Here is a 288358-nt window from a genome sequence, read left to right as displayed (position 1 = left end):
TCCTTCTTTAGAGGAGGACCTTGGGGATCTCCTCAGGAGGCTTATTCTTTGGGAATTTGTTTTCACTCAGTTTGGGTACCACTTACTTTCTTGCTCTCCCTCTTGACCTTTGAACAATGGCATCTTTTCTTCAGGAGATTGCAATCTGTGCAGTCACAAGGGCCTGTGCTCAGAGGGCCCCATGCTTGGTTTAATACTCTGCCATGCCCCATCTTGAAATTCTTAATGATATTGTCTTTGAACTTGTGTTTTGTAGGTAAAGTCTGATGGAAGAGTGGAGCATGGGCATGAGCAGAGGAGCCACCTGCAATATGCTTGCAATATGCAATATGCATGTTTTAGTGTGTCTAAATATTTTCTGTTGGGAAGTGGATGTGGCTCAAATGAAAGAGTGTCTGTCTACCATATGGAGGGTTCAGGGTTCAATCCCCAGGGCCTCCTGACCTGTGTGGTAAGCTGGCCCACATGCAGGGCTGCCATGTGCAAGGAGTGCTGTGCCATGCAGGGGCGTCCCCCAGTAGGGGTGCCCCATGTGCAAGGAAAGCAGTCCCGTGTGAAAAAAAATGCAGCATGGCCAGGAGTGACACCGCACACATGGAGAGCTGAGGCAGCAAGGTGACGTAACAAAGAAGAGATGCAGTTTCCCAGTGCTGTCAGATAATGCAAGCGGACACAAGAACACACAGTGAATGGTCACAGAGAGCAGACAATGGGGGATGGGGAGAGAAATAAATAAAATAATCTTAAAAAAATAAATAAAATCTTTATTCTTTAACACGTGGGCCCGTGATGCAGGGAGTTTAGCAAGACTCAAAAGGATTACAAGGTAAGCATTTTATAGCTACCACTGAGTATGGCACTGACTGCCCCAAGGGACCATGCTTCCTATTTAATCCAGAGCTTGATTTGAGCACAGAAAAGGCACTGACATTCTAATGACTATGGAACATGATAGCCTTTCTTACTAGCGTAACTTCCTTGTATTAGCCAACCACTTATGCTGAAAATTATGACTTAGAAGGTAAGATAAGATGGGGCAACCATAGTCCCTTTTCTTTTCAGCCTTTCCTTACTTATCAGGAAGTTGAAGGTAGAGAGTTTTGGTAGAATGTGTGCAAATCAAGAAGTAAAATAAAAACAGTTAAATGACTTTTGTGCAGTGATTCCACTCTTTGGGTAGGAACCAACTACATATGCATGCATAAGCAACAAAATACAATTGTATAACCTTAGTTATATGTTCTTATATTTGCATTAAAAACTAACATTGTACAATACAAAGGTTCATGCTGAAAATTTTAAATTTGGGTTTTTCTTAGGTTGACATTAAATAGCAAATAAAAAATACCATGGCAAGTTGAGAGACCACAAAAAAATTAAAAGCTTTACATTTTAATAACTTCAATGACACTCTTTCCCTTGCTTTTTGAATCAGGAATTCCATATTTTCATTTGGCACTAGGCCCTGAAAATCATGTAGCTGGCCCTGCCTTTCATCAGGATTTAGCTTTTCAAATGCCGTTGCTTCCTCTGAATAGCTTGAACACATTTGCAGCTTTGATCCGCCATTCGTGCCTAACCAATGGTGCTCACCCCAATTTTCTTTCAAATATTGTTGCCACTTCCATTGAATAAAGTCTAATTAATAAAGGGCGTCCACACCTTTTCGTTTTTTAATAACCTTGAAGGAATGGCCAGCATTCACATTTTGCAAATCCATTCATTCATTTACTTAACAACTATCTACTGGGTGCTTTCTCAGTGCCAAGCACTGAACTAGATGTTGGAGATGGAATGATGAAGAAGACAGGCAGGCCCCTGATCTTGTGGAAATTAGGTTCTAGTGGGAGGAACAGATAAGAAACACAATTAAGCAAATAAAACAATGGTAGATTGGATGCAGGTGTAGCTCAGTGGTTGAACACCAGCTTCCCAGGTATGAGGTCCCAGAAATCTCCTAATAAATAAATAAATAAATAAATAAATAAATAAATAAATAAACAGTGGCAGATTGTGATAAGTATGAGTAAGGTAATAAACCCAGTGCTGTTCTAGAAAAAATAAAATGTGAGATTCTTGACAGGAGATGGTCAGGGAGAGTCTCTCTGAGGAGGTGACAGTTTCACTGGTTTAAAGAATGAAAAGGATTCATTAATGAAAAGAACTTGGGAGAGGTGTTCTCAGCAGAGGAAACAGCAAGTGCAAAGGTCCAGAGGAGAGAAAGCTTCAGAGGTTCCAGAGGTTGGCAAGAGGCCAGAGTGGCTGGAGCATAGGGCACGATGCTGTATGTGGAGTGGGATGGATGGTGGGGAACGGTGCCCTGTCTTGTCAACCTTAGCTAAGGAGTTTAGAATTTATTCTGAGAGCAACGGGAAGTCACAGAAGTGGCTGGCCAGAGGGCGGTATGGTCTGCTCAGCATTGTGGAGCATGGATTGGAAGGGGGCAGCTGTGGGAGGCACTGAGGCTGAGAGGTGTGTCAGTGACTGGCTGCCATTCACAAAAACACCGAGTAGCAGGACTGGGCGGGTTTGAGTCTTTGCACCTCTTTCCCTCTAACTTGGAGGAGGATACCCTCTGCTGTTTTGAATCTACCTTCACTTGATGGCAGCTCTTCTAGGAAGTGCAGGGAGGAGCCTCCCCAGCTCTTGTGTACGGAATGCACAGAAAATCTTCAGTCCCTTTTCTAAAACGGCATCCCAGCACTGTGAGGTGAAGAGAAGTGGGAATAAGGAAACTACTGACAGATAAATTCAGTCTTCTTAGCAAAGCTGGGTTGGAGATGAAATGGCTTGGCTCTTTTTAGAGTTATCAATCACTTTCTTTTTTCCACAAAAATTATATATACTCATTACAAAATATCCAGGCAATACAGAAACAATGAAAAGCAACAATTTACTCCAGAGCTCACCACTGGAAGTAATAGGCATTAACTTTCAATGAACATTACTTTAGACAGCTCTCTGTGCATGTGCATGCCTATATAGGTTGGCTAAAATTTTCCTCAACAAAGATTCCTTTACAATTAAGAAAAATAATTACTAAAGCAATTTAAAAGGCAGAGTCATTATTTTTTTCAGCCACATTTTTCTAGATATTATGGATTGGTTCAGGGGTCGGCACACTCTTTTGTAAAGGGCTACATAGCAAGTATTTTAGGCTTTGTGTGCCAAAAGGTTTGGGCCCAACTATTCAGCTCTGTTGTTGTAGCATGAAACCAGTCAGATATAATATGTAAGTGAATGAGTGCAACTGTGTTCCAATAAAACTTTATTTGCAAAAACAGACAATGGGCCAGATTTGGCCCACTGGCCATCATTTGCAGATCTCTGCTACAAAAGTAAAAAAGATGGGCATGCTTGTTTTCCTTGTACCTTACTCTTCTCCAGATTTTGCTTTTATTATTTCATTTTGTTAAGGCTTATGCTATGTATATTCTTTTATGCTCTCTTCATACTCACATGTGACTAGACTTAGCCGTGAAATTAAATAAATCGGGTGTTTCATACCAGTTTTTTTTTTTTTACCATGGCTTCTTCATTTATAAGTTCTTTATTGTTATTCACCTCTTGTTCAACTGGGATTATTTGCAAATAGCTTAGTTTAGTTTTGTTGTGTGTTAAGAAGGATTCATGAGTATTGTATTTCCCAAGTTCTTTCCTGTCTGAAAATGTCTGCATTTTATCTCCGTACTTGATGACACCCTGACTTGGTATACTGTTCTTGGACACGCTGTTTCTGTTAGAAGTTTGTGGCTAATGCTCCATTGTCTTTGGGCATTGAATTTGCTGTGGAGAAATCCTAAAACCAATCTGACTTTTTCCTGTCTTGTGGTTGACTTGTCTTTTTCTACCTCAATGTCTAAGGAATTTTTTCTTTATCTTTAGCATTTAATATTTTAACCAGAAAATATTTCAAATTTGGTCATTCTATAACAATTTTTTTTCTTGACAAATGGTGTGTCCTTTTTATTCAGGAATACAAATTCTTTCTTTGTTCCAGGAAATATTTTCCAGGTAATATCTAAAGTCTTTTTGTTTTTCCTTATACTCAACCTTTAGGATGCCAATCATCCTCATGTTCGATGATTTTTTGTCTCTCTGTATCTTTCATCTTTGCCCAAATCACTTTGTAGTTTCATTCTGTGTTTTCCGATTATCTCTAGCTATTTCTCCATGCCATTAACTGAATTTTCAACTCCATTTTTCTCTCTTCTTTGCCATTTATAATTTATTTATTAATATTATATCTGTAACAATGTTGTTTTGCTTCTCAATTTGTTTTCTTAGCTCTACAATCTCTTCTTTCATCTTGGTTGATAGTTTTATAATTTCTCCTTGAAATCTTCTTTTATTGAACTCATATTCTTAGTGAATTTTTCTCTATAATGACACATTCAAAAGGAACCTGCATTTCTTGCTTGGGTGTTATTTTATTCCTGAAGATGTTAGGGGTCTCTCTCATGTTTGATATATTAGTTTTTGAAGTGGTATATTTGCATAATTTCTGTGCTATTTCTTTTCATTTTGCTTGTGGGCAGCTTTGTTTATTGATTCCGTGAAATCAGTAAGAATTGATTCTCCTCAACACCCTAACCACTTTATCTGGAATCATTTTGTCATCGCTCCTTTGAGGTATGGTGCGACAGCTGGATGTAGCTTTCTACTCATTTTTTTCAATTAGAGAATATAATTTTGACTTCTTAGTATTTTATTATATATTACTAATTCTGATTTTAGAAATTGGGGTGGTTACCTTAGGAGTTGTACCCAGTCATATCAGAATGTCCTTCTTTTCATGAATGATAAATTTTAAGATTTATGGTTCAACTTGTACCCATTTCCTCTATGGTTGCCATTGATGAATTATTTGCCTTAAGAAAATAACCATTTCACCAGTTGTGGGAAGATATTTCTGTGAACTTGTTTTACTAGTTGTTTTTACATGGAAGTTGAGTGTTGAAGCAAGACTCAGGAACATTTTGGAAAGAATGAGGTATGAAAAGAGGCAGATGATGATTTTTAAAGTTCCTTTCAGTTTGACATTTTTAGAAATGATTTATATGACAGCAGGAGTCCCCAGTCAGTCAGTTCAGGAAACAATTTACTGGAAAGAGGTATTGCCATATTCAGACCACTAGAGGGCGGGCCTTACTCACACTTTGAAGTGGTCCCAGACTACAGTAATATAATTACTATTGTCAACTGAATTATTCTGGAGTTCAATTAAACTGCAGTGAGGGGAAAGGAACTATGATTATCTGGTAGGCAGATGCTACTCATTTGTAAGAGGGGTCCCACATTTCTTTCTCTTGCCATATGTATCTATCCCTGTTGCCCGCCACTTCTGTTAACCCCCTCCCAATTAGTCATGCCTGCAAACTATTAAACCATACCCCAACCCTCAGTCCACTGTGCTGTTTTCCAGCTGGTGTGCAGAGTTCCAAATACCCAGTTTGTAAATGGTGAGGACCTGAGATGGCAACCACCGACTTCAGAGCTCCTGGTCTTTTGCTGACCTCTCCAGCAGGTTGAGCTCTTTGTTTTTAAGGACTGAAGCCACAAGCGAACCAGTGCCCCCAAGAAATAAATCAAAATCCTCCCTTCAGCCCTAGCTGTTGGCAGTTCCCTGTGGCATTCTGAATTGTTATTATGGACAGAGTCTTTTGTTGTCCACGGGTACAAAGATGACAGGGTACAAAGATGAGTGTTTCTCGCGCCAGGTCTTGTAATTTAATATGCAATTTACGAACATAAATTCTCAGCCTGTTGCTCCTCAAATTCTTGCTACCTAACTCCCAATGCTTCACCAGGAAATTCAGGGGATGGGTTTTCTCCCGGACTTATTTCTTAGTCTCAACTCTTTGGTGAGACATTTAGTCATATGCATGTAAGACAAATGCCCTCTCATCATTGTACTTGAGGAAGTTCTGAACTTTCAAACTCAGTCAAACCCTGCCAAAGATTTCAGCTTGGGATTTAAAGTACTCCGTCAATACTAAATTAGAGTATCTTTGATGAGACTGTGCTTGTCGAGAAAAGACTTTTTTTCATGTAGTTTTAGTGCGGACAATCCAGAAAATTGCATGAGACAACAGGCAGCAGGCAAGTATGATTTCTTCTTTAGACTCTGCCATGGTTCACTTCATTATGGATTAATGTGTTCAGTCCTCCCACACATGTCTTTTAAAGCTAGAAAAATACATGCTGAAAATTAGACTTTCTACCACTATAGTTGCCTTGTTTGGATCTCAGCATGATGGGAGGGGTATATTTTTATTGTGATTCATACTGTTGATAAAATGAATTGGGCCTTGGATTAGGGGAGGGGATGGCTTCCTCTTTTCTCTGAGTCTAAAGAGAACCAGAGCTTGGCTCAATGAGCAAATGTCAACAGAACTTTTATGGAGTTGGTGAGCCAGCCTTGAACTTTGGTGCTGTGGGGGGTGGAGGGGAAAACATTGCAGACCAATTGGTCCTAGGAGGCGTACTACCTATCAATCAGTTAAAAATGTCCTTTTCCTTGCAATATCAAGATTTCCATGGAGCTTTATCATACATCACAGCCTGGCATGCTTTGTACTATGGCGAATCAGGACAGAGCTGTGTGCCTGGTGTGCTGTATGATAAGAAAGGGGCTAAGTCCTTGGGCCTGTGACCTTGAAGAAAATCTAGCAGACAGAGCCTGTGAAACAGCTGTGAGAGGGTGAGAGGTGACCATGAGAGGGTGAGAGGTGACCACCCAGAGTGAGAGATGGTAAAGGATAAGATGGATTTGTTAAAACATAAAAATGCCCCCTGAGGATTCTCAGAAATAAAGAATAAGATGAGTTCCCTGATAAAATATGTACATTACAGCTAGTCTTACAGGATGGAGGCTCAGACTAAAGTAGATGGATGTGAAACAGAAGGGGCTGCTTTGAGTGCTAAAGAAATCAGCTTGAGAAATCAGGGGTACATGTTGCTAAGGACTTTCTGTTTGGTCTGGAGCTAAAGGGAAGAGGGCTTCTGCCCAGAACTTTACATCTCCTAAAATAAACCCAAATGAACAAGGTTAAGATCACCCTTATTAAGGATCGCGAGGAAGAAGAGATGTTTTATCTTATAAATAATTTCTGGCTGGGGCATATAGTGAGGAAAAACAGTAGGGTCCATTGCTAAGCAAACATTCATTTTAGTCCTAAACGGGGAATCAAGATGTTTATACCTCAAAGAACAATATCATTAAAGCTAGAAGCATATTTGCAGAGTATGGAACCAAGTAGATAGCACGAGAAGCAGCCTGTGATCTCCCTGGGGTTTCCAAAAGGTGGTGGGTAACCTCTGCTCTTAAATAGGAGTTCATTCAGTATTAAAAACATAGTTAACAGATCCCCGGAATAAAGTAGAAATCCTAATATGGATGTAGCTGAATGTAGCAACGTAATCTTTGTTTAACTAGACTACTCAATATAAGGAAGATAGGAAAGGTGGGTGAACAAATAAATGATATTGGGGATAATTGGAGAACCATGTGAGGAAAAAACCCCACAATCTATATTATGATATAATGGACTTTTTTTTTTAACCCACACAGAATCTATTCCTCCTTTTATGATACCAGCATTTTCATTTTCTTTTGGAAAATAACTTCCCTTCCAGTGTGTACAGTATAGATAAGCCTGTAAATCAATGTTCTCTGCCCCTTTCTGGTCAAAGGGTGTCTGTCACCAAAGTCAGGTGAATTGGAGTCCATCTCAAGTGACTCCCCATTGTGAATGGAGCAGGACAAAGAGGGAAATTTCACTGAGCATCTACTAAGTATCAGGCAGTGATCCCTGCTTCCATGGAGCTTACGTTCTGGATACAGGGGGTAGAAGGTAGTTAGAGTTTTTAATGATTAATTTCATGCATCAACTTGGCTAGGTTATGGTGTCTTGTTGTTTGGTCAAGCCTGCTTGTGAAGGTATCTTGTGGATTTAAGTCATTAGTTAGTTGAATTTGTGGCTGATTATGTCTGCAATCAGCAAAGGAGATTGTCTTCAGCACAAGAGAAGTCTCATCCAAACAGTTGAAGGCCTAGGAGGGAGCACTGATGATTTCAGCAGTCAGAAGGAAGACTTTCTATCTCTACTTCAGCCAGCTTCCCCTGAGGAATGCATCAAAACCTTCATCCAAGTTCCCAATTTGTGGCTACCCTATGGAATTCACACTTGCCAATCCCTGTGGTCATATGAGCCAATTCCTATAAAACTCACAGTATTTATATTTATATGTGATGTAAACCCCACTTCCATTCTGTATTTCTCTAATACAGGACTTCTTCATTTTGCTAGTCTTCCTTTTAATCTGCTAAGCATTTTCTCCCACCAGTATTCCCAGAGTTGCTCAGGCTTTCCTTTACCAAGTCAATCTCATCAGGTTTCACTTCAATTCTGTAAATTCTTCCTTGAGCTTTCCAACAAATGCCCTTTCTTGCTTAACTTATCCTAAGTCAGTCTTTAATCGGCAAATAGAAATGTGCAATAAATTTTGAATGCTTTTCAAAATGATTTTCAGACTTCAGGTGTAGCAGAATCATGTATGGGATAGTTAAAATGAGTATTTTCACTGTCCTGTTAGAGCACTTTTGACTAATTAGGTCTGTTATGGATATTGGGGATGGGCATTGAAACAAAGCAGATAATCTGGTGCAGGCAATTCTTATACTACTCTTTGAGAACCATTCGATTTTAGAGTTAACTAGGAAAATGAAACAGTAGTGATAGGTTTAAAAATTAGAAATAGAATACATACTAGTTTAGAAAAACTAAAATAAAATAAAAATAAATTAGGATATTGAAAATGAAAAATATTATAAAACTTTGTTTTTGTTGTTTTGCCTTTCATCACTGTAATAGGTGTTACCCTGTCTGTACAGTGGCAAGGCAATTTCTTTCATTTCTTCCTCAGCATCTACATCCTTTTTTTTTTCCTTCTAATTTTTAATTTTGTCTTCAACAAAGTTTTAGATCACAGTAATTCACATATATAATATAGGGGACTCCCATATATCCAACATCATACCCTTTTCCCCTTTCCCTAGCAATGATCTTTTTTTATTTTATTTTTATTTATTTATTTATTCCCCCTCCTTGAAGTTTGTTTGTTTGTTTGTTTGTTTTGCTTCTGTTCTCTGTGTCCATTTATGGCGCTTTTTTTTTTCTGTGTCTGCTTGTCTCCCTTTGTTGCGTCATCTTGCTGCATCAGCTCTCTGCAGCACACGAGCTAGCCTGCCTTCACAAGGAGGCCCTGGGACACGAACCCAGGGCCTCCCATATGGTAGACGGGAGCCCAACTGATTGAGCCACAGCCACTTCCCAGCAATGATCTTTTTACATTTTTACGTTTTACGTTTTATTTGATATTGAAATATAGCTATTGAACATGGTTCCATTTGGTTTACCTTATGGTTTATATTTTAGACTGTACAATTTTTGATAATTTTAGTTACCTTATGTTTTAAGGTTTACACTTTAGGCTATAGACTTTTATACATTTTTGATGTAATTATATGGGAACCTCTTATATTTTTTAATGTAACATTTTTTTGTGATCTATGTCTCTTCGAAAAAATATGATAAAAAAGATGGGGTGGGGTTGGGGAGTGGTATATATGGGAACCTCTTATGTTTTTTAATGTAATGTTTGTGTGATCTATTAACTTTAAAAAAAGATAATTAAAAAATAAAATTAAAAAAAGAGTTAACTAATATTTTTAAATGCAGAAAAACAAGCAGAAAATTAAACATTTATGAGATCCATAGAGATATGGTAACTTTCTTTCTATTGCTTTGACTTAATAGAAGCTACAAAGGAAAAACATTGATAGATTCATATGAATAAAATAAATATGTAGGCAACTACAATTAAAGAAAAATAAGCACGGCAGAAAATATTTTCTCAAATATTATGAACAACAGTATAACATGTATAATAATTTATGATGAGCTCATTCAAAATTTTAACATAAATGGGTAAAGGATTTTTTACATGAAGGAAAATACAAATGGTGAAGAAACACTTAAGAGAATTTTAGCTTCTCAAATAAAAAAGAAAATGAAAACTGAAGCAACATCAAGGTATCATTTTACCCCTGTTAACACAAACAGGAACAGTAACATTATAATGATTAGCTAATGCTGCGACTTCCATATTCATCTCCTGCTGGGGACAGTTCAATTGGGATTTTAGAAACTCATGACAACCATTTTGCCAGAATGACCAAAGTAATCTTTTCCATTCCTGAGAACCCAGGAATCTAGAACTCTGGATATCTACTTTTAGGACTTATTAATATAAAGGGATAGGTTCTAGCTAATTCCAAACTTCTAGATCCTCAGATCTAAGGCCAGTTGTTATTTATAGACCTAAGGACCCAAGTCCCCAAATACAACAACTGCCTATGCTAGGGCTGCCAGACTTAGCAAAACAAACAAACAACAACAAACAACAACAACAACACAACAACTAGTTAAACATTGAATAGGATGTACATATACTAAAAAATTATTTGTTTATGAAATTCATATTTAATTTAGCCTCCTGTATTTTATCTGACAGCAATACCCTAAAATCACATATTCCAATCTTTCTCTCCCAGGTAGCTTGCAAAAAGATGCCTTTTTAATGGTCCATAAAAACTTCAACCTTCAGGCATTAGTGGTATAAAGACTTCTAATTTAGATCTTCAAATCCTTAGGACCATAGAAAGGGCACAAGGATTTTCAAACCTTCAAATCTACAAACTCAGCCAGTATCCTTGAATTTAGAATTTATGGCAACCCTCATGTGGGTCCCTTAAGAAATATGGGTATGTGGATGTGGGTGGATGGGAGGAGCTGGATTCCTGGCCAACAATGAGCCTAGGAGGCAGTGGTCAACCACAGATTAGTCCAGAGGAAGAATAAGTCAATTTCTTTGAACCTCAGTTTCCTTGTATGAAGGATCATAGATAACACTACCTCCTTTAGATAGCAATAAAGTTGTATGTTTTCATTTGTTTGTGTCTGCATAAAGAAAAAACAGAAAACCTGTGGTTGGCACTAGGGTTGGTGTACTCAGGAGACTTGAATCTCTGGACTAGCCATGTGTCAGCTGGGCCCTGAGCCTCAGCAGAGTTGCAAATCCTACTCTCCTGTTAATTGTACTTACCCAGGTCAACTAACAGGGAGGTGAAGATTGTCAACCACCACACCAGGGAACCCAGGGTGCCTACAATTGCAAGCAGGAGAATCACATCCATCAACCATGTGGGAGCTAAGCCCCCTCTCGATTTAGAGGTGGAGTGGACCTCACCATCCCAGGGTCCACAGGATAGAGGAATAAAATATGGAGTACAGTGGACTTACTGGCATATGCTACAGAACTATTGTGACTCTAGCAATTGAAGAAATTGTATCATCGATGTGGAGACAGTGACCATGGTAGTTGCTGAGGGCAGGGAGAGGGAAGTAGAGATGTGATGTGGGGGCATTTTTGGGACATGGAGTTGTCCTAAATGATATTACAGGGACAGATGCTAGACATTATATATCCTGCCATAAGCCACTAGTTGTACTGGGGGAGAGTGTAAAATACAATGTAAACTATAATCCATGCAGTGAAGCAGTGCTCCAAAATGTATTCACCAAATGCAATAAATGTGCCACAATGATGAAGGAGGTTGTTGATGTGGAAGCAGTGAGGTGGGGTGGAGTGTGGGGTATATGGGACCTCTTGAATTTTTTAATGTAATATATTTTGTGATCAATGTATCTTTAAAAAAAAAGGAAGTAAAAAAAAATTTTAAAAAGAAAAAACAGAAAGATAAAAAAGGATCAAGTCAAAGTGGCTGCCGATGGGGTGAGTCTGGGATTCGGGTAGATATGGACAGAGATAGGTGTGTATTTCTCAGTATATCATTTTTGTACAATTTTTATTTTGGAATCATGTAAATGGATTTTGCACTTAAATAACTGCCCTCTCAGTGCTGTTGTGAGAATAAAATGAGGTTGAGAATTTATGCTCCCAGTGTTTGTCCGGCACTCAGGGGTATTGTAAAATGGTGTTAGTATTATTCTACTCAACACCTTCTCTTACCTGTATGAGGACCTGTCCTTTGTCATGCTCCTGATGGTCCATACACTAAGAAATCCACGAAAATCATCAACTGTGCCCTCTGTGGCTGGTCTAAAGCCTATGGTGACGCCAGTGTCTTCTGCTTTCTTTCCTTCCTGTGTTCCTCCATCTGTGTCAAGCCCACTTTGGTGATGGCATGACTTAGTGCCGGCACTACTGCCTGCCACTTTTTCCTTCCACTACATAAATGCTGCCTATTCTTGTACAGCAGACCAGGAACTTATTATGTCTTAGATCAAGCAACTCTAAGAATAGCAGATGTCAAGTTTTGTGCCAAGGAAAGGAGTTGGCTCTGAACGGATGTGGTCATGTAGAAAAGCAGTGATGTGAGGAGATTTTGGAGGCATTGGATTAATACCAGTAATTTAGAGATTTATTTGCCAATGCTGGCTTCCAGAAAACCTTTGGGCTGACTTCACTGACTTTCAGGGAGTATCTCTCTGAGTCAGGATCTATTTTTGATGAGATTCACTTTCCAGTAATGAAAAGAGAGAATAAAAGAGGAAGGATGGAAAACACTGTATTCCAGATTTTGTGAGAGTTGGTTGGGAGAGGAAAGGGATAAACAGAGAAAAGGACTGAGGAGCTTGGGGCAGTAGGTAAGGAAAGAACTTGGTGTAGTAACCCCTCCTCAGCATTCAAGGTGGGGATGCACATCCTACTTGCTTGATGGGTGACCTAAGACAAGGCCATTCTGGAAATGTAAAATGAGAACACAAGGAGGTACTGCATGTCCTTGCTAAATCACTGAGCTTCAATGAGTCTACTTCATTGAATATAAATTGGACCTAGCAAGAACTACGTTTAGGAGTTAAATGAGTTCCTGAGGCAATCAGTGGGGCCCTGGGCTCAGCATGCCTGTGTGGTAGACTGAATTATATATCCCAATTTAGATATTTTCTTGGTCTTGATCTGCATTCCTGTGGGTGGGGACCCATTGTAAAGAGCTTCTCTTGAAGATGTTATTTTAGTTAAGATGTGGCCCGACTGAATGAGGGTGGTCCTTAATCCATATTTCTGGTGTCTTTTATAGCAGAATGAAATTCAGACATAAAAAGGGAAAGCTATAGGGAGGAGCCAGAAGCCAGAAGTCAACAGGATCCAGAAAAAAAAAAAGGAGGGACATCACCATGTGACAGGAAAGCCAAGGAACCCGAGGATTGCCAACCATCCAGAATGCTACCAACGCTGAGAGAAAGCAAGCTGTTGGGGTTGAATCATGTCCCCCAGGAAAGGCACGTTTAGCTCCCACCTCTGGTTCTGTTGATGTGAATCCATTTGTAAATAGGACCTTTGAAGATGTTAAGATGTGCCTAAAGTGAATGAGGGTGAGCCTTAATTCAATGTGGTGTGGCTGAAGCCCTCATAAGCAAAGGAAATTGGAGATTGAAGGAGAAGCCATGGGAGTGGCCAGAAATTGGAAGTCAACAGAACCTGGAAGAAAAAGAAGAAAGTGCCATGCATATTGCCACGTGAGGGAGAAACCAAGGACCGAGGATTGCTGGCAGCCAACCCCAGAATGCCACGGTATTCAGGGAGAAAACACTACCTTACAGACACCTTGATTTCAGACTTCTCCTTTCCTCAAAACCATGAGACAATAAAATTCCCATGGTTTACATCAAACCATTGTAGGCTATTTGTTTTAGCATTTAAGAGCCTAAGATATAAGCCTTCTAGTCTCTGACACCATGAGCGAATAAATTCCTGTTGTTTAAGCCAAAACCAGTTTGTTGTGTTTGTCATAGCAGCCTAGAAAACTAAGGCAGCCTGGATTCAAATCACAGGTCTGCCACTTGCTATCTGTGTGACATGGGAATAAGTTATTGAATCAGGGGGCAAGCCATTTAATCAGTTATTTATCCCAATTTCTTATATAAGAAATGGGAATTAAAAGTATTTAGTACTTAAAGTTTTTATAAGAATTGAATGAGACAATCCATGTAAAATACATAGAACAATACTTGACATTTAATAAGTGCTCAGTAAATGTCTCATGGAGGAGTGGTGGTTATGTCAGTCATGAAAGGTAAAGCATTATGAAGATCCTGGTGCAGGTTCTGGCACATAGTAGGTCCTCAATCTATGATAGCTATTATTCTGTGATTTTCCTGTCTTCAGAACCTACTCACAGCTATCTTTCCCTCTCCTCTCCTAGATCTAGCCCGATACTATTGCAGGAGTTCTGTGCCTACTAGTGATGGGGTCTGAAAGTAGTTTTTCTGCAGTATGGGGAGGACAGTGATGTGGATGGGCATTCCTCATTCATCTTGGCCATGATTTTCAAATCCTCTGCCTTGGTTTTCTGGGCTATTTACTGTGTCCTTGCCGGATAAAGAGCCTTGCTCTTCATGACCCTGAATATGGAAGATATTTGGCTCATTTTATTTGACTAGAGTCCTGTTCAAACTTAATAGAACTACCTGGGAGTATGTTACTACCTTTCCCATGACATAGACTGGTTCCTGTCCATAGGAAACTCCTGTAGTGCCCTGCTTTCTGTATCAGCCACCTTGAATCTTGTATAGCCAAGCCTGTTGGTACTGAGTTGAGTTAGCTACATACCTGATGCCTGCCTCTTGGGGCACCAGCTCCTCACTAGGCCCAGGACACTTGTCTCCACTGATTGTTCTTCCCTTAGGTTTCCTGTCTTTCTGCTCCCAGTTCTAATTGTTTATATTTCAACTATGAGATTCAATTATCCCTTGTTAAACTTTATAAGTATACAATAATTTTGAAAATAAATCTCATTGTTCTAGAAAAGGAGCATATGTAAAAGATGTGCTGGGAGTGGTCCTGAGCCAGAAGTTCTTTTGCAGCTAAATGAGATAGCGGTCTCTGAAGACATAAGACTTACTTTATCATCCACTCCATTAAAAAAAATATATATATATTCTTGGTAAGTATGTCCTGGCTTGGCACAATCATGACGCTTCTCTGTCACATCCTTTACATTTTTTTTTTTTTTTTGAAAAAATGAAGCAAGCACGTGTCTTAGGAAATGGCCTTTCTGAAACAAATGTTGAAACCTAATAGGTTATAGTCCTGATACAGATGTATTATGCTTCAGCAAGAGGTGCTATTTACTAATTCTCCACATGACATGTTCAGAAGTTTCATTGACTTGATCTATCAAACTAGGACCTGGATTAAAACTATTGTAAGATTTGGCTTTTGAGTGAGGAATGAAACACTCAGCATAGAAATTTTATTTTTGTACCCTATTGCTCTATCCTTTGCTCATGTATAATTGCATTCTTGAATTGGTCAAGATTTTCACTGTTGGATGTGGAAATCCTAGTTAAAATGAAAACTGGATGATTTGGGCTGGAGCTATTATTTCTACTTAGGTGTATGTTTGAGAATTATTAGCACAAAAAATTAAACATGCATATTGTGAAATACCATGAGAGTCTGTTCTCAGTGACTGTTCAGTGTAGTAAGGAGAGAAGCTGGGAATAAGACAGCTGCACAAATTCATGCAATTTTCATTATCTATTAATGCAAGGCACTGTTCAGTAAGTACTGGAGTTACAGGAATGAACAAGATAAAGTGTCTGCCTTTATGGAACTTACATTTTTATTTACTGGGACTCAGAGATCTGCAAGGAATTTAGAAAGAAGAGAATTTTTTTCCAATCTGCTCATTAGTGGTTGAGAATAATTTTGGTATATGGTATGGGAAATGTTTAAAACCTTGAAGAGTCTGAACAAAGGCAGAATGATGTAGATGTCCAAGATGTGCCCAGTAAGTATGGCTATAGTAAAGGAGATTTATCACTGAAATAGTAGATACAAATATAGTTAGGGGAAGTGGACGTGGCTCAACTGATAGAGCATCTATCTACCATATGGAGGGTCGAGGGTTCAATCCCCAGGGCCTCCTGACCTGTGTGGTATGCTGGCCCATGCGCAGTGTTGCCACACGCAAGGAGTGCCGTGCCGTGCCGTGCAGGGGCGCCCCCTCATAGGGGAGCCCCAAATGCAAGGTGTGCACCCCACAAGGAGAGCAGCCCCACATGAAAAAAGTGCAGTCTGCCCAGGAGTGGCGCCGCACACACAGAGAGCTGATGCAGCAAGATAATGCAACAAAGAAGAGAAGCAGATTCCCAGTGCCGCCTGGTAATGCAAGTGGATGCAGAAGAACACACAAGAAATGGACACAGAGAACAGACAACAGGGGGAAGGGGGGAGAAATAAAGAAAATAAATCTTAAAAAAATATATATATATATAGTTGGATTATAGAGTTGGGCACACTTCTCATTTTCCTTTCTATAAAGCTAAATAAAATATTTTAAATAAAATACTGGGCATAGGTGACACCTACGCATGAGTTTTAAGAAACCCAAGGATGGAATTTTGAATGCACTGGCCAACATATCTTGTTGCACTGGTAATTTCACAGGTAGAGAAGGATGTCAAAATGCTAATAAAGAGAGAAAAGCCAATTGACTGTCCTCCATCTAATGGGATTAATTTACCATGCACTGAAAATACATTGGCAAATAAAATGGCACTGACTAAATTCCCCCAAAAAACTGGCATTTAGGCCAGAATTATGATTTAGCCATGTTCAATGGAATTTTTATCAGTCAGGAAAAGTAAAATGTACCATTGACATAGGTGGGGCATTGCTTCTTGATGAAAGAGAAAATTCAGACAGAAGATGGCAGGGTCAGGGTAGGATTTAAATCAAAGGAAGCTGATAATTTTTAAGCACCAAGCTGGAATATTTGGAGAAATGCCATCTTCTGTCTGGGCAAAATTCTGCCTCACTCACTGGCAAGGGTAATTAAAATTGGAACATTCTTGATGGGTAATGCTAGAGTCACACTGATCATTCCTAATTGAAATATCTTATTTTGGTAGATCCGTTGTGCTTGTGCTATTGCAGCTTTACAGATCATAGTTTATATTGTCTGGATTTTACTTTATCTCCTCCATTATATATGAGAAACAACCTAGTTTAATCAGCAACACATATCTAGAGCTTATTACTTCTGCAGATGGTAATCTCATCTGCTTCACAAAGCTTCTCCTGGCTTTCCTTTTGGAGGTGACTCATTAAACAAGAAAATTTTATTATTTATTTTCTTAGTATAAAAGTAATACACATTTGATACTGAAAATCAGAATAGAAACATAAACAAAAGGAAAAAGTCAAACTCTTCTGTAATTCAAATATAAAAAAGAAACAAATTATGTAAACAATTTAATAATTTGCTATTGACACAACAATGTTTAAAAATCTATAATTAAATATACAGCCATAAAATTATTTTTTAATGGAGATATAGTATTTTGTTGATTGCATATTCCCTAGTTTACATAACAAATTCCATGTTGTTATTCATTTAGATTTTTTAAACTTTTGCTTCATCGAGCATCCTTGTAGTTTATTTTAATTTTTATTAATTTTTTCACTAAGTCATGGTTATTTTCATGAGATAACTTCCTAAATATGGAGTTGCTGGGTCAATCTATGTGCACATTTTTATTCTGCTAGATACTTTCAAACTGATCTCTAGAAAGGCTGTGCAATAATTATTTGGAACTGCACTGGTTGACCATACCTATTTTCCTAGATGAAATGTGCCCTTTTCTGACTTTACCTCCAAATTATGGGGTCTTTTTATTTTTCATTCCTGAGTCTCCAGCCACCAATCTCTGGTTAAATTTAGAGCCTATGAATTGCTTTATGGATGGTGTATTAGTCAGCCAAAGGGGTGCTGATGCGAAATACCAGAAACTGGTTGGTTTTTATAAAGGGTATTTATTTGGGGTAGGAGCTTACAGTTCCCAGGCCATAAAGCATAAGTTACTTCCCTCACCAAAGTCTATTTTCACATGTTGGAGCAAGATGGCTGCTGATGGCTGTGAGGGTTCGGGCTTCCTGGGTTCCTCTCTTCCAGGGTCTTGCTTCTCTCTGGGTTCAAGTTTCCTTTCTTCCCAGGGCTTGCTTCTTCCTGGGCTCAGGTTTCCTCTCTTCCTGGGGCTGACTTCTCTTTCCTCTGTGAGCTTACTTCCCTGGGCTCCAGTTTAAGGGTTCAGCATCAAACTCCAACATTAAAACTCGAATGTTAAAAACCCTCAATTCTGTCTATTGCCATGCCTTTTATCTGTGAGTTCCCACCCCAAACACCCTAATGATGTGGTCCAATCAAAGCCCTAATCATAACTTAATCATCCCCAGGCACTGACCAGATTACAAATATAATCCAATATCTATTTTTGGAATTCATAACTATATCAAACTGCTACAGATGGTGACTGCCCAGGAAGAACAGTGGATTTCCACTACGATTCCTATCAGTGCTAGGTAGCTAAGTTTGTTAGTCAAATGAATGAGTTAATAAAGAACTTGTGTTTAGATATAGTAGCACCAGATTCAAAGTCTTTAGTACAATGGAAAAGATTGGATGAATTCAGATGAGCTGGCTTTGAATTCTAGCTCTGTAAACTTGAAACAATACAATCATATTATGATTTTTTTCTTAACTGTTAAATAAAGTTCCTATCTGTTCTATCTTGTTGGATGAAGTAGATCATGTGGTTTAGGCATGATTGAGATCAGTCCCACTTTTAGGAATAGTACCTGGTTGTTATAAACCCCAGGGTATACTCCTACCTCCTTTACCTAGTAATTGGTTCAGGGATGAGAAACCTAGTTTAAGCCTACTAGCATATGACATTTGAAGAAGACTGTGCTATGTTTAAAATATTTCAAGCTCATCCCTTCCACTGAAGGCTTTTACTTCCCACCCTATCGACATCAGGCTTGCCATGACCAATAAATTACAAGTGGAAGTCACATAGTGCCACTTCCAAGTAGACGTTTTAAGAGCCAGCATGTGGTTCTGCCATCATTCTTTTTCCTCTGCCACAGGACTGACATGCCCTCAAAAGTGGTTGGTTCTTTAGCCTTAGTCCCAAAATGTAGAGAATATGGATTGAGTCTCAGCTGATCCACAACTGCACAAGTTGAATGAAAAATAGGCATTTGTTATTTTGCAATCCATTAAGATTCTGGGGCCATTTGTTATCTCCACATGGCAGAACCTAAGCTAGCTTGTTTACCACCCTCTTGAGGCAGAGTGAAAGTTTCAAGAGAGGGTGTTTTTCATTATTTTGTCTGTTGTAGGTGAAGCTCCAGGCCTTTGTTTGACATCTAGGAGAGAAGGCCCTCTCTTTCTTTGGCTGCTATGATATATAGCCATGTCACCAGGAACTGTTATAGCTTTTTGCTACTGTGATATAAGTTAGTTGGAGGAAAGAGCAAACAGATGAGAATAACACCAAGAGCTGCAGAGAAATAGAACCAGAGCCTTAATCTTAAACCAATGCCCCAAACTGACATACCTTTGAACTTTTCAGTTAAGTGAACCAGAAACAATAAATTCCTTTTGCATTTTAAGCCACTTTGAAATGAGTTTTCTTTTATTTGCAGCCCAAATGATTCAACAGAACACAATTTGAGAAGCAGGAAAACCAGACAGTACCATGAGATGATAATTTCTGGCACATGTACGTGCTAAAAGGTGGTTGAAAGAACAAAGAGGACAAATTCAGAAGAGTTCCAGAAGATAAGGAATTCTGAGATTAGGATGCAGTATGGGTCTGCGGGATGGAAGCTGAAAGTGGCTGGGGGATAAATTGAAGAAGAGATTATTGCCAGTACCACACATACTGATTTTTCAAAGTTCTAAACTCTGTACTTTCCTTGTTCTTATAGCCCTGGTTACTGCTTCTCACTGTTTCAGCTGACCTTATAGGACTTCAAATTCTGCCTGCTTAACTAGACATCCATTTCCAGCCCACCCTGTTCTGTCACAGTCCATACTTTTAGTAGAGAGGCTTCTTCCTGGATTCACCACTTGACTGGTGGGGGGCTTAATTAATTAGCATTTGTAAGATATTTCCAGCTCTTTAGCAGATTAGGGGTAATTAGGAGAGCAGAGTCAAGAGCTTCCTCTCTGCTGGTATCTTTTCCTGCTTCTGGAGAAACTGGCATTGATGTAGACTTGAATGAACTTGAATTTGCTATCCTGCCATCATTTTAGTTTTTATTAAACAGATTTAGAAGTCTCTCAGGTCCCACATGGGAGACACTTTCCAAGGATCAGACTAGGCAAATTCAATGTTGATAAATAATGCAGGTTTTTAATCACCACAAAGGGCAAAGCGTTTGAAAGCCACAGGTGAAATCTGCTGGAATCTTGTAGTTTCCTCTCAGAAGAAATCCCACTTTCCTAGCCAACTTGGATATCAGTTATTGCATGATTCACACCAAGTGGTGTCCTACTCACAGATAATGCACCTTGCCCTGACAATTTTAGAATTTAAATGTTATATTCTCTTTTCCACATCAGTTGAATACTTTTTTACTCTGGTTCTCTTATGGTAATACACACAGGATGAATTAATTAGGAACTGCATTGGGGTCTAATAATAGAAACCTGAAATAACATGTTTTAACTAGATGGAGATTTATTTTTCTCTCAAGTATAGGAAATTGGGAGATTGACTTCTATACTTCATTCTATTATTCCATCCAGGTCCCAGAGTTCTTCCATCTTTCCATTATATCATTTTTAGCAGGTGACTCTCATTTTCAAGATACAAGATGGTCAAAGGAGCTCCAGACATCAAGTCTACATTCTAGGCAGGAAGAAGGAGGAAAAAGAAAAAGGTCGAGAGCCTCCTAACTGAGTTAGCATCTGTCTTATAAAGCTTTCCTAAAAGTCTTGCCCAGAAGTGCCCTTCCTGGTCATTCCTATCTTAAGATGAGATTGGAAAATATAGTTTTGTATCAGGGCATATTGATGACCCCATAAAACCAGATTCTGTTATGAAGGAACAAGTGACAATGGTTAAGGAGTAGGCAGTTATCAGCCTCTGTCACACAGCATTCCTAACAATACGTCTTAAATAATAAGCCTTGATTCCATAATAATTACTAATATTTGTATAGTGTATTAGATTGTCAAAAACCCATCCCTCCATTGGTCATGGCCCAAGAGGATCCTGGGTGACTTAAGAGAACACAGAGATCATTTTATCTGGAAGAATATTAGGCAAATTTGTCACATGGCACCAAGCAATGATCCAGTCTAAAGCAGATGCAGAGAGAGGAGACTCCTAGAAGATATTAATAAGCTGAAATATTATACTACCACCCCAGATTCCTTCCAGTAGGTTCACTTGCAATTCGTCTGGAGTTAAAAAGACAGAATATGATGTTCTGGTGGCTCCTGTCCAGGGACCTTTTTCAATCTCTTGCTTTTCCAGTTGGGTTTATATCAACTTCTATATGTTTAGCAGTGTGGTGTTGTTAAGGACAAGTTGTTTCATGTGTTAGATACCAGTCCGGCTGCATCCCAGCAAGGGGCTGCAGAAGATCATAGTGGTTTTCTAAACATGGGGCAACAATAAGCACAACTACAACAAAACAAAGGAGAGTCATTGTGTAAATGTCTGACTATTGATTATTTTCAAAACCTTTCTGTCTTAGGGAGATTAGGATAGATGGGGTAGGGGTGGGAAGAGATGAAAAACTTCTGAATCTGATGTAAGGAACGCCCAGTGGAAAGCAGGTTAGCAGGTGTAAAAATCTATGCAAGCATTGCTACTGTGAACTGTAGTTTACACTCTGGTCTGCACAATTTTATAGGCTATGTGCCTTTCCTGATTCTGGGGCTAGGAGGTTTAGGAAACACCAGGGAGATAATTTCACAAAGGCATTTCATCTTAGCTCATTTTTGTTTCATCAACCAGAAATAATGAGAGAAGCAGAGGCAAAATTGCTGAAGTCCTTTTCATGCAAAGAATTAGAAAACATTTCCTCTGCTGTTTTTTTAGGACCCACCATTTAGTATTTGTGGGTTAGACCTTATCCAGAAGCTATTTCCATCAGCAAGATGCAGTTTCCTTTTCCCCTACCACCCACTGTTTGCCCTCTCTTGCCTCCATCAGCTGTTGTGTTTAGAGAGCTGGAAGCAGAACTAATGCATTCTTTGATTCATGTCTGGTGACTCCTTAAAACGCTGTGCTTCAAGTATATGGAGATGTCATTTTTCCAATGAGGTCTTTTTGTTCTTGACTTCTGCTGATGCTGTTTTAGAGTAGCCATCAGTTTATAAAGTTCAGAAGCAGTGTCAGTGTTTAGGAGAACATATGGAACCTAAATTTCATTTCTCCTCAGGGGCATATGTTGCTCATTAAAGGTAGATCCCAAAGATTGCACTTAACATATATATTGTCACTCTGCAGAGAACTGAATGGTCAACTAAATGTATTTCAGTTTCATGTCAATTATTCCATAGTTGAGTGTTAGTAGTAATCTATTTGTTACATACTATGTTTAATGTGGGTGATTAAGGCTCTGCTTAAAATCCTTCAGTGTATTCCCAACTCTTTGGAGAAATACTGAAATCCCTATCATGACTTTTATGACCTTTTGTGATTTGGTCTTTGACCTTCCATCTTTTTAGATTCATATTTTACCATCTTCCAACATGTACCTTATAGTCTAGCCATACAAGCAAATAATAATAAAAGCTCACATTTCTGAAACCACCTCTGTACTAAACACAATGCCCATAAACCCCCTTTAGCTCAGAGTAAGTGGAATGTGGGACTGCAAACTAAATTAAGTTCTATGAGGTACACTCCTTATAGATGTTGTGAACATTGTTTATTGGTGATTGCTGTTCCATTCTTTGCGAATTCTCTGAGACCATCATCTGCCTATAAGCGTAGTTTCTACCAATTTCCTTTAAATCAATTTCTGGGTATTGCAGAGATACTCTTGATACTGCCCCATCACGTCATCACCCCTCATTACCTGCTCATTTGTACCCTTGGAACCTCAGTCATTTTCTTTACGAGTCCTGGAACTGCTGTGAAACTTGAATTTCTGCATGCGGATAGATGTCTTTCCATAGTTACCTTTCGGCAGGTCTACCAGTTACCTGCAAAATCTCCATCAGCTGTTGTGGGGCAACACTGCTTGCCAGAATGTAAAATAAATGGCAGAAAGGAAGTCAACACCAGAATAAACAAGACCCCTAATGAATATCCTCCATTCAGTCTGTTTTCTAGCTCTCAGTGACTGAGTGCAAATATGTGCGTGTATATACTATACTGTAATAGGGGAACTATATGTAGTATACTCTAATTATATATATATATATATATACACTTGTATATCCAGTATATTTTAATTAAAATCTCAAAGGCAAATAGCTTTATAACAAATCAGCATCTTTAAATAGGGTCTAAGTGTGCATTAATTACCTTGTTCAGTCCTCACAAAAATCCTGTAATAAATACTGTTATTATTCCCATTTTACAAATGAGAAAAACTGAGGCTCAAGATAGTTTAAGAGATTTGTTTAAGAAAGTAAATGGCAGGAGAACTCTACAACTATATGAGAGATAGCAAACTAAACACTCTCAGTCTGAAACCTGCCATGGATTTTTTGGGTAGGGTGGGGCAGGACAGAGTAGCGGGGTGGAGATCAGGTTTGCACCTGTAAATTTTATTATTTTTAAGACATTTGAATCCACTGACGATTTCAAATGCAAAGACTCAAACATAAATCTAGATTTCTGTTGAAAAATCAGAAAATCTGAGAATACCAGGACCTGCCCAGCATCTCTTGCCTTTCCCGGAATCCAGCCCTCTCCACTCATTTGTGCTGCTTTCCTGGTTTCTGTGAGCATTGGACATTAGGGCCACTGAACAACATACCATTTCTCCTTCTCAGTTGCTCAAATGTCCTTTTTATCATTTGTACTCAAACAATACAGTCCAGCTCCTTTCCCGTGATTGCCCTCACTCCCTCTTCCCAACACCTTCTGTTCCTGCCAACACTGTGCCTACCAGCATCTTTGGAAAACCTCTCTTTCAGTACCGCAGTGTACTATAGCTGTCTTTTTAATTTGTTATTCACACAAGTTTATGATATAAAGAAGCAAGTTTTCTCCCAGAATCTTTGTAAGGTCATTAAGGATTTGGCTGCATGGGTGAATGGATGGGTGGATGGGTGAAAAATGATTTGTGGTTTGAACTAAGGTGGAAACCACTTTCTACTCCGTATTTCTAGGGTAAAGAGAAGTGAATGTTAAAAGCCCTCTGTAGTGACTCCTCATGACTTTTGACCGTGTTTGAACTACTTTTTGGTTTGCTCAACAAATACTTCTAAATAAAAAATATCCAGGAGGAAATGATACAGCATTTTTTTTTTCCTAAGGAACCTGTAGTAGTAAAATATGTTAAACACATATAAAACTAGATGCTCTTTTGTTTTTTAAGAATTAAAAAGAGCAAGTCCCTAGGATTAATTAATTACTAAACTACAGTTAGTAATTAATACTGAATTTAGTGTTGAACATATAGTAGTGAGGACAATTCTATTCCACTTAAAAGAATCAGTTATTGAACAAGGCATTATATTAGCCAATAAGTTAAAAATGCCTCTTTATCTGTTCACTTTAATGAAATATTGTAATTGACTCTGTTGCTTGAGCCAGGCATTCTGCCATCTGCAAATAATATTTTATATATACTTTTCCAACAGACTCCTTTTCTTCCTTCGCAACTTAGTGCAATCATATAATTCCCCAACCCAACATTAATTATGAAGTTAAATGCCACCCTTGTTCTTGCTCTTTCTAAAAAAATTATCAAATACATTCATGCAGTTAAAAGAGATGAAATGGAAGGCTCATAATAAGAAACAGTTGTCCCTAACCCTCTTCCCCAGTTTCTTTCTCTAGTGACAATTTCAAAACCTGTTTAACTATCTCTCATGCCAGTTAACATTTCTAAATGCTATTTTTTACTCCTTTTTCTTTGCTTATTAATTTTATATATTACCTACTTGGCTCCTCCATGGTCGTTTGACTCTCTTATACCATCCCTTCTTGCCCTGCTCTCCTTATCCCCGCAATTTATGCTGTATATACCATTATTTCTAAAAGATCTGTATCCAGCTACCACCACTTTTGCATGCAGTGGTCTCCAGAAATATTGTTGCTTCAACCCTCATTTCCCAATGTTTGAACCTTCCCTCCCAACATTCTAGTCTCAACACAGCAGCCACAGGGATCTTTCTAAAATCCAAGGAAAATCTTGACACTTCTCTCTGCTCAAAATCTTGCAGATTCCCTTCTCTTACTCAGGTAAAAGCTAAAGTCCTTATAAAGTCCATCAAGGCCCTGCCTGATCTTGTCTCTTCCTACTCTACCCTTTGCCCACACCTTTCCAGCCATGTTAGTCTTCTTGCCATTTGTCTGGCACCTCCGACATGTCCTTACCTTAAGGCCTCTATGGTGCTTTCAGCTCATTCTTCTCTAGATGTCCGTATGGCCAACACCCTTGCATTCCTTTCAGTTCATCACTACTGCCTCTCCTCAGCATTCTTATCTCCCTCATTCTATTATTCTTATTTTTTCAATAGCACTTATCTTCTAATACACTGAATTCATTTTTTTATTATGTTTTCATTTATTTTTCTCCTTCCTGCTGCCGCTAGTGTGTTTGCTCCATGAAGGCAGAGATCTTAGTTTTGTTTACTAATTATGCCATGCACCTAGACCAGTACCTAAAATATAGCAGCTGCTCAAAAAAAAATTGAATGAGTAATGAATCAATATGATAATTTAATATTATACACTGTAGGGCCAAGTACAGTATCACAGGGAATGCATCTCCTTTTTATATAACTTTTTTTTTTCTTCTGTGCATTTGTTACTATCTTTCTTTTCTTCTCTTGTCCTATCTGTTATCCACATATCCTTCTTGGCAAATGTTCTATAGTATCAGGTTTTTCTTTTTAAAGAGAATGATAGATACTTCTCTAATAGGTTTGATTTTGGCTTTTAGTAAGAGGAGTTTTTTTTTAATTATGTTAAGAGAACACCCCTGTACTATTTTTTTAAAAACATATTTATTGAGATAATTAACTTATACAATTCATCCATTTAAAATGTACAGTGAATGGTTTTTAGTTTATTCACAGATATACTCAATCATCATCATAGTCAACTTTTTAAGACTTTCATTACCTCAAAACAAAACAAAACAAAAAAGAACCCTGTACCATTTAACTCTCATCCCCTTATTCTCTCATCCCTCCTAGCCCTAGACAACCAATAATCTACTTCCCATCTCTATATTTGCCTTTACTGGACATTTAATATGAAATGAATAATAAAATATGTCATCTTTTGTAACTGACTTCTTTCACTTATATGTTTTCAAGGTTCATATATGTTGTAGTATATATCAGTAATGCATTCCTTTTAGTGGTCATATAATATTCCATATTGATAGATTAATACCAAATTTTGTTTATCTGTTCATCAGTTGATGGACAATTGGTTTGTTTCCACCTTCTGGCTAATATAAATAACGCTGCAAAAATATTTACATACAAGTTTTTGTGTGGACATATGCTTTTATTTCTCTTGGGTATATTATACATAGAAGTGGAATTTCTTGGTCTTATGATAGCTCCATAACTAATCTTTGAGGATCTGCCAGGTTGTTTTCCAAAGTGGCTGAAACATTCTACACCACCAGCAGTGTATGAGATTCCAATTTCTCCATGTTTTCACCAACACTTGTTATTAACTGAATTTTTTCAGGTCTTGGTACCCCTGTGGAAAGTGAGTTGGCCATAAACAAATGGGTTTATTTCTGGACTCTCAATTCTTTCTATTAACCTGTATGTCTAGCCGTATGCCAGTTTCACACTGTTCTGATGAATGTCACTTTGTACTAAGTTCTTTGAAATTGGGAAGCATGAGTCCTCAAACTTTCTTCTTCAAGATTGTTTTGGCTATTCTGGGCCCCAAGAAAAATGCCACATGAATTTTAGAATCAGCTTGTCAATTTCTACAGAGAAGTCAACTGGGATTATGACGAATCAATAGGTCTGTTTGGGGAGGATTGCCATTTAATGTTTTCACCTGTAGAGTGGTGATATCAATAATATCATCTCTGTGAGATTGTGCTGTGGAATTAAAATGAAAATATATAAAAAGAAAAATCTTTATAAACTGTAAAGTTCCATGGGGGAAAAAGAGTTATTATTGTTTTAAAAGTGATGTTTTGGTAGAGCCTGGATTGTAGCCAATAGCAGGCTGACTCAGAAGCAGGTTTGTAGGGGAGCTGGAAGCCTGCTGGGGCATTACTAAGGAAACCAGCAGAGAAGTATACGTCACTGAGCTCCATCCTTATCTGCCCACTGCAGAGTATCTACCAAGAGCACAAATATTGCAAGGGACCAGTCATGGATAATTTGGGAAAAAACACATCAGATTCCATTTATGGAGGGAGAGAGAAAGGGCGGAGGCTCCAAAGAAGGAAAATGTTTCTCTTGGCTGCAAGGAGGAAAGCACTTCCTGAACATTTCTGATCGACATGTGCAATGCCATCTGGAAGGCAGAGGGAGAAAGCTGGCTCGTAGGTTTCCTTTCAGAAGGGGAAGCCTTTGTCCCAGGCCTCATTTGGACACTTGTAAGGAGAGGAAGCATAAGCCCTGGGAGACACTCTGGGCTCAGCTGAGGGTTTCCATTGTCAGCTTCTTTGGTGAGTATAACAGGTTCAGGTAAAAATGAGGTTTGTGACCTTGGAAACTATAATTGTGGGAAGCCCACTATATATCCTTTCATATCTCTGCAGCCTTTCTCACATAATACCCCTCTTTGTCATGAATACTTCTACCAACCTAGTCTTGGTTCCCATGATGGATTATTTTTATTTCTTTCTTTATAAGTGAAATGGAGGATACACAGCAGGCATTCCAACCTCAGCTTTTTTAAATGGAACTTCTTATCGTCCCCATTTCACTCTTACCAGTGCTCTTGCCCCAGCATCAGAACTCTCTTCTAAGGCACCTCTTTCTATTTGGCCACTTAAGCAACAAACCTTAAGATTACTTTTCACCGTTTTCATTTTCTTATCTAGTATTTATGTCAAAAAATCCTACTGATTTAATCTTCCTGGATCTGCCTAGTCCACTTCATCCATTTGAGACTTTCCTGCTTTGAGACTTTATACTGACTTGCCTGGACAATGGCATTGGAAATTTTTAGCTTGTAGTTGCTTCATACCACTTCCTGAAGCTGCTAAAACCACCTTTCCAAAAGGCAGGCGAATGTGTGCCATTTTCTTGCTTGAAAGTTTTATCTGATTTCCTGTTAATATACAGCAGCATAAACTTCTGTATGACATTTGAGTAAGTTCCTTTTAGGGGCAATACTGAGAGCTGTATGATAAAGCAAATAATTTTAGTGTTAAGTGGGAATTCATGCAGTGTGGTCTTGAGCTAAGTGCTGGACATGATCAGGATTCTTCCCCAGATGAGAAATTCTAGAAGGGAATAGAGAAGATTGGATATGCAATCAAATCTGTTTTTAAAATAGTCTATTTTCTGAAAATTCCGTTGGTCATTAGCAGCTATTTAAGTTCCTGAATTACTTTTGGCTTGGATGACTGGGACTAGCAGAGATGCCACATGATAAATGAGGGATGTGTTAAATAAACAGGCTAGAGAGTCTGTTCCATTGTAGGTTTGTAAGCATGAAAAATTGGACTTAGGATCCTGATTACTGAGAATGAGTAGGTGGGGGTTTTTTGAAGAGCACTGTTTATGGCCTGTTTGTTAAAGTAGATAACAGAAAAAAAAATGTGTATGTTTGTTTAGAAGCCTGTATATTCTTTTTAACCACAGTCTGTCACTTACGGCTTCAGAAAAGATTTAGAGCACAAAAGGTCCTTTTGCAGGGGACCTAATTCTACCACTCATAGGCTCTGCTGGTTGAGAGATAAGTCTGATAGTCACATGGAGAAAGGACAGACAAGTCAGGCCTGGCTGATCTTAGTTAAGACTCATTAAAAGCCGATGTAAGGTATGCTTAAAATATTCAAATGGATACATATGAAGTGGTGAACAGTGATTACTTCTGGGGAGTCACTTTGTGATAGGGAGGGGCATTTTTACTTTTTATTTTATAACTCTCTGTATGTGGAATTGCGTGGAATTTGTGTAACCTATGAGATGTACTACTTCTAAAAAGACTATGTACTGTCATGAAAAAGTATGTAAAATATATTGTTAATTGAAAAAATCAAGTGGCAAATATATTTTTTGTTAATTTTTAAATAAAATTTTAAGCATAAATATTTTTATTATAAATTTGTAAATATATGAGTATATGTATAGAGTAGAAAATATGTTAGAGAGAAAGATGCTCTAACTTGTTAGAGATATTTGTCTTTACAGTATGAGAGATTTTAGAGATATTAAATTTCTTGGAAATGTAAGCATGTTTTAATTTTAAATAATGAACTAATATTGCTTCTATAATCAGAAAAACTAAAAAAGAATGCTTCTTTTCAGTTTCAAAAAATAGATTTTATATGATTTATCATTGAAAATCAGAAAGAAATTGTGTTAAAAGGAAATCAGATAAGTACCATGGAGGTGTTTAGTTCCATAAGATGACATTTAAAAAATGGGGTTTGGTAATAAACTTGGTAGCAGCCTGTGTTGACACTAAGGATTAGGCAATCACAGTTTAGTAGCACATGGGCAATAATCCTACCATTTACTCTAATGGCTTATAATTACATGTAAAATGGTGTGTCACATGTTTTTTTCTAAATTAAGCGTATTTTATGTAAAAAAAATATAATGGAATATATGATCTATTGCATTTGTGGAAGATGCTCTGGCACTTAACTTTGTAAATTCCTTATTCTCACTAAAGCTTGAGTTTCTCCTCTGTGCAGTGGGAATAATAAATGCAGTTTGTTCAGAAGGATTGTTGTGTATAGTAAATAAGAGGCGTGATGGATTGAATTGTGTCCCCCCAAATACATGTTCAAATCCTAACCCTGGTCCTGTGATGTGAATCTATTTGTAAACAGCATCTTTGAAGATGTTATTAGTTAACAGGAGGGCAGACAGAATTATGCTGGGCCTAACCCAATATGACTGGTGTCCTTCTAAGGAGAACTTTGAACACAGTAAGAGAGACAGAAACAGAGAGAAAGAGATGGCCATGTGACAAAGGCAGAGACTGCACTATGCCACAGTTCGCTGGTAAGGCACCATCAGAACCCTACAGACTTCAGAGGAAGCGTAGCGCTGTCGACACCTTAATTTCAGAACTGTAGCCTCCAGAGCCATGAGACAATCCATTTCTGTTGTTTAAATCAACTAGTTGTAGTACTTTGTTACAGCAGCCCTGGCAAACTCAGACAAGATGATACACTTAAGTGCACAGAAAAATGTCTGCAACAAAATAAGCACTCAAGAAATATTAATAGTAACTATTAATATGATGATGACAGCAATGATGAAGATGAAGATGACAACGATGACGGAGATGAGGATGATGATGACAATGATGCTGATGCTGATGATGACAGCACTGACCCCAAAGGACAGGGAATTCTCTAGAAGGCAGTATGGTAGGGGTGAGACTCCATTATGCAAAATGCATCCTCATGGCAAAGTCACTACCTTACTCAGATGTAGCGGTCAATTTCATGAGCCAGCTTGACTAGGTTATGGTGTCCAGTTGTTTGACCAAACAAGCACTGACTTGACTATCACTGGTGAGGTTAATTGTTAGATGGATTTGCGTCTATATTCAGTTGATTGTATCTAAGGCTGGTTGCATCTACAATCAGCAAATGAGGCTGCCCTCTGCAATGCAGGGACTCTGCTCGTCAATCATTTGGAGATCTTAAAAGCCAGAACTGAAAATTTCAGAAGTCAGGAAGAAGAATGTCTGCCTCTATTTTAGCCAGTCAGCTTCCTCTGGGGAATTCAATTTCACCTTCATCAGAGTTTCCAGACTGTGGCCTGCCCTACAGGACTCATACTTGCTAGCCCCCATGTATATGCATGTATATCCTGTTGTTTCTTTTCCTCTGGGGAACCCACACTAGTACTCTTGGTTCTTCTCTTCCCACCTTAACTCTACAAGCACAAAGGCCAAGGTCACACTTGGAGAGATACCAGAAGATATTATGACACCACCCTATGCTTTTCCAGGTTATTAACACTTTTTAGTTCCATGGAAAGTAATATGCCTTTGCCTCAAATCATCTCATTTTTACTTGCAAAAACAGTGAAGTATACATTGTCAGCCCCAAATAGCCAACTCCTATGAATCTCATTCCACATGCTTGAGGATGTAAGAAATGTCAAATGGATTTCTTTCAATCAAGTGACATCTGACTCCAAGTCCCTATCTTGACAGACAGGACGACAGGAAATAAAATCCCTCCCCCATCCCTAGAGGCACACATGAATCTTCTGGTCCACGTCTTCCATGGTGGCCACTGATAGTCATTTTGTCCATGCTTTCATAGTTCCCTGATCGGGCAACTAGGCACCTTACATTCTAAGCTTGGCAGGAGATTATTATCTTTCCATCCAAGGATTCCGCTAAGGTCCTGGCTGCTCTTTGGCATGCTCTGGAAATCAGGGCCCAGGTTTCTCCTACCTGTTGGAATCCACAAACCTTTGTCCTGCCTTGCGGGCTCTCCTTCTGGGATCCTTCCCTGATGCCATCCCGTCCCCCAACACAAGCCACTCTAGAAGCTCAGAGGGTGAGGAGGTTTTTGCTTGCGTACATCTCCTTTTGGCCCTAACTCACAGAGGCAGAAAGGGCCTGGCTATGACCTTGGAAGTTGTATGTGTGTGCATGCGTGCAGGTTTATGTTAATGTATGTGCATTTGCATATATGCATATGTTGGAACAATACTCAATGAAATGTTTAATACATCATTTGCCACACTCATTTTACAGATAAGGAAACTGAGGTTCAGAGAGATGAAGCAAACTGTCCAAGATTAAGCAGCTAACGAGTGTCTTTGTAAGGTTTGACTCCCGGTCTCTTGGGCACTTAAGCTCTTTCCAGTTGCCTCAGACTTAACCAGGAAACATAGAGACTGGAAATTTCAGTTAAATCTCTCCAGGTTTTCAACCCAGTTAGCTATTTGGAAACTTGTAGGAGGAATGCCAAATTGCCTGATTATTGTTATTATCATTTTTTCTCTCTTTTCAACCTGCAACTGAAGGTTTGCTGTGGTGGAGAAACAATGTTTAGGTCCTATGATGACTATAATATTTAAAACCCATGAAATGGTAGTTTGAAGGGTCTATATGGGCCTCCAAGGCTGTGGTTTTTATTAATTTATTTGTCTCCTAAGCAGCATTGTTTAAGGTTACTTAAGCAACACAAACCCATTCTGCCTGACAAACACTAATGTGGAATTTATTGGGTGGATCTGAGATAACTCACAGCTCTCAAAGAAAAATCAACATACTTACCAGGACTTCAAAAGGGCAGTGTGAGCACCTAGGGGGATCCAGGGAGCAAAGCTCTGAATTTGAGTCCCTTCAGGTATCTTCTCAGGGATGAATCTGCTGCAACCTTATTCTCTTCTTGGCTCCCATGCTTTAAACCCACGTGCCCGGAGAATCTGATTGCCCTGCCTTGGACAATGGGCCCACCTCTGGGCCCAGAGAGATGGGGACCCTTTAACTGACACCAAGACCAAAGTGTAGGGGTCGTTTTCTCAAGAAAAATGAAGGACCATTGTGGGAATAAAGAATTATGTAGACAGGGTATTGATGGAGGCTAGGTAAAAGCATCATTTGTCTATTCATAAAATGATGATGTTATTAGATTCCTGATATGCAACATAATAACAGTGCACATAATCTGTTTGCATTGGGATAGGAAGACCTGAGCCTGGCTGATGCCCCTTCTGTGCTCCCCCAGTCCAGATAGTCCCATGAGCATCTCTGAGGTATAAAGCTTAAAAACCATTGTCCTACTACCACCCTCTCATTTCACAAATGGAGAAAGTATGGTCCAGTGTGGAAAGGAGACTTTGTTCAAAAGGCCCAGTAAATCTGGACAAAGCAGGGATCACAATCTGGACCTTTCAAGTCCCATCCTGGGCAGCCACCTCCTTTTTTTTTTTCTTTTTGAGGATTTTACTTTAATTTTAATTGACATTTTGCTCAAAAGTACAATAGTGAACATTTCAGTGGCTCAATGTTAGAAGATTACAAATGAAATCTTTAATTCAAAGAGACGATCTCAACCAGTTATTTCACATTAAGAGCAGGTTATTAAAATACAACTCTGTGCTTGAATGCAACAGAAGACAAGCATTTCCATTTAGTAAGAAACAAAATTGAATATAGCACTGTTAAAATAAATACTGACAACTACTTTGTAAGAAGTACAAAAGTATCATTTCAGTTGTGGGGGAAATCCAGTTTGCCAACAGGGCAAAGTAATAGCTGCCTTTTCAAAGTTGAAATTAGATTTGTATAAACACACATACCCACTACTCTGCCATGTATGGAGAACATCTACTTCCCTTGGCTTCCCTTCCCTCCCCACCCAGGGTTAAAAGGAGCTCCTGCTCAGTCTCTTTAGATTCCAAGTCTGAAAAGCTACTACCATTTTTAGGCCATGCCCTGGGAAGATTTAAGTGCAGTCAAAGGGAGGTCAATGTGTTTGGGCAGAGGGAAGCTGACTTGGCCCAGTGGATAGGACATCAATCTACCACATGGAGAGTCTTCAGTTGAAACCCCGGGGCCTCCTTGACCCATGTGGAGCTGGCCCATGCGCAGTGCTGATGTGCACAAGGAGTGCCGTGCCCTGCAAGGGTGTCCCCCACGTAGGGGAGCCCCACACACAAGGAGTGTGCCCTGTAAGGAGAGCCGCCCAGCGCGAAAGAAAGTGCAGCCTGCCCAGGAATGGCGCCGCACACACGGAGAGCTGACACAAGATGATGCAACAAAAAGAAACACAGATTCCCGTGCTGCTGACAACAACAGAAGCGGACAAAGAGCACGCAGCAAATGGACACAGAGAGTAGACAACAGGGGGGTTGGGGGGGGAAGGGGAGAGAAACAAAAAAAAAATCTTAAAAAAAAGTGCAAAACAAAACAAAAAAAATGTGTTTGGGCAGGATGGGCTTCTTTTTCAGGTGGGCTAAGCAGTAGCATTTCTAGGACGACCCAGAGTTTTCCAGCCTAAGTAGGACCTCTCTACATGTAATATGTCCAAACATTAATTATGAATCCTTTCCAGTGTGGTTCTCACAGACACCCACAAGGAGTCCCCTGTTCCCATGTTTTCTTTCTCGTGAGCACTTCATCTTCATACTGTACCTTGCAGCTTCAGGTCTTAACTTTTAATAAGTACAGCCAGATATAAAAAGAAAGAAGAGAAGACTCTTGGATAAATTCTTTGCATTACAGTGTTAGGAAAAATAATTGCTGGTAGATATTTTTTCTAAATCATCAGTTTGCCAGCTGTCTAGACCAAAGGTCATGTTCAAGCAGGAAAGTTCTCATTCCAACCTCTCCACTGGCCAGTGTGCAACGCGACATCCTGCTCCCAAGTACTAAGAGCAAAACATGGTTGCTCGGCCTTCACTGATGCCAAATGGGCTTGTAGACACAAAATGCCGTAAGGATCACGGTCCCCAGGAGGATGCTGAATCCACGCGGACCAGGGTCTTCCCGTGCAACATGGCACACAGCCGGCTCTGCTCCAGTGCCTCCGCGGGCCCGGGGCCTTCTCTCGTCCCACCATGAGGCTGCTTACCCCAAAGCTTGGCCACTACCACACAGGAAGCAACATCTTCCCAGGCTCACAGAGGCAAAGAAGCCAGCCTCTTTTTGATTTTGTGATTCCTGTGCCTTCCATTCCAAGCAAGTTCAAATTAGGAACTACATTACATAGCTTTCCGGAGTATTTTTAGGTGCTAAGCACTTATAAAGGGTTTTTAAAAACAACAATATCCAGACAGTCAAGAAGAAAAATTGCAAACACTGTGGGCAGTGATTATCATTCATCATCCAAGATCAGACAAACTGCAAAACTGTGTTGTGTGGGGTTGATCTGCTGCCTGATTAGAACTGAATGAAACCTGGAAGCCCTTACCCATCAGCACTCAGGCTTGGCTCCATGTCAGAGTCAACTACGGATTCTGGTAAGTGCTAGCTCTGAAGTTGTCTGATGCAGGCTGGATTCCAGCTTGCCGCTGTTCAGTGGTGGGAGCGTGTGGAGGTAGTTTGTGCTCTCTAAGTCTTAGCTTCTGGAAAAAGGTGACAGATTTGCTGTCAATCTAATAGGGTTGTTGGAAGCTTTAAGCAAAATCATTTGTGGACAGTGATTAACACAGCAGCCTGCCACCTGATAAGAGTTCAAAAATGTTAGTGGAACAGATTCCATTAGATTCTTCTTCTTTAGTATGGTTTTTTAGTCATTCCAAGACTCTTCTTTTTTATTTTTAAAAGTAATTGCATTTATTATTTTTTCCATATTGGTAAGAAGCATATGTGACTGGAGCAATTGTTTCCAAATGTCCAGAGTCCCCATTAGCTACAACAGAGGGACAGAAGGAGGGCTTTCCTGAAGTTGTGGGACAGACGGGCATCCTTTCGAGCTGGGCTCTGCTCAGGACAGACCAGCTTAAAGCATGGGACTGTGAAAACCCAAGCAGGTATTGTCTGTATTCTGGTCATCTTTTTCTTTAGTCAAACGAGAAGGGCCATGAGTGTGCCTGTCAGTGCTCTCTCTCACAGGGCTTGCAGAGTGGGGGACACAGATTCATGGGTTGTCAGCTCAGGGCTTCACCACAGATTGAAGGACAGCCTTTCTCCAATGGCCTTACTGTCATCTTTTTGTAAGTATGACATCCTCCAGAGCTGTGGGACTCCCCTCAACTTCTTCTATACCTGTGTCTGCTTCACACAACTCCTTTTCATACTGGTCTCTCTGTGGGTCTCAGTTCCTGGCAAGACTTGAGCTTGGCAGTTGACACATAGAATTAGGTTTGTTTGTCCCACCTAAGTAGAGCCCACAGCTGATGTGCCTACCCCCAGCACAGGGATGCAAGTCTCATCCTTATGGAATGGTGCTATAGCATCTGCACAGCCCTCGTGCGCAACCTGGGCCCATTCTTGGACCTCTTTGCACCTCTTCTGTTTCCTGTACAAGCTAAAAGTCAGAAAGTCATGCTCAGCCCTCCAAGGATCCCTGCGCCATCCTTGGGGAAGGAACACAGAGTGCCACGGCTGCTCCTTGTGTGGCCAGCCTCATGATCTCTCCACGTTCTTAGGAGGGAGCAGGAGGAGGGACAAGTCATACTTCAGAGCTTCCATAGAAGGAAAGGACCCTCCAGCCCTACCTCAGTCTCCCTGAGATCCCCACTGACTTGAAATAATGGCTCAATGCTGAAAAGATCTAAAGTCCCAAATCCCCTCTGTGTGTTCCCACCTCCATACCATTATCCATGCTATCATTCCACCAGGGACATCCTTCCACCAACATTTGTGCAGCCCTGTCCCTTTCTCAGAAGACCGCTATATGTACTTTAGATCCTTATGGGTGGCAGTAGTTTCTATATCATCGTCTGTGATAAGCTGCTGTTTTTTTATTTACTATTGTTTTTAGAGGTGAAGGGAAGTTTCAAAATTTTAAAGGTTTCCATTTGGTCTTCTTCCAACAACTCTTAACCCACAGGGTTGAACCAATTACAAGTAGACCAATCCCAATTATACTTTTAGGGGTTAGGGCATGACCATGGGTGGGTTCACAGATTGGGGCTAGGACCCCACTTGTTGCCTGGTTTCCATATTCCCCCTCTAATTTGGGGGCCATGATGTGCCTTCATATCTCTGGTGTCAATGTCACCTCTGACCCAAATATCCTTGAAATGTTTGGATGTCTCTTTTTCTTGGTGTAAAAGTTGCCCGAGTAAATGGCTCCAGACCCCTTTGGAGAAAGATTAAGGGAGCCCTTACTGTGAATACCTGTAAGGTTCTTCCTCCTGGGCAGGGGGTTGTGACAGCTTATCAGGTCAGCAGTTCCCAGGCTCCTAGTCATTGCCTTGGATTCCTTCTGAGGGGACCTGATCCTGGTAGAGAGGCCAGTTTTTCTACCCCAGGGATACCAGGACCTTCTTTTTCTTTTAATGCTAATTTATTTTTTACATGTTAATTTATTTTTTACATGTTAATTTATTTTTTACAAAAAAAAAATACGTACACTCAAATCCTCCTCTATCCCCTTTCCCACAAAATCTTCTGTCTGCCTCCTATCTCTGTGAATTTGCCATGTGATCTTCTATTTTAAGTGATAGCATCCAATTTTTGTTCTTATGTGTCTTGCTTGACAAAACCCTTTCATATACACACCTCATCAATCTACCATAGCTCAATAAGATCTGCTATAAAAGTCAGAATCCCACAAGACCACAAAATAGGTTATTTCATAAAAGCAGAATTTCAGAAGTAAATTGGAATTGATCTCCTCATAGAAATGAAAAGTATTTAATCCAGAAGGTTCACTATTATTTTTAAACCAAACAGTGCATAAAAGAGCAGTGGATCTCTGGGGACTTCTGGGGAAGATCGTGGAGTAGTGAGCCCCAGGATTCAGTCCTTTCACTAAAACACTATTAAACAGTCAGAAACTGTCTGAAACAACTATTTCGAACTTTCAGAGGCCACAAGAACACTGGCATCCAGGGAAGAGTAGGAGGAAGAAGCTGATAAAGTATGGTAAATGTCAATTGTTCTCTTTGCATTGTGGCTACTGGCACCTATCTGCCACTTTCATGGTAGGTTTCTGTTAGGTCCAGTCACTGGACCTAGCAGCTGGTGACAGAAAAGGACATAAAAAATCTCTTCCCCAAGAACAGGGTGAGCTTGGCAGATCACTGATAATGGCTTTTAATTAGTGAATGCTGATCGCTCGATGCCAGCTCTGAGGGCAGCTAGTGTTTCAGACTTCTCTGGACTGGGGTGGAGGCCATGGAGATTTAAAGATGCAGGGCTTCCTTAGGGCTGCAGGGGAAAGTTAGCTGAAGGACTGCTTTTGCCAGGCATGCCAGGAAAGTTCTCCTTTGGAAAGATTCAGAGAAATTTTGGGCACCTTTCCTGACCCCCTCCACATGGCACTTTGGAGTCAGTCTAAACCCCCTTCATGGGTCCTGACCCTGTTTTGGCTTGGAAAAACCAAATTGGGGAAGTCCTCCCTGGGGTGACAATCCTCCCAGAATTTTCCCTCAAGGCAAAATCAGTGTGAGACAACAAAAGGAGTATAAAACATGAGGGAGGCAGACAATCTAGGACAAAGGTCTGCCAGCTTCAGATACAAGGAAGAGGGAGGTTTGTCCTCTGGGAATAGTGGATAACCAAACTCTTGTAAACAGGGGAACTCCAGAACAACTAACAGCAAAATCTCAGGACAAGACAGAAGGCCAGTAACACAGGGAAAACCCTGCACAGGGCATTTGCCTTGGGAAGACTTTCCTGATAGGAGGGCTGAAGCTCAAGAGAATCTCTGTCTTATCACGAACTGATTACAAAACCAGGAAACAGATATCCCAGGGAGTAAATCCCAGAGTACTCATTTTAAAATATTACAATGTACAGCGTGTGAAACAAAAGAGTACAAGACAAACAAAGAAACAGGAAATGATGGCACATCCAAAGGAAGAGGATAAAAATTGAGAAAACATCAATGAAGAAAAGGAGAATGTGGGCATACTAAACAAAAATGATCTTTAAAATCACAAGGATATGAAGGAAAGTACAGAGAAAGAACTATAGTATATCAGGAAAATAATGAATGAACAATATGAGAGTCTAAGTAATGAGTTAGAAATTTTAAAAAGGCACCAAAAAAATGACTGGAGTTGAAGACCACAATAATTGAAAAGACAAATGTCTGGGAGGGTTTACAGAGCTGAATGGAGCTGGCAGAAGAAAGACTCAGTGAACTTGAAGACAAAGCAGGAGGAAAAAGAAAGAAGAAATATTAAAAGCAGAAATAGCTGAAGACAGCTATGGGACACCATCAAGTGCACCAATATATGTATTATGCGTGTCCCGGAAGTAAAGGAAAAAGAAAGGGGTAGAAGGAAGAGTCCATGAAATGATGATGGAGAACTTCCCAAACTTAGCAAAAGACATGAATATACACATCCAAGAAGCCCAGAGAGCACCAAATATAATAAAATAAAGAAAAACACATCCCATTTTCTATTGATTACAATATCAAATGCAAAAGACAAAGAGAGAGCTATGAAAGCTGTAAGAGAAAAGCATCTGGTTACACACAAGGGAATCCCAATTAAGAATGAGTACTGATTTCTCATCAGAAGCCATGGAGGCAAGAAAGCAGTGTGTTGAAATATATAAAGTGCTGAAGAAAAATAACTCCCAGTCAAGAATTTTGTATCCACTGAGACTTCCTTTCAAAAATGAGAGGTAGAATAAGACATTCTCAGATAAACAAAAGCTTCCCTACATGCAATGTTAAAAGGAGTTCTTCACAATGAGACAAAAGAACACTAGATAGTCATTCAAAGTTGCATAAAGAAATAAAGACCAGTGGTAAAGGTAATCATTTGAATAATTATAAATGCCAGTGTTATTGTATTATGTTTTTTGGCTATGTAACTCCACTTCTTGCTTCCTACAGATGCTAAAAAGCAAATGCATAAAAAAAGAATTATAAATCTATGTTTTTGGACTTACAAGGTACAAAGCTATAAGTGGTGACAAATTTTAAAATGGTGAGGGGACAGAGGGTATAGGAAAAGTACTTGGCATACTATTGTAGGTAAGTTAGTTTAAACTAAATATAATTGTTATATACTTAGGAAGTTTTTTTTTTTTAAGATTTATTTATTTATTTATCTCCCCTTCCCCCCCCCCCAGTTGTCTGTTCTCTGTGTCTATTTGGGGCGTGTTCTTCTTTGTCTGCTTCTGTTGTTGTCAGCGGCACAGGAATCTGTGTTTCTTTTTGTTGCATCATCTTGTTGTGTCAGCTCTCCATGTGTGTGGCACCATTCCTGGTCAGGCTGCACTTTCTTTCGCACTGGGCAGCTCTCCTTACGGGGCGCACTCCTTGTGTGTGGGGCTCCCCTACACAGGGGACACCCCAGCGTGGCAGGGCACTCCTTGCGCGCATCAGCACTGCGCGTGGGCCAGCTGCACACGGGTCAAGGAGGCCCGGGATTTGAACCTTGGACCTCCCATGTGGTAGATGGATGCCCTATCCACTGAGCCAAGTCCGCTTCTCATATACTTAGGATGTTAAATTTTAACCTTATGGTAACCACAAGGTAAACAGATGAAAAATATATCCAGATAAAAATGAGAAGACACTCAATATGGTACAACACAAGAAAGTAAATAAATACAAAAGTAGATTTTAACAGAAGTGTGGAACAAAAAAAAGTATAATATTTACAAGTCTAAATAGAAAAATGGCAGAAAAAAACTCCTGTATTATCAGTAGTGACTTTAAATGTAAATGGATGAAACTCTCCAGTCAAAAGACAAAGACTGGCAGAATGGATAAAAAGGCATGATCCAACTATATGTTGCCTGCAAGAGACTCACTTTAAAGTCATAGATACAAGTAGGTTGAGGATGAAAGGATGGAAAAAAATATACCATGCAAGTGTTAACCCAAAAAGAGTTGGAGCAGCTATACTAATATTGGATAAAACAGATTTTAAGTCAAAAACAGTTACAAGGGACAAAGACGATCATTACATACTGATAAAGGTGACAATTCAACAGGAAGATGTGACAATTATAAACATATATGCTCCTAACAGCAGAGACCCAAGATAAAAAAGAAAAAGTGAATATTCACAGATTGTAAGGGAGGAATTGACCTTTCCACATTAATAGTAGGAGACTTTAAAACACCACTGTCAAAAAATCGAGAGTATCGAGTCAGAAGATCAGTAAGGACGTACAGGACTTAATGATAGACTAAACCAACTAGACTAAAAAACATTTATAGAACATTGCACCCAACAAAAGCAGAATACACATTCTTCTTGAAGGCACAGGGATCATTCTCCAGGATAGACCATATGTTGCGTCACTAAACAAGTCTCAATAAAGTAAAAAATATTGAAATCATATAATGTATATGATTCCTACCACAAAGGAATGAAGCTAGAAATCAATAAGAGAGGGAGAAAGGGAAAATTAAAAAATATGTGGAAATTAAACAACATACTCTTAAACAGGCAATGAGTTAAAGAGGAAAAGCAGAATCAAAATTAGGAAATATATTGAGCCAAATGAAAAATGAACATACAACATACCAAAACTTATGGGATGCAGCAAAGGCAGTGCTGAGAAAGAAATTTATATCTCTAAATGATTACAGTTAAAAAAAAAAAAGATGTCTAATCAGCAATCCAAGCTCAAAACTGGAATAACTAGAAAAAGTAGAGGAAACTAAACCAAAAGGAAGCAGAAGGAAGGAAATAACAAAGATTAGAGTGGAGATAAATGAAATAAAAAACAATAGAGGAAACTAACAAAACCAAAATTTGGTTCTTTGAAAAGATCAACAAAGTCAACAAACCTTTAGTGAGACTGATAAAGACAAAAGGAGAAGTTACAAATAATGAAAATCAGAAATGAGAAAGGGGACTTTACTAGCAACCTCGTTTAAATAAAAAGGATTATAACTGGATAGTGTAAATAACTGTATGCCAATAAATTAGATAACCTAGATGAAAACAAATTCTTAAAAACTTACAAGCTGCCTATATTGGCTCAAGAAAAAATAGAGATACCTCCACTTTTTCATAGATTTCACCAATCTAGGCATCAGCTCACAACCTTCCTTCCCCCCCGCCCAATTTCCTGTAAGCCTATCATCTAGTCTCTAGCTCTCTGAGACAGCTTGGTTTGCTTATTTCATATCAGAGAATTCATGTAGTATTTGTCCTTCAATGCCTGGCTTGCTTCACTCAACATAAGGTCCTCAAGATTCATCCATGTTTTCACATGTGCTTGTACTGTATTCCTTCTTATAGCTGAGTAGTATTCCATTGTTTGTATATACCACATTTTGTTTATCCATTCATCTGTTGATGGGCATTTGTGTAACATTTTTTATGATCTATATACCTTAAAAAAAAGACAATTTAATAAAAAATAAAAATAAAGAAGAAAAAATAAATAAACCTAAAAGATTCAGAGTGAAAAAAAGAAATAACTAAAGTTAATGTTTAGTGAAAAAAAAAAAAGAAATAGAAAATCTCAAAACAAACTGGTTACTAGTAAAGAGATTGAATCAGTGATCAAAACCTCCCAATAAAGAAAAGCCTAGGACCAGATGGTTTCACAGGAGGAATTCTACCAAATAGTCAACATTTAACTCTAGTTGTGCTTAAACTCTTCCAAAAAATTGAATAGGAGGGATCACTCCTTCATTCATTCTCTGAGACCAACATCACCCTAATACCAAAGACAGATAAAGATACCACAAGAAAACTAAAGACCAATATCTTTTATGAATATAAATGCAAAATCCTCAACAAATACTAGCAAATCAAATTGAACAGAATATTAAAAGAATTATGCACCATGGCCAAGTGGGATTCAACCAAGGTATGTAGGGTTGTTTCAACATAAGAAAATCAATTAATGTAATAAACTACATTTCAGAATGAAGGCAAAAACACTTGATCATCTCAACTGATACAAAAAAAAGGCATTTGACAAAATATAGCACCCTTTCTTGATAAAAATACTTACTACACTAGGAATAGAAGGAAACTTCCTCAACACGATAAAGGACACATAGGAAAATCCACAGCTAACATCCTACTTAATGGTGAAAGACCAAAAGCTTCCCTCTAAGTTCAGGAGCAAGACAAAAATGTTCACTGTCACTACTGTTATTCAACGTTACACTGAAAGTTCTTGCAGTAGGCAAGGAAAAGAAATAACAGGTGTCCAAATTGGAAAGGAAGAATTAAAACTTTCCCTATTTGCAGATGATATAATCGTATATACAGAATATCCTGAAAAATCCATGAGAAAACTTTCAGAGCTAATAAATGAATTTGGCAAAGAGGTGGGTAACAAGATAAACATTAAAAATCAGTAGTGTTTCTATATGTGAGCAATGAACAATTTGAAGAAGAAATCAAGAAAAATATTCCATTCATAATAGCAACTAACATAGTCAAATATCTAGGTATCAATCTAACCAAGAATGTGAAGGTCTTATACACAGAAAACTATAAAACATTGTTAAAAGAAATTGAAGAAGACCTAAATAAGTAGAAGGATATTATGTGGTCATGAATTAGAAGACTAAATATCATTAAGATGTTGATACTGCCCAAAGCAATTTATAGATTCAATGCAATACCAATAAAAATTCCAATAACCTTCTTTGCAAAAATTGAAAAGCCAATCATAAAATTTATGTGGAAGGATAAGGGTCCCTGAATAGTTAAAGCTATCTTGTAATCTTATTACAAAGCCACAGTAATCAAAACAGCATGGTCTTGGCACAAGGATGGACATATAGACCAATGGCATAGAATTGAGAGCTCAGAAAGCACTCCGTACATTTATGGCCAACTGATTTTTGACAAGGTGGCAAAGACTACCAATTGGGAAAGAATAGTCTTTTCAACAAATGATGCTGAGAAAACTGTATCTTCATTTGCAAAAAAAAATGGAGGACCTTCAGCTAACACCCTATACAAAAATTAACTCAAAATGGAGCAAAATCTGAAATATGAGAGCTAAAACTTCTAGAAGAAAATGTAAGAAACTATCTTCAGGATCTCGTGTAAAAGACTTTTGTTTCTCAAAGAACCTTATCATAAAAATCAAAAGACAACCTACACAGTGGGAAAAAAATTCGGAACACATATCTGATAAAGGATTATATCTAGTATATAAAAATAAATCCTTCAGCTTAACAACAAAAAGACAAACAACCCAATTAAAAAATGAGCAAAAGACTTGGACAGACATCTCTTCAAAGAAGATACACAAATGGCCAGAAAGCACATGAAAAGATGCTTAACATGATCAGCCATCAGGGAAATGCAAATCAACACCATAACGAGTTGCCATTTCACACCTATTAGAATGGCTGCTATTAAAAAGAAAAATAGAAAATAAAAAGTATTAGAGAGGATGTGTAAAAAAAGGAACATGAGTTCATTGCTGGTCTCAATGTAAAATGGTGCAGCCACTGTGGAAGACAGTTTGGTGGTTCCTCAACAAGTATAGAATTACCATATGACCAGGTCATATTCCTACTAGGTATATACCAAAAAGAATTGAAAGTAGATATTGAACAGATATTTGCATACAGAGAAGTTCATAGGGGCATTATTCACAATTGCCAAAAGATGGAAGCAACCCATGTGTCCATAAACCGATGGATGGATAAACAAACTGTGGTATAAGTGTACAATTGAATATTATTCAGCCATAAAAAGGAATCAAGTCCCCACACATGTGACAACATGGATGAATCTTGAAGACACTATTTTGAGTGAAATAAGCCAGCCATTAAAGGACAAATATTGTAGGATCTCACTGATCTGAAACAATTAGAATAAGCAAATTCATAGAGCCAGAATCTAGAATATAGTTTAAAAAGGGATGGGGTAGGGATAGGGAATGGAGAGTTAAAGCTTAAAATGTATCGAGTTCTTATTTGGAATGATGGAAATGTTTTGGTAATGGATGGTTGTTATGGTAGCACAACATTGTTTACATAATTAACAGCACAGAAATATACATCTGAGTATGATCAAAATGGGGAAATATTAGATTGTATGTATGGTAACAGAATAAAAATATTTATGGAGAAATACATTGAAGTGCACTACACAAACAATGAATCCTAAGTTAAACCATGAATAGTGCAATTATAAAAATATGCTATCATCAATTTTAGGAAATGTTCTACACTAATGCAAGTTGTTGGGTGGTAGGGTGGTATATGGGAATCCTGTGTTTTATGCATGATGTTCTATATACACACAACTTCTCTAATAAAGGGAAAAAAGAGCAGTGTAAGAGTTTGTCAAAGAAGAGCAAGTTGCTTTCCCCTTTAAGGGTGATTATTCCCTTCTGGATGGAAAAAGGTCATCACCAGGACTCACACTATCAACTTGTTCTGGGACTTAAGATGTTGCAAAGCTGATGATTAAGAACCAGAACAGAGAGACAGTTGCCTTCATCCTTTCTTTTAGCCTCCTCCTTGTGGTATAAGGTCAAGAATGATGGACAAGATTAAGTGGTGGGCAGGAGAGCCAGTGGCTGCCGAAGAGACCAACAGAGCCACTCTCAGCCGGCACCTGGGGAAACCTTAAAGTTGATCCCCACCTTCCTGCCGTCCCAGAAGGGATTTTTTTCCAAGAAAACAGGCTATGATGAGTAAGACACAGGGATTTGTGAGAAACACAACAATTTGTGAACAGGTGTTCATTTCTTCCAAGTTTTCCTGCAGCTAGTTAAAACTTGATTTGTATATATATTATTCATTTCTTTCCTCACAGTGATTTCAGCTTAAAAACTGCTGCAAAACATTACTAGGGTTTTTTCCTCACTTAAAGAACTTGTACCTTAGCAAAGAAGCAAGACCAAATGACAAATCCTATTAAAATGTCAGTTTTCAAGAGACCTCTTAAGTTATACTCTGGGTTTTAGGTTCCATAAAAGCTTTGAACTTCTAAACCGAGACTGTCGCAACAGTCTTGTTAGGGGGTAGCCTTATTTAAGGACCAGAAACTGACCTCTGAAGAGTTCAATTAAATACCAAAGAGGAAAGATTACCGGAGGTATTCTAAAAAATAAAAAAGGAAAGGAATTGACAAGAATTGGTTTTAGGAAACCTAGACTTCAGACTTTTTAGCCTCTTTTTCTGGTTATTTAGTGCTGTGTAATTCAATTTCCTGCCCCTTGTAAACTTAGTGGCAAAAAGCACCACCAACCATTTTACTCTGTGGGTCAGGAATTTAAGGGAAGCTTGCCTCTGCTTCACGAGGACTAGGGCTTCTGCCGAGAACACCAAAAGGCTTGAGGTGTCTTGGCAGCTGGGGGCTGGAATCATCTCCACATTTGCCTACTTACATGTCTGGAGGTTAAAGCTGTATGTCTGCTGGGACCTTGGCTGTAGCTGTTGGCAGGAACGTCTCATGTGCTCTATGTGATTTCTCTGCTTTCCACAGAATGATGACTGGTTCTAAGAGTAAGTATCCAAAGAGGACCAAACAGAAGCTTATGACTTTTATGTCTTATCCTAGACATAGGCTTTCATCATAGTGGGTCTCTAACTCCCAGATTCAAGGAAAGGAAACAAAGATTCCATTTGTCGATGAAAGGGTATGACTTTCATTTTGTAAGAAAAGCACGTACGATGGGATATTCGGTAAGGCTGTCTTTGGAAAATATAATGGGCCACACATCTCAATAGCATCAGTCAGTTACCAGAGCTTCTGTGATTTCTGATGACATGTATGGTAAAATTCAATATCCTAACATGGCCTGCGGTAATCCCACTCCAACCTCCCTCTGACCTCGTGTCCTCTCTCTCTCGTCTTTATTCACACCAGCCTCTTGTCAGTTCTTGTATAAGTTCAACTCTTTTTCACTTTGGAGTCTTCAAGCATGCCAACTCCCTTTGTCTGTAATAATCTTCCCTTTTTTACATTATTTCCTGTTTTAAACTTCTTAGTCCCATTTCTGCAAGCTTTTAGCTTCACATGGAGAAAATGGGCAATCAAGCCTGTATGCTTTTCATTGTTCACACCCTCCACGTCTGGAGCCACTGACCCTGACGAAGGGTGCAGAAAATTTCAGCATGCCAACTCATGCAACTTCCTTTGTGTCTTCTAATGTCTGTGCAGCAGAAGGAGAGAAAAGAGGATCTCAGGCTCTAGCCCTCATTTTAGTAGGGACTGTATTATCGGGAAGTGCAGGCTTTGACTGAAGCCTAGGTTATCTCTCAGGACACCTGGGACCAGCAGGCCAATAATTTTGACATAGGTGGAGGGCACTTTTCCTGGAACCAATACAATCCAACTACTTTAAACATTTAAATCCTTCCCCCAAGCAGCAACTTCAACACTGACAATTTTATCTTTCAAGAGAAGCACTTTCCTCTAATCCAGAGGTTGGCAAACCTTTTCTGTAAAGAGCCAGATAGCAAATATTTTAGGCTTTGCAGTTCATACGGCCTCTGTTCCCACTACTCAGTTCTGCTGCTGTAGCACAAAAGCAGCCATAGATCGTATATACACAAATGGGCGGAGCTGTGCACCAGTGAGACTTTATCGACATTAAAATTTGAATTGCATATAATTTTCACATTACGAAATATTATTCTTCTTTTGATTTTTGTCAACAATTTAGAAAGTAAAAACCAATCTTATCTCATAAGCTATACGAAAAACAAGCAGCAGGGTTGGATTCAGTGCGCTGGCCATAGCCATTTAAATCATCACTCTGGAATAGTCAATTCCCTCTAATTCACAATTTAAGTTGTCAGGTTAAATGATGTGCCAGGGGCAGGCTGTCCTGATGACAGTGTTTTTCCAGTATCTCTACTGGGGCATCACCCTTGTCTGTTTTGTTAACTATTAATATTATACATTCTTTAAGTCTTAATTTTTATGGTATTCCTTAAAAAAGCCTTTCAATAAACCTGCTTGAAATTAAATTACGTTCAGTATTGGTTTCTGTATTTCTTGGCACTTGTACCTTGTAATTATACTTTATTTGTGTGACCATGTGATTACTGTCCAACTCTCCCACAGGACTGTAAGGTCCAGGAGAACAGAAACCAGGTCCATTTGGCCATCCTCTGCATTCCCAGTTCATCAAAGTACCTGGCACATAAATACTTGGTGAATGAATGAAATCTAGTTTCTTTTTGTCTGATCCAGTCCTGCTCTGAAGATAGCTGAGTCCCTAAGAGAAGAGCATTTAAAAAGTCAGATGAACTGGGAGACAGTAGGAGACTTCTTCCTATGGTCTTGAAATAGGGGCAGTTAGAACTTAACCCAGAACTCAAATGTGGAGAGGAGTATGACTTGCAACATGTCATCACCTCCCATGTTCTGAAATCTAGACCTCTATTAATCAGGTTATGGGCCTTTAGTTCTCTCTAGTTCATACTAATAACCACAATTACAATTACACTTTATTTATATGATCATTTGAGTACAATTTGCCTCCCCTCCATGCTGCAGGGACTATGTACATTCTGTTCTAAAATTGTCAAAATAAGACTTTTAAGACTGTCCCAGAACTAGGAATTTGCAATAGATAAAATAAATGAGCTGTAAAATGAGTCCATTTGACACATTTAGTTGGAACACAATTTTTTGTCAAGTTTATTTTTTAACTCTTAGTTTTGTCAGTTCTTGCATTGTCAGATCAATGTGATTGTATCTGATGTTCTTACAGGAGTTTAAGATCTCTGTATGGGAAGTGGACTTGGCCCAGTGGTTAGGGCGTCCGTCTACCACATGGGAGGTCTGCGGTTCAAACCCCGGGCCTCCTTGACCCGTGTGGAGCTGGCCCATGCACAGTGCTGATGCACACAAGGAGTGCCCTGCCACGCAGGGGTGTCCCCCACGTAGGGGAGCCCCTTGTGCAAGGAGAGCTGCCCAGCACAAAAGAAAGTGCAGCCTGCCCAGGAATGGCACCGCACAGATGGAGAGCTGACACAACAAGATGATGCAACAAAAAGAAACACAGATTCCTGTGTCGCTGACAACAACAGAAGCGGACAAAGAAGACACAGTGACTAGACACAGAGAACAGACAACTGGGGGGGGGGGGGAAGCGGGGAGGGGAGAGAAATAAATAAATAAATCTTTAAAAAAAAGATCTCTGTTTATGTTTAAATATGGTATAGACTAATTATGTAAGGGTAATGCCAGAGATATGCTGAGAATTTATTCTTTCATGCAACAAATATTCATTGAGTGATGCAAGATTACAAAAATATAGTCTTTGCCTTAAAGAAGCACAATGTGGGGTGTGCTTACCATTCCCCCGTCCCACCCCTCCCCATTCCTGCTTGCTCTTTATCCTGTGACCTGGCATTTAGTTTAGGTCAAATCTGAACTAATCCAAGGATCCTGTGACCAGCAAGGAGCTTTGCCCTGGTTTCTGGCCCTCTCTGTGCCCTGAGAAGCATAAGTGAGGGTTCTTGTTCGTTCCTGAGATTTCCCACAGCCTGAGCATCCCCATTCTTGGTCCCTGCATGGAATGAGACTCCAACCCTAAGATTCGGCTCTCACTCAAGGAATTCCCTGTCAGTGAAGGGGTGAAGTCTGAAAGGCACTGGACTGGGAATTAGAAACCCAACACAAACTGCCTATGTAACCATAGGCAAATTACTTTTCTGTTTCTGGACCTTAAATTCCTATCAGAAAAAAAAAATGAAAAAATTTATAAATGGATCTCTAAGGTATTTTTCAGGGCCCACATCCTCACATTGTACTTATCAATGTACACTTGAAGTTGAGAAACCACAACAAACTTAAGATCTATACTTCCTGTTAAAACCATTCCATTCTGTTAAACTTAATTTTTCAGTGTTTTGAAAAAGTTGCTCCCTTTAAAGTGTCTTTGGTCGAAAACAGCTGAATATCAACAGACACCTAGGTGTGAAATGGCAATGAAACTCTTTCAGCAAAGGGAAACTTTCAGTCTGAGTTTGAGGATCCTTTGGGGGTACTTCTCTTTGCATGAGCCCCCAACAGATGAACAGGCAGGAGGAGAGGACTTTTATAGTTCAGGACAGTTAACATTCATTGAGCGTGTGGTAGTTGCCAGGCACTGTCCTAATTGCTTTGCCTGTATTACCCCATTTCATCCTCTCAAATCTATGTTGTTTAAACAGAAAATGGGAAGAGTTCTAACAGGCCAGCATGCACACGACGCCCAGCATTGGCTGAAAGTAAGGGAACAATTAAGACTGCATTTCTACTAGCTCATGCCTCTGTGATGAAATGCTGGTGTTTATTTTATCCACTAAAGACATTCTAGCACCCTTGTTAGTCCGAAGGAAATCTACTAGTTATCCCTTGTCACTGCCACTTAAATTCCATGTTTAATTACAAAAGAAAATGAAGAGGAGTGAGGTGTGTCTATGAAGGAGGAAAAGCCTGAGCACGTATGGAGAGGAGCAGGAGCTTGGCTTGGACTTGCTGACCAGTCACCCATAACCACGCGCGTGCCACGTCCAGCTCTCGGAGTTGCAACCCAAGTTGGCAAATTACAGAAGTAGAGGACCCCTAACTGCATCTGTGCCGGATCTGAGCCCTCTCTGCACATTTCTCATGGAATATGATTAATCAGCTTTTCAGGAACTGATGGTTTTTGTTTTTTGTTGTTGTTGGTTCTTTGTTTTTAAGAACTGGATGTGGAGGATCATGGCTGGGGCAGCAGGGGCAGCCTGGATAATTTTATCCCCTTGTGAAGGGCTGACTTTGAGAAGATGTTCCGCTGTGTGGCAAGGTTTTCTCCCTGCAACTTGGGGAAGGGAGAGCTGCCTTTAAGTTAGGCTATCCCCACGTTTTTGTGAAGGGAAGATAGGATGGGGGTTGCAAAGGAAGAAGGAGCCCAGATTTTTTTTCTATGCATAAGATACAGTGTGATTTTTATGTCAAGAGTGTAGACACAGGGAAACGGACTTTGGCCCAGTGGTTAGGGCGTCCGTCTACCATATGGGAGGTCCGCAGTTCAAACCCTGGGCCTTCTTGACCCGTGTGGAGCTGGCCATGCGCAGTGCTGATGCGCGCAAGGGGTGCCCTGCCACGCAGGGTGTCCCCCGCGAAGGGGAGCCCCACGCACAAGGAGTGCCGTGCCACGCAGGGGTGTCCCCCGCGAAGGGGAGCCCCACACGCAAGGAGTGCGCCCGTGAAGAAAGCCGCCCAGCGCAAAGGAGGGAGCAGCCTGCCCAGAAATGGCGCCGCCCACATTTCCCGTGCCGCTGACGACAACAGAAGCGGACAAAGAAACAAGACGCAGCAAATAGACACCAAGAACAGATAACCAGGGGAGGGGGGGAATTAAATAAATAAATAAAATCTTAAAAAAAGAAAAAAAAAAAGAGTGTAGACACAGATGCTGTTTTCAAACACCATCCAGGTAAAATGTGATTTCTCCTTTGTAAAAACAAATGAGTGGGTGAGAAGTATGGAAGGATAGGGTGAGGGAAAGTAATAGAAGGATTTTATTCTGTGTAAAGTCACTGTTTTTCTTTCTAGGGGACTCAGAAGATAGATTACAAGTGGTTGGAAGTGACTGAGCTATAAAGAAATGCAGGGAATGTTAGTGGAAAACTAGGGAAAGAGATAGGCTGTAGGGCTCACCAGGCAGCAGGGTGGAGGCTGTGTTACAATGACACAGGTCGACAAATGCGACCATCTCTTTAGCTGTTCTTCTTGGGACTTTCGTAGCTTCCTCAAAATCAGAACATCCAAAACAAAATTCTAGATTTCTAATCATCTCAAAATTATTTCTCTCCAAGTTTTTTCCCCCATCTTATTAAAAAGTATAACAATGGTTCGCACATGTAACCTGGACATCATGCTTGATTCCTTCCTTGACCCCGTACATTCATTCAACAAAATTGTTGAGCCTACCATGTATCAGGTTCTGTTCCACATTCTGGGGTTATCAGGGAGCTAACCCCTTTCTCTTGTAGGGAGCCAGACAATGACCAAAATAAAAATAATAAAAATAAAAAAAACTAAATGGCACAAGAGTTTAGATGGTGGTAAGTCCTAAGGAGAAAATAAAGCAGGAAGGGTTATAAGGGTTCCTGGGGTCGGGGCATGGAACTTTGAAGAACATAGTCATGGAGGACCTTGCTGAGATGCATTTGAGGAAAGATTTAAGAGTTAAGGGGGTGAACCCTGAGGATATCTCAACACCCTGGAGAAAAGCGGTCCAGGCAGAGGGAGCAGTAGAGCAAAGACTCTTAGCTGAAAGCATAGCTTGTATGCCCAAGGAGGAGCAAGGCTATCATTGTGGTTGAAAGAAAGGAAATGAATGAGAGTGCAGTAGAAGATGAGAACAAAGAGGTGAGGAAAAGGGGAGATTTTGCAGAACCTGTGACTTATACTGTGAGTGCTAGGAGAAGCTATGAGCAGGTTTTGAGCAGAGAAATGAGACAAGTCCTGGCATGAATGATAAAAATAAATACATTATAAATATCTATTTGTATTTTATATATATATTTATATATTATATAAATAAAAATATTTTTCAAGCACATCTACACTTCCCATCTCTACTCCCACCATCATTATCTAAGCCACCATCCACTTTTGCTTTAACTTCTTGAAAATCTCATACCTGGCATTCACATTTTTTAGAATTCACCCCCTCAAATCTGTTCTCCATGTAGCAACCACGGTGATCTTTGAGAATTTATATCAAAGAATATCACACCCTGCTTAAAAAGCTTCAGTGACTTCCCATTGCACTTTGAGCAAAATCCAAACACCTTCTGTACCATAATTAGTCAATCTCCCCTTGTTTAACACTGCTAAGATCACATGCACCTTCTCACCATTCTTCAAATACCCTCACTCTCCCTACTGTAGGCTCTTTGTACCTGCAATTCCTTCTTCCTGGAACCGTTCTCCCAACAGCTCTTCTCTTCCTTGAGGTCTCAGCTTAAATGTTTCTCTCCAAGACAGCATCATCCCAATTATCTCTCCCTGAGACCCCATAAAAGCTCCTTGTAGTTTTCCACATGTCACTTGCACAATTTGTAAGAATGTACTTGTTGGTTGCTTGCTCTTCAATTGTCTGCTTCTCCTGCATGACTATGAACACCACCAGTGCAGGGACTGCTATGGTTTCTTTACCATGCCATGCTTGTGTCTCCAGAACTTGCCATGAGGTCCATAGGGTCTGGCATACTGTTGTTTCCTTTTGTATGAATAAATGAAAGAAGAAAGGAGGTAATAGATGGATACGGACCCTGAATCATTGTATTATTAGGAAGTCTGCTTTGTAAATAAGAAGGAGCCATGGTTTTATAAGCTGTGTTAAATGTTCTCTAAAAGGAGAGAAAGGACAGCAGGTATAATGTGAGTGCTTGAAGTGGTGATATCATCTTACTTTGAAAAATTACATTTTTAGTGTATTCATTTCTCCCCTAATTGTTGCTGCATTTATTTCTGTTCCCATGGGAACCCAGAGAGGACTTTCCCTATTTTCCCCACCCCTTTGGGCTTCAGCTAAGGAAAATGCACCATCAGGGAGCCTGCAAGAACTACTTCAAAATTTGCTGTTCATCAGGTGGTTCATTATATCAAACGCTTGCTGGGAACCTGCTCTGTGTTAGATGCTGTTCCTGGTACTGAGGGAAAGGAAGCAAATGAGGTATAATGCTTACCTGGAGAAGAACTGGCCACATAAATGAATCATTTCAATACAAGGTGACAGGAGACACGATGCACTTTACTTAGGTATTAATGTGGACTGAGAGAGAGGTCAAGAAAGTTTCTGTAGAGATAACTGTGTTTGAAATTGCCTTGGAGTTAGCCAGACTAGAAAAGGAAAGGAAGAGTGGGAAGAAATCCCTGGTCTTTTATTTTCCTGTTTCAATTCAAAAACATGAGAAAGAATTGGAACACAAAGGAAAAGAATGGGAGAGGAATTAAGCCTTAGAAAAATGAAAAACAGTCTATCCATTGCTATGGGTAGATATGGATAGGTTAGATAAAGAAAGTTGTGAACTGTGTAAGAAAAGGAAGTTCTTAAAAGTTTGTCATCTTGGCTTTTCCCAGGTAAAAGGGGTCAAATAACCACCTTTCAACTTGCATTCATTAGTTTCATGTCAGCTATTACCTTAGGATGTATGTGTAGGGGGAGGGGAAAGAGGTGTTGCCATACATAATGGCTAATTTTGTATTTACCATTAATACAATGAGGCTTAACAGAATCTCTGTAAAATACAGTGCATCCATCAGGTTTTCACAGAAACAGAACTAGTAGGATATATTTATATCTATCTATCTATTATGTATATCTATATATCTATATCTATACCTATCTTGCTATATATCTATATCTTTCTATATATCTATATTTATCATCTATATCTATCTCTCTACACTGAGAAGTTTATTTTAAGAATTTGGCACACGTGGCTGTAGGGGCTGGCAAGTCCGAAATCTGTGGGGCAGGCAGACAGACTGAAAACTTGGCAGGAGTTGAGCTTGCAGTCTTGAGGCAGAATTTCTTCTCCAGGAAACCTCAGTTTTTGCTCCTAAGGCATTCAACTGACTGGATGAGACCCTCCCACTTTATCAAGTATAATCTCCTTTACTTAAAGTCAGCTGATTGGAGATATTGAACACATTTCCAAAATATCTTCACAGGAACATCTAGGCTACTGTTTGACCAAGCAACTGGGCACCATTGCCTAGCCAAGTTGACATACAAAATTAACCATTACATATGACAACACTGATAATGCCACAGCCCACCTGGTTGGTTCAGAAATAGTATTTCCATCAACAGAACACATTCCAGCTTTCTACAGTCATTTCAAAATAACCCATATCCTTTGTTTGTAATCTTAACAGCATGAAAGGGAAATACAATCCCCAGGAACATTTAAACACTCCAGTTTTTGTGTTTGTCCACCGATCTCTCAAATTGCTAGAGCTCCCTTCCAGTTTCTCTTCCTTGTAAATCTTTCCCCAAATCCTAGCCCCTTCTGTTACCCTCAACCACGTTATTTCTTCTTTTTTTTTTTTTAAAGATTTATTTATTTATTTAATTCCCACCCCCCGGTTGTCTCTTCTCTGTGTCTATTTGCTGCGTCTTGTTTCTTTTATCCGCTTCTGTTGTCGTCAGCGGCATGGGAAGTGTGGGCGGCGCCATTCCTGGGCAGGCTGCACTTTCTTTTGCGCTGGGTGGCTCTCCTTATGGGGCGAACTCCTTGCACATGGGGCGAACTCATTGCGCATGGGGCTCCCCTACGTGGGGACACCCCTGTGTGGCAGGGCACTCCTTGTGCACATCAGCACTGCGCATGGGCCAGCTCCACATGGGTCAAGGAGGCCAGGGGTTTGAACTGCGGACCTCCCATGTGGTAGACGGACGCCCTAACCACTGGGCCAAGTCCGTTTCCCACGTTATTTCTTCTTGATCCTGCATTTTATGATCCCCAGAATGTAGGGGAGCGCCTTCCTTCCAGGGTGGGAGAGAACCCTCAAAAGCTTTATTTTAGTTTTGTCACATATTCCTTAATAGAATCATTCAAACCCAAAACATAGAATCCTAAAATCTGAGAAGCAGAAGTAAATCAGGTATCTTAGTACAATCCTTTAATTTTACAGATTCTAAATATGAGCTCCAGAGAAAGGAGGCTGAGCAGAGTCTCAGGGACAGAAACTGAGAAGTAAGGCAGTATTTTCATATTTTAGTTGTTAAAAGCTCTTGAATAAGACCCAGAACTTAATTTCCTCCTATTGAATTCCCAATTCCAGATGATTCTATCATGTCACCGTGGAATCACAATATTACCTTAAAGACTTTCCTTAAGCACCAGAATACAGTTTTTCCCCTCCATATTTATGTTTGAAATACGGTTACAACTATTTTTAAAATTATCCTTCTTATTGGAATTTTTATTGATTTTTTTCCCCAGCTATCCCCAATAATTAAATACACAATATGGAGCAAAATGTGTGGAATCCTTTAAATGCTTAGTATTGGTTATGATCTGCTAAATTAAAAACTGTTGCCTTTTGCAAAGCTAAATATGTAGAGAGAGTTGCAAACAATTGATAATAATAAGGTGCCTGGCACTGAACCTAGCGGTTTGAATGTCTCAACTCACTTAGGCCTTATAACACTCCCAAGAATGAGGTACTGCTGATGTTTCCATTTCACAGGAAATTGGAAGTTTGGAGAGGGTAGGCTCCAGGTTGCATGGTAAATGGTAGAGCCAATATATCCAAGCCCAAGTATGATAGAATTAAAGTCTGAGCTCATTATACTTATCAGAAGGCAAAATAAAATGATTCAAAGATAGGAGTAAAATATTCCCCATTCCTTACTCCCACCCATCTCCTGATACACCCTATTCTAGTTTTGACACTGCTATTTTGCCTATTCTAATTGTTTCGTATCTGTGAGCTCATGTAATATTTGCCTATTTGTGTCTGGTTTATTTCACTCAACATTATTTCTTCAAGGTTCATTTATGCTGTTGCCTGAGTCAGAGTGTCTTTCCTTTTTATAGCTGATTAATATTCCATTGTATGCCTATATGGCACTTTATCCATTCTTTGGATGATGGACACGTGGGTTTCTTCCAACTTGAACATCTGGGTGCAAACATCAGTTCTAGTCCCTGCTTTCAATTCTTTTGAGTATATACTTAGTAATGGGATTGCTGGGTCATAAGGTAATTGTTAGCTTTCAGAGGAACTACCAAACTGTCTTCTACAGTGGCTGCATTTACATTTCCAAGAGCAATGAATATGAGTATTCCTATTTCTCCACATCCTCTCCTACACTTAACATTTGTTTTTTTAAAAAATACTTGCTATTATAGTGGGTGTGAAAGGGTATTTCATTGCAAGTTTGGCTTGATTTTCCCTAATAACTGGTTATGTTGAGCATCTTTTCATTTTCTTTTCAGTTTTTTGTTTATCCTCTTTGGAGAAATGTCTATTCACATCTTTTGCCCAATTTTTAAATGGGTTGTTCATCTTTTTATTTTTGTGTTGTAGGATTTCTTTTTATATTCTGGTTATTCAACTCTTATCAGACATGTGATTTCCAAATATTTTCTCCCATTTTGTAGGTTGCCTTTTTACTTTCATGATAAAGTCCTTTGATGCACAAACGTTTTTAATTTTGATGAAGTACCGTTTATCTTTTTTTTCCTTTTGTTGATTGTCCTTTGGGTACAAGTCATTGCCTAACACAAGATCTTGAAGTTGCTTCACTATGTTTTCTTCTAGGAGTTTTATTGTCCTGGTTCTTGTATTTAGATCTTTGGATGAATTTTGAGTAATTTTTTGGATATGGCATGAGATAGTGATCCTCTTTCATTCTTTTGTGTATGGATATCCAGTCTCTGATACTCTGTCCCATTTTTTTCATTCCTTCTCCTTCTGTTCTCCTGTCTTTTCCAGTTCAGATGTTCTGTTTTCAAAATCACTAATTCTGTCTTCAGGTATTTCAAATCTGCTCTTATGTGCTTCTAATATATTTTTAAGCTCATCCATCATGTCTTTCATTCCCATAGGTCTGTTACTTTTCTTTGCAGGCTTTCAAATTGTTCTTTATGCTCATCCAGTGTCTTCCTGTGATCCTTTATTTCTTTAGTCTTATTTTCTTTAAATTCTTTGAAGTGATAGGAGAGTTGTGTGATTATCACTGATTAACTGTCTTAAATCATTACCTTTTCAGGATATTTCATTAATTCTTTTACCTGGGCCATCTTTTCCTGTTTCCTAGTATGGCTTGAAATTTGTTGCTGATGCCTTAGGCATCTGGGTGTGTTGATGTATTTATTTTGATGGCTAATTTATCTTCTTGTCTATTTTTTTCCCATAGCTTTTCTTTGATATTTGGTTCAACTTATTCTAAGTCTTTAAAATTGCCCAACTTAAGTTATCAAAGTCAGGCCTGGGACTCACTAGTGGGGAAAAGGTTTTCTCTTATGGTTTAGGGTACCGACAGAAAGGGACCAGTTTGTCCATGCAATTTCCAAACTGGCCGACAGATGGTGCTCATCAGCACACTTTTTCACAGAGATGTTTCAGTCTGGGCTTTCCTCGTGTTCCTGGGTTGACTCTCCACAGTGGAGATTCAAAGCATGCTCTGCTGGCCAAATTCACTGGAGAAAAGCCCCCTGAATTCCCCTCTCTTCCCCTTGAAAGAGCTGACAGGGATGAAGGTGTCTGTTCCCCTCTCAGTTGACTGTATGAGCTAGGGGTTTTACCCCAGCTTAACATCTTGGGTTTGGGGGAGGGAAGCCTTTCCCCATTGCCACAGGTGCTTGGTAACTCATGTTTGTTGTTTTGGCTTCTTCATTTCTCTGTCCCTCACCCTCCTGAGAGTCGTGTAGCACTGTCCTGGACTGCAGACCCCCAAAGCAGGTCCCTTGGACACCTTTTGGCTCTTTCCCCATTATTTTTGTGAGAACACTGAACTCCACCTGTCAGTACAATACCATCTTCCCACAATTTCCACTACTGATTGAGTGTTGATCTTGTACCCACCACTTTGCTGAATTTGTTTATTAACTCTAGACAATTTGTTATAGATTTTGGGGGACTAACCATATGTAGGATCATGTCCTCTGTAAATAGAAAGTTTTAGTTCTTCCTTTTCAATTTGGCTGCCTTTTATATTTTATATTGAATCATTTTTGCACATCTTGGATAAGTCCCACTGGGTTATAATTACAATTCTTTTAATATACTGTTAGATTTGATTTGCTACCATTGTGTTGATATTTTTGTGTCTATATTCATAAGAGATATTGGTCTGAAATTTTCTTTTTTTGTAGTATCTTATTTGATTTTGGTGTTAAGGTGATGTTGGCCTCATAGAATGAGTTACGGAGTGTTCCCTCCTCTTCAATTTTCTTTTATTTTTATTTTTTGGAAAAATGAGCAGGACTGGTATTAATTTTTCTTAGAATGTTGGTAGAATTTACCTGTGAAGTCATCTGTTCCTGAACTTTTCTTCATTGGGAGGCTTTTGATGAATGATTTAATCTCTTTACTTTTTAATGGTGTGTTGAGATCTTCTGTTTCTTCTTTAGTTAGTGTACATATTTTGTGTGTTTCTAGGTATTTGTCCATTTCATCTATGTTGTCTCATTTTTTTGTCATACAGTGGTTCATTGCATCCTCTTATGATCTTTTTTGTCACTGTGGGTTCAGTAGTAATATCCCCCCCATTTCTGATTTATTTATTTGCACTCTTTCTCTTCTTTTCTTCTGTCAGTTTAGCTCAGTGTTTGCCAATTTTACTGATCTTTTCAAAGAAAGATTTTGGTTTTGTTAAATGCTCTATTTTTTATTCTCTATTTCATTTATTTCTGTTCTAATCTTTGTTATTTCTTTCTTTCTGCTTGCTTTGGGTTTAGTTTGCTGTTCTTTTTCTAGTTCCTCCAGGTGTGCAGTTAGGTCTTTGCTTTGAGCTCTTTCTTCTTTTTTATTGTAAGCGTTTAGCTGCCTTGGCTGTGCCCCATAAGTTTTGATATGTGTGTTCTCATGTTCATTCACCTCAATGTATTTACTTATTTCCCTTGTGATTTCTTATTTGACCCATTGATTGTTTAAGAGTGTGTTATTTGTGGATTTTCCAGTTCTAAACCTGTTCTTGATTTCCAGCTTCATTCCACATATTCAGGGAAGATGCTTTGTATAATTTCAATCTTTTAAAATGTATTGAGACTTGTTTTGTGACTCAACATGTGGTCTATCCTGGAGAGAGATCCATATGTACTTGAGAAGAATGTATGTCCTACTGTTTTAGGGTGCAATGTTCTGTAGGTCTTTTCAGTCTTGTTCATTTATTATATTATTCAAGTTTTCTATTTCCTTATTGATCTTCTGTCTGAATATACTATCTCTTGAGGAGAGTGGTGTATTGAAGTCTCCAACTATTATTATAGAGGTGTCGATTCCTGCCTTCAGTTTTGCCAGTGTATGCCCCATTTATTTTAGGACGTACGGGTTAGGTGCATAAATATTTATGATTGTTATTTCTTTTTAGTGGATTGCCCCTTTTATTAATATATAATGTCTTTTTTGTCTCTTATAACAGCTTTTGATTTAAAGTCTATTTTTTCCCATATTAGTATAGCTACCCCAGCTTGTTTCTTTTAGTACAATTTGCATGGATTTATCTTTTATTGTCCTTTCACTTTCAACCTATTTGTGTTCATAGTCCAAGGTAAGTCTTTTGTAAACAATGTAGAGATAGATCATGCTTTTTTATCCATTCTGCCAATCTGTGTCTTTTGATTGGGGAGGGGACCTGATCCATTAACATTCAGTGTTGTTACTATGAATACAGTACTTATTTCAGCCATTTTGTCATTTGGTTTTTATATGTCATACCTTTTTTGTCTCTCTTTTCCTTTTTTGCACACTTCTTTTTTGTATTGTCTTTCTTTTGTAATGTATCTTATTGCTCTTTTTCTCATTTCCATTTTCATGTATTTTAAAAAATACTTTCTTTGTGGTTACCCTAGGGTTGTATTACATGCTACGTTTATACCCTACTAATTTGAAAAGATACCAAGTAAGCTTCAGTAGCATACATGTTCTCTGCTCCCATATCTCTTTGCTTCTGCTCTTCATGTTGTTTTTGTCCCATATTACCTCTTCATATTTTGTGTGCCCCTTCTCAGGAAATATTACTTTTTCTTATACAATTGTATTCTGACTCTTACAGAAATTAGAGAGTAGAGTTATATATTGGGGATACAGTACTATTGGGTTTTGCATTTACCCTTTTGATTGCCTTACTGAGGTCTTCACTTCCTCACATGACTTCAAGCCTCTCGCCTGTCTTTTCCTTTCAACATGAAAAGCCCTGTTTAGCAATTTCTGAAGGGCAGGTGTTTTATTTATGAAACCTCTCAGTTCCTGTTATCCTTAATGAGATTCCACTGTATATGATGAATCGTTTTTCACTTGCTGCTTTCAGAATTCTCTCTTTATCAGTGGCATTTAACATTCTGATTAGTATGTGTCTTGTAGTAGGTCTTTCAGGGCTTATTCTGTTAGGAGTATGCATTGCTTTTTTGACTTGTATATATATGTTTTTCATAAGAGTTGGGAATTTTTAAGCCTCTATTTACTCAAATAATCATTTTGCTCCTTTTCCCTTCTCTTTTCCTTCTGGGACTCCCATGATATGTCTGTTTGTGTGCTTCATGCTGTTACTCAAGTCCTATAGACACTGCTCAATTTTTTTCTATTCTTTTCTCTATCTGTTCTTCTGTTTGTATATTTTCAATTGTCCTGTCTTCTTTTTTTTTTTTTTTGAGTTTTTTGTATATTCTTTTATTTACTCTTTTTATTTTTATTTTTTTATTTTTTATTTTTTTAAATATTTATTTATTATTATTATTTTTTAATTACATTAAAAAAATATATGAGGTCCCATTCAACCCCACCGCCCCCGCCCCCCACTCCCCCCACAGCAACACTCTCTCCCATCATCGTGATACATCCATTGCACCTGGTAAGTTCATCTCTGATGTCCTGTCTTCTATTGACTGACTTTTTCCTCTGCCTGTTCAAATGTGCTGCTATATGCTTTTAGTGCATTTTTTAATCTCCATTATTGTGACTTTCATCCATATAATTTCTGTTATGCTGCTTTTTAAACTTTAAAATTCATCTTTTTGCTCACACATTCTCTTTTTTTTTTAATTTAGAGAAGATGTGAGTTTACAAAACAATCATGCATAATGTACAGGATTCCCATACATCACCCCACCATTACCATCTTGCACTGTTGCGGAATATTTATTACAAATGAAATAACACCATCAAAATTTTGCTGCTAATAGTATTCTATAGCTTTTATCTAATGTATTTTCCCATGAGCCTCCCTATTATTAACACCATTTATTAGTATTTATATTTATAATAGCTCATGAGAGAATGTTCTTGTATTTGTACTGTTAACCACAGTCCATCATCCACCACAGGGCTCACTGTGTAATACTGTCCCATGCCTTGAATAATCCTGCAAAGTGTACACTCAGTGGCTCTCAGTTTTATCACAGAGTTATACTGTCATCACCTCAGTCAATTTTAGAATGTTTTCATTACTCCAAAAGTATAAATCCCATAACCCCTCATACTCCCTTCTATATCCATATTTACTTTATTTTTATCCATATTTCCATTCATCTTCTTGAATTGATTTAGGATATTTGTTTGAAATTTGATTAGTTGTTCCAAATTCTGTGTCTCCTCTGAAGTTTCGATTTGGTCCCTTGATTTAGCATACTGTCCTTGGTATGGCTTGTCGTTTTTTGCTGATGTCTGGGCACCTGATTATTTTGTTGTGCTAGCTCTGAAGGTCAGTTTCTCCCTCTTTCTAGGGTTTTATTGTAGATTGGCTATGTGTTAAGGTTCTGCTTGAATGCTAGGTAGTTTATACTGGGTAGCATGTTTTCCTGTTTTCTCTGGTCTTCTGTACCCCTTTCTTGACCTGGACACATGGTACAACTTTTAAGATTTCCCTTTTATTTGCATTTGTTTCACCTCCAGGAGAAAGCTTCTGTTCCTCTGTTCCTTCTCTAGGCATCCAGATCTGTTCTGTTTGTTTTTGTGCAGTTTTCTACCAAGCTCCCATGATTTATTTAGCTGCTCTCCCTCACTCAGTGCCTCCTTTTTATTACACTCTTCAGTCCTGAGACCCATCCCTTTTATTTCCAGGAGGTTTTTCTGTCACCAGGAACTTCCCCTTTGGTGTACCCTATCCCGGGGAGCCAGATGGGGTTACCCTCCAAAAGGTTTTGTGTACTCATTCTTTTAGGCCGCCCAGCAATCAGAGACCAGTTTGGCTGTGTGCACCCCTTGCTGACAGTTCTGTCATGGTCTCTTTTGCTTCCTGGGGGCTATTTGTGTGCATGTGTTTGCCAGCCACTTGCTTCTGCCCTGGGTCTCTGTGACTTGGGTTATATGTGCCTGGTTATGTGTGGGATTCTAGCTCACTGCTGTGAGTGACTCTATGGTCATCCACAGCAGGACATACTTGGGCTGCTATGTGACCCTCAAGCTGCCTGGGACCAAGTGAGGGAGAGGAGACCCAACTGGCAGGTCTCGGTTTTAGATCTACCATTTCCTTGGTGTTTTTATTTAAAAAAAATTTTTTTCAAGTCAGCATTTGTAGAGTCCTTCTCCAGTCTCCATTGTCCTTCAGAGTTCCAAGCAAGTAGCATCTCTCCTTTTATTAGTTGTTTCTGAGGGGAGACTTTTTCCAGAGGATGTCTTACATTAAAAATGTTAGTGATATCTCACTTTGTTTTTTAGAAGCTAATTAGTGATGTCCACTCTACCTCTATATTGAGAGGGGGCTTAGATACCACATGGTTGATGGATGTGATTCTATTAGAGTGGACTTACTGGTATTCTACTATAGAACTATTATGACTAGTAATGGAAGAAACTGTAGCATTGATCTAGAGAAAATGGCCAAGGTAGTTGCTGAGGGCAGGGAGAGGGAAGTAGAGATGAGATGTGGGGGCATTTTTGGGATTTGGAGTTGTTTTAAATGATACTGCAGGGACAGATGCTGGACATTATATATCCTGCCATATAACCTACTGAATGTACTGGGGGAGACTGTAAACTACAATGTAAACTATTATCCATGTGGTACAGCAGTGCTCCAAAATGTATTCACCAAATATAATGAATGTGCCACAATGATGAAAGAGGTTGTTCATGTGGGAGGAGAGGGGGTGGGTGGGGTGGGAAGTGGGATATGTGGGAACCTCTTATATTTTTTAATGTAACATTTTTTTTGTGATTTATGTATCTTTTTATAAAAAGACAATTTATTTTTTTAAAAAAGAAAAATAAATGTTAAAAAAAGAAGCTAATTAGCCAACTCATTTCAAAGGTGTTTCTTTGAATTTATATTCTTAATCCAGAATTTATTATATTTACTGATGCAGTCACGAGAGATTCTCTATCTACACTAACCTTGACCCTTCTTTCATTTTCCCTCATCAGAGTATTTTATGACCCAGACTGCTTCTTAGATCAGAAAGATACTGGAAGTTGTAAAGCTCACACAAAGCCAGGCTTTGTTATCACCTGCGTGTGTAGACAGCCACTAGCCCAGAGTGTGTGTCATCCTGTGCCCCTCTCACATGCTCCTCTGTTTTCTCTACTCCACTTTTCCAGACACATCTCTGGATAGAGAATGGAAGATAGAGCCAAACCAGACTGCCTGGGGTCTACCTGCCCACACAGGAAGGTGAGTTGCTGCGTTCCAATACGAGTATCTATGTAGAACATGTAGCTCACACTCTGCCGCTGATTTTGCCTCCAGCTACCTCTCTTGCTTGGAGCTGGAATGGTGTGGGCACTGGCAGGAAGGGGGGTGAGGCCAGCCCAGTTTGTCTTTCACTCCAGGATGCCCACTTTGCCTTGCTCTGAGACCAGGTGGGATCTCATCCCCTGTACTCTTGTCTCCCGGAAAATAGCTGAGCCAAATCATGTTCCCAAAGAGCTAGGCCCTCAATGCCCAGGATTCTTTTCAATTAAAAATATTTTACAAACATTACAAGAGAAAGTAAATTGCTTTCATTTGATTATAAAGTAAGATATATGCAGTGAAAAGAATTTGACAAGTACTGAAAAGTATACATAAAATTCTAAGTGTTCACTATTATTTTACTACCCAGAGATGAACATTGACAATTTTTGTGAAATTTCTCATAGTTTTTTTTTCCCCTGTACCCACAGACATTTAAAAAATATTCAATGTACTGTTAGGCATTCCACTTCTTTCTCTTAATAACATTTTGTCCATATTTCCCATATCATTTACGGGAAATATGAGGCCATGTTTGGAGGTGTATGTGCAAGTGTGCACATGTACACAATGTTTTCTAGTGATTCCTTCCATCCTTTTAAATTGACTTTAGATAGAGAACTGTCCAGGATTCCTATATGTCATTACTCCCCCATTTTCTTGCTGCCCTAGAGCTACAACAAATCCATTTATTTTAATATTTTGCTCCTGACTCCTGAGCCTCTCCACACCTAATTGCATTGTCTTTATATTTTCATTCTTTTCATGAAAATTTAAAAAAATCAAATAGTGCATTGTTTATAGGAAAAGCAATAGTCCTCTGTGGATCTGTCCACCATCCAAGTATGAGTCCTCTCCAGAGGTGAGAAATTTTTGTTTGGGTTCATCTATCAGGACTGTTTAATTTTTGAAATTACAGAAAGCCACTGCATCAGATTTACTGTAAATTAATAGTAGCTTAAATATATTACATTTATTTTCTTAGGTCAAAAACTGCCTGAAGATATGTTGTTGATCTTTGGTCTTTAACTTCATGGTCATTAGGGTATAAAAAGATAAGGCTGTCATATTCTTTTTATTCCCTTATGGCTTCCATTTTCAAAGCTACAAATTCCTACTGCTGGAGCTCCTCATTCCCCGTGGGAGGAGGAGTAAGGAGGCAAAACAAATATGGTAAGCTCTAGTTAAATCAGGAATCTTGAAGGTGTCTTCCTGTTAAGTTCCATACAACAATTTGCTTAAATCTTACTGGTCAGAGTTCAGTCATGTGCCCACATATAACTCTAAAGGTGGCTGGGAGTGTCATCAATTATTTGGCAACAGTGGTACCATTGAATAAAACTGGGGTTTTTCTACCCATGAAAGAAGATACAGAACAGTATTAGGTAGACAATAAGAAAATGTATTGTATCACATCACCAAACAGTTGAAGGGTTGTCTATGACCTCAGTTTGAACCAGTGCATCACCAAGACTTGGTTTTGTTTCTGAGAGGGTCTCTGCCTTCAACCTCCTTCCTTGTTGTTTTTATCCTTAGACTTTTATCCCTAAGAAGGCAGAGATGGCTGTAATATTTCATGATATACATCCTTACACCTCACTTTCCAGAGGAGAAGAGAGGCATTCTTTCTGAGACCTCTCACAGGGAAGCAGAGATATTTCCTTTCCAAAATACCCTAAAATGTGGGCTACTTGCTTATGCCGAATCAATCATTATGAGCAGGGAGATGGAATACCTAACTGGGTTTAGGCCAGTGAGGTTATCCCTGGGACTGGTAATGGGCTTAGCTTCCATAAAATACAGGTAGGCTGCACTGGGGAAGATGAGACGTGAAAGCTGGAATGCAGTTACTTAGAGGAAGCTGGTGTCTACTACTGCTATTCTGGAAATTGCCTCCTTTCCTCCAGGTAATATGCTTACATAGCTATTTCTTCATTTGATATTGTTTCTTGACTTCCTGGAATAGTTATATCAAATTCTCAATTCCTTTTCTAGTCACTTCTGCAACTTCAAACAGCTCATTTAAACCTTTGTTGCTCATTTCATTAACCACAGAGGATGGACACCTCTTGTCTCCATTTTGTATAGACGAGAATATTAAATTTCCATCCTTCCATTCACTGTGTCTTCCCTCCTCTATCTCCCAAACTTTGTTAGTTCAATAATATTGAGACTGATAAATAGACATTCTGTTCTGTCACCCTAGTTAAGTCTTTTTAAAATGTCCATAGGATTATTTTAGAAGTTTAAAATCAGAAAAACCAAATTTAAAGCATTTTGACATCGTAAATACTGTTCGCTAAATATTCAGTAGTATGCTAATACTACACTTCCTTTCCAGGTGGTCCAAAGAGAGAAGCCAGTGCTACAAGGTCAAATGGTTTGTCTGTTTTCAAACACAGCCAGATAACTCTTTTTTCTGTACATTTTCAAAGATCTCGGTTAAACTGATCATTTTGCCTTTTTTTCCTAGAGACCAGCTCAAACTAGACCAGGTGCTTCCTAGAGAACAGCATGGTTAGTTTACATCTCAAAGGTAGCTCTGGAGCTCAGAAAAGATTTCTGGTCTGGAATGTATAACCTGGGAGTTGTTAGAACACAAACGATAATTAAAGCTAAAATTGAGGATGAAATAGTGCTGGATACTATAGAGAGTGAAAGAAGAGGGAGGGCTTGGATATCTAAATGTTAGCCCGAGAAGGAGCTGGCAAAGAGACTGAGCTTTTCAGATCTTAGCACCAGAGAATCAATGAGCCGGAGGAGTAGGAAAGTCAATGCCGTTGAACTCTGCACCTGGAGCAGGGGTTCCATCTTGAGCATTCCTGGCAGACGGCTTCCAGTCTGTGCGTTGGTACAGCTCCAAATGCTGAATCTTACACCAAGCTGAATTCTGTTTCTCTACAATACCCTGGTCCCTGTTTCCTCCTTCTCATGCATCAGAAATCCAACCTGATTATATTTTTTTCCCTTTGAGTAACAGCTTTCCAAATAGTCCAAGAGGGTTGTGTCTACTGCATATAATGTAATCAAACATTAATGTTATTTTTACGTTGTTGATATTGTTATGATCTTTATATCATGATTATTCATAGTAAAGGTTTTAAAGTGAGATGGCCTGAATTCTCATCTTTGGGCTGTGCCTTCTAGCCACATTATTTCATATTAAGTTCCTTAACCTTTCTGTGCTTTGTTTCTTTTTTATTTGTAAAATGGCAACAGTAATAGTATCTCTTCCACAGGGCTGCTGTCAGGCTCAAATGAGATAATGGATGTAAAGTTTCTTAGTCCAGAGACTAGCATTAAGTATGTGCTCAATAAATGTTATGTAATAAAATAATGACAGCAACAATAATAAATGCCACGTGCTCCATTTGCCACCTATGCTTTCCTTATCTAACTTTACAATATGTAGAGATTATCTGCATCTAATTCTGTCTCCCATAGTGGGTTCTGAGTGCTTGTAAAAGGGGAGTCACATCTCATTCATTATATCCCTCCCCCAGGGCCAGGCACAGAGGGGAAAGCTAGTAAATGTTTGTGGAACTAGATTTTTTTCAACTCTTTAGCTACTCAGATTGCCCTTCTAGAATATGAAATGATGGTTTCAAGCATTCACTAACCATCCTGTTATATGGTGCGCTTATTATTTGTAGGGGACCCCAAACAGATGCCATCTATGTGCCCAGAATCCAGATCTGACAGCCACATTCACCTTGCCCCTCTTTGTTCTGGCTGCCTCTGCCAGCCACAATACTGCCTGGAGATGGGTCACTGCTGCCACCACCCATGATAAGACCACCAGTGCCTGCACCCAGGCGTCTGGTGTGTGGGACCCACTGCCCTGTCTCTCCAGCCTGAGGACAGTGCCTCCTCCCTAAACCTGGGCCCTGCTTTGTTGCTTGGGCCCTGAACACAGCATCCTGACTTGTGCTCAGGCTCTCAAAAGTCCCTCTTGCACACTCCTATAAGTTTTTGCTTCTCACCCCAGCTCTCTGTAGAAGGCTTAAACCAGCCAAGATATCTTACAGGACTAGAGGCTATTCCATATCTGCCCACTTTTAGCTCCTTTCCGCTGTAGCCCCTACCCTCATCAAGACTTCATTTCCCAGTTCTAGAACACAAGCTTCCAGGTTTCTGAATGGAATAAAGCAATATGAGGAGAGGGGATGGGCAGTGGAAAGGCTGATGGGGTTTTGTCAGCCAAAGCTAGTCAAAATGTTCCATTAACAACATTACTTAAAATTTATCCCAAAATGCACTAGTCCATGTTAAAATTCAGTTTTGCTTTGGGATGTGGGAACTGTTCTGTACCCTGAATATTGCAGTAGTTGCACCACTCTACAAAATTGTTGAAACTCAAAAAATTCACTCGGAATAAGAATAAACTGTACACCAAAAAGGTCAACTTTACTATCTGTACTATATGTACATTTTCAAATGAGTTTTAAAATTTCAGTTATACCAGGTTTTTGCCTGGCCAACCATACAAGTGACACTAATTTGGCTGTTATTGCTTGGAAAAGCTGATTTGGAAGACTTTCTTTTCTGGGTTTCCTTCCCGATAGGCTCAATATTCATTTATTTGATTTTTATTGGTAATAAAACATGAACTAGTTAACTGCCCTTTCAAACTTAGATAGATTAAACCAAACAATATCAGGAAGACTAGAGGACAAAGAACAGCTAAGCACAAAAAGGTGCATGCAGTCTCTTATCTCCACTGCGATAACTCTGCTTTGCTACCCTTTATCTGCCTCTATTCTCTGTTGCTTTAGGCAGTTGGCTTTCCAGTGTTTAAACAGCAGGTTAATACAGACTTTGCTGAATAGTAAGTTACTAAGAACACCATATCTCGAGTTTATGTGATCTAATACTCTCTTGCTCAATCCTGTTATTTCCTTTTGGAATAGTCCGACTTCTGAGCAGCTGTTTGCTGGTTCCAGGCAGCCCGTGGCCTCTCTCCTCCTTCTCCAGCTCCTCATTCATTTTCCAGTTGCAGGCATATGATGTCACTGTGTCTGAACCACCTGTTCCATTTTACAACCCCTTCTGCACTTGTCTGTTTTTCAGGAGCCACATCCTTTCATAGAAATGAATGATCATCCTTTCATCCACGAGGATGCGGGCTCCACTGACCTTCATGGGCCCTTGCCTTCTGGGCAACTCTTATGCCTTGGGGAACACAGATGTTTCTAAATGCAAATCCATTTCGATTTTCTATTTGTTCATATTTCCATCCATTCAATTCTTACTAAAGAAGTGTTCATTCTAGGACAGGTTCCACATTAAGTATGTGGTATCTTCTCTCTAGCAGCTTGTTTCAGTGGAGGCGGCAGAGAGTAAGCAAGCAAAAACTGGACTAATGAAATGGCTACAGAGTGTGATTAGGGATATATGGGAGAGAGAGTGCTAGGACAGAAAATAAGTGGTCAAGGGGTAGGTTATGCTGAACCAGTGAAGAAAGCAATTCAGGACTAGGAAACAGTAAATGCAATGGCCTGTAGCCAGAAAGAGCTATGTGTGACTAGAAACCTAAAGCCCTTATGTAGTGAAAGGGTAGCAGCAGAGAGAATGCTGTGAGCTGGGTTGAAGAGGAAGCAGGATCCAGATCATGAACTCCCTGGAAACCAAGGGAAGATGTCTGGACAATGAGGCTCGCCCATGAGGTCTGATTTGGGTTTGGGGAAATGGGAGAGAATCATGTAGCAAAATGGGAATATTCCATCCTCTGTGGATGGAATATTTGACCTTAGAAATAAAAAATTGTGAAGATTTCTTCATTTTCAATTTATTTGGAGGAGATTTTGCTAGAGATTGTTTCCTGACAAAGAGTAAGTATCTATAAGGTAAACAGAGGATCTCTGTGAATGACCCATGTGCCCACGTGAAAGGCAGTGTCTTGTTCTGGAGTCTTATTTATTCTGTAGACTATTAAAAGGAAGCCAGCTGTATTATAGGAAAGGAGTTCATAGTTTGGTTTACTTTCCTTTGCAGCTGCATTAAAAGTTTTTGTCCTACTGTTTAAATTTTTCAGCAGCTCTTAAGTGGATGGAAGGTATGCCAACTTCGAGTGTGTGAGTCAAGAGAAGCATTGATTTCTCTCAGCAATTTAGACTTGGGTTTTAATTTCCATCTTCTTTCTTCCTTCCTCTTTGTTCTCTGTTTATTTGCTCTCCCTTCCTCTCTTCCTCCCCCCCTACCTAAACACACACACACACACACACCCCTAGCTCTCTTCTGTAGTTAAGGCACCCAAAACATTAAATGCTCAGAACAAACTCTGAAACTTTAAAGATAGCTTCCATGATGTGAAGTCGATAATATCTTTTGGTTCATTTGGCATGCTGTTCTGTAGCAAGTATGTGACGGGATGTACCAGTTGAGCGTAGTGTGGACAACCAGAACTGAAAAATATTATTTGTTTCAGCAGACAATAAGAAATCAGCAATAGAAGACTTTAGCATGTTCATGTTTGTAAATGAAATAATAGAATCAAAGACTCAGTCTCATCTTGTCTGGTAGCTCTCCGAGCACACAGTATTGGAGGGTTCCTGGAAGAGAAGCCAGCTCTCGGAGCCTGGAGTGGTGTGATGGTCAGCACACGGCAGGGTCTTGTTGTAGACATATATCATCTCCAGGCTGCCAGCTTCCATTTTACTTTCCTAATAGCGCCCCAATTCACCTGGGAAATAATATCTTCCCCCATTGTATGTAGTCTTGGTAGAGGGACCAGATCCTTTATTTTCTCAGCCTCCTATTTAGAACGGGGCAGGGAGCACATAATGAACCATGGATGGACCGTCGGGAGGCACGGCTTGGAACCCTGATGGAGCTTTGCCTGGGAACAAGTTGTGGTACTTTCTGCTTTTCGGTTCTCTGAAGCTCTCTTGGCACCTGCCTCTCTTCAAGTCTGGCTCTTTAGCTCTGCATTGCTTCTGTGAGCTCCTCAATATCATTTCAATAATTTCCTTTTAGCTTAAGTTAGTGAGAGCCAATTTCTATTCCTTGTTACCAAAGATTTTAATTGAAGATGATATAATAAATGTTCCTAAAGTAAATGAGTTAATGGAGTGAAGATAAGGCTGGTTTATATTTCAGACCTTTTGTGAATCTTCCTTTCTTGAATCATCATCAGAGAATTGAATCTCATCTATAGATGGGTCTTCTTGGAACTTGGAAAGATACTGGTTTAATTTAATTCTCCTTTTGGTGGCAAGACTGTGTGTGTGTGTGTGTGTGTGTATTTATATAACTGAATCTGATGGGTCTTTAAAAAAGATTTATTTATTTATTTCTCCCCACCTTGTTGTTTGTGTGTGCTGTCTGCTCTCTGTGTCTGTTCATTGTGTACTCTCTGTGTCTGCTCCTTTTCTTTTAGGAGACATGGGGAACCAAACCCAGGACCTCCCATGTGGGAGGGAGGCACCCGCATCTGCTTCCCTGAACCTGACTTTGAAAAACATGTTTATTGTATGATAGTTAGAAAATACAGATAAGCAGAAGAAATAATATAAACATATTCACATGGAAGTAAGCACTGTTAATACTTGGTGCGGATCCTATCATAACATTTATATGCGTATGTATTTAAGTGTGTTTATATACACATATAAATTTTCCAATTAGGGATCGTGTTTAACAAAAAAATTATAAACATCTTTCTACATAATAAATTTCAATTGAAAATATTTTTTAAATACCTGATTTTATTAGACATTTGAACTATCTCCAATTATTCACTTTTATAAAAGATCTTGCAACAAATATTCTCATAGGTAAACCTTTGTGTACATATGCTTATTATCCTTTGAATACAATTTCAAGAAGTAGGATTGCTGGAACAAAGACTTTACATGTTTATAATGCTTTTACATTACATCAGTAGCCCCTTTTAAATAAAGTTGTTAAAAAAAGAGTACTTTTTAAAAAAATTGTACAAGTCTTCTTAGAAAAGTCTATGTCTCAAGTTATGCATCAAAGCAGCCCCATTTAAAACCATATTGCATTAACTGAGGTGCTTTAACTGACCAGCCCATCTGAATAGAGACAGATGGTGCAAGAAGTTATTAACAGCTCCGCATGTTCAACACAACCCTGCAGCTGCTCTCTTCACCCATTCATTTGAAAAGCATTTGCTGAATCCTAGTGTGTGCCTGGCCTGGCTCTAGGCACATAAAAAGGGAGGTAAGTGAGATCTACAACAATGAGGCAGTCACAATCCAGTGGGCCATCAACAGCTAACACATAGCAATGTGGTGGTATCTGCTATAACAGAGGTTATGAACTCTGTGTTTTGGGAGCAGAGAGCCAGGGGCAATTCTGAGCTGTGCCTTTAAATTCCTCTCTTTTTTCTTGTTCCCATTCTTTCTCATTAGAAAGCTACATTTAAAATGGGTGGATTATGAGATATACTTTGAGAAGAGTCATTGAGTATTGAAGGATGATGGGACTGATGGTGTCTGGAGGAAGGCGTTCTGGAGGAGACGATATTATGAACACTGCCACAGGGGAGAGGAAAAAGGAATGTTTTCTTTGGAACATGGGTTTGGATAGAGCAAGATGGCTAAAAGGAAAGTAGGGGTACCTTAGACTGTTGTTAATAATAACAAGGGGCATTTGCATATATTTCCACAGTAAAAGAGAGGCATTGTGTTGGTTTTTTATTGCTCCTATAGCAAATTGCCACAGTGGCTTAATTTAATTTTTACAATTAAATTTTACAAATTTAATTTTTTACAATTCTGTAGATCAAGAATCTGACATGGGTCCTACTGGGCTAAAATCAAGGTACAGACAAGGTTGCATTCCCCTCTGCAGGCTTAGGGGAAATTTTGTTTTCTTCCCTTTTCCAGCTTCTAGGCACTGTTTCCATTCGTTGGTTGGTGGCCCTGTCCTCCATCTTTAAAGCCAGAAACAGCTGGTGGCGTCCGCCTCACACCACACAACTCGGACCACCTCTTCTGTCTCCTTCTTCCACTTTAAGAGCCCTTGTCATTACATTAGGCTTATCTGAATAATCCAGGATAACCTCCTCATCTCAAGGTCTTTAATCAGAACACATCTGCAAAGTCCCTTTTGCCATGTAAAGTCATATATTCACAGGTGCTGGGAGTTTGGACATGGCCTTCTTTGGAGGCCACTTGTCTGCCTTCCATAGGTGTTAAGGGTTTTAGAGCAAGAGTGGAGATCTGCTTGAGGAACGGTTGACTGACATCTGTAAGAAGGATGGATTGGAGGTGCAGAGACCAGTTAGAAAAGTATTTGGATGATTCCAGAAAGTATCTGATTAGGTCCAGTGGGCAGAAGGATTAAAGGACAGATGCAAGTGGCAGAGAGGGGAGATACTCCTTAAGAAATAGCGAGGAGCTGATTGGAGAGTGTGGGGAAGGGAATAGAGATGAAGTTGCCAAAAATGATTCAGGCTTTGAATTCCTGTAAGAGGTAAGATAATGGTGGTGTAGTTGATTTGGGGAAATAGGATAGGGATAAATGAAAGTTTGAATTTTATTATTATTAGAGAAATAACTTACAGCTTTTCTACTTTTAACCTTTGAGAGGGGGATACAGGATGAATAAAGATTCAAGACACATAATACATGCCAGGGAGAAAAGTAACGGGTGGGAATTGCTGAGAGTAGGAAGTGTTGAGACACAGATTGGGCACAAAGAAAGTAAAGATGAGATACTTGGGCCTGAGAGAGACTAAGAAGGGAGAAAGAAGAGAGGGAAAGTGGAAGAGTAAGATGGGGAAGAAATATAGGCTATGAGAAGGACAGAAGAAGCAAAAAAAGAGGGAAATGAAAGTTAGGAATGTCAACAAAGGAAACAGAGAGAGGACCAGCTCAGCAGTTTGGGGTATGAACAGGTTGGTCCATTGAAACTTCCATTTCACTTGGGTTGTACTCACAAGTGTTAATAATTTTGAAGATTGTCTTGGAAGATTTATTTGCTTTTAGAGGTTAATCACTTCCCACAGCTTCTCAGTCTGTTATGTCAAGTTTCCAGGCAACCTCAGGGTTATTGGGGTTTGGATGTGTGTGTGAATGAATCACCCAGTTGGTCCTTTGGTCCTCTCACCTGTTTCACTGAAGAAAGGCTCTGTTCTCTCCTTCCCTGCCCAAAGTGACTTCTTGAACCCTTGAATGATTTTGCCCCTACAAGCTGAGGCCTTTGTCTGACGTGTTGGGGAAAAAAATATTGTTCATCATGTCACAGGTGCTCACAGATATTACAATTCCTTAAGTGACACATAGGCATGAGTTCCGGTAAGCCTCAACACAACCATAAATTTATGGTCCCCATTTTACAGATGAAAGCACTGAGGCTTGGCTCCAGTATAATGGCATGCTCAAGGTCACAGGTGGTCAGAGCCAGGAGAATAGGTAACTCCTGGATCAAGGAAGCAAATAGGGTGACAAACATTGGTAGGTTTATTTAGGAAGACTTCAAGCAAACGAAACACTGCCTCTGGAATGCTTGGGAGCCCTGTATCTCAAGTGCTGCTAAACTCATTCTGAACCCTGCTCCCAAACTAATCCTGCCCTGGCAGAGTTTAGAGGCATGAGAAGGAAGTAAGCTGTACAGGGGCAGGCTCTCCCCTGGTACGGACACCACAAGCGATTTCTTGTTTATTATCTTTCCATAGAGGAAGTGGGCACTCAGAGAGGTTAAGTAATTTGCCCAAGGTCACCCAGGAACGAGCAGTGAGCCCGGGGCTCGCTCCCTTCCACCATCGGATGGGCAGCGCTGGGTTCTGGGAAGGCGCATGCTGGCCAGCCCGGAGGGGGTGAGGTCCGCCCCGCACGCCCCTGCGCCCACTCCCCGTGCGCTGGCCGCGTTCCCGTAGTCCCCGGCGCCCACTGGGGACGGCAGCGGGCAGGGCAGTGGGGGCCGCCTGGGCCAGGGCGGTTGAGCCCACGGAGCCCGGCTCGGCCGGGGAGGAGGACGATGCACGGCGCTCCCAGGTGAGCGGGGGCTGGGGTCCTGCGGCTTGCAGCCTCGGGGCCGGCGCCTCGCACCCGCGGGTGCCCCAGCGCGGGGGCTGGAGCCGGCACCCGAGGGGGCGGTGGGGAGGGCGCAGGCAGCGGCTGGGAGCGCGGCGGCGGCAGCGGCAGAAGCGCGGCTCAGCGGCTCGGGGCGGCTGCTCCAGCCTGCCAGGGTGCCTTGTTCCCTCGCCTCGGGCAGCGGGTAGGTGCGGTAAGTGCGCCTGGGGTCAGGGCCCTGGGAGCCCACGTGTGCTGGTGGGGACGCGGCGGGGGCTGAGCGGCGCGCGGGTACTGGGGGGTTTGGGAACTCCGGGCTAGGGAGACCCGGCTTTGCCGCAGGCACGGGTTCCGTGGAGGCTCAGGGTGTAGGGTGTAGGTGGGGAGGCAGGTTGTGTAGAACGTGCTCCAGTGAGGGACCACTGTAGGTCTGGGACGAGCGCCCTGCACTTGGGTACGTACTTGTGAAATTGGGTATGTGTTTACTGACTATATGGGGTTGTGTGTGTGTAAAGGGTATATGTATGTGTGGAAAGAGAGAGAGAATGCCATAAGGTGTACATCCATAATCCCGTGCGTTTATAACCAGATATGTAAGTAGGGTTATACGGATGGTCGTGAATGTGTAACTGAGAGAGTATCTGGGTGTATGAGAGAGAGACAAGATATGTGTGTCATGAATGTGTAACTGGCTGTGTGTAGTGGAGGGGGGGCAGGCTGTGCTCCATGAGGCTGTCACAGTCACTGTCAGTACTAGCGTCCTGCAGTTGCCTTTCACAGCATCCCAATCCCAGTTTAAGATGTATTTTCCCTCTGTTTGCAACCCGGGTGTGTTGGCACTGTGTTGTTAGTTGCCTTCAGAAGAAGTAGCTGTTGGCTCGGGGAGGTGGTGGCTGGCAAAGTGAAGAAGTAATGGGCATGAGCTCCTCTTCCTAGTGTTAAGAGAAAATCCTGGCTTGATTTCCCTTTCAGTTCATGAAAATGAACAAAAATATATTTTTTTAGGATACAGGTTGCGCATGAACCAAAGGTAGTTTTTGATGCAAGTTTGTCTTCCCGAGATTGATGCTACTGGGATGGACTCCCCAGGTCAGAAAGCTGTGGGTGACGTGGGGGCCACTGGGCAGTGTGTTCCTAATCCCTTGTTTGGAACTTTAGCATCAGTGACCACCACCACTGCAGGAGAAGTTGCACATACCGCTGATGAGCACAGGTGGGGAAGGGAACGACGCTGGCGATGGATATGGTGCCTTAGAAATGAGGAAAAAGTCAGGATGGGCTAGGAGACCCAGGGAGTTCTGAGGAGCCGCTCTAAGGAGATGATGATTGTGAAAAAAATGGTAAAAATTGGACAGGTTTTGTAGCACTCTCAAGGAATTTTTAAGTCATTTTCATTTTACTCATGCATTCTTACACTAAAATCTCTGTATGTTTGCATCATTTCTCCCCAAGGGAAATATTTTTATTATAATTTTAATATACAGACAAGCAATAGTCATTTAAATTCCAGGAGTACCAAAACACATCAGAGCTAGCAGGACCTTCAGCAGTATTCAGTTCAGCCCTGTGGTGAGCAGATAGAGGTCCTGCGGCTCAGTTGTATCCCTGGTTCTTCTTGATAATCTGGGTTTCATCCAATGCTGTTCCTTCCAGGAGCCACAACAGCTTCATGACCCAAAACTCAAACGTGTTTTCTTTAACCCATGTTCTCCAGGACCTTCCAGACACTGTTCATCCCTCAACTCCTTCCCCAGCTTTACCAGCTAAGGACAGCCCCTGAAACCCAACATATACTGCCTGCTACCCTAGACAACCTCCTGATATTCCCATCACCCACACTTGGAAACTGGTCCCTAGTTTATCCCTTCTCTTCTTTCATCAGTAGCTGCCACGGCTTGAACAATAGGCAAGATTTGTCAGTTTTCCCTGTGTGCCTTTTGAATCTAATTCTTTTTTCTTTTTTCTTTCCACTCCCACCACCTTATCAGTGAGACCCATAATCAGGGTTTGCCAGAGATGGGAACAGATATAGGCTACGATCATTGAAAAAACAGCACAGCAAATGCACAAAGAGGAGACCCACAGTGAGTTCGTGATTGTTTCACTGTGTGACTAATGAGTTGAAGTTCTTGGGATGAATCTGTGTGACCTGAATTAAGCCTCCTCACCTTTCTAATCTCAGTTTCTTCATCTATGAAACGGGATGAAAGATTTCATCCAGAATCTAGTCACTAGATCTTTTCTTCAAAGTTTCATTCAGCTCTAAAACTCGCTGATTGCCATTGGTGTTCTTTCTTTTAGCAAGAAAAAATTCACCTAATGCCTCATGGCTGCATTTTAATATCTAACCATCATTGTGAAATTGTAATTTGTCTTAGGAAAAGGGAAAAAGAGTGAAAATGAACTTTGATTTAAGTTTGAGGTTGAAGATCAACACATCAAGCCTTAGAGTTGGAGGATTCTTAGAGGCCACCTATTCTCATGTCTCATCAAGTGCCAGAATCCTCCATATCATTGACTTTGAAAAGTGAAACATGAGTCGAGCCTTATTAAGACAACTTCAACAATATACTGTAATTCAGGGTTTCTCAAGCCTCAGTTCTATTGATATTTGGGGGGATTGTCCTGTGCATTGTAGGACATTTAGCAACATTGCTGGCCTTTATCCATTAAATGCTAGCAGCAGCTCCCCAGTTGTGACAACCAAAAATGCCTCCAGATATTGCCCAATGTCCCTGGGGTAGGGGGTGTGTGTGGGGGGAACTGCCCCTCCCACTGAGATCCACTGCTGTAATTCAAATACCTATTTTGTGGGCTTGTACGATTTTTTTAAAATAAAAAGGATGTGTTGCTGTGTTGCTCGCTGCCTTTCCACCCCCTTCCAATGTAGCCAACCTCACACATTTACCTTTCTCCCTCCTGAGTTAACACTGCCTGGTTGCTATGCCTGGAAATGCTCAAGATGCTGCTGAAGGCTGAGAAGCATTTCAGAGGCAATATAATAATAATCCTAATAGCTTGCATTAATCTATCCCTTGATATATGCCAGGCATAGTTCTAAATGCTTTACGTGGATGAGCTCATTTAATCTTCATTACATTGCCTATGACAGACATACTTTCATTTCTCCCATTTTAGAGATGAGGTAACTTAATCTTAGAGAGGAAAAAGAATTTGCCCAGGTTCTCTCAGCTATTAGGTGGTAGAGCTGGGGATGGATCGTGTGTTGTCTGATTGTAGAGTTCAGTCTCTGAATCCCCACACTAAACTGCCTTGCATGGATGGGATCTTGGTGTTCAGAGTAGAGCTGATTTTAAGCTTTATGTAGTCCAATTGTAGAACCAAGTTTGCCTCCAGAAAGGATGCTATAGACTTGTGAGATTGTGAGTTGTAATCAGTTGAAATAATGTGATTTCTCCTTTAAAGTTCCAAGGCATATGGAAAGAGAAAGGACTGGCAGCAGGGTTGGATAATAGGAGGAGGCATTGGGAAAAGGATGGATGGTGAGAAGGAACAATGAACGAGACATTTTTCCTATTAATGTATCCTTACCATCAATCTGCATTTTAGATATCTCTCTGTCACCAAAATTAAAGTTGCCATATTATTATGGACTTGCTCCTTCCATACTCTTTTTTTGCCTGCCCTTGGAGTCTTTCCTTCTGCATGCTGTTGACTTTTTATACCACTGAGGCAGCAGAAGGTTGTATGCATATGTACAGAGGGAAATATAAATGCAATGTAAATAGCCCCCAAATAGGTTCATTGATAAGGCCAACTTAAATATAATTAGAGTAAGAATGATTATCTTACCAATTACCAATAAACTTGAAAATCTAAGCAAGCTGTAAGAAGGTTGACTTCAAAATACACAGCTCTGGTAGTTGCTAGTGCATAAATAGTAAAGCGATGACTTAAACCCAATGGTTTAAGACAGTAGTTTTCAAACTTTGGTAAGGATCAGAACTATCTGGAGGGCTTGCTAAAACATAGATTGCCAGACCCCACCCCCAGAGTTTCTGATTCAGTATGTCTAGGTTGGGGACTGAGAATTTGCATTTGTAATAATTTCTCAGGTGATGCTGACACTGCTGGTCCAGAGACCACAATTTGAGAACCACTGTGTTAAGATCTAGGTAACTAAAATCAAGCTAACAATCTACTCACCTGAGCTTTTAGTTTTTAATAAAAAGATACCTTACTTTAAAGATAACTAAAGATTTGGATTAAAGAGAAACAATGGGTGGTACAACATTGAAAAAACAGTAACTGAGGGACAAATTGACATCTCTCCTGAAATCTCCATTGTTGCTAAACATCTATGCTTTGTTTCTCATTTTGAATTTCAGGAAAACACTTACTTTTTTTTCAGCTATGATACTTCTAGGTTGGATTAATTCTGATCTGGATCTTTTCATGTTCCTGGACTTCACCCTGCTCTACCACCACCTCAATTTGGAGAATCAAAAGTTTTTTGTTTTTTTTAAAGATTTATTTATTTATTTATTTATTTTTCTCCCCTTCCCCCGCCCTGGTTGTCTGTTCTCTGTGTCTGTTTGCTGCGTCTTCTTTGTCTGCTTCTGTTGTTGTCAGCGGCATGGGAATCTGTGTCTCTTTTTGTTGTGTCATCTTGTGTCAGCTCTCCGTGTGTGTGGCACCATTCCTGGGCAGGCTGCACTTTCTTTTGAGCTGGGCAGCTCTCCTTACGGGGTGCACTCCTTGCGCGTGGGGCTCCCCTACACGGGGGACACCCCTGCATGGCAGGGCACTCCTTGCGTGCATCAGCTTTGCGCATTGGCCAGTTCCACACAGGTCAAGGAGGCCTGGGGTTTGAACCACAGACTTCGCATGTGGTAGACGGATGCCGTAACCACTGTGCCAAGTTTGCTTCCCGAAAAAGTTCTTTAATATTTTGTCTAGGCTTTCTGAGGTTAGCAATATATATAATTTTACCATCCAGCTATTGTTTTCTGTGTAGTTTCTTTCCCTTTCAAATGAACAATCGCACAATGGAAAAACTCAAAAACCCAAACATAAATATTTATATGTAAATGATTAAATTTTGAAATTTCAATTAGAAAATGTTTATTTTAAAGCCAAATTTAAAACTCAATGGACACCTTCCTTCTTCTTGACTGTCAGCATCTGTTTCTCTTTGTGTGAGCAGACAACTTCACCTGAACAAGGTGCCTCCAAGTACTTGCTTAGAAAGATCTAGTTATTCTGAAACTCAGATTCTATTTCAATAGTGTTTATTGAAATTTACCATGGGCTATGGAGTTTTTTTCTTTTAAAGATTTATTTACATATTCCCCCCCCCCCATTGTCTGCTCTCTGTGTCCATTCACTGTGTGTTCTTCTGTGTCCACTTTTATTCTCATCAGGCAGCACTGGGAATTTGTGTCTCTTTTTGTTGCATCATCTTGCTACGTCAGCTCTCCACGTGTGTGGCAACACTCCTGGGTAGGCTGTGGTTTTACATGGGGTGACTCTTTGCATGGTAGCCACTCCTTGCATGGGGGGCACCCTTATGTGGGAGCATCCCTGCATGGGCCAGCACTCCTTGTGCGCAGCAGCACTGTATGCGAGCTAGCTTACCACACGAGCCAGGAGGCCCTGGGCATCGAACCCTTGGACCTCCTATTTGGTAGGCAGACACTCTGTCTGTTGAGCCACATTCACTTCCCTGCTATGGAGTTTATATACCTAATCTTCCTTGAGGCAGCCAAGACAATTTGTCCATCTTTCAAATAGAAGCAGTGTTCCACCTGCACCCCCAAAGACTTGCAGTTTTGGCACTTTACAACTTATCCCAGATCTCTGGAAAATCTGATTTTTGACATGAATGATTTAATAAAACTAACACACTTTCTTTTCAACATTTTAAAACAATTTATGAAAATAGGTTTGGAAACTACCATTTTAGATAACAATCATTTTACCTTAATGGAAACTACCATTTTAGATAGCTCTCGTTGTATCTAAATGAAAACTACCAATTGAGACAACTTTTTACCATGTTCAGAGGACTTTCATTTATGCTACCTTATTTGAAGTCCAGGAGTAGCAGCATATCTGCAAGAAAGGTGGGCTGGATATCTTAACTACATTGACTAGCTAGGAAACTGGGGCTTCTAGAAGTGAAGTGAGGAACTAGCAGTCACATGGTGCTAAGAGTAAAATTGGATCTTGGTTAAAAGCTTATCCTCTTTCAAGTGCCAGTAGACATCGTGGAGGTTTTAAGGAGCGTCATAAATATCTAGTTAATAAAATTGAGTTGGGAGAGTTGAGAGGGGAGATGACTGAGAGCCAGATTCTTTGTGTGGTAGCTTAGTAGTTAAAAGCCTGTGCTGTGGAACTGACCGTGGACAACTCCTCTTTTCCATCCTTAGTTTCTTCATCTGTGTAATGGGGATAATTGCACCACTCCCTGAGAGCCTGATGTGAAGATGAATGGCTTTTACCTTTTTAAATGGTTGGAGAAAATTCAAAAGAAGAGTATTTTGTGGCAGGTGAAAATTATATGAAATTCAAATTTCATTATCCATACATAGAGTTTTATTGGCACACAGCCAGGCTTATTTGTTTACATATTGTTTATGGCTGTTTCTGCAGTACAACAGCAGAGTTAAGTAGTTGTGACAATGACATTAGAGACTAAGGAGCCTAAAATATTTTCCATCTGGGCCTGCACAGAAAAAAATTTTCTCACCCTTGCTTTAAACTGCTGTATGTCGGTGTTCCCCAAACTCCCATCATTTGCATACTACTTTGATGATTTTTGCCATCTTCTCATACCATCTGGAGCATTATCTAGATAACATTTTTAAAAAATCAATTAGTTTTCCTTAAATAAATTTATCTTATAAAGAAACAAAAATGTAAGTGGAAACCAGTACCAATTGCAAGAAATAGAAGGTAACTACAAAAACATATGCCGTGAAAACAAAAACATAGTCCTCAGCTAAGTAGCTGGAGCAGACACTTCTGGTGTTTCTCTCATTTTCCTGCAGATCGCCTCACCATTTGTGTGCACACCAGCCTCACTTCCGTGTCATCCTTGGAGGGCTGGCCTTGGTCTGCTGGAATCTACTTTGCCCCCAAACACAAAAGGCAGGCGGTACCTGAGAATGCACAGGGTATGAGAACAGCAATACCCAGTCGCCTTATCCCTTGTCTAGGACACGTCTGAGGCATATACTTCATGTCATTTCTCATAGCTTCCCTGAGGGATTCAGCTTCAGTGGCTCAATAGCAAGTTTCTTATTGGCTTCCTTTTATTTCCATTCCTGTACCACCACTCCGCTGCCAGAAAATCTACACCTGCCAAAAAAACTATGGGCATTACGCCTCACCTCGAGATTAGCTTTTGGGGGCACCCGACCAAGATAATAATGTTTCTTGGAAAATATTGTGAGTCTGAGACCAGTTCTTTATTATAAAAGAGAGATTAGCAAATATCTGGAGGTTTTGAAAGATAAAGTAGCATCTATATAGGTTCTTTTCTTCAATGTAAACAACAGGGATTAAATAGGAAATGAAGAGAGAACATATTTTTTACCATATGATCCAATAGTACTAATGCTTTATCTCCTTCCTGGCTAATCTCATGCTCTTGCTCCAGTGGCAGGTGAACCACACTTTTGGAATCCATGTTTGACCTCACTGGTACTCAAAGAGAGGGCCCTGGGCCAGCAGCATCCAGCAACAGCAATATTTGGGAACTTACTAGAAATGCAGATTCTCAGACCCCAACCTAGACCTACTAAATCAGAAACTTGGGGGTGGGGTCAGCAATCTGTGTTTTCAGGAGAGGAAATTATCTTCCCTGTAGTGAGAATTTGCAATGTTGTAGTTTTTCAGATCACCTAGGAAATTTTTTTCATAATGAAGGTCCAAAGAGCTCAGGTTACTGGAAAGGCACAATCATGGTATTTAAAATACTGTGTTTGGGATGTTTGTTTGATCTGGTGGGATTGTGTGTTTTAGTGTGTATGGCTGGGAGTGGCTTAGGGCAGTGACCTGATGAGACCAACAAGAAGCATTTGAACAGCTCTTAACTATCACCTATTCTTACACATTTCTTATTTTTGTTCCACTTACTCAGAAACATCTGTGATTGTATTTAGTAGCTGGAACCTATTTGAGACAGTATATGTGAAATGAATGGCCATCCTTTTTGAAATCTAGAAAATAATTCAAAACACATGGTCTTTTTCTGGGATATGAGAAGCAGAATTATCACAGGCCACCACAGTCCTACAAAGTTATCTTTGGAAGAAACCTTATCAGTTATGAAAATCACAGATTCTTATTTAGGCATCCTTAAAGGGTTATCCACATTCTGCCTAAATGCTTCCAATGACAATGAACATAGCTCTTCAAAAAGAATATCCTTTAACTTCTAATTGATTTGAAAATTCTCCCTTTGCTCACCTGCCCAGTACCCTCTGCCTCACTCTATTCTACATGTGGGGAGATTGAGACCCAAACTGGTGAGTAGACTTGCTTCAGATTGGCCAGTAGCAGGGTCAGGCTGAGAATCCAGACCCAGTGGCTCCTGGTCTGGTGCTTCTTCCATTATGTCAGACTCTCACCCTTGATTTTGCTATTGAGATAAGTAATATTTTACTTTTTCTTGACACTTGTCCAAAATAAATGCATTAGAATATGCCCTTCGATGTAGAAATTTAACTCCTGTAGGCATATTCTATAAAGGAACATGGTCAATCTGAGCACAGTTATGCATGAATATCTACCCATACAAGCAACACCAAAGTAAACAAAACAAACTGTAGCAAAGCAAGCTGAGGTTAAGACATGGCTCCAGGTTGGCAGATGTTGGCAATCTATCAAACGACATTGATATTTCATTCCAATAGGCGAGGACTATTTATAAGTGAGCCCTGTGCTCAAATTTATAATAGAGATGCAACCACACACCTTCTGTTAACCATTAATGACTGCTCCACAGCAATATTTCAGAGTATTCTGAATCCAAGAACGAAGGTAAAAATAGGATACACTTACATGTTGGTTTTGCCTGTTGGAATCAGCATTGAGTGGCATAAATAAGGAAAGAACAGAGTTTGAATGTATCCATCAAAAAAGGAAGGTAACGAATCAGAGTTGTATGTTGCTGTAGCTTTACATTTGTGACAGGTAAAAGTGTTTTGAGTATGTCCAGTGTCTTGAGTTTATCACAGTCCAGAGAGAATGCTAAAACAGTCAGAGGTAGAAGGGTTTGGTTGACTCACTCGCCTCTGCTCCCAAGACTTGCCATATTCTTTCCCTATTTATAATAGCTCTAGCTCTGTTTTTCTGAAGGAGACCATCAGGAAAGGTATTGCTCCTTGTATTCAGAACAGGGGTAGGATACAACATGACTGTCATTTTAACACACATATGCATGCACATACAAGATCTTTCAGAATTTTCATTTGGCAGAATTTCTAGAAGTGGTATTACTTGATCCTAAGCTTATGGGATGCTCTCAGTTGATTGCACTGTTTAATTAGCTAAGTGGTGTTTCATTAATAAGCCAGAACTTATTAAGTATGCAAGATAAGGTAGGGTGTTCCTGCCTTGCTTCTTCCCTCTGCAATCTTTCCAGCAAGAGATATCCCTTGAAGTCACAGCTGATTAGTTATCCCTGGTGAGCCCTGCACAAAATGGTGGACTATAATTGATTAATCAAATTAGGACAGGTATTAATCACCAGCTCCCCTTTGGTGCCTGTTCATTTTTCTCTGAAAAGTGCATGCTGTCTCACTGGTTTTTGAAATGGCAATCTTTTTAATTTACTCATTGGGTTTTGATGAGCAAAATATAGCTATGTATACTGCTTTGAATACAATCTTTTCACTGTGTCGTAACATTTTCAAAATGTAGTTTCAGTAAGATGAACTTTAGCTAGCTTTTGACTGTTTTTTATTTCTAGCCTTTCTTCATTCTAATCTGTATGCTACTATAATTTTGACTTTCTTGTGTATTACTTACTATTCTTTTGGTTGCAAGTAATGACTGAAACTCAATTTAAACTGGATGAAGGGGAACAAAAGGAATTTGTTGACTCATATAATTGGGAAATTCAAGTACAAAATTGTCTTAAGACACTGCCGAATTTGAACCTTCAAATTATGTCAACAAGATACTGGCATTCTCTATGTTGTAAGTCTGCTTTTCTTTGGGCTAGCTTTATCTCAGGCTCTTCTGATGAAGTGTCAATGATGGACACTAGTAGGTTCAAAGTGAAAGCCCACCCATTTAGCAATGCCAGGGGAAAGAGAGACTTTTCCTATTAAAAATCCCAATGTTGACTTTCACTGGCAGAGCCAGTAAGTTCACAAATCTCATGGCTAGGGCATGGGCCAAACTCATTGACCAGTCCTGGGTCAGGTGCTCATCACTGGAATTAGGGATTAGAGCAGTACCTTAAAAACATGACTAAGTCAGGGAAGGGTGGTTCCATAAAGGAGAATAGATGGTCAGGAGAAAATGACAGTAAACACCATCTTCCATCAGGAGATGAAATTGTGATACAATGACAAGGACTATGCAAGCTAAAGCTTGAGCTGTGAAATTCACTGCCTTGGATTAATCATCAAGTCATCCTCTCTAAACTTCAGTCTCTTCATCTGTAAAATGGAGATAAAGACTCAGAGATTGGAAAAGGAGGAAAAGGGCAATGTTCAACACTTATCAAAACTCTGTAAAGGATAATTTACTAAGATGAAATGGTTTTTGCTACTTTTTATTACCTTCTGGAATGGTTTTTATTTTACCTCCCAATAGGAAAGTCACTTAAACTCCCAAGCCTTGGTTTCCAAGACAGAAAATTAATTAACTACTTAGTTCACTCAATCAGTGAAGAGAATGCAATATGCCAGACATTTTTCAGGCATTGAGAACACACAGACATCAATTCAATGTCCTATGCTTTCTTAACACTTATATTCAGTGACAGAGATATCACAAATATAGAAGTGATTGGTTGTATATAGAGTGTGTACTAGGAAGAAAAATTAGAGAGGATAAAGAAGATTGAAAGTTTTAGAAAATATGGTCTGAAATTTTAGGTAGGCAGTCAGGAAAGGCTTCTCTGAGGAAGTGATATTGAGTTGTGTCCACAAGGAAGTGAGCCAGTGAGAGATTAATGGGAGCATTCTAGGGAGAGGAAACTGCACAAGGAAAGGCCCTGAGGTGAGGGTTTACTTTTAATGATCAAAGAAAGTAGCAAAACTGATGAGCTAAAGGGCAGTGGAGGGGTGTGGATATGGCTGAAGTTGAGATTGGAGAGGGACTGGGGTCAGATGGTATAGGGTCTGCTCGGCCATCATAAGGATTTTATTGGATTTTATTCTAAAAGTGACAAAAAGCCAGATGAAGTTAAAGTGAGTGAATGAAATTATTTGACTCATGTTTTTAAAAAAATATCATTCTGGAGTCTGTGGGGAGAAGAGATAGTGGGGCTAACAAGAGACCAGTGAGGAGCAGATGGTGGCATCCCAGGGAAAGGAGACTTAGACTAGGGTGGTGGTTCTGGAAGTTATAAGAAAATGTAGGTGAAGAATTAGTTTTTGAAGTAGAGGCAATGAATTTGCTGATGGTTTGGTTGCAGAGTGTGAGAAAAAGAGAGGAATCAAGGATCTTACAAGATGTTTTGTCTGAGTTATTGGATAAGGGGGTGGGCATTGGCTGAGAAGGGGACACTGGAGAGGAGCAGGTTCTGTGTTGGGTTGTGGGAAATTAAAAGTTCAATTTGAAATACTTTTTAGTCAGCCAAGTTGAGGTGTCAGGTAGATAGATGAGTCTGGGAAAGGCCCAGTCTAGGGATATAAATTTGGAAATCTTCAGTGAAGAGACTGCATTTTAAGCCATGTGTTTACTTTGGGATATGATCCCTCTGGGAATGATTTTGGATAGAAGAGGAAAGGGGACTACACCTTGGACCCTTCAATAGTTAGAACTTTGTGAGAACATTCTCTCATGAACTACTACAAATATACAGTACTAATACAGGGTGTTAATAATGGGGTGGGCTAGGGGAAAATACACCAAATGTAAGCTATGGGTTGTACTTCATAGTAATATTTTTATGGTGCTCTTCCATAGTTTGTAACAAAATTTTCACAACAATCTAGATGGTGGTGGTTTTGTATGATGATGTTCGTTTTGTAAGTTCACAATGTTTACTATGCACTTGTTATATATGCATGTATGAATTATATACTTCAATACATTTTTATTAAGAAATAGGGCTTTGTGCTTTGGTGTTTCAGTTAAAATGTTACTCCACATTTAAAAATGTAAGCTAGATAAAAGTGGACAGTACTATTTTGTGGGACTCAGAGTCCTCCCCACACTTTTCCCAGCCCAGGAAGTGGACATGGGAATCTGTGAAGTGTTCGGTTTTTGGAGGTTCTAAAGATCAAACATTATACACCTCCAGTTGATCTCCTGTGTCCTTTCCAGCTCTGGTGGTCAGCCATTTTTTCTGCAGTTCCAGGCACACAAGGTTGGTCTGTCCTTGTCAAAGCATCCAAGGGCCCAGGCTGAGTTTCATGGTCTCGTTATGTGGATAAACAGATCTTGAGTTTCTTCCTGGTAAGATTTGATTAGAAAACCAGCAGATGGAATTATAGAATGTTAAAGCTGGAAGTGGACCTAGAGATCATCTCTCCCAATCAGTTTCATTTAATGAGGAAGCAGATGATGAGGCTTAGAAGAAAAAGGGGGCTTGCTCAGGGCAACCAGGGAGAAGGAAGAGCTGGGTTCTGTCCTCAGGTTTTTTTCATTCGCTAGTATGTGGAACAAATGTTAGAAGTTCTTAACCTTGGTTCATGGACGGCCTCAGGGAATCTGTGGGCTCCCCAGAAAGTGTGTAAGTTTGTGTATGCACATCCATTTTTCTCTGGGCAAAGATTTCTCAAGAGTGTACTTGATTCCCAAAGGAATCTATGATTACTCACCCTAAAAATGGGGTTAAAAAAAGACCCTGAAAATCTTTACAGGTAACAAAATGGCTGATCACTTAAGGCAAATGTACTACTTTTAATCATAGGAATGTAGTTACCTATTTTTACAGCTAGCACCCAAGTAAAGGTCATATAAATAAGTTATTTTGGAGAAGAATGAAAAATAACAAGCAAACTGATTAACACGGAGTGAAAATAAGTGTCTGTAGATTTTAATGCCAAGGAATGCAAGGAAACTTTTTCTCATGCCTCAATATGCCAATAGCTTTTGATTACAGCATTGTTTTTTAAATACTTCTACAAAGCAAAAATTTTAAAGCAGTTGTTACTTGGCATTCTCCCCTTTAACATAGACTTTTACTTTCCTATGTTATCTTCCCATCTAAGCTCTTTTTTATTCCCCTATTATAGGACCAGCTATTTCCTGTGGGCACTGAAATCCAACTCACCCATGCCTATTTCCTGTAATGGATGAACTTGATGTTAATGTGAGGTACGCTACATTTTTGTATATGTTGTGCTATAATTGAGGGCTATTTGTCCTATGAAGCCTCAGAAAAATCCATTGTAGTGGAGTTACAAAGCTAATAGATGTGGGTTTTCTCCAGCATTTTGTATGTAATCATATATGTGATATTGCTTGAGTATTAGTGTTTTTTAATTTCTGCTTAAATTATAAATGTAATGTAGCTGTAAATGTTTCCAGCTGCCTATTCTAAAAGTGTGCATTATACAGATGCTGTTCCACGAAAACAGATATTAATTTCTGTAATAAGAAGAAAGATGTATCTAAATGGGTAAAAATAGATTCAAGATGATCTCTCTGTACATCCAAAAATCAGATATCAATTTAGGTAGTTTTGTAAAACGGTCTAGTGTGCCCACTTCTGTTTTCAACGAGGTCATCAGATTATGGGACATGATGGAATCATGGCATGGTTACGTAAAGCCAAATGGTTTTTTCTGTTTGTTGTTTGTTTGTTTCCCTGAAATTTCCTGCGGCCCTTAAAGATGAAATAATAGGATGACACCTAGGGAAGTTTTTCTTTCAAGCCTTGCTGCAATTTTGGGGGCACAACCAAATATGCACTGATAACTGTATTTAGTGGGGCTTAATTGTTGTGAAAGGATACTTGGCATATGAGGCTAAGAGGTACCCATAGACATCAGTAGCTGGATGACATCCTTAAAAAATTCATTTCTAGTACAATCCAGGAGCGGTTTTATTCTTCACTTGAAACTTGTAGAAAAGAGTGTTTTAGGTACAGATCAGGGGACCTGTGCCTTTGTGTTTGATGTAGTGGAACACTGTGACAAAAGGGAGCTGTCAAATATCCTGACAGAAATGTTAGTGTAGTTTAACTCCAGTTGTGAAGATATACCCCAATCAGGGAATTCCTTGAGGGTAGAATGAGTCACATGATGCCTTGAATAACCCTTGGCCCATGTGGGTATTTAATAAAGAGCTGTTGGTCAGCCCAGCTGCTGCTGTACTTTCTGTATTTCAGATAGAGTTGCTACAGTACACCTAGATATGCAACAAATTACTTAACAATAAAACATTTTACACTCTCAAGAGAAACTGTTGGGGACTTACCAAAGTCACTGACTTGGTGCAGTCTTAGGATTTTAATGTAGATTTTTAGGCTCATACCTTTAAAAGTTTGTGAAATTATTTGTGCAAAGAAAGTATAGTGGAATCCAGGGAATGTCAATTTTATTTTTGATAATTAAAAGGGTAGACTGAGCAATATCAATGGTGAAATTGTGAAATTATTATTTCAGATACTGTACTAAGCCAGATCAGTTGGGCAAAATGTACTTCTTTTGGGATAATTCAAACATTATGATGCCTAACATAGCATTTATTTATATAGCAGCCTGGATTCTAAGAGCAGAATACAATTCAGTTAAAGGAACATTAGCCATGTTCCTGGGTGCTGTGGATCAATAGTGCAGGATTCAAGATGGTATCACTCCCCAGAATCCTGTCTCTGGACCATCCTCTCTGTCAGTTTTCTAACCTGATCCCATCAACATATGCTCATCCTCACCCACTCCCCCTATCTACCCACAATATTAACAGCATGCAAATGCCACAGCCTTTCTACCCATGTCCTCCTCACTGTAGCCTCTGGGGGTCCATATTAAAGGAGGCTTTTTAAGCTCCTGTTCACCAAATTGTCATATGTGTATCAACTGATCATATGCGATGATTTTAAGTGGTCTGTGGACAATGTTTTCATTTTAACATTAAACATTTATTTTAAGGTCGCTTTCTTATTAGGGTTAGCAATTCTGTTTTGCCATTGATAGTAGTGAAATAAACTTTTCTAAACAAATTTCTTTAAAATTTAACAAGGAGTTTATTTAAAGAAAGATATTGTGTATATTTTCAATACATTAATAAGTAAATGTGGCAAAAAATCACAAGGGTACTTTACAAATGACTAGTGTGTGGAAGCTGAAGTTCTTGGTGTAACCACATAGGTTGGATTTTACCACGTAAAGAGTAGGTACCAGAATTCTTTGGTGAGGGGGTGTCTTTGTGTGAAAGAATGCCTGTATAAGATGAGTGCCCAGCACCTGGGTCTTTGACGGAGGAGAAGAACTTTTTTCATTTGTTCTGAAGACAAACTGAGGAAAATGAGTGACGAGAAGAGCGAGTGGTTGGAGAAGAGAAAAGATTCAGAGTAGGAGAGCCTGGGCTCTGCTTTTAAAGAGGCTAATGTGAAGTCTCCAGGGGCATGAGAGCTATAAGGGACTGTGGGAGTAATTAGCTTGCACACACACACACACACACACACACATATATATGTGTGTGCTGACCCAGTTATTCAGTAAAATCTTATAGCTTGTGGCTAAGAATTGAGTGGTGAGTGTTTACTATGAGAATAGTAAACTTAAACTTAACTTGTATTATTCCATTTAGCTTTAAAAACAACCTATGAGGCACATGCTGTTATTATCAACATTTTACAATGAGTGGAAACTAAGACAAAAAAGAGTAAATAACCTGTTCAAAATCATATCACTACACTGTCTCATACCTTACTGTAGATATTTTTTGTGAATATGTATGTACAAGTTGGCGAGAGGGCTGACATTCCAGTTTGAGTAAATGTGGTCTGGGAGAGAGAGCAGCCACGTGGAGGAATGAAAGCCCGAAAGGCACAGGACAGCAGGAGAGTGAAAATGTCCTAGGAAATATGAAGAGACAGAGAGGTCCTGGTTGACATTCAGGGTTAAATAAGAATGTCTAACATTTAAGTATTTTGGGAGTTCTTGGCTATAAGCATCAGAAACTAATTCTGCCTAACATAATCAAAGATAATTTGGGGGAAGTTATAGGGTAGGGGTCCAAAGAATTAGGGTAATCAGGAGAGCTAGAAGGTGAAGCAATGGTCAAAAAACGGAAGAAGTCAGTACCTTTCTGCATTATGGATATTGCCCAACCGTTTCTTTCTATGTGCCACTTGAAAGGCAAAGTCCTGGGAGATGACATCCGCTTGCCCAAGCCAGGGCCATGTGACCATTTGCTGTCCACCTTTCATAGTGTGAGGTGGGTACCTCTCAGCAAATTGACATGTCGGGGAGGAAAGTAAAGTCCTCCAGAGAAATTGGTGTTTTAGGAAGGGGGAATGGAATCTGGATAGCTAAAATATGGCCAATATCTACTCCATTTGTCTTGTTGCAATTGAATTTATCTTCAGTATTTGCATAATGTTGCTTCACGTGTCAATAAAAATAAATGATTATTCCTTCACATATTTAATATACATTAATTAATCACCTAAATATGCACAAGAAAGAGTAAGACAAGCGCCTGTTCTAAAGGATCTCATAGCTAGCTAAAAAACAATCACAAAAGGAGAATTTACTACAGTGATAAATGAAACTTAATAAAGAGATATCTTGGGAGCTATAGTTCTTTGTGAGTTGTAAGATAAGATTAGGGGGAAAAAAAGAATTACTATGTCTTGTTTTTAGAACTAAGGGAAGCATTACAAGCATATTTCTTTTAAGGAGCCCCCTTGACGGCAGGGGAGAGCAGTAGCTGTAGGATGGCTTGACTCAGGATGTAAAGTCGGCAGTGAATCAGGTCTTGGCTATCCTCTCACAAACAGGGCAGTCACCAGGCAGCTCTTCCCAGGCAATCTGAAACCGTCCAGTCATTTCTGGTCTGTTTGTCCTGGTTGGGGCTCCAGAGGAGACAGCTGTGTTCTTGAAGGGTTGAAGAAAGGAAAGCAGAAGTAGTGGATTTGGTAATTTGGCAGCTGAAGTTCTTTGTGGAACACCATCTGCCTGCGTTTGGGCAGTGAGCCTGGTGATGGCTTACCCCAATGCCTTCTAAGCCCATGAAGCTACTTCCATAGCCCTAAAATATTTACTGCCTGACTTCAGAGATGGCTCAGACTTTTTGTTGGTTTGTTTCAACTACCAGATTCTTCTCATTGGCATGTGGTTTTCCACAGCCCAAGTGTGATCCCTAAAGGTAGTCCAGCTCTCCATCCTTTTTTCCTGCTGTTTTATTAACAATTAAAACAATTCTGCTTTCTAAGGTTTTATTTTTTTTTGAGTTCAAGGTTCAGGCAGGAGGTGAATAGGTGAAGGGAAGTCCAAATATATTAGGATGAACAAAAATTTGTTCTACACCTGGATTCTTTTTAGCCTTGGCTTCCTCCCACCCTTGACTCCCCTCTTTGTCCCATGGCTGCTCTGTCTTCCTGCTGAACTGCCCCTCGATTGTCTTGGGTTTCTTTCCTTCTGTAATGAGAGCATCCCGATTTACGATTCTGTCCTTCTGTAAAATTACTGCTGTGTTTTCTCATGAAGGTTTCTCATAGCAACCAAAAGGCATCTTATAGGAATGATATATTATGTAAATAGTAGTATTCTCCTTCCTTTGCTAGGGTTTCTAGGAAACTCAGAATCAGATTTATTAATCACCACAAGCAAGTGTACAAGATCTCCAAACACACACCATACCTCTAACTTGACTTTAGTTTTCCAACTTTTTTTCACTTCATCTTATTTCCTTTGCTTTCGTAACAATATACTATTCTGTTTATTTTTGTAAGCCACTTTAAGGAAGGAAGAAAAGTAGGAAGAAAGAACGGCAGAAAGGAATGCGAGAAGGAATTGCTTTGCAGGGGGAGATGTCTTCCTCCTGTGGTAGAGCTTGATGCCATGTATTGGGGGAGTCACTAAACAATTTTGAACAGAAGATTAAAATGGCAAGCTGTTGTATAAAATGACAAATCTGAACAAACACAAAAACTTGTAAGGCTTAAATATAAAATATATGCTCTTGATGTAAATGCACTCACCTCCTGCACATGTGATACCGTTCATTTAAAACTATTGCAAAAATATGTAACTGGCTTTGAATTAATTACCCAGTTGCTTAATTCTGCATGGCTAACTTGCAATTCATTACTTCAAATTATGTAATTAAATTAATTGGAAAACAATGTGACTATAAGAATGAATTGAAATGATCTGACCTTAGCAATGAGAAAAAGAGCAATTTTTAAAATAAGGGAGTTGCTTTTTGGTTTGATTATTGATGTTGGTGACCATGCATATGCTTCATTAAAGTCTGAGGATAAAGTTGGAGTGTTTTTAATGCTAGATATTCTAAAGTTCTGAAATAATTCAAAGAGTTTGAAATCAGTGTGTACTGGCTGTCCAACCTAAAGACTTATTAATATGGAATTGATTTGGAGCTAGAGTTAATTCATGTTTGTAACCTGGCAATAGGAATTGTGAACATGTGCAACTGTAAGGCAGTGACATGTTTTGCAGGAAATCTCTCTTCAAGCTTTGAAATTGTGACATGCATTAGCATATAAGGAGAAAGTGAGTGGGCACCATTAAAAGGGGTTATTTTTAAGTTGCTTTAGAAATGTAAATGAGAATAATACTCAACTTTATTGCTTGACTGATAAAATGGTGATTATTCACTTAGTCATTTGATTAGATCAGAAGCACAGTGAATATGAGGTGGAATTCATCTTGGGCTGGAAACCCCTGTGCCTCATGGGGTCACAGGGTGACCAAGCTAGAGACCTCAAAACTACCAGAGAGATAATGATATTCTTTCATTTGAGAATGTTAGTGCAGTGTGTAAAATTTGCTAGTTGTGGAACTAAGCTAGCAATCCTCTACATGCATGTGACACAATATGGTTTCTGACATAGTCCTACCACGACTGTCTTAACTAGCAGCACCACAGGATGTTGGAAGGGTAGGATTTTTGGAAGCAGAATGGTGTAGGCTCAAGTCTTGGCATTCCCACTTACTAGTTGTATGGCCTTGAACAAATCACTTAATCTGTCTGCACCTTCAGTTTGGTCCTCTAAAAATGGATTCTTGTGGGGATTACAAGTAATGTAGTCAGAACTCTTAGCCCAGTGTCTTGCACATAGTGCACTGAGTAAATGGTAAATATCCTTAGTCTTTACAAAAATCCTGAGATGTAGGCATTCATTAACCCTAGGAGTGATATTCAATTGCTACAATCTATATAAATTTCTTGATTATTTAAAGTCAGTATCTACTTAATTGGTTGATATTATTACTCAGCTGTTAAAATATTTGAATACTTGTCCCTGATTGTGCCCATTCTCTGGTATGGAAACTGAAACTTCAACAGGTGATAGAAAACCTTCAATAGTGTGTATGGCTAATGACTGGCATAGTTGGCAAGACCACTGCTCTTCTAGACCCTCTTCAGCACTATTTTCTCTTCATTCTACAAATTCCCTGAGCTTGGGCACATTCCTGTTTGGGAACTGAAGGAGCTAGGATTAAATCCTGCATTTTTTTGACTCGTAGTCTATGCTCAATTCCTTACAGCTGGCTTTCTTTTCTATGCAATTAGTCCCTTGATTGATGATTTCTATTTAAAGGAAAACCTGTGACTTGTTTCTCTCTGCTTCTATAACTGTTAATGACCAGTCAGGAAAATAGTCATTGTACATATTTCAAGCAAAGGGAGATTAAATGCTGGGCACTGGTCACAAAGCTTCCTGGAAAATTAGGGAGAAGGGGATGATAAGTGGAGCCCCACCACTGCCACTGATCTGCTGGATGTGCTGTCGATCTGATACTTGATGCTTCTTAGAACATTTCTGCTGTTGCTGTCCTTGCCAAAGTCTCTGGATATAGGAGAAGAATGATTCATTTTTTCTCTTGCCATTCAACTTTCCATTCTAAGCCTCCCATTCTGAAAACCTTATCAGAAGCCAGGGAAATCTGGAAGCTGTAGTTTCCTGGCTTCCAGCCCTCTCTGATTGAAATGAGTGCATCAAAAGAGTGGCAAATAACAGGTAAAGCTTTTTCTTATAACCTTGGTTCCTTCTGGAAATTATAGTTATGTTACCTGGATGCATGGACTTCACAAGCCTACAGACTCAAATCTGTGATCACGTTAATGTTCACACCTGAATTTCAAGGTCTCTGCATCTCCATCTGCTTGACTGCAGGAAGCTCAGTCTTTGGACAAGTTCACCTTATACAGGTGTTTTGGGAAATTTGATTATTACCAAAGTGGGGTGCCTAAAACCGTCCCTGAATTTATCCTGCTTTCCAGACTGAACTCTGGCAGCCTTCAGCTCTGTCACTTCCACTGAGGTGCTACTGTGAATTGTGTCCTCCTTTACCTTGTTCTAGTAAAGCAGAAGTCTCTTTAAATCCACACTACTGCACATGTGAAGTGAGAAGAATATGCATTCTGTGTAATACTTGGTCAAAGTGGGCCCCTTACTAAAATTATTTTTTGAGAGAAGTGTTTCAGAAACCAGCAGTGCAGAATTTCCAATTTTCAGACCTAATACTCTACTTTGCAGGACACACAGAAGGTTTGGGTCCTGATTAGTTTGGGTACTAATTATTATGTGTTCTCAGAAAGACCATTCCCACCCATCGTCCTGGGTCTGTTAATAAATCTTGCTGTATCTAGCTCCTTTCCTTATGATCCCTTATCATCTCTCACTGCAGTTTGATTTTTTGGGAGTCATGCCAACCATTACCAATATTTATTTGAACCTCAAATTTCAATAAAATTTTTTTAGACAGTTTCTCAGGACCCATGTAAACCCGTGGATGCAAATAGCTATGCCAGAGGTATTTCTAAACTGCATCTATTTGATTCTCAGATCCAGGCCAGTCAGAATTTCCTTTACACTTAATAGAATTAGAGCACAGTCTGTATTGAAGGATCACCTGGGTTCCAGAAAGATCGGGTCTTGGTCTCTCCTTATAAGAATGGGCAATTAAATGAGATTCAAGAAGCCTAAGACTAATGCTGAATGTTATTTGAAATTCCTTCAAGCACCTTTCCATACTGTGGAGCTTCATCTGTGGCTTAAGGCTTCTTGGAGTGCCATGAAGCACAGTATGCAAAGGAGAGTTTCAGTGAGGTTAAGTGATTTTTCCTAAGCCCACACAGTTAACAAGTAAATAACCTGCAACTAAAACCCAAGTGTTTGCCTCAGAATCACTGTTTCAAAAACCAAAATTTTATTACTATGCAAAGACAACAAACTATCTTGTAAGGTATATATAATTTAGATTAAAATGTTACTTAGCCATGTCTAAATCTAAAAGCTGGATCTGGACAATAATAGGAAAATAATAAATCATTTATTATTTCACTGCCTTAAACGTATGACAAGAACAGTTTGTGATGGATCAGGCACTCTTCCAAGCATGTGACCTGTGTTATCTCATTTGATCCTGGCAAGATCCTGTGAGTCTCGTCCCAATACTGGCCCTGTTATGATATATTAGATGACTGAGGAAGACCCATTTTGCCCAAAGTGACTCTTCTAGTAAGAGGTGCAGCCAGTATTTTCACCCAAGTTTGCTTGATGTCAGTCTATCCTTTGAGTTGCACAGTTTGTCTTTGCAAAAATTTCTGTGTTGTAGAGGGTCTGTCATTAGACACTTTAGAATGGGGTTCCCGAAACCAAGTCCTACTAGGTACATTTGTGTATCCTGTCCAGGGTTTTAAAATGAAGGAAAATGCCCTCAGGAAGACTCCAATTTACCATGATTCTCTCATGTCCAAAAAGAGGCCATTTAAAAATATTGGATTACCTTCCACAGCTACTTGTATCTTTGGGCAGGGCATGAAAACTGCCTGCCTGACTCCTTGAAGGCTTTTTACTTTATCACTTACATTTTGAAACCAGTGGCAAGCATTCTTTCCAGTTTTATAGAACCACATTATGACATTTAGTACCTTCTATTTTCTCCCTGAAAATTTGTTTTTATTACCTTTTAGCAAATAAGTTTGTGTGAATTTAAGGCCTTTTTTCAATTAAAAAATTGGAACAGATTCTAAATAAATACCTGTAAAAGATTACCGTTTTATCAGTCAGGTAATGATGTTCAGGCAATGTTCCTATTTGCATTTCTAAAGCAATTTAAGAATAATCTTTTTTTCTTCCTTCTCTCCTGCCCACTCACTTGCTCCTTACTGCTTTATTAATTTCAATGCTTGCAAAAGATTTTATACAAGTTACTCATCTTTGAATATTCAATACTATCTGCCTTTGTGCATATCTGCTATGGATGCATATTTATCATAAGTTCTATTGACAGTGTAACTGACTAGTCTAGCCTCACCTTATCGCAAATGCTATCATTGTTCACACAGTGCATTGGGTTAGTGTGAGTTTCAGGTAAGCTATATTAAGAGTTTTAACTAATTTAGTACTTTTAGTACTAGATAAGAGAAAATCTCCTGCCTAAAAAGAAATGTTTTGATGAGTTATCCCAGTTTGGGACTAAATTGTTTTATTGTACCACTGACAGAAGTTTTGTAAAACAAATTAAATCACTACAGAGAATCCTGAGAATCCTGAAAATTGTGGCCAATTTCTGTTTGCAACTTAAACAGTGTTATTTTCTGCAGTTTGTTGTTGATGAGCTAGTACACCAAGTTTGACACCGCTAACTGAGCGGGAGGACCATCAGCCAACCAGCCTTCTATATTGGGGGTTTTTATTGCCTTTCAATCAGACTGGTGCCAGGGCTTTGACTTCCTACACTAGAGAAAGAGGAGTTGACTGTAGATCAACCTTGGAATCTAGGAAGCACATTCATGTGAACAAAATCAGAAAGGGAGGTTCAATAGACTTCAGAAAACTCTTTGCTTCTAAGAACCTCACTTCCATTGTTTGCAGGAACATTGATGCTACTAATTAAGAGCAGGGAGTTTGAAAGTTATTTAAAATATCTTCCCTAGTAAAAAAGCCCTAAGCAGTTAGCTAGGCATATTTTTAAAAAAAATGCTGTAATCCGTATTTGCTTAATTTTGACATGCTTCCATCAAATCATGTTTAATTGATGAGGTTTTACTCTGTGAAAAAGAAAAACTAGTAACCTTTTTCCCTCAGCTTAATTTTAGCACTGTTTTATTTAGAATTATGTAACCTTGACTCCGCCAACCTCTCCCTACCCTTCCTATCGATGCTGTCATTAGGCCTTAGCATCTCTTTTCTGAGCAATCTGCATCATCGCCAAGCTCTTCTCTTGACTACATCCCTCCTGCCTCCAATTCATTTAGCAGCCAGATCTTTCTGTAGCTTGAGCCCAATCATGCCCAGGCTCTTTCTTTTGCCAACCTCCTACTCACAATTCACTTATCTTTCACCAGCCCCCAACCCTTCCCTACTTCCTTCTACACTCCCAGGCTCTAGGTACATACCACTGTCATCATTTATGTCATGGTTGTTAGTCATTATTTGTTTCATACGTCTACCTCCTCTGCTGAACTTTGTGTGGCCAATATGTAGCATGTCTGGCATATTATAGTGTTTGAGGATTTTAACTAAAATTGAGAAAGACTTTATTTCATCTCTCAGTTCTAGACAAAATCCCATCATCACTGAAGTCCTATCACAGACAGGTTTGTGCCCCGTGGATGTTAATAGCCACTGCCCCCAGCCCCCTCCCCTGCACACACTGAATTTTACCTGCATCCATGGATTCTGAGGCTATGAGATTTGGAGAGGAGATGGGACGATGAAAGGACTGCAAGTTCTCTTGATTTGAAGTTGTAAGGGCCCCTTCTCTGGTGCTGTGTACAGATTTCATGTCACAAGAACCCCATTGCAGGGTCAATGCTCCCTTTTTTCATACCCCCTACCTGGGGTTGATTCCTTTGCCAGCACTGCTACCTCCACCCCATTTCTGCTATTACTCACTAACAGGTTTTAAATACTCAGTGACAGTGCTGTGCTAGGCCCTTTGAAAGTATTTTCTCATTCACTCCGTATAACAACTCTATGAAAGGGCTGCTGTTATCTGCCTTTTCTAGGAGATAGAGAAAGGTTAATTAACTTGTCCAAATATATACAGTTAGTAAGAGGTGAGCTAAGGATCCAAATCTGGGAGTCTGATTCCAGTGCACGGAACACTAGCTACTAGTAATACTGCTGTTTCTTTATACCACTGCACTCCTGTAGTATGTTGTGGATATGGGGATAATTATGCTGAGTCTTAAGACCATTGTTATGGCCTTAATAGCACCTGCCATTACTGCTACAATTATTACTCTTAATTCTGTTATTTCTACTATCTTTACGGCCACAACTATTAGTTCCCAGTATCTGTTGAGTACTTCATTTGTTCCTGCTACCTTGCTAAGGACTTTACGGACAGTATCTTGTATCTCTGGGGCAGTGATACAGAAAACCCAGTCTGAGAAAGAATGCCTAAATCAGCCCACATAGATGAGGCTCTCCTGTCATCCAGGATACCCTTCAGGGGAGATTAGGGCCCTTTCAGTTGACTCTCTGCTTCTCTTGACTGCCTCATTTTCCAGGAATTCTTTCTCATCTCTCATTAGAAACACTTCTGCTAGCCTTGCCTCTCTCCTCTTTTTCCATCCTCATGAGTGATTGAGATCATCTGAGGACCTAAATGTTAGCCTGATTTGAAGGCCCTCTCCTGTGCCAGAATTCCCACTGCAGTGTCCTAGAAAGTAGCCACCACGCTTGCTTGAAAATTCCAGTCCTTATTTTGAAAGCTGGTCATATCCAGATAATTTGTTAATTTGGATTTAACAGTGAACCAAATTTGATTAACAGAGATTTCAATGAAGAAAAGCAACCACAGTGATTGTGTCAAATTATGCAATATTAATAGTCAAATCTGGCAATGAGATTTTATTTTACAGACTAAGTCCATCTACTGCTCCTTTACTTTTTCTCTCATTTTTCTGTGATGTTCAATACTCTAGTTTTTTCTTTGTCACTTTACTGTCTCCCTCTCTTCCCACAGAGCAGAACCTCCATGGAGAAGGTTAGACCCTCTGACGTTCCAGTACTGGGCTGGATGAGCTTTCCTTAAGACAATTTCAAATGGCCAGTGCTTTCCTATCTAATTGCAAGTCTTTGGGGAGAAAATAGCTCATTTCCATCCCAATTCCTGACTGTTTATCAAATGTCAAATGAATAATTGGTTTACGATTGATGATGCCTTTTTTGCTCTGTCACCTTTTCCTGTTCCCTACTTTCTTTTCTTCTTCTTCCTTTCCCACGTTGTGCTAAGGTCATGTTGCCTCCCACTTGCCCACTCTTCCTTGCTCTGCTTTCTCACTTGCCTTTCTACTCCAATACTTCTACTCTCTTTCACAACATACTTTTCTACGTCTTCTTCTTCCTCAACATCATTATACTTGCCTCTCTGTTAATTGGCAAAATTTCCCTTTTTGTTTTGCAAATTTTTAGAAGTGCTTGAATACATATATGTGTGAGCTGACCATGTTAAACAACTATCTACAGTATGTGTGGAACTGGACTAGCTCTTTCTGGTTAAAGAAAAGTGTGAGGTTAGCAGTTCTGGCTGTTGATCAGGTCTCCTATTAATAATTTATTGTATGGTACTTCAAAGTTTACATTGTGCTTTCAGGTGCATTATTATCTAATTCTCACAACATCTAGCAAAATAGAGCAAGTATTATCAGCCTAATTTATAGATGAAGAAAATGAAAAATTGAGAGGTTGTGAAAGAGGTTTTGTTTTGCTGAAAGTCACGCAGCCAAGAGGTGACAGAACAGAACTTCAAATCTAGATGTTTTAACTCCTAGTCCAGGGCGTTTTCCACTATTCATGTGGCAGTTAGTGAACACAGGAATGTCCTGGTGTATTGGCATTATAACAGTGATGTCATAGAGAGGCATGCTGTCTTTATGGTGTTTTTTTCCTACATTGGGAGATATGGAAAGGTTAATCACATTGTCTAGAAGTTTGGTGAGGAGTGACTTGGATCTGAAGACAGTTTTATCTAACAGGATAGGCTAGATTCTGGGGAAACATAACAGGTAAATGAAAAGAAGAGTCCATAAAGTGATGTTATAACAATCAGCTGGCATCAGACAAATCCAGCAAGTGGTAATATTTAGGACACAACAATGGAAAATCTGGAAGCTGACCATTTTAAATTATATAGACTTTTGTCTTTAGGGAAGTTTCTCAAAATGCACTAGAGACCCAACTATAGTTCCTATAGTGGGAAGAATGGTCCTGAGTATACTGGGGTTTGGGTAAATATCCCAAGAGACAGAAAGTTAGGAATGAGTTTAGATTCCAGCCAAAGCTGGAATGCTAATTGGCATCTACATCTAGGGATATATATATCGAGCCAAGAGCCTAGAACTGGGATATAATCCAAATGAGCAGCAAGGCTGACTTGATACTGAGTATTGTCAGTAACTCAGCATCAAGTATTGAACTGAACTCTGAATCCCTTGATTATGGATGGATCATAATCAGTACAGATCCTAATATAATATACAATACAATATACAAGTTTAATAATGATAATTGTACCCCACAGACCATTTGTTGAAAAGGAAGAAGAAAGAGGAAAATTCAGGGAGAGCTGACATTATCAGGGGAGTCTTTATGAGAAATTGCCCCTTGGAGTATGGGGGAAAATATAGATTATCCATGTAGTGGCTAAATATTTGAAGAATGCTGTTAGGATCCTACTAGTTTCAATCAAGAGAAACCCAATTCAAACTGGCTTAAGCAGCAATGAAAATTTATGAGCTCACCTAACTGGAAAATTCAGGACCACAACCTGCTGGACCAGGGCCTCCAACAAAACCATTGGAATTGGTCTCTGTAGCTCAGTAAGTACTCTGCCATCCTCTTAAGCAGGACCTTTCTATATTCCAGTGCCTTGAAGGTCCAGGCTGGCATCTTACCAATTTTTAATCCAGATTTAAAAAGAGGTCTTCCTTCCCAGTAGTTCCAAGAAAGTCCCAGAATTAAGTCCATTGGACCCCTTTGCATCCATGTAACCATCTATGAACCACTGTGATTTGCATTAAATTCCTACTGGAATTTCTAGGGGAATTGAATAAGGTAATTGGCCAGGCCTGGATTATATGCCATCCCTGGAGATAAGATGGGAGGATAATAGGCATAGTCATACCCAGACTAAGTGGAAGAGTAGAGGTGGAATGGTTCTCCAAAAGAAAATGGAGTTCTTTTTCTAGATGAAAAGGAGATGAATGTTTTATGGCTTTAAAAGAGAAGTTCCATATAGAAACCAAAATCCTTAAGTAAAGGAGACTAACCTCAAAAGTCAAGGTTTTTTGAAGTTCAGCTGTGAAGGAAATCCTTTGTTGGTTTAAGTAAGAACTGCCTTCTACCATTAGGTAATATTATGCTGTCATACATGGGCTAACCAAACTGGATCTAGACCAAGAGTTTAAGGCATGTGGCAGTACTGAGAGGTAAGTGTGCCAGGCATCAGTTCCAGTGGAATTTATAAGCCTGGGAAGATCAAGGGGCTTTTAGGTTTTGGAGAGAGCTTAAATCCAGAGAAGTCAGCTGAGAGGAGTCAGATGTGATTGTTGGTAAGCAGCTCACACTAGAGGTTTTCTTTCCAAGCAAAAGCTTAGTTTTTACTCTCTTAGGTATGCATATCCCTGGAACACTTGATTATAGGTAGCAGCCTTATGAAAGACTCACCTCTCGGTGAACTTGTTTCTTATTAGGAAATGGAAGACATAAAGTTCAAACATTTTTTTGAATTTCAAAGAACCTTCTCTTATTAACAACACTAATGATTCTCCCTAGTTCAAACAAATGATTACAGTTGACAGTAGAAATGTAAATCTCACTGTAACTAATGATTCTGCTAAGATTTCCTCCCTATTTATGGATATTATTCTGACACATACAGATATGGTTATGTACATATATGGTAAATGGGTATACATGTGAGGAGGCGGTGATGACTGTTCTTCTAAGTGCATATTCCCAAGTGGGTGTGTGTTGTTGTGTGGATACAGCAGCTGTTGAGCCTCAGTTTGGTGGTATTCTTTCAGTTAGTCTGAAATGTGGCTTTGCTTGAGATGGGAGAGACTGTGAGGAATAACTCAAGATGACCTTACTATCATAATATCACAGAAGTATTGAAAGAGAGGAGTGGACTTTACAGAATTGCTCTGTCTGATAGAAATATAATGTGAATCACAAATGTAAGCCACATAATATAATTTAAAATCTTCTAGCCACTATTTTAATAAGTAAAAAGAGACAGGTGAAATTAATTTTAATAATTTAATTTAACTCAACATATCAAAACTTATTTCAATATAAAATCTATATAAAAATTAATAACACAGTCTTTTAAATTCTTTTTTTTTTTTGTACTTAGTCTTTGAAATCTAGTGTGTTTTTTTCACTTAGAGCTCACTTTAATTTGTACCAGTCACATCTTAAAGTTTAATAGCCACCAGAGGCTTTTATCTACCATATTGGACAGAGCAGTTCTAGAACACATGGTACAAAGTCAGCAAATTCCTCACATGGGACCCCATTCCCTCTTTCTACCCACCCTGCTCACACTGCCAATCCATCACTTTTTCTTCCTATTTCCTACTCCTGATGTGAATTCATCTTTCTCAACACAGTGTTTCAGGCAGTCACTACCAGCAGATCTATTACTTGACAAGTAAGAAAATATTTGCGAATGCAGATAACTCAACCTCTGACTTTTCCTCCATAAGATTTCACCTTTTGTTTGAGACTGCTGAGCACCCACTGGATTCTGGTACAGGTGGAATTACTTACTGCTCTTGCCTTACTTGTCCTAAGTAGACTTTGAGCCCTCAGACCAAACACAGGTTGGCAAACTGACAGCTCATGTGGGCAAAATGTCAGTCAAGCCAGTCTCTATGGGGGAAATCTCTCCCTTGCTATACCTATCTTTTGCCAAATATTAAGCAGTTTAGCTTCCCCAACTCAGTTTGTCTATTGCCTGTTTTTGTACCATGGCTATTTATAATAGGTATTTTTAGCATAGAAGAGCTCAGCTTTATGTTCTTTAATTTGTGTATCCTTTTGCGTATTATCAACTGCCTCATCTTGTAATGAATAGGCTATATTTTCCAAGCTCTTTTTTAGATATGTTTCTGCTTTTCTGTTTTCTTTGGTGACTTTGTCAAATTACAACTCATTTCCTGCTTTGAGCATCGTTTTGATCTTCCTCCTACAACTTCCACAGTCTTGGCGGGACCAGGCAAAGCACACAAAGAAGTGTGGGAACTCCCTTCCCTGCGAATTTTCAGTTCTACATCTAATCTTGCACTGTGTTGATGGCCGGGCTCTGTGGGCTCCCGCGGGCTTCATTAGTGCTTTTCTTGGGATTCACTGCAATTCCTATTGATAACCCCACGTTGCCTGTATATGAAATTTGGTCTGCAGCATGATTCTGAATAAAAACAATTCTGTTTTGAATTGAGGTCAGTGCCTTAGATTTCCATGATTAACTTAATTTATTTCCTACTTTTCAAAATACTTGCTTTCTTGGTCAAGAGAGACATTTTTATTTAGTAAAACAACTATTTTCTTCTTTTGATGTGGTAGGGTTTGTAAGTAAATTTTTTTCAAGTATCATTAATTGTGGTTCACTTCCTCTTAATAGGTTACTAAAGCTGGAAGGAACTGTAAAATTATCTTGTCTAATTCCAGTATTGAACAGAAAAAGACAGTGAGGCCCAGAGAAAGAGGGAAACATTCCAAGGTCACCTACAATGGGTGCCCAGGTTTCCTGACTCCCAGTCAGCATTCCTTGTCCTTATATTCCTTGTTTTAGTTTCCTCATTGTTAAAGCAGCTAGCATGCAATTGATTGGCTTAAACAATGGAATTTATTGGCTCATGGTTTTGAGGCTAGGAAAAGTCTAAATGAAGGCATCACCAAGGCTATGCTTTCTTCCTGAAGACTGGTGTTCTGGGGCTGGCTGCTGGTGACCCTTGGTCCTGGGCTTCTCTGTCATATGATAATGCACTTGGTGTCCTTGCCTGGCCTCTCCCTTCTTTGCCAGGCTCTCTTGACTTTCAGCTTCTTGCCACTCCTTTTGTGACTTTTTTCTCTCTCTGTGACCTTCCCTACAAAGCCTTCAGTAACAGGATTAAGACCAATCCTGGACAACACCTTATTTGAAGTAACCTCATTAAAAATCCTGTTTACCATGGCAATGTAAGACATTCCCTGAAAAAGCCTCCCCAGAGATTTAGTGAATAAAAGGACAAATCCCAGGTGGTTAGAACTCTGGAGGACAGTAGAGACTGGAGAAGGTCTCCACAAATGCTGAATTGAAGAAACAGAAAAATCTCAGGTAGGAGAATTCTGTCTCAGACCGCCAGTCAGCTCCTGCTCCCCTCCGCCTTACTCTGTACCATGCAGCTTGGGAGTCACACAGAGGCAGCATGACCTGGGTCCCTCCCACTGTGAACAGAGACTATAGAACAACTCACAGCAGTGAGTTAGAACTCCACACATATCCAGGCAGAGGGACCTAAGTCCACAAAGACCCAGGGCAGAACATAAGCTGCTGAGGAGTGCTTATAAAAAAGGGCCCCTAGGGGCAGGGGAAGAGAGAGACTGTGATTGAAATGCTGGTGGGAACTATTGTGCCCTCACTCAATTCAGATTCAGTTGGCTGGACCACATAAAGGCAAGATTTTTCTGAAGTCATCCATCTTTTTGTATTGACCCCAGTTGGCTCCCCAGGGTAGGATACTCTAATGGAGAAGAAACCAGAAGCAAAAAAAGCCTCACAGAAAAAAGTTGAGAGTGGGGGTAACTGAACTGCTATGAGATAAGATGGGTCCCAGAACTGACAAATATAAGGAAAACAGGGTACAGCATGAGGGAGAGAATTTAAATCTTTGGAGCTGGGGAGAAAAGTCTGCGTGAAAACAAACAGAACAGATTAAGATTCCCAGAGAAGGAACAGAGGAAAGGAAGCTCTCTCCTAGAGGTAAAAAAAAATTGCACAAAAAGTATATTCTCAAAAATTGCACTGCATATCCAAGGCAAGAATCAGATGAAGGAGAGCTGAGAAAATTTGAACAATTAAACATGCACCATTCTAAAAATCTAGAATAAGTTAGACCAAGTGTCAGAGAAGAGCCCTAACACAAAGCCAATCAACAATAAAACTCTAGATAAGAGGGAGAAATGGACCTTCAGAGTTAACTTATCAAGATAATCAGATGCCTAAACATAAGCAAAAAATTAACAGTTATACTAAGAAACAGAAAGATATGTCTCCTCTGACTCACAAAAGAAACTCAGAAGTTGAGACAACTAATCAAAGATATTCAAACAAATATCCTAAAACAATTCAAAGAGATGAAGGAAAACAGGCATAAAGTGATAAAGGATATTAAAAGGACACTGTGGGGATGTGGACTTGGCCCAGAGGTTAGGGCATCTGTCTACCACATGGGAGGTCTGCGGTTCAAACCCCAGGCCTCTTTGACCTGAGTGGAGCTGGCCCATGCACATTGCTGATGCGCGCAAGGAGTGCCCTGCCACGCAGGGGTGTCCCCGCATAGGGGAGCCCCACACACAAGGAGTGTGCCCCATAAGGAGAGCTGCCCAGTGTGAAAGAAAGTGCAGCCTGCCCAAGAATGGCACTGAACACACGGAGAGCTGACACAACAAGATGATGCAACAAAAGAAACACAGATTCCCATGCCGCTGACAATAACAGAAGTGGACAAAAAGACACAGCAAATAGACATAGAGAACAGACAACTGGGGTGGGGGGAAAGGGGAGAAAAATAAATAAATAAATCTTAAAAAAAAAAGACTGTTCGCATAAAGAAGAACTTGAAAGTATAAAATGTAATGTAACATATTATGGTGATGAAAGGCAAGTAGTAGAGATTAAAAATACAGTAGAGGCATACAACAAACAGTAGATTTGAACAGACAAAGAATCAGAGAAATTGAAGAAAGGACAATTGAAATATTAGTCAGAAAAACAGAGAAAAGAATAGAAAAAAAATTGAGCAGTGTCTTAGGAATTTGAGTGACAGCACAAAGCAAACAAACATACATGTCATAGTTATCTTAGAAGGAGAAGGGAAGGGAAAGGGGGCAGAAAGAATAATTGAGAAATAATGGCAGAAAATTTCCCAACTCTTAGGAAAGGCATAAATATACACATCTAAGAAGCACAATGTACTTCAAACAGAATAAATGTTAATAGACCTACTCTGAGACGCATATTAATCAGAATGTCAGATGACAAAGATAAAGAAGTCTGAAAACAGCAAGAGAAAAGTAATGTGTCACATACAAGGGATCCTCAATTAGACTAAGTGATTTCTCATCAGATACCATGGAGGTGAGAAGACAGTGGTATGATATATTTGAGATACTGAAGGAGAAAAACTGCCAGCCAAAATACTTTCTCCAGCAAAATTATCCTTCAAAAATGAGGGAGAATTAAAACTATTCACAAATGAACAGAAACTGAGAGAAACCATAAACAAAAGACCTACCCTACAAGAATTGCTTTTTCAGCTTGAAAGGAAACAACAGGAGAGAGTGGCTTGGGGTAGTGTGAAAAAAATGAAGATCATCAGTAAGGGTAACTAAAAGAGTAAATGAAAAACCCGATAGTACTGTATCCTTAATATACAATTTTACTCTTTAATTCGTAAAGAATCAGAATACACTTGAACAAGAAAAATGCATAGTTCCTTCTGAAGTGCATGCATCATTCTTAAGTATAAACCACATGTTGATTCATGAAACAAGTTTCAATAAATGTAAAAAGATTGAAATCACACAAATTGTCTTCTCTGGGAAATCAATAAAAAGCAGAGAACTGGAAAATCCACACATATATGGAAGTTAAATAACAATCTTTTAATGGATCAAAGAAGAAATTGCAAGGGAAATCAGTAAATATCTTGAGATGAATGAGAACATAACCTAGCAAAGCTTATGGGCTGTGGTGAAGATAGTGCTGAGAGGGAAATGTGTAGTCCCAAATGCTTACATTAAAAAAATAGAAAGAGCAAAAATCAAAACCTAACTGCACACCTGGAGGAACTAGAAAAAGAATAGCAAATTTAACCCAAAGCAAGCAGAAGGAAAAAATATAACAAAGATTAGAGCAGAAATAAGCGAAATTGAGAATAAAAAAATAGAATTAGCAAACTCAAAAGTTGATTCTTTGAAAAGATCAATAAAATTGACAAATCCTTAGGTAGACCAACAAAGAAAAAATAGAGAATACACAAATAAATAAAATCAGAAGTGGGGGAGGGGCATTCCTCGTGACCCTGCAGAAATAAAAAGGATCATCAGATACATGAACAATTGTATGCAAATAAATTAGACAACCCAGATGAAATGGACAAATTCCTAGAAACATATGAATAATCTACACTGATTCTACAAGAAGTTGAGGATCTCAACAGACCAATTACAAAAAAAGAGATTGAATCAGTCATCAAAAAACTCCCAGCAAAAAAAGCCCAGGGCCAGATGGCTTCACAGGTGAATTCTATTAATAATTCCAAGAAAAATTAATACCAACCCTGCTCAAACCCTTCCAAAAATTTGAAGAGGAGGGAACACTACCTAACTCCTTCTGTGTGGCTAACATCACCCTAATATCAATGCCAGATAAGGATACTGCAAGAAAAGAAAATTACAGACCAGTGTCTCTTACAAATATAGATGCAAAAATCCTTACTAAAGTACTTGCAAATCTAATCCAAGAACACATCAAAATAATTGTGCACCATGATCAAGTGGCTTTTTCCCAAGCGTGCAAGGGTAATTTAGCATAAGAAAATCAATTAGTGTAATATATCACATCAACCAAATGAAGGGAAAACAACCACATGATAATCTCAATGGATGCAGAAAAGATACTTGACAAAATTCTCCATTCTTTTTTTTATAAAGATTTATTTATTTATTTCTCTCCCCTCTCCCCGCTCCCCCCCACTCCGGTTGTCTGTTCTCTGTGTCTGTTTGCTGCGTCGTCTTTGTCCGTCTCTGTTGTCAGTGGCATGGGAATCTGTGTTTCTTTTTGTTGCGTCATTTTGTTGTGTCAGCTTTTCGTGTGTGTGGCACCATCCCTGGGCAGGCTGTACTTTCTTTCATGCTGGGCGGCTCTCCTTATGGGGCGCACTCCTTGCACATGGGGCTCCCCTACGCAGGGGACACCCCTGCATTGCAGGGCACTCCTTGCCCACATCAGCACTGCGCATGGGCCAGCTCCACACGGGTCAAGGAGGCCCGGGGTTTGAACCGCCGACCTCTCATGTGGTAGATGGATGCCCTAACCACTGGGCCAAGTCTGCCGCCCTCTACATTTTTTCTTGACAAAGGAAAACACTTAGATAAATGGGAATAGAAGGAAACTTCCTCAATATAATAAAGGGCATATATGAAAAAGATACAGCTAGTATCATACTTAGTGGAGAAAGAAAGCTTTCGTCCAAGTTCTGGAACTGGGCAAGGATGTCTACTGTCACCACTGTTATTCACCTGTGTGCTGGAAGTTCTAGCCAGAGCAGTTAAGCAAGAAAATGAAATAAAAAGCACCCAAATTGGAAAGGAAGAAGCAAATCTTTCACTATTTGCAGATGACATGATCCTTTATATAGAAAGTCCCAAAAAAACAAAAATCCAAGAGCAAAACTACTTACTAGAGCTAAAAATTAATTCAGCAAAGTGCTGGGGTACAAGATCAACATCAAATCAGTAGTGTTTCTATACACTAGTAATGAGCAAGCTGAGGAGAAAATGAAGGCAAAAAATTCCATTTACAATAGCCACTAAAAAAATCAAATATCTAGTAATAAATTTAACCAGGGATGTAAAGGACTTGTACACTGAAATATTGTTATATTGAAATATTGTTTAAAATATTGTTAAAAAGAAACCAAAGAAAACCTAAATAAATGGAAGGACCTTCTGTGTTCATGGAAGATTAAATATTGATAAGATGTCAATTCTACCCAAAATGATTTACAGATTCTATCCAATCCCAATCAAAATCCCAACATCCTACCTTGCATAAATACGAAAGTTAATTATCAAATTTTTTGCAAGGGTAAAGGTCCCTGAATGATGAAAAACATCTTGATACTGGCACAAGGATAAATGTATTGATCAATGGAATCAAATTGAAAGTTCAGAAATAGACCCACACAACTATGGCCAACTGAATTTTTGTTTGTTTGGCCAATTGATTTTTGACATGGCTGCCACGTCCATTCAATTGGGAAAGAATAATCTCTTCAACAAATGGTGCTTGGAGAATTGGATATCCATATACAAAATAATGAAAGAGGATCCCTATGTCACATCATGTACAAAAACTAACTCAAAATGGACTACTCAAAGACCTAAGCGTAAGAGCCAGGTATATAAACTCCTAGAAGAAAATGTAAGAAAGCATCTCCAGGATCTTGTATTAGGCAATTTCTTACACATTACACCAAAAGCACAAGCAATGAAAGAAAAGATAGATAAAAGGGGCCTCATCAAAACTAAAAACTTTTGCACATCAAAAGACTGTCATGAAAGTGAAAAGACAACCTACCCAATGGGAGAAAATATTTGGAAACCACATATCCAAAAAGAGTTTACTATCCAGGATACATAAAGAAATTCTACAACTCAACAATAAAAAGAAAAACAACACAATTAAAAAATGGACAAAAGACTTGAATAGACATTTTTCCCAAAGCAGATATACAAATGGCTAAAAAGCACATGCAAAGATGTTCAACATCACTAGATGTTAGGGAAATGCAAATCAAAACTACAATGAGATATCACCCTACAACTATTATTATTATTATTTTTAAATTCATTTTAAAAAAATATTACATTAAAAAAATATGAGGTCCCATTCAACCCCACTGCCCCCATCCCCCACTCCCGCCACAGCAACACTCTCTCCCATCATCATGACACATCCATTGCATTTGGTAAGTACATCTCTGGGAATCGCTGCACCTCATGGTCAATGGTCCACATCATAGCCCATACTCTCCCACGTTCCATCCAGTGGGCCCTGGGGGGATCTACAATGTCCTGTAATTGTCCGTGAAGCACCACCCAGGACAACTCCAAGTCCCGAAAATGCCTCCTCATCTCATCTCTTCCTCCCATTCCCCACACCCAGCAGCCACCATGGCCACTTTTCCCACACCAATGCCACATTTTCTCTGTGGACCTTGGATTGGTTGTGTCCATTGCACATCTATGTCAAGAGGGGGCTTAGATTCCACATGGATATTGGATGCAATCCTCCTGCTTTCAGTTGTAGGCACTCTAGGCTCCATGGTGTGGTGGTTGACATTCTTCAACTCCATGTTAGCTGAGTGGGGTAAGTCCAATAAATCAGAGTGTAGGAGCTGAAGTCTGTTGAGGCTCAGGGCCTGGCTATCATATTGTCAGTCCAGAGATTCAAATCCCCTAGATATATCTTAAACCCCAGCACCAACTACAATTCCAGTAAAGTAGCATGAAAGTCTTGTGAAAAGAGATCCCATCTGAGTCCAGTTCCATCACGCAGAAACACCAGCTCCAAAGAAGGGCCAAATGACATGACAGTGAATCCCATCTGCCATGACCATAGAACCCATGGGTCTCTTTAGCCCTCAAAAGAACCAATACCTGGGGTTGTATCTACTTTATCTGTCTCTGAGGCTCTGCTCAGGTGTGCATAAGGGCAATCCTTCTGACAACCTCCAGACTCTTTTTTAGAAACTCATAGCCATATAAACTCATTTCTCCTTTCCATTTCCCCCTTACATTAGGTCAAACAGCATTTTAAAGTCCTGTTATTATATGTAGACAGGGGTATTCTGCTGGTCCACGTTGAACCTTTAATTCAAGGTCATTTTCTAGTTCCATCATCAGCTGGTATTTGTTAGTGATCCCTCAGTGCCAGGGAGGATCATCCCCGGTTGTCATGTCCCACGCTGCGGGGAATGCATTGCATTTATATGCTGACCTACAGCTATTAGACCAGTGACTGTTAAAAAAACCCAGAGAGCTGCAAGTGTTTGAAAGATGTGGAGGAAAGGGAACACTCGCCACTGCTAGTGGGAATGTAGAATGGTGCAGCCACTGGAGAAGACAATTTGCAGTTCCTCAGATGTTAAATAAAAAATTATCATATGACCTGGCAATCCCTCTACTAAATATGTACCCGGAAAAATTGGAAGCAAGAATTCCAACAGATATTTGCACACCAACGTTCATAGCAGCATTCACAATTACCAAAAGATGGAAGCAACTCAGGTATCCATCTGTTGATGAATGGATGAAGAAAATTTGATTATTATTCAGCTGTAAAAAAAGAATGAAATTCTAATAAATGCGACAACATGGATCAACCTTGAGAACATTATGCTGAACAAAATAAACCAGACACCAAAGGATACATATTGTACAGTTTCACTTATATGAATTAATTATAATAAGCAAATTTATAGGGTTAGAATCTAGAATATAGGTTACCAGGTGATAGATTATGAGTTGAGAATGGGGAGGTGATGCTTATTTATACAGAATTTCTATTTAGGTTGATTATAAAGGTTTGGGAAAGGATGGTAGTGGTAGCACTTTATTGTGTGTTCAGTTAACAAAATTAAGATTGTGAATTGTGGTTGAAAGAGGAAGTTTTGGTCATGTATGTTACTAGAATGAAATTTAGAAAATTAAACATGAGAATGTATAATGTGTACTGTAAGGTGGATGATAGTCTGGGGTTAATAGTACAAGTATAAGAATGTTCTTTCATGAATTATAACAGATACACAACACTAAAACAAGGTGTTAATAATAGGGTGGTTTATGGGGGAAAATATACCTGATGTAAACAATTGACTATATTTAATAATACTATTTTAATATTCTTTTGTCAATTGTAACAAAAGTACTACCCTAATAAAAACTGTCAACCATAGAAGGATATATGGAAAAGTATTTTTTACATGACAACTTTTATAAACATACAACTTCTCTAATACAAAAAAAAGAATAATTTTCATTTTTTTCATTTATGAAGTATATCACTCATACATAAACAATAAGTGTATAGTAATAGTTGTGAACTTACAAAACAAACATACATAATATTATACAGGGCTCTCATATCTCACCCTACCATCAATACCTTGCATTGTTTGAAACATTTTTAACTATTGATTAAAGAGCATCTTTAAAATATTACTGCTAACCAAAGTATCTTACATTTGGTGTATTTTTCCCCCAACCCAACCTTTATTATTATTATTATTATTATTATATCATTTATACATGAACATACATAAATAATAGGTGTATAGTAAAAGTTATGAACTTACAAAGCAAACATGGGTATCATCATACAGGGGTCCCATACATCAACCCACCACTAACACCTTACATTGTTATGAGACATTTGTTACAAATAATGAAAGAATATCATCAAAATCTTACTACTAACTATAGTCCTTATCTTACATTTGGTGTGTTTTCCCTTCAACTTACCCTATTATTATTTTTAAAATATATTTTTATGACAGAAGTTGTAAACTTACAAAACAATCATGCACATGTACAGAATTCCCATACAACACCACTCTATCAACACACCACACTGTGGTGGCATATTTGTTACAGATTATGAGATAATATCATCAGATTATTACTAGGTCCATAGCTTACATTTGGCACACTTTTTCCATTTTCCCAGATTATCAACACAGTACATCTTTGGCAGAGATGCATGAATATTACATTATTAGTATTAATCACAGTCCATAGGTCACTCCAGTTGTATTTTTCCCATGCTTCTCCACATTCCCACCACCCTGCAATAGTGACATACATCTGCTCTAGCTCACAAAGGACACACTGGCATCTGTACTTTCAACCACAATCTTCATCCATCTCTGAGTTTACTGTTTTTCAATCCCTAGATTATTCTCTAGCTTTCTGTTAATTGGCATTTACATTCCTAGACTACCCTTTTCTGCTACAATCCCATTTATAAACAAGCTGTTACTCACTATAATGTGTTACCATCAACTCTATATATTTCTATGCTTTTACAATAAAGTTATTTAAAACTTCTACATACATTAAACATCAGTAGTCCATTTCAGTCCTCCTCTTATCTCCTTTAAGAATCCACTACCTACCACCAGGTCTTGAAGATACTTTCCTACATTTCCTTCTAGAAGCTTTATGGTTCTGGCTTTTATATTTAGGTTTTTGTTCCATTTTGAGATAATTTTTTTGTATAAGGTGTGAGATAGGGGTCCTCTTTCCTTCTTTTGACTATGGATATCCAGTTTGGCTATAGATATCCAGCATTTGTTGAATGGACTGTTCTGACTAAGCAGATGAGTTTGACAGGCTTGCCAAAAATCTCTTGACACTAGATGTGAAGGTTTGTTTCTGAACCATCAATTCAGTTCCATTGGTCTATGTGTCTGCCTTTATGCCAATACTATGATGTTTTTACCACTGTAGCTAGGTAATATGATTTAAAGTCCGGAAGTGAGAGTCCTCCAACTTTGCTCTTCCTTTTTAAGATGTATCTGGCTATTCAGGACTGCTTACCCTTCCAAATAAATTTGATAATCATACTTTCCATTTATTTTTTAAATGCTGGTGAAATTTTTATCAGGACTGCACTGAATCTGTTTATCAACTGGAGTAGAACTGACATCTTAATGATATTTAGTCTTTCAATCTGTTTGCATGTAATTTTCTTCCAATTATTTAGGACTTTTTTTATGTCTTTTAACAATGAGTTGTGGTTTTCTGAATACTGGTGACTTATAATGTTGATTAAGTGTATTCCTAAATATCTGTGTTTTTTTTTCTGTCATATTTTATTTTCAGCTCTCTTTTGAGACTTTTAGTTACTTTCACTGATATAACCTTCATTTCTAGATTCTATTCTAAGCTTCTCTCTCCTGTTTTTTCTTTTCAGGCTATAGCACACGTTTTAATATTTCCTGCAAAGCTTGTCCCTTGGTTATATACTCTCTTTTTCCATTTATCTGTGAATATTCTCAACTCACCCTCATTTTTTAAAGACATTCTTGCTGGATATAACATTCTTGGCTGGAAGTTTTTCTCTTGCAGTACCTTAAATATATCACACCACAGTTTTCTTGCCTCTATGATTTCTCATGGGAAATTGACACTTAATTTTATTGGGTATCCTTTATAGTGTTATGCATTGCTTTTCTTTTGCTGCTCTCAGAATTCTCTTTGCTTTGACAGTTGACATTTTGATTAGTATGTGTCTTGAAGTAAGTCTATTGAGATTTATTCAGATGGGAGTACATCATGCTTCTTGGACATGGATATGTCCAATAGGGTTGGGAAATTTTCTACCATTATTTCTTCAAATATTCCTTCTGCCTCTTTTCCCTTCTCTTTTCCTTCTGGGACACCAATTACATGTATGTTTGCCCATCTCTTGCTGTCGTTTAGTTCCCTGACACCTTGTTCAATTTTTTCCATTTTTTCCTCCATCTGTTCTTTTGTATGTTTGCTTTCAGAGGCCATTTCTTCAAAATCACTAATTCTTTCTTCTGCCTCCTTAAATCTGCTATTATATGATTCCAGTGTATTTTTAATTTCATTTATTGTACCTTTCATTCCCATAAGATCTGCTATTTTTCTATGTAAGCTTTCAGATTCTTCTTTGTCCTTATCCAATGTCTTTTATTTTTGCCTTTTTTTATCTTTATTTTTTTAATGTTACATTAAAAAAATATGAGGTCCCCATATACCCCCACCCCCTCACCCTACTCCTCCCCCTATAACAGCAATCTCCTCCATCATCATGAGACATTCATTGCATTTGGTGAATACATCTCTGAGCACCGCTACACCTCCTGGTCACTGGTCCACATCATAGCCCACACTCTCCCACAGTCCACCCAGTGGGCCATGGGAGGACATACAATGTCTGGTAACTGTCCGTGCAGCACCACCCAGGACAACTCCAACCCCCGAAAATGCCCCCACATCACATCTCTTATCCTTAATCTCTTTAGCCATCTCACTAAATTTGTTAATGATATTTGTTTGAACATCTATGATAAGTTGTCTCAACTCCTTTTTGTCACCTGGGCTTATCTTGTTCTTTTAACTGGGCCATATCTTCCTGTTTCTTGGTATGGATTGTAATTTTTTGTTGGTGTCTTGACATCTAGTTTACTAGATGTATTTATTCTGAGTGTAGTTTCTCTCTTTAGCTTAGGGCTTTCTTGCCCTTTCTCCCTTGCTGGTTGTGTAGTAGGAGCCAAGGATGTAGTTTGTGCTGTAAGCTGTGGAGGGTCAAGCTGCCCTTATTTCTCCAGGGACCGATGACGCTTCTCCTAACTTTCTCCTTTGCCAGGGTTAGGGATGGAGCCACAGCTATGTGTAATCATCCAAGTCATGAAGGCCTAGACTGTAGTTGCCCAGAGAGACTGATGGAGCTTCAATCCCCTTTTTCCCTTGCCTAGGGTAGGGATGGAGCTGTGGGTTTGGGCAGTAATCTATGCCATGTGGGTCCAAAATGACCACAGTTGTCCCAGTAGGCTTCTGACATTTCAGTCTGCCTGCCAGATGTATCTGAAGTTACCTGGAGAGGTTGGTGCAGGGTCTGCCAGCTTCCTCCCTGCCAGAGGTGGGATTGAAGCCTAGGCTAGGGCTGCAAGATGCAAGTCCCTACCAGGACTGTAATTTTCAGCCTGGCTTCCTCTTATACAGGGGGTGGAGTCAAAATGGTGGCTACTGGCTTCTTTCTGACTTGGATAGGTTCAAACTTTAGCTGTTCTTAGGATTATACTTTAGCCAGAGGAATTTACTAATCAGTAGCTGAAGTTGGCCGCCAGCCATCCCTTCCTCCCCTATTTTGGGAAATGGAGCTTCTAATTCCAGCCACAGATTAGCTCCTGAGGTGGCTTGAGCCACCAGAGTAGGATGATCACCGGCTTCCGCAGTATGACCTGTATTTTCCTGGAGAGGCATGTGCAGGTCTCTCCAGCTTCCTCCCTTTTGGAGGTAGGGCTGCAGCTTAGGCTAGAGCTGCAATCTGATCTGTATTGAAAGAAGCTAGTCCTACCATCATTGTGATTTTCAGTCCTTTAGCTTCCCCTTGTGCCCAGGGCAGTGTTAAAATGGTGGCTTCTGGCCTCTATCTTTGGACAGGTTCAAACTTTATCTGTTCTTAGGATTATACTTTAGCCTGCCGAATTTACTAATCAGTAGCTGAATTTGGTGCCCAATCGTCTCTTCCTCCCCCATTTTTGGGAAGGTGAGCTTCTAATTCCATTTGCGAAATAGCTCTTGAGGTGGCTTGTGCCTCCAGTGGAGGATGGGCACCGGCTTCTGTGACGCAGAGCGCTCTACTTACAAATCTCTGCAGATGGGCAGTCTCCTCCTTCCATTCTTTCAAGAATGTTGCAGGATGTTCTTCTGGTCTCCTGGAGCCCCGAATAGGTGCTTTAGATAGCTCTGGGTAATTACTAACTGCCTGTGGCACCTACTCACTCTAGGAGCGCCTTACTCTGCCGCCATCTTGCTGGCTGTCCACCAAGAATAATAATTTTAAAAACATTATATTAAGTGAAAGAAACCAGACACAAAGTAGTACATAGTGTATTATTCCATTTATATAAAATATAAATATAAATCTATAGAGACAGAAGTAGATTAATAGTAATATAAGGCTGGGGATGGATAGAGGGATTGAGAGTTGATGGCTAAGGGGTGTGGAGTTTTTCTTTTTGGAATAATTAAATTGTTCTAAAATTTTTTGTGGTGATGAATGCACAACTCTGTGACTACTGAAAGCCACTGATTGTACACTGTGCATGGATTGTGTGCTATATGAATATATCTCAATAAAACTGCTTTAAAAAAAAGGTCATGTTTACAAGGATTCATACCCACAGGAATGCATTAAGATTAAGAAAATGTTTTTCTGTGGTACACTGCTCCAAACAACCACTTTTCTTATTTTTTTCTTGTTCTCTCCTTCCCTCCCTCACTTCTTCCTTTCTTTCCTTCCTTTTTTTCTTTTCAGCCCTACAAGAGCAGATGGAACAATAGCATTAAAGTATAGCCTTCACAGGTTATGTTTCAGATATCATGTACTAAGTCGATAAAAATATAAGTATTTGGAGTCGTAGTATGTGTTATAATCATCACATAACTTCTGTGGTTCCCACAAGTTAGGTAATGGTAACTGGGAATTTGTATTAAGTCAACAGCAGTCCTTAGCCTTGAACCTTCAATATTCATACCCATTTCTTAAATGAAATCCTTAAAGGGTAAGCAGATTTTTGGTTGACATGAAGGCACACTGATAGGTTGAATAACCTGTTAGGAGGCCATTCCTACCTTTTAAGCTCCCAGGAAAGGGAAGACACACACAAATTGTAAAGGTGTGTGCAGGGGTAAAAACAACAAGGGTGGTGGCTTCCAAGAGTAGTGAGCTACTATCACCCTTATGCCTGAAGAGGCAAATGGAGGGAGTGGTTACCAGAAACTAAATAAAGATTTATATTAATAGTTTTAGCTGTGTTTGTAGATGACGTTGACCCACTAGGAACTGTGGTCTTGAGTAGAGGAACACAGTCACTGGACAGAGATGGGGAGATTAACCTCTGACTTTACTCTTTTACTGATATCTTCCATTGACTAAAACCAGCTGGAAGCCAGAGGAGAAGGAGGCCTCCTGAGCACAGTGCTTGTGTGGTGAAGGGTGGAGAGAGGATTCTGAAGAAGCACCTGGAGCACACAGGCTAATGGAGTGGATAGCTGTTGTCTTGAGCTAACTAGGATCAACCCCTTTCCCTGTTAAGAGTACCCTGATGTTGCTTTGGGGAATGGTCCCTTTCTGACTCTCAATTGTTGGGTTTTGGATGGGTTGAACTATGCTCCCTGGCCCCAGACTGGGCTTCACTCAGCACCTGACACTTGGCCACTATGGTTGTTTCAGGTGGGTACAATCACAGTGACTCTCAGGACTACATCAGACTCCTGAGAACACAGAGGCCTAGAGATGCTGGGACAGCTATCTCATCACCTGTATGGGGATCCAGCCCACAAATGAGGCTGCTACCCCAGAAGGAATTGCTGAGAGGTGGAGGGAGTGAGGCCAATTCCACAGATGTTATTTGAACCGGGGGTTTCTGCTGTGCATTTGGCTAGCCCTTCTGCTTTCAAATGTTCATTGATGCAGCCAGACATTCCCTTTCGCTAAACTCAATATTAGTTGGGGTTTCTGACTCTTAAAACCAAAAGAGTCCTAATTAATTCATTATTGTAAGAGGCCAGGTAAAGATATGAATTAGAGTAATACTACCAGAGATGGAAAGGAAGTAATGATGAATTAATAAACCTAGCTGTGGTAGTTTCAGACGATGAATTGGAAGGTGCAATAAGATTAGTAAAATTATCTTAAAACTGTCATTTTTCCCATTAATTATCCTTCCAAGTTTCATGAAAATAGTTTAATCATTATGATATAATATAGAAGCCATTAAAATGTTTGTTATTGTGTTTATAATGCAAGTGTATAACTTTTATATATATACAGGTAATACAATTATATAAGAAAAATCTGTCGATATATATACAGAAAGTAATCTGAAATGATATACACCAAGGTGGTTACACTGTGTTTGCTCTAGTGAGCAGGGTAGTAGATGTTGATGCTTCTTCATGTGTCATAATACTTTGATTTTTTGCTAATAAGCATCCATTGCTTTGTAATAAGAATGAAAAAATAGACTTACTTATAGTCAACAACTGTTGTATTTTTTACAGCAATTGGAGAAGGTAAATGCTGATCATAGGGCATGGGAGTTGCTGGCTACAAGAAAGTGAATGACGCCCCTTGTAATTAATCTGCTAAGCAGGATGGATTGGTGGGGGGAGAGGAGACAACAGGCCAGGGGTGGGACAGGAGACCGCCGACATGGTCCAGTCGACACGTGATACGCCCTGACCTGGGAAAATAGATTAGAGGCATTTTGCCTATTTTTCTCTTGAGTTGATGATCATTATAATATACTGTGTCAACTTTTCATCAAATAGAATTTTAAATACATTTTGGAAAAATGAAATACCAAAAAGGTATAAATTAAATTGCTTTTCCTCCTTCTCTGCCAAATCTGGGGACAAGTGTGTCAAAAAGCGCTAACCTCTGTGGTTATCAAGACAGTTCACTTGCTGGCTCCTTGTATTTCTCTTTGGTGCAGATGCCCAGAATCCTTTCATTGAGCTCATGCATGGCCCTTGTTGCCTAGCAACATTAGTGGAATTGCTATGTGTGCTTCTTAATCACTGTAAAGTCTTGTCCTTTCATTTTATATAAAAAAATAGAAAGGGAAGATTACAGAAAATCTATGGAAAACAGGCGGAAAAAGAAAAAGCCCAAACCATATCTTCTAGCTGCATAATAAATCATAACATCTAAGTCAGCATAGGAGACAATTTTTCAGAAAGGTTTTTGGTCCCATCTGAGGAATTGATTGACACAGAGAATCCTGAGTCAGCATTTCACCTGTGCAGTCTGTAAGAAAGAAGGTCCCAGGAACCTGATTGTTCCTTGGGGAAATTTTGACGTATGACGCAATGAGGTCTGAAGAAATGGACCCACTCACTGTCTCTCTGATAGTCATGATAAGCAAGGTTTTGTCGGAAGAACACATCATATCAGGGGTGTTCTGATATGTCCCTGCTTCCTGTAAAACTTTTCTGGAACTTACTAAGTTTTTATTTTCAGGTTCTACAACCTGAAAATAGTGACTACATTAGTTTACTTTCCCCTGGAATCAAATCTCACACAAGGGTTTCTATGGTACAGCATCTAAGGTGAATTTTCACATAATCAGAATTACTCTTGAAAATTCCTTAAACTCTATCCATAAAATACAGAATGTAAAACTGGGGACTAATACGTCATCTCTCATTAAATTCACTTTGCCGTTTTTCTTGTGTTGGAACAGATCACTGTTTCTTCTGTTGAGAACTGTGGGAAGTAGTTGTCTTACATTTGGCAGGGGCCGGCTGGGGGCATGTTGTTTGAAAATTCAAAAATACATATCTTTGACCACCAGAATTACAAGCAGAGTGGCAAGGTCTGAACCCAGAGAGGATTGATGGGAACCGAGGAGACTGAAGGAATGGCAGCTACGCATTTCCTCTCTCGTGTCTTCTTACCAGGCATGTTACCATTCAGTGAAGCGTGAGAAGAATTGCCTGTGATATTCAATTTGCCCCTCTATTTCTCTGTCAGAGCAGGTTAAATGAATATACAATGCAACTCCATTATAAGTAGTGCTTAATTTTTATTTCCAGAATCTTAGCACTTTTTAGGCATCAATAAGGCCCCTACTTCTGTTATTCAAGAAACCAGTGAATAAGTATTCGTTTTTATTCCTTATCTTTAGGACAGAATTAAAGAATGGCAGGTTAGAAAGTGATCCTAAGTGATATGAACCAATCGTCTCCCTGGCATGAGTGTCCCTTCTTTATTAACTTTCTTAATAGAATATATATCATATTGATTAACCATTAAGGAGTTGATGGCTGAAGATCAGGCAAGTGCAAAAACCAACAAAATATTAAGTCCTATGGCTGCTACCCCATAAATCCTTCTGAAATCCTTTTACATCTCTCTAACAATGTCTTTTACATCTCTCTAACAATGCCCTGATTTAGAATACTATCTTCTCTAACTATGGTTGCTGCAACAGCCTCCCAACTGGTCACAGAGAAAGACTGATGGACCCATTGTCCTCTCTTCCCTTTCTCCAATTTAGTCTGCAGACTACTGGAGTGATATTTCTAAACTGTGAACTTTGTTATGACACTTCTCTGCTAAAAGCCTTCAGTAGCTACCCATTATTTTCTGAAAATAATGGGTCAATCTGACCATAGGAGTTTTGTCATTTGGCACCTGACCTACCTCTCTCACAATATACCACTCTGTTTTCCTGCTTGTATTTCAGTCCTGGTGAACCACTTCTCATGTATTGCATTCCCTTACTACTTGGAGCATTCTTCCCCATCTCTTCACCTGGCTAGTTATGTCACTTCTTCCAGGTCTCAGCCCAGATGCTACTATCTCCAAGAACTTTCATGGACCCCCTTTAGTCTGGATTAGCTGCCCCTCTAAGGTGTCCCTCTAGCATTTTATATACCCCTTTCATTATATCAATTTATTATATTATATTATATTATATTATATTATATTATATTATATTATATTATATTATATTATATTATATATATTATTCCCTATTTATTTGTTTTTCCTATAAGACCTTAAGATGCATAAAAGGCAGGAACTGTTTTGTTTTACCCAATTTCTTAGCACAGTATATGCTCAGTAAACATTTAGTTGAATGAATGTGAAGGTAAGCCAGGTTAACACTTTGGACTATAAAATCATCATAGTTGTCTCTTGTCTTCATCCAGACAAGACTGTGTTTTGGGACTGAACTGCAGATCTGGGGCTATGGTTCAAACTACTAAAATTTCCAGTTGTACCTAGACAGTTCAGAAGAAGAGTCTAAGTTTCCGGACCATTCTTCTTCTTAGCATCACCTCCAAGTATGTGGCTGGTGTCCACTAGGGATCAGAGACTTGGTAGTATAGAACTTTGCCAAGGTAATCTTCTGTGGCAGTTTGAAATTCTTTTGGAAATCCCCAAAAGAGAAAGATTATGTTTCTTTGAACTCTAACCCATTCCCATGGGTGTGAGGCCCTTTTTTGGACTATGCCTGTGAGGTGTGAGTCAGTTTGAGTTTTTACTCTCCTGCTGGGTAGATATAAATGGTGTGGTCTGATATAAATGGAGACACTGAGAGAGACACAGGAGAAGGAAGCCACCATACTTGATCCTGCCATGTGAGAGAGAGGACTGCAGGAAAGCATAGAAGCCCCAAGAAGCTGAAAGAGTTCCAGGAATCTGGAACCAACAGAACACAGAGGCACAGAAAGGGCCCCCGGAGGACTAGGCCCACAGAGCAGGCCACAGCTGAGGAAACAAGCCCTGTACCTGGTTGTTCACAGTTGATCTCCAGGAGGCTGTAGATTCTGGAAGGGAAGGCAGAGATTGGCAGCCCTCTGCCACATGGCAGGATGCAAGGATCACCTGTAGCTGACTTTGGTGGGAAAGCATCTCTCTGATAGTGTCTTGATTTGGACATTTCAGGGCCTCAGAACTGTAAGTTTTACCCCAAAGAAAATCCCCATTGTAAAAGCCAGTCCATTTCTTGTACTTTGCATCAGCAGCCCTTGGTAAACTAAAACGCCTTCAAAGTTTAACTAGATAACGTCCATGGTTTTTCCATTTCCACATTAACTTACCCTAAGAACTCTAGCAGTGGGTACGGTGGGCTTAATCCATGGTGCTTAAATTATGTTTTAGTTGCTTTCATTTTTTGGCTCAGCTTTCTGTTGTATTAAGTTCTTCTCAAGCTCCATATGATGGGAAGATGGCTGCCAAAAGAGCCTGCTCTACCTATGATTAATCATGCTGAATAGTAAAGAGAGAAAAGAGGACTTCCTCCAGGTAGGTCCTACGAAAGTTTCAAGATTCCTACAGTAGGACCAACATGAATATATGTGCTGTCATGAACCAATCACTGTGGCTACGGATTTGGTTCTCTGATGGGCCAGGCCTGGGTGACATGCTCCATTTGGAATGTGTGGTGTCCCACCCAGGCCTCAGGGTGGAGAGATTCATCAAACTTAACTTGGGCCCTTTAGGAAATGGATGTGGTCAAGATGCTGGAGGGAGAGCCATAAAAGTAACAAATATCCACCCAAAATGACTGGTTTTAATTCCTTCAACTATTTTCAGTCAATTCATGGCCCCCCTTACAGCACTCATTATTGCTGCCTATGGCAGAGGATTGGTCAGGTCAAGTCAACATTAAACATTTGAAAACTATCTCATGTTCTCTGGTCTAGTTTGTGTCTATTGCTTTCCACCCTGAATAGTATTTGTGTTGTGGTCTGAGAACATTGAAAAGAAATAATTCTATGTGACTAGGCACTGTTAAGACTATAGGTATTTTTATTTCTTTTCACAAACGAGGGCTTGGATGCTTGAGAGGCTATGCAACTTTTCTGAAGACAAAGAATAGAATGAAACTCAAATCCAGATCAAGCTGATGCTAAAGCCAGTGCTTTTCCCACAATACCTTTTTAGTTCTACCATTATATATTAGGTTTAACTTATAAAAGGATTGGCTTTATTATTTATAACTGATTTACTATAACATAGCTTAAGTTAGAGTAGCAGTTCTTAACCTATTTTTCCATGGACCCCTTTGCCAGTCAGGTGAAAACCATGGACCCCTTACTAAGTCCGCACTATAGTACTGTGTATTATTTCATAAATATATCACACCCGCACCAACACGTCCCCACCAAAATAATGCTTTTTTGAATTTTGATTCAACCCACAGACCTCTTGTTAAAACTCCTGAGTTAGAGGAACATTTTTTTTTTTAATTGCCAATTAGGCTTTTTACTCTACATAATGGTGTTGACTGTTTCACAGCAAGTCTACCGAGTCTTTCCATCGAATGTTTCATCATTCCAATTTGCTGCTATTTTAACAGGAAGTACTTTATGGAAATCATGATTGAGTTTAGACTTATTTTAGAAAAAAAATGATGAGTCTCCATCACCAAATATTTTCATATGGATTTGCCTTTTAAAATTTAAACCATATTTGTATAATAAATATATATATACAAATATGTATAATAAACATATTTGTATAATCACATATACAAATCTACATAAAATTGAAATAACTCAGAAGCTAATTTTTACATCCTCTTTACATAAAGTCTTGAATATGTCATTCTCCTTCATAGTAATAGTAATAATAAGAGCTAACATTTCCCAAGGATCATTTAAATGCTGGGCCTTGTGCTAAGTTATGTCATGTGTACTATCTCATCTAATAGTCACAGCAATTGTACTCTTTTTTTTTTCTGCAGATAAGTAGCCTGATGCTTAGGCAGGTTAAGTAACTTGTCAAAGGTCAGACAGCTAGTAAATGGGATTCAAATGAAGGACTGACTCCATTGTTTTCAACCAATGTGATATTGTATTAAAATCTCCACTCACATTCACAAGAAAATTAAGATTCCACAGACTGGCATTCAAAATATTTCGGCCTGTTTTCAATCTTGTACTTTATAATATTACACATGACTATATACCAGGCTCCCTAGATGTGTCATGTAAACTACATTTCCTAAAATCCTGCATATTCCCAATTCTATTTTTTGTTCATTTTCACCCTTCTTTTAGGAATGTCCTCATTCCCCATCACTGCCTTTGAGTAGTTCTTCTCATTTTTCAAACCCATTTAAAAGGACAATTTCTCTCTTCTTTTTCCCTCCCAGTCTCTGTAATTCTGAAGTAAGCAGTCCTTCCCTTTCAATTTGTACTTCTATTGACTTAAAAAAAACTTCTTTGTATTCAAATAATTCATCTGTTGGTCTTTCTCTCCTCCCAAACTCTGAGTCCAGAGAGCAATCAACAGGAATTATTTATCTGAGTTTCCCCCACTGAAGAGAGCACAGGTCCTGACATACAGTAAATGCTTGGAAAGGGTCTTTTTAATCCAGTTGGGTTTGTGCTTTACATTAAAGGCTTTGAATGCTTTTTTTTTTAATCAATTTTAATGATACATATTAATAAAGCATCCAATCCCTCCAAGTTGTACAATTAATGGAATTTGCTATAATCACTTAGTTGTGCATTCATCACTTCAAAATTTATTAGAGCATTTTCATTATTTCAATAATATTACTAAACCAAAAACAAGGATATTTCTCACCTCTCAATCTCTCTATGCTTCTCCCACTGAACATAGCTGCTATTTCTGGCTATTCTATCCAAAGTATACAATCAATGGTTTTTAGTATAATCACAATGCTATATATTCATCATCTTAACAATTCTAGAACAATCTCATTACTCCAAAAAGAAAGACTCCAAACCCCGTAGCATTCTTTCCTCACACCTACATAACAACTAATCTTTCATCTTTATGAATTGATTTTTATTTACATTTTATATAATTGGAATCATACAATATGTAGTACTCTGTATCTGGTCTCCTTCACTTAGTATAATATTATTTTTTGTCTGGTAGTAACATTGTATAGTATAAACTTACATTTGTTCAGCGTCAAGGAAAAATGGTCTTATATGTACAATTCTACCCAAATTCATATTTCACATAATATGTATATTTTACATAATATATTTAGTTCATTATTGGGCAATCATACAGTATTTTTCCTTTTGTGTTTGGCTTGCTTCACTCAACATATTGTCCTCTGGTTCATCCATGTTGTCATATGTTTCACAACTTCATTTCTTCTTGCACTGCATAATATTCCATCATGTGTATACTCCACAATTTGTTCATCCAGTCATCAGTTGATGGACATCTGGGTTGTTTCCAACTTTTGGATATTGTGAATAATGCTGCTCTGCACATCAGTGTGCAGATATCTATTCGTGTCATTGCTTTCTGTTCTTCTGGGTATATACCTAGCAATGGTATTGCTGGGTCCCATGGCAAGTCTATACACAGCTTCCTTAGGAACTGCCATCAGTCCTCCACAGTGGCTGTACTATTCTACATTCCCACCAACAGTGAACAAACTTTTCTCTCTCTCCACATCCTCTCAACATTTATAGTTTTCTGACTTTTTAATAGTGCCCAGTCTAATAGGTGTGAAATAATATTTCTTCACCATTTGTATTTCTTCTTTGGACAGTTGTCTTTTCAGGTCTTCTGCCCATTTTTAATTGGATACTTTGTCTTTTTATTTTTGAGTTGTATGCTTTCCTTTTTGCTCATGGATATTAAACCCTTATCAAATATGTGATTACCAAATATTTTCCCCCATTGAGTCAGTTGCCTTTTCACCCTTTTGACAAAGTCCTTTGGGATGCAAAAGTATTGAATTTTGAGGAAGTCCCATTTATCTATTTTTTTGTTGTTGTTGCTTGTGTTTTGGGCATAAGGTTTAAGAAACTACCACCTACCACAAGATCTTGAAGGTGTTTTCCTATGTTTTCTTCTAGGAGTTTTATAGTGGTTGTTTTTATGTTTAAGTCCTTGATCCATTTTGAGTTAATTTTTGTATAAGGCGTGAGGTAGGGGTCCTCTTTTTTGGATATGGCTATCCAGTTCTCCCAGCATCCAGTCTATTTGTTGAATAGACTGTTCTGGTCCAGCTGGATGGGCTTAACAGCTTTGTCAAAAATTGCTTGATTGTAGATGTGAGGATCAATTTCTGAGTTCTCAATTTGGTTCCATTGGTCAATCTGTCCTTATGCTAGTACCATGCAGTTTTTACCACCAAAGCTAGGTAATATGCTTTAAAGTCAGAAAGTGAGAGTCCTCCAAATTTGTTCTTCTTTTTTAAAGACTTTTTTTTTTGCTATTCAGGGTCGCTTATCCTTCCATATAAATTTGATCATTGGCTTTTCGATTTCTGCAAAAAAGACTGTTGGAATTTTATTGGGATAGCATTGAATCTGTAAGTCAGTTTTGGTAGAATTGACATCTTAATGATTTAGCCTTCCAATCCATGAACACGGAATGCCCTTCTATTTATTTAAGTCTTCTTCAGTTTCTTTTAGCAATATTTTGTAGTTTTCTGAATACAGGTCTTTTATGTCTTTGGTTAAGTTTATTCCTAAATATTTGATTGTTTTTGTTGCTATTATAAATGGGTTTTTTTCCTCACTTCCTCCTCAGATTGCACATCAATATTGTATAGAAACACTATTGATTTTTTGCATAGTAACTTTGTATCCCACCACTTTGCTGAGCTTGTTTTATTTATTCTAGTAGGTTTTTTGTGGATTTTTCAGGATATTCTAGATATAGGATCATGTTATCAGCAAATAGTGGAAGTTTTACTTCTTCCTTTTCTATTTTGGTGCCTTTTATTTCTTTGTCTAGTCTAATTGTTCTATTAGAACTTCTAGCATGTTATTGAATAATATTGGTGACAGTGGGCATCCCTTTCTTTTTCCTCATGCCAGCGGGAAAGCTTCAGTCTTTCACCACTGAGTATAATGCTAGGTGTAGGTTTTTCCTATATGCACTTTATCATGTTGAGAAAGTGTCCTTCTATTCCTATCTTTTGGAGTATTTTTATCAAGAAAGGGTACTGTATTTTGTCAAATGCTGTTTCTGCAACAATCGAGAGGATCATGTGGTTTTTCTTCAATTTATCAATGTGGCTTATTATGCTAATTGATTTTCTTGTGTTGAACTACCCTTGTCTACCTGGGATAAAACCAACTTAGTCGTGGTGTATAATTCCTTTAATGTGCTTTTGGATTCTGTTTGCAATGTTTAGGATTTTTGTGTCTATATTCGTTAGAGATATTTGTCTGTAGTTTCTTTCTTTCTTTCTTTTTTTTTGTAGTATCTTTATCTGGTTTTGGTATTAGGGTGATGTTGGCTTCATAGAATGAGTTTGGTAGCATTCTTTCCTGTTAAATTTTTTGGAAGAGCTTGAGCAAGATTGTTATTAGACTGTCTTTGAATGATTGGCAGAATTCACCTGTGAAGCCATCTGGTCCCAGGCTTTTCATCTTTGGGAGATTGATAAGAGTTTCAATCTCTTCATTTGTGATTTGTTGGTTGAGGTCTTCTATTTCTTATAAAGTCCATGTAGGTGGTTCATGTGTTTCTAGGAATTTGTCCATCTTGTCTACATTGTCTAGTTTTGGGCATACAGTTGTTCACAGTATCCTTTTATGAACTCTCTCATTTCTACAGGGTCAGTTGTAATGACCCCCCTCTCATTTCTGATTTTTTAAATTTGTGTCTTCTCTCTTTTTTCCTTTGTCAGTCTATCTAGGGGTTTGTCAATTTTGTTGATCTTCTCAAAGAACCAACTTTTGGTTTTGCTGATTCTCTATATTGGTTTTCTGTTGTTGTTGTTCTCAATTTCATTGATTTCTGCCCTGATCTGAAGTATTTCTTTCCTTTGTCTTGGTTTGGGGTTAGTTTGCTGTTCTTTTTCTAGTTCTTCCAGGTGTGCAGTTAGATCTTCAATTTTAGCACTTTCTTCTTTTTTAAGAATGCATTGAGAGCTATAAGTTTCCTCTCATTACTGCCTTTGTGGTGTTCCATAGGTTTTGATATGTTGTGTTCTCATTTTCATTCATCTCAAGGTATTTGCTGAGTTCTCTTGCAGTTTCTTCTTTGACTCACTGGTTGTTTAGAATGTGTTGTTTAATCACCTTTTATTTATGAATTTTCCCTTTTTCTGTCCATTATTGATTCCCAGTTTCATTCCATTATGATCGGAGAAAGTGTTTTGTATAATTTCAATCTTTTTAAATTTACTGAGACTTGTCTTGTGACCGAATATATGGTCTATCTTGGAGAAAGGTCCATGAGCACTTTGAAAAGAATTTATATCATGCTGTTTTGGGGCACAATGCTCTATAGATGTCTGTTAGGTCTCCATTTATCATATTCAAGTTTTGTTTATTTATCCTCTCTCCAGATGTTCTACCCAATACTGAGAGTGGTGTACTGAAGTTTCCAACTATTTTTGTAGAAACATCTATTTCTCCCTTCAGCTTTGCCAGTGTGTGCCTTATGTATCTTGGGGCACTGAGGTTAGGTGCATAAATATTTAGAATAGTTATTTCTTCATGGCACATTGCCCCTTTTATTAATATATAATGACCTTCTTCATCCCTTATAACAGTTTTGCACTTAAAAATCTATTTTGTCCGATATTAGTATTGCTACTCCAACTCTTTTTAGGTTACTATTTGCATGGAATATCGTTTTCCAACCTCTCACTTTTAGTTTGGTTGTGTCCTTACATCTGAGGTGAGTTTCTTGTAGACAGCAAATAGATGGGTCATATTTTAAAATCCACTCTATCAGTGTGTGTGTCTTTTGATTGGGGAGTTCAAGCCATTAACATTCAATGTTATAACTGTAAAGGCATTACTTACTTCATCCATTTTGACCTTTGGCTTTCAGTTGTTGTATCATACCATAGTCTATTTTTTTTTTTTTTACCCTTTCTAATTCTCCATTTCTACACTCTTCTCCAAGTTTCTTATCCTTGTTTTTTCCTTTCAGGCTGCAGCACTCCCTTTAGTATCTCTTGTAATTCTGGTCCTTTGGTAACAGATTCTATCAGTTTTTCTTTGTCTATGAGGACTTTGAACTCACCCTCATATTTGAAGGATAGCTTGCGAGATACAGAACTCTTGGCCGGCAGTTTTTCTCTTTCAATACCTTAATTACATCATACCACTTTCTTTTTTCCTCCGTGGTTTCTGATGAGAGGTCTGCACTTAATCTTACTGAGTTTCAAAATCTTCTCTTTATCTCTGATATTTGTCATCCTGATTAGTAGGTTTCTTGGGTTAGGTCTGTTTGGATTTATCCTGTTTGGGGAGCATTGTCCTTCTTGGATATTGATATTTATGTCTTTCATAAGGGTAGGGAAGTTTTTAGTCATTATTTCCTCAAATATTCTTTCTGCCCCTTTTCCATTCTCTTCTTCTGGGATGCCAATAATGCATATGTTTTTGCATTTCGCATTGTCATGCAGTTCCCTGAGACCCTGTTCCGTTTTTTCCATTCTCTTCTCTCTCTATTCTTCTGTCTTTTCCAGTTTAAATGGTCTGTCTTCAAAATCATGTTTTCAGGCATTTCAAATTTGCTCTTATGTGCCTCTAATTATTTTTAATCTCATCCATTGTGTCTTTCATTCCCATAAGATCAAATGCTTTTCTTTGCAGACTTTCAAATTTTTCTTTATGTACTGTGTCTTCTTCTTATTCTTATCTCTTTAGTCATATTTTCTTTCAATTCTTTAAAATGATTTATGAGAGTTGTGTGATTATCACTGATTAACTGTCTCAAATCCTGAATCTCTTCAGGGTATTTGGTTGGTTCTTTTGCCTGAGCTGTCTCCTCCTGTCTTCTAGAACAGCTTGTAATTTTTTTCTGATGTCTATGCATCTGATATATTGGTGAATTTACTCTGATGGCCACTTTTTCTCTCTTGCCTATTATTATTTTTCACAGCTTTTTGATATGTGGTTCAACTTATCCTAAGTCTTTAAAATTGCTCAATTTAAGTTACCAAAACTGTGCCCGGGACTCGCTAATGCAGTGCAGACTTTCTCCCAGGGATTAGGTAAAGAGAGCTCCAAAAGCAGTTTCTGTCCATGTAAATTCCAGACCGGCCAGCAGATGGCACTTGTTGGCACATGCTTTCACCAGAGGTGTATCTCTCGGTATTCCTCTGTTTTCATCTGGCCAGCGCTGAGATTCAAAGTGGGCTCTGTTGACTGAATTCACTGAAGAAAAGTCCCCTGACTCCCCCTCTCTTTTCCCTTGTAACACCTGGCAGGGAGGAAGACATCTGGTCTCCTCTCAGTCACCTTCAATGTGCCCGGGGTTTTATCTCCAGTGAATATCTCCAGGGTGGCAGAGGGGAGGGGAGCCCTACCTTGTGGCCAGGAGGTTTGGTAAATCACAGTTTGTAGTTTGGCTTTCTTTTCTCTCTGTCCTGCAACCTCTTGGAAGTTGTGAAGTGCTGTCCTGGTCTGCTGACCCCCAAAGCAGGTCCCTCTAGCAGCTTTAGACTTTTTCTCCATTGTTTTTGTGAGAGTGCTGAGCCTTATCTGCTCAACGATGCCATGTTCCCCTTGAATACTTCTTGATGGGTGAATGTGTATGGGGGTGTACTAAAATTTGGATACCAAGGCTATTCATGCTTTGTTCTCTATAAGATTTAGTGTAAGACTGGAATTATTTATTTCTTAAATGTTTGGAAGAATACACCAGTGAAACTATCTGGGCCTGAAGACTTTGTGGAAAGGGTTTTAGTTAGAGATTTAATTTTCTTTAGTGTATATAGGACTATTCAGATTTTTTAATTTTTTTTATGTCAATTAGGTAAATTTTGCTTCTCTGAAAATTTGTCCATTTGCCCAAATTTTAAATTTATTGACTTTGATTTTTTTCCATGTCTTTTTATGACCTTTATAATGTTTGTAGGATCTTTGGTGATATTCCATTTGTGATTTCTGATACTAGTGTTATTGGATTTTATATAGGTTCTTGGCTATACTGCAGAAATGAATTTCAAGAGCATGCCGGGTGAGTTAGGCCAGTAATTTATTCAGGTAAAGAGAGAAGAGAAATGGGAGAAAATAACAGAACAGAGCAGGGGTCCCAGGTAGAGAGGAAGGGGGTGAAAGGGGATAAAGAGGGCTGATTTACAAGCTACAATTCCCCATTATAGATTATAAATCCCCAGGTTTCCTTGCGTGGCCCCGTAGCAGAGGAAAAAATGGCGAGAGCAGCACACAGAGGACAGGACAGGTCTGCAGGCAAGAGAGCAGTGCGAGAGCGCTCAAGCCTCAGCAGGCAGGAGAGCAGGGCAGGAACGCGCTCAAGCCTCACAGTTTGCTTTTAAACTGTTAATTATTCCATCCCTTTGCTAATGGCAGGGAAGGGGTTTCCAGCTGTTTGCTGTTTTGGTTGATTACCCCACCCATCAATCCCTTAGTGAGGACCCCATGATAAAGTTCCTAAGGAACATCCGGGGCTTTTCCCTGCTCCTAGGAGGAAGTCTTTGCTCTGGATAGCAGAATCCCGGGGGTGGGGGTCTTCCAGCAGCCATCTTGGGAGTTATGGATGTCCACGTGGACTCTTTGTTAGGTTCCAGATCCATCTATTAATTCCCTATCTTACTAGCCTGCTTCACTAATAACTAGTTCCTTCTCTCCTTCTTTTAAATATTTTTCTTAAGAAATTTTGTTAAGGTCAGTTTTAGTGGTCTTTTCAAGGATTCAACTTCCGTAGCTTGTTTTGTAGCTTGATTGCTTTATATTTTGTTAATTTTTGCTTTAAGCAGTTCTGTCTTCATTCTACTTTCTTTGGATCTAACTTGCTATTCTTTTTTCTCACATCTTGGGTGGATGATTAAATAATTAATTCTCAATATTTGTTCTTTTTTAATATATGCATTTAATGATATAAATCCAAACCTTGCTTTTCCTGCATCTCACAAGTGTTACTATATCATATTTTAATTATCTTTATGTTCACAATACTTTTTAATTCCCTTGATTTCTTGTGTAACACATGGTTTACTTAGGGGTGCTAAATTTCCAAACATTTAACATTACCTGGTTATTTTGTTATTGGTTTTTAGTTTAAGTCTACTGTGGTCAAAGAATTACTTTGAATGATGTAATTAAAAAAAAATCGTTGCCATATTTTTTCGTCAGCATCTGGCCAATTTTAGGAAATTTCCGTTTACTTTAAAAAATGAAAATTTCTGTCATTATTGGGTGCAATATTGGGGTTCTATATGTGTCAATTAAGTCTCATTTGTTAACTCAGATTCTCTGTCCTTAGATTTTTCATTTGCTTTTTCTATCAGTTACTGAGAGAGATTAGGAGTCATCTTTCATTCTTTTGGTTATGGATATACAGTTCTTGCAGCACCATCTGTTGCAGAGACTGTTTTGTTCCATTAACATGCACTTGGTAGGTTTGTCAAAAACCAGTTGGATGTAGAGATGAGGGTTTATTTCTGGACTTTCATTTCTAATTCACTGATTGATGTGTCTATCTTTATGCTAATACCATGCTGTTTTGACTACTGTAGACTTGTAATATGTTTCAAGATCAGGCAGTGAAATTCCCCCCATGCCAATCTTCTTTTTTAGAATGCTTTTGACTGTTTGGGTGCATTTTCCTTTCTAAATGAATTCGTAATTGCCTTTTCTATTTCTGTAAAGTAGGCTGTTGAAATTTTGATTTTTTGTTTGTTTGTTTGTTTGGCATTGCATTGAATCTGTAAATCAGTTTGGGTAGGATTGACATTTTCATCATATTTAATCTTTCAATTCATGAACACAGGTCTTTCCATTTGTGTGTCTTCATTGATTTCTTTTAGCACTGTTTTATAGTTTTCTCCATATAGGTCCTGTACTTCTTTGGTTAAATTGATTCCTAGGTATTTGAGTCTTTTTGTTACTATTGTAAATGAAATTTTTTCTCTGATTTCCATCTCGGATTGTTCAATACAGAGCACAGAAACATTACTGATTTTTGCTTGTTGGTCTTATATCCTGTCACCTTGCTAAACTCACTTATTACCTCAAGTAGCATTGTCATAAACATTTCAGAATATTCTAAATATAGGATCATGTCATCCACAAATAGTGAGAGTTTTAATTCCTTTTTTCTTATTTGGATGCCTTTTTTCCTTGTCAAATTGCTCTAGTTAGAAATTCTAACACAATGCTGAATAACAATGGTAACAATAGGCATCCTTGTCTTGTTCCTGATCTTAGAGGGAAACCTTTCCCTTTTCCCCACTGACTATGATGTTGACTGTGGGTTTTTCATAAATGCCTGTGGCGGTTTGGTATTATTTATGAATTCCAAAAATAGTTATTGGATTGTGTTTGTAAACTGGTTCGTTCCTCTGGACATATTAGATTGTATTAAATTCAGAGGTTTCACTTTTACTTGATTAAATTATGATTAGGGTTTTGATGCAACCATGTCAATATGTTGAGTCACTGCCCCCTTGGTGGGTGGGGACTCACAGAGAAAATGGCTCAGCAGAGGAGAGAGTTGGAGTTTTGACATCCCAGGAAGTAAAAACGCAGAGGAGAGCACAGAAGCACAGATACAGGAAGAGATGCTCTATAGACAAGGCAGAGTCCCCGGGAAGAGAGAGATCCTAATAGACTACACCTGACCTTGTGGAGACACCAGAGCAGCTGAGCCTAGAAAGAATCGAGCTCTGGAGAGAAAAAGAAAGCCTTATGCCAGCCTACAGCTGAGATAGGAAGGAGCTGGGAGCACAGAGCCTTGGAAGGAAGAGGAAGGATGAACCCTCACACAGACGGACAAGCATCTTGCTCCAACACGTGGCAACAGATTTTGGTGCAGAAAGTAATTTATGCTTTATGGCCTTATGAGTGTAAGTTTCTATCCCAAATAAATACCATTTATAAAAGCCAACAGAGTTCTCGTACTTTGTATCAGCACCCTCTTTGGCTGACTAATACAATACCCTTTATTAGATTGAGGAATTTTCTTTCTATTCCTATCTTTTGAAGTGTTTTTATGAAGAATGCTGGATTTTGTCAAATGCCTTTTCTACATCAATAAAGATGGTCATGTAGTTTTTTTTCCTTCAATGTATTATTGTGGTATATTTTATTAATTGATTTTCTTATGTTTAACCACCCTTGCATACCGGGAATGAATCCTGCTTGGTCATAGTGTGTAAGTCTTTTGATATGCTATTGGATTCTATTTGCAAGCATTTTGTTGAGAATTTATGTATCTGTGTATTAGAGAGATTGGTCCTTAATTTTCTTTTCTTGTAGTATCTTTATCTGCTTTTGGTATTAGGGTAATGTTGGCTTCATAAATTGTATTGGGTAGTTTTCCATCCTCTTCAGTTTTTTGGAAGAGTTTAAACAGGATTGGTGTTAATTCTTCTCAAGAAGCTTGGTAGAATTCACCTGTGAAGCCATCTGGTCCTGGACTTTTCTTTGCTGGGAGATTTTTGATGACTGATTCATTATCTTTAAATGTGATTGGTTTGTATTTCTTGTAGTGTCAGTGTAGGTTGTGCATTTCTAGGAATTTGTCCATTTCATCTAGGTTATCTAGTTTGTTGGCATATTGTTTCTCATAATATCCTCTTTTGGCCCTTTTTATTTCTGTAGGGCCAGTCATAACTTCCCCCCTTTCATTTCTGCTTTTATTTATTGTGGTCTTCTGTCTTTTTTTCTTTGTTAGTCTGGCTAATGGTTTGTCTATTTCATTTATCTTCTCAAAGAATCAGCTTTTGGTTTTCTTGATTTTTTCCTATGGATTTTTTTTTGTTGTTGTTCTCAATTTCTTTTATTTCTGCTCTAACTTGTATTATTTCTTTCCTTCTGCTTGCTTTGGGAATGGTTTACTGTTCTCTTTCTAGTTTCTCCAGTTGTTCAGTTAGATCTTTGATTTTAGCTTTTCTTTTTTGATATAGGCATTTAGGGCTATAAATTTCTATCTCAGCACTGTCTTTGCTGTATCACATAAGTTTTTATAAGTTGTGCTCTTGTTTTCATTTGTCTCAATATATTTATTGATTTCACTTGAAATTTCTTCTTTGGTCCACTAATTATTTAGGAGTGTGTTGTTTAGCCTCCACACATTTGCAAATTTACCTCTTTGCTGTCTATTATTGATTTCCAGCTTCATTCCATTATGATCTGAAAAGGTGCTTTGTATGATTTCAGTCTTTTTATATTTATTGAGAGCTGTGTTGTGACCTTACATGTGGTCTCTCCTGGAGAAAGATCCATGGGCACTTGATATACAGTGAATATATAATTTGCTGAGTTTGGGTGCAGTGTTCTGTATATGTCTATTAGGTCTAGCTCAATTATCATATTATTCAAGTTCTCTGTTTCCTTGTTGATCTTCTGTCTAGTTGTTCTGTCTAATGATGTGTGTGGGGTATTGACATCTCCAAATGTTATTGTAGAGGTGTCTATTTCTCCCTTCAGTTTTGCCAGAGTTTTTCTCATATATTTTGGGGCATATTGGTTAGGTTCATAGATATTTATGACTTACAGCTTCCTGGTGGATTTCCCCTTTTATTAATATGTAATGACCTTCTGTATCTCATAACTTTTTTGCATTTAAAATCTGTTTTATCTGATATTAGTATAGCTACTCCCATCCATTTTTTGGTTACTATTTGCGTGGAGTATCTTTTTTCAACCTTTCGCTTTCAGCTGGTTTGTGTCCCTGGATCTAAGGCGAGTCTTTTGTAGGCATTATATGGATGCCTCATGTTTGTTTGTTTGCTTTTTATTCTATTCTGTCAGCCTATATCTTTTGATTGAGGAGTTTAATCCTTTCACATTTAATGATATTAATGTAAATGCATTATTTACTTCCACCAATTTATTCTTTGTTTTTCATATGTCATATTTTAATTTCTTCTCTTTTTACTCTTTTGGTTATCCTTCTATTTTTTCTTATATACTCTCATTCAAGTCTCTCTCACCTCTCTTTTTCTTTCAGGCTTCCTTTAATTTTTCCTGAAAAGGTGGATTCTTTTTTATGAACTCTCTTAGTTTCTGTTTGTTTGTCAATATTTTAAACTCACCTTCATAATTGAAGAACAATTTAGCTGAATAAAAAATTCTCAGCTGTCAGATTTTCAGTTTCAGTATCTTAATTGTTTCAGACCACTGTCTTCCTGCCTCCATGGTTTCTGGTGAGGAATCCACACTAAATCTTACTAGGAGTCCCTTGTATGTTATAGTTAGCTTCTCCCTTGCTGCTCTCAGAATTTTCTCTTTATCCTTGACATTTGACATTCTGAATATTATGTGTCTTGGAGTAGGTCTATTGGATTTATTCTGATTGGGCCACACTGTGCTTCTTGGACATTTAAGTTCATTTCTTTCATGAGCATTGGGATATTTTTAGCCATGATTTCCTCAAATACTCTTTCTGGACCTTTTCCCTTCTCTTCTCCCAGAATGTCCTTGACACATATATTGTTGCATTTAATGTTATTATTCAACTTCATGAGCCCCTGCTCAATTTTTTTCATTCTTTTCTGTCTGTGTTCTTTTCTTTCTTTGATTTCAGCCTTTCTCACTTCTGTGTCACTTCTTTTTTCTTCTGTCATTTTGAGTCTGCTGTTGTATACATCTAATGTGTTTTTGGTCTCATCTATCATGTCTTATATTCCCATGAGCTCTGTTACTTTTCTAGTCAGGTTTTTAAATTCCTCTTTGTGCTCACTCAGTGTCTTCTTGATGTTCTTTATCTCTTTAGCCATATTGTCTTCCAACTCCTTAATTTGATTTTGGAAATTCACGTGCATCTCAGTGATTAGTTATATCAAATACTGTGTCTCTTCTGGGGCTTTGCTGTATTCATTTTCTTGGGCCACTTCTTCCATTGTCTTAGTATGTCTTGTAATTTTTTCCTGATATCTAGGCATCTGACTAGGATGGTGAGCTAACTTAGATGCCCAATTTCTCTCTTTTTCATAAGAACTTAGTGGCAGGAGGCTTTGTGTTATATGCTGTTCTTTAATTCTTGGTTCAACCTATTCTACATCTTTAGGATTATTCCTGTTACTTGTTCAAATATGGGCCCTGGACTCAGCAATAGGTTGTAGAACTGCTTCCAAGAGTCTTGAGGAGAGAGGCTTTAAAGGTTGGAAAAAGTCTCTCTCACTTATTTATTTCTAATTTCCTCACATACACTTCTTTTGTTCAGCAGATGGTGTTCTTCAGCAGCCCTCTCAGTTCAAAGCCTGGTCAGAGTGTGTGTGCTACAACACTGGCTGGATAGAGGATCCTGCCTGGAGGCTAAAAGCCTTGTAATTTAAACTTTCTCAGAGGCAGTTCTCCAACTTTTGCTAGTAGCACTCCCTTTTCCCAGGTAGGGAATTATTCCACTCCTCTCAGCATCTTCAACAACCAATCCCCATCAGTAGAGAGGGAGGTTAAGAGAGTCAGATCTCTTTAGTCCCTTAGTGGCTCCCAAGGCAAAACAATGGCATGGATGGAAGGGCTTGTGTGACACAGCAGACCAAATTTTATAGGTTAGACAGCCTTAGACAGCCTTGGACTGTGTCCCTCTCTCTCCTCTTTCCTGGGGAGGTGAATCCCTGAGACCGTCTTTGTCTGAAGCCACCGGCCCTGAGGTTTGAGAATTTAAAAGTGTCAGTAGTGTAGGAAAAGTTAATGGCAGTTTCAGCTGCTGCTTTTTATTTATTTATTTTTATTATTCTCTTTTTTTAAAAAAGATAAATAGGTCACACAAAACATTGTGTTAAAAAACATAAGAGGTTCCCATATACCCCACTCCCCCCCCACCCTGCTCCTCCCACATCAATATCCCCTTTCATCATTGTGGCACATTCACTGCATTTGGTGAACACTCCCTGGAGCACTGGCACACCGCATGGATTATAGTTTACATTGTAGTTCACACTCTCCTCCAGGCCATCCAGTGGGTTATGGCAGGATATACAATGTCCTGCATCTGTCCCTGCAATATCATTCAGGACAACTCCAAGTCCCAAAAATGTTTTAACCCACAGTTTTGCTGTCAAGATTCTTTTCCTTTGCCCCTCTCTCTTCTGGGTGGTGTCTAACCTTCCACTGGTGTCCTAAACCCTAGAACATGAGTTCTTAACTAGTGGTCCATGGGCTTGAATTGAAATTCAAAAACACATTACCTTGTGGGGATGTGTTGGTGCAGGTGTGATATATTTATTAAATAATACACAGCATAGTGTGGCCTTAGTAAAGGGTCTGTGCTTTTTACCTGACTGGGAAAGGGGTCTGTGGAACAAAAAAAAGTTAAGAATCCCTGCCCAAGAAGATTTTTTCCAGGCCATTTCTTCCTGTTCTTAGCTGTTTTTCTGGGAGAGAAGAGAGTCCCATGTCTTTCTTGTCTGCCATCTTCTTGGAAGTCTAAGGCAATGTGTTTTTCACCTGTATTTCTAGAGAGTAACTTTCCATGGATTTCAACTTAGAGACTAAGTACTAGATAAGTACTGGAGTCTCTCCTAGGTCCTGAAGTGCAGTATTTGTTTCTCCAGCATTGTAAGACTGCCCAAGAAGCCACATTAATTTATGCTTGACTTTCCGCCTTTTACGAAGGGTGGCTTAAGAATCAAGCAAACACATAGATGTAAAACTGGTGCCAAGTGTCAGCCTCAGTTTTCTGTGCCTCTCTTTTCTCTAGGATTTTGGTCTCTCAAGAATGGCTTACCTCAGTAGCCCTAAACTCTGATTTTTGCCTCTATAGCATTTTGAGATTGTAAAAAACTGGGTAGTCTTAGAAGCTATCCAGCCTATCAGCCTTTTACTCTGAGCCAAGAATTAGAAATAGCCCTGGAGGGAAAGCAGCACACATAATATTGAACTCTCTGCTGTTCATAATCTTGACCTCTCTAGTATTGGCTGCTTCTATAGTTCTGCATTATCTTTAAAGAGATTTTTTTAAAGTTTGCCTTTTTAAAAAAATTCTTGGGATGAATATTGTTAGATTGCTCTAAGTCATTGCATCAGAGTTGAAAGCAGAAGGCAACTGTTCTTCATTTAAAATAGAACAATTTAAAATATATTGAAGTCATTCCAGAGCTAGACATCTAAATAAGAATGGGTTTCTCATGATAAACTATATTTTCCAATTTTTTGGGTTCATGGGGTTTCTATAAAATATTGAATCAGAGAGATCAGAATTTTGAGGGGCCAAATAGCTCTGTATTATAGTATGACTAGTAATATGAAATTGACTAATTTTAAAGTTTTAATATATAATTATTATGAATTCAGAAAATATTAACTGCCTGACTACTGTTTGCCATACCTTGTGCTAAATAAGATGAATACACAGAAGATTCATTCATTAAACAACTATTTCCTGAAAGTATACTATGTACTAAGCATTTCTATAGGTGCTGGTGATAAAGTATAGACCAAGTAAGAAAAAAGCCCTGCATTCATGCATCTTATAGATAACTACTCTATAGGTAAAGGAATGTGTGTATAATATAGCTTCAATTAGTGATAAAGTGCAATAAAGAAAAATAAAACAGGGTGAGATAATAGTGAGTGGGGATTGAGAGTATGAGAATACACTTTAGATGGAAAAATTGGGAAGGAAAAATTTGAGCTGAAATTTGCATGATATGAAAAAGCTAGTTTTGTAAAGAGGCTAAAATTCACTCAAGTCAGAGGGAACTGCAAACTCAAGGTCCTCTGGCAAGTATATGATTGTCATGTTCAAAGAACAGAAAATCCACTGAGACTGGACCATAGTGGGGAAGGGAGTAGGGAAATGAAGTCTGAGAAGTAGTCAGGAGTCAGATCAAGTAGGGGTCCATATGCCATGGTATCAGTTTGAATTTTATTCTAAGTGAAATGGGAAGCCATTTGGATGGGCTTTAGATGGAGCAGTGCTTTGGAAAGGTCAGTCTGGCTGCTGGGTGTGAAGGAGAAGATGTGGAAGAAGTAGAAAGGCCAGTTTGGAGGCTACTGCAAAAATCCAGGTGACCGATGAGGTGGAGATGGCCTTGGCGGTGGTGGGAAGTGTTGGTATTCCAGATATGCTTTGAAAGTAGAACCCACAAGATCTCCTATTGTGAGATATGTGAGAAAGAGGAGACAAATATGATTCTAAGGTTTTTACCAGTATACCTGGGACTAATAAAATTTCCACCAAATGTAATACAGAAGACTGTGGTTGGAGCAGATTGAGAATTCAGTTGTTGGACATTTAAGTTTGAGATAAATTTTAGTCATTCAAGTAGAGATGTGCACAGGCAGTTGAAAATATGAGTATGAAGTTCAGAGGAGGGCTGTTGGCTGGATCTTATTACAATTGTAGTGAAAGCGTTTTTCTAACCTATTTACTCTGTTTCTGTTCTTTCTCTGGCTGTGGTTTGTCATGAGCCTCTTTACCTGGATAACCTGCCTTTAGACTGAGACTTAAAAAGTGGGCAAAAAGTTTGACATGTAAGAGATAGGTGGTAAGGAGAAGGGCATCAAATTTAATCCAATTCAACTTTAAATTTCCTGTTTAATCAAGAGACAATGTTATATGACCAGGGCTATAATGATGAATTAGACATGGTTGGGTTTTCTCAAAGAATACACATTTAGCATCACACTGAGAGCAGCATGTTTTAGTTGTTTATTGAAGGAATCTAGGAGGCAGTTGGAAAGAAGTATTTTAGAGCAGTCTGTGGTGGGGATAAAAAATCAATTAGATTGTAGAAATCCTGCTCTAATATGGCTTTAAGAAGAAAGTATTTATTAGCCAGTGTAACTGAAAAGAAGTTTCTAGCTTTAGTCTGAGCTGGACCCAGGTGATGAAACATTGTCAACAGTTCTTCTCTGTCTCCCTGTCTCTCTCCACATCTTTCATTTCTGCTTTCATCTGTGCTGGTCTTTTACTTGGGCAGGCTCTTTCTGCGCCATACACCAACCCCTGCAGGTTACGATGTACCTTTCAGCCTGAATTCTCTTACAAGAAGGAAGGCTACAAGTCAGGCATTCCCAAAGAACTCTGATTTATTTTAAGTAGATATTTGGTCAGAATTTAATCTGCAAATATTTATCTAGTACCTACTATGTGCCAAGACATTCTTCTAAGTGCCCAATTAAATTGCTTGAAGCTATCATTGACCATTAATCTTTGCTGATTTTACTTATTCTGATCTCACCTTCTGGCCTCTGAGCATCACCTTCCTGTCCCATTTCTTCATCCTCCCTTTCATTTATCCTTCCTTTATTTTCCCTGTCATTCCTTCTGACTGTCCTATGCAAACTATATTTTTCCTGGCCCTGCTGTTTCCTCTTAATCTCTGGAATCTTCCCTCAGAGTCCACTGGACTCAAGCTTGATTGATCCTCAAGTCATCTCAGGTGAAACTTCCTCTACCTCCAACATTCTGGAATTCAACTACCTTGTCTCCCGTTGCATAAATGCACCCAGAATTTTGAATGTTCAATTTCAGGCATCTTCATCAGGATTTAATTCCTTTAAAAAATAAATTTGTTCATTAATTTTACAAAAACCATTATTAAACACCTTCTATGTACCAGTCACTGTGTTCCAAGGGTGTACAATGGCAAAAACCCAACAAGGTCCTTGTTCTTATTGAGCTTGCCATCTAGAGGAGATGAGCCCAATCTGACAGTGATAGAGGTAAGGATATAATATGGACAGAATGAGCTATGCAGGAAAGGAGGTTAATTCTACAGCATGCTTACAAGGAACCACATATATTCTGGGGAGTCAGGTAATGCTGCCTTGGAGAGTGAGGGTCAAAAGGCGGTGCAGAGGCAGTGGTGGAGGATCATTCCAAGCACGAGAACAACGTGTGCCAAGGTCCTGCTGCAGGATGGAACAAAGCACCTTGGAGTAAGGGAACAGGTGTGATTATAGCACAGACACTGAGAGGCAAAGTGGTATGAGATGAGGCTGAAAAACAAGCAGGAGACAGGCATAAGGATCTTGGAAAGACATATTCCAGGCTTTGATTTTAATCTTAAGAGTGATGGGAAGGTGTTGATGGATTTTAAGCTGGTGTGTGATTTGATCATGCATTTTGAACAGATTATGCCCACTGCTCTTTGATGAAGGTTTAGGGGTGCCTAGAACGAGTGTGCATTCAGCCTTTGTGTGTGTGTGTGTGTGTGTGCCCACGCAAAGAATTGGTTTGTTGTGGGTAAGCCAGAAATAAATCGGACATGAATCCTTCACTTAAGAGGTTCACATATACATAGAAAAGTCTGAAATAAAGGAGTGGCAACTAATAACCAATACAGAGCAAGATGCCAAGTGCCATAAGGGATGTTGGTTCTGGTTGTTCAGGTTTGTAGTGTTCAGAAGATGGGGACTGCATCCACACAAAGCTCTTAGAGAAGGCTGAGTAAATGCAGCATCCTAGCCGGGCCTCATGGAATGACTAGGGTGTATACATACTGAATTGGAAGAAGACATTCTAGGCAGATGAGCGGAATGCTTTTTCCCTCAGAGCACTTCTCGCTTTGCCTCTCCTTGGTCTGCTTACACATCTCTCTGCTTTCTTGACAACCCAAGCCACTAATCTGGCATATTATATAAACCATTAACCCCAGAAAGTCAGGGACTGTGTCCAATTTGTCCACCACTGAATTTCCAGCACCTAGCAGAGTGTCTCTTATAGAACAGGGGTTCAATAAATATTTGCTGAATGAGTGAAACAGGAAACTCAGGGATTGTGTAGGGAAGAATGTATGATTTCATTTGACTAGAGTAGTGGTTCTCAACAGCAGCCATTCCCCTCAAGCCCAGGGGACATTTGGCAATGTCTGGAAACATATCTGGCTGTCACAGTTGAAGGCTGGTACTACTAGCTTCTGGTGATTAGAGGTCAGGGATGCTGCTAAACATTCTAAAATGCACAGGACAATCCCCAACAATAAAGTATTATCCAGCTCAAAAAGGCAATCTTGTTGAGGTTGAGAAATGTGGACTAGAGGTAAGGAGAATGGGGGGATAAAAAAAGTCATACAAATAGTTCCAGGTCAGTTAATAGAGAGCTGTGAATGTCCGGGTAAAAACTGTAGTCTTTGCAAACTACACAATGAGAGTGAATGAATGTGTAAGTCGGGGAACAAATTTTTTTGTGTTTAATTTTTTTAATATTGAAGAAGTTTTAAATTACATAAATGGTACATAAAAAATATAGGGGTCTCCCATATGCTCCCCCTCCCCCTCCCACACTTTCCCATATTAACAACATCCTTCATTATTGCAGTACATTTGTTAATATTGGTGAACAGATACTGAAGCATTGCTACTAACTGTGGTGTATAGTTTACATTATAGTTTGCATTCTATTCAGCACAGTTTTGTAGGTTATGACAATATGTATAATGGTCTGTCTCCATCGTTGCAATGTCATGCAGACAAGTTCCCATGTCCTGAACATGTCCCCATGTTTTCTTCCCTCTCTCTCCCCACAGAACCTGTGGTGGCCAATGCCTTTATATCAGTGATAAAAGTTCCATTGCTAGATTAGTAGTAAGTCTAAAGTAGAATAATAATAGGTCACTTTAGCCCATTTTTCATTCCCCAATTTGGAGGGTTTGGGGATGGTGATGCCCATTCTGTTTCTAATTGAGAAGAGGCTTAGATCCCATGGGGCAGATAGATGGAACTGTCTTGCTTGCAGTCTCTGTTCTGTTCCTTGGGATGTTCATTGTCCATCATCATCTCCTTGTTAGTTGTCCTGGGTGAGTCCAGTGAACTGTAGAGTAGGTGTTTCAACTCTGCTGAAATTTAGGACTCAACTGGCACATGAGCGGTCCAAAGATTTAAGTCTCTGGGACTTAACAAGAATAGTGCTAATTATATGTTCAAATAAAGGGGGCAGAAGGGTCATGTGTAGGGAAATCATAAATGAGTCTAAGTGTGTTACATTGGAGAGCATAAATTCCAAAGTAAGGCCCATTAACAGGGTACTGAGTTCCTGAGATTGTCTGTTGCCCTGCTTATAGTGTCTAGATGTCTCTGGAGCCCTCAGGAACCCCCGTGTTTGAGGCACTGTTTACTGTGGCAGTCAATGAGATCCTCTTGGGACATGCATTAAGGGTAACTTCTGGAATGAACTCCCAACTCACTTAGAAATCTCTTAGCCATGAAAACTCATTTTTATTTAATATTTCCCCCTTTTGGTCAAGGTCTTTATCCGGATGCATTGCTAGTTGGTGCTTGGTAATAATCCCTCGGTGCCACGAAGGCTCATCCCCTGGAGTCATGTGGGGAACGAATTTGAGGTAAGCCTCAGGGTCAGCAGTGAGTTGGGATTACTTGTTAGTGACTCAGTGGTAATTGTACTATTCCAATAAACACAAGAGTTTCCTGACACATTCAGAGACTGAATAGGCCATGATGGTAATAGGTCATCATCATCACACCCAAAGGCTTTTCCAAGTACATTTTCACACCTGTGATTGTCACTTAAAATGGGTTTCAGATAGCTAGAATCCATACATTCTTGGATTGTTAGGTTGCTCATTAGCATTAATTACTATGTCCTCAGCTCTCTCTGGGTCATAATAGAAGCATAAATGCCCTCCACTGTGATTAATTTCCAGTCACAAACATTGATTGGAAGTCTGTGGGCTGGTGATTGGTGTCTGAGCAACTGATCATCTGTACTGTATTTTTAACTAACTGGAGAGATAAAGATACTATGTTGCAATGATTATTAGTCATGGGAGTAAATATGTCACTACTCTAACTCCTCATGCAGCCCACAATTTTATGGGCTTTCATCACTATAAATGGGATACATCATTTTTAGAATTTATATTATTTAAATTGGAAAATGTTTTTTATCACTATAAATGGGATATATCATTTTTAGAATTTATATCATTTAAATTGGAATATGGTTTCAAAACAATATTTGATGGTGTAGGATGGGTCTTAGAAAACTAAAATCTCTCTCTTACATTTCACATGAAGAAATAGGAAAGGAGAAATCAAGTTATTCATTAATTTGGAGTCAATATAAATTGCTTTTAGCAAGGTGATTCAAGTTGATTTGTCAATCTTATCAGGTCAATAATTAATACAATGATGAGATAAATTAAAGCAATGAAAATATATGAAGAGTTCTTCTGTTACAAATGTTATATCTAGGGTGGTGGCCATTGCTGATCTTTGAGCACTCTTCCTGTGTTTGGGGTATTTTTCACTCCTTGTTGGTAGGGTGTAGCCGGTGTCTTGGCTCTGGTACCCCTCCCCAGAATTCTGGGTGTGAGCTATGACATCTGTGCCCAGTTGTCACAGCAGTGCTGGAATTTTCTCTGGAGCAGCCCCATAATGTTTGGGTTTTTCCTTGCCTGGATTGACTCCGAGCCTGACTCTTCAACCTTTGTAGAAATTCTGGAGCTGTCAAATGTCTGTTAATTAAGGTAGCTGAAATTTTCTCTGGAGCAGCCCCATAATGTTTGGGTTTTTCCTTGCCTGGATTGACTCCGAGCCTGACTCTTCGACCTTTGTAGAAATTCTGGAGCTGCCAAATGTCCATTAATTAAGGTATTCTCTGCCTAATTCAGCCAAAGAAGATTTTGCAATGAGGAATGCTGACTGAAAACCCAGCAGTAAAAGTTTTTAAGCAGGAGAGAGACATGATAAGAGTTGCATTTTGGAAAGATCAGTCTGACTATAGTGTAGACAGCAGTTTAGATGGGTTTAAGTCTTGTGGCAGCGGAAGTAATTAGGAGGTTTCTTTCAGGTATGAGAGTAAAGAATTTAGTAGGAAGTAGACGGATTTCAGCAGAAATAAAAAAAGATAGAAACCAAAGTTCTCAAATAATTGGATGTGGAAATAAGGAAAATTGAGGCACTAAGGATGATGCTGGCGTCCTTTCCTAGTCAAACTACTGGCACAAAATCAGAAGAAAGAGTAGTTTTAGGAATGAAAAGACCAGTTTTGTAGTGTATACATGCTCAGATTTACACTACTCTCATGGTCTGAGAAGTCTTCAGCCAAGAAAGTATCATAAACTGACCCTAGGAGGCCCAGTTTTGAATTGCCTGGGCTGTCAGAATTCCCTCAGAATTCCCAAATATGAAATCATAATCCAAAATTGCAAAATGTATAGGAGAAAAAGCTGCCTTCAGGGAGAGTTAGCAAACTCTCAAACTAGCAATATTTTAACTTCAAGAACTTCAGAAAATAGGTCAATCTGATAGAGACTAGAAAGAAATTATTTAAAATTATTAAAGATATAAATGAAATAATCAAAACCATTAGACAATCATGACACACTATGACAAAGATCAACATAATCAAACAGGGTGTCTAGAAAGAAAAAAATAATAATTAAAATTAAAAATCCCCAAAGGAAGAGTAAAGAGATAAATTACAGCTGAAGAATTAATGAACTGAAAGTATAAATGAAGAAATTAGCAAAACTATGGCACAGAGATAAAGAGTATCTGAAAAGTTAACATGGAGAACAGAAAGGAAAATTTTTGATATATGTTTACTACAAGACCTCAAAAAATTAGTAGGATGAATGAGAAAGAAGCAATAATCAAAAGATGATAAGCTGAAACATTTACAGCTTCGATGAAAGGCAAGAGTATTAATGTTCAGGGGTCACAATGAGTCCTTAGAATGAATGAAAGTAAATCCATACATAATTACATTTCAGTGAAGCTGCAGAACATAAAAGACACCTAGAAGATTAAAAGTTGTAAGAGGGAAGAATCTGTTTTTCAGAATAGTGGCAACAATTAAACTGTTAACAGCCATAGACATCAAAAGACACAGAATTAGTATCTTCAAAAAGCTGAGAGGAAATAATTATTAATTTAGGCATCCATACTCATTTTAAAAATCTTTCAATACTGATGTTGAAATGAAGACTTTTCAGATAAGATTGAGAATTTATATAGCAGTCCCCAACTTAAATAATGAGAATGAAATTTAGGAAGAAGGCAGTTGAACCAGAAAGATGTAGGAATAGAATGCGAGAACCAAACAAGCAAAGCATCTGATGAACGTGTGGTAATGCTAGGCAATTTATCTATTCTGGTTTGTTTTTTTAAAATATTAATTTGGAGGCATAAAAACAAGGTAGAACTAAAATTCTGGGGAACAATGGCATTTTAGATTGAAGGGGTGATTTATGTTCAAGTATTATAAGGTCATAACATCGATAGGGTAGGAATAACCTCTTTAATGAAATGCAAAAATCACAATCCAATAATAAAATATTTACATTTGACTATATTATAACTTAAAGTTTCTATATGACAAAATATACCAAAACCAAAGTGGAAAAAAAAGCCGAACTAGAGAAGTTATTTATAAACCATATGATCAGTAAAACTGTAGTACCCAAGATATAATAAGAGCCCCTATAAAAAACTAAGAGGAAACAATGGCAATGGAGGGATACTGGTATGGGATACCAATGACAGGTGATATATGACTGACAGGGAGCTGTACAGAACATATGTCCAGGGTGCATGGTAATGTTTGGATATACTCATAGTGGCAACAATTAAAAACCACAGTAGGGGGGGTACTGGGTTCCTGGCCAGTGGTGCTCTGTCGTGGTCCCTAGGGGAGCAGCGACAGTCTCCCAGGTACAGTGGTGGGGACCGGGAGGGAGTGAGGGTTCAACAGTGAGCCCCAGATGCTAATGACTATGCTTGTGAGCTGATAAACCCAAAATAAGAACAAGGCCTAGAGCAACTTTGTGCCTGGGAATTTCCTTCTGTCAGCCTTCATGTTACTCAAATGTGGCCAGTCTCGAAGCCAAACTCAGCATGTAAATGCAATGCCTTCCCCCCAGCCCGGGACATGACACCCGGGGATGAGCCTCCCTGGCAACGAGGGACCACTATCAACTACCAACTGATGATGCAACTGGAAAATGACCTTATACGGAAGGTTCAATGCGGATCAGCAGAATATCCATGTCTACATAAAATACCATGACTTTAAAATGCTGTTTGACCTAAAGTAAGGGGGAAATGGAAAGGAGAAATGAGTTTATATGGCTACGAGTTTCTAAAAAAGAGTCTGGAGGCTGGCAGAAGGTTTGCCCTCATGCACAACTGAGCAGAGTCAGAGAGACAGATAAAGCAGATACAACCCCCAGATATTGGTTCCTTTGAGGGCTAAAGAGACCCATGGGAGTTATGGTCATGGCCGATGGGGTTAACTACCAGGGCAGATGGCCCCTCTTTGGAAATGGTGTTTATGTGTGATGAATCTGGACTCAGATGGGATCTCCCTTCATAAGACTTTCATGCTAATGTGCTGGAGGTGCAGTTAATGTTGGGGTTTAAGATATATTTAGGGGATTTGAATCTCTGGACTGACAATGTGATAGCCAGATCCTGAGCCTCAACAGACTCCAGCACCTACAATCTGATTTATTGGACTTACCACACTCAGCTAAGATGGAGTTGAAGAAGGACAACCACCACACCATGGAGCCTAGAGTGATTACAACTGAAAATGGGAGGATTGCATCCAGCATCCAGGTGGAATCTGAGCCTCCTCTTGACATAGAGGTGCAATGGACACAACCAATCCAATGTCCACATAGAAGAGGTGGCATTGGATTGGGAAAAGTGGACATAATGGACAAAGGGTATGGGGAAAGGCAGGAAGAGATGAGAGGTGGAGGCGTCTTCGGGACATGGAGCTGCCCTGGATGGTGCTTCAGAGGTAATCACCGGACATTGTAAATCCTCACAGGGCCCACTTGATGGAATAGAGGAAAGTATGGGCCATGATGTGAACCAATGTATATGAGGTGCAGAGGTGCCCAAAGATGTACTTACCAAATCCAATGGATGTGTCATGATGATGGGAACGAGTGTTGTTGGGGGGGGGGGAGAGGGGGGGTGGGGGGGTGGGGTTGAATGGGACCTCACATATATATTTTTAATGTAATATTATTACAAAGTCAATAAAAAATAAAAAAATTTAAAAAAAAAAAAAAAAAAAAACTAAGAGGAAAAAAAACAACCCAATCAGAAAATGAGAAGTCAGTTTTCAGAGGAAGAAAACTAAAGGATCAATAAATAAATGAAAATCTACATAGTCTCACAAGAAAGTAGGGAAATTCTGTTGCACAAAGAGATACCATTTGATTCTCACGATATTGGCAAAAATTGGTTTAACTCAAAGACACCAAGTATTGTCAGGATGTGGGGAAATAGAAGTTCTTATCCATGAAGGGTTAAATTGAATAATCTTTTTTTTAATTTAAGAAATTATTGAAGTATATCATACATGAATGTTCATTCATATATGAACATACATAAACAAGTGTATAGTAAAAGTTGTGAACTTTCAAAACAAACATGCATAACGTTATACAGAGGTCCCATACCTCCCTCTACCACCAATAGCTTGCATTGTTTCGGATAATCATTTTGAAGAGCAATTTTAGTCTAAGTATTTTGCAAAACTTTAATTGAAGGAGTGCATACCCAAGAACTTAGCGATTACTCTTTTATGTTTCTGCTCTAGAGAAACTCTTGAACTTGTGCACAAGGTTGTTTATCATGCCTTGCTTATGACAGCACAACAGTGGAAACAAATTAATTGTTTCTCATCGAATAATGGATAGATTGTGATTTGTTCATATGGTGGAGTACTAATTAAAATTAATTAACTCAGTCTATATGTATAATATAGAGATGTCTCAAAAGCACAACACTGAATAAAAAGAGCAAGGATACAAAGGGTAAAAATGATACAATCAGCAGGATACCATTATGCAATTTTTTCAAAGCATAAAAATAGTATATTTTGTTTATGTGTCTGTTCCTGTACATTAAAGGATTAAAGCATACCTGTGAATGATATACCACAACTCTTAGTGTAATGGCAACTTCTGGGGAGGGAGGATGAAACGATGCAGGCTGTAGTTACAACAGTTTTCTCCCGATCCCCAAAGTCCAAGCACCTCCCAGAGTGTGACCCTCTGTCAGCTGTGCTGGAACCCTGCCCTACCCTGTGCAGTAGGCAATGGGGGACCAGTCTCATTGCTCTGGCCTAGATTGCCTGGTTGTTCCCTCCCTGTTTGTTCAACAAGATGTATTAATTTTTGTACTTGGGATCATTAAATGTTTCGTAATTAGAAATTGTGTTAGAGTATTTTAAAGAAGGACATGGCCAACAATGTCAAATGTTGCAGAGATTAAATTGGGCAAATACTGAGAAAAATCTATTGGTCCCGTGATCACGGAACTGATGGTTTAGCAGCAGGAAGACCGGAGCTGATTGATGGTAGAAGCAGGATGAGGACCAAGTCTGATGAACCCTGATGATTTTTTTTTATTCCACTTGACCACATTGCCTTCCCTATGTGGTTAACATTACTTCAGAAGTCGCAAATTCGATTAGAAGGGGAGCCGGGAGAGGCTGATAGACAAGGAAAAACTGAGGACACGTGCTCACCCTGCAGAGGCAGGTGGGGCCTGAGGGGAAGGGGGAAGGGTGCTGGTGGCAACCAGATGGACATTTCCAGGCACAGCCCAGCTGTGCTATGCACTCTTACAGCAGGGTAGCACTGTCCCAGGGCCCCAGGTGGGAGAATGTGGAGCTGGTAGGGGTAAAGAGAAGAGAATTCTGCAGTTTCCCTCCGGCCCTGACTGTCTTGTTTCTGCAAAGCCTCCATTAAGGGAACATGATTCGCTCCTACAGTTTGGATCCCCGCACAGCCTGCTCTGAAAGAGTAAACAGTAATTAGTTATATAAAGTGACAGAAAAGATACAGATACAAATTAGTGAAGGAGGATGAAGGCACAAATGTATCATTATGCAGGAGGAGCAAGCATCCCACCTCTCAGTGTTCTTCTGTGAGCAAGAGCCTGAAAAAGGTGGGCCCAGCCCAGGCACACTCTTAGGGTGTTCTGAAATTTCACCACCCACACCAGCTTCCTCCCACTGTCAGTACCTCAAGGCCCTGCACCAGACCAGCTTGGTGACGCAACTAAAACAGTTCCATTCCAGTCCAGGTCTGCTGCTAACGTTTTGTGACCTTAACCAACTCACCTCCTGCTTCTAAGACTCACTTTCCCCATTTTCAAATGGAAGAAATGGAACGAGATTATTTCTAAATCCTTTCTACTTTTTTTTTTTTAATTTCTCTCCCCGTCTCGCCCCCACTGTTGTCTGCTCTCTGTGTCCATTCGCTGTGTGTTTTTCTGTGTCCACTTGCATTCTTGTCAGTGGCACTGGGAATCTGTCTCTTTTTGTTGCATCATCTTGCTGCATCAGCTCTCTGTGTGTGTGGCATCACTCCTGGGCAGGCTGCACTTTCTTTGCATGGGGTTGCTCTCCTTGCAGGGTGCACTCCTTGCACGTGGGGTTCCCCTACGTGGGGGACACTCCTGCATGGCACTGCACTCCTTGTGCACATCAGCACCGTGCATGGGCCAGCTCACCACATTGGTCAGAAGGCCCTGGGTTTGAACCCAGGACCTCCCATATAGTAGGCAGATGTTCTATCAGTTGAGCCAAATCTGCTTCCCCCTTCTATTTCTGATATCCATGCAACTATGAAGATCTTCAAGATATTGTCCTCCATGCCACAAAATTTGCTCTGGATCATTTACTTCTGTCATTTACTGATAACAGCTGAAGGAAATTATATTTTAGCTGTTTGACAGGGAGGCCAAATTCATATGCCTTCAGGAACTAGAGAGTTAACACATTTTGAAGCAGTAGGTGTGAGACATAGGAAGCAGTGGGGGTATTTGGAGAACTCCAAAGGTATTCAAATGCAAAGATTTCAGAAAGACTCTGCTCAACTACCAGGACTCTTCTCTGAACCAAGGGCCAAATGTGCAAGCCTTGATAAAAGAAAAGGAAAATCTGCAATATAATTTCAGGCCTTAATCATGGGGGTTTAAGAGGACTGGGTTGAGCAAGGAGTAAAGAGGTGAGAGTGATAAGGACTATCAGCCAAGGCATCACTTGCTAGCTCGCCCAGTATTCGTCTAGCTTTCTAGGTATGTGTAGTCTACAAAGGACTTCACCCCAAATCCAGCTCCCTAAACATGGCTTGAATTCAGTTATCTGGACCTTAGAGGCAATTCCCGGACTTTGTTTTTCTCCTATTTCACACAAAAGGGTTTCAGTAGCTTTGTTCCAGGATCTTTTCTGGATCTTATACCCTGTGAAGATAATAATGACATGGTTTCAGGATTCATTCATTCATTCAAACATAATTTACCAAATATAACTCACAAATATTCATCAGATGAAGGTTGTCCCCGCAGCCCAGAATTCTAAAGCTAAGGGCAACAGTCAGTGCTAATTCGACAGATGTTTATTGGGTGCCAACTCTGAAGCCAGACATTGTTCTGGTCTCTGAAATGCAGTGAGCAAGGCAGATAAGGTTTGTACCCTCATGCAGTCCAGAAATAACCAAATAAGCAACAAAATAGTTATGTAATTTCAACTGCTAGTTGAAATCAAAATCAAAAATGGTGGATTAGGGATTAATATTCTTTGGGGAGGAAATGCTGTAAAAAAAAAAAAAAAGTGGTACTCAAGCTGAGATGAAAAAGATGGAAAAAAGCTAACCAAGCAAAACTAGGGAGGAAGGACTACCAGACAGAGGGAACAGCTAGTGCAAGAGCTCTGAAGAAGGAGCAAAGTGGATACATATGAAGAAATAAAAACCACACTCTTGGAAACACAGTGAGAAAGAGAGAGGATGATAGGAAATGAAGGAAACACAGGGATCAGATTGTGTTTCTCAGTCACTGTGATAGGCAGCAAAGAATACCGTGGGAGGCTGTACATAGACACTCCAGAGCATCAGAGTATAGACAAAACATCAGCATGTGAGCCAGATGTCTTGAGCTTTACTGCAACAACTGCCCTTTACTGCTGTGTGACCTAAGCAAGTTTGCCACTCATTAACTTGTCTGGGCTCCAAATCCTCATTTGTAAAATTGGTAAGATTAGATCAACTTTATGGAATGCCCCCCATAGAATATAGACTCTATGAGAACAGGGATCTCATTCACTTATTTGCTGATATATCCACAGTGTGGAGCATATTTGGCACTCCATAAATATTTGTTTCATGAATGTTGACTCATCCTTCTAGCTTTAGCATTTTAGATTTCAGAGGCAATCTTAGATGAATACTCACTAAATTTGCTTTGGTCATTTGTGCTTCCCATGACCAATCTAGTTGCAAAGTTATGAGGACTGTAATACGATAATGTTTTTGCTGAACCATTAAATCTGCTCTGCTTACATCCTCTGGATACATATGGTATAATAATAAAATAGTCTCAGAAACTGATTCCTGGCTTTAACAAGGCTACCATATATTGAAGGTCTACAGCATGCTTGGCACTGTTATTAGCACATTGAATGCATTATTTTATTTAATCTTTAAAATTAAAAAAAAAAACCACGTTTATTCTTGTGAGTTGAGAAAACTGGCATTCAGGGAAGTTAGGCAACTTTCTCAATGTCATACAAGTAGCCAGGACTCAAACCCAGGTCTTTCTCAGACAGTGCCTTTAAGCACTGTCATGTATCGCTTTCTGAATTATTGCTTCTCATCCCTAATAAGACACCCAAGTAGTCCAGAGCTGGTTCATCAGCTCAGTGATGTCAGAGATGCATGCTGCTTCTAGCCTTCCATTTATTGTCCCTAATGCTTGGTTCCAAGATGGCTGCTGCTGCTCCAGACTTCAAATTCAGGTTCAAGGGGAATAAAGAGGAAGAGATGATGCCAGTATTATCCTTCCTTTTACTCAGGAAAGCAAAAACCTTCTCCAAACCTCTAGCCAACTTCTATTTAGAGCCCATTGGCCAAAAAAGGCTCTTTTTATCTCTGTCAACAGGGGAGGTTAGAAAAGAGAATAGCTTGATGTAGGTGGGCATATCGGTATCCCAAGCTAAATTGGTATTCTGTTACACAGGAAGAAGGAGAGAATGACTACTGGGAGATAGCTGTCAATGTGTGCAGTTCCTGTGCTAACAGCCTGGCTACTGAGTCATCACAGAGAATCTTTAGTTGTTCAGAAATGCTTTTAATCGATGATGAGCTAGTTTTACTTTATAATTACTTGTTTGGGTTATATATATAAATATGCACACCTACATACACACAGAGAGCATGCGAGGTTGCGCTCAGCAAAGCTTTGAGGCCCTACACCAGACACCAGATGGAGGCACTAAAGGCAAGAGTACTACCCAAGTGACTGGAAGAAGATCCTTTCTTTGCTGCAAGCCTCAGTTTTCCCATCAGTAAAATGAGAAGTTTGTGCCAGATGAAGTCTAAAGCCTCTTGGAGCACCACCTTTCACCGACCCTATTTATGTCAATTAGGAGTTGGCATTTGAAAAGAATGAAGGGTGTTAGTGTAATAAGCACAGACTGTTTTATGTGCTGTTATAAGATCTAATTTAAATAGTTGTTAGATAGAAAGCATTTGAGAGAGCTTTCTAATAGTACTTGTCCCACTGCAGGTTGGGCGAGATGAAGTAAAAAGCTTTAAAATAAATAACCAGTAAAATTAAATAAAGGAAGTTGTATAACCAGAAGGTGAAGATCAAATGTAAATGTTAAAAGGGCTGCATTTTGAACTAGGCAATGCAAATTCCACCACCATCAAGTTGGCGTTCCCAGGTTGTGAGCGTCCAGATTCCGGCATTGCCATTCTAGAACAAGAGCTACAATAGCAACCCGGCCTGAGGTGTTAGAAAAGCAGCCAAATATGACAGGGAAGCAAGCTCGGGAACAGTGGCTCCCCAGAAATGCCTTACAAAGCACTTATCATCTCCACGGTCTTGGCATGCTCTGGGTGAGGAGTGGGTGTGTGGTTGATGCTCCTGGAGGCTGTTTGGTTTCCTCTTTCCAGTACAAGTGCCGTTGCTGCTGCTGAGGATGGAGACGATGATGATGATGATGGTGGTGGCAGCCAGAATTTGTGAGTGGTCATTAGGTACCACAGCCCGTGACAGCTGCTTTATAGATAATATCTACCAGCCTCAGTTTCTTCATCTGTAAGATGTGAGTAGTATAGTCTTTGCCCCAGTTTTTCATCAAATGAGTAATTATTGGGGGTCTAATCATCATCAGCCACCAAAGAAGACTGTGTAACAGACTCATTTCAAGATGGCTGCTGGGAAATTAAAATAAACTGAATGAGTATACACCAACCCCAGGGCCATTTTCAGGATTAGAGTTGTCCTAGGCGATACTGCAGGGACAGATGCTGGACATTGTATGTCCTGCCATGGCCCACTGGGTGGACTGGGGGAGAGTGTAAACTACAATGTAAATCACTATCCATGTGGTACAGCAGTGCCCCAAAATGTATTCACCAAATGCAATGAATGTCCCATGATGATGAAAGAGGTTGTTGATGTGGGAGGAGTGGGGTAAGGGGGGTGGAGAGTATAGGGGACTTCGTATTTTTTGACTGTAACATTTAAAAATAAATAAATAGAGAGAGAAAAAAAGAAAATATAACACCCTTTAAAAAAAATAAGCAGAATGAAAACAGAGGGCTAATCCTGAGCACAGTCAGTACCTGGATGCTTTTATTATTTCATTTTATCTTAATGGCTTTTTCAATGTAGTGAGCATCATCTGTCTCTATTGTGTAGCTGAGGCACACAGGGCTGTGGTTTGTGGAATTCTAAGATGGTCCCCAAGATTTCCTGCTCCTTGGTGTACACACACCTTATTGTTCTATCAAACATTAGTTTAGGAACTATTGTGAAGGTATTTTGCAGATATAATTAAGGTCCTGACTTAGTTGACCCTAAAATAGGAAGATTATCCAAGTGGTCTGACCAAATCACATGAGCTCTTTAAATCTGAATCCAGAAGCCAGAGATTTGAAGCATGAGAGGCTTTGAATATTGAAGGGTCCATGTGGCAAGGAATGTGGGTGGCCTTAGCAACTGAGAGTGGCTCCCAGCTGACAGCCCTTAAAAGAATGGGGCCTCATTTCTTCAACTGCAAAGAAATGAATTTTGCCAACAAGCATGTGCCCTGGAAAGCGGACCCTGAGCTCCAGGTGAACTAAGCAGCAAGCCCTGCGAACACCTTGTGAGGCCCTGAGCAGGGAACCCAGACACACTGTGCTGGAACTTGAGGTAATGGACCGTAAGATCATAAATGGGTGTTGTTTCAAGCCTCTGTGCGTGTGGTAATTTGTTATGCATTTATAGAAAACTAATATTCTTATCATGGGGCACCTGGCTAATCAGTGACACAGTCAGGATTTGAACCCAGGCTTGAGTCCCAAACTTTGTTCTGAATCTATCTTATACTAGAGAATTATGCAAATCTCAAATTTTATATTAGGTATTTTGAATTGCTGAGCACAAGCATAAAATGCACATAGAGACTGGGATGAATTTCTAGTAAACCCTGAGAACTATGAGAAAAATGAATAGCCTGAAAGTTACACATTCTATATGTAATGCAATATAAAATATTATTAGAATAAATGTGAAGATGAAGAAGGTTGGTCATGCTGCAGGCTTAATTTAAAGAAAGAATGGTGACATATAAACACTTAAGTGTGTTTCTGTAGTTGTAAAATTAACTTAGCAGAAGCTAACAGCTATGAGTGAGTTGGAGAAATTCTCCTATAAGGAAAAAATGTCTAGAATTTGGATAAATAGAACTTGGTGTGCAAAAACTGGAAAACTGGACATTGCCATAAGGTCTACAATGTTTTAAATGGGAATTGATTTTCAAATAATCAAGAGGGGCAGAGGGAAGAGGGAAAAGAAATCAGGCTGAAGGAAAAAGGGAATGCAGTTGCTGAAATTGGTATGCAACTTTGGGCTTTGGAGAGGGCCAGTACCGGAGTCACCAGAAAGCTGAGTTGAGGCTGAAAACGCTATGTAGTTAACTATGGGCTGCTGTTCCTCTATTAAGGACAATGCTAGCCCAGAATTGGAGCTTGGGAGGAGCCTGTAGTCTCTAAGTTGAGGAGAGGAGACAGGGAGAGGCAGGAAGGCAGAAAGGAAATGCACCCAGAAGTTCTTTTCTCGTCTGGCCCTGTGAGCTCCATCAGCCAGTCAGCCGTTTCATCTACAGATGATTGGCTTATTTTCTGAGGTTCTAAGGTTCTTGGTGTTTGACTCTCATATGGACATACTCAGTTATTCTATGATACTTTCTTTCTCTCAGGACATTACAATCAGCCCCATTATGAGGACATTTCAGCAGCAGAAAATAGAAAAAAATGTTTTATGTCACTTGATGACTTATAAAAAATAAAATGAATTCTATGAATTCTTGACTTAGTGTAGAATATTAAAAAAAAAAAGACTTCTCTGAGAGCATAAGAAGTGCTACATGTTATAGAACCCACAGTCCCTCAAGCCCAGTATTCCATTGCCAATCCTCAGCAGTGTTGAGTGGGGTGATCAGGTGGTTCTCCATGACCTCAACTTTAGTATGTCAGGTGGTTATCATTTCTGACACACATGTGTACAGGGTGCTTTCTGTGCACCATGTGTATTGATCCACTTGGATAAAAGTGAGTAAATAAAAGTAGTCTTTTTGAATCTGAGTTTCCTTATCTGAAAATATCAGTAATAATAACCCTAACCTCTTTCAGTGATGTGGACTAAACCGGAATAACCAGAAAAACTTTTGCCAACTGAAGGCCCAATTTTGGTGTTAATTTTTTTAAAAAATCTATCCATTTTTTTGTGAGTAAATGTGTGTATGAGACAGCCTTTAGTGCATGTTTACCCTTTTCTTGGATATTTTCAGATGTTTGGTTGGCTGTTAATGGGCTTGGGTGTATAACAGTGCATTTTCTCAACTAATCATTTGCTGCCCTTCTATAGCTGAACAGGGAGCTTGTTGGTCAGGTTTATTTTTATAAAGAAATATGGTAGTATCACAGATCTTACTTTATGGGTTTATCTCAATAGAAATCCCTTGCCTTGCTTTCAGTTTGATTTTTATGCTTATCTTCTACGGGAAAGAGAATTTTAATATGATTGATTCTTTTGTGTGGCAAGTAGGGAAACAATACAGTAATAATTACCTGTCCATATTTTTATCTGTTCTAGCTCAGTAAAATTCACCCCACAGCTTGGTCATTTAGCTTGTTTGAATCTCTGTAGTTCATTTAGCTCTGTAAGTTTGGCTGAACTTAGTGAAGTATTCCACAATGACTAATTCTGTTTATTCCCATGTGGTAAGGTATCATGTGGCCTTCCTTAGAGTTACTTTAGGCTATTAGATAAAGAAAGAGCCTCTTTGGTGTCAATGACCTGCAGTCCTCTAGCCTTTGTTTGCACCCCTCTGGTGTTGGGGAGCTCACTACATTGTGAGACTTTGCAGGGTGGCTCTGATGATGACGGCAGGATGAGTTCTGGAATGCCCTTACCTGGACTCTTGATAAAAGCAGCTCACTCTGCTGCTAGTGGTGTCTCTTATGCTGCTTCTCTGTTCTTCCCTCCTTCTGGGAACCCTGTAGGTTTAAGCCTCCTGGCCCCATTGTGTTGAAGGAGGCCATGTGATTAGTTCTGGCCAGTAAACTATTGAGTGGAAATGATGTGAGTTACATCCAGACTGGAGCATTTTGTTATGGGTTTGTTGTTTTTTTTTTAAAGATTTATTTTTATTTATTTCTCTTCCCTTCCTGCCCACCCCAGTTGTCTGCTGTGTCCATTCACTGTGTCACTTCTGTGTCCGCTTGTATTCTTGTCAGCAGCACCTGGAATCTGTGTCTCTTTTTTCTTGCATCATCTTGCTGTGTCATCTCTCCGTGTGTGTGGCACCTTTCCTGGGCAGGCTGCACTTTTTCGTGCTGGGCGGCTCTTCTTATGGGGCACACTCCTTGTGCATGGGGCTCCCCTACGCTGGGGACACCCCTGCATGGCATTGCACTCCTTGCGCACATCAGCACTGCGCATGGGTAAGCTCATTACATGGGTCAGGAGGCCCTGGATTTGAACCTTGGACCTCCCATGTGGTGGGCCAAATGACCCGGCTGCTTCACGAGGTCTCTTGCCTTCTCTCATGATGACCAGAACAGTTAAGATGGCAGCTGCCATCAGTCTGGGTTTCTGAAGGAATGTGATAAGCAGAGAAAGCCTACTGATAACTCACATTGGATATATTCAGTGAGTGATTAAAAACAAAAACAAAAAATAAACCTTTGTCGCTTTAAAGTGTAAACTACTGAGGATAGGGGTTGCTTGTTATCAGAGTGTAATCTCATCTGTTCTGATAAACTGACAATTGAAAATCCATTTTCAGAAATCTTCTCAATATAAAATTTCAGACAGTTATACAAGTGGACAGGAACTGTAGTATGAGAAGAAAAGTATTTGTTATTCTCTCTTATTTTGAGCTTAATTCTACTTTCTAGTATTTCTCCATACTGGCCTCTGTCATACCCTTTAGAGCTTTGTAAACCTCCTTAGCCACATGAAGCAGTGTTAGCTTCTCCAGCACCTCTGAGCCTTTTGGAAAGTGGGACACTGGAAATTGAGATTGTCATTATTAGTAATGGCAAGTTCAAGGTTTGAACATTGAAATGAATAACTGAGGAAGTAAACAGGTCCAGGAACATTATAATTTCCAGAGGAGTTGTCAGAACATTTTCAAAAGGTAAGCATTTGTATATGTCTGTATTCCATATTATCTATTTAAACTTCTAGCTTATTTTAATGTTATGCTACTTATTAATAAATTTTCTCTAATGTTTTTGGAACATTCATCCTTACAGGGGTTAAGAACTCAGGTTCTGGAGTTAGGAAGACCTAAAGGAAAGTCCTGAATATATTACTTACTAGATCTATGGCTTTGGGCACATTATTTCTGTGTCTAAGTCTCTCAGTTTCTTTATGTAGTAAATTAGGGATAGTAGGAATACCTACCTTCGTGGGCTTGTAGTGACAGTAAAATGAGTTAAACCTGAAAAACAGTCACGCTCTCTGGCCCATGGTGACTCTTAGAAAATGATAACAATTATTCCTTATTCCATTATTATTAAATAAGAGAGGCCAAAGAGGTTGAAGGATTGGAAAGCTGCCACAGTCGACCCTAAGGGGTTACGCTTATTACATTTGTACATACTGCAGCCTACCATTATTTTCAAGCTAACCACAAAATTGCATTTTTTCTCTCCCTTAGCAATTTCCAGCACATGGAAGCATTTCCACCCTATAAATTATTCTGAGAAGCAAATGCACACACACACACCCCAAAATTCCACAAATGTAATTTGCAAATATTGTCAAATTAGATATTCATAAGATAATGAAATACAACTTTCTGTGGTAGATGTGTAGTACAGCTGTTAAAAATCCTTCGGGACTGTGAGTGAGAGAAGCTTGAAACTAGAGCCAATCTTTCTCATTTTCTTGATTTGAAAGTATTGTGCTACCTCTGCTCCTTGCTCTGTTATTTTCATCCCTTGATACATACTGATATTCTTTAACTGCATTGGTTCAGTGCTGATAAATCAGAAACACTTCATTTTACACAGGACACCAAAGTTCAAGGAAAAAAAGTAGAATATACTTTTCTAGACCAGTGATTCTCAGTCATAGCAGATCAACCACAACCTCCCCCCTTTTTAAACAAATACCTTATAATGCCCCTTTACTGTAATGAAATCCATGAATAATGCAACTATCTATACACAGTTTTAAAAATTATCAACATAATGCTGTAACTGGAATACAAAAAGCGACAAAAGGAAAGTAATTTACAATAAAATTACATTTCATAAATAAATGTCCAGACTCATCTACAGTAAAACCTAATAAAAGAGTCAGATATGTATAGCTGCCCATTAAATCACCATGAATGTGCCAACTACCAACAAAGTCTAATACAGGCATGTTTTGTTGGCAACTCCAGTACCATGAGGGGCATTATTTTTGGTGACATATACTGAATAATTGTTCTGAACAAAATAATAGCACAATCTTCCCACTAGTGTATGTAAACTACCATGCAAAATATACCTTTTATTTATATGTAAAAGGGTTAGGCTCCTGATTAGGTAATTATAAACACATTTGCCATTTACACAAATGGCTAGTAGGGCATTCTAAAATCATGTAGAATATGGGATGGCACCTTTTCCTGAGGAACTGTCCCTCATATTGTAGCATCACACCTCTCATTCCTTAAATGCCTAGAGTGCTTCCCAATCATAATTCATTCCCAGCACCCCACAAATTTCTCAAACAGAGTGTTGGAGGTAGTACTACCTCCACTGAGAACCATGCTCTACATTGATTGACTAGAGTACATACAAGGAAACGTTTTTTTAATTACTAAAGCTATCCTTCAAAAAACCCACAAAAATCCACCATTTCCCCCCACCTCTCTACACTTGAGGCACATCAAAAGGCAAATCTGAACATGCCCCCAGTGACAGTGAATTTAAAGTAATTCGTGGCTCCCCACTGAGTTAATGATAATAGATCCACAGCTCCAAGCTCCAAGAGGAGCTCCAAGCTCCTCCGCGTCTGACCCTTGTTGGCCTCATCTGGCACTCGGTCTCCCCTCATGCCTCGCTCCAGCTGTCTTGGTCTTCTAGAATAAGTTGCTCTAATAAACCCTGTTCTCACTGCTTACATTTAACCCTTACTCCTCCTTCAAATCACAGCTCAATTCTTCCTTCCTCAGTAAAGTATTTCTTGGTTCCCCCATCAGAGTCAAAGCCACTATGCATTTCCTTGCATAAAGCTCATCACAGCTGTGATTTTACATCTACGTGAATGATTCACGTCTATCTTCTCTAGCAGCCTGTGGGTTCCTTCTGCGAAGAAACCAGGCCTGGCTTCTCTTCTCGGTGCCTAAAATAGAGGCAATGCTTAAATATTGTTTTGAGTGTATATAAGAGTGATTGAGTGGATGATGGAATGGTTGAATGAGCAAATGAATAAACATATGCCTATAGCAAAGCTGGCATTCCTTGGCCAAGCCTCTCTTTGAGTCAGTGATTTTGTGTTTTCTGATTGGAGCAACTACTTAGAGAAATTGATGCTCTCATGTATGACCTATTTGGCAGAAATAGTAAGTTCCTTCTAGTGCAAAAAGAGAAGGGCTGTGAGTGGGCCAGGAATATAAGAAAAGATGTATTCACAAGAGAAATAGCAGCCCCTCCCTGTTCTTCAGTTGAACAACTAACATAGTCTTGCAGTTTAAAACTCCAATAGTTCCCCAAATGATAAAGTCTACCTTCACCTGCTCCCTTGCCCAAAAGTATTTATAATTAGCATTTGGGTGGGCATGTCTTATGGACACAATCTTTAAACTGACAACTGTGTATATTTATGTATGTATACACATCTCTGCTCTCTGTTTTTCTTTTTCTTTAAACTCCTATGGTATCATATGTGTCTGTGACGTTTATTTTTCTGTTAGCCGTGTGTCTTGGAGATATTTTAGTTTCCATGCATATAGCTCCTTCTCATTTTAAAGATAAAATATTTCAGACAGAACCAAAGGTACTGAGAAGAAAATAAAGAACCATCTGTGTGTCCACAACTTAGTTTAAGATGTAAAATATTACAAATACAGTTGAAACTTCCTCCTGATCAAATAACTCCCCTCTCCCTTTCTGTATCAATCACTATACTACTCTCCTATTTCCACTGTTTGTGACCCAAATACATGGTCTTATTCCTTTATTGCATGTATATGGATCTCGTATTCTCTTTAATATCTACATAGTGTATAAGGGTATCAAGGTATGTGATTTAATTAATCACTCCCAGATTGATGGGTGTTGATAGTATTTCCAAGTGCCCTTCTTATAACACATATCTATCCACATGCACTTTTGGACACCTAAACAAGTGTTTGAGTGTTTCTCTAGAATAGCTATGTAGAAAACACACACTGAGAAATTTTCAAAGATACTGGCAAATTATCTTAAAACTACCCTTTGCCTATTTATATTCCTACAATTACTCCTGAGAGTGTCTTTCAGCATATCCTTACCAACTTAAAAAGATTACCAATTTAATGTGTTAGTTTGGTGCCAAACTGATAGGTGAAAATGTTAACTCATGGTTTTCAGTTACATTTCTTCAACGATTTGTAAATGTGTGCATATTTGAATAAGTTCATTGGTCATTTGTAAAAAGAGTGACTTAATGATGTCTAATTTAGAGTGCATGCTCCATGAGCACAGGGATCATATCTGCCTCATTCACCACTGTAGCCCCAAGGCCAAGCATGTAGATACATAAAAACTACTGGGTGAGATATTGGTCCCTTTGAGGGCTAAAGAGACCCATGGGAGTTATGGTCATGGCCGATGGGGTTAACTACCAGGTCAGATGGCCCCTCTTTGGAAATGGTGTTTATATGTGATGAATCTGGACTCAGATGGGATCTCTCTTCATAAGACTTTCATGCTAATGTGCTGGAGTTGCAGTTAGTGTTGGGGTTTAAGATATATTTAGGGGATTTGAATCTCTGGACTGACAATGTGATAGCCAGGTCCTGAGCCTCAACAGACTCCAGCACCTACAATCTGATTTATTGGACTTACCACACTCAGCTAAGATGGAGTTGAAGAAGGACAACCACCACACCATGGAGCCTAGAGTGATTACAACTGAAAGTGGGAGGATTGCATCCAGCATCCATGTGGAATCTGAGCCTCCTCTTGACATAGAGGTGCAATGGACACAACCAATCCAATATCCACATAGAAGAGGTGGCATTGGATTGGGAAAAGTGGACATGGTGGCTGATGGGTATGGGGAGAGGCAGGAAGAGATGAGAGGTGGGGGCGTCTTTGGGACATGGAGATGCCCTGGATGGTGCTTCAGGGGCAATCACCGGACATTGTAAATCCTCACAGGGCCCATTGGATGGAATGGAGGAGAGTGTGGGCCATGATGTGGACCGTTGACCATGAGGTGCAGAGGTGCCCAGAGATGTACTTACCAAATGCAATGGATGTGTCATGATGATGGGAACGAGTGTTGCTGGGGGGGGGAGAGGTGGGGTGGGGGGGTGGGGTTGAATGGGACCTCAATATATATTTTTAATGTAATATTATTACAAAGTCAATAAAAAATATATTTGATATTAAAAAAAAAAAACTATTGTGTGGTCAGTTCATTGATTAATTTATAGATGAATTGATTACCAGACTCTCATTGTACTAAAAAACAATATAGTCTCTTTAGAAAGAGATAAAAGAATCTGAACTAGAAATAATCAGTGAAACAATGAGTCTTTTAGTACTTATCAAAGAAGAAAATGGGGCTGAGAGTGGTTAAAAACCCTAAATAAACAATGAAGCAAAAACATCTGAACTGAGTTTTTAGAAACAACAAAACTGGAGAGGATGGTTGGATATATCCTCTGTTGGATATAAAATCTGTAAAGTCTTGAGGAAAAAATAGAGTGTTTTATTTACAAGTAGATGATTCAAGTATCTGAAAGCAGTACTTGGATCATAATGGATAAAAAACTACATGCTATTGTAGCAGGTGATATAGCACTATGATTCCCAAGATAGTCTATAATGGCATCATTTATTGTTTAACTTAGTCAAATATTGTTGGTATCTATTATGTGTCAAGAAAACAGACAAAGCCCTTACTCTCATGGAGTTTACATTCTATTAGATGCAGGATGTCAATGGTCAGTAAAAAACAAAGAAGCATATGTAAGGTGGTGATAAATGCCATGAATAAAAATAAAGCAGAGTAAAGAATGTAATCTGCAAATGACAGGGTGTGCTACGATAGACATGATGACTAGGAATGTTCTCTCTGATGAGGCTACCTTTGAGTAGAGACCTAATTCAAGGCAGGGGTTGAGGGGAACCCAGTGGATATATGGGGATGAGTATTCCAGGAAGAAAGTACAACAGGTACAAAGGTCAGAGTGTGCTTGACATGTTGTAGAAATAGATACAAGAGGACTACCTGTGTCTGGAGCATGGTAAATAGAAAACATGGTATGCTAAGTGAATATATATCAATAAAATTTTGCTTTATAAATTTAAAAAAGTAGTAGGAGTTGAGGTCAAAGGGACAGACAGGGCCAGGTCCCTTAGAGCCCTGAATGTCATGGTAAGGATTTTGACTATTCTGCATGAACTGGGAAATCGTGGAAGAATTTTGAGTACAGGTGATACTTTGTCTGACTTAGGTTTCAGAGACATAATTCTGGCTTTAGTGTAGAGAATAAACCATCAGGGCTGAGGAGTGAAGACAAGAGTTTATTGCAAGCGACTTAGTTAGAGATGATGGTGGCTTGGACTACTTATTAGTGGCACCACTGATAAGAGCATAGATATAGGATGGAGTTAGGAACTCTGAAACATTCATAAAGGGGGAGAAGAATTTGTAAAAAGTATTGAAGTTACTCTTTCTTTTATATCTCCACAAGGAAGCTTCTAGAAGATGGTCAAACTAATGGAGAATCTATACCTTTAAGCTCTGCAGCTTATAGTTTCATTTGCAATTAAATTGTTTTAATTAAGAGTACTAATTAGAAAGTTTAATAATTGGTTGAAGAAATAATGCTTACAGATTCAATACACTTATCAAGGCAATTTTAGGAGCAAAGCCAGATATAGACAATGCACTTTGAAAAAAAAACTTTCTTGCCCTAGGAAAGTAAGGCATGTTTGACATGGAAGATTGGGAAAAGATAGAAAATTATAGGAAGGAATTAAAGTTTTTCTAGAATGCCATCGTCTTGCTATATCTGTGTTCAGTGTTGTGATGGCTTGAAGCTGTGTGTACTCCAGGAAAACATGTTCTTAAATTTTATCCATTCCTGTGGGTGTGGACACTTTGCAAGTAGGACCTTTTGATGAGGTTACTTCGGTATTAATGGTGTGACACACCTTATACAGGATGGGTCTTAATCCTCTTACTGGAGACCTTTATAAATGTATAAAGGGAATGAATACAGAGAGAGAAAAAGAGCCACAGAAGCAAAAAGCTGAAAGCAGCAAAATCTGGAAGAGAAGGGAGAGACCAACACAGGTCAGCTTGTGCCTTCCCATGTGGCAAAGAAGCCAAGGATTGCAGGGAGCTGATCTTCAGGAAGAAAGCACTTTGATGATGCTTTAACCTGGACATTTTCATAACCTCAAAACTGTAAGCTTGTAAGCTAATAAATTCCCATTGTTTAAGACAAACCATTTCATGGTATCTGCTTTAAGCAACCTAGGAAAATAAAAGTGTATTTGCCTTCAATATATAGGTGAGGTGGAAAGAATTACATACCCTGATTTAGACATGTTCTTGGTCTTGAACCACATTCCTGTGGAGGTGAACCCATTATAAAGAAGATCTCTTGAAGATGTTATTTTAGTTGAGGGGTGGCCCAACTGAATGAGGATGGGCTGCAGTCCAAATTACTGGAGGCCTTTATAAGAAGAAATTCAAACATAAAAAGAGAGAGCCATGGGGAGGAGCCAGAAGCTGGAAGTCAATGGAACCTGGAAGAGAAAGCAGAGGACATTGCTTTGGGATATGAGACAGCGACAAAGGAACTCCAAGGATTGCTAGTAATCAGCACCAGAATGTTACAGTCTTTGGAGAGAAAGACTCAGTTTTGGACTTCTCTTAGCCTCGAAACTGTAAGCCAATAAATCTAATTGTTTAAGGAACCCATGTTGTGGTATTTGTCATAGTAGCCTGGCAGACTAATACAATGGGTTGTCTTGTGATATAAGCATACTATTACATGTGTTTGGTACTATATATGCATGATTTACCTGTACATATATATATGTGTGGATATATATATGAATACGTGTGTACTTATTTATATCTCACACACATATCAGGTTTGCATTTGAAATTTGCTCTACAACATTCATGTATGAAAAAATACCACATTTTTAAAAGTCTCTCAATTGTTTGACTTTTCTGTGAACCTTCAAACTGGGACTGGATGGTAAATTCAATCTGAATCGTTTTGTGGACTTTCTCCTCTTTCTGGGTCAAACCTGACCTTTTCTTTTTCAGTCCACTCTTGGCACCATGTCAGTCTACTTGTTCACTCTGCCTGGTTCCTTGAAGGCAGGAGGCTGTGATCCTTCCATGCCAAGCTTGACTCTGGGCTCTTCAATCCTAGCATCAGCCTCGGTGTGTGCTGAGGGAATTTACGTTCCTTCCTGGTACTTCTGGAATCTGTAAAAATCCATCTCCAAGTCACAGCTCCTCAAAAAACCTCCCTGTTTCACTAGTTGGCTACTTCTATTTCTCCACAGGTAATTATTCTCTGGTGTCAGGAACTTCTGCTTTTAGTACTGCAACTTGAAAAACCCATAACCAAAGTTACTGAAAACTCAGAACGCAAATCTTAGCTATCATCTCAGGATAGAGACAGAATAGAACCAGTCATTCCTTAGAGTCTTCTTGATGTTTTAAGAAAAAGGTCACAGGTTAATCTCTAAATAGTTTTTTTTTTTACACATTATATAAATAAACAATTTTATAGAAAAGTGAGCTTGTGCTCTACTGTTTCATAGTTCCTTATAGCATTTTAATGATGCCTTTGAGCACTTTCCTCTGTTATTAAATATTCTCTTCAAACCTAGGTTTTACTGATTGTATGAATATTTAATAAATATGCAATTGTTTATGTAACCAATTCCCAAATTTGGAGATTTAGGTTGTTTCTAATTTTCCCAATTATAAATAAATGCCATTGTGAGCGATAATGTGTATAAGTCTTTGTTGACAGTTCTAATAATGTATTTCTTTAGGATAAATTCTTAGAAGTGAAATTGTTGGGACATGAATATCTTTAGGCTCTTTGTACATATGTCATGAGCATTGTTTGTATATGCATTTAACTACTATATATAGTTCTTACATTTTCCAGGTTGAAATGCCTTGGCAGTTGTTTGTAAATGAGCTTATTTTATATGATTCTACCTTTAGTTCTAGAGATGTCTTATAGCAGGGCACAAGAGGAGAGAGTGAAGGGAGAGTTTGATCTAGGTTGTGAATCAGAACTTCAACCTGTTTGTCCCTGAGTAAAACCATAATTATTTCCCACCTACCTTCCTCCATTCCCACCACTCCCTGACCTTCTCTTATGGATTGTGTACGTGTTGTGTGTGTATGTTGGCAAGTGTTTGGGACTGTACACATGTCAACAGTCAAGTAAAATGCAGAGCCTTTCTCTTCAGAAGCCTCAGGCTCCATTGATATTTTGGATACTCCCCACTTTGGTTATACTTATGTCAGCCTGATATACCTCCAGATTCTTACCTGTTACAATTGTATATCACTTTCCAAAATTCATCTCCATCTTATGAATTTTCAGCACTTATTTTTTTCATTTTTCTTCTCAGCTTTATCACATTTGCTTTCCTACTATTTTGTCTGGAAAAACTTCAATACATTCTTAGTAACACCCTTGTCTCTGGACTCTATTTTTGCACGTCATTTCAGCAGCCTCTAGCCAAATTACAATATGCTATCATAATAATCAGTCACCTACTAGGCTAAGTTTCCTGCTGTACTTTGAGCTAGAGGACCAGGATAAATGCAGATGTCATTTGTGTATATTTGAAATGAATAGACAAGATGAATAATGATAGCTAACATTTATTGAGCATGTACTTTATCTAGGCAATATTCTATGCTTTACCCTCATAACTTCAATACCCTAGGAGATGACTAGAAAATAGATTTAGAAGTATTGTTAACCTTCAGCGTACACCCTGGGAAAAGCTTTTAGTATTCTCTGATAAAACTAGCAACTATTTAGAAGTCTACATATGTTGTCATCTGGACATTAGAAGTTCCAGCTTGACATGATTGGTGACCCCAAAGCTCCTAGATTAAACCGAACTATTGAGTTGAAGAAATGAAAACAGAAAAACTCCTTCACGTTGATTATCAGAGCTTAAGCTTCTTTCAGGCAAGGGCTAACTTATGTTGTTTTTATTTAATATATATATATATATATATACATACGTGTGTGTGTAATATATATATATATATATATATATATATATATATATATATGTATTTGTTGTGGTAGGCACTGTGAATACCACAATAAATAAAACAGTGTTATTGAAAGAACAGATCTTTAAATGGATAATTAAAATATAGTGTGATAAAAGATAAGGTATGTGTAATTACAAGGTGCTGTAGGAGCATATAGGAAAAGCATTCTTGGAGTCAGAGATTGCTTCCCACAGAGTAAAATGTTTAAACTGAGTATCAAAGGACATATAAGGACTTGCCAGTTAAAGAACAGGAAAGAGAGGAAGGGGGTTAATAAGTGTCTTACCTCCTTGAGTGGAAATTTGGGTACTTCTCTGTAGCAGAGTTGATTATGGGCAGTGTCAGAAATAAAACTGGAATATTAAGTAGGGAGTAGGTTAAATCGGGTCAAGATTTAGTATTTTACCAAAATTGTAGTGGGAAGACATTAAAAGGGTTTGAACAGGGAAAGACATGAGCTAATTCATTCTGGAAAAAAAGTATTTTGATTTCAGTACTGAATATGGGTAGAGAAGAAGAAAAGTCAAGGCAGGATGACCAATTAAGAAGTGGTTTATTTGTTCATTCCACAAATACTTTTTGAGCACTTGCATGTGCCAGGCGATGTTTTAGGTACGAGAAATACATCAGTAAACATAACAGACCAAATTCCTGCTCTCAAAAATCTTACATTCTAGGCATTCTAGCATGTGGCTAATAGCTATGAAAATTAATAATAGAGGACAAGGGAGTGGCAAGTGGGGGGAAGTTCCATACTAAATATGGTGATCAGGAAAGCCCTCTCTGCACAAGTGACAATTGAGCGAAAACTTGAGTGAAGTGAGGGATGAGTCATTCTGATACTTTGGAATAGAGAGCTCTAGCAGCATCAGGTGAAAGACCCTGAGATGAGAGCATGCTTGACTGGTTCTAGGAACAGAGAGGAGGCCTCCTTAGCCTTCATAGCTAGAACAGCAGAAGAGAAAGTAAATGTTGAGATCACAGAGGTTGCCAAGAGTCAGCTTTGCAGGGCCATTCAGGCCATGGTCAGGGCTCTGGGTACTACCCTCAGTGGCAGGACAAGCCATTGTGGGGAAGTGACACGTTCCAACCTAAATGCTTTACAAAGCTCATCTGTCTACAGGATTAGAAATCCCTTGTATACAGTCAAGAATGGCAGTAGGAACCCCAGTCAAGAGGCCTTTGCAGTCATTTAGGAGAAGCATGATGTAGCTAATCTAGGCTGGGAATGGCAGGCAAGGGGAGGGAAAGTCAAAACCAGGCGGTGTTTTGAAGGATTTGCTGATGCGCATAAGGTTTATAAGAAAGAGACTTTTAAAGAATTACTGCAAGAAAAGCTTCACTTATGGTATTCACAGCGATTGGGAAGAAGTGAGCAAATTCAAGAGCTATTCAGAGTAGATAATAATTTGGGTAAAGGAGAAGGAGAAATTGAGTACGATGCCAGTTTCTTCCCTTCCACTTAGGGAGTTCAGAAGGAAAGAATGACTCACAGTTAAGCAGGTTCCTTTTATAGGCTCTTGTAGGTCTTAGTGTCTCTATACACTGTTCTTCTTTAGACCAAGATTATCCCTTGTTCTAAAAGCAGGAGTCATCAAATATTTTTGGCATTGGAGGCCATACAAACTGTGACACAATTACTTAACTCTGCCTTTTTAGCGCAAAAGCAGCCATAAAACATATGTAAATGAGAGAGTATGACTCTATTGCAGTGAGATTTTATTTACAAAAAAAGGCTGTGAACTAGATTTGGTCTCTTGGCAGTTGTTCGGCAACCTCTGTAACAGAATAAGACTAAATAGTTTCTTCCTTTGACTGGGCATAGGATTTTTACAGTGTCAGAGGAAGAAGATGGAAAGAGAAATTATAATACTGAGCAAGAGCAAGCCAGGATCCTGCCAAAATACGCAAAGGTGAGATCATTAGTAATTGGACCCAGGAAGGAGGCCAGCTTTAGTAAAAAGATGAGGATCAGGTTGTTATCAGAGTACAGAAATTCCTATTATCCTTAGGGTAAATTATTGACAACAGAGCAGAGGCCTTATGTGATCTACAGTTTTGCCCCGGGCTGGATTTCTTATAACCACAGGAATAATTTCAAGGAAATGATCAACCAAATACTAAAAATATGCCATGTGTTTTCCTCCAGAGAAAGCCATTTCTGTACCTAATGGACATGTTCCTGAACATTGGGGGCAAAGAAATTGATACAAAATATACCAGAGACCTTTTACTGAATCCACTTATAAAGAAAATATATATTGTAAGGAAAAAGCAATCTGTCTCTGAAACTTGTTTGCTTTGTTCCAGTTTTGGAATAATAGGTTTTCAGCTTAAAGCAAGATTCACCTTTTTGTATGGATCTACTGCTGCTGTTTTCTACCATTTCCATTCCAAGAAGAATGCAATCCCTGGTAGTTAACCTCCTGTTCAGAGGTGAGACTCTTCCCAAATGTAGGTGTCACCTTGTCCTCTCAGTTCTGTCTCAGCTTTGCACTCAGGTGTGGCCTCAGAGCATAGTGTCCTTGATCCTGGTATCCTTTGTAGGCCTTGCAGCTTTTAACTCTATTATTCTCTGTAAAGACAGATCCTCGCTGGGCTTTGAAGTTTTTCTTATGCCCAAGATGTGTGATCTCTGGGGCTCTTGAAAAGTCTGTTAAGAGCTTCCCACAAGAATTTTCCTCCACACGTTTGCACTCAGCAAATGCTTAACCTTCCCCAGCTGTCTCCCCAGCATGCCACCCCCACCCTCCCACCCTCATCTATAGGATTTTCAAAAACAATCAGAAAGCGTTCTTTTAGAATTACATAAAAATTCCATTATGAATAATTTCCATCCTGCAAGGATTTATTCCTTTCCCCCTTACCCCATCGTTTTCTATAGCCAGCATATTTTAAAAGGCATATTAAGCTGTCATCATCAACATTTTGGATCTTAAATTTTTAGAAAAAAATTAAAACTTTAGTGTATCTTTTTAAAAGGAATTTTATTCAGTTCGAAATGAGCATGTTTAAAATTTAGTGGGAAAAGCTCTGGACTTAGAATCAGAATGTCTAGGTTTAACTCCCAGTGCTATTACTTAATTTGTGCTGGACATTGATGCTTTTAATCCCTCCAAGTCCCAATCTCTCTCTTCTTCTGGAAAAGGAGCATCTGATATTAGATTACATGGTAAATGTGCAGATTAAAAAAGCTAAAGTAGAAAACCTCCTTAGTGCAATATTTGCCATATGGTACATGCTCAATTATTTCTTAATCAATGTCAAAATCTACTCACTTCCAAGCAGGATTCCAAACCTAGGAGTGTGAGAACATAATTTGCAATGGGAAAGGAGGGTTGGAGTTAAGGGCATACCTTCCAAGACTACTGATTAGTGGACCCGGCTGGCTAAAGTATAATCTTAGAGCCAGGTAGGGTCTGAGTGTGTCCAAGTGGGAAAGCCTGATACCTGCCATCTTGACTCCGTCCCCGGCATGAGGGAAAACCTGGCTGACTGAAATCCTGTGAAGTTAGAGATGGGCTTCTTTCCACCAAGACTTTACTGTAGCCCTAGCCCAAGCTCCAGCCCCACCTCCAGCAGAGAGGTAGCTGGTGGGACCTGCCAAGCTCTCCAGGCAAGTGCAAGTGCTTTCTGCTGGCAGAGGCCAAATAGTTGGACACCTGGGGCTACATCTCTGCACCTCAAGAGAATAGGAGAGGAGTTGGGTATTCCTGGCCTCTCCGGGCAATGGCAGGAGTTTTCAGCCCACACAAATTTGTTGAGTGCCTTTGAGCCCATTTCCACCTCTGTCCCCCACAGTACAGGAGGGGACTGCTGTTGCCTCAGCCTCTCAGGGCAACAGTTTTGGGCTGCACAAGTCTGACTGTTGGGCACTTGTGGCTCCACCTCCATGCGCAATAGGACAAGAGACGGACTGTGTTTGCCCAGCCTCTTTGGGTAACTGCAGGTGTTTTTGGCCCAAACAGCCTGGTCTGGTGGGTACTTGTGGATGCACCCTCACCTCCCAGTAAGAAATAAGGGGGCTGGTGTTTCCACAGCCTTTTTGGCAACAGCAGACCTTCAGCCTGCATGGACTGGACTATTGAATGTCTATGAATCCACCCCCACCCCCAATAGGATAGGAGGGTTTTGGTGTCTCCACAGCCTCTCTGGACAATGGTGGGTTCTTTCAGCCAACAGGGACTGAACTGTCAGGTGCCTGTGGAGATCCAAGCCCATGCCTTAAGAGGATAGAAGGGGGCTGGTGTTTCCTCATCCTCTTCAGGCAATAGCAGTTATTCTCAGCCTAAAGGGACTGAACTGTTAAGCACCCATAGAGCCACCCCTACCACCCAATAGGATAGGAGGGGCCTGGTGCTTCCTCAGCCTCTCCAGGCAACGGTGGGTACTTTCAGCCTACAGGACTGAACTGTTGAGCATTTGTGGTTCTGTTCCCACCCCCTAAAGGGCAGAAGGAACAGTATTCCCTAAGCCTCCCAGGGCAACTGCAGACATATTTGGCCCACAGAGATTAGATTGTTGGGCACTCCAGAGGGTCCATTCCCACTCCCAGCAGGGAGAGGGTCTGGTGATACATCAATTTACCCGAGCAACTGTGATCATTTTGGACCCATACAGCACAGATTGCTGACCAAAACTATAGTTCCATCTCTGCCTAAGGTAGGAGAGGAAGGGGTGTGAAGCTTCATCAGTGCCTCTGGGTGACTACAATCTTATGCCCAACTGGGATTATTATACACGGCTACAGCTCTGTTCCTATCCCTGACAGAGGAGAAGGGTGGGAGAAGCTTCATCACTTCCTGGGGCAACATGGGCAGCTTCAGCCTCCATAGCTTATAGCACTAACTACATCCTTGGCTCCTACTACACTACCAGCAAGGGAGAAAAGATAAGAAATCCCTAAACTAAAGGGATAAATTGCACTCAGAATAAATACATCTAGCAAGCCAGATGCGGAAACACTAACAAAAAATTACAATCCATACCAAGAAACAGGAAGAGATGGCCCAATTAAAGGAACAAGATAAGCTTGCAGATGACTCAAAGGAGTTGAGATAACTAATCTTAGATGTTCAAACAAATCTCCTTAATAAATTCAATGAGATGGCTAAAGAGATTAAGGATATTAAGACGACATTGGATGAGCACAAAGAAGAATTTGAAAGCATACATAGAAAAATAGCAGACCTTATGAGAATGAAAGGTGCAATAAATGAGATTACAAATACACTGGAGGCATATAACAGCAGGTTTGAGGAAGCAGAAAAAAGGATTGGTGAGCTCAAAGACATGGCCTCCGAAAGTGAACAAACAAAAGAACAGATGAAAAGAATGGAAAAAATTGAACAGGGTCTCAGGGAACTAAATGACAGCAAGAGACATGCAAAGATATGTGTCATGGGTGTCCCAGAAGGAGAATAGAAGGGAAAAGGGGCAGAAAGAATATTTGAAGAAATAATGGTGGAAAATTTCCCAACTCTGTTGAAGGACATAGATATCTATGTCCAAGAAGCACAATATAATGCCATCCGAATAAATCCAAATAGACCAACTCTGAGACACATACTAATTAGAATGTCAAATACCAGAGACAAAGAGATAATTCTGAGAGCAGCAAGAGAAAAGCAATGTATAACATATAAGGGATACCCAATAAGATTAAGTGTTGATATCTCATCAGAAATCATGTAGGCAAGAAGGCAGTGGTATGATATATTTAAGATACTGCCAGAGAAAAACTGCCAGCCAAGGATTTTATACCTAGCAAGATTATCTTTTAAAAATGAGGGTGAGATTAGAATATTTACAGATAAACAGAAACTGAGAGAGTTTATAACAAAAATACCAGCTTTGCAGGAAATACTAGCGGGAGTGTTACAGCCTGAAAAGAAAAGACAGGAGAGAGAGGCCTGGAAGAGAGTCTAGAAATGACAAGTGTATCAGTAACAGTAACTGAAAGTGTCAAATATAAAATGACAGACAAAATGCAAAGATCAAAATGAATGAAATAAGAACTGCCTTTGAATGTTAATAGATTAGACTCCCCAATCAAAAGACACAGACTGGAAGAATGGATAAGAAAATATAAGCCATCTATCTCTTTTCTGCAAGAGACTCACCTTAGACCCAAGGATACCAATAAATTGAAAGTGAAAGGTTGGAAAAAGATATTCCACACACACAGTAAAAACAACAACAACAAAGCTGGGGTAGCTATACTTATATTAGATGATACAGACTTTAAAAGCAAAACTCTTATTAGAGACAAGGAAGAACATTGCATACTAATAAAAGGGATGATTCACCAGGAAGAAATAACTATCATAAATATATATGCACCTAACCAGAATGCCCCAAGATCCACAAGGCAAACACTGGCAAAACTGAAGGGAGAAATAGCTATCTCTACAATAAGAGTTGGAGACTTCAATACATCACTGTCAGCATTAGATAGAACATCTGGGCAGAAAAGCAATAAAGAAACAGAGAGCTTGAATAATATGATAAATGGACTAAACCTAATAGAGATATACAGAACATTGCACTCCAGAACAGCAGGATATACATTCTTTTCAAGTGCTCATTGACCTTTCTCCAGGATAGACTGTATGTTGGGATGCAAAGCAGATCTCAGTAAATTCAACAAAATTGAAATTATACAAAGCACTTTCTCTGATCATAATGGAGCAAAGCTGGAAATCAACAAGCAGCAAATAAACACTCTTGAATAATCAGAGTCAAAGAAGAAATTTCAATAAATATCTTGAGATGAACGACAATGGAGATACAACATATCAGAACCTATGGGATGCTGTGAAGGCAGTGTTGAGAGGAAAATTTACAGCCCTCAATGCTTACATTAACAAAGAAGAAAGAGCTAAAGTAAATGACCTAACTACACAGCTGGAGGGACTAGAAAAAGAACAGCAAACTGATCCTAAAGCAAATAGAAGGAATGAAATAACAAAGATGAGAACAGAAATAAATGAAATTGAGAACAAAAAACAGTAGAGAAAATTAACGAAACCAAAAGTTGGTTCTTTGAGAAGATTAGCAAAGTCAACAAACCCCTAGCTAGACCCGTTAAGAAAAAAAGAAGATGCAAATAAATGAAATAAAAAATAAAAAGGAGAACCTTATTACTGACCCTGCAGAAATAAGGGAGATCATAAGAGGATACTATGAACAACTTTATGCTAAAAAGTAGACAATGTAGACGAAATGGAAAAATTCCTAGGAATGTACAAACAACCTACACTGACACTAGAAGGAATAGAAGACCTCAACAAACCAATCACAAGTAAAGAGATTGAAACAGTCATCAAACAGCTCTCTGAAATGAAAAGCCCAGGACCAGATGGTTTCACAGGCGAGTTCTACCAAACATTCAAAGAAGATTTAATACCAGTCTTACTCAAGCTCTTCTAAAAAATTCAACAAGAAGGAATGCACAGTCTATGAAGCCAATATCACCCTAATACCAAAGTCAGATAAAGATATTGTGAAAGAAGATTACAGACCCATTTCTCTAATGAATACAGATGCAAAAATCCTCAATAAAATACTTGCTTATTGAATCCAACAACACATTAAAAGAATTATCCATCATGATCAAGAGGGTTTTATACCAGGCATGCAAGGCTGGTTCAACACAAGAAAATCAATCAGCATAATACACCACATTAATAAATCAAAGAAGATAAACCATGTGATCTTATCGGTTGACACAGAAAAGGCATTTGACAAAATACAGCATCCTTTCTTGATAAAAATACTACAAAAAATAGAAATTGAAGGAAATTTTCTCAACATGATAAAGACCATATATGAAAATCCCACAGCTAACACTGAACTCAATGGTGAAAAACTAAAAGCTTTCCTATTGATATCAGAGACAAGACAAGGATGCCCACTGTCACCACTGTTGTTCAATATAGTGCTAGAGGTTCAAGCTAGAGCAATCAGGCAAGAAAAAGAAATAAAAGGCATCCAGATTGGAAAGGAAGAATTAAAACTTATACTGTTTGCAGATGATATGATTGTACATCTAGAAAATCCCCAAAAACTGACAACAAAGCTGCAAGTGCTAATAAATGATTTCAGGAAAATGTCAGGATACAAGATCAATATGCAAAAATCAGTGGTGTTTTTATACACTAATGCACAATCTGAGGAGGAAGTCAGGAAAAAAGTTCCATTTACAATAACAACTAAAATAATCAAATATTTAGGAATAAGCTTAACCAAGGATGCAAAGCACTTATATTCAGAAAATTGTAATGCATTGCTAAAAGAAATTTAAAAAATACATAAATAATTGGAAGAACATTCCTTGCTCATGGATTGAAAGACTAAATATCATTAAGATGTCAATTCTACCCAAACTGATATACAGATTTAATGCAATCAATAAAAATTCCACCAGCATTTTTTAAGCAAATGGAAAACACAATTATCAAATTTATCTGGAAGGGTAAGAAGCCCCGAATAGCCAGAAACATCTTAAAAAGGAAAAGTGAAGTTGGAGGACTCTCACTTCCGGACTTTAAATCATATTACCTAGCTACAGTGGTAAAAACAGCATGGTATTGGCATAAAGATAGACACATAGACCAATGGAACCGAACTGATGGTTCTGAAACAGACCCTCACATCTATGGTCAAGTGATTTTTGACAAGCCTCTCAAGCCCTCCCAGTTGGGGCAGAACAGTTTATTCAACAAATGGTGTTGGGAGAACTGGATATCCATAGCCAAAAGAAAGAAAGAAGACCCCTAACTCATACCTTATACAAAAATTAACTCAAGGGAAATGAACTTGGCCCAGTGGTTAGGGCGTTCGTCTACCACATGGGAGGTCCATGGGTCAAACCCCGGGCCTCCTTGACCTGTGTGGAGCTGGCCCATGCGCAGTGCTGATGTGCGCAAGGAGTGCCGCGCCACGCAGGGGTGTCCCCCGCGTAGGGGAGCCCCACGCACAAGGAGTGCACCCGTAAGGAGAGCCGCCCAGCATGAAAGAAAGTGCAGCCTGCCCAGGAATGGCGCCGCCCACACTTCCCGTGCCGCTGACGACAACAGAAGTGGACAAAGAAACAAGACGCAGCAACTAGACACAGAGAACAGACAACCGGCGGGGGGGGGGGGGGGGGGGGGAGGGGGGGGAGGGATTAAATAAATAAATAAATCTTTAAAAAAAAAATTTAACTCAAAATGGATCAAAGATCTAAATATAAAAGGAAGTACAGTAAAGCTCCTAGAAGAAAATGTAGGGAAACATCTTCAAGACCTGGTGGTAGGTGGTGGATTCTTAAACCTTACACCAAAAGCATAAGCAACAAAAGAAACCATGGATAAGTGGCACCTCCTCAAATGTAAACATTTCTGTGATTCAAAGAACTTCATCAAGAAGGTGAAAAGGCAGCCCAGTAGATGGGAGAAAATATTTGAAATCCACTTATCTGTTAAGGGTTTGATTTCCATTCTATATAAAGAGATCATACAACTCAATGATAAAAGAGCAAGCAATCCAATTTAAAAATGGGCAAAAGATTTAAATAAACATTTTTCCCAAGAGGAAATACAAATGGCCAAAAAGCACATGAAAAAATGTTTCATATCACTAACTATTAAGGAAATGCAAATTAAAACAATGAGATATCATCTAACACCACGTAGAATGGCCATTATTAAAACAAAACAAACAATAAGTGCCGGAGAGGATGTGGAGAAATAGGAACACTCCTTTACTGTTGGTGGGAGTGTAAAATAGTGCAACCTCTGTGGAAGACAGTTTGGTGGTTCCTCAGGAAGGTAAATATAGAACTGCCATATGATCCAGCAATTCCTCTACTAGGAATATATCCAGAAGAACTAAAAACTATGACATGAACAGACATCTGCACACCAATGTTCATAGCGATGTTGTTGGCAATTGTCAAAAGATGGAAACAACCCAAGTGTCCATCCACCAATGAATGGATAAACAAAATGTGGTATATACATATGATGGAATACTATGCTGCAGTAAGAAGACATGAAATTGGGACATATGCGATAATATGAATGAGTGTTGAAGATGTTATATTAAGCAAAGTAAGCCAGACACAAAAGGACAAATATTGCACAGTATTATTAATACAAACTAGATACAAATAATAAACACATGGAATTAAAACCTAGAGTATAGGTTATAAGAAGATAGGAGGGTTGAGAAGAACTATGGATGCTTAATGTATGTAGAAGTTTTAATTAACTGGACTGTAAAAGTGTGGAGATGGGTAGAGTTGATAGTAACACATTATAGTGAGTAGCACCTGGTTTATAAAAGGGATTGTGACTGAAAAAAAGTAGTCTGGGGAAGTAAATGTCACTAGAAAGAAAGCTAAAGAATAATTTAGGGGTTGAATAACACAGTGAACCCAGAGGCGGTTGAGAATTGTGGTTAAGGGTACAAATGCAAGAGAGTCCTTCTGTGAGCTAGAGCAGATGTACATCACTATTGCAGGGTGATGGGAATATGGATAAACATGGGAAAACTACAATTGGTGTGACCTATAGACTGTGGTTAACAGTAATGCTATAATATTCTTGCATCAATGCCAAGCTGTACTGTGTTGATAATGGAGGTGTGTGGAAAAAGTGTGCCAAATGTATGCTATGGACCATGATTGATGGTAATAATTTTGGTTGTGGCAAAAATACACCAAATGTAAGATAAGGGGTTTCATGCATTACCCTTCCACCAACTCTTTGCATTGGTGTGAAACATTTGTTACTAACTATGCAAGAGCATTGTCAAAATATTACTATGAGCTATAGTCTTTATCTTCAATTAAAAAAAACATTAAATGGGAGACCTGAAAACTTATTATAAAAGCCCAATGTAACATAAACCATATAACTCACCCAGATAAAGACTTCCATCTAATTGGAAAATAGAGGATTTGAAATAAATGTGACATCTAGAACATATCTAGAATGTGGAAATAAATGAAGACCACCCAACTGAGAACAGAGGCTATTTATTCAGAGCTTGCTGTGACAAAGAGGTTAGGCACCACCTCTTGGCCAAAAATCAGACAGACAGAATTAAGAAAGAAAGATTTATGGTAAAAAAAAAAAACAAATAAGGACAAAGATTCCTGGTTTGCTCTGATTGGAAGTTGTTGGCATAGAGAAGCTTCAGGTTTGTTAACTAGAAGCCTAGAAGCTGGGCGTCTTATGTGATTGGTTTGGGGAGCTTATTTGGCTTTCTGTGTTTGGGCTTGAGAGAGGCAGAGCAAAAACCTGGGAATCCAGCAGTCACTGACCAAGTCCTGACCTTCTTGAGCTAGTTGCTGCAGAAATTTTAGGTCAGTGTTTTAGGGCTGTATGTGGCCTGGCCATTGTCCAGTCTTATAGTCAGTCTCTCAAGAAACATCTAAAAAAGAAGTGCATGTCTTTAAAGGAAATGAAATACATTTAAAAAGGTTTTAGTTTTACAGTTATAGTATTGCTCAAGTTATTTGTTAGAGGGAAAGGCAATAAACATATTCATGGGCTTTCCTTTTTATACTCTAATTAAAAAGATACTTTAAAAAAATTTCTCAGTATGCGGACGTGACTCAACTGATAGTGCATCCGTCTACCATATGGAGGGTCCAGGGTTTGATCCCCAGGGCCTCCTGACCCATGTAGTAAGCTCTCCCACATGCAGTGCTGCCATGCACAAGGAGTGCCGTGCCACGCTGGGGTAGGAGTGCACCCTGTAAGGAGAGCCACCCCATATGAAAAAAGCACAGCCTGCCCAGGAGTGGTGCCATACACACAGAGAGCTGAGGCAAAAAGATGATGCAACAAAAAAGAGACGCAGTTTCCCAGTACAACTGGATAATGCAAGCAGATGCAGAAGAACACCCAGTGAATGGACACAGAGAGCAAACAGTGGGGGGGAAGGGGAGAGAAATAAATAAAATAAATCTTTAAAAAATAATAATAAGAAGAAACCTAGAATAAAGCTTTATTTTAAAAAAATTTCTCTACCTAAGAAAGGTTGCCAATGCAAATATTGTCTGAGATTAACTCATCTCTCTTAATTCCAACTGCCACACAGTTTGCTCATGGCAAGTAATAAAGGTAATGAAGTAAGTATACATGTGACATAATTAGTTATAAAAAGTTGATGACTACCCGGTCTTTTGTCACTATAGAAAGCACTGAGGACCTTACATTTAAGGTTAATAAAATTCACACTAGAAAGAAGTCCAAGGTTTAGCAGGCTCCCCCTTTCATGTCAAAATGCCTTTGCATTCTTAGCATGTCCTGTTGATTGGTAAGAAAGTGAAACACTGTTTTCTCTAATTTACATGCAGTTGCTTCACAAAGGACTGTGCAGTGGTGGGCAGGATGGGTGAAGGAAGCACTTTTAAAGGGAGTGTTTTGAACTGCCTAGGATCCTGTATTGATGTGCTGTGTGTATTTTGAGGAAGGATGTTTCCTTTGTAGCTGGTGCTCCCAACACCTGGGAGAGGAGGAGGATTCTGCAGAGATCACTGGACCAGTGACAGAGCCCTGTTTATTACTATAAAAAATAATTTTATTGCAAAGTTCAACATGTAAAAAGATGAAAGAACTTTTTATCTTTTATCCTGCCTCCTTGCCACCATTCATTCCCAGAAGTGGCTCTGTGGTACTTCTAGGGAACTATCAAGGAACACATTTTTAAAGTCCTACTTGAAATTTTCTTTGCTCTTGTCTTTCACCATACCGTTCTCCCTTGGTGTTCCTTAGACATGCCTAGACAACCTTTCTCAGACTCCTCTACTGGTTCCTCCTTCCTTACTGCATGTCTCAGTATTGGAGTTTATTAAGACCCTGACTCTCTTTACCATGCCTAGGGCTCTAAATCCCATAAAAATGCTGGAAATCCCAAGTGTGTAACCCCTGCCCAGACATCCCTTCTGAGCTTCAGACTCAAATGTCCAATTGCCTACTTAACACATCCACTTGAATATCTTAAATGTAGGTCACGCTTAACATGCTGTTCCCATCCCATTAAATTATACCAACACTTACCTAGATATACAAATGAGGAATATGGCTTTTATTTCTGATTCTTCTTACCCATCTATGGAATTTATTGTTTTTAACCTATCCTTTTTTTTTTCTTTTTTTTTTTAAATTATTTATTATTTTTTTTTTTAATTACATTATGAAAAATATGAGGTCCCATTCAACCCCACCGCCCCCGCCCCCCACTCCCCCCACAGCAACACTCTCTCCCATCATCATGACACATCCATTGCACCTGGTAAGTTCATCTCTGAGCATCACTGCACCCCATAGTCAATGGTCCACATCATAGCCCAGACTCTCTCACTTTAACCTATCCTTTTACTTTCCCTATATAGCTTTATTTCACTCACTTCTTTCCATCTCTGTGACCACCACCTATTCCAAGCCACTGTTTTCTCTTACCTGGACCCCTGCAGGGGTCCCACCAGGTACACATTTACTTTCTTGCTTTCACACTTACACCTCCTTCCAATTTGAGTCTGCTTAAATTGCTTCTTTGTCTTTTCATTTATCATCTAATAAATTGCGGACTTCTTACCAGAGCATATAAGCCCTCAGGATCTGGTTCCTTTGTTTCTTGACCTCATCTCAGATTGTTTGCCCCTTGCTTGCTCCCCTCTGACAGTGAACATGAGAAGGCTTTCCTGTCTCAGGTCCTTTGTACTTGCTCTTCCCTATGAATGCTCTTCTCCTGGTTCTTCCAACTCGTGGAGCCTCTGCATATGCCAGGACTCAGCTAAATGTTACCTCCATGTTTCCTGCAATCTAAAGTTACTGTTTACCCCGTTGTTCTCTATTATATCATCAGGTTTATGCCCTTTATAGCCTTGCTCCACCAAGTATGATTAATGAACTGCAGCTTTGACTTCACCTAGGGTCTCGTAGAAGTACAGATTCCTGGACTCTGTTCCAGACTTAAAGAATCAGAGTCTGCATTCAGTAATTCCCTAGTGGATTCATACACACAGTTTCTTTGGATATGTACTTGCTTATTGTCTGTTTCTATCAATGGTGTCAACTCCATGAAGGCAGGGACTTTGTCCGCATTCTTTACTATTGCATCCCAGGGCTCAGCACAGTGCTTGGCATAAGGCTGACAGTATCAGTAAATATTTGGTGAATGAGGGATTTAATCTAACTTGCTCAGTTCATCCATGAAGAAACTGAGGCTTAGAGAATGCAGGTGAATTTGTTGAAGTTACGCTGCTGGTTATTAACGGGATCAGTGCAAAAAAAAAGTTTCTTGACTCCAAAGAGAGTATGTGTGTGTGTGTGACCTTGAAACCAATCATTCTGGATGATAAAATAACCCAAACCTTCCTTTGCTATTACCCCTGTATGAACTTCCAATATCAATAACAATAATTACTTATTTGTAATATACTTTGTCAATTACGATCCATTTCATACACACTAACCTATGTGGAAATTTACCCAGAATTATTATTTTTATGCTTTATTTTATGAAGAGCAGAGAATGTGACAAACAGAGCTAGCAAGTTTGTAGAGTTTCATTATTAATGGATTAGGAAATCACTGATAAAGCTCAAAAGAAGAGAAAGTAAAATTTCTCGTAAGCTTAGCTTTCAAAAAACTATTTTAGTGGAGAGGACAGCTTGTGGGCCAGAGGAAAACTGTCTCATAGCAGTTGACAGTATTCCTGGAGGAATATTTAAGGATCTAACATTGATTTTACAGAAGTGATTCCTGGTATATTTTAATTATCATTCCTGGGCTTGTGTTTAGTTCAATGGACAATTCTGCCTAATTAGAAAAGCTCTTTCTATGGTTACATTTTGTCACTCACAGATTAAAGTTTATCTCTTTTTAGCTCCTAATTGGCATGCCACAAATGAACCATAACATTGAACTTGGTGCTCTCTAACCCAGACGTTCCCTCTTGACTTGAAATATTCATTCTCTGAAGGCAGAGATGTTCATCTAAGACACTCTGAACCTGTTTTCTTCTCCTACAAGAGAAAAAGGTAGTACAGGGAAGATTGTTCTAATGGCAAGGTTGTGCTTGATGGAGCATCCATGTTCTGAGGATGTTTTCACAACATAGATGGTAAGTCAGGAAGAGACCTAAATTCAGCCCCTGTAATCTGCCTCCAATATAGGAGCCCTGTGCAGTAACTGAGACATGATCATCCAGGTATTCTGGGACACCAACTCAAAACAGCACGAGGAAGCTGTTTAGATCATTTTAGTTGTTGGAAAGATCTTATTATCCAGAACTGCATCTTGCTTCCCTCTAACAGTGTACACTGGAATCACTTGGGAGCTTTTAAAGGTCCTAATTTTCAGGCTGTAACCCAAACCCAGACATTAAGTCTCTGAGGGTGGGCCCCAGCATCACTTTTTTTTTTTAAGCTTCTCCGGTTATTTCAATGTGTAGCCAAGGTTGAGAACCAGGGCTTAAAGCCTGCTCATTGGTCCTACTGAGTCACACAACCTGCGCAACATAAAGTATGGCAACCCTACCACTGGGCCTTACCTAACCACCCTACTGAATAACCAACCCTCCACCTCCTGCCGACTATCCTATTCCCCATACCCTCCCATCTTTTTTGTCATAGCACAACTTGCCAACTGACACCTTACATATTTTTCTTCTTTACATATTGTTTGCGCTCCTCCACTAAAATGTAAGCTCCTTGAGGGTAGAGCTTTTTCTGTTTCACTTACTGTTCTTCCCCTAGAACCTAGGGCAATGCCTAATGCAGAGTAGGTGCTCATAAAATACTGTTGAGTGAGTTGAATGAAGAAATAAATAAATCTACTCTTATTTCAAATGACATACCTTCAAATAAAGATGGCTTTTGTGTTTCATCCCTAAGTCATCTTCTTCAGGAAAAATCTTCGTACTTTCTACCAGTGTTCAAAGACATTGAAGAATAAGGCCCACGGTTAGGAATACAACACTTCATTCTTTTACTCAGCTTATAGTTAACACTTAATAGACACTAGACACTGCTCCAGGCATTGCACTAGGACTTGTGATGTCAAAGATAATCAAAGTCATGGGGGGGGGATGGGATTGGAAACAGATAATAATAACAAAAACCATTTCAGATAATAAGAGCTATAAAAATGGAAAATGAAATGAGGATTAAATTTAATTTGAGTTCTGAATGGTGAGAAGCCAGCCACATGAAGAAGCATTCCAGGAAGGAGAGGCGGTAAGTAAAGAGACCCTGACTCAGATGGGCTCTGAGTCAGAGCCTCTGACTAGCACAAGGAAAGGAAGCACTGCCACCTCCTTTGTTAGACTCTTTATTTCAATTAACATGGCCTAAGAGCAGATTGGTTTTAGGTGGCCACATCACTATTGATTCAGAGTAACGTCTTTCTCCTCATTGAATTAAATCTTCCTATGAAATATTTGTATAGTTAATGCTTGGGAGATAAGTGTAGAAGGGATATTGAGATGAATATCTTTGGAATTTCTTTTCATCTGAACCACAGCTGTAAAGACTTTGAAAAATAAAATGAAAAAGTGAATGAATAAATAAATGAAACACTTCTGCAGAGTGGAAGGATTTCTTTCTCAAAAGCCCAAAGAATGGTTCCTTATTCCAACTGACATGTTGTCTTCTGTGCCAGACCTAATGGGAGAAGCTCTGGACAGGCCCTGAGCCACGACTCAGCAGGCAACTACCTCTACGAGACAGTAGCCATTTTGATTTTCAGTCAATGGAGCTCAATAAAGACAACTAAACTTGATTTGGGGATCATGTATTCCTTTCTCTCTGGGGCTCAGTTTCCCCATATTGAAATGTGGGGTTTGGCTCAAATGTTATTTAAAAAGACCATTTTATTACTCTATACAAATAAAACTTTTAGCTTTTGAATTGTCTGTAGATATTATGGCTTTATTTCCAGTAGACACTCATTTCCAAGTTAATAAAACAAAATGCTGATTTTATAGACAAGTAAGACTTGGTTTGAAGAATTAAATCAGATGCTGACATTGACAGGAAACAAATTTGAACTGTGAAAAAAAATGACCCATGTTGGGTACTAATAGAAATGTGGCTTAGGGCAGTGAAAAGAAGTCCTTATTGGATTAGCTTATTGGATTAGCTGCTGTCTTTCCAATTGGACTTCTTCACAAAATCTGAGATAATTTTGGCCAGGTGAATTGGAATAAGAACAACCTTTAAATCATGATCTTCCCTCCCTGGGACCAACCACCTGTAAATAGCAGCTTCTTCATGGGCTGGAATCAGATACAGAAAACAGAGTGACCTTTATAATCATGCAGACCTGGGTTCAAGTTGTCATCATTCACTCACCAACACCATCATTCACTCACCTAATAAATGTGAATGGCATATTGAATATCTACTTCAGTGAATAAAATTGCCTCATGGATAGGTGCACAAAACAGGAATCAACCAAATACCTTGTTGTTGTTGTTATTCTTTTAAATGTAAACCACTCATTTTTCTTTATTAGGAAAGTTATAGGTTTTCAGAACAATCATGCGTAAAATCCAGGATTCCCATGCACCACCTCACCACCAACATCTTGCATTGGTGTGGAACATTTATTACAATTGATGATACCACATTTTTATAACTGTACTGTTAATTAAAGTCCATGGTTTAACTTAGGATTCACTGCTTGTGTTGTGAAGTTCAATGGATTTTGTTTTAAATTTTTATTGTTACTTTCTACAAAGTCTAACTTTTCCACTTTCAGTCATATTCAGATAAACATTCCAGTGCTGCTAATTGCATTCGCAATGATGGGCTACCATCACCACCATCCATTACCAAAAATTTTCCATCATTCCAGATTGGAACCCTGTACATTTTAAGCCTTAACATCCCATTCCCTATCTACACCCTATCCCTGGAAACTTATAAATTTTGACTCTATGAGTTTGCTTATTCTAATTGTTTCAAATCAGTGACTTCATGTAATATTTGTCCTTTTGTGTCTGGATTGTTTCACTCAACATGATGTCTTCTAGGTTCATTCATGCTGTTCCATGTATTAGGACTTCATTCCTATTTTATGGCTGAATAATATTCCTTGTATATATATACCACATTTTATTTATTCATTTATTGGTTGATGGATACTTGGGTTGCTTCCATCTTTTGACACTTGAGAATAATACCTCTATGAACATCTGTGTGCAAATACTGTTCAAGTCCCTACTTGCAATTCTTTTTGGTTTATACCTAGTAGGGATTGCCAGGTCATATGGTAGTTCTATATTTAGCTTTCTGAGGAGCCACCAAATTGTCTTCCACAGAAGCTTCACCATTTACATCAACACAAGCAATGAATGAATGTTCCTATTTTTCTGCATCCTCCCCAACACTTCTAATTTATCATTTTTTAAATAGCAGCCATTCTAATGGGTGTAAAATGGTATCTCACTTGTGGTTTCAATTTGCATTTACCTGATGGCTAATCATATTGAGTGTCTTTTCATGTGCTATTTGCCTTTTGCATATCTTCTTTGATGAGATATCTATTCAAGTCTTTTCCTCATTTTTTAATTAGGTTGTTTGTCTTTTTGTTGTTAATTTGAAGGATTTCTTTATTCTGGATATTAATCCCTTACTGGGTATGTGGTTTCTGAATATTTTCTCCCATTGTGTAAGTTGTCTTTTGATTTTCATGATAAAGTCCTTTGAGGAACAAAAGTTTTTTATTTTGATGTGGTCTCATTTATCTATTTTTTTTGTTGTTGTCTGTGTTTTGTGTTTAAATTCCAAAAAAAAAACGATTGCCTGGAACAAGATCCTGAAGATGGTTCCCTAAATTTTCTCCTAGGAGTTTGATAGTTCTATCTCTCATATTAGGTCTTTGATCCATTTTGAGTTGATATTTATGTTGTGAGATAGGGGTCCTCCTTTTTTCTTGATCTTCTTCTGATTGTTCATTGCTTATGTATAGAAACACTACTAATTTTTTTAAAGATTTATTGTATTATTTATTTCTCTCCTTCCCCTCATTGTTTGTACTTGCTGTGTCTTTTCATCTTCCATGTTTCTTTAGGAGGCACTGGTAACTGAACCTGGGACCTCCGGTATGAGAGGGAGTTGCCTAATCACTTGAGCCATCTCTGTTCCTTGCTTTGCTGTGTCTCTCATTGTGTTTTTCTTCTTGTGTCTCTTGTTGCATCATGTTGTTGCATGAGCTTGCCATGCCTGCCCATCACACCAGCTTGCTGTCTTGCTCATCCTCTTTTAGGAGGCACCTGGAAACTCTGCTCCCTGCTTTGTTGTGTCTTTCATTATGTTTTTCTTCTTGTGTCTCTAGTTGCATCAGCTTGCTGCACCTGCCCATTGTTCCAGCTCGCTGTCTTCTTTAGGAGGCACCAGGAACCGAAACAAGAACCTCCCGTGTGGTAGGCAGGAGTTCAATCTCTTGAACCACATCTACTTCCCCACTACTGATTTTTAATCTTCATCTTGTACCCTGCCACTTTGCTGAATTCCTTTATTAGCTCTAGGAGGTTTCTCATGGATTTTTCAGGATTTTCTGTATGTAAGATCGTATCATCTGCAAATAGGGTAAATTTTACTTCTTCCTTTCCAATTTGGATGCCTTTTATTTCTTTTTCTTACCTAATTGCTCTGGCTAGAACTTCTAGCATAATGTTGAATAACAGTAGTGACAGTGAGCAACCTTGTCTTGTTCCTGATCTTAGAGGAATTGCTTTTCTTAAATTGAATCAGTCATGCATAATAAGGATAAATCCCCCATGATCATGTTGTATAATTCTTTTAATATGCTGTTGCATTTAGTTTGCTAGTATTTTGTTGGGGATTTTGCATTTATATTCATAAGAGATACTGGTCTGTAGGTTTCTCTTCTTTCAGTATCTGTATCCAGCTTTCATATGAGGGTGATGTTGACCTCATAGAATGAGTTAGGGAGTGTACCCACCTCTTCAATTGTCTGGAATTGTTTGAGAAGAATTGGAATTAAGTCTTTTTGGAATGTTTAGTAAAATTCCCTGTAAAACCATCTGGTCCTTGACTTTTCTTTGTTGGGAGACTTTTGGCTACTAATTCTATCTCTTTACTAGAAATTGGTTTGTTGAGATATTCTGTTTCTTCTTGAGTCAATGTAGGTAGTTTTTGTATTTCTAAAAATTTGTCCAATTCATCTAGGTTACCTAATTTAATGGCATACAGTTGTTCATAGTATCCACTTATAGTCCTTTTAATTTTAGCAGGGCCATTAGTAATGTTTCCCTTTTCATTTCTGATTTTCATTATTTATATCTTCTCTCTTTTTTTCTTTGCCAGTCTAATTAAAGATTTGTTGATTTTGTTGATCTTTTCAAAGAACCTATTTTGGTTTTGTTGATTCTCTTTTTTTGTTGTTATTGTTTCTATGTCATTTATCTTTTCTCTAATCTTTATTTCCTTCCTTCTGCTTGCTTTTGGTTTAGTTTTCTCTTTCTGTTTTTTCCAGTTTTGAGGTTAGTGTCTTATTTGAAGTCTTCCTTCTTTTTAACGTAAACATTTAGAGCTATAAATTGACCTTTCAGCACTGCCTTCACTACATCCTATAAGATGTGGTATATTTCATGTTCATTTTCATTCACCTCAAGATATTTCCTAATTTTGCTTCTGATCTTCTCTTTAACCCATTGGCTATTTAATAGCATTTGTTTAAATTCCACATATTTGTGAATTTTCCATTTCCCCCTCTGATATTGATTTCTAGCTTCATTCTTTTGTGGCTAGAGAATATACATTGTACTATTTCAGTATTAATTTATTGAGACTTGTGTTCGTGACCCAGCATATAGTCTATGCACTTGAGAAGAATGTGTATTCCCTTTCTTTTGGGTGCAATACTCTAAATATGTGTTAGTGAAGCCGGTTAGTAAGATAGGGAATCAATAGACGGATCTGGAACCTGGCAGAGAGTCCATGTGAACATCAGTAGCCCCCAAGATGGCTGCTGGAAGACCCTCCCCAAGACACTGCCATTCAGTACAGGGTTTCCTCCAGAAGCCAAGAGAAGCCCCAGATATTCCCCAGGGACTTTATCATTGCACACTCATGGAGGATTGATGGGGAGGGCAATCAATCAAAACAGCAAATAGCTGGAACTCCTCCCCTGCCATTAGCCAAGGGATGGAATAATTAATGTTTCAAAAAGCAGGTGCTAGGCCTGAACGTGCTCTCCCTTGAGGCCTGAATTCACTCTCTCTTGCCTTTGGACCCCTTCCTGCCCCCTGCACCCTGCTCTAGACTTTTTTCCCTTGCCATGGTGGCCATGCAAGTAAAATTTGGGCATTTATAATCTATAATGGGGAATTGTAGTCTGTAAATCAGGCTGCTTTATCACTTTTCAACTCCTTCCTTTCTCTCTGGGACCTGTGATCTGTTATTTTCTCCCTTTTCTCATCCCTCCCTACCTGAATAAATTACTGACTTAACTCACCCAATGTGCCCTTGAAATTCATTTCTGCAGCATAGTCAAGAACCTAGATAAAATCTGGTAACATTAGATCTAGTTGGTTTAGTGTATCATTCAGTTCATGTACTTCTTTATTGACCTTCTGGCTAGATGTTTGTATTAGTCAGCCCAAAAGCACGCTGATGCAAAGGTCCAGAAATCTGTTGGCTTTTACAAAGGGAATTTATTTGGGATAAAGGCTTACAGTTACAAGGCCCTAAAGAGTCCAACTCAAGATTACTTCCTTACCAAACTTTGTTGCTATGTGCTGAAACAAGATGGTGGGTGATGTCTGTGAGGGTTCAGCTTTCCTCTTCCCTTTTAAGGTTCTATGGGGCCAGCTTCTTCCAATCTCAGCTGTAAGCTGGCTTAAGGCTCATCACTCTTCCTAGGGCTCGTTTCTTTCTGGGCTCAACTGCTCTGGTCTCTTCATAAGGTCAGCTGTAAACTATCAGGTGAATTTTCTCTCTTCCTGGAGTTGCAGGATCCTCTTCCTTGTCTATAGAGCTGTATCTCTTCCTCTGTGTATCTTCTCTGTGTATCTACTGTGTGTTATTGATTGAGGATCTGTTTATATAGCCTACCAAGGAGGGCAGGGACACAACCCTGCACACCCTAATGATGTGGTCACATGAAAGCTCCGATCTTAACATAATTTAATCAAAGTCATCTCAGCTGAATTGGATACAATCAAAGGGTATCACGCAGAGGAACATACCAACATAATAAAAAATCTCTTTTTGGAATTCATAAATAATATCAAACTGCTACAATGTTCCATCTATTATTAACAGTGCTATGTTTAAGTGCCCTATTAGTAATATGGAACCATGAATTTCTCCCTTCAAATTTATGAGTATTTGCTTTATGTTTCTTGGGTTTCTGCTGTTAGGTGCATATATAGTTATAATTATCACTTCTTCCTGTTGAATTGTCCCCTTTCTCAGAATGTTATGATCATCTTTGTCCCTCATAACTTTTTTTTTGGTTGAAAGTCTATTTCATCTGATATTAGTGTAGCCATCCCAGCTCTCTTTTGGTTCCTATTTGCATGGCATATATATTTTTCCATCCTTTCTCCAACAACCTACTTGTATCTTTGACTTTAAGGTGAGTTTCTTGCAGACAGAATATAGGTAGGTCATGCTTCATTTATCCATTCTGCCAATTTCTGCCTTTTGACTGGAGAGTTTAATCCATTTTGAATTAATTTAATCTTTGTAAGTCTTATAACATTTTTGTCCCTTAGCTCCATTAAAGCCTTCTTTTATATTTAAATTTTGCTTTCTTGAGTTGTACTATATTGATGTGCCTTCTGTTTCTATCTGTATGTATTTTTCATCTATTTTCCTTGCAGTTATAAGATTATGATTGAGCATCCTAAATATTTAACAATCATATTTGATTTGATATCAACTTGACTTCAATAGCATGTGCATACATATTTCTTATACTTTTGTCCCCCCATTATTTTTATGATACCATTTATGTCTTTGCACATTATATGTCAGAAACCTAGATTTATAATTACTTTTTATGCACTTGCTTTTTAGCACCGGTAAGAAGTTAGAAGTGGAGTTACATACCAAACACTACACTACAAAAATATTGGCATTTATAATTACCCAAGTGGTTACCTTTATCATAGGTCTTTATTTCTTTATGTTGCTTTGAACCACTGTCTATTGTCCTTTTATTACAGTCTGAAGAACTCCTTTTAGCATTGCTTGTAGGAAAGGTCTAATAGTGATGTAATCGTTTTTGTTTATCTGAGAATGTCTTATTTACACCCTTATTTTTGAAAGAGAGTCTTGCTGGATATGAAATTCTTGGCTCATAGTTGGTGTTCCTTCAGCACTTTAGATATTTCAACCACTGCCTTTTTGCCTTCATGGTTTCTGATGAGAAATTGGCACTCAATCTAATTGGCACTCCTTTGTACATAACACACGTCCTTTTTTCTTGCCACTTTGAGAACTCTCTCCTTGTCATTTGCATGTAATAGTGTAATCACTATATGAGAGGATTTGTTTCTTCATGTTTATCCATGTTTAGCCTTTGTCCGAGGTGGGCTGAAACAAAGGCTACCCTCAGAGCTGGGCTCCCAGTGATCTGGATTCGCTAATCAAAATCTGTGATCAGTGATCAGCTGTGCCTGCCCCTGTTCTTGGGGAAGAGGATTATTATGTCCCTTTCTGTCACCAGTGAGCTGGCCAGGGGATGGACTTCAAGGTGGCCTGCCACAGAGTGGGAGTTGGGCACCAGTAGCTGTCACATGGAGAGAGTAATTTACTGGCCTTTATTGTGGTTTATCAGCTCTTACACCAGGTCTTCCCTGGATGCTATCCAATGTCTGGCCTTCAGAATCTCAAAATAGTTGTTTCAGACAGTTCCTTCCTGTTTAATAGTTGTTTTGGTGGAATGACTGAGTCCTAGAGTTCCCTACTCTGCCTTCTTCCTTGGAAATCCCATTCCAAATATGTTTTTTGAATACAAGCTGAGGCAAGTGCTCAGAAGCAAAGCCACAAGTTCTTGGATGGAGAATAACGGTTGGGAGTGACCTACTTACTTACTGTGCAAACTCATGCTAGTTAATTCACTTCTTAGAGAATCATCTTGCTCATCTGAAAAATTCAGACTGTAAAACAAACCACATGGCTGGAAAAGTTCACAGGGATTAATCTATAATGTGACAGGTACAGAATCTGGTGAAGGTGAGGTTCACAATAAATGTATCTCGCACCTGCAGATGGTGACATTACCCTCATGAAGGTGAACCAGGAAAAGATGACTTTTCCCTCCCCAGTCTCAGAGTTTCTTTAAAATGTTTGTTTCTTTTTGTCTGATTTCCAGTTCCAAGGAGGGTTTTGGGTCAGTGGAGAAGGTCGTGCTGCTCACATTTCTCTCAGCAGTTATCCTGATGGCCATCTTGGGGAACCTGCTGGTGATGGTGGCCGTGTGCCGGGACAGGCAGCTCAGGTGAGCAGCATGGGGATATCCCACGGGAGAGCCAGGCTCTCCCTGGAGACCTGGGGTCTGGACGTTTCCATTATACTTTATAATTATGATAGAAGAAAAAAATAATTGCATGGCCACAATTCTTGGAAAACAATGGGGAAAAAAGGATCGTACAACTCTAACCTAAACTTTGTTGGAACTTGAGTATATTTCCCTCTCACCTTTTTTCTGTGTCCCTCCTTTTTAAAGAAAATACCTATGATTACTGTATATTCAATTGTTAGGAACATATCTAATCTAAGCTTCCCCACATTATTAATGGTTCATAGAAGGGCTGAGTAATCCAGGATTTAAATCCAGGTCATCTCCTCTTTGAACTTTACCAGTCCCAACTCAGCTGCTATTAAAATCACCTGAAGAGCTTTTTAAAACTACTAATAAAATAAATTACTAGGGCTTGCAGATGACGGTGTATCTGTTTTGGAAAACAGTTTAGCATTTCCTCATAAAGGTAACTTTAGACTTATTATATGACCCAGTGTTTTAGTTTGCCAAAGGGGTGCTGATGCAGCATACCAGAAATATGTTGGGGAAGCGGACTTCGCCCAATGGATAGGGCATCTGCCTACCACATGGGAGGTCCACAGTTCAAACCCCGGGCCTCCTTGACCCATGTGGAGCTGGCCCATGTGCAGTGCTTATGTGCTCAAGGAGTGCCGTGCCACGCAGGGGTGTCCCCTGCATAGGGGAGCCCCATGCGCAAGGAGCGCGCTCCGTAAGGAGAGCCACCCAGCGTGAAAGAAAGTGCAGCCTGCTCAAGAATGGTGCCTCATACACAGAGAGCTGACACAACAAGATGACACAACAAAAAGAAACACAGATTCCGGGTGCTGCTGATAAAGATAGAAGTGGTCACAGAAGAACACACAGCGAATGGACACAGAGAGCAGACAAGTGGGGTGGGAGGGAAGGGAAGAGAACTTAAAAAAAAAAAAGAACTGTGTTGGCTTTTATAAAGGGTATTCATTTTGGGGTAAATGTTTACAGTTCCAAGGCTGAGAAAAGTCCAACTCAAGGCATCATTATTCTTACCCATGTCAGTTGCCACATGTTAAAGCAAGATGGTGGGCGTTATCTCTGCTTGGTCTCTACCTTCCCCTCCAGGTTGTGCCATCTCCCGGTGCTCAAGTGGGGGTAACCAGGAATAGGGTTTGTGACACCTCTCAGGCTTGACCGCTCTGCTTTCTTCCAGATATCAGTAACAAGCTATCAGGCATATGGCTCATCTCTCCCAGGGGCCTCAGCTCCTTGAGCCTCTCCTTTCTATCAGATGGCAGCATCAATTATGGCAGATCTCTTTTCTGGTGTGTCTCCGTTTTTTTATCAGACCCAGCAAGAGGGTGGCAACTCAACTGGAGACACACCTCACTGAGATAGTCCAATTGAGAAAAGGGCTCACTCCCACAGGAGTGGACCAGCCACAAACATAATCTTTCTCTTTTTGGGAGTCAAAAATAATTTCAAACTTCCACATCCAGCAATCCCACTTCCAGGTATATACCCCAAAGAATTGAAAGCAGGGACTTGAACAGAATTTTGCACAGCATTATTGTCCTATTGGCATTATTCACAATTGCCAAAAGATGGAAGCAATTTATGTTTCCATTCACCAATGAATGAATAAACAAAATATGTTATAGACACACAATAGAATATTATTCAGCCATTTAAAAAAATGAAGTTCTGATAGATGTGACAACATGGATGAACTTTGAAGACATGTTGAGTGAACAAAATCAGACACGAAAGGACAAACAGAGTACGGTCTCACTAATATGAAATAATTAGAAATAAGTAAATTCATTGTCAGAAAGTAAAATACAGGGAAACGGACTTTGGCCCAGTGGTTAGGGCGTCCATCTACCATATGGGAGGTCCGCGGTTCAAACCCCGGGCCTCCTTGACCCGTGTGGAGCTGGCCATACGCAGTGCTGATGCGCGCAAGGAGTGCCGTGCCACGCAAGGGTGTCCCCGCGTCGGGGAGCCCCATGCGCAAGGAGTGCGCCCGTGAGGAAAGCCGCCCAGCATGAAAAGAAAGAGCAGCCTGCCCAGGAATGGTGCCGCCCACACTTCCCGTGCCGCTGACGACAACAGAAGCGGACAAAGAAACAAGACGCAGCAAATAGACACCAAGAACAGACAACCAGGGGAGGGGGGGAAATTAAATAAATAAATAAATCTTTAAAAAAAAAAAAAAAAAAAGAAAGTAAAATACAGGTTACCATGGGCTGAGTTGGGGATAGGGGATGGGGAATTTACACTTAGTTGCTACAGAGTTTCTGTTTGAGGTGATAGAAAAGTTTTGGTAATGGATGGTGGTGATGGTAACACAATATTGTGAATGAATCAATACCGCTAAATTATATATTTGAATGTGGCTAAAAGGGGAAATTTTAGGTTGTCCATATATTGTACATAGGACTGTACAATGCCAACAGTGAATCTTAAGGTAAACTATGGAGTATAGTTAGTAGTATATTTATAATAATATTTTTTTAATTATAAAAATGTATTGTGCTAATGCAAAATGTTGATAATAGGAAAAACTGTGTATGGAGTGGGGAGAGGAGTATTTTCATATTTGGAAATTCACAAGTGCCCTAATAGAAAAAAATAAAAGTAAAAATGAATTGCTGATGTGTGGTATACAAAGACCTATGCAATGGGACATATTTATACTAAAAAAAGTTTTTTGTCATTTATCTAAAATTCATACTTACTGGATATCTGTAGTTACCTGGCAACTCTATGGGATGGTATTTCCTGGGGTTTCTGAACTAATTGATCTGGGTGAGCCATGAGAGTCAGTAGTTATAGAAGATCACCAGGTGATTCTACTGTACAGCCAAGATTGAGAACCACCAGGCCAAAAATGCGGATGAAAGTTGTAGCTCCTGACTTCATCCACTGCCTTCTTTAAAGAGGCAAGACATGCACTGATCAAATGATACAAATAAGTGTAAAAGTGCAAATCTGACAAGAATCACAAATGTAAGGGCATGGTAGTCAGTGGCTATGTAGTAGGAAATGTAAGAGGGAACAGTGGCAGAATTTGGCCACCGTTTGTTGCTTAACAAGGTCAGTTGTAGGAAGAGTGAGCACTGTGCAAAGGCCCATTGGCAGGAGCTCAACATAGACAGGCCACTTAAGTAAGGCCAGTGTGGTCGGAGGGGAGAGGAGAGAGGAAGAGCTTTCAGTGTAAGGTGGGTCTAGAGAAGTCAGCAGAGGCTGGACCCCACAGGGCCTTATCAGAATATAACTAAAGGGGAACTTGACTTTCATAGAAAGCACTGGACATTTGACTTTTCTTTCATTTTCCCTTCTCCCTTCTTTCCTTTGCTTCCCTTTTCTCCTTTTTCCTCTCTTCCTCTTTCTTTCTGCTCTCCACCTGCCTTCCCCCTTTATACTTTTTCACTCACAGGAAAATAAAAACGAATTATTTCATTGTATCTCTTGCCTTTGCGGATCTGCTGGTTTCAGTGCTAGTAATGCCCTTTGGTGCCATTGAGCTGGTTCAAGACATCTGGATTTATGGTGAGATGTTTTGCCTCGTCCGGACATCTTTAGACGTCCTGCTCACAACAGCATCGATTTTTCACTTGTGCTGCATTTCCCTGGATAGGTAAGCACAGAGCGACCTGTATAGTAGAGCTCCATGCTGGGGACAGTGACCATACTGACATGTGTAGTGCCTTTCTTTCTTCCAAAATGAAAGGAAATGAATCCCAGAGAGGCACGTTTGAATATTCAGTGTTCATTCGCTCTCAGGCCTTTGCAGAGGGTCCCTTTTAGGCAGCCCTTTATTAGGCACTGCAGCCATAGAGACTAATAGGGCCTGGAAACTACCTTCAGGAAGCTTCCAATCTAGACAGAGACAGGTACCAGCAGTTAAGTGTACCGCAGAGCTCTAACCATACTGATGGTATGGACAAAATTCTGAGGGAATTCAGTGGCAAGAAAGAATATACTTGCCTGGTGGGCAGAATGACGGTGTCTTACATTTGAACATGGCCTTTACCCAAAAATGTATCTATAGCGTAAGGTGGTATGTAGGGATCATTATGTGCATGTGATTGTGGGTAAGGTAGGCGAGGGTGATTATTTTGCAGAAAGCTAAAGATGAATGTGAGACCCTCAATAATTGTCTTTTGAAGCCAGGTCTCGCATTCCATTCCTGTTGCATAATTTTATTTTTCTTCACATTTGACTTCAGGAGGCCTAATGAAACTCCATCTTTTTCTCATTTGTACTAGGTCGAGCTGTGGGTTTATCATTTGTATCAACACTTCTCATATTCCAAATCCTGTTCATTTGTATTCAATAATGAAAGCAGAAAGCAATTTAAAAGTCAGATGATTACACCAAGAGTTGCTGCTGTCATCTATGTAGTCCTATCTTAGGGGTTCATTCCCAAAATTAAGTGTGGGGTGCAAATCACATGTTAGAATTACCTGGGAAAATCTTTGATTGCCTCTTGAGCAGTCCAGTAGACTCCACTTGGGATAGGTCACTATTTCTTTAGTTGAGAATTAGAAAAAGTAGTTGATTGAAATTACAGATTGTGGTATGATAATTGCTCACACTGGGAGAGGTCGTAGAGCCCAAAACCAACTGAGGGAATAGCAGGCTCATCTCCTATTTCATTCATGGGGCATGGGCTCATTGACTGGAGTAGCAGGCTTAATGGCCTGCTCTATTGAAACTATACTCCCCCGACCTTCTTTCCTCTCTCTTTTGCTCTGCCGAGTACATATATAGTCGAATATGCCTAAATTAAATTCATGTATAATGAGACTACGCTATCCACCTAGGGAAAGTGATACTGGTAGTACTGAACTGTTGGGTGGCAGCTGGTGCCCCTGTGTCATAGTTTGAAATTTGTGTTTATTAGCCCATTTGCAATAGTACATGAAAAGACTTTTTAAGACTGTCAGTGTATGTTCTATGGAAGTTCACATTACAGAAAATAAAATGTAAAGAAGCATAAGTCCAGGGTTGCCTGCATGTGATCATTCTCAGATTGAGTGGTGAGACTGGACATATTATAAGATCTAGGTGAGGACAAGGCTGGGATGATCAGGGCAGTTGGAGGTAACCTTGAACTTTAGGCCAAATGAAGGGGAAAAAAATGAGCCAGGTAAGGGAGTGAAGAATGGGAGAAAGCAGAAAATTATCTTTGTGGTCTGGAGGATTTACTCTGGGCAGCCCTAAGAAAAGTTCTGGAGGATTTCTAGTCAGGATTGGCTTCTGAGTTTCAGATTTATGCTCATGTTCTATTAAAATCATGAAATTTGCTTGTACAAGTGAGTTGTCATGAAGCATATGGGCTGGTCATTAAGAACTGTCTGATTTAGAACAGAAGAATTTTGTCACTTTTTAGCTTTGAGAATGGCAATAAGTTCCTTAACCTTTCTAAGGCTCCGTTATTTCATCCCTAAAAATCCTACTTTATAGAATTGCTGTCAGGATGAAATTAGATCATCCAGGTAAAGCATAGCATTGACCCAGCTTGGCACAGCACTTGTGTTAATTTCTTGTTCACAAAGCTCATGATCTTTTTCTCCAAACATGAACGCCTTCCCACTGAATGCTCCGGCAGATGCATCGGCCAGAAACGGCATAGTTATTCTCCAAACTGGCCTTTCCTTATCCTCTATGTTATAGATTTCTATTCTATAGAGAGAATCCTATGGAATTCCTTCCTAAACAGATCTTAGTGTATCCATTTCTCTCAGTCTCTATCATCCTAGTCCAAACTAATCTTTTGCATAAATCACTGTGACAGCTTCCTAATTGTTCTCCCCAAACCTATTTTATCTCCCTCCAATTCACTCTCCACACATCAGATCTCATAGTCATCTTTTTAAATAACAACTATGGTCCTGCTGCTCCTTTACTTAAAACCCTCCTGTGGCTGTCAATTGCATTGAGAAGCAAGAGCACTGGGATTTTGCGTCATCTGTTTCCTGTCCATGTCCCAGCTGCACCTCATGCCCTCTTCCCAGCCTCCCTCTTTGGGCTCTATCTGCCTTGACCTTCTTTCTCTTTTTCCAATGCCTTATACTCAGCCTTTTCGGGCCTTGACTCCTCCCTCTACCTGGAAAGCTCCTCTGACCCCTCCTCTTCGCATCTTACTGAAAGAAGCCCTCTCTGACCCAACATACTATTCTTTGTAGAACTCAGGGCAACTGTGATTGAGATAAGGTGTGTAATTTCTTGTGCAGTGTCTCTGTCTCCCACAGTGGGAGAAGTTCAAGGCCATGAACAATGACACCGCCCCTGCCCCGCTGGAACGCACATTCTAGTGTGGGGAGATGAACAATTAACAGGGAATTACATGATTTCTTATTTAGGTATTTGGTAACACATTAAACTAATAGTGGGTTTAGCACATTCTCTTTTTGAGCAGTGTTAAACTATCCTGCTCATTATTCCATTTCTTTCTCTGGTAATGGAAATCAAAATCACCAGTGCCATAAGTCATGGATGGAGTCAGATTATTTTGTTTGGCTTTGTTCTACTTTTGAGAGCATGGGAAACTTGCCAATTGTCCCCAGCAGTCCTTGTCTCAAGAATGACACTATGACTGGGCTGGAGGATCCCCCCTGAACATTGCAGGGCAGTGTCTTAACCTGCAGGAGTGTGGTTTCATTTATCAGCTAACTTCTGGTTTTGCTGTGGCCCTTCTGTCTGAGAGTTGGGTTGGACTATGCTTGGCCAAAGCATACAGAGAATGTCCTCATAGGTGCCACATCATGGCTGGCTGTGTGATTCCCTGGCAAGACGCCCTGCATACCTCCCTGGAACTGCAGTGAGTCTACTGGGATGACCGATAAAGGGCAGTGCTTCTCAAGCAAGAATGCTCTTTTTGATTCCTAATTCCCCTCCGATGGCAGACCCCAGATCAAAGCAAAATGAAGTTCTCCTTTAATCTTATAAAATATATCTCCCCAACTACCATTCCTGATCCACCGTGCTTCCTAGTGCACTGAGAATTGAATGCTGTTAATAAAAGCTTATTGCTTCATTAAAAACAATTTTCAAAGCGTAACTAAAATACATGCATCATATAGTATAGGTTATGGGAGGTCAAAAACTGCATTAAAAGTTTTACAGTATAGTTGATCTTTTAAAATTTAAAGTAAAGTTCTGTGGTGAATGAAAATCAATCAGATGTCAATAATAGAGTAGTAATTTGAAAAGTGGCATATAATGCAGTCATTGAAAACCATGAGACACAGCTATATGTATTGTACTAAAATTGCTGGTGTAATGAATGAAAAGAAAACAAGTTTCAGAGTTTAATGACGAATATAACTCCGCTTTGATAAAATAAATATGTAAATAAATGTGTTTGGCTTACATCAGCAATGGGGTGGGCTATAAATAAATTTGAACCATACCATTAATAGTGCTCTCACAGGAGTGGTAGTGAATTAGATAGTCAGATTAGTTTGGGGTCTTCACTTTTCCTTTGGAAAAAAACAACTGGTGAATTTTTAAATTAAATTCACAGAAGTAAAAACCATATCATGAGGGAATGAGGGGATAGGGCAGCTAGGGCCACCTGGAGGTGGGGAAGGGCCCTTCACTTTTACTAATTACTCAAAACTTTTCAGAACAAGAGAACCCTTAGGTGATTTCACCCCCACTCCTAATTTTTTTTTTTTTAGCATTTTTAAATGCATATCTTTGGCATTTTAATTTAAAGAAATAAGAGTTTTAAACTTCATTTTTGCCTCAGCTAGAATTTAGCACTTCTCAAATGCAAGTGAATCCATAAAAATTTTAACTGAAAGTGCCCCTGGGACAGCACATTCCTCTGCTTGCTGAGAAAATCCTGAATTCAGTGGTAAGACTTACCTCTGAGGTCGGAAGAAGGCAGAAAGGAGCCTGCAAATCTCTCTGACCAGTGTGTTTTCTCTGCTTTTTCACAAAATGCCTTTGATTCTTTGCCGTCTCGTGTCTGCGGATTCTTTCTTCCTTAGACATCCACTTTCATCTTCTGTCTCCATATCCAAAGCCCCGTGCTAGTTTACAACCTTCTGTTTAATCTGTTGCAACAATCTATTTTTTAATCATCACAATTTTGTAAATTATAGCAATAATACTATTGTAAAAAAAAATTCTATCAGTTCATAAGCATAGCATAAACATGTCCTTAATCCTCCCTCTCAATTCTGTAGCTTCATACCTAGAGGTAACCACAGTCAATAGTAAATCCCTGTAAATATCTTTCTAGTCATTTTATATACAATAAGCATACTTGTGTGAATATATTATTAGTTTGCCCAAATGAATTTGTGTTTTAAATAAGCCATTGAAGAGGGCTTTCCCTGAATATATCCTCCTGAATTGCCTGAGTATAGCAGTTTTATCAGCTTGCTTATTAGATAGTATATTAGTGAGGTTTCTTTCAGTACCCTGTGACAGAAAATAAATTGACTGGTTCAATTATCTGGAAATTCTGGCTTCAGACATGCTCTATGTAAGGGTTTGAACACTGTCATCTAGTCTCTCTCTTTTTCTCGGTTTCCCCTCCCTGCTTTGCCTCTGTCTTTCCTTCTCTTTCTCTCTGTCAGTGTCTCTCTGTCTCTGCTCTTCCCTCTCTCTATGTCTCTCCCTCTCTTTGTATCTGTCCCTCTTCTACCCTGTGTCATCTTTCCTTCCCTTTGCCTCTCTGCTCCGACGTCCTGTTGGATTCATTCTCTGGCTGATTTCTTCTACCAGGAAAGAAAAGAAGTCACAGGCAATATGAATCTTAATCTGTCCTCATTAGTCTATAAGATGAGAAATCTAAATGTTATTTCTCATGAAAGAACGTGGGTTGACTTCTCTTGCATCAAATACTCACCCTTGACCCATCACTGTGGTGTGGGGATGATGTGTCATGGTTGCTGGACAGAGCTGACACACGATGACCAGCAGCCTTACCAGAAACACAAGGCATGGGAGATTGGCAGTTCCCACTAGGAAGAAGGGTAATGGGCAGCCAAGGACAACAGACGTCAACTTTTAGGCTGACCAAAGGGCCCAGAGGTCTTTTGATGGAGCCCCCACAGTAAGACAGCTGTGGCATCACCAAGCCATCTCTATTTTAAGTCAAACATCCCAGGTCCTTCTACAGGCCTCATATGTCTTATATTTCAGACTACTAGCTATTCATATTTCATTTCTCTGAACATTCTTTTCTTTGTCCTATATTTTGAATCACATGTAGTTCTCATTTAAAAATCAGTTTCTCTTTATTGAAGATACCATTCTCTATAGCACTGCAAGATTTCCTCTTTGATATGTCCAACCGAATTGTCATCCTTCCTTTTGGCAGGTGGTAACTTTATGTGTAGTACGTGCAGATACCTATAATGGTTTCTCAGTCACAGATTTTTAAAAAACAGATTTATTTGTAAAACATACAATTCTGAATCAAAAGTCGCATATTTCATCCTGTGCTGGAGATAAGTGTGACTGCATTTCTTAATTATCTCCCTGAAGTATAACTTAATTTTGTAATAAGTAAATGAAGTGTCTGCTATTGTGAACTTGTACAATACAATTACATTTGTTTTCCATCTAGGATTGAGATGAATTTCTGCAAGGAAAGTGTTCTATAACTTTTCCCTTCTTATATCTTTGAATGCAGGTTCAAGCTTTGTACATAATAGTATTAATAATATTTGTTGAATTGGATTTCATACCAGAGGATATGGGCTGTTATTTTTCTATTCTTTTCATCAAATATTTATTGTGCAGTTACTAATTGCCAGGAACTGTTCTGGGCACTGGAAATATTATGGTGAACAATTATAAGCGTTCCTGACTCCCAGAGCTTTTAGTCTGGTGGAGACTACAGATACTAAATAGGCAGTTATGTAAAGTTGGTGGCCACTGAAATAGAATAAGTAGAAGTCAAAGGAGATGTTGGAAGGCATGGTCTCCAAAGTGGGAAAAGTAATGTTTAAGCTCAGATCTGCAGATGATGTGGATGTTGGTAGGGAAAGGGGAAGGAGGAGGGGGTGAGGCATGGGGAGGAAGGGTTCCAGCAAACAAAATGTGCAAAACTACAGAGGCTTTTTCAGTGACATCTTATCAACTATAGACTAAATTCCTAGGTTGGTATTCAGTGTTTTTCCCAACGTATCCTCAGGCTCTTTTTTCCTACTTCAACGTCCACCCTGTAAGTAACCTATAATCATTCCTTCCCTGCAGAGGATGTGCTTCCTCATAACTCCATATTGCTACCTGTGCCTCAATTTCCTTTTCTTTTCCTGGTAAACAGCCACCTTTCTTCAACACAGCTAAGATATGCCATGTTTTCCACAAAGACTGGCTGGGCTCCATTCCCAAAGATGAGTTGCTTCTTCCTCTGTGTTCCCAAAAAACTTTGAAAATAATTGTAACAGTTATCACTCATCTTAATAATTGGTTTATTTGTCTGTTCCACCCAAAACCAAAAGTTCTCTGAGAAAAGGCCTTTATTCATCCATTCTTGTGTTTCTGTCACAGGCATATATTACACTCTATGCATGCTTGACTATTTGATGCTCTGAGATGTGACTTGTGGTTATTTGATATGACTTAGGTTAGTTTCTCTGTCCTCTTAGAACTCTCAGTATAGCAAGTGGTTAAGAATGGGATGGAGGAATAGAGTATGGATTAGAGTATACTTACTGATATTCTACTATGGAACTACTGTGATTAGAAATTTTAGCATTGATGTGGAGAAAGTGGCCATGGTAGCTGCTGAGGGTAGGGAGAGGGAAGAAGAGATATGATGTGGGGCATTTTCAGGACTTGGAGTTGTCCTGGGTGGTACTGCAGGGACAGATGCTGGACACTGTATGTCCTGCCATGACCCACTGGGTGGACTGGGGGAGAGTGTAAACTACAGTGTAAACCATTATCCATGTGGTACAGCAGTGCTCCAAAATGTATTCACCAAATGCAACAAATGTCCCATGATGTGAAAGAGGTTGTTGATTTGGCAGGAGTGGGGTGAGGGGGGTGGGGGGTATGTGGGAACCTCTTAAAAAAAATAGAGAGAGAAAAAAAAAACCAAAAAACCTTTATCATGTACTGGGTGATAAAATAATTTACAACTGTAGCCCTTCAAAGAATTTCTCTATGACTCCAAATGAAATAATGTTTATTTTATTAATTCACGTTAATGATCATTTATCTTTGTTTCATATGCAATAGATAAAATGGGGCAAAATCAATGCCCAAAAAAAAAAAAAAGAATGTGGTTTATGGTCTTAGAATACTTGGATTCAATCCAGATTGACCAGTTACCGATTGTGTGATCTAGGGGAATTTTCTGGGTTTTATCTTCTCATCTGTAAACTAGTGTTAATATTAATGCCTTTCCCTTAGAGGTTGTGAGGAATAAATAAATGAATGCATGTAAAGTACATAGACCAGTGCATGGCACCTAGTAAGCCTCAAATAAATGTTAGCCACAAGTATTATTCCATGATTATTTTCATTTTCATTTTATAATTCCTAGTGGCTAGAATGGGTGCCTTCCCAGACACTGATAGTTGTCTTTTTCTTCCTGCCTCATAGGTGAGTGTTTAATGTTAGCTCCTCAGCCTTCCAGCCTGAGTATCTCTTTCCTGCCTTTGGAGACCTTGTCCATCCTTGTGACTTCTTTGGAGATGACTCTGTTCATCTCCTAAAATCTCATCCTACCTTGAGCTTCAAGGTCCTATCTCTGCTTTCCTGCTCAGCATTGGTCCTTAAGCATTATTCTATTATCTCATACCTAGTGTGCCCAAAGTGGAAATTTTCATCCCAAACTAATAGCCACTTCTACTTTGTGCATGAAAGGTGCATGTATTCCTTTAATCCTTTAAATACAATTCTCTGAAGTCATCTTTTACTTATCTCCCATAACAGGCTGATTGCCATATCCTATCTATATTTTCACTGAAATATTTAAAATCCCTCTTTTTCCTCTTTACCATCTCATTTTTGGATTATTGCAGTAGACTAGTAATTATTATTCCTGCCAGGTTCATCTTTACATATGTCTTTTGTATGTATGTCCTCAGTTTCCAAAACTGTAGGGCACCTCTTATTCAGCTTTATCTTCCTAGAAATGGCTGCTTTTGTCTCATCTTACCTTATTTACAAGTGTTACCAGGGTAAGAACTTTGAAAGATGTGGATTTAAGTCCCAGTTCTACCATATCTTGACTGTGTGATCTTGGGCAAGTGGATTAAACTCTCTAAGCCTCAGTTTCCTCATATTTAAAATAACAATGTTGAGAGCTACCTTGCAGAGATAATGTAAGAATTTTATATAATATAGAATACACTTTCATTTATAGAGTGTGCTCTCAAAAATAGCAGCTTTGGTAGGAGAGACGTGATCAGTTACAACACCGTTAGAGAAATGCTGTGTCACAGATACATACAAGGCATTTTAAGTAAACAGGACAGAGTCACAGAACTTATCACTGCTTTTCAGAGCCAAGGAGACTTTCCAGGGGATATGACACTTGAGTTGAGTCTGGAAGGAAGAGTGAGACTGTCAGCCAGTGTCTGCTGGCAGACTGATCAATTTGTACATGGTATAAAGTGTACTTTGGAAACTTTTGTCTCCAGTAAGCCCCTTCTAATATGTTGACAGATGACATTTTTGGCAGATTGTCCTTTTTCCCTTAGTCTGTAATAGTTAAAAAATAAATCAACAAACCAACAGAAAACCCTCTTCCTAGATGGCTGATAGTCCCCTCTTGCATGTTTCCTTTTTAAATGTAGAAGACTATTAAACAGATAGTAACATAGTCAATGTTAAAGCTGCACAGTGCACGTGGGGTTATGGATGCCTTCAAAAGCCTCATCTGATGTCTTCCAGCCCCCTAGCAAAAAGGAATCTTCTCTCCCCTTTCCTTCTAGTTGTTCCTTCCTGGAACCCAAGGTCCTACCTCTGTTCTTGGCTATATTCTCAGGCTCCCTTCCTGCCCGTGGCTTCTGGAGAGTATCTCTGCTGAGGTCTTCCTCCTTGATGCTCCAGATGACTGGCAGCTTGCCAAAGCCCTAGAGAACCACAGAGAAGAGACCTTTAGTTCTTGCTTGAAGCTCCTGCTGTTTTCCTCTCTTCTCTGTCTCCTCAGAGGGGGATCAGAGGAATTAAATGTAACAAGAAATCTCTTCATCCAGAGATCTGCCACAAAACTCGGCTGGATCACCTCCTGAAGGGTGGCTGCTGTCCAGTCAGTGAGCCCCCGCAATCACCACAGACCTGTTAACTCCTGTTCTGTATATCCATTGCCACATAACATCTGCCCCAAAACTTAATGACTTAAACAACAATTTATTATTACTTCTCACAATTCTTGTGCATCAAGAATTTGTGCTTGGCTGAAGTCCCTTGATAGAATAACAGCTGGAGATGTGGTCTGGAGGGTCCAAGGCAGTTCATGCCCATGCCTGGCGCCTTGGTGGGGATAACTGAAGTCTGGGCTTCCCTGTCCATATGGCCCTCACCTCTTAAAAGTTAGGCCAGTTGGTCTGCTGGTCAAAGCAGCCACAGAGCAGAAGAGGTTCAAGGAACGGGGCAGACACTGTACCTCTTAATTTGAGGAGTGTCAAAGAATCTGTGCCATGTTGGATTTACCACAGCCACAAACTCTACAAAAACTCAGATGTAATCACTTCCCCTCGCTACCATTTTACACAGCAGAAAATAGAGATGCAAAGACCTCAAGTGATTTGTCTAAGGACAGAAGGAAAATCTGTGAAAGAGCTATGCCTAGAACTTGCTGATTTTCTTGCTAAAGGCAAATTGTCATTTCTTACTCAACTGTTTACTGACTCAGTGGAGCTTTTTATTCCCTTAGACATGAGTTTTAAATATCATTAGCTTGTTGCTTAGTTTCCCATCCATTAAGACAAATACTATAGGATGGGTCAACCTAAACAAGGGGATCTATTGGCTCATGGCTTTGAGGCCAGGAAGTCTAAAGTCCAGCTGTCAGCAAGGAGATGCTTTCTCCCAAAGGTCTATAACATTCTGGTGCTGGCTGCCAGGGATGCTTGGCTCCTCAGCTTTTCTTGACAATGCATTTGTCAACATCCACTCCTTTCCCTTCCAGAGTCTATGACTTCCAGCTTCTTCTCCTCCATGTGGCTTTCTCTTCATAAAGCCTCTGGTAACAGGTTTAAAGCCCAACCTCATTCACTTGGGCCACAACTAAAGTGAAAATAACATCTTAAAAAATCCTATTTAAAATGGGGTCGCACCCACAGGAATGGATTATGATTAAGAACAGAGTTTTTGTTTTGTTTTGTTTTGTTTTCCCTTGGGGTAGATAATTCAACCTACCACACTTGTGCTTAATGAATCACTAAAGAAAAGTCTGTAGTGAAGAGGTTTCTCATTTCCTGATTCCATCCACATACTCAAGTCTTGGAAGCCAGCTTCTATTTCATCTCTGCTGTGGTTGACATTTCCTTTTTTTAGTAGATCTTAACTAAGGATTTGGTCTCAGAGATCGTCCAGGGTGCTCCCTTTAGCCATCTGAGGGAGGGAATTGGGCCTGGATTGAGTCTCTGAGAGAATCCTACACACAATTCACTCTGATACCAACAGCCAATGGGGCCTCAGTGTTTCCATTCACCTTTAGGAACCAACTTATTGACCTTTTATTTCTTAGAATCAATGACTGGGAAAATGTTGAAACAAGTTAACTTCTGTTTTATGTATTACATAATTTAAAGTCCCTGATTCAAAAATATATTTAAACCAGTTTATAATAATGTATACAAAACAAAGATTAATATCTTTTTAATCAAAGGGTATGACAGTAAAAAGAATAACTGCTATTTATTAAGCTTTCTTTGTCAGGAACTTCTAAATTTTTAACTCAGAGAAAAGACGATCACTGGGACATGGAGGCTGATGATCGCAGGCGAGACGTTTATTGGGAAACTCTCCCAATGGAGGGGGTCTGAAGATTAGACTTCAGCCGCCTGGGAGGGTGGTGGGTATGATTTATACAGTACATCAATAAGCCTTGAAACAGAGTACAAACAGGGCCAAAAGGCCAGGGTGAATTGGGCTAGGAGGTCTTGGAATGAGGGAGGGGTTGGTGGTGCCGGCGCTGGCAGGGGTAAAGGCCCTTATCTGCTCCACTTTGTTTATTCTTGGGAGGGGATGGGCTGCCTTCTAGCCTGTAGGCCATGGCTTGGTGGGTTAAGGCTGGAGCCACAGGGGTATTGATTCATCACCTTATGACCTGTAAATCCTTGCAAACCTCGTAAGGGGGAACCTCTAACATTAACCATATTATTTCATCAATTCTCACAGCAAACTGTGAGCTGGTTATAATTATCCCCACTTTACCAATGAAAAAACTGGATCTTAGAAAGGTTAAGAAACTGACCCAGGACCACAGAGCTAGTAAGAGGATAAGTCAGGGCAAGTTCGTATTCAGATGTGAATACATAAAGTTGACTGCTAAGATCTCCTTCAGTTCTGAAACTCTAGGGTTCTCAGTTGTTCTCGTTGCTTCCTCTGCCTTCCTCTTGCTTGGGAAGGCAGAAAGTGAGGGGGTAGAATTTTCTTAATTGCAGGAGAAGCAGGGGAAGAGATTAGCCTGGAGCTTAAAATACAGGGCTCTCTTCTAAGAGTTGTCAAAGTATATTGTGTCCCCAGAGACATTTAAAAGCAATTTGATTATACATTTACACATGGTTGCAGTTGGGAAAGCTGGTGGCTGGTCGACCAAAGGGGATTTTAATGGAGTTTTATGAGCAATACTTTGAAATGTTTTGCATAAGAAATTATTTTGCAAATGCCCTTGCCACATCTTAGTTAATCCTGGCCATCTGGAACCTCAGTTTTCATTTGAACATTTATTTAACCACTTTGAAAAAGTTTTCTGTTTAAAAAAGAATGGAAATTGTTCAATAGAAGGCTGGAGAACAGACCTTGCAGATGAATTGTAGCACCTAGTTCATACTTTCTCTTCCACCACCCTTTGTCTCTAAAATCCAACTTAAAGACACTGCAGAAAGCCTTCCCCCTTCCTCTACTTGATATGACCTTTCACATCCCCAAAGAGTAGTAGCACTTTTTAATGGAATTTGTTTTAATTGATAATATTTAAAGCATCATTATTTATTCAATCCATTTTGTGAGCATCCACTATAAAATGGATTTAGTATTGGGGATACAACTGTGAAAAAGGAACTTCTAAAAACCAGTTTGGGGTAGACTTTTATCACCTCTAGTTCTAGTCATAAGCTCTTTGGAAGATACAGATGTCTTGAATCCTCTGGGCTGTGTTAAGTTACGGTGGACAGGGTGGGAGTCTTCTCTGTGCTGTGTTGGATGCACCAGAGTATTGTGCTGTCCTTGTGGTACTCCACTCTGAAGAGGTAATAGCACACTATTTTACCTATAGTGGATGTGAAGCCCCTGCTAATGGCGGCAAGTACTTAATCTAAAATAGCATTTTCTCCTGCAGCATTATTGACATTTTAGACTGGTAACTCTGTTGTGGGAGGTTGACATGTGCATTGTAGGGCATATAACACTAGATGCAAGTTGCAACCCCCCTCTCCCCCCATTTATTACAACCAAAAATGCTTCCAGACATTACCAAATATCACCCCTGGTTGAGAACCACTGAACTAAAGAACTGGGTATTTTAGAACGGATTTGGGGATTTCATGATCCTCAGGTCTTTGAATTTTGAAATTAAGTATTTTTATATTTTCATTGTTTCTAAAGTGAATTTTAAAGAATTAAAATAAATCCTTTGGGGATTTGGGAAAGGCAATAGAGTGAAGTGGTAGTGGTGAGGCCAAAGTCCTGGTGTTTGAATCAGTTTGCTTGGGTTAGATCTGCCAAAAGCAACATGCCAAAACTAGGTTGGCTTTTACAATGGGGATTTATTAGTTTACAAGCTTACAGTTTGGAGGCCATGAAAATTTCCAAATCAAGACATCATTAGGGGACGCTTTATCCCTGAAGGCTGGTTGCCAGTGACCCTGAACTTCTCTGTCACATGGGCAAGGCACATGGTAGCATCTGCTGGTCTTTCCCTTCTCTTCTGAATTTCTTTGCTTTCAGCTTCTGTCAGTGATCTTGGACTCCTCTGTCACATGGCAAGGCACATAGTGGCATTTGCTGGTCTCTCCCTTCTCTTCTGGGTTTCATTGCTTTCGTTTCTGGCTTCCAAGGCTTTCAGTCTCTCTCATCCCATTAATAAAGGATTCTAGCAAGAGGATTAAGACCCATGCTGTGTCACACCTTAATTTAAGTAACATACTCAAAAAGTCCTACTTTCAGTAGGTATACCCCCACAGGAATGGGTTTGCTTGAGGAATGTGATTTTCTGGGGTCCATACAGCTTAAAACCATCACCTTCCCTTGCTGACTCTCTTAAGTACTAGAGTATTATATTATCATTTTCATTTGCCTCATGGTATTTCTTAATTCCCCTGGGATTTCTTCTTCTACCCATTGAATGTTTGAGAGTGCATTGTTTAATTTACACGTATTTGTGAATTTTCCAATTTTCCCTCTGTTTCTGATTTTTAGTCAATCCATGGTGGTTGAAGAAGATACATTGTATAATTTCTATGTATTTTTTTATTTATTGAAACTTGTTTTGTGACCTAAAATATGATGTATCCTAGAGAATGATTCACAAGCATAGAGAAGAATGTGTATTCTGCTGCATTGGATGAAGTAGTTTATATATATCTATTAGGTCTAGTTGGTTTATAGTATTGTTCAAGTATTCTATTTCTTTATTGATCTTCTGTCTAGATTTCTTATCTATGTTTGAAAGCAAAAGTGGTATATGAAGTTTCCTATTAATGCCAAAACTGTTTCTCCTTTTAAATTTGTCAATATTCGCTTCATGTTTTGTAGCAGTGTTATTTTGTGTATGTATATTAACTATTGTTATATCTTCTTGTTGAATTGACTCCTTTGTCAGTATTAGTGGCCTTCTTTGTCCCTTGTAACAGTTTTTCAATTTGTCTATTGTATCTGATATTAGTATGCTATTGCAGCTCTCTTTTGGTTACTATTTGCATGACATTTTTTCCTCCAGCCTTTCACTTTCAACTGACTTTTGTACTTGAATTTAACATGACTCTGTTTTAAACAACATATATTTGGGTCATGCTTTTTTATTTAATCTGCAATTTCTACCTATTGACTGGGGAATTTAACCCACTTACATTAAAAGTAACTACTAACAAGCTGGACTTATTTCTGCCATTCTGCTATTTGGTCTTTGGTCTTCTACCTTTTTGTGTCTCAGTTCTTCCATTAATGCCTACTTTTATCTGATAAAATTAATGCCACATTTATCTGATATTTTGTAGTGGAGAATTTTGAGTCCATTCTCATTTCCTTCTATATATATCTTTCAGTTATTTTTGTGGTTACCATGGCGCTTAAATTGAACATCTTATATCTATAAAACTCATGGTTAATTTGATACCAACTTAACTTCAATAAGATATATATATATATATATACTCTTCCTATAACCCTCTGTCTCCTAGCCTTTTTGTTATATTTGATATAACTTATATCTTTTACATTGTATGCTTAAAACCATAAATTTATCATTTTTTTGTATTTGCATTTTAGAAACTGCAAGAAATAAAAAGTGTGTTACATATAAAAAAATACAGTATAATATTACTGGCATTTATAATTATCCAGTAGTTACTTTTACCAAAGGTCCTCATTTCATTATGCCACTTCAATTCATTGTAGTATCCTTTACTTTCAGTATGAAGAATTCCCTTTAGTACTGCTTGTAAGGCAGGCCTAGTTGTGATGAACTCTGTCAGCTTTTGCTTGTCAGGAAATGTCTTAATCTCATCCTCATTTTTGAAAGTTAGTCTTGCCATATATAAAATTCTTTGGTGCCAATTGTTTTCTTTCATCACTTTAAATATTTCTTCCCATGGCCTTCTTGCCTCCATAGTTTCTAATGAGAAATTGGAGTTTTATCTTATCTGAATTACCATGTACATAACTCATTGCTTTTCTCTTGCAGCTTTCAGAACTCTCTTCTTGTTCTTGGTATTTGGTGTTTGACTACTATGTGCCTTGGCACGGTTCTCTTTATATTTATCCTGTTTCGGATTCACTGGAATTCTTGAATTTGCATATTCATGTTTTTCATTAAATTGGGAAAGTTTTTTGCCTTTATTTCTTTGAATATACCTTCTGCCCATTTCTCTCTTTCTTCTCTTTCTGGGATTCAAATAATGCATATATCAGTATGTATGATGGTGTCCCACTGGTCTCTTAGGCTCTTCACTTTTTTAGATTCTTATTTCTTCTGCTTCTCAGACTGAATCATATCAATTGTCTTGTCATTGAGTTTCCTCATTCTTCCTTCTGCCTGTTCCAATGTGTTTTGAAAGCCTCTAGGAATTTTTAAAATTTTAGTTATTGTGGTCTTCAATCCCAGTATTTCTGTTTGATTCCTTCTTAAAATTTCTGTGCCTTCACTTATAGTCTTATATTGTTTCTTCATTGTTTTTCTGATATTCTTTAGTTCTATCTTTGTTTTCCTTTATTTCCTTAAGCATACCTCAGATCATTTTTTTGAAGTTTTTGCCTGTTCTTCTTTGTTGATGGTTTCTAGATTTTTATCTTGTTCCTTAGAATGGGCTATCTTTTTTTATTTCCTTGTCTTGTAACCCCTTTTTTTTCCTTTTTTTTTGCACATTGTACATTTTAATATTTTAAAGTTTTAACACTGGGAGTTAGTCCCTGAGATCTCTGTTTGTTAAGTTTGTATTCAGCTAGTGATATGACATATATTTCCTTGAGTGCCAGGAACTAACAAAAACAAACAAACCCACTCAAAAAGCACCTTTCACAGTCTCCGCAAGTTGTCACTGCTTCGGCTGGTGTTCTCCTTCAGATTTTAGAAGATAAGCCCAAGGTGAATGTGAAGTGCAAGTGTCCTCTCAGTCTTTTCTTGGCCTGCGTCTTGTCCTGGGATTACGCTTACTTGTGGGTTTAGGAATTCCTCTGTTCATGGGAATTTGAATGTCCTCTCTACTCCCTGTGGAATAGACTTCTCCTCCCTGGTGTTGTATTATATTATGTAAAGCAGGTAATACTTTGCCCCAGGAAGCTTTGACTGAATTGTTTCTTATTCTCCTTTAGTGATCTGGATCTGCAAACTGCTTTTGCCTGCAGGGCAGGGTCTGGAAAGGCAAGCCTGAGAGGTGTTTCCTGCTCATTTTTTTCAGGTTGCCACCTGATAGACGGGCACTGACAGAAAGGCACCTCTGTATTTGCATAGGGGTTGCTCTGCTGTCTCCGGAACAGAGCTAGGGACTCTGAATGGGAATGCAGGCTGGCCCAATTCCATGCTAGAAGGGCTTTGGGTCAGGGCCTGCACGAGTGCCCCAAGCATCTCCTAACATTTTAAAAGCTGCATTTTTTTGATTCAGCCCTTGCCCAGTTGCTGCAACCCTGTAACTGTTTTCCAGATTTTAAAGGAAGATGGTTCTGTCAGCTTTTGCTAGTTTTTCAAAGATTCTGTAGGAGGGAGGCAACCTGGAGTGTCACATGCCATCATCTTGGCCAATTGGAACCATGTCAGTTTCGTAGCTAGAGAAGAAGAGTCCCCAGTTAAATACCTCTCCTCATTTTTCGGTCTTTTTTCCCTTGCCTGCCCTTCCAGATAAGGACCTCCTACTGGGCTGCCCTGTCCCAGGAAGCTTTCTGGTACAGTGTGGTCAGTTGTTCCTCGATGGAATGATATAATTCTCCCTTCCCAGCTTCTGGGGCACCCACTTCTTATGCTCTAATAGTGGGCTCCACCCTCCCTCGCAAATCATCCTACCACCACCTCTTCAAAGAATACAGCCATTGTTCTATTAGTTATACTCTGAATTAAGAAAAGGAAAGAAGAGGTGGGAAAAACTGAAGTGAACAGTATAAAATGAGGGGTAGGTGGTGATAGCTCATTAAGTGGTGTAAAATCTTAAAGACTGGATTTAGCCTCTAGCCTATATTTTCACACTTATTTTTTATTCTTTCAAAGACAAATATCTGACAGAGTTACTGTGGAAGTTTGGCTGTTCTCAAATTCCATGACATAGAAGGGGTAACCTCTAAAGCTGTAACAATATGCTGGGGCAGTTTGGGAATTAGAGACTGTTCCTCTCTGCTGGGCAGGTTTCAGGGAAGAGACCTGGCAGATGAAGGTCGAACAAAAACCAGTGTCTTAGGTAGAACATGACTCAAAATAAAGGTGAGCAGTGAGTCCCATGAGGAATATTAGACCCAGAAGAATGAGGGTAGTTCCCACCAGCAGGTAAGAAATATTGGAGCTGGAAATATTTGAAGTTTTACATTCTTGGCATCAGAGAGATCTTTCACCCAAGGGTTTATAAACCCAATCCCAATGCAAATGTCTTGAGGATGGGAAATGATAAGAGCAAACAAACCAGGAAACAAAGAAGAGATAAAGGTAGTGGGTATATGAGTCCACAGAGTGGCTTGATGTGTCCATCAAGCAGAATGGGCTAGATTATGCTGCAGTAACAAACAGAAACCTCAGTGATTCATGTTCATCATGGGTCAACCCACTTCATCTTCTGGAGGGTGGCGAGGGGCAATTAAGTGGCTTAGCCCAGCATAACATGTGTCAATTCTGTTTACAACTCATTGGCCAGGACCAATTACTTGGCCCTACCCAACCACAAGAAGACCAGGAAATTTATATAAACAGAAGAAAGGAACCTGGACATAGAAAATAGCAGTAATGACTGCCATTTGTCAAAATGCAAACTCAAGATCCCTTCCCAACAGGTTCTGATTTAGGAGGCATAGAGCCTTGGAATCTGCATTTTAAATAGGTATCCTCAGGTGAGTCTGATGTGGGGAGGGAATGGGCAGGTTGGGGTATCCTTAGGCCATAATTTAAGAAACACTGTCTTAAGAATACCACGTTAGCATAAGCAGGTGGTCACAAGGAAGGGGACAAGTCTGAGATGAAATTGTCAGAGCTGTGGTGCCGGGCCATGCCTGAGGCTCACATTGGAATCCGAGTTTTCAAAGAGGGCCACAAGGGCTTCTAAAATGCTCAGGCATTAGAGTAGTGTTGGAACTGCCTGAGCTGGAGCAGACCCTCAGGTGTGTATCGAACTCCACCAGATAACTGGAAAAAGAGGAAGGATGTGGGACAGAATCCAAGCAGTGATTCTCAGATATGACCTAAAGCATATATTTATCTGAGCACAAGCTCATTAGCCAATACTACATATTTTAGTGTATAATCACTTTTTTCTTTGCTCTATTCTTTTCTCACTTCTCCTTCCCTTCCCCTCCTGTCTGCTCTCCCTCTTTTTCCCATTATTCTCTATTTTCTTCCCTTATTTTTATTCTCTACTTCCCTTCCATTTCTCCTCTGCCCCAATATTTCCTCTTCCCTCTCCTCCTTTCCCCTTCTCTTTCTCCTCTCTTCTCTCATCTGTTATTCTCCCTCCCATTCCTCCTTGCCCATGGCAACCACCACTTTATTCTCTCTCTAGGTATTATGCCATCTGCTGCCAGCCTTTGGTCTACAGGAACAAGATGACCCCTCTACGCATCGCACTAATGCTGGGAGGCTGTTGGGTCATCCCCATGTTTATCTCTTTCCTCCCTATAATGCAAGGCTGGAATAACATTGGCATAATTGATTTGGTGAGTACCCATGCTGACCCCACTGGTTTACTGTAAGATCAGCTTTGTTTGTTTGTGATTCTAAATGAACAGACAACATCAGGTTGGGTAGATGCCTTAAGAAAAATGTTGATAATGGTCTGGGTGATAACAATTAAAAAGGAAGGTAACATTTTTGGATACTTGCTGTATACTAGAAAATACACTAAATACTTTATCCTCGTGTTGTCCTTTGGGAAAAACTATAATTATCTCCCCATTTCACAGATGAGAAATCCCAGGCTCAAAAATGTTAAATAATTTACCCAATGTCACTGTCACACAGCTGGAAATAACAGAACAGGAATTTAAACTTGGCAGCCAGTCTCCAAGCCTGGGGTATGTGATATGCTCCAAGATGCCCTCATCCCACCCAGACAAAACATGTCATATGGGTCAAAGCTGCCAGGGAATGAAGAGACCCTTGGGCCAACAGTCAGGAGAATTAGGTCCTGAGCTCACGGTGTCACTGACTCACTTCCTGGGAACTATGTCGTAGAGATCCCCTGGTCCTCAGTGGAGAAAGGTGTCTGACAGAGCTGTAGGATAAGGGTATATATATATGACAGGCATTTGCCAATTATTGTCCATGTTGTAATACCAAACTTGTAATGAAGCTCAAGAGGTGTGGACTCCTTAGCAGGAATATATTCTTTCAGAAGTTGTCAGGTAGTCACTTTAAAATAGACCCCAATCATGTCGGAAGGGGAATAGAGGGGGAGCTAGAGAACAAGATCTGGGCCAACAGTACCAGCTAGAGTTGGGGCTGCTGCTCCCCCTCTCCACCCATTCCTAGTCCCTGGTCCCCACCTTATTCCTTTTTCCCAGAAAAGGTCTTCCAAACCAAGGTATGACAGAACAAGCATTTCTCAGGCTTCTGAAAGAAGTGCTGGGAGCAGGAGAGTGGAGAAATAGAAAGGGGGTCTGTAAAATAGAGATTGCATGAGTATATTTTGAATCCTATCCCTCTTTTTTCAAACTCTAAGTTCTATCATTCTTGGGTGAATTGCAGTCCAAATGGAATTATAAATGGACAGGAACAATTGAGCACTTGCTATGAACCGAATACCATTTTAACCATTACTACCTTATACCTTGTTTACTCCTCACCACAAGCCTATTGTATACTACTATTTTTCTCTTTTTATAAATCAGGAAACCGATGATCAGAGAGGTTGCATCATTAGCTAAAAGTCACCCTGGTAGGAAGCCTATCTCTGAACCCAGGCTTGCTGGACTCCAGAGTCTGTGCTCTTAAGTTCCCTACTAAGTGTATTCCCTAATGGAAAGCTCTTTGGAAGCAGAAGCTTTTGTGGATTGGGAACTTCTGGCATAGAATTTCCAAGGGAATGGCCTAAGAAATTTTTGTTTACTTATGAGAGTGATTTAGAAGTATCCCTACTTACTTCACTTGACCAGAAAATAGGGTACCTGCTTACTATTAACCACACCAACTAAGTGCAGGGTTATGATTGAAAGAAACTTCCTAAAAATCAGAGCTAAATGTTCATAAAATGATTTTCTTTAAGCAAAAGAAACTTTAAATGACTAAAGAAATCTTTCAGATCTTTCCTCTAGTTTCCGACTAGATGGAAAACAGAAGGCTTCAGCTGTATAGTGTTTGAGGAAATATTTTTGACTCAAAATGAGCTATGTCATTTCCCTCAGGAAGCCCTCCTGGAGTTTTCAAGGCTGGGAATTCTTTACTCCACTTGTACCATTTTTCACTTTATGTTTTAGTTGCCTATTCATGGATTCTAGATCAGCTCTAGAGAGAAATAAAATCAGAGCCACTAATGAAAGCTACATATGTCATTTTAAATTTTCTAGAAGCCACTTTAAGAAGGTAAAAAAGGTAATAGGTGAAATTAATTTTAGTATGGTTATTTATCCCAGTATATCTAAAATAGAATATAAAGAGAATGATGGGAAGATGTTGTTATTTTAGATGTAAGTTTACCTTCTTTGATTAGATCATGCTTGCATGAGTCCTGCAGAAAGGGAGAGAGCAAGTCATGCATGTACTTAGATAAGAGAGTTTCAGGCCAAAATTACAATAAATGTAAGTCTTTGAGGTGGGAGTATGCTTCGTGAGTTCAGGGAATGGCCTAGAAGCTTATGGAGGTGTGGGGGAAATGAATAAGGAGGGAAGTAAGGCAGGGTTCAGAGAAGTAGCCTGGGACCAGAAAACAGCCTTTACTTCAAGAGATAAGAGGAAACTTTGAAGGGTTTGGGGCAGGGAGAGGTGTTACCTAGCTTTCACTTTCTTTAAGATTTTTATCTGAAATAATTTCATACTTGCAGGACAGTTGCAAAAATAATACAAAACCTAAGGAAGGCATGCTAAGGGGTGTGGAGTTTTTGTTTTTGGAGTAATGAAATAGTTCCAGAATTCTTTGTGATAATGAATGTCAACACTGATTATACTAAAAGCCATTGACTGTACACTTTAGATAGATCGTATGGTATGTGAATATATCTTAGCAAAACTGCTAAATAAATAATTGTGCAAGAGTAGTCAGAAATAGTAGCTCTGTACAGCAGGGGAAACAGAGAGATTGAGAGGTCAAGAATCTTCTTGTTTGTAAGTTTTTTTATTATTATTATTACTGAAATTATGAAAATGCTCTAATAATGATTGCAGTGGTGAATGCACAACTATGATTATACCAAATACCATTGATTGTACACTTTGTATGAATTGTATGCTTTATTAATAAGTATCAATAAAATTGATTTGCTAAATAAAAAAAATAAAACCCATACAGAGAACTCCAGTACACCTACCCTTATAGAGATCCACCAAAATTAACATTCTGAAACATTTTCTGTTTCTACCCATATGTCTGTCTGTCTGTCTATTTATCTATCTATAATATTTTCTGAACATTTGAGAGTAGGTTGTATACATCAAACTCTTTGAATGCGTAGTACTTCCACATACATTTCCTAAGAACAAGGGTATTCAATTATGAAAGCACAATAAGAGCAGTTATGAAGGTCAAGAACTTTAGCCGTGATATACAGTTGTCAGTATATATTTCAATTTTTTCATGTGTCCCATTAATGTCCTTTTATCCTCCATTATTAGATCCAGGCGTTTGGGTTTTTTTTTACTTTTTATTTTGAAATAATTTCAAACTTATAGTACAGTTGAAAAAATTATACACACTCCATACAGAGAACACTGACATACCTCTTTCCCCTGCCCAATATACCCAGATCCACTAAGACTAACATTTTGTCACCATTGTTCTATCTATCTATCTATCTATCTATCTATCTATCTATCTATCTATCTATCTATCTAATCTATCTATTTATAACATTTGAGAATAGGCTGCATTACCATATTCCTTGAACACGTAATAATTCCATATAGATTTCCTATGAAAAAGGATATTCACTTATGTAATCACCTGAAGTGCAGATATCAATTTCAAGAAATTTAACACTAATATATATCTTACATTTCATATCCCAGTTTTTTCTTATGTCCTAATAATATCCTTTATAGTCTTTTCATCTCACTCTTAGATCTCATCCAGTATCATGTATTACATTTCATTGTTACAGTATCTTTAATTTATCCTTCCTTTTACAACATAAATCTTCCCATTATAACCCCTCCTAAGCACTCCATTCAGTGGAATTAATCCCATTCATAATGTTGCAATACCTTTGCCACCAACTATTACCAGAACTTTCCCTTTACCCCAAACAGAAACTCTACACTCATTTTGTATTAATTCCTCATTGCTCCTTACCCCCACCCTTGGTAACTTTGTACTGTACTTTCTGACTCCATGAGTATGTTTTTTTTTTTTTAGGAGATACTGGGGCTTGAACTCAGGACCTCATACACAGGAAGCAGGTGCTCAACCACTGAGCTACATCTGCTCCCCTCTCAGTATGCATATTTGATAGTTTTTTATAGTTATCATGGGGCTTAAATTTAACCTCCTTAATCTATAACAGTCTTGTTTTGATACCAACTTAACTTAGATAGTATACATGAACTCTGTTCCTATACCACTCCATCTCCCCATCTTTATGTAGTTCTTGTCACAAATTACATGTTTATACATTATGACCCAAAACCATTGATAAATCATTACATTTTTTGGTTTGTTTTTGGAAAAGTATTTATTCCTAGACAAAGTCTCCAAGCACAATCATATGTATGTATAGTAATATAATCCTGGAATAGTTTGTATATTAACAATAACAATAACAATAATAATATCTGATACTTATTGAATGAATATTATGTGTCAGTCACAGTTGTTAAGTGCTTTGCTGGTATTACTTAATCTTCCTCATTAACCCTATGTGATAAATATTATCATCAATTCATTTTACAGATAAAGAAAATATATGGATAGTCAAGTAACTGAATCAAGGCCATAGGGCCAAAAAGTAGCAGAGATGAGAGTACATATATATAGTTTTTAATTCTAGAAGATTTATTTTATGGGATTGGCTCATTTGATTGAGGGGGACCCTGGCAGGTTTGAAATTTGTAGAGCAGACCAACAAGCTGGAAATTCCAGTAAGAGTGATGCTGAAGTCTTGGGCCTGAAATCCATAGGGGAGGCCAGCAGGCTAGAGATTCAGAGAGGAGTAGATCATGTAGTCTTGAGGCACAATTTAATCTTCTTCTAGAAATCTCAGTCCTTTTGAGGCGGGTTAGTATAGGGAAGAGGCAAGAGACAGGTGGGACCTGGCAGAGAACATGGCCATGAGACCCCATCTGGAAACTGCCTGAGGGGAAAACTGCTACTGAAGAACAAAGATGGAAAGAGCCGGTGGAGACCCTGGCTGCAGGTCCCATTTGGAACTCTCTTCTAGGGTCAAGGGGAAGCCCCGAATACCTCCAAACAGGCCTCCCATTTGCCCTCTGAGAAGTAACGGGGGGAATCTTAAGGCAACCAATCAGAACAGCAAACAGCTGGGGTCTCTCCCCAGATTTAGAAAGGGGGGGGAGGAAAGGTCTTAAAAAGGCCTAACCTGGAGCCCCACGTGCACATCTCACACTGCAGCACGCCTGCAACCATGTCTGGAGTAGAGTTCTGTTTTTCTTTTCTTATGTCTTAAAAAACTCTTTACTCCCTTGCCTACCCTATGGTGTGTCCTTAAATTCTTTTATGCAACATGAACCAAGAACCCAGAAGCCCAGAACCTAGAGTGTTCCACTAACACTATTTTCTGTTTTTTTTTTTAAAGAAGCTTTAAATTACATAAATGCTACATTGAAAATATAGGGGGTTTCCATTTACTGCCCCCTCCCCAGTTTTTCCCCATTAATAACATCTTCCATCAGTGTGGTTCATTTGTTACAATTGATGAACACATATTGAAGAATTGCCACTAACCTTGGTCTATAGTTTACATTATAGTTTACACTTTGTACCATACCATTTTATAGGTTTTAACAAAATGTGTAATGTCCTGTATCCATCATTGCAATGTCATGCAGGGCAATTTCATTGCCCCCAAAATACTTCTATGTTACACCTCTTCTTCCCTCTCCCTCCCCTCAGAACCTCTGGTAGCCACTGCCTTTACATCAATGTTACAAGTTCTCCATTGCTAGAATAATAATGTCTACTTTAGTCAATAGTTGCATTCCCCTCTTAAGCTTGTTCATTCCTCAATCTTGAGAGTTTGGGGATGGTGATGCCCACTCTGTTTCTGACTGAAGGGGACTTAGATTCCATGGGGCAGATAGAACTGTCTTGCTAGCAGTTGTAGATACTCTGTTTTTTGGGATAGACTTTGCCCATCATTATCCTTTTGTTAGTTGTTCTGGGCAAGTCCAATGAACAGGAGAGTAGGTATTGCAACTCTGACCTGATATTCAGGGCTCAAATGGCACATGAAAGGACTGAAGATTTAAATCTCTGGAACATATATTTTATGAGAAGACTTTGACCTTAGGAGGAAATATTAAATACAAAAGAGTGTTTATGGTTAACATATTTCAGAGTGAGTTGGGAGGCCATTCCAGAGGTTATGCTTATGTACACCTCAGGAGGTTGTCATTGACTGCTACAGTAAACAGTGCCTCAAACATGGGGACTCCTGAGAGTTTTAGAGACATCTTGATACTTGGCATTATAAGCAGGGCAGACAATTACAATTTCCCTATACATGGCTTTTCTTCTCCTTTTATTTGAACCTATGATCTGTCATTACATTTTATGCATTTGACTTTTAGTTCATGGAGGAATAAAAAGTGGACTTACAGATCAAAAATAAAATAGTATTGGTATTTATATTTACCCATATCATTATCTTTACCAGAGATCTTTATTTCTACATAAGACTTCAGTTGATTGTCTAGTGTCTCCTTTCCTTTTAACCTGCAGAACTCCATTTCTTGTATGGCTCATCTAATGGTGATGAAGTACCTCAGCTTTGGTTTTATGTGGATGTTTTAATCTCTTCTTCATTTTTGAAGAACAGTTGTACTGGATATGTAATTCCTGGTTGACAATTTTTGCTTTCAGCACTTTAAATATTTCTTACTAGTGCTATCTTGCCTCCATGGTTTCTGATGAGAAATTGACACTTAATCTTATTGAGGCTGCCTTGTATGTGGCATGTTGCTTCTCTCTTAAAGCTTTCAGAATTCTCTTTATCTTTGGCATAAAACAGTTAAATTATAACATGGTGCGGTGTGGGTCTATTTGGGCTTATCCTGTTTGGAGTTCATTGATCATCTTGGGCACATATATTCATGTCTTTAAATTAAATTTGGGAAGTTTTCAGCCATTATTTGTTTGCATATTCTCTCTGCCCTTTCTCTCTTCTCCTTTTAGGACTTCCACAATGCTTATATTGGTATACTTAGTCATGTCTCACAGGTTCCTCAGGCTCTGTTCACTTTTCCTCTTTCTTCCCTCTTTCTTTTCCTCAGACTAGATTATTTCAATGGTCTTATCTTCAAGTTCATTGGTTTTTTTCTTCTGCCAGCTCCAATTTGCTGTTGAACCCCTCTAGGGAAATCTTTATTTCTGTTAATGTGATCTTCAGTTCTGTTTGGTTTCTTTCCATAATTTCTAGCTCTCTATTAATAGTCTCTTTGTGCTCATCTATTGAAGTAATTCAAAAAATTATGCACAGTGATGTTCCAGTCTCAGTGATAGAAATGGAGTATGTAAAAATTAGTTGGAATCTGGATATATTTTGAAGAAATAAAATTTACTAATGGATTGGAAGAGGAGTGTGAAAGAAAACAGAGTCAGCTATGACTCCAAGTGTGAAAGAAAAAGGAGTCATCTATGACTCCAAGGATTTTAATCTGAGCCAACAGAATATTGGAGTGAATGACTGTCAATCCAGATAGGAAAGACTGTGTGGAATCGGGCTTGTGGGATGGAGAGAGCCAAATATGTATTTTTGGACAACATACATTTGAGGTACCTATTAGATATGGGAGTTGAGATGTCAAGTCACCAGGTTGATATTTAATATATGTCCTAGAGACTTAAATCTTTGGTCTGTTCATGTGCCATTTGAGCCCTGAGTCTCAGCAGGGGTGAAAAACTTATTCTCCAATTCATTGGACTCACTTAGGACAATGAACAAGGAGATGATGATGGACAATGCCCATCCCAAGGAACAGAGAGTGTCTGCAAGTGCAAGCAAGAGAATTCTATCCATCTGCCCCATGGAATCTAAGCCCCCTCTCAATTAGAAACTGAGTGGGTATCACCATTCAAAACCCCTTAAAATTGGGGAATGAACAATGGATTAAAGTAGACTTATTATTGGTCTACTTGAAACTTAGTATTATTCTAGCAGTGGAAGAAATTTTATTATTGATATAAAGGCAGTAGCTACCAGAGGTTCTGAGGGGTGGGAGAGGGAAGAATAGGTGTACTATGGGGACATTTTTGGGACATTGGAATTGTCCTGCATTGCAATGACAGATATAAACCATTATACACTTTTCCGTAACTTATAAAATTGTGTGGAACAGAAGTATAAACTATAATATAAACTATAGTCCATGGTTAGTAGGAATGCGTCAATATGTGTTCATCAATTTTAACACTACTCAAAGATGTCGATGTGGGAAAGTATGGGAGGGGAATGGGGTGGGGCATATGGGGATCCCCCCTTTTTTAATGTAACATTTAAGTAATCTAAAGCTTCTTTCAAAATAAAAAACACTAAAAAATATACGTATATGGAATTGAAACACATGAAAAAACAACATATAGGCAGAGATGTATGAGTAAATGTAGCTAGAGTGTTTAAGATCCTTGACTGCCCAAATAATGCTAAATGTAGTAATATAAATTAGACTGTAAAAAGCTGTAACATATAAAATAATGTAAGGAATATAAAAGCATGTATAACTAATAAGCTAATAGAGGGAGAAATAATTTGATAGTATCAACTATTTGATTATTGCAAAAAAAGCAATAAGGGAAGAAAAAGGGGGCAAAGAAGGGAAGAGATATATACAAAACATATTGCAAGATAGTAGAATATTTAAGCAGTGGTTATATTAAATATTGCATGATTAAATTCTTCAAAGAAAAGACACTGAAAGACAAACATTATCAACTGAATAAAAAGTGTAAATATATGCTGTTTATAAAAGAAGGCCATTAAATATAAGGAGACAAAGTTTGAAAATAAAATAATAAAGAGAGATATGCTTTGTAAGAACTAATCAAAAACAACTAGTGTAGCTCTCCTAAGATCAAAAATTACATAAAACTTAAGGGGAATAATATTACTTGAGATAGAAATATTTTGTAATGATGAAAATATCAGTTCAGTAGGAAAATATACCATATTCTTAGAAGGTGTGATATTCAATGTGTATACAACTAGTAAATAAGCATTCGTAACTTTACTTATGTATATATTCATATTAGATGAAGGGCACCCCCAGGAAGAGGAAGTGGCATTGGGTTAGGCAGCTGTCATCAGCCAAGGGCTATTTCTTGAGAAGGTTGATGACTGAGAACTGTTCATAACAGTTGAGAGAAAAGTCCTTCAATCCTACAAAGGAATCTAGGTGTATCACAGCATCCAATACAGATGAGGTTTATTCCAGGAATACAATGTAACAAATGTAATTTACTGCATTAATAAAAGAAAGAGAATAAAAAAACCCATAATCATCTCATTGCTTCTGAAATTCAATACCAGTTCATAGTTTATAGAATAAGAAAACATATTATAGGCACACTAAGAATAAAAGGAAACACTCTCAAGCGGGTATAAGGCTATTGACAAAAAACTTACAGCGGCAACCATACTTACTAAAAAGATTAAAACTCTTCTCCTAAAATTGAGAATGAAACTAGGAGGTCCACTGCTAATACTTTTTTCACAGTAATACCAGAGGTCTTAGGAAGTTCAATAAGGCAAGAAAAAATGGTATTAGAATTGGAAAGGAAGAAATAAAGCTGTCATTATTTGCAGGTCACACAAATGTTCATGAAGAAAATTCAGAAGAATCTATAGATAAAATATTAATTAATAACTAACTCAGTAAAGTTGCCGAATGTGAAGTCAGAATACCAAAAAAAGACCTTCTAAATTTCAACACACTAGCAACAAATAATTAGGAATGAAAATTTTAAAATGACACCATTTACAGCACAATAGTAAAAACATCAAATACTCAGGAATAAATCTAACAAAAGATGTGCAAGATGTCTATACAGAATATTTCAAAATATTGCTGAATTTTTTTAAGTCTTAAAGGGAAAGATTTACTATGTTCATTAATTAGAAGACTTATTGTAAAGATGTTAGTTTTCCTCAATCATTCTATTCCAATTGCCATCAAAAGCCTACCAGATTTTTAATGAAATTTTATACTGAAATGTAAACCTTCTGGAATGGCCAAGAGAACCTTAAAGAAGAACTACAGTTGGAGGACTTTTACTATGAATTTATCCAAGATGTATTATACAGTTACAGAAATTAAAACAATGTAGTTTTGGTACACGGGTAGGCAAATAAATCAAGGGAACAAAATAGAAAACTCAGAACCATGCATATACAGTCGATGACTTATAACTAAGATTATACTGCTGTGTAGTTGGGAAAGGGTGGTCATTTAAATAAATGTTGCAGTATCAATTGGGTGTCCATCAGGTAAAAAAATCTTATTGGCTCCTGCATTACACCATAAAAGAAAAACTAATCCCAAATGGGTAATAGAATTCAACGTAAAAGCTAATACAATAAAAATGAATTGAGATAATAGAGAAGAATGTCTTTTAAAGATTACATATGAGAATGTTTTTATACTTAAGTGTAAATAAAGATTTCTTAAATAGAATGCAAAAATATAACTAAAAGGAAAAGTCGATAAACTGAGCTAAGAATAAATTCTTACAATTAAGAACTTCTTTCCATCACAAGTTACTAGTAAAAGAGTTAAAAGGCATGAACTAAGATAATTGCAGTTGCATGTATCTGACAGAAGACTTATGGCCAACATATAAAAGAACTATTAAGAATCAATAAGAAAGAGAAGCACAACACAATTTTTAAAATTAGAAAATACCTAAACCATCACTTTATAAGAGAGGATATCCAAACAGAAGCAGAAGCTCAGTTCTACTTTCAGACAGGAATGACACTGGATTGGACTTTCATGGGCACAGATGCCCAGGACACGCTCCAATAATAATGTTTAGACACAAGGCATATGCTAATCTAAACTCACCGGAAAGGTAGTCAGGGACACACGGAGTGTTTTGCTGATGTAATCAGGTGAACTTTACAACACCATTAAATGAGCAGACAAACCCACAATGAGAACACCTCCACATGTTGACAGTACCAAGTGTTGGTGAGGATGCAGAGTAACTGGAACTCTAATACCCTGTGGTAGAAACGTAAGTTGATACAACCACTTCGGAAAAGTTTTTGGTAGTATTTACCTAAAGCTGCGTATATGCTTACCCTATGACACAGCAATTTCACGCCTAGGTATTTACCTAAGAGAAATAAAATATGTGTGTGCAGACACACCTGTACAAGTTTTATTCAAAATGGTGAAGAGTTTGGCAATTTAAAAGGCTAGAGGCCTCATTTTGAGCCACTAAAATTCAAAGTGCCAGAAATCTACAAGGTTTTAATTCTGTGCATTTAACAAAATTTATGTTTACAAACAAGAAAACTGAAAACAATGACAATGTCCATCAATTATAGAATGGGATCATTGTGGTTTATTAATACAGTGCAATATTTTAACACAATTAAGAGGAATAAAAAACAGATACATGCAACAGTATGAATGAGTCTAACAGGTAAAAATCAAATGACCTTATAGCAAAGGTGTGTTTAATTCATAATGATTCATCCATTTCTATATACATTTAATATTTATGTACTTTTTGTACATTTTTTTTAGTTCAGTAAAATATTTATCCAAAGAAGAAGAAGGATGGAGGGTTTAAGTGTCAAAGGTGTAGATAGGTGGGCTTGGAACTAGGGTGGTCACTGATAACGGACGCCTTGACCAGGGCAGTTTCAGTAGGGTTGGTTTGAAGACCAGAATGGAGTAGGTTGGGGAGAAAATGGAAGAAGGTAAATTAAGGCAGTGAGGTTCTGTTCCCTGGTGTGCGTTCAAGGTCCTTAATGATATTGCCCTACCTAATCTATATAACCTTTTCTTTCATTGTATTACTCAGGGTTCTCTAAGGAAACAGAACCAGGAGATACCTGCAAATATTATGAGATTTTTTTTCCTTTTTTTTTAATTATCTTTTTTTTTAAAGACACACAGATCACACAAAAATTATGAGATTTTAATAAGAATTGTCTCACGTGACTGTGGACATACACAATTCTATAGGGGAGGCAGGCTGCCAGCTGGTAACTCCAAGGAAGGTTTTCAGTGAATTCCCTAGGAGGAGCTGGCTGGCTGAAGCAGAGATGGAAATGTTTTCTTCTCCTTTTAGTCTTCAACTAATTGGGTGAGACTTCTCTCATTGCTGAAGGCAATCTCCTCAGTTGATTGTAGATGTAATCAGCCATAGATATAATCAATATACTGATGATTTAAGTCCAGGAAATATCCTCACAGAAACAATCAGACTAGTGCTTGCTTGACCAAACAATGGACATCAAAACCTGGCCAGCTGATACATGAACTTAACTATCACATCCATGGTTCCAAAATAGCTACCATTTCTTTATCCTAAGCTCTAATGTCCTCATGGCCATTTCTCTATACTGATACTTTGAATACTCTGTACCTAAATGAGAAAAACCTTCAGCAAAGTGGATAGTAAGAAGAGATATAAACCTAGCAATGTGCCCCCAGGAAGTCCCAGAAAGAGCTGGGTTTAGAATGTTATAGAGCAGTGGTTCTCAAATGTTAATAAGCTTTAGTTAGTTTTTTAAAAACCTTGTGAAAAATGCAGATAACTGAGCCCTCTTACTCTGAGATTTCCATCCAGTAGGTCTGGGTGGAGCCAGGAATCTGCACTTTCAGTAAGCACCTCAGGTGATTCAGAAGTTACTAACCTACAGCCATCCTGTTGTGTCTTGGGTATATTATGTGCAAGCAAATGGGCAAGGAAGAAGAGAGACAGAACTTCACTACCTGTTGGGTAGGTGGAATGAAGAAAGATTTTTTTCTCCATTTTATTTCTGTTCTTTCCTGGGGCCATCAGCCCTTCTTAAGCAGACCAAGTTCTCTGAACTCTGAGGTTCTGTGTGCTGTGGACTTATGAAACAAACAAGGCTAAGGTGATAAACTTCTTTCTTTCCTTTTCTCTTTCCCTTTTTCGTTTTTCCCTCCTCCTCCTTTCTCTGTTCCTTTCCCCCTTTTTCTTTCAATCCTCCCTTTCCTTCTCTTCTTTGTCATCCTTTATTTTTTATTACACTTTTCTTCTCCTCCTGTTTCCCCTTCATTTCTCCTTCCATTCCTCACTCCCTCCCTTCCTCATGTCCTCTTTCACTCTCACTCTCAGATAGAAAAAAGGAAATTCAACCAGAATTCTAACTCTACGTACTGTGTCTTCATGGTCAACAAGCCCTACGCTGTCACCTGCTCTGTGGTGGCCTTCTACATTCCGTTTCTGCTCATGGTGCTGGCCTATTATCGCATCTATGTCACAGCTAAGGAGCATGCCCACCAGATCCAGATGTTGCAGCGGGCAGGAGCCCCCTCAGAGGGCAGACCCCAGCCAGCAGACCAGCACAGCACGCATCGCATGAGAACAGAGACCAAAGCAGCCAAGACCCTGTGCATCATCATGGGTTGCTTCTGCCTTTGCTGGGCTCCATTCTTTGTCACCAATATTGTGGATCCTTTCATAGACTACACTGTCCCCGGCCAGGTGTGGACTGCTTTCCTCTGGCTTGGCTATATCAATTCCGGATTGAACCCCTTTCTCTACGCCTTCCTGAATAAGTCTTTTAGACGTGCCTTCCTCATCATCCTCTGCTGTGATGATGAGCGCTACCGAAGACCTGCCATTCTGGGCCAGACTGTCCCCTGTTCAACCACAACCATTAATGGATCCACACATGTGCTAAGGTGAGTGCTTAGGGGGTTGATAAATTTCATTGATTTGCATTGCTCAGAAGGAGCAATACCCCCATTTTCCATTTCCCTAGGGGTTATCCCCAAAACCTGTGCAGTGTTTATAATGATTAAGGAATATAACCATAAAATAGTTTAGTAGATAAGGACTCAGAGTCTGGAGGAAGACTGACCTGCCTTCCAATTCAGTCAGTATAGTTCTGTGAACTTGGGCAAGTCACTTAACCATTCTGAACCTTAATTTCATTTTTTAAAGTATGAGATAATAACCTCTGTATCTGCATCACAAGATTTTTGTGAGGATAAAATTAACTAATGTATGTTGAGCATGTAGTACAGAGTCTGATGCCTTTAAGCACTTAGAAAATGTTATTCACTATTATTTAAATGCATTATTTTAGGGCAGTGATTAAAGGTATGGACTTTAAAGTAAAATAAACTTTATTTTGACTCTCAGCACCCCTACTAAACATCAGTATAATCTCTCTTCATTTCACAATTTCTCAACTGTAAAAACTGCTAATAATAATATTTGCCACATAGGGTAGGGTTTTTGTGACAATTAGATAATACACTCATATAGTGCCTGACACATGGTTAGCTCCCGTAATACTACTAATAATTTTATTAGTAAGAGTAGTAGTAATTGCAAATTGCCCGATCCCTATAATGGTCATAAAATAACGTGATTAACCTCATAAATATAGAAGCTAAATACTCAAAAGCCATGCCATGTGAGAAATGGTATAATGGAGGTATGAAATATCTAGAATAAGGACATGAATAGGGAAGAAAGCTGATTTAGCTTAGGGGAATTAGGGAAGGCTTCACCAAAGAATGTTTTATAGAAATTTTAGACATGGAGGAGACATAAGGAAAGCCATTGCAGGCAGAGAGAAGAACATGAGGAAAGAAATGGAAATTGAAAGAGCATGGGAAGGTCAAGTGACTTACCCAAGGTCATACAGGGTTAATGGAGACTAGAGTGACTTTGGAATTGAATGTTCAGTGAGTTGTCATAATGACTCTTCAAACCCTGGCAATTTTCTGGCCACCCTGTGCTACAGTTGTACTCAGCTGTGAAGAGCCCTGTGAGATAAGTATATTCATTCTGTGGCAAAGATGAATTGTCAAAAGCATATTTTTCCTCTGCCTTGGGATGCATAAGAATTCCTAAAGAGCAGTTCTTTCTTTGAGGCAAGCATTTAATTTTTCTGATGATGACAGTATCCAGCTGTTCTGGCAGCTGAAAATTGGGGGATTTTCATTTGTATGTGTAAGAAAAAATGAAGAGAAAATAGGAATTGCTATGAAATATAAATGCTGTGTCTCAGAGGCTGCTCATAAGCATGAATTCAATTGTCTGCCACCAGTGTGGGCAGACTTCTAGCCAAAGCCTAGTGTGGTGTTGAGATTCCAGCTGGTAGAAGGAACTCAAAGGATACTCCTATAGGCTGACATTCTCTCTTAATTATTATGCCTTAGCGAGTGTCATAGAAGAAATCCAACCATAAAGTGTGTATGCAAGCTCTTCTGTGTGGGTGCCAGATAGTTTTTAGCTATTTAAGCTAGCAGTTGCCTAAGTACAGGCTGTTGACAACTTACAGTGTATGTTTCAGTAGTGCATTTGTTAAGTTAGTTCATTAGAACTTGGTAGCCTTTTCCCATAGAAACAGTCGTTGGAAGGATTTGGGGGTTTCTAGGCAGCCCAAGAGAGCCTATTTTACTCAGTCTGTATGATTTTATCCCTGCTGCTTTTATAAATTTTTATCGTGACTGAAAAGCAACGAGATAGCAGTTTAAGCAAAGGTATATGGACTTTATTCATACATTTCTTCATGAGGTCATGAAAAGTATAGGAAGTTGACCTGAGATATTTTTCTGTGGGCGTGAGGGTCTTACAAGAGTGGGGGTCAGCCATTACGGAGGAGAGAAGACTATTTGAAACCTGAATCCGCTAGAAGGTGAGCCTCCCAAAGACAGGGATCCTGACTGTTTTATTCACTACTGTATATCTCATATCCAGTTGATTGCCTGATAAATATAGGAACTTAGAAAAAATTGTATTTTTATTAAAACTCCCACATGTGGCACATCAACAAAATCAGCTTTTATCCTGTCAATCCTACCCCTATTGCCAGAAACAACAGTTAACGTTAGAATGGTGACCTTTTCAATGCATTTACAAGCATTCGTACAAATATACAAGATCATAGATTCTTTTTCTTTATTCTATAAAATTGGGACCATTCTATATTTGCTGTACCTTGCTTTTTATCCCTTAACAGTACATTTTGGAGATGGTTCTGCTTTAATATATGTAGATCTAACTCATTCTTTTTAACTGCCCTGTAGTCATTTCTACTAAATATACATATTACTAAAATACATATTAAATACATATTACTAAAAATACATATTAAAATATAAATTAAATTGTAATTAATTATTTCCCATTAGTTGGTATCACGGTGTTTCCAATTTTTTGCTATTACAAAACTATACTGTTTTTACTGCTCTTGCACATATTTCTTAGTATATGTGCCAGCATTATTTTTAAATAGCTACCCACAGTGTAATTGCTCTATTGACATGTACTGCCATTTAAAATTTTGATGTTTACCACAAAATTGACCTCCTAGAACACAGTTTTCATTCTCATAACAGTACCCTCTACTCCTTATCCTCAGCAACACTGAGTATTATCAATGTTTTGTTATTTGGTGAATTTGCAAAAATACTCCAATTTACTTTTAGGTAGTTTCTGAGGTTGAGACTCTTAAATTAGTTATTGAATTTTATATTTACTTTACATGAATTGCATCTTTATGTATTTCGCTTTTTAATCAATTTGTTGTATTATTAATTTTTGGGTGTCCTTTATTGTATTCTTTATGTTGATCCTTGGTTATATAACTTGCAAATACAACTCTCCATCTTCTGCTTGCTTTAAAAAGTTAAAACTTTGGTTAAATTTGTCATGTAAAGTTTAAAATTTTGACAAAGTATTCTCATTTAGTTTCAAAAAGTTGGTCATTTCCTATTTGAAATACTTTCCACTCTGATTTTTCAAAACACCATATGTTCATGGTTTTATTCCTACCTTGCCTACAACTCTATGGAAGTCTCCTTTACAAGTTTCTCCTTTTCTAAATAGCTTCTGAATGCTGAGTTCTTGAGGGCTTTGTTCTTGATTCTCTTCTCAAATCTACACTCTTTGTGATTTCAACATTCATAGTTTTAAATACCATCTACATGCTGTCAGTTCTCTTTTTTTAAATTAATTTTTTTTTTATTTTTAAAGAAGCTTTAGAGTACATGAATGTTACATAAAAAATATAAGGGATTCCCATATGCCCCCCTCCCTCCCCGTCCCACACTTTCCCACATTAACAACATCCTTCATTAGTGACACATTTGTTACAGTTCATAAACCCATATTGAAACATTGCTCTAACCATGGACTATAGTTCACAATTTAGTTTACACTCTGTCCCACACAATTTTATAAGTTATGACAAAATATACAATGACCTGTATCCGTCACTGCAATGTCATGCAGGACAATTCCAAAGTCTCAAAAATCTCCCCACATTCTACCTATTCTTCCTTCTCATCCCTTAGAACCTCTGGTGACCACTGCCTTTACATCAATGATAAGAGTTCTTCCATTGTTAGAATAATAAAAAGTCTAAAGTAGAATAATAATGTCTGCTTTAGTCCATCATTCTTTCCCCAGTCTTGAAGATTTTGAGGTGGTGATACTCAATCTGCTTCTAATTGAGAGGGGGCTTAGATTCCATGGGGCAGATTGATGGAGCTATCTTTGCTTGCAATTGCAGACACTGTCCTTGGGATGGGCGTTGTCCATCATCATGTCCTTGTTCATTGTCCTAGGTGAGTTCAAGGAACTGGAGAGTAGCTGTTAGAACTCTGCTGAAATTCAGGGCTCAACTGGCACATGGATGGACCAAAGATTTAAGCCTCTGGGACATATATTTATCAAATATAGTGCTAATTATAGGTTCAAATAAAAGGGGAATGGGAAGCGGATTTGGCTCAATGGATAGGGTTTCTGCCTAGCACATGGGAGGTCAAACCCAAGGCCTCCTGACCCATGTGATGAGCTGGCCCACGCGCAGTGCTGATGCGCACAAGGAGTGCCATGCCACGCAGGGGTGTCCCCCGTGTAGGGGAACCCCACGTGCAAGGAGTGTGCCCCGTAAGGAGAGCCGTCCAGCACCAAGAAAGCACAGCCTGCCCAGGAATGGTCCGCACATATGGAGAGCTGATGCAGCAAGATGACGCAACAAAAGGAAACACAGATTCCGGGTGCCGCTGGCAAAAATACAAGTGGACATAGAAGAACACATAGCGAATGGGCACAGAGAGCAGACAACTGGGGGGGGGGGGCAGGGAAAGGGAGAGAAACAAATAAAAAATAAATAAAAGGGGAAGAAGAGTCATGTGCAGAGAACCTATGAATGAGTCAATCTCTCTTATTATATCCGGATCATAGCTCTCCTCTATGCTCCAGACCAGAAGATTCAGTTTGCTTTCTTGACTGTTCCATACATTTCTCTCTTGGGAATCACAAATTTAATAGGTCCAAAACAGAATTCTTACTTTGCTGAACCATACCCCCTCAATATACAACTTTTCTGAGTTTTCCCCATCTCTGTAAAGGAAACCATTATCTGTCATGTTGCTAACTGCAGATACCTCCCTAGGGCTCTGAGAGAGAATAAACATATCAGAAGGAAGATTTTAAAGATTTAAAAAAGAAGAACCAACTAGTTAATATAGAAAAAAAATGGAGTTAAATAGGAATAAATGTAAAATCCAACCATATGGGGTAAAATAAGAATCACAATAATATAGGATGATACCTGAATAAATTTATAGCTGTGTGTATAAAATTTGGAGTTTTTTCTTTTTTTATTATTTTATTTTTTAAAAAGATACATAGATCACACAAAATAAAATTTAGAATTTGATAAGCATGCCTTCATTATCCTCTTCTAAGGGAATCATTAATAAAAAGTACTTTTTATTACTTCCATGTTGTTAACACATGGTCACCAGAGACTTCCTTCCATGTTATTAATAATAATGATTATGTTACCTAACATTATTCCAGAAAAGTGTATGCCAGTTACTATATTTAAGCACTTTGCATTCATCACATTTAATTTTTACAAAAACTCAAAGTGGTAAGTACCTTTATTATCACAATTTTAAAGATGAGATATCTGAGATTTAGAGAGGATAGGTAACCTGCCCAAAGTCCCATAAAGAGGAAATGATGAAGGTAGAATTCAGACCCAAAGCCTTTGGTCTGACTCCAGAACCCAGTCTTGTCTAGTCCACTCAAAAATCAGGCTTAGGATGACCACTTACCATGTTGACCTTGACCCTTTGGCTAAAGTTTGTGCATCATCTATAAATCTGCCAACTCCAGTACTATCCAATGCACATATGTCTCTATATTGTATACAAAAAAATCATGGCAGACTAGTCGCTTGTTCAAATTCATGGATTTTCAATCTCTTTCCTAAAATGGGAATAAAGTTAGATGAGATGAACTTATTCTTAGTACTTTCTTTTTGGCTTTTATCCCTGGGAACACACTGACCTTTCAAGGAAATTATCAGTTTAAGAGAAGTCCACCTCAGGATTCCTAACAGACTCTTCCTTCTATAGTTTCCAGAGAATTCCCTTTTCATTTTTAAAAATTGGGACGCTTGTCCTTCTCTACTTCATCTGAGTGACTGTGGTCCATTTGCAGCACTATTTCTCATGGCATTTGTGCTGCTTTATACTATAGAACTCCTATTTCACTCCTGTCTGTTCAAATGTTACCTGTGGGTGGACACTATGGATTCCTCTTTTGTATACATCACATAGTCCTTCACACAGTGCCAGAAAAACTGTAGATGGTGATAAAATAAATGTCTTTATGATTGTCTTCAGATTATGGAAGATTAAAATACTTATATTGAAAATTACCTGTCTTCTTATTTTAGTCTACCCAAGATCCTAAAAATTGTAGTCTACAACCCAAGAATCACACTGGGGAGAGCCAATTCATGACAATACTGAGATTGTGGAGCTTCTTTCTCTTAGTCTTGTTTGAGAGAATAGAATCTCAGTTTTCCAGGTGGAATTAGAAACAAACCAGGGTGACCTCAAGGGTTTATAACAGTATGTCTCCCAAGCTTGGCCCTATCCTTATGACCCTTTGCTTTACATAACATTTGATTATTAAGCAAGCAGATAGGTAACCAGTGAATTAAAATATTCCTTTGCAAGATGTTCTTAGAGGACTTTGATCACTAAAAGTGTGCTGATTTATGTGTGTGCAATCAGAGTTGTCTGCATTTGTGCCTGGTTTTCTCTCTGATAAGTGCCTTCTCTGGGAATATCCAGCTCATACTCAAAATAGAAGTGAAGATACTTTTTGGTCAGCTGATGGAATAGTTTGTCTTGATACGTAAGTAACATAGCCTTCTAAAAATAGTTTCCAAACATGAATTATTGTGGTGATTGTATCTTGGGGCAGTTTTAATGTTGTATGCATGTATATACAGTCTCTTAAATGGTAATAATTTTGTTGGACTTAAGCTAGCAATGTATGAAAGAAAATTGCTTTTGGAAGCACGTTTCAGTTCAGCCATGAGTCAAGCCAAGTGGCTCCCTGTGTGGGAGGCATGATATGACCACATAAACTTGTTACTATGAGAACTGGGTGACCAGGTGACTGAAATGTTACAGGAACAAACCATACTTGGGATTCAATTCTGGGAGCTTTGTCTGTTAGGTAAATGTCAAGCACCTTGCCAATCTTGTTCACTGCTGTATCCTCAAACTCTAGTAAAGTGACTGAAACTTTGTGGAACTTGGCAAATGGGTGAAGGAATACTTATGTTCCTGCTCCCTTAGTCCAGCTTCTGTTTACCTGCTTAGTTTCTGCCTCTCTGGTGATTAGCTCAAATGATCCACAGAAAAATAGAAAACAGGGGTGCAATTGAAAATTTAGAAGAAAGAGTTCTTCCACATGAAATCTTCTGAGGATTCCAAGTTTGACTTCTGTGGTAAATAATCCTTGTTCTGCCTATCTCACTACCTCATTGTGAAAATCAAATGAGATAATGGATGTGAAATTGCTTTGCTAACTGCAAAGCCCTGTCCTCTTGAGAGAGAGAATTGTGTTATAAGAACAGTCTATAAGTTAGGTAACACAAGCAGAGATTTCATGCAAAGTTTAGCTTTCAGATGGGTTGTTCTGCTCTCAAACTAGGCAGAGATCTCTAACCTGGTTCTCCCAAGTTCAAACCTTGCTCAAACCTAGGACCCTTGCCTAGTTCCTGCAAAGGCTGTAAACATCTGCAAGTACTTCCTAAAGAACTTCTTGCTAATCTAAATTGGCTCTTGGCTATCATGTACCATTATCTCCCCTCAACCTCCTGATTGATCCAAAGACCACTGGAGCTCTTCTGTCTAATAGGGTAACCACTAGCTGCATATGGCTATTAAATTTTTAATTTAAATTAACTAAAATTAAATAAAACTAAAAATTCAGTTTCTACTGGATAAGACTGCACAATTATAGAACATTTCAACCACCCCTACAGTCCTAGCGAACAACTCTGCTCTAGAGGTACATGAACCTTTTCCGAAAGAAGAATTATATACTCCTTCCTCTGGAAGGAGGCAATATATACTTTCCCTCACACTTAATAATTCTCATTAACCAAAGCTCAGTAATAAGCCAATTCTAGTGGCTATACTATATAAGTCACTGACATTTCCATGCACACGATTAGTATATTCAGATTAATGGATGGAATAGAGGAAGAAAATACGAGGATTAAGAAAAAGTAAAAGAAAGGCAGAGTGAGGTTTCACAGAAAGTCAGTAATAGAAAACAATGTTATTCTGTGTTATTGCCCCTTGTCATTTCTGTTATAAGTAACAGTTATCAGAATTTATAATTGTATTTGATTTTTGTTTACTTGTTTATTACCTGTTTCCCAGCTAGACTGAGTATTTAAGGACAGATAACATGTCTTTTTTATCTCCTGAAGTTCCCCCAGGGTCTAACACATTGCTCAATTAATGTATTTGTTAAACGAATGTTCTTATTATTCCCTATTGCATAGTAGAATACATTTTCACCACTTTTAAAAGTATTAATTCCAGAATTGGAATAGTTATAGTTTTTACTAGGAAACCTCTTGCCAACTTTTAATTTTAGCACGCCAGAATTCCACTTTTAAATAAATATTTTCATATTATGAATTGGAAGATTTTATCTATCAGTGAAGAAATAATTTAGGTTTGATTTTCTTTGGATCCCTAGAGGTTTCTGCTAATGTTTGAAAGTTGTTTAACATTTAGCCATTTTACCCTGAATTTTGGAGGTTACTGTTGGATTCATCATTTACCTCATTGTTTTGAACCAAAGCATACCTAATCTAGGTGCATCAAAAATGGCCGAGGATTGCCTTGCCTTTCCTCCTCCCACATTCTCCAGGTGGGCTAAGTAATTTTCAGGGCCCAATGCAAAATGAAAATGCAAGGCCTCTTGTTCAAATCCAGGAAAAAAGTGCCATTAAGGGTACCAGATACAGTTTTTTCCTTCATTTGCTGTCTTTCCATGCTGTGGCATGGTTTATTTTCATTTTGTTGTACTTAGGGTTTTTGTTGTTGTTGTTGTTTTTGAGTGCCAGGGCTGGGGATTGAAGCCAGAACCTCATAAGTGGGAAGCCAGCACATAACCACTGAGCCACATCAGTTCCCCTGAGTTGGTTTTTTCCTCGATTTGCTTGTTTGTCTTTTAGGAGGCATCAGGAACCAAACCTGGGACCTCCCATGTGGAAAGCAGGTGCTCAACCACTTGAGCCACATCTGCTCCCCTATGGCATGTTTTTTTTCTTCTTTTTAAAATTATCTCTCTCTTTTTTTAAAGAAACGTAGATCACACAAAATGTTACATTCAAAAAATATAAGAGGTTCCCATATACCCCATTCCCCACACCCCCTACTCCTCCCACATTGACAACTTCTTTCATTAGTATGGTACACTCACTGCATTTGATGAGTACCTTTTGGAGCACTGCTACACAGCATGGATTATAGCTTATGTTGTAGTTTACACTCTCTCCCAGTCCATCCAATGGGTTATGGCAGGATATATAATATTCTGCATCTGTCCCTGCAATATCATTGAGGACAACTCCAAGTCCCGAAAATGCCCTCGCATCACAACTCTTTTTCCCTCTCCCTGCCTTCAGCAACTCCCATGGCCACTGTCTCCACATCAATGATAGTTTCTTCCATTGCTAGAGGCACAATAGTTCTATAGTAGAATACCAGTAAGTCCACTCTAATCCATATTTTATACCTCTATCCTGAGGAGCCTGGGATGGTGATGTCCACTCCACCTCTAAATCAAGAGGAGGCTTAGATCTTCTTGATGGATGGGATGGATGGGATTCTCCTGCTTGCAGCTGTAGACTCTGTTGGCTCCCTGGTGAGGTGGTTAACCATCCTCACCTCCCTGTTAGCTGGCCTGGGTAAGTCCACTGATGTTTCAACTCTGCTGAGACTCAGGGCCCAGCTGGCACATAGATAGTCCAGAGATTCAAGTTTCCTGAGCATACACCAACCCCAGCGCTATGGTATGTTTTGTTTGCTGTTTACTGTCAGTTGAATAAGAAAAATCAACGTTTTAAACAATTAGTATCGAGTTTACCATTTATCTTTATATTGCATAGTATGAGTTTTAAATGCAAATGTAAGAGCATTTAACTAGTATGGAATCACTAAAATTATACTGATCTTATTTTGTAGTTTATCCATGCTTGTATATTTCCTTCTTACCAGAACAGTGTACAAAACTAACACAACTGTTTTTATTTCCCTTCTTTTTTAAAATTATTTATTTATTTGTTTGTTTATTTTAATTAATTTTTAAAATATTATTTCCCTTCTTGATACATGCACATTCTATAACTGCCCTACCTTTGGCTTACTGCTGAGTAATGAAGAATTGAAAGGAAGAGCGACTGTGGGTGTCCCTATCTTTTCCTTTCTTTCTAAGTCAGTATTTTCTTAGCAGTGGTTGGCTGGGTGGGAAAGGGACACAAGTGAGAAAGGGTCCCTTTATGGCTCTTGTTTCTTAGAAGGGCATTGCTTCTTTCTGTGTTTGGCAAGTTCTGGTTCAAATGGAAAGTGTGGCTGCTTGGGGCTTGCAGTGTCCCTGCTCACTGAGTCAGGGTGTGCCAATGTGGAGCACGAGCACAGAATCCCGGGGCCTCGTGTGGGTCAAGTTCTCCAGAGACTCAAAGCAAATACAAGGTAAGCATTTTAAGGAAGCTGCTGACCAGAGACCAGAAGGAAAAGAAGAAAGCTTTGTATACACTAATCTTGTACTCACTTTGAGTCTTACTTAACGCCTGTATGCATGGTGGGTCCACCAGGATTCTCTGCTCACGGGGCATCGTCACTAATGTGATGGGGCAACAGGGACTATGTGGCATGCACACATATAGCAAGTATCTCCCCTGCTTACACGCGTGCTCTGTTGTGCCTTCTTCACAAGGTCAAGCCTAAAATTATTAAGGATTTCAAGACAGTGACAGGAGAACATTAAACCAAACCTGGGGCCCCTCTGAGCATGGGGTCCTATGCAACTGCATGTCAAACCTCCATGGAGCTGCCCTGTGCCCAGCCCTTCACCAGCCTCATCCTGAGGCATCTTCTTAGAGTAAATGGATCTTGTTGAAACCACACAAGGCACACAGTAAGAATAACAACATCAAAAGTTCTCCTCTCACTCACGAAATACTCAGGAGTAGAAAAGTTAGTGCTGTTTGCAGAATGCTCCCACTCTCAGGAGTTTGTTAATGAGGTGGCATAAGGCGCCCCTAAGGATGCCCGTTCCTGGGCTAAATTTCTGAATTCTAAGCATTCTCCCCTCCACTGAGACTTACTGATCAGGAAATGTTCCTGTCTCATACTTTGGGGAAGATGAACTTTGATGTGTGACTAAAGAATCCCACCCAGGAGAGTGTAATGGCTGCAGATGCTGGAATGCAGCACCTCTGGGTTTCAATTCTACCTTAGTTCTGCCATTTATTATTGATATGAACTTGAGCTTGTGACCAAATATCTCTGGGTCTCTGTTTCCTCTTCAGTGAAACTGGGATTATATTAGAATTCATCTCATAGGGTTTCTGTTCATTTTAAATATGATAGCATGTGCAATGATGAGCCCCGGTCCTGATACACAGAGAGCACTCAATGAACGGAAGCTGCTATAATTGTTATTTTATTATTATTTTATGTGTAATATCATTTGTATCTTGGTAAAACACTCATCTCCAGTTATTTTCTGAGCTCCTCAATAAGCATTTCTTAAGAAATGCTTCAATAGAATCTCCATGTTCTAAACACTATTCCTTAAACAAGGAATGCAGTGCACCCTCTACCAGGAGAAAAGCCAGAAATGAATTGAATTAAATTAATCACACTGTTTATAAATAATTATTTAAGCAACATGAGACAAGACTTGTTTCTTGGGTACATCAAGTCGTGTGCTGAACAGTTGGAACTGTTATTTTGAAAATGCCTGCTGGCTTTTGAATTACCTTTGACCCAACAATGCACATAACCACACTGAACATGTTAGGTACGTTCTGTGTGTGTTTGTCTTATCCCTGATACCTTGCAGGTGCACCCACTCTCAGACTGTCAGCGTTCTCACTACTGGCCCTCTGAGATTGGTGCCCACAGTAAGGAGGGACTGTGCCTGCCGTTCTTTGGGGCAGGCACCAAATCAACGCCCAGGTTCAGAGATGCCCAGGGTGGTTTGTCCTGGGTTGAGAATAGAGGTCGTGTGCTGTGGTGTTCTGGCCCTTGGCCTGGGCGGCACATTGGAATCACCTGGGAGCACATAAACACCAGCCAGCCTGGGCTTCACTGGTAGAGATTCTATTTTAATTGATCTGGTTGGAAACCAGGCTTCCGTGTTTTAGGAGCTCTAATGTGTAGCAGGGTCGAGAACCACTGGTATACGGTGAAAAACAGGAGGCCAGTTTCTAATTCCTTACTGACCACCAAGAAGTCATCATCCTTGTCAGCCACCAATAAAATTAGGAAGTTGAAGTAGATGATGCTTCAAATTTAGCTCTAGTTAAACTAGGGCTAGCTAAACCAGTAGTGCTTGTCAACTGAATTTGTGTAGGTTTAAAACAGGGGTTCTCAATTGGGAGCAGTTTTGCCCATGGGAGAACATTTGGCAATGCCTGGAGACATTTTTGCTTATCACAGTTGGGAGGATGCCACAGCATCCAATGAGTAGAGGCCAGAGATACTGCTAAATATAGTACAGTACAAGTGACAGCCCCCACAGCGAAGAATTATCTGTCCCCAAATGTTGAAATAGTACTGAGGTTGAGAAATCCTGCTTTACATGAATCCTTTAGGCTTTGCAAGAGTGCCTCCTTACCACTCCCAGGGGACAGCAAGAGACGTCTTTTAACAATTCCAGGGGTTGCATATGCTGTTATTCTTCCACTTCACTGCAGTTTCTGCACCATTTGGCCCCTCCAAATTCATAGCCATTCCCAAGACAAGGAAAAAGAAATTTCTGTAGAAGGCAGTTGGCTTATTTCTGGGAGGAAGAGTTCTGAACTACTGTGGCTAGAATGGAAGCAGTAACCTTGCAGATAAGCCTTTTCCCCAGGCAGGCTCCATGGGCTTGTTCCCTTACAGAGTGTACTTGGCAGGGACAATCCCTACCAATTTAGTCAGAGCAGCTGTTCAGGAAGGAATCGCCTCCAAAGCAGGCTAAGAGACCCACCAGAAAGCCACACTCCCATGTAAATGTGTGTTAGTCCATGGCATATTGATGTGGGGCCCTGGCCAATAGAAGTGGTAGAAGCTGCATTTTATCCAGGGCATTGACAAATTAGAGTGTGCCCAGAAGAGGGTAAATACCATGACTCTTTTTGCAGAATACATGACGTATGAAGAACAATGGAAAGAATGGGAGATGCTAAGCTTAGAATGAGTAAGCTATCGGTTATAAGCATTGTTTTTTATATCTGAAGGGCTGTCATGGTAAAGAAGAATTAGACTTGCTCTGCATTGTCCCAAGGGAGAGAGGTAGGAACAAAAGGTTGAAGTTATAAGATTATGTATTTCAGCACAACATGGTACAGTCCTGGTAAAGTAGAAGCTGAAAATTGGATGATTATCAGACTTAGAAGTATTGATAACCATCAGTCACCAGAAGCATTGACTGATCATCAGCCAGCTCTGATGAGGAAGAAGTAAGAGGTTGAAGAAGATGTTCTCAGAACCTTCCTTTGTGATTCCGTGAGTTACAGAATTGCAGAAGTCTTCCCACAATGAAGTGAAACACAGGGGAGGGCAAAACCTGTTTCACCTGGTGTAACATTTTGCTAGGTTGAAGATGGAGAACTTCTGGAAAGATTATCATTGAGAAGAGTTGCGCCAGAGGTGAAATTGCCAATTTCAGGAGCCATTGTGTTTTCTGTCCTGGGAATCTGTGACTGATGGAAAATTTAGACATTTCTAAGGAAGGAATTCATCTTTGAGCACTCTAGAGGCTCAGCAGTACACAGCTGATTTGATGCTTTGATATCAAAGGGATTACTGTTTAAAGATTTGTAGGGAGCAGGAGCCCTGGACTGGGATTCATGGTTTCCTTCTTCATATAGAACAGCTAGGACCAGGACTTCAGTCTCCACATGGGGCAAGGCAGGGAGCTGGGGTGCTGGTGAAGCAGGCTCGTGTTGTAGTTAAAAGCATAGCACTTGATATTTGACAGATGTCAGTTTGACTCCTGGTCCTTCCACTGTGAAATGGTGTGATCCTGGCAAGTTACTTGACTTCTCCTAGCCTTGATTTCTTCCCGTGCAAAATAAAAGTAAAGGTAAGGCTTGCTTCATATGACGTGAGTCTTGAGTGAGATACTGAACATACAGAGCCTGGAACAGGGTAATTATTGGTAACTTTTCTTGTTATCATAATCATCATCTAGTTAGGCTTTGAGCAGGAATGCAGGGTAGTAAAATAAGGCTTATATTTCTGGAATGCGTTCCTGTTCAGAAAAGTCTGAAGCAAAATGGCTTGATGTTGAAATCACTCTAAGGGTCTCCTGAAAAGGGACAAGCGAGTCCCTGAACAATGAGTAGGGTGGGAGGGGAAAAAGGACTTTATGGGCAGAATTGTTGAGAAGGACTGAGGAAGAGGGTTCTAACTGCTGTTCTCCTACATAAGCTATGAAATCAACTCCAGCCCTTCAGAAAGGAACCTCAGTGAATGGCCTCTGGCTAGATTAACTAACAACTGAACAAAGATATATTCAACCAAAGAGCTGAGGACCTACTTTTCACAAAATGATTTCCAAAATGTCTTTTCTCAATTCCATGCCTACTTCAGGTTATTTCTAACAATATTCCTAGAAACACTTCACAGTTAGAATTGTTCTTGGAGAGATTTTTATTCTCTAAGAAATGACTGAATCCATATTTTGACAAACCTGACAAACAAATGTATTTAGTGCTTGCTTGTCACCCTTTAATTCTTTTCAGACTTGTGTTCTTTGCTGGCTGGTATGATTTAGTTTTGCCCTCTATTTGTGAATTGGCATTGTTTTACTTTGAGGTTCTGATTTTGGGAAATGTGTGTGTGTGTGTGTGTATGTGTGTGTGTATGTGATTGTCATGTATAATAATACTTGGTTGCTTTAGGAATAATTTTGTTTCCCAGTCTGGTGGTCACCATCTTCATCATCACCACCATCTTAGCAGCCCCCATTTACTGAGCACTGGTTTATATGCCAGGAATTGTGCGAAGTGCATTTTCTTACATCATTTCATTTACTTCTTAGTCTATCTTATGGAGCAGGTATTGTTATCCCCATTTTACTGATGGGGAAATCTGGACTCAGGGAGATTAAATAACTTGGCCAAGGTCCCACTACTGGTCAGTGATGGAGCCAAGATTCCAAAGCATGTCCATCTGATTTAAAAGCCCTTGCTATTAACTACGTAACTATACTGCTTGCTAGTTTACTCAAAACTCTGAAAAGAATGCAAAACTTTTTATTCTAAGACACAAGCCATAAAAAAGGCTTTAGAAGCGATCTGATCAGGTACCACAACCAAAGCAATAATCACATCTATAACTTTCTGATAGCTGGCTGCTTTTCTCTCTTCCCAGTAAGAAGCAGCTCATTATTATTCAAGGCAAGGCAATTTATTGTTTCAACAGCCCTAGTGTAGCAAAGTTTGGCCAAATTTTACATCCCTTTAACTTAGTATCGTAAAAGCTTAGAAACTTATGGCTGGGAGTGATAACATAGTTGAAAAGGTCCAGTGATTTCTGGACATGTTTTCAGATGTGGAAATCTTTGGTTCCAATGGAATCTTACTTGGAAGTATGAATAAATAAAAGTGAAACTGTTCTGATCAAACCAGGCATTGGTATTGGGGGGCAAAGTTACATGATCTTATCCCTCCAGTGTCTCCTTAGCCAATCATGAGGCAATTTAATATTTTGTTAAAATAGCCTGCAATAAACTGCTGAACCCAATATTTTACAGACAAGAAAATTGAGGCTTAGAGAACATAAGGCATTTGTTTAAGGTGGTACAGCCCTATCCACAGAGGAATGAAGACAAGGAGCTGGGTCTCAGAACTCATAGGCCAATTTCTCATTTCATTCATTCATCCATTCATTCATTGCTTTTTCATTGTTTCTTAATATGGTTCAGACACTATTTTCTGTGCTGGGAATACAGCAGAGATCCTGCCATCGTGGAGATCACAATCAAGCTTTTACCACCCTGTTTGCTTGTGCTGCTCCAAGCCCTGCCTTAGAAGCCAGAAAACAAACAAAAAGTATTTTCTCTCACATCAATCTTCTAACCATTCCAGAAGTGACAAGATTGTAGGTCTAGATACATTTTGGGCAACTTCTTGTCCATGTCTTTCCAAAAGGGTGGACTCTTGAACTCAAGGCTACTCACATATTTTGATGTTTTTAGGTGCTCTTTCCTTGGCACGGTTGCTAATTATAATTTATTTTTTCTGCCTCTGGTTTTCTTTTGGGGCCATTTGTGTAATACAACCATGAAGAGAGAGAAGCTGTTTCACATGTATCGTTCAAGGAGGATGGAAAGGCCAGTCAGGCATGTGGGATTTAAAATTGTAAATGCCAGCTGGATTGGGCTGTAATAGAACAAACTTAAAGTGGGCAGATGGGGAAGGGCACAGAAAGCCCTTTTTGGCCTAACCTAAACTGGTTTCTAGCTCTTTTCCTCAACTCTTGCCCCTACAGCCCAGGTCCCGCCCCCCCCCACCCCCCCACTGCTCCTTATGCATGCAAGATTTCCTTAAATAAATAATGAATTTTCTGCCTCTGGATTATTTCTGCTGCTGCAAATGCTCTTTCTCACTTTCCGCCTGACACAGGCCTACTCATTCCTCCAGGCACATTCCAATACCGGCTCTCTAAACTGTCCTGGTCCCCGCCCCTTCAGTCTCCCAGCTGGCACTAATTCCTTCCTCCTCTGGGCTCCCTAACCACCTGCCTCCCCCTCTCTAGGAAGCACAGCTCATCCTGTGGTCTCTTAGGTACTCTTTATGCACCTGACACTTCCTGGACTCACCTGATGAGCTTCTCAAGAGCAGGCACCCTGCGGTGGCCAGGGTGGGGAGGAGCTGTCTGGAGAAGGTGCGTGGTCAGTGATGCGGCTTAACTGAGGCTCTGGAGTTGGGCTGCCTGGTTCAGATCCTGGCTCAACCACTTCCTAGCTGTTTGGCCTGACAAGTTACTATTCCTCTCAACTAGAAACTGCAAATAATGTTAGAACTTGCAATAGGATTGTTGTGAAGATTTCACAAGATAATCCATGATTTGCTTTGAATAATAATTGGCACATTTTAAGCACTCAATAAATGTTAGCTGCTTTTATTATGAATAGTACTTTTAAGGCATTGTCTCCTGGATATTTTTAGGATCACATTGAAACAGTTCAGCGCAAAAGGTAGGCATGCAGTTGAACCCCCAAAGAATCAACGTTCAAACTCTTTTGTCATTTAGGAGCTATAGGAGAGAAAAAGAAAAAAAATCTTGCGCTGGAGATTAATTTGGCCTCTCAGTTTTAATGGGCATATTGAGAAATAGGGAAAAGGTACACTTGGATCAGGATAAATCCACTGGTGATTTGATTTTGCATCTTGACAAGCTGGAATCTGGATATATCTGAGTCTGGGGATGGAATTGAAGAGCACCTGGGAATACATTTTGTCCAGAAGCCACAATGTTAGGTGCTCTAGATAGTAGATTGCACAAACACAATCCTGCTGTTAGCAGCACAGAATAGTGGAAAGAGCACTGGCCTAAGATCCCAGAGCCTGGCCCCCCACCCCAGCCCCTCTCCTCCCTCAGCCCTCCATACAGATGCATTGCTGAATGTCCTTGTCAGGACATTGTGCTCTCTGCGATTCACTTTTCTCATCAGAATAATTGAAGAGTTGGAAGAAATTGGTGTTTCCCATGTGGGCTTTTGTCATTTGCAAGCTACTCTCACTATTTTTACCATATTGACATTATACCTGTGCTATTATTTACTTAGTATTTGTCTTTAAATACATTTTTAACATAAATAAATATGTTTGTAAAGGAAACCCTGCATCATGACCTTAAATGAAAACCTTATAGAGATAAGATGCTTTTGAAAATAAATGCCACCAAAGGATTATTAAAAAAAATAAATAAATGCAATAAAAACAAAACAAAGTTGTTAAAATTTAACTTGATCCCACTGCCTACTAAAGACTCTGAGCCTGAGGCCTGCTCTTGAGAAGTTAGGAGGTATTAGAGACAAGATAAAGTCAGAGTGGAACCAAAATAAGTCTTTCTCTGTAAAATCATTAGAATGAGTGATTTGTGGTTATTTAATGCTGTGCTCATTGCCTGGCACATCACTGGTGGAAGACATCCCTTATTTGGGAAATATTGGCTCTTTCAGCTTTAATATTCTATTCTAGTCCATAGAGAATCTAGAGATAAACGGAAAAACTGACCAAAGGTATTGCCTGCTGAATAATTGAATTTATTGATAACTTAATACAAATCTATTCACTCACTGTTTATAGAAAACTCAATTAGTTTTTATCAGCTAATTGTACAAGCATTCTCTTTTTCATCATATAAAGACCCCTGGAAATTGTGCTTTGTGCATATCTCTTTACATTTTGTGCCTTCTCCTTTTCATGATTCCTCACAAAATCTTTTCTCATTTCCTCATCTTCGGTGGGATAAAAGCCAATAAATACCCCTTGTTTACTTTGCCAGCTTGGACTGTTGGTTTTTTTCTTTACCTCTTTCCAGTGCTACAAGTCCAAAACCTTGTGCAGCACCACTGAATGTATCATACTTCTAGTTCTGGCTCTTCCAATCACCCTTTTTCCCTACTGCCCCCACCCAAGTCTCTTTCTTTAAACTCTGTCTCAGGAATGAATAGAATAATTGTATATCCACTTGCTCAGGGCTTTTTCTTTTCTAAAACGCAGATACTTTCCACTCCTCATCCCCCACCCTCACTGTCCCCTCCCTTCCCCTCCCCAACACCCCTGCTGTCAGAGGCCTGGTGTGGAGCCTGGTAATCTGTATTTGTGACAAGTTCCCCAAGATAATTCCAATGCATGTAAGTCTCTCGACCACTTTGAGAAAAAGGACTTCAGTAATTCTCTTCTTCCGTCTCCTTTACCTCCTCCTCCAAAAAGAACACACATTTCATTTACTGTTAGTACTAAACTCCATCCTGAAACTCTTCTCACCACACAAGTAACTTCCATGTTTCCCAATGGATAAAATTCCTGACTTGAGAGGCAGAAAACCTGATTTATAGCCCTGGGTCCACCATAATCCGTAAGTCTGTCCACATTCTTACACTGCTCTTTCCAATTCTTCTAAAATGTGCCACCATGATGAGGGAAGTTGTTGGTGTGGGAGGAGTGGGATAGGAGGGGTGGGGGGTATATGGGAACTTCTTGTATTTTTTAGTGTAACGTTTTCTTTGTGATGTATATTTCTAAAAAAAAAAATACAATTTACAAAAATGGTGTGATGGGGGTGGGGAGTGGGTTATATGGGAACCTCTTATGTTTTTTGTTTTTTTATGTTTTTTAATGTAGCATTCCTTGTGATCTATTAACCTTAATTTTTAAAAAAGAGAAAAAATAAATGAAAGGAAAAAAAATGGCAATGATACTCTGCTTTCCTTGCAGATTTGTGCTGAAAATTAAACATGGAAAACGAGATGAAAATGCGTTGTAAATTATAATGGATTTTACTAAAACTATTCAAACAAATGCATTTAAAAAGCTCATCTGTTAAAATTTTGGAGAAAGAGTCTTTTCTACTGCTGTTTCACATCAGGGATTTTGAGTGGCTCCGCCAGTGTTTCTGATCAAGCATATGTTTGAGGAGAGACAGTTGTGATCTCGCTGCATTTTAAGTTGTGGCATCTCAGCCCCATCCTATCCTGTCCTACCCAGACACATTTAACAGCTTTGCAGTGTAATTTCACAGATTCAGAAATTGAGGTCTTTCAGATTCTTTAATACAAATCCAGAAATTATTCTCCCTGTGTTTCCAGCAAAACCCTTTCCCTCCACACAGAATATAAAGTAACAGATACTAACAATAGAGTATTAAAAGCCACATTTGAAGCAATTACCCACAGCTATGGAGAACAGTCCCACACACAGCTGGTGTCCAATCAGAAGGCCCTTATCTTGTCACCCACCAGCCCTGCTACTTGTGGAATCAGAATGTCAGAACCGCAAAGGATCTTCTAAATATCTTCCCCCTTGTTAAACAAATAGGGAAAGTGAGGCACAGAAAGGGGACCAAGGCACCCAGAATCACGGCTGGATGGAGGCTAAGAGGGCCTTAGAACCCGGGTCCCTGTCTTAGGTTACTGCCGTCCTGGCTGTACCGTGCTGCTTCCTTTGCTGCACTAGTAGGCTCGCTGCTTCGTTTATCTGCCTACTGGGGTGCTCTTGACAGTGGCAGGGATCCCCTGAGTGTGCAGGGAGAGTTAGCTTTTGGACTTGAAAGGAGGTCAGTGGTGGTGCATGATAATGCTCTGTTTTAACCGGGTCCTATTCAACATGTCTTACCTTGAATGAAAACCTAAAAGACAGCTGACAATCAGCTATTAACTGGTAACAATTATGTTGGTGCAGTGGTGTAAGCTGAGACTAAGGGCGCAGCGGACCCACGGCCGCCCTGCCATTATTCTCAAGTCCCCGTTAGGTTCTGCTGAAAGGGAGGGTGGTGATTCCCCCAGGAGTTAGGATCTGGGCCACTGTCCTTTCTTCATGGCTCCTTTCTTTGGCCAGGGATACATAGTTGTAACTGAATGAAAAGAAGTGGTGCCAGGCACCAGATAGCAGTTCTAGAATCATTCCAACCTTTAGGAGAATCTCTAGAAGAATGTCTGAGAGAGCCCAACATGAGCTTCAGGAAAGGCTGCTCAAAGCACCTCCCTGTCTCTCCCCACCTGCTAGGGCCTTGCCCGCCCCCCCACCCCATGGCTCTTCTTAGCCTCAGTCTTCCTGCCTTCTCGTCCGTCCTCCCTATTAGTTCTTTATGTTCATTTGCCTAGCACTTCTCCCTGACAATGTCCTTCCCCTCTATTCCTGCTTTTATGGTTTTTCCCCTTTTACACTTATTCTCTCAGTACTGAATCACAGACCCTGCCTTGCATAGACTCTGTTTTAGTGGGCAAGAGGGTTAGCAGGAAAGAGTCCTGTGTTTATGTCCTAGTTAAACTGTGCTGGGGAAGCCACATGATACGGTGGGTTGCCTGTCACTGAGATAAGCTATAATATGTACTCCTGAACATATCCATCTTACACTGACCGTATCACAGTGGGCTAAGGAAAGGCTGGAGAAAGCAAAGCAGGGCCCGACCCCTGGACTTAGCAGTGACGGTTCTCAAGATGATGAGGGACAATATAGCAGATGAATTAAGAGCACAGCCTTTGGAATCTAAATGACCTAATGTAAGACCTGGCCTTGCCATTTGCACTGTGTAAACTTAGGCAAACTATTTAAACTCTCTGGAGCTTTTATCTTATCTTTTAAATGGGTAAAAACTAAATAAATTAACGCACATAACACAGCCTAGTGCCTGGCATGTGGGTGCTACCGTAATTGGTGGTTGTTTTTATTAGCGCTGTAAGGACTGTAGCAATAGGTACGATACAAAGGGAATTTAACCAATGACAGGTAAACAAACATTTCTCTTTCCCTCCCTTCCTCCATCTCTCTTTCTTTCTTTCAATAGATATGTTCAACAAATAAAACAGGTTAATGTGGGGAAGCAAATAAAGAAGTGGGACCACATCTTGAGTTATCCAGGGGGCTTATACTTTAAGAGGGCATGAAGAAAATCCGGAAGAAGGAACATATAATCAAGGATGAATCAAAAGCTGTGTTCAGAGCAGGTAGCAAACCCAAAAATAGTTAGAGCTCATTATTTAAGGGAAGACATACTGCATCTTTTGAAGCAATAAGAATAATCTTCCAAATGGAAAGAAGAGAACATTAGAGGGTAAAAGTTGTGGTCCTGGATTGATAAAAAGCATTTAACTGCCTTAAATTATTTTAAGTCTCTAAGTCAATATGTATTATATCTCAGGGCCTTGAAGGAGCTTATTGATGAGACCTCCAATTGGTGCTCTTTGAGGACAGGAGAAATGGTGGAATCCTGGAGACAAGAAAATATTGCCCCAGTTCTCAAAGAAAGCCAAAAGCTAGACTCAAGAAACGAGACTCATAGTTTGAAACAGACCCTACCACAAAATGCTAAGATAGCTATTACACCAATGATTTTTCATTAAAAAATAATTCATGCCTACTAATTTCATTATCTATTAGGACAGATTTACTGCTTGGCAAAGACATTTCAACAAGACATTGGATAAAGCCTTCCATGGATGTGTAGATTCTGAGCTGGTGAAGCATCCAGTCACCATGAGTGCTTCCTACTGACTGGAGGGAAGTCTGTGGTGATACACTGTAATTCTCTGTTTTAGTCCTGTCCTGGTCAACATTTTAAAAAATCTTGACTGGAGACCTAAAAGACTAATGCCACTGAACTGAAAGAGCTAGGTAGCCCTATGAAGGGTGTGGACTTCTATGTGCTTGTAAGATTCTTAAAGAAGGGGATAAATAAACATGTCTTGACTATTGAAATTGTTATGACTTAAAATTGCTCTCAACTGACTGGAATGATCCCAAACCAACAAAATGAAATTTAATTGGGACAAATTTTATGGCCTACGTTTTTACATACATATATATGTACATAAAAACTGCACCAGTGTAATACAGAGCCGCAGAATTGACAGCTGCTTGTGTCAAATATAAAATATTTTGAGTTGACAACAAGCTAAATATAAGCCAATAGTATATAATCATTGTCAGAAATTGACTTAGTTGTGACTGCATTCCTGTAAATAAACTATCTTGATGAGGAAAATGCATGCTATAAATCTGGTTCACTATAAAGTTTTGTGTTCTTTCCCGGTACTCTGTTTTAAGAGATAACATCATAATATGGATTGTGTTCAGCAGACAATGTCCACTATGGGGACTAATCTGGAAATCATAATATATAGTGAGCTATTAAAGAAAGTGGGCGCAGTAGCCTGGAGAAGAGAAAGCTTGCAGAATAGAATTAGTAGAGCACAGAGTTTTCACTGGCTCTGGCAGCACAATAAATCCACTAGTTAGAAGATGTAGGAAAGTAGATTTTGGCTGAACATTTAAAATAGCTGAAGTTGCCTCAGAATATTATGGGCTGACCTGTCCCTGGAGATTCCTAAGTAGAGACTAAACTTCCATCCCTATGCACGGGGTAGAGGGGTCTTCTGCACTGGGGGGTTCTTTCACGAGATGATCTGTGACATCCATTCCTACTCTGAGCTTCTGTGATCTTTTCCCCTCTCCAGGGATGCAGTGGAGTGTGGTGGCCAATGGGAGAGTCAGTGTCACCCCCCAGCAACATCTCCTTTGGTGGCTGCTCAACCCAATGACTCTTAGGCCCCTGGGGCATTGACCCAGAAGACGGCCATGCCTCCGAGAGAGGGTCAGGTCCCAAGCCGCTGCTGGTGCGCATCTGCGCCTGGTGTTCTCTTCACCCACGCCTTCCGCCGGTGCAGGCTCTCCATGCACAGAGGGCTTTTCCTCCAGGATTCCAGCATGTGGCGCCCGAGGGAGTCAGGGTACCGAAGGGCATCTTTGTTCACCAGGGGAGAACACTCATGAGGGGATCTTTTAATTCCCAGACACGACACTCCCTCTTCCTGGAGTCTCACACTCTCTTGGTGTACACGACCTGCTTTCCTTACACTTCCTGGTCTGTCTCACTCATGTTCCAAATCCAGTTATTCACTGTGTCCTAGCGCAGTCATTGATGTCTGCAAGTACACCTTCTGTTCCCAGACACTATCAAACCCTCTCCTTTGTGCCTGTTCTGGTCAGAGTTCTGTTCTAAATGCCTAGCTTGGTGGCATCCATCCCAGCCACATCCAAGCTCCTCCACTGTCTCGTCTCAGTCCCTCTTGTTCTATGCCTGACCTTGTACCTTTTCCTTCCTGTATCTGGGTCCAAACGTGTGTCCACTTGGTCAGCCCGTCTGTCAGCCCCTCTTTATGTCCATGGTCAGTCCTTCTCTTCAGTACATGCTCCGCTGATTACCTTGGAAGAAACAGGGACAAAGATCTGTCAGAGGAAATGATCTCTGCAGCCCTCCTGGAGAGAGGCGAAGACCCACGACTTCCTTCAGTGCTTTGGCCTCAGGCCTGTAGATGCTTGCTTTCCTCCTGGACAAGAGTGTGACATCCTCTCCCAAAGACCTTCAGGCAGAGCTGGCGGCACTATAGGCATTTATTAGAAGACATTTTAATCTTTTCTAGGAGCTTATGGTAAAGCCTACGTACCAACTTAAAACTCCCTGAGCCTGGCCTTGTTGCTTCCAAAGTAGAGAACCATGTGACTTACCCACGGTGGAGACTTGTCACCTCCCCGCAGTCCTCCTGACGGAGGAGGGCAGGACCACGCAGTGCTGGGAGCAGGAAAACAATGCTTGACTTGAAGTCAGCGAACCCAAACTCTGGTCCCAGCTCTGCTCCTAATATGCTGTGCAATTTTGACCAATTGTCCTCCTATGTCTGGACCTCATTTTCTACATGTTTCGACTGAAGTTTGGACTAGGTTCTCTCTGAGATTCTCCTCCATTTCTAGGACAGCAGGATGCTGCTACAGCCATCAGCTACCTCGAAAAGCCGTGGCCTGCCTGCCTTTTGGCTTTGTCTCAAAGGAACCAGTCTTCTCATTTATGTCTCTAGACCCCTAGCCCTGCCAACTTTACCCTTCAGATCAACTTGGATGTCTATCATTCGAAGCTGCCGCATGGCTCTTGCCAGCTAACCCAGAGCAAAGGTCTCAGGGTGGCAGATGCTGCCCTTCCCTGAGCCATGTAAGGTTTTAACTTTGATCTTGGCCATAGCTGGATGGCTTCTCAGGACTTTATCATATTTTCTTTCTTCCTGCTGCTTAAGAAATGTGAGTTATCATTTCCATTGATGTTTACTTTAGTTCTGGAATTGAACCAGACAGGAAAAGACTTTGGAATAAGGAAGAGAAGATTGCCCAAGCCATCCAAATGCCAAAAACAATTCTCAGTTCTATGAAGGCTTAATTTTAGGGAGGTTGGAAGGGGGAGGGAATCCTGCTTTAGGGAAGGAGAAAAAGCTTCTAAAAGAGAAATGTTATTTTAAAATCCTGTAGAGCTGTTAAGAAATATTTCTCAATGCTGAAATATTCTTTGTGTAGACAGACTCTCACCGATGGGCAGAGCAGACTTGTCTGGGGATCTGTTCTCATCAAATACGAAGGAAGCTTATTCTTTAAGTTCTGACCTGCACCCTTACTTTATGACTGTACCAGTCCCCTTCACTTTCTCAAGGCTCTGTTCCCTTGCCATTACTAGGCTCAGGGCTTAGGAGCAACCGCCATTTTGAGGATGATCCTGTTTGAAGATAAAGAAGAGAGCAACAAAGTTCTGAGTCTTGAGGCTCTGAACCTGGTAATGAGGCCCAACCAATCTGCCATAGCTGCCCCTACACCTGCCCACCGTCTCCCTGAGCATGTTGGAAAGGGCGGGCACAGTGGGAAGGCAGCACCTGCACTGACTCAGCCCCTGACTTACTGTGTGACCTTGAACAAATGTCAGAACCTCTCTGGCCTCACAGAGCATCTCTCCTGTCTACCACAAAAAGTTACTGTGCAGATAAATAAGATAATTTTTGTGAAAACATTCTGTAACTCATAAAATGCCCTTCCATATGTTTATTATTACTTTGACTGCTTGTATAAAATCTCCAGAGCCCTCACGGACTAGGAATTTGCTTACCAAGAGGCAAACCCATTTAAGGACTGGAACTTTCTATGTTGAAAAGCAATAACCTGGTGTGCCTGTCTGGTGCCCCTTCTAAATCCATTTCTCCTCCTTTGGTCACTGCAGGTGCCCAACACACACCAACACTGCTAATGCATATGTCATGAACACCCTCATTTGAAGGGATTTTGCTGTTCTCAAAGTAAAAGGTGGGTGGGAAAAGATGGAGGACTCCAGGCTGATTTTGGTAAGAATGATCCTAATTTTCATGTAACTTCAAAAGCACATGGAATGAATTCAAATGCCTGTTTGCCATGAGAAAATTTATTTGGAGAAAAAAAGACATAGGCCACTGACACCATCCCCACCCTGAAGATTGAATACATATATAAATTCTGTAAAGAAGATCAAGCACTGACCAAACAATGAATGGTCAGTTGATGAGAATGTCGGTACTATTAAGATATTAAAACCAGGTAAATTTTTTTTCAATTTCTTCTTCTTTTTTTTAAAGAAGCTTTAGATGATATAAACGGTACATAGAAAATAAAGGGGATTCCCATATGCCCACCTCTCGCCCTCCCACACTGCCTCATTAGCAACTTCTCTAGTGTGGTACATTTGTGACAACTGATGGACTCATACTGAAATATTACTACTAACTGTGGACTGTAGTTTATAGCTTACACTTTGTACTGCACATTTTCACAGGTTTTGACAAAATGTATCCATCATTGCAATGTCATTCAGAACAATTCCAATGTCCCCAAAAAGCCCTATGTTACATCTGTCCTTCCCTCTCCCTTCCCTTAGAAACTCTGGTGGCCACTGCCTTTATATTAACGATTCAAATTCTTCCATTACTGTAATAATAATAAGTTCACTTTGGCCCATGGTTGCATTCCTCCCTTATGCTTGTTCATTCCTCAGTCTTGAGGATTTTCGGATGGTGATCCATACTCTATTTCTGATTGAGAGGGGGTTTAGATTCCATGGGGCAGATGGATGAAACTCCCTTGCAATTGTAGATACTCTGTTTTTTGAACCAGATAACTTTTGGGATTTTTTTCCTGATCTTATAGTCTATAAATATGATTGCTAATTAAGGTTTGAAGTTGTTTTAGCTAACACCGTCCTTTTGATTTACATGTTTAATAAAGTATAAATAGCATTACAAATGGGGTAACTTATACAGTTTATAATGCACTGAGCCTCCTTGTGTAATCAATATATACAGTACGTATGTGCCCATTATATAGCACATGGAACTTAATTTTATAATTTCAGAGGATTACAAAATGTAATGGTGGTAGTCTCTTTGATTTTATGACATTGTTAATTATATCTATGATTAGTTTGAAAAAAGGGCTTTGAAAGTAATAGGCTCTCCAATTCTAACTTTGTTTCTATGGAAAGTACCCTTGGCTTTATGATTATCTGCTCTTTGATGCAGTGTCCAGAATGTGCTCTAGGGGAAAAAAGGAACCTCCATAGATTTGTTTTTATATTGATAAATCTATTTATTGATAAATATTGGTAAATTATACATGTTTATATGTGTGCATTATGTACATGTTGATATGTTATATATTGAATGAAATATTAAAGTCCAAAACTAATAACTGAAATTTGAATACTCAATAAAATGCCAAAGCCAATCCACATGTCTTTGTTCTGTGGAGCCTCTCTGTAATCTCCAATAGCCCAACCCATTCTTCAGAAACTATGGTTGTTAGAGGCTGGTGAGTTTTCTGTCTCCAGTTACCAGGTCTCCTGGAGATAAAGCCAGAAGCCCAGGGTGCCTGGAAAATGTGATGCTAAGCCTCACATTTTATCCTCAAGCACTAGGATAGATCTCTCTGATTTATTCACTTCAAGGGCAGAGGATGGAGACTCAGCCCAGCCCTTCTCAGGGCTCAATTCATGGGAACCATTCAAGGCACCATGACCCCTGTATTTCCAGGAGTCTTGGATTGAGGTTCTTAAGCATGTGCCTCCTGGTTGAACCATTCTTGGTTATCATGAACCATGCAGGGGCCTGAAGTCCAGCTTCTTTGTTCTGGAGTCCCTGGGATGTAAGACCAAGAGGCCCCATCTCTTCTGAGTGTGAGACAGTGAAAAGATCCCTGTCAGTAGTCAGGAGGTAGGATACTAGTCCAACTCTTCTTTTTGACCCTTGGACCTCCTTTTTCTCATGTGTAAAGTGCACAAGAATTGAACAAGAATTAGGTTACAAAGCAAAATACTTTCTTCAAATCGAAGTTTACCCCAAACTCCACTGCTCATGAAGGGTGAAGCAGGATGGGGAATAGTTAGGTCTGGATTCCTCATCTTTGCTCATTACAACCCTGCCCTTGAAGGAACCTTCTTGGGAGTCTAAAGTTCTAGGAAGTCAGACCAGAGAATCCCCTGTATAGGTCATTGATGGTACTTGTTTCTCCCTCTCTTTAGTTTTTCTGAAGAGGTGCTACAATACCTTTGTGAACTGTCCTCAGAATCACATTTGTCCACTTACTTACAAAACCTCAGAATCACATTTGTCCACTTACTTACAAAACCTATTTATCCATCATAAAATGCCCCATCTCCTGAAACTTCCATCCCAGAATGAAACCTGACCCTTCACCCCCTGGAAAGCATATGATGTGTTCAAGCAGAATACTAGACCTCAGAACCTCCCACAGAAACGTGTCTCAAATACCTTTGCCTTGGGAGACTGTCTCCTTTCTTGCTTTCTTTCCAGATTGTCTTTCTTTACTTTGGATTACCCATTCTCCAGAATCATCCATGGATGAGGATCTAGCATTGATTTAATACTTATTATGTGCTAAGAAGTTCTATCTGTTACACAGTTTAATTCTTTCAATAGTACTACATGTTTAGAGAAACAAATATTTTTGAACTCCTACTCTGTGCCAGGGTCCATTGCCAGATGTCCATTAATAAGCAAGCCTGACAAAGTCTCTGCTCTGGTAGAGAGCCAGAATATATCAAGGAGACATATATTCATAAATTGGACAATTTTAAATACTTTCAGATGCTATAAAGTACCTAAAAATTAGAGATGGTGCGGGGCAGCAAACTTTTAACTGAGGTAGTAAGGGAGGCTTCTATGAAGAGGAAAGCCCTGTAACCTTAGATGAGAATGCTGAGAAGGATTCAGTTGGGTAATATCATTTAAGATCACGTGTGCAAATGCAAAGGCTCTGAGGCAGGAATGAGCTTGGCATATATGGCTAGAGTTCAGTGAATGTGAGAAAAGTGATTAGAAATGAGTTCAGGGATGTGTGTAAAGGCTAATAGCAATTCTGTATCATAACATACCATTAATCAGTAACAACCATGTGCCCGGTTTGGTGGGAATCACTTTTCACTAGTTTCTTCATTTAACCCTATAATGCAAATATAACTTTCCTGTTGTTTGGATGAGGAAACTGAGCTGAGCATAAGAGAAGTTCACCTAGAATTTTCCCAAGGACACCAAGATTACTTCCATCTGGAAATGGAGCTGCCAAACCTAGCCATTCTCCCCCACATCATTGGCTGAGAGGATTCAATCCACCTGAATGCTGTTCTTTTTCACAGCAAGAACTGTCCTTGAAACAGATGGATTCTGTACATTATTTTCTCCTTTTGCCTCTGTTCTTGCTCTAGGGAATGTTGACCATGTGTAAACAAGTAAAGATGCACTTATACATTGGTCATTGATTCTTCATTGAGTTAAAATAAGTTCATTCAAAATAGGATCCAATTGGAAGTAAAAACAATTCTTAGCCAGCCAGAAATTGTCTTCCTATTAAACCTATTCATTTTCTCATAAATAAGGGAAAATTCAATCTGGTTGTATTTTTTCAGGGGTTTCCTCATCTCCGTCCTTACTGATGTTATCCTTCTGCCACCAACATTGCCTCTCATCTGATATGGGGCATTAGGCTCTGACATACAACGCGAGTGTGCTCTTCCCTTCACGGAGGTCCCTCAAGGACCCCTCACTGCCTGCCAAAGTCTAGGCTCTCCATAGTTTCTCTAAGACTACTTTTAACAATTTTGCCTCCATTATTCCTATTTATTCCTGCCAAAGCAAACCACATGCTCTGTGTTCCACTCACTGTCTCTTTGCACTTTAACCATCAGGCTCTTGTTCCTGCTGTTCCTTCCATTGAGGACACTTCCCCCAGCTTCTCTTAGATTGCGCAACTCAAATGCCACCTTCGACTTGAAGTCTTTTCCAGCCTCCAGGACAGCATGAGGTTTTGACCTATTCCAATCCCCAAGCACTTTATTTGTTCTTCTCCGATGACATTTTGCTGTACTCTTCAGTGTGGTTAATTAATTATGTCCTTTCTGTGCTCGCCTACCAGACTTTGAGATCCTTGAAGATAATGGCCAAGTCTTATTGATCACCTTTCCTTTTCTAGTACTCACCATAACGTTTTGAGCACTGGAGCTGCTCAATAAATTCATTGACTATATGTATTTGGAAGAATTTAGAGCCTTTCAATGTTTATGGCCTCTGTACTGTACCATATGGCTTAGATCTTTCTGCTTCAAATCTCATTGCTGCTCTGCCATTTAACACCCCATCCGTTGCAAATCTGCAGTCTTCTGATAAGAGGAAAATCTTTCTGTGACAGTTTAAATAAAATCAAGTGTTTATCATATTTCGTATGACAGCCAAAGGACTCAAGTTTTAAAATATCATTATTTCCGTAATCTACAGCAAGGTTTTTTTCTTTCTTTCTTTGTTCATGTCTGCCTGTTGTTAAAGTTTTGAATTTATAGAATGTAGTGATAAATCAGGCTGAAGTTGTGTGAGTTACTCGACATTATATAATCTTAGAGGGCCTTGGCCACCATTTTACTAATAATGGCATTTATCATAGCATCATGGGATATGGTGTGGACAGGGCAATGGATATAGAATGGGCACCGTGAGAGTTGCTCAGGCTAGGGTGAAATAGAGCATGTTCAAAAGATGTCAGAAATTGTCCACTTTCCCCCCAGCATCCTTAGTAACTTGCTGTATGACCTTGGTTAAGTCTCTGCCCCCTCTGGCTTCAGTTTTGCCACCTCTAAATTGTTCTCAATTTACTGTGGTTAAGAGCTCAGGATTTGGCATTTGGCATCAGATAGACATGGATTTATTCCAAGACTCTACCACTTAGTGACTGTGGATCTTTAGGCAAGTTCCTTAGCTCTCTAAGCCTCAGTTTCTTCTTCGCAAAAGGATAATAACAGCACATTCCCCAGAGTGTTGTTCTGAGGCATCAGTGGGTTAAAAGCACATAAATAGTGGAACACAGTCCCTGGTATACAGGAAGCTCTCACTGAAGTGTAGCTGTTACTATTATTACTCTGCATCCTATGACATTTGAAATTCAGAAGCAGCATGTCGAGTCATATGGAAAGGGTGTTGAGAAATCAGGGGCTGGGAAGTGGTGGAAGTGGTAGTTTCTATGCCAGATGTCTAATCCAAAGAAGGGTGGGCTAAGAAGATGATTCAGGAGAATATGGGATGGTAATAGATTTGGTTGTGGAAGCAGAGAAGAAAGCTATACATGACAAGCATGGGCAGAAAACAGGGGCTCCTTGTCATTCAGTTTCTTGTTATGGACTCCTAAGATGCCTCGTGGTCTTTTCAATTCATGAGCTTCATAAGCACTCATCACACTTCACCTTCTAAGATAGTTTAAGAATGAAACTTCCTTGAGCATCTAATATATATGTCTATACCACCTAGACATTTTACATAGCTTGTAACATTTAATCCTTAAAAAGGGTATCAGTGGGATAGAATCCCAGCTTCCCAGTGTGCTAGCTGTGTTTCTTTGGGTAAGTTACTTAACTTCTCTGAGACCGAGTTTCTTTGCTGGTAAGATAGAGGTCTTATTACTACTACCTAACTCAGGAAGCTATATAATTGTGTAGATGGTAGCAATCATAACACTACCAGGCAGATAATTGGTAATTTTTATACTATTATCATTGTTATTTTATATAACAACCCACATTTTATGGATAAATAAGATGAGGTGTAGGGAGACTGATTTTCTGACCCAACGCATACAAATAATAATGAGCAGAGCAGGACTACAAACCTAAGCTTGCTTATCTTGAGAATCCATACTCTATTTTTCTGCCTGCCTAGGTGGTGATAAACCAGAGCAATGTCCTCAGATTTTTAAGAGGCACTCCCTCTGAAATTAGAAGACAGTTTATAATATATGTGAGTATCCTGGTAGCCTGGGTGCATGGCCATTTAAATTGGTCTGAAGCCTTAGATGAAAGGTCAGGCATTATCTGTATTTTTAAAAAACTTGATGGAGATCAGATAATTTAATTTCAATTGAATATTTCTCAGCATTGAATGCCATTGTGGGTTTGCATCATTTCTTTCCAGCCTTGGTCCCCTGAATTAGCATGGTAATCATTAGTATATGGTCTTCTTGTCAACAGGGTCCAAATGGGTGTCCATATGCCACAGCTTAATGTGATGAAATTCTTGGCCAGAGCACAGAGCACCCCCCTTCCACCCTACATTCTTTCTCCAAAGTCTTATAGCAATTTGTCTTTATCATTCTCAGGAACTTGCCATGGGGGAGACTGTGAGTCACCAGCTACTAAGGTTTGAGAAAGAGAACTCAGGCCAGGGTTTTATAATTTCAAGTGAAAAACTACTAGCTGACAGAGCCCAGGCACCATTTCTGATGGGACCTCTTGTCCCATCAGGGCTGAGAGTGGGTGGTTAATCACAGGGGTGTGAGTCAGTGGAAGGGGCCCGGAAAGAGTAGCCTCAGAGTTTCACTCATTTTGCATCTCCTCTCCTCAGCACAGAGTCTTCCAGAACATTGAACTTGTAAAGCTCAGAGGCCAAAGCCATTCCAGAATTCTGTCTCATCTAACAGGGGGCCTTCTTGGTGGAGAGAAGTTTATTTATTTTTCAACTCCCTAGCATTTCTTTGCTATCCAAACTTGCCTATTGCAGCCTTCCTGTGGTGGCCTGCACAATGGAAAAATATGGATTCTGATTCCATCTTGAATTCTGCTACCCACCAGGCGGATGAGTTCTGGCAAGCCACTTACCCCTTTGGGTTTCAGATTCTGTCTGAAACATATGCCAAGTCTACTTCACAGTTACTAAATTAGTTCTTCTATCCATTCATATAACAAATGTTTTTTGGATTACTTCCTCTGTGCTGTTAGAGGAAAGATATGTAACTAAATTTTGTTCATTGACCTCTTTTTTTAGGAGGTACTGAAGGTTGAACCCAGGGCCTGGTACATGGGAAGAAGGTGCTCAACCACTGAGCTACATCTGTTCCCCAATGAGAGTCGTGGTTTTTTTTCATTTGTTTGTTTGTTTTAGGAGATACTAGGGATTGAGCCCTGGACCTCATATGTGGGAGCAGGTGCTCAACCACTTGAACTACATTCATTCCCCTGTTGATTGACTTTTTTTTAAAGGTTTATTTTATTTTATTTTTTATTTATTTATCCCCCTCCCCCTTGCTGCTTGCTTGCTGTCTACTTTCTGTCTCCATTCACTGTGCATTCTTCTGTGTCTGCTTGTCTCCTCTTTCATTGCGTCATCTTGCTGCGCCAGGTCTATGTGGGCATGGGCTGTCAGCTCTCCGTGGGCGCAGGCCAGCTTGCCCTCACAAGGAGGCCCCACGAAGCGAACCCAGGGCCTCCCATATGGTAGACAGGAGCCCAATCGGTTGAGCCATATCCGCTTCCCTGTTCATTGATTTTTGAAGGTTTCCATATTAAAAAGTATGAAACAAAAGTTAGAAAGTCAGGCAAAAAATGTTAAGTCCAGGGAAGCAGACGTGGCTCAACTGATAAGGCCTCTACTTACCATATGGGAGGACCCAGGCTCAATCCCAGGGGCCTCCTGGTGAAAAAGAAGAGAAAGCATGCCTGAATGGCAAACCAGCACCTGCGAGGTGAGCCGAGTGCCCACGCAGTGAGCCAAGTGCCCATAGGATGAGCCAAGTGCCACGTGAGCGCCTGTGTGGCAAGCCAAGTGCCCATGTGGCAAGCGAGTCCCTGTGCGGTGTGCCAAGTACCCGCGCAGGTGCCCGTGTGGTGAGCCAGTGCCTGTGTGGTGAGCTGAATGCCCATGCAGCAAGCTGAGTTCCCATACAGTGAGCCAGTGCCCATGCAAGTGAGTCACACAGCAAGATGATGATGCAACAAAAGAGAGAAGAGAGGGAGAGTCCTAAAGATCGTCTCCCAGCACCATTTTTGTTAACAGAGTAACTTCTTGTAAAGATATATATTTTTTACCATAATGCCTTTCTTTCCTCCAAATAGCTACATGGAAATTACCTCATAGATTGTTGCAGATTCCCTATAAGCTAGATAAAGGAATATGCCATTGCCTTCATTTACAGATTCAAATGCAAGGTCCAAAAGAGTTTAGCATATGGCTAAGATCCTGAGAAATGATTGACTTCAACCAGAAATCAGAATCATTTCACTCAATAGAGATTCACTGTGTGCCTACTCTGTCCCAGGCACAGGATCTACTGACTCCCACTGCGATCTTGTCCCCAGGTCTATTTCAAAAGGAAAAAGTATAGTACCTTTGGAAATCGACCGGAGCAAGTATATTTTCCTACATAGAAGCAATATAGTATGGCTTGACACAGTTTCTGGAACTGGACAAAAATGGATTACCTTTAGTTTTATCTGTGAAACAGAAATTATTTCTAGAGCAAGAAGCAGTAAGCTACATATCTGTGGGTCAAGTCCAGCTCTTGGCCTGTTTTTGAGCTATGAATGACCATTGAACTAAAAATGTTTTGTTTTGTTAATTTGTAAAAGATAGTAAAAACAAAAAAACAAAAAATTGAGAAATATGGGTTAAAGACTGTATGTTGCCCACTAAGCCTAAAATAATGCTGTCTAGCCCTTGCACACACATACACAAAAAGTGTGCTGATTCCTGTTCTAGAACCAGAATTACATCTGAATCCTTACAACCTCTTGCCAGCTGCCTGATCTTGAGAAAATAACCACTGTGTTTGATTTTCCTAGTATTTCAAATAGGGACAATGATAGCACTTATTTCACATGCTGTAAGGATTACTACCTTAATATGTATAAAATGCTTAGAGTGGAGGCTGTCACATGATGAACACTTAAGGAATGTAGGCTATTGTTACCAATATCATCATTACATCATCATCAGTTCCTCAGAAGATGTGAGCATAGTGTATGTGTATATCGTACCTAGCACAGGGCCCTTCTCCTGGTAGCCACTAAGTATAAAAGCTATCATAATCATCACCATCATCATCATACTCTCAAAGCCCCTTTGCAACTCATTAGAGAGTCCCAGCAACCCAGCGGTTGGTGCTATATTCTCCCTCCAATAAATGAGAAACTGGAGCTCAGAGAAGCAAAAGGATAGATATTCAGCCAGGAAGAGGCAGAATGTGAACTGGTGCCAGAGATTTCGTCTTCTGGGCCAGTACATCCTTGATTTCCACCACACCATGCTGCCTTTCCATCAAAACATCTGAGGATCTGTTGCTTGTTAGTTTTCCCTAAATGATATTCTTTGAGTCCTGGGAGCCTGACAAGGCAGGCAAACATGACTATGTTCCTCTCTGGCAGGGCTCTGCAGACAGGAAGCCAGGATAATTGGATTCCAGCCATTCGTTCTAAGGTCTGCATTTGTAACCAGCCAACTTCTGATGACCAAGTCTAATGGAAAAAGCTCTGACCAGACAAACACAACCCCTTGTAGGAACTCGTTGTTCAAGCTGCAGGAGTGAGATTCATCAACAGCAGCCAAGGGTCTTTTAGTGGTCCCTGAGCCCGGCTGGCTTCAGAACATGTCAGACCCCAGCCTGCCACTAGGGATGAGTGGAGGTTCCTGGATTAGGGGAGCACAAGGGCAAGGAGCCAGGACAATTTTGACAGCAGAGCTGGTGTAGTCAGATCAGAACTGTTGTTTGTTTAGTTTGCGCCAAAGGCCAAGGCAAAACTCCTTTGAGCAAAGTGGACATTCAGAGTGATGTTTAAGCCGGTGGTTAAAATCGCTGTGGTACAGCATTAGAGTGAGTTGCTGACTATAAAAATAGATGACGTTTCCAAGTTAGCCCATAAAAGGAATCATCATCTCTACATGTTACCCTCTTGTTTCATGTAGTTCTGAAGCCAACTTTGGTTCAGGCATTTGTTAAGGCAATAGACTCAAATAGATCCTGTTGTGGGGCAGTTTGCAAATTTGTATTTCCTGATGTTGTTGAGTTTAAAATAATGAAAATTATCCTTAAGGAGCTTCTGCATTGATCTCGATGTATAGGGCAGAATAAGTGGGAGTGCACTTTGTAGAAAGGAGGCTTGCCAGATGAGGGAAAGCTAATGGCATCTGTCAGTGATTGTGGCGATAAGTTTTGCCTAGAAACAGCTCTTGGACTTGACCCCCAACTGCTATCCAGTAGACATGGAGCACTCATTCCGAACAGGACGATATGACCTCCGTTCCCAGGGAGCACATCCCCGTGGGTCCCTATTTGGGCCAGGTGCAGTTCTCTCTTCTAAGGCTAACATAATCAGGTTTAAGCTATTAACTCAGCACTGTGGGTAAGACCCTTTTAAATAGAAAAGAATTCCGCATCACACGTTTGAAAGGTAGAGTAGCTATCCGGAGCCACCATTCATTCTTAGAATGTCAAAGCAGGTTCAAGGAACTATCCCAATGTCTGAGGCACAGACTCATTATTCCAAGATCCCAACACTCTGCCTGGCCTCTTTCTTTCGTTTGTAGTTTAAGCTCTGCCTCCTGACTTTGAGTTTCTGGCATTTGCTGCCAGGGTGCTGGTTAAGCACCAAACAGCATTGTCTAGTGTGCTCATTTAAAGGTTGTTTTTTTTAAAATCTTATGTGGGGTAGGAGTAGAAAGGGAAATATAACCCTCCTTTTCTGTTCAAACCTTTGCAATACGTAGTCATCATAGGTTTGCAATGAGTAGAATATGAAATATTGGGTTACAAAAGTGCTTGTAACATCATAGTTTGCAATATAAATGTGATGAACAAGCTCTATATTTTTAAAAAAATAGGTTCAGCTGGGTGTGGTTTTACATGATCACTCCAGCAAGTGAAAGCACAGACAGGAAAACTATACTGTTAATTCAGGAAGGTTGATACAGATGGGACAGTTGGTAAGACCTGTTATATAAATTATACCATTTCTGAAAGTCAATTTATATTTTTATTTTATAATAATATTTTAAGTATAATCTTAACATTTCTTCAATGTGTAATAATCAGGTTTTCAATGTTGAAGTATAGTGCAGTGGACAAATGTCTTTATAAGAATTTTACGTTCTGAGATTTTCACTAGGAAACTTTTTAAATAAAATTTTATTGAAGTATATCATTCATACATGAACATACATAAACAATAAGTATATAGTAAAAGTGTGAACTTACAAAGCAAACATGCTTGCATGGAACAAACAAACAGGTCTCCCATATATAACCCCATCACCAACACTTGCATTGTTGTGAAACCTGTTACAAATGAAGAAAAAGCATCATTAAAATATTACTACTACTGTAGCCCATATCTTACATTTGGTGTAATTCCTCCCAACCCACCCAATTATTAACACCCTATAGTAGTATTATATATTTGTTACAGTTCATGAGAGAATGTTATATTTGTCCTGTTAACCTCAGTCCATTTTCCACCACAAGATTCCCTGTGTTATACAGTCTCATGCTTTGTATAATCACAAGGAAAGATTTTTGCCAGAATTTGCTTCATACTTAGACATGTCTATAATTATCTACATGTTGCATTCTCAAAAGTTCAATCATTTGACTCTAAGGGTTATATCTGAAAAAACAATATTATTAATTGCTTTTTAAAAGATATGTGTATATATACATAAGTACATAAAAGTTAGTACAATTTAATAAATAATTATTAAGGTCTAATAAAAACATATATATACCAAGTAGCAGTTAATTATAATCATTTATGACAATATTATCCCAAGTGTCTTCCCACCAATACTCAAAAGAATGTGGGCCACTTAACCCTGGAAGACCTAGAGAAAAGGAGTGGTTTCAGCTTCTTTTTGTGTAATGAAAAGCCAGCGGGGCTCGTGCTGTTTGAATAACTGGGTCTTGGTTGTTTTAAAGTATGATTTCCAGAAAAGGAAGTCATGCAAACTATACCCACATATCTCAACCCTCAACTGATTATTTATAGCCCACTGAAAGTTTCTGAATTTCTTTCTCAAATTTTCATTCCAGGACATGCATTATTGAAATTGGAAATTTCCTTAGTGCAGGAAGAGTAGGACAGCGTTCAGAAGGTAACCTTAGAGGTCTTTATTAGCTAAGGATGCTAATGCATATCATCACCCTAAAGAAGGATAGAGAGAACCATTTGGAGGAAGAAAACATTGGGAGTCCAAATCACCATTTACTCATGTAATTAAAGTTGAGCTAAAATGATACTGGCTAATGCTTACTGAGGGTGGTACCAGACCTGATGTGGACATGATGAGCAGGACTTCCTTCCTTCAATACTTATTATAACTCCCTGAAGGAGATATTTCTATTATCTCTACTTTATAGAAATGGAGACTGAAGCATAGGGAGGTACAAGATTGCAAAGATGCTAAATAATAGAGCTGAGATGAGAATTCAGGATGTTTGACTCTCACCCACATTGATTTAGCTCATGGTCCGTAGCACACCTGCCATGTGTGAAGCACTGTGCTGGATGAATAAGTCATCCATGGCTGAGCCTTCCCCCAAGAGACTTGTCATTTAGCTGGAAACTCACTTTTTAAATGTACCTACAGCTGCATTTAACAAACCACCACAAAGGCTGTCACAAGGCAGTTTATCTTGCCAAATAAATTACAGAAGCAGAGTGCTCTATTTACTTAAAAGAGAGAAGAGGAATGTCCCATTGAGATGGATGGTCATGGCTGTATGGAAGAAGTGACCCTATATATATCTAACTATATTTTCAAAGATCCTTAAACAGATACTTGTTGTGGGAGACTGGTGAAAGAAGAGAGAAAAGGGCCAAAAGGGTATACTCTGTGCTTTTAAACCTTATGGTGAATTGTCTTAATCAGAATGCCCTTTAAAAAATCCTAATTCCAGGATCCTGGCTTTCTGCCTGGCCTCTTGCCTTGTCTGAACTAGAACTTGATATTTTGATGAGGGAAGAATTGGATAGAATTGGGAGAGCCTTTAATGCCTTGACTGTAAAGATGATTAGAGGGGATATTTGGATGGGGTTTCTAAGTACAAGGATTTGGGGTACCTCTGGAAACATAAAGGGGCCAACAGATGGTTCATCCTTCTTGCTTAAAAAGTAAAAGAACCTCATTGCTTGTCTGTCCCAGAATCTTACTGGGGGAGTTGGGGTACAGGAAGGAGGAGAGGCAGAAGTTCAGGCTTTTAGAAGTGAGGGTCTTAGAAGAAAATCATCACCCTTAGTGTTTAAAGGCAGATGTCTGGGAGTCAGGGAGACTTGGGGTAGAGATCCAGCTTTCCCTCTTAGTATCTGGTTGATCTTGGTCACATTGTGCCTACGTCTCAGGCTCCTCATCAGAAAATGGGGATAATAGTACCTACCTCACAAAGTCATTGTGACTGTCATATGGGATAATGCACGTAAGAAAGGTATAATGGGGCCGGGTACACACCAAGTACTTATTAAATGGCAGCTTGCCATGAGGAAGAGAAGACAAATGTGGGGCAAGAAGAATGGCTTTCTGTGCATACCACAAAAAGGTACTACAAAAGGTTTGGCCACACCACCAGGAAAGGTAACTCAGAACACCTGAGTGTAGTTCTACCTTAGCTGCTAACATGCTGGGTAACCCTGGACAGGTTGCTTCCCCTTCCTGAGCCTGGGTTTCCTTATTTGGTAAGTTAAAGGCAGTAACCTGCCCTGTGAAACTTCCAGGTTGCTGAGAGGCTCAAATGAGCCCCTAGCTGTGAAAATGCTTTCTTTATGTACAGTGCTGCACAACTATGTTGTGCAGTCATTATGCTTCCCTTTATACCACTCCCTAGAGAAGCACTTCCAGAATGTTCATTTAGTCTAAGATCATGTGTCCACTAACTTCTGTGTTTTCTTTCTCTTTTCTTTCCCAACTTCTGCTTGACTCTCCCTCATCTGTGGCTGTTTTCCCTTTCAACTAAAGTGGCTGTTCCTCTGTCTCCAGCTTCTTCCTGCTCTTCTGCAATAGACCAGTTCCTGTCTAACTCTGAACGTGCTCTGTAAGTCTGTCACTGTCTGTGTTGTGAGTCTGTCTGTGTCTGCCCATTCATTTCTTCCTAAAAAATATTCTTGGTTTCTGCTTATTCTTCTCTTCTCCCTGGATGAGGTTGAAGATGCAGAGGGAAACATCACAGTTGTGGGCAGTGACCTGCCAGGTCCAAAGTTCCTTCAGAGTGGTTTTATTTAGTTTTTAAAAAAATTAATTTGAAACAATTTTACTTTGAAATAACTACAGAAAACTGCAAACATAGTTACAGAGAGTTCTCAAATACCTTTCACCGCATTTTCTCTAGTGCCAACATTTTATATATAACCACGGTCCATTGATCAAAACTAAAAAATTAGCCCTGGTTCAATGCTATTAACTAAAAATTGATTTTATTTCTATTTCTCCAGTATCAAATCAGGTTCTGAATTGCTTTGTTCAAAATTGTCAATTTAAATTTCCATTATTAAGTTACTTGACACTTCATCATGGCCTTGAAGACATATTTGAAATCTTTTTCTCTGCATTAAATGGCCCCTATTGGTTCTGCTGTGTTGATTTTTGTCAACTCTCTTAGGTTTCTTTTCTCTTTGTCACATGTCAGCTATCATTTGACCTGTAGTCAATTCATCTTCCACAGGTATTGTATATCTCTGATCCCCATCTAGTATATCAAAGAAAAACAAATCTTTCTAGAGTTGTATACAAATTAAGTCTAAATATGCTCTGAGAGAAAGAGTGTGGAAGACTCTGAGAAAAGTCCCCATCTTTGTGACAGCTACCCTGGTGATTCAGAGACCTTTAAAAGAACTCAGGGCAGATTTCTAGATAGTTGAGCTCCACTCCTCCTCCCCCCACAATAACTGACTTTTAGGTAAATGAAGTGTTTTTAGGAACAGATTCCTCAAAATGAATCCCTATCCTCCCCAGCTCATTTTCTCTTGATGCTTCAGACTTTCCTGAATTAATGAACTGAAAGTGAAGAGTCATATCTCCACAACCCACACTATTGCTTCCTTTTCCTCCATAACTTTTTCCTCTTTTTTCACTCCTTGAGGATTTACCAATCGGCTCCCACAGAAGTGACTCTAACCTATGATGTGATTTCTGGTGCTCAGAAGGCTTTCTTTGTCTCCTTTCCAAAGAAAGATCAAGAGCCAGAAACACCCACATCAGGCCGTTTCCAAGTAAAGACTGCCTAGAGAGGACTGCACATCTTTAGGGAAGATACGGCATTAAGCATAGAGGAAAGGAAAGAAACATCACCAAAGCAGACATTGAGCAGTGCAACACACGGGGCTGCCATGAAGATCAATGGGAGAATAGTTGCCGGCTTTCTTTATAATCAATAAAAATGTTAGACAAAGTTAGGGAAAGATTGCCTCATCCTGTTACACATTCAACACCATCTATCTTTCCATATATTCTACAGTGTTCTGTACACTATGCAAGTTGTTGTGAGCTATATAGCAAGTGTTAAAAAGAAGTAAGTTTGGGAAGTAACGATAGCATAAAGGGCCATGGATTCTAGTGGCCTGGGTTCAATCCTAGCTCTTCAATTGCTGCTGAGTGGCCTCTGGCAAGTATTAACCTCCCTGAGTTTCAGTTTCTCACCTGGGAAATAGAGGTGACATCATAGATTCATTGTTAGCTTTAGATGCAATAATATTTAAAAGCACTTAACCAGGGCCTGGCACAGAAGGCTGAAGAATTGTGACTTCTTATAATGTAATAAGGTATGAACTCTTCCCTCCAGAAGTGTCAGGAGGCCTGGCATCAGTCCAACTGGGGCAGGCGGGGCGGGGCAGGGCCAGGGGAGAGAAATAAATAAATAAATCTTTTTTAAAAAAGTATGTGAGATTTGCATTTGGCAGAGTGCAGGAAATCAGTATAGACATGGAAGTCAGGGAACATGGGTAGTATGCCATATAAAATGCTTTGGCCTACAAGCAATGGAATGTCTGACTAAAATTAAGCAATAAGGCTATTTATCTGTTCACAAGATGAAAGTCCAGAGTTTGGCAGTTTCTGGGTTGGTTATAATTCAATAACTGAACAGCTTTGTTTTTCATCTTCCCACACAGCCATTCTCAAGTTAACAGTTTTCATCCTGGGCTTATCCTCTCATGGTCACAAAATGGCTGCCACACCTCCAAATATTGCATTTTCCTTACATATTCACAACCAAACTGTGGAAGACAAGGTAGACTATCCTTTGTCTTTTATTTAGGAGGAAAACATTTTCCAGCAAGACTCACCTAGTGAACCTTTGGATCCCATTGGCCAGGAGAGAGTCACAGGGCAAGCCCTTAGCTGTAATGCATCTGACATTTTTCTCTCTACTAGGAGGCAGACAGACTCTTACAGAAAGGAAGAAGAAAGTGTAGGCACCTATTGTCAAGTATGTAATTCACAATGTCTACCAGAAATTGTATGTCCTTTCAGACTTCCTGAAAATAATCAAAGGGAAGATATTGTGGAAAGATAAAAGAATATGTTATGGAATTTGCCTTAGTTTCCTGGCTGCTGCGACAAATACTACACAGTGGGAGTTTATTGGTTCATGGCTTCAGAGGCTAGAAGGGGTGCTTCCTCCAGCATCAATAGTGTTCTGGCTGGCCAGCAATCTTTCAGTTCCTGGGCTTTCCTGCCACACGGCGAAGTCTTCTCCTTTCTCTTCCGGGTTCTGTTGATGTCCAGCTCCTTTTCATGGCTTTCTTTCCTATGTTCAATTTCGTTCACTTGTAAGGACTTTAGCCATATTGGATTAAGCCCACCCTCATTAAGTTTGGGCATACCTTAACCAATAACATCTTAAAAGGTCCTGTTTACAAAGGGGTTCACACCCACAGGACCAGGAGTTAAAAAACTGAACATGACTCTGGGACATGGTTAAATACCCAGTAGTCCATCTTCTGGACCCCAAAAAGACATGCTCTTCTCACATGCACAATACATTCATTCCACCAGAACATCCCAAAAGCCTTATATCATTTCAGTAACGATGCTAAGTACAAAGCCTCATCAAAATCAGTTATGGGTGTGGTTCATCCTGGATAAAATCCCTTTCCATTTGATGATCCTGTGAAACTTAGAGAACAAATTACCTGCTTCCAAAATACAAAGGTGGGACAGGCATAGGATAGACATTTCCATTCCCAAAGAGAACAGAGATAAGTTGGAAGGAAAACAGGAATCACAGGTCCCAAACAAATCTGAAACCCAGCAGAACAAACACCATTAGATCTCAAGGTCTGAGAGACATCTATGGGTCAATGAATTGTCCTCTGGGCCAGCTGGAGCTGCAGTCTCACCCTTTCCAAGTTCTTGCACAGCAGCATGCTCTCCCTGAGTGCTGGGACCTAGGCCCACTGAGCTTTGGGGTGGTGACCAAATTCTTCCCAAAAGCCCTGGGCATAAATCCCACTCTCTCTAAGCTTCAGGGTGGCAGGCACACTTTCCCTGAATATTGGGGCAAGGGGAGACCTGCTCCCCTCTAAAGCCTGGGCAGAAGGCCCGCCCACACCAGCTGCCATGGCAGACTTGCTGCCCTTTGCACACACATGGGTTTGCCCTTTCTCTTGGCCCAAGGCAATCTTTTCATTCCAGACTCTAGAAGTCATACTTCCTTCTCTACCCCTTTTAGATTAAGATGATACTGCTTCTGTTCATACAAATTTTTCAGAAAACTTGTCAGCTTTTCATGTAGTTCAAGAGGTTCCAAACTATCAGATGAAAGGATTTTCCATGGATCCTTCCTTAATAACCATGTTTCCAGTTCTGCCCCCTCTGAAATGACTGGCTGGATCCATGTTAAGCCATGCCCTCTTCAGGAAAGGGTTGTTTAGTTAAAGCCTCACTTGGAGTCCTGCCCTCTGGGGACTTAGCTCCTGGAAGCTCAGGGAGGTCCCTGACAGAGCCACTTCTGACCTTAGTCTCAGAGCACACCATCTGGATAGGCTGAGAATTTTCCATATCAACAATTTCTGTTTTTCTTTGTGCTTATGGGTTCACACAGCTTATCTCTTTCATCTAACATTTTATTATAAGCTGCAAGGAGAAGCCAGGCTGAACCTTCCACATTTAGCTTGGAAATTGCCTCAGCTAAATATGCAAGTTCATCCCTTACAAATTCCACTTTCTATCCAACGTTAGGACATAATTCAGCCAAGTTCTCTGCTACTTTACTGCAAGGATTGCCTTTCCTCCAGTTTCCAATGACAAATTCATCATTTCCTTTGAAGGCCTCACCAGTAGTTGCTTTACCATTCCTCTTTTACCAGCAGTCTCTTCAAAGCCATCTAGGCTTTTTCTATCAAGCACCTCACAGTTCTTCCAGCTTCTATCCATTATCCAATTCCAAAACTGTTTCCACATTTTTTAAGTATTTGTAATTGCAGCACCCCACACTCTGGTACTATAAACTGTCTTAGTTTCCAGGCTGCTATGACAAACATTATACATTGGGTTGGCTTAAACAATGAGAATTTTTTGGCTCACAATTTCAGAATCTAGAAGAATTGCTTCCTCCAGGTCAGTAGCAGTCTATCTGGCCAGCAATTCTTGGGTTCCTTGGCCTTTCCATCTCATAGTGATATCTTCTTTCTTTTTTGGGTTCTGTTGACTTTTGGCTCCTCTGTATGGTTTTCTCTCCCATATCCAATTTTCTTTGCATATAAGGACCTCAGCCATACTGGATGGATGTCACTCAGTTTGGCCATACCTTAATATCTTCCAAGGTCATATTTACAAATGGGCTCGTGCCCACAGGACCCGGAGTTAGTATCTGAACATACCTTTTGTGAGGGAAATGATCAATGCCCAATAGAACTCCAGAGCATGACGTTCCCTGAGTTTTACTGGCACTAAAATAAAGAAAATGGGCAATGTCAAGGACTAGAGTTCTCTTTCTAGCTCTTTGTACCTATATAATCTCTTGCCTGCTTTTCATTACACTTTCAACTTAACTGTTTTCTCTTTCTGGAACATCTTTCTCTGCTTCTGTGAACATGTGGACCACATGATTCCCAGACAGCCCTACTCATTCTCCGTTCAGGCACTAACAGATACTGACAGTACTTCTATGTCCCTAATTACATATTCCTTGGAGACAGAAGCAGAGGGGTTTAACTTGGGCCTGGCATCTCCCTCTGGATTGATTTTCCTTTGACCAGGTGATAGTGTCACCAGCAGGAGCTGTGGGTGTTTCTCAGGTGTTGGAAGATTAGGGTTAGGCAATGCCACAACAGCTATGTTGTGAAGCAGTGAGGAAGCATGTCAAAGAGAAGTGAGCCCCTGATGGTGTGTGGGAGACCAGGAGAGGAGCACACTTAAAGGAAACATTCTCTGTTTCGAAATAATAATTGTTAACATCTGCATAAAAATCAATAATGGGATCAGGAGGTGTGGACGTGGGTTTGGACTGCTCCGAAAATCAGGCGAGAAGACCTGGGGCAGGATCCCTTAGCCACTCAGAATACCTGTATTCTACTGACAAAGATATGCTGGTCCAGAATGGAAAAACCACTAAACTGAGGGAGAATAGAAACTATGTTGGGAGGAATGCTGAAGAACTGGGGTGTTTCACCTGGAGAAGAGAAGGCTGAGGGTGATCGGGAGGCCCAATTGTTAACGGCATCAGCACCCACTCAGGTGTCCAAGCTAAAAGCCCAGATTCTTTGCAGCCTCCCTTTTAGTCACTGCTCCCACACATGGAATTGGTGCTGGCATCCTGCCCATCACCCTCTGCAAGGCCCTCCTCTCCTCTCCCACCCCGTTCCTATGCCTCTTGTACAATTCTCTTCTGGAGGGAAGAGCCTCCAGATGGTCTCCATTGTCTCTATTGTCCCAACCAATCTCCACAGTATATTCAATTTTCTGACTGAACGATCAAACAAATCATTTCACTTTTCATAGCCCAACTTCCTTAGCTTAGCTTTTAAGACCCTCAATAATGTTGCCTAAATTCCTTTAAGCCTCATCTCCCAGCCCCACTGAGTAGAGTATACTCTTAAAATATTCACCATTCCACAATCACAGCATGCCACTCCATGCTCTTTCCATGCTCTCACTGCCCCCATGTCCAGTGCATCAGCTGATCTTCTCAGCTATACCTACGAGAAATGTACTGAATTCAACTACTTTTCAACACCTCCACTGCTATCCTCTTAGTCCAAGCCACCAACATCTTTGGACATCTCAAAAGCCTCCTGTAGTGGGCAAACTAATCGCTGCCCAAAGAGGTCCACATCCTGTTCCCTAGAACCTGAAAACATCTTACTTTAGATGGCAACAAGGAATTTGCAGATGTGATTAAGCTAATGCTCCTGAGATGCTATTACTCTGGATTATGAAGGTGGCCCAATGTGATTATAAATTTCCTTTTAAGAGGGAGACAGGGGAGTCAGAATCCGAGAAGAAGCTGCGATGATGGAAGCAGGGGTTGAAGTGATGCCTATAAGCCAAGGGCCGCAGGCAGCCTCTAGAAGAGGGAAGAGGCCCTAGGTTCTTCAAAAGGAACCCAGCTTGCCAAACCCTTGACTTCAGCCCTGGAAGGCCCATTTTGGACTTCTGACTTCCAGAACTGTAAGGTAAAACATCTGTGTTGTTTTAAGCCACTATGTTTGTGGCAGTTAGAAAATAAGGTATTAGTAAGAAACTAATACGTTTCCTAATTTGCCTATGGACTTGCACTCCAGTCCTGCTCTAGTCCATTCACTCCGCAGCCAAAGTATCCTTCTAAAACATAAAGTCCTCGTGAACCCACTCTGCTTAGAGCCTTAGCAGGCTCCCCACTGCTCTTAGGCTATGAGACAACATTCTTTCATATGGTGGGCCTCTGCTGACTCTTTTTTTCTTTATTATAGAAATTATGGATTTACAGAACAATCATGCATAAAATACAGGATTCTCCTATACTGCCCTATTATTAATTGCTTGTGCTAGGTGTGGAACATGTGCTACAATTGAAAACAGCACAGTTTTATAATTGTACTATTAGCTATGGTCCTTGGTACAGCTCAGGATTCATGGTTTGTGTAGCGCAGTTCCCTGGATTTTTTTTTTCAGTGTTTGTTCTGCCCCTGCTGCCTCTTCACCCTCAGGTTGGCTAGCACTCCCCTCTCGCTGCCGTCCTGCAGTGGGCCTTTGCACTTGCCAGGCCTGCCTGGATCCTCCTACCTTTTTCTGTTTAACTCCTACTCAACTTTCATTTCCCATCTCCTTTTTGTCACTTCCTGGTGCCCTCCCTCCCCGTAGGTCACACACCCTTATGACATGCTCTCAGCACCACCATTCCTAACCCTTCTTGTGGTGGCTGGAGCTGTGATTTTACATCTCGCCGTGGGTCTCCCATGCCACACTGTGAACTCCATGAGGGCTGTGTCAATTTTCCTCACCCTCCTAGCTCCATGGCATGTTTTTGAGTTAATGAGGGATTGAATGAATGAATGCCTGGAATTCTAAAATGGATTTCTCTCTGAATATTGAAACAATACCCAATGTGAAATCTTTATTTCCAGGTGATAGAACTCCTGATTTCATGGGACTCTGCCTTAGGTTTGAATCTCTTTAAAACAAGGTACCTTATATCTGAATAATTAAAACATCTTGCAAGGACCTCCAGTGTGAGCTCTGCCATGTGGGGGATGGCTAGGGTAATTCGTAATAGAATCTAATCATTTCCTTATAATACTAGTCTGGGCGGGCAGAGGGGGCTATTATCATGCTACTAATTACTGCATCCAGGCTGCTCTAAGCGTGATGCTAATTGCTTGGTGAATGAATTGTATGTTGAGGTAATTATCAAAACCTAATATGGTTCCCATCGTGTAAATTATGCACAAGGAGGAAGCAATCTAGCTTGAAAGGAGCTGCCTCCTGCATTGCTGTTACTTGGGAAACAGAAGTGAGTTTTTCATCAGGACTAAGAGTGGCCCAGGTACACCCACGTATCTGAGGTCTGCTTTTCACATGGGCGGCTGCAAGACTGCAAGCAGGCACTAACCTAGGTCCCAGGAGACTGTGGCCATGCTGACAGATTTCCATCTCTCTCTGGTCCTGTTTCCTCTCCGGTAAAGACATCTCCAAGATTTTTTTCATCTCTGTGATCAATTACTAAATGAATGGACATTTGAGCAATTGCTATGGAAGGAATTTCTGTTTTAAGTAAGGAATCAAGTCCTATGTTCAAGCCCTATCTCAGTCATCACGTAACAGAAGCAACAGGGCCACTGTCCAGTGTTTTTGAGTGCTTACTGTTGGGTTGGCACCATTCTACTAAGCCTTGTTTGCACCATAGCTCATTTAATTCTCTCAGCAACCTAGAATATTTGGAATAATTCACAGAGCTAGTAAGTGGCAGAGCCAGGATTTAAACCCAGACATTTTGCCTCAACTGCCTGTATTCTTAAAAATTAAAAGATAAAACATTGGACTGTACAACATAGTCAATCCTATTGTAAATGATAGACTATGTTAATAGTACAATTATAAAAAGTGTCTTTTGTGAATTATAACAAATGTACCATACTAATGCCGGGTGTTAATAATAGGGTGGTATATTGGAAAAATTATATCCTAATATAAACTATGGACTATAGTTAATAGTACAATTACAATATTCACTCATCAATTGTAACAAATGTACCACACACTTACAATTTCACTTATCTAATTTAAAAACAAAATTTTTTTTTAGACTAGCCTCTAAACCATTTCCATTTTTACTATTTTCTTTGGCCCTGGGAAAATTGCATTCTCTGAAATTGTTTCCTTAACAGCAAAGATTTCTGCACCTACTATGTGTAAATTTATCATCACAACAAAGCTGTGAAGCAGGTGGTACCAGCCTACTTGACCAGATCACACAATAAGTAAGTGGTTGAACCAGGCCTTGCAGGCTGTTCTGTTTGCCCGTCATACCGTGTACTTTCTCTTCCCCTAATACTCCTCAAACTGAGAATGTACAGATGACCATGAATGCACATAGATTCCTGCGGTTCATACTACATCAAGTTAGCCACTGTCATTACCTCATCAAGGTGGACATCATCAAAGTTTATCAAATGTGCTCATGTTTATTTACTACCATAGTGAAAATACAAAATTAAAAATATATTTCTCTTGGACAATCAGTGAAGCCTACGGGACACCTCTGCCAGACTCCAGTTAAGAAACACTGACCTCTGCTTAACTCTTAAGGAAATCTCAGTCTTTTTCCTCTTCTCTGTGTGTTTTAAGCACCCCGAGTGGTGAGAGAACCTGCCCCCAAGCATTGGAACTAGAAAAGGTGCCTGTCTGCTTACTCCACCTCTGAAGAGAGCTGCTGCTTTTCAATCATGCTCTGGTTGTCAGAAAGGAAACTTTCACTTGGAACATCTACTCTAACCCTGCACCTGTTTTCTAGTTATTACTAAACAGCTCACTGATTAGCATGTGAGAAAAAATCCTTTATGACAGAGGTGTGTAAAGAAGTTGCTGTAGGGATGTGCATGCATTCAGCAACAGCAATTCTTCTTACATGATTGGAAATATCAGTTTGGATTCTGTGGTGGTTTGAAGCTGTGTATACCCCAGAAAAACATGTTCTCAAATCTAATCCATTCCTGTGGGTGTGAACTCCTTGTAAGTAGGACCTTTAGATGAGTTTTCTTCTCTTAAGGTGTGGCCCAGCCCAATTGGTTTGGTCTTAATCCTGTTACTGGAGTCCTTCATAAATGGAATGAAATTCAGACAAAGAAAAGCCATAGAGGAAGCAGTCAGGAGCTGAAATCAACAGAACCCAGAAGGGAAGGGAGAGGCCAGAAGGGACTGCCATTTGCTTTGCCATGTGACAGAGGTGCCAAGGACTAAGGATCGCTGATACGACAGGTTTTAGGGAAAAGGCATTGCCTTGATGATGCCTCGATTTGGACATTTTCCCAACTTCAAAACCATGAACAAATAAATCTCCAGTGTTTAAGCCTTCCCTTTGCATGGTATTTGCTAGAGAAGCCTAGGAAATTACAACTCCTTCCTAGCCAGGATGCCCTCTGCCTATTAACTCAGTGTAGGAAAAGTTACCACTGGTTGCCATGGAAAGTGAGGTATTGGCCATAAAAGAGGGCAAAGGGTTGGGAATGTCCTTGGAAGTTAAGAGTGTAGACATCCTGTACACTGTGACCTTAGGTAAGTTGCTTAACTTCTCTGAGTCTCAGTTTTCTCATCTGTTAAATGAGGTGATGAATAATATCTATGGCTTAGGGTTTTAAAAAATAAGTGATATAAATGAAACAATGTATGTAATTTTTGAAAATAGTGCCTGGCACTCATCCCAGTTGTGCAATAAATTGAGCTATATATGATTTCTTATTATCATTAAAGTTTCTCCTCCTTTAGGGACAAACCTGTACCTCAGGTGCCAAGTGCAGTGCCATTTCACAGGGGTGTTTGGTTCTGAGTCCTTTTGTGAAGACCTACCTTTAAATGATTAATCTGTGAGTAGGAGTCTGGAGACCTTGGTGTTGGCTGTGCTACCTGCTTGTGCTTGCCATGATGTTCAGGATGCTCACTCTTCCCCTCTGTATAATACTCGTCTTATTGCCTACCTCGCCCGGCCTGCAGAGCTGCTGTGATTTAAAAAGAGTCCATGGATGGGAAAATCAGTTGGTGCTGCTTTCAAATGCTCACTTGCCAAAAGAGAGCTTGTGATTCTGATAAAGGAGAAAAGCAAGATCTAGGAGCTTTCCATATCTTGAAACCTTTTAATAAAAAAGGAAAATCGTTGAAACACTAAAGTGATGTATACTTATTGTTACTATAATTATTCTATATTCAACTAAATGAGGTATTGGGGGAAAAGGTTATTAGAATAATTTTAGTGTCAATATATTGAGCTTTTAGTCTGTACTAGTCCCTGTGCTAATGTTTCTCATACGTTATGTTCCACAGTCCCTACCGTAATACTATAAGGTAGAAATCATCACCTTCCATTGCAGAGGAGGAAATTGAGGCCCAGAGACATTAAATAACTTGTCAAACATCACAAAGCTGACAGATTGTAGAGCCTGCATTGGAAAGCAGGGCTCTCTGACGAAAGCCCTCTACTTGTGGAACAAGGGAAGGGAAACACGTGGCAGACTCTGAGAAAAGTTTTAAAGGTGGGACCTTCTGGTACAGTCAAGCACAACAGCAAACTGGCTACTGAGTATTAGATCTAAATATCTGGAGTCATGGCCCTGGAACAAACCTGAATCCCGATCATGATGGTGGTTATATGAATCTATACGTGGATAAAACTGCATAGAACTATGCATGCCAATGAGTACATTGGTAACTAGTGACAAGCACAACCAATATAAGGTGTCGGTGGTGACAAGATATATGGGAATCCTGTATGGCATAAATGATTATTTTGTTACCTCACAACTTCTCAAAAAAAAATAAAAGATACTGTTTCAAAATGGAAAATAAATAAATATCTGGAGTCTGACCTCTTCTTACCACCTTCATAGCTATCACTCAGATTAAGTCATCATCTTCTCTCTGGGCTATTACTGTAACCTCCCAGCTGGTCTCATTTTCCACCCCCAGTCTCCATGCCTTCTACTCTCAGTAGAGTGGCCACAGAGAGCCTGCTATGACATTATTTGGATCAAGTTAGTGTCTGCTTAAACCCCTCAGATGGAATATAAGCAAAGCCCAGTAGGGATCTTCAAGTACACCTTCCCCCAATCTGGCACTGCCTACCTTGCTGACCTCAACTCCTTCCATTGCTCTCCCTTGCTCCTTCTGCCGCAGCACCCAGGATCCTTTATGTTCTTCAGATATAATAGATAGGACATTTGCACTTGCTGCTCTCTCTGCCTGGAATGTTCTTCTCTTAGATATCCACATGCCTTACTCCCTCAGTATGTTTCACTGGGTCCACTCAGGAGACGGAAGCCACACCAGTTATTGGAACAGTGAGATTTTAATATTAAAATATTAATATTAACTAGGAATAAAGTTGTTAACTACAGAAAAGGCAAAAATGAACACCCAAAGGTGTTTTGGAGGAAGCAACTATAGGGAGAAGCTGATGGAACAAAGGGAACAAGCACAAATCTTTAGAAACTTGGAGGAGGACCACACAGAGCTGAAATTGAGACCTCTAAGATGGAGCTGATGTCTGAGGAGCTATGATAAAGCTGGTAAGGCAAGAGTTAGATAAACTGCAAACTGGATTCAGCTGCTGCGACAGGAAGGCATTGCTTCTGCCCTGGTGAAACAGTATTGCTAGGGTGATACAGGAATTGCAAGCAGATGGGAAACTCACATGGAGGGGTAATCCTTCTTCTAGTCTTCCAGTCTCCCTTCAGCACCACTTGTTGGAGGAGTCTGACAAAGAGCCAACCTGCAATGCAGATATAGAAGGATATAGCCAAGTATAGAGGGATGATTTTTGAGGCCGAGTCTATAATTCAATAGTCACAAACAACACTCAGGTCTTCTATATATCTCTCTGATACATTTCCTGGCTAACTTATTTAATAGTGTATGATCTGAACCTTTCTATCTCCTTTCCATGCTTTCTTCTTCTCCTTACACATTGCATAGCTAGCTAGTGGTAGCAGATACTTTTGGTTCTTTAAGTCACATCCCCTCAGCCCATCTGTATCTCAGCAGCAGCTGCAGTAGACAATTTTGTGGGAACTCTCAGGTAACACCTGCTTTTAACCAGCTAAGAGGACTATTTATTCTTGATCAGGGTTTCTCAATCTCAGCAGTGTTGACATTTTGAGCTGGATAATTCTTTGTTGTGGGGGGCTGTTTTGTACATTGTGCAATGTTTAGTGGCATCTCTAACCTCCACCCCCTAGATGCCAGTAGCAGCCCACCCTTTCCCTTGTGACAACCAAAAATGCCTCCAGACATTGCCAACTGTTTGCTGGTAAAGCAAAATGGCCCCCTCTGAGAACCACTGTTCTAGATTTATACCTGGTCCATGGATTGCATGAGAACATAGGTGTTGGCATCAGATAGAGTGGGCTTGCTTGGATGCATCTTCACTTGTTACCTGTATTCCCTAGGGGAAGTAATTTAAACTATGACTCATTCTGCTCAATTGTAAATGGGAATAATAATACTGTCTCACAGGGCCATTATGAGGGTTGATGGTAATACAGGAAGAGGGTTTAGTATTGTACCTCTCACAAATCAACCAATCAAAACAAGTCATCAATATATTATTATAATTCAAAGCAAAGCATCACTGTGAATAATAAGTCACCAATTTATTCTGTTAACATAGATGCCAACTGACTGGTGTTTTTATTGTTTTTGTATTTTCACTGAATGGGCTTTACACTGGTCCCAAAGAAGTTGGTGGTGATTGTGTTCCTAAACTCTAGAAATTTCATCAGAATGACAGCCAGATGTTGGAATCTGGGTAACTTATGAAGAGACTGACTGCAATAGAGATTGATTTAAATGCAATTAACATAGTGAATGGAACAATGTGACACTGCAGAAAAATAATAAACACTTGTCAAGTATAAATTTCACTGTGCTGTTTGAGTCAACTTACTGTTTGATTCATCTAATTGATTTACAGTTCAAAAGGAATCAAAGTAACAAGTACAGTTACATAGTTTTTCCGGCTCTGAGTGGTTTATTAATCTCAGTCAGTACTTTGCTGTTGCTGAATGCAGAATTGTCTGTCATGAGTAGAGGAAACTTAGTGTATCCAGATAGAGCTTGAGGAGGTATATAGGGTTCATTGTGGTGATTATTGCAGGACCCTCAACCTGAGAAGAAAGAAGACTGGGTTCTAGTCCCCGACACTGATTCTGCATGTAAACTGGACCTATTATTTCCTCCAGGCCCTCAGTTTTCCCGTCTTTAAAATGAGCAGGACTTGGATACAGTTCTTTGGTCTTCACTATCTATGAAGTACCACCCCACCCCCATTCACACCTACCATAATCTCAGAAGCACACGGTGGAAAGAAACTCAAGAGTGGAGGGAGTACTCCCTTTGGTGCATTTGAAGGATGCCTGTTGGATTCTCATGCCTTCTTTCCTTTATCCCTAGGTACACAGTTCTGCACAGTGGACATCACCAGGAACTTGAGAAACTGCCCATACACAATGACCCAGAATCCTTGGAATCATGCTTCTGATTGAGGACATGGCTCACAACTAAGCCATTCATTTCCATTCATGTATGTATGAACAAGGTACCCTGGCATCACTCTGATCCTCATCACCATCTGAGATGCATAAAGCAATGGGGGCCAAGGGCCCAGGTAAGGTCCAGGGAGGACAGTGCTGGGCAGTACCTGAAGCTAGAGCATCAAGGAAATCAGCGTTGTGAAGAGTCTTCAGGCATCTTGAGATGCAGCCTCTTATTCAATGCAGAAGTACTATCCACTGTAACGTCTCTAAAAGTTGGCCAATCTCTGCTTTTATACCACCAGGGAGAGGAGCTCACTACCTCCTAATGCAGTTCCTTCTATTGTGGGAAAACATTAATTATACAGAAGTTCTTTACTTTATTGGAACACAAATCTGTTAGTGTTCCAGCTTGCATCTGGGGCCACTCAACTGGCTCCTTCCTCTCTTTTGAGAGCCTGTAGATATTTGAAGACAACGATCTGCCACCGACCAATCCCTTTATATCTTCTTTCCAAACTAAACATGTCAAATTTCCTCTCATTTCTGGCCATCTTCTTCTGGACCTGCTTCAGTTGATGAATTAGTCAAGGTTCTCTTAATGAAGTTGGCAGATATTGTTGCCAAGATGTCTGTCCAGAAGCACTGAAGTACTGTCAAGTGAAGCATGAAGATTTTGATTTACAGCCATGTGTTTAGCCATGGAGTATTTTTATTTTATTTTCTTGGGATGGACTGTGAAGACTTTGTTTAGTTTCAGTTTGGGATCCATTACCAACAAGGCATCCTTACAGCTGGATGTATGTGTATGTGTTTAAAGATGACATTCTCTCATTGGCATATTGGTTATAAGGTCATTTGGGAATGAATCTTGATCACTTCCTTCCATGACCACACTTTTCCAGAGAAATGGACCAAAACTTTTTAAAAGAATTTTGCTTGGGAACAGTCGTACAACTCGGATTCACATTTTTGTAGGGAAACTAAGCTGCTCCCACAAAATGCCTTTTAGAGTCTTCCAGGGTCATATGCTGAGGCAATACCTGGTCTAAAGGCAGGGCAGTGTGTCCCTTGTGCAAGGACATAACCCTAGCCCAACTTACTGACTCTTGGGGAACTTCATCTATATCCTCCCTATAAAACTCTTGGGGTTACCATTTCTCTATCCATCCACATTTTACCAACATCTCATTCCCTCCAAATGTCTTAAGAGATGCTTCCCTTTTAATATCAAAGCTCCAACCATCTTTCTTCACCTCGGGATAGTTTATTACCCCAGTGAGATTCAGCATTAGGGCAAACATTTTTCAGCTGCAATTTTTGGTTTCTGATTGAAAAAAAAGAAAAAAAGAACAAAACCAACCTATTAAAATATTTAAGTATTTCTTAGTAGTCACCTTGCTTGAGAAGGCCATCCACTTCTGGGAAGCCTTCAGCATCAAAAAGGAAATGCTGCCAGGGAAGAGGGGGATGTGACCACAGGCCCATCTGTCAGATGGGCTCTCACACCACTGGGGTGATGGGCGCAGCCACCGAACTGTCAAATGCCTAGACATAAAGGGAGTTCAATTGTTTACCTTCAACTTGATACTGTGGCCCTTGGGGCTGTCCAGGTAGAAGTCCTGAAACTCTCAGTCCAGTTTTCACCATCAGCAACTAGAAAGCAAAAGAGATTCAAAAACAGAAAAAAACAAAAACAAAAACAAAAAGCACCATCTTCCACCGGCACCCAAGTATGTGTTTGTGGAAAAACCTTTCTGAGATTCTACCTTCTCATCTCACCAACATTTCCATTTCATGCTGCTAACTTGCACTGTCCTGAAGCAAACTGCTGTCTACTTGGGGAACGGGGGTGGGCATGGGGGTGTTATAATAAGGGAGGGATGGGGGAGCTGGAAAGTGAATAGAACTAAATTGTATTTAATGTTGTCTTCAAATGAGATTTTTTTAAAATGGTGTTTTCTCTTTGGTGAGAGAACAATGTTGCTTTCCTCTTTTCCTCTATTATTCTGCTCTGCTGTGGTCAAAGTCTTTCCTATAACAGCTGGTCTAAGGGTGAGGAAGAGACAAATGCATGTACCTCTCCTAGCTGTAATTTGACTCTCTTTCCCGTCCAGTCTAGAAAACTGAGGCCAATACTTGGTTTGAATTTTAGGTCAGGGATGGATTTAAAGGCCTGAGTTTGGGACACTGTGTTGGCTTTGGGTCTTAACCAGCACTTGCCTCACTTGTATCATCTTCAGAATGGAGAGAGCTCTAAGCTTGTAGGATTGCTGTAAGTGTTCAATCACGGGTCATTCAAGAGCCACTGTTAGGTTTTTTACTAGTTTTGTGTTCTGCCTGTACTGGTGTTTACTTGGTAGTTGTACTGAAATCACGTTTTCACTTACATAAATTTATTTTAGAAACATAGCAGTTCTCAAAATAGAAAACCAGTATTACTTGCCATAAATAGAAAGCAACCCTAGAGATAAATACATGAAAACAAAACAAAGCTATCACATTCTAACTAGATTCCAAGGCTCAGAGCTTGTCCGCTGCTTCTGTGTTTAAAAGATGCGGCGGCTTGCTCGGTCGGTAGAGGTGGGGTCTGGCTGCGGACGAGGGGTCGGTCCCACTTGGGACGAGGGGTCGGTCCGGCAGCAGACGAGGGGTCGGTCTCACAGGGGTTGCGCGGTTTGGCTGACGGGGTCGCCCGACGAAGCCGGCGACGAAGGGGTTGCCCGGAGAAGCAGGCGATGAACTGGGGACAAGGGAGGCCAGGCCCTTGTCGGGGGCTCTCAGGACTGGAGGGCGCATGGCAGAAGAACTACCATGGAGACAAGGTAAACACGCAAGTCCACTTTATTGAGGGAGAGGCAACAGTTTTATAGGGGCTGGGGAAGGCTGATTGGTCGAAGCCACTCTCTGTTCTGATTGGTTGCCGGAGAAAGGTCAGTGGGCGGTACTGGACGGGGGAGGGGTGGTGGTTAGGGATTGGCTGTCGCTGTTGCTGGGGGAAGGGGCAGGGTTTAGGGATTGGTGGCTGCTGTTGCTGGGGTGGAGGGCAGACTTGAGTTTCCCGCCCACGCCTGGCTGTTTGCTGCTGTCGGGGGGAGGGAAAAGGGCAGACTGGAATTTTCCGCCCTGCGCC

General features: G+C 39.5%; 1 protein-coding gene across 9 annotated transcripts; it reads left to right on the top strand.

Moving 5' to 3' along the window:
• Positions 1–74545: 74545 nt before the first annotated feature.
• HTR4 (5-hydroxytryptamine receptor 4) lies at positions 74546–287637 on the top strand. Of its 9 annotated transcripts, none has more exons than XM_058280606.1 (8): positions 74806–75058; positions 88465–88546; positions 145730–145825; positions 194888–195013; positions 198474–198674; positions 217597–217750; positions 230734–231302; positions 254381–258494. In XM_058280606.1, exons 2-8 carry the CDS (start codon positions 88521–88523, stop codon positions 254469–254471), a joined length of 1263 nt encoding a protein of 420 aa, XP_058136589.1. In that variant the 5' UTR covers positions 74806–75058; positions 88465–88520; the 3' UTR covers positions 254472–258494. The 9 variants fall into 9 exon arrangements, with proteins under 9 accessions (XP_058136638.1, XP_058136607.1, XP_058136589.1 ...); XM_058280614.1 differs by lacking the exon at positions 74806–75058 and adding an exon at positions 75177–75281; XM_058280616.2 differs by lacking the exons at positions 74806–75058; positions 254381–258494 and adding exons at positions 75207–75281; positions 285146–286934.
• Positions 287638–288358: the final 721 nt, after the last annotated feature.

This window comes from Dasypus novemcinctus, chromosome 2 (assembly GCF_030445035.2).
Source record: "Dasypus novemcinctus isolate mDasNov1 chromosome 2, mDasNov1.1.hap2, whole genome shotgun sequence".
Taxonomy (NCBI): domain Eukaryota; kingdom Metazoa; phylum Chordata; class Mammalia; order Cingulata; family Dasypodidae; genus Dasypus; species Dasypus novemcinctus.
Note: the sequence above shows the minus strand (reverse complement) of the source record. Positions and strands in the feature narration are given on the sequence as shown.

Bases quoted from the DNA above. Each gene is read 5' to 3' on its own strand.
- HTR4 (XM_058280606.1), top strand. From the start codon at position 88,521: ATGGATGAACTTGATGTTAATGTGAG. The intron at 145,826-194,887 runs GTAAGCCTCAGG...TCTGATTTCCAG, and splicing joins ATGTGGGGAACGAATTTGAG to TTCCAAGGAGGGTTTTGGGT. The intron at 231,303-254,380 runs GTGAGTGCTTAG...TCCCCTCTCCAG, and splicing joins GGATCCACACATGTGCTAAG to GGATGCAGTGGAGTGTGGTG.